This window comes from Neopsephotus bourkii, unplaced genomic scaffold (assembly GCF_033783945.1).
Source record: "Neopsephotus bourkii isolate Nb327-2 ecotype Australia unplaced genomic scaffold, CSIRO-AGI_Nbou_v1 NB_168, whole genome shotgun sequence".
In the NCBI taxonomy this organism is placed as follows: Eukaryota; Metazoa; Chordata; class Aves; order Psittaciformes; family Psittacidae; genus Neopsephotus; species Neopsephotus bourkii.
In genome coordinates, this window is record NW_026900684.1 from 8,875,749 (window position 1) to 9,164,106 (window position 288,358).

The 288,358-nt window shown below is 35.9% G+C and overlaps 1 protein-coding gene across 1 annotated transcript; it reads left to right on the plus strand.

Moving 5' to 3' along the window:
* The first annotated feature begins 48,821 nt into the window (after positions 1 to 48,821).
* On the plus strand, positions 48,822 to 166,073 carry GPM6A (glycoprotein M6A). Its single transcript, XM_061372407.1, has 7 exons — positions 48,822 to 49,397; positions 128,079 to 128,271; positions 142,106 to 142,262; positions 157,544 to 157,697; positions 159,596 to 159,672; positions 160,963 to 161,028; positions 164,727 to 166,073. Exons 1-7 carry the CDS (start codon positions 49,361 to 49,363, stop codon positions 164,877 to 164,879), a joined length of 837 nt encoding a protein of 278 aa, XP_061228391.1. The 5' UTR covers positions 48,822 to 49,360; the 3' UTR covers positions 164,880 to 166,073.
* Positions 166,074 to 288,358: the final 122,285 nt, after the last annotated feature.

Below are 288,358 nucleotides of genomic sequence, written 5' to 3' on the forward strand. Positions count from 1 at the left end.
CTCTTCCTTATATCTAATCTATGACATGAATAGTGCCTTACAACAATGACAACAAAGTATCATAGCCTGGAAAAAGGTAAATAGAAAAAGACTAAGATCAGTTTAAGACCACAGACAAAAATATTAGACTAATTTCTTTCACATAGATCTGTTTATGCCACTGCCAGTCAGCATGCACTGAAAGTTGCAAAATGCCAGTATGTGTTATGTATTTATTTCATAGAAACTGATCTGAAAATGAAGTGATTGGTGCAGTAGCTTTACCTTGAACATACTTAATTTATATGTGTTTCTATTATCAGTCATCATGCATATAGGATGATAATCCTGTGTAGGACCACTGGTTTTTAAATTGCCACCTATATAATATTACTATTCTTCTATTTAACAGTTTGTTCATAGAGCTGTTCTTAGGAAAACCAGAGCTATGGTAAGGGTGATGATGGCTGTTGTGGCCAGCTACTGGCTATGGGTATAGTAATGACTGATAGCAGGCACCACTGGTATCACACCAACTCACCCTGATTATTGCCAACAGGAATATTTATTTAGTCCTGGTGGGTGATTGTTTGCATATGAAGTAGTCCAGCAGTTCAGATGTTCAGGTGGGTAGATAGTGGCTCAACAAAGTTGAAGTAATAAATTCTTCATGTGAAAAAAGTGCATTTTCTGAGTTGTTCTTTTATAGTAATTGCCCAGTAATGTACTAAATAAATATTGGCACAGAGTGGAGTAAATTTTCCCTTTGTAAAGGCAGGTACAGTTGGTGAATCTGTAGTACAGCTAATATACCTAATGCTTTTCCATTTTACTTAAGTGCTGTCTTTGGGCCTCTGGTCACTGGCCTCCTAGACTTCTATGCCTGCTGGAAGAGTCTGGGGGAGAGAAATGCTACTTATGTTAGAGGAAGATTGAGTTAGATTCCATGTAAGCAAACTGGGACTGCTGGATGTGTATCCAGTGTTGCTGTAATCATGAGGGGGCTATTCCCCATCTTTACTGAAAGCTGGTGGTAATTGTGAGAGGTCTTCAGTGGCTGGAGAAAGGTAAGTAACATGCCCACTTTCAAGAGGGAAAAGAAAGATATTCAGGAAACTGTACAGAGGACAGTCTTGTGTCAGTTGCTGATAAGATTATGGAATAAATCTTCCTGGAAGTCACTGCCAGGCACAAGAAGGTAAATAAGTTGGTTGAGAACAGCCATGCCAGGCACAAGAAGGTAAATAAGTTGGTTGAGATCAGCCAGAGTGGCTTTACAAAGAACAAGTCATGTCTTCATGTCTGGCTAATCTGATTACATTCTGTAATGAGGCAGCTGGCTCTGTGGACAAGGGAGATCAGGTAAACAATGATATTTACCTTGACTCAAGTATTTTTATAAGATTCCTTACAGCAGTATAGACGGGTGACCACAAAGTGAGTGGTAAAGCAGCTGCGCTGAATGTCTCAAAGAGCAGAGGTGAACAGCTTGAAGCATTAGTTGCTGATTACAAGCAGTGCACTTTAGAGGATAATAATGGTGCAAATATTGATTAAATTTTTCATCATTGATCTGGATGATAGCATAAAAGGTGCCCTATGTTTGACTATGCCAATGAAGTGGGTGGGGAAGGGAGACAGTCTATATGCTGGGCTGTATGCTGGGGCTAGCATTCAAAGGGACTTCAGCTAGCTCTAGGAGTGTAACAAAATGTACCTGGTGAAACTTTGCAATAACCCTGCAGCTGGGCTTGAATAACCCCATGCAACAACATAAGCTGATGAGTGACTGACCACAGAACAGCTCTTCAGTAAAGGACCTGAGGGTGAATGAGTGATTAAATATGAGTCAGCACTGCGTGATGAAAGCCATCTGCATGCTTGGTGGCCACAGTACATGTAGTCAGCATAGCAAGGGAAGTGGTTCTTTCAGTTCATTCAGCACTTGAGTTTGCATCAAGTGAGTACTTCATGAAGAGATGTCCATCCTCCCCTCTTCCCTTCCTCCCCCAAAAGGAGATTGCTAAACTGCAATATGTTCAGCAGGAGACTATGAGAATGGAGCATAGTGGAGATCTTGCACTCTTGAAACAACAGAGTTCTTTTATAAAAGGATGAATATATGCAATTATTTAATACAAAATGGGTCATTAAAAATTGTGTGCTTTTAACATATAAGATTGTGTGGGCTGAGAAGTTCTGATGTGAAAACAAAATCTCATACCTTTGCTAGGAAGCTATTTGGAAAGAATACTGGTCTTTCCAAGCTACAAAGGTTAAGAAAAATGAAGTAATATCTACCCTTAGTATTCCAATTTGCATTATGAAAAAGATTAAAAATAAACAGATTAAAGGAGGTTTATGATTGGCTTATTCAGTATTCTCCTTTTACACTTATTCTAGTCTGCTTTGGTTTCCATAGCTACTAGTTTAATCATGATGCACAGAGCTATTTCTAATTACAGTATATGCCAGCATAAAATTAATTCTTTCAGTATCTTAAGTAACAAACAGCTTGCAGCTTGTTCTTTGGCATTTTATTACCACAAATCCTGAAGTAGCACATAAGCACATCATGATCTCTTCAATTAAAAAGAAAATGTCTTCAAATATATACCTGCTTAGATTCATGTCAAGGGAGGCACATTAAAAAAGGAATGTATTTTACCCAAGGTTGATGCATTAATTTCAAATTATATAGATTTGTAAATGGTCAGTAGCTATTATAGAAAAGGCTTATCATACTGAACATCCAATACAATCCAATTTTGTTCTCTAGTTTCTATCAGTGTGAAATCTCTGTTACATTTTTAAATTCTCCTTAGACAAATACGGGTTTTTTTCTTACAAAATAAAGGGAATGTTAAATATGTCTTTTGTCCTGAAGAATTTACCATATGCAAGACTCAGGTTTCCCAAATGAGTAGAGGTGAAGCAGGCACAGAGTTCAGTGAGGAGTTATTCAAGCACAGTGACTGCAGGACAGATGACAAATGAAAAGTGCTTTCCAGGAAGCAGTAAACATAAACAGTAGAGAATTCAGTTGATGATCAGTACTGTAAAAACCATGCCAAGACTTGATATTTGTTTTCAAAATGAAACAGACATTTGTCTTACTATTTTACCTTATTAGTGTACAATCATTTCTTATGTGAAATAATATTTATATTTTATTTGCTTATTCAACTGTCTTCTCCCTCCAAAGCTCTGGCTGCACTAAAAAATTGTCTTCCCAAATATATATAAGCAAAACCATTTTATGACTGTTGCTATACAGGTCATCCATTTATCAAACCTGGAATGAAGTGTGAAATACAGACTTCCTGTTTGCTATGTGGTGAATGTTCTAGCAGTTTACTGCTTTTTATATTGTTTCATTGGGTCACCTAAACAGGGAAGTAGTATGCATTAAGAAATATGGTGTATTCACAGAGGTAATTTAAATAATTCTAAACCTGAGATAATTATAATTCAAACAGGTGCACAGATGGCTTATTGAATAGACTTAATTGATGCACTTTCTTTACTCTTGCTTCTTCAGACTAATTTAGATCTTCTGAGGTTTTTCTCATTTAGTAGAATAGATCTATGTTAGGGATGAAATTCTGCTTATATAAAAACCTTGTATCAGTAGAACCTGTTTAAAACCTGAACAATTGCTACACAATGAATGCTTTTGATATTTATCTTCCCTTTGGTTTCAGTAACAGTCTTTTGTGAGCAAGGGGTGTGAACTGAGATTTGAATACCTTTGTAAATAAAATCTAGAATTTTAAAATGTTAAGAATGATGAACTGACTTTGCTTGATTTGGAGGTATTAACTATGTTTAATGAGTATGGAAAGTTTATAATCATGTTTCTCTTAAACAGTTTTTGGACCATGGAATAGATAGAAGAAAGAGTATGCCTCCCATTCGCTTCCATAAACATCCTTGTTGGATAGTGAACTCTGTCTCTTAAATAATGTATATTTTATGTTTACAGGTAAAAAAAAAACAAAACACCAAAAAAACTCACTAAAAACCAAGCACCCCCCCCCAACAGCATACCACAAAATCCAAAACAAATCCACAACAAAAAAAAAACCAAACCAAAACAAACACTGCCACTCCAAAAAAAACCCCAAACCCAACAACAAAATCCAAACAAGAACAACAACAACAACAAAAAAAATGCACCAAACCCCACAACTTTGCCAAAATTTATTAATTCAATAACTTCAGGACTAGTTTTCACATGTCCATCAAAAAATGCTATGTTCATTGTAATATAATTATTATTCTCTCATCTGTCACTTGGAAAATGATTTGCAGACTGGGATTTTTCACATTTTTTTTTTTATGTTAAATCTGTCTTGCTTCATCTTTAGCCTTCATCTCCAAACTTTCTAAGATGTCTTATGGGAAATCTGCCTGCCTGCGATGACTGGTCTACTAGACTTTAAATTTTTTTAACATTTTGACGTATATGTGGGTTGGTTTTGTTTTTTTTCAGAGACCTTAATTCTAGTCTTACATTACAACAAACTTTACATTAAACAAATTTTAAATTAAAAACATGAAACTATTTCACTCTCATCTGTAAAAGTTTCTCTAAGAAGGTGAAATATTAATGTGGTTTAAAACATAGTTTTGTAAGCATTGTGTAAAAAAAAATAATAAATTCTGTTTCACCAGTACTGTTAGAGCTGCTAATCTATATTGACCAGCAAAAAAAAAAAGTTAAAGGAAAACAAACAAACACCCTCATCCCCAACAAAAAAAAAAAAGTTTGCATAGTTTGACATAGAATACTTGTCCTGGGTTTAGCAGTAGCAGTAATTTTTCTCCCTCTTGGTAGCTGGTGCAGTGCTGTGTTTTGACTTTCGGCCTGGGAACAGAGCTGATAACAATGATGTTTTGGTTTGGCCAAGGAATTTGTGAGCCTCATGCTCTGCCAAGGAGGAGGGGAATGTGGGAGGAAGCAGAGACAGGACATCTGACCCAAACTGACCAAAGAGGTATTCCATACCACAGCATGTCATGCCCAGGATGTAACTGGGAGTTACCTGGAAGGACAGGGGGTTTGCTGGGTTCGACTTGTTTTTCGGCGGGTGGTATCGTATTCTTTTCCCGTGTTATATTCTCTTATCATTGTTGTCGGTGGTGGTAGTGGTGGTGATTTGTGTTGTACATTGATTGCTGGACTGTTTTTGTCTCAGCCCGTGGGAGTTGCATTCTTTCGATTCTCCTCCCCATCCCTCTGGGAGCGGGGAAAGGGGGAGCCCCTGGGGGGGGGGGGATGCGGGCCTCGACTGCTTCCAGCCCGGCACCACTCACTGGGAGTGAGTACACAAGCTGTCTGGCTGGGTTTAAACCACAACAATACTTGAGATGTTTCTTTTTATGTTCTTTCAGCTGTTGGGTGCTCCCATCATATTACTATGAAAAAGTGCTATTGTCATATATTTGATAAGCAATTGAAGTTGGCACATAGCACAGCACACTCAAACAAAATCCAATCTAAAAACTTCCACAATCCTTGGTATTCTGATATATTGCCATGAATACTGTTCAGTGTTCATCATTTGTTATTGGCAGGTGGAAGTGGTGTCTGTGCTGTGTTTTATAGTCAACTCAAAATTGCTCTCTCCTGATTCTTCAAGCCTAATGGGTATAGCATATAAGACTGCTTACATCCATTTGTTATAAATATGTTGATAATTTTTTATGTCACTGTCTAAATCATCTTGTAGCTCTCCCAGTATATTTGAATAACCAAATAATTGCTAGATACTTCTCTGGTGAACTGAGGAGGGAGAAAAAAATAGGAGAGATAAAAGCACAGGATCGTATGAGAATGTAGTTTGATTTTTCCTAATGTTTAGTGATAGAGGATGTGTGAATTGAGCCTACAAACCTAAAGAAGTTAATGTTAGCCATTTCAGGGTTAAAATAACATGACTTGTTTTAAAAGTAGCTGAATCCAATGAACCTTGCTAGATGAGAGCTGGCAACCTCTCCTTGTTTCTGGTCTGTAGCCAGATTACTTCCCAGTAGGAACACTCGTACACACACACACAGACACATATTACAGGCACAGCCAGCCTTTGCATGCACTTACATAAGCACACACAGTGCTCATAAACATGAACAACATGAACCAGACAAGCATACTGGCCAGTAGCTTGCTTACGTGTCAGCTCTCTTTTATTCCCCAACTCCTCTCCAGTTTGTTGACCTTGTTCCTTGTGGATCCCTCTTTTATGTCCACCCTGTTCTTACCAAAATGAACAACTTACATGTAATTGCTTCTACCCCATGGGTCCCAGTTGTACGTAGGAGCCACTGTCTTAACAAGAGTTTGCTTCCCAAAAGGTCCCCCATTGCCCTCCTTTAATTATCCATGAGGTTTAGCCATATCTGTCCTGACTCTTCCTCAACCAGCTATGAAATCCAGCCATTCCTCTTAGTGGAATTTGAAACTTTTGTCAGAATCTCACTGTTATTTAGTATATCCTGCATTTTGTGATATCTTGTTCAATAGTTGTGTTCATAAGCCCAATTCCAGAGCCTGGTCATCTGCCTTCATACCTTAACAACTCAAGCATAGAACAAACATTAAAACAAACATTAAAACAAACATCATCTGTTGTTGAAATACTGCAACATATTTTTCATAGCCAATTCAATATTGTTTCCTGTTTAGTGAGTGCAACTTCCAGGCTTTTTTTCTCCTGAAGCAGTAGGTTGGTTTGTCATGACTTTTAAAATTATTATTTTTTTTTGTTCATAATGTGCCAACACTTCTGTACACACGTGATAAATCCATATTCTTCAAAACGATTTTTAGGTTTATCTCTGCTATTTCTTTGCACGGGTGTTTTGTACATACAAAACCCCCTGCATGTACTAAGGAACAGGTATTTTAAAGCTGTGCTTGCATGAAGGGAGATTCTATTTACTAAAGCTATACTTAGGTGTCTGTGTGGTTGAGATTTGTAGGAAACTGTAGGTGCTGAGCAGGTAAGTATTATAATCTATCCTTTATGCAAACTGTTAAGACCACTTTTTAAAGAAAAAAATAAATGCTTCAGAAAAGGTATGCCTAGTGAATTGACATAAATGTTATAGCTTTGCTCCTCTCTGTCTCTGAAAACATTATTCTACTGGGGCAAAATAAGATCAGAAAATAGAATTAGTTTGTGACTTTCCTTCGTATGTGACCTGCCATTAAATTAGTATGACTTTCAAACTTTCAGATTAATTCTAAATTCTTTGAGTTTTAAAGTAGGCAACACTTCTTGCATTTCAAGTTACTCAAGAATGTTTACTAAAAACATATGCAAACTCCCATAAAGACGTCCTGACTATAGTTATCTGCAGTTCTCTTCTATAGGCCTTTTTGAGGCTTGTAGACATGTTTGTATTTCAGAAAAAGAGGTACCATACTGTTTATTACAACTCTGGTAATTTCTTTTGTCACACAATACCTGCTGTCTTACTTTCAGTGAAGCCAAAAGATCATTTTTAAAAATGATGAGGCTTTGCATGCATTATAAGGAGGTTTGTTTTTCTGCAGAATGTAGGCGACCTCAGTGTTCGCACATGCTAGGCTAGTTATATGCATAGAGATTTCAGTCACTGATGAAAATATATAGACAAAGATTTGATTTGAAAATACCCTTCATGCTACTTGTACAGCTGTTTTCAGATAGTTTCCATCTATGCTATGAGCTGTATTACAATGACACTTTCTCTGGTAAAATCACAGAATCATAGAATCATAGAATAGTTAGGGTTGGAAAGGACCTCAAGATCATCAAGTTCCAACCCCCCTGCCATGGGCAGGGACACCTCACACTAAACCATATCACCCAAGGCCTCGTCCAACCTGGCCTTGAACACTGCCAGGGATGAAGCATTCGCAACCTCCCTGGACAACCTATTCCAGTGCCTCACCACCCTAACAGGAAAGAATTTCCTCCTTATATCCAATCTAAACTTCCCCTGTTTAAGTTTTAACCCATTACCCCTTGTCCTACCACTACAGTCCCTAATGAAGAGTCCATCCCCAATATCCCTATATGACCCCTTCAGATACTGGAAGGCTGCTATGAGGTCTCCACGCAGCCTCCTCTTCTCCAGGCTGAGCAGCCCCAACTTTCTCAGCCAATCTTCATATAGGAGGTGCTCCAGTGCCCTGATCATCCTCATGGCCCTCCTCTGGACTTGTTCCAACAGTTCCCTGTCCTTTTTATGTTGAGGACACCAGAACTGCGCACAATACTCCAAGTGAGGTCTTACGAGAGCAGAGTAGTGGGGCAGGATCACCTCCTTTGACCTGCTGGTCACGCTTCTTTTGATGCAGCCCAGGGTACAGTTGGCTTTCTGGGCTGCAAGCGCACACTGCTGGCTCATGTTAATTTTCTCATCGACCAGCACACCCAAGTCCATATAGGCCATAGGGCCATATGGTTTATCTAAACTACCCAACTATTCATACTGTTTTGTCTAAAATGGTGTGTGTGTGGTGATACTGTTGCTAGTAGGAGGAAATAGGTATCTGCCTCAACAATGGAAACAAATTTTGGTAACAACAAGATCGTTCATAATATTTTAATTCATGTTGTATCAGAGCTTTAATATGAAACATTGTTTAAAAATCTTATTTCCTTCTAAAAGGCTTAAAAATATTCTGTGTGACTTATTTAGGATTTATGGTTTCATTCTCAAGGTAAACTACAGTATTCTGATTTTTGTAATATCCATTGTCTTTGAAATACAGCGTATACTTTATACCAAATAAATTGGTACTGTTTAAAAAGTATGACATGCAGATGCTTAGCATGATGCAAAGTGCATATTTTGACTGGATGAATGTTCTGATAGGCGATGATGCAGATATTTAGATTTCATAAATGGTTGTTTTCCAGAGTTATCGGTAATGGAACTGAAAAACAGTATTGATTTTTTTTTTTAATTTTTTTCAGGTTTTTTTTTTTTTTTTTTTTTTTTTTTGTCATGAGTAGTCCAGAAGATGTGGTTTGAGATGCAGTTATCAAAAGAGTAGTTCTAAGAGGAGTTTCATATATGTGGTAATAGCAATACCATTAAATTCAAAATGTTTGTAGGAGTAATCCACTCCTTTGGTTTAATAGTAGCTCTATACAGGCTAACCTTTAAAGAGGTTATGGGGAGGGACAAATAAAGAACAAAATGCTCACAGGTAGCATGTACTTTTTTTACAGCAGAAGGAAAAGATAAAGGCCAGCATTCCTAAGCAGGCTCCTGATGGAAGTAAACAGACTGTGTTAATGAACTTCTTTTGAAAACTCAATGTTGGGCTAGTGAGATGCTTTAGGTTGATCCACTAAGGTTATTTCAAGTGTTTGCGTTTTATTATGGTGGTGCAATTTTGAATAAACTTGTCTATTCATGTGTGAAAAGCTACTTTAAAGATTGAAAGAGCCTATCAAAAGTTAGGCTAGCTAGGAATATGCCTGATTTTCCATAAAACGTGCCCACTAACTCCTAGTGAATTCATATTGTGTCGTTGCCAGCATGTGTACCTCTATAGTACTTCAGGAGGTCCCTTAGGGTCTGTATAATGAGTTTGGTAGCAGTTGTGAAAGAATATTAAAACCTGTGAGGAAGAAAACTAATTGCTAGTTTTAGCTCTTAAATATTTGAAGTAGCAAAAAGAGATTGGCATTCAAAACAGTAATTTTACAATCCGTTGGATAGGTGTAGGAGAAAAAGAACAGAAAATAATTCTGAATTGACTTGGCAAGGAGAGCATGAGAGGGGATGATTGAGTACAGTGTGTCAAAATCATAGCTATTGAGTCAGTGATCTGCTTGGACAAAGTCAGAGGACAGAGGGACCCAAATTAGCTTTGAGCACTTGGTACATTTTTGAGTGTGGGTGGAGTGTTTTGTTATTTTCTTAACCCTGGAAGGAGTGAGTAACTTTCTGTCCAGAGAATGCTATAATTTGATGAGGATGTCTCATTAAAGCTGTATTTGAATCGCCTCAGGCAGAAAAAGCAAATGACTTTGCATCTTCCATTTCACAGGTGAGTGTTCTTGGATTGTAGTTTGGTGTAAAATATGTTTCCTTCTTCTCCATCTGGGTTTTACAATAGAATCATTATCTCCTAATTATTGAAAGAAAAGCAGTTAGCACTTACCCTGATTCTGACATCTACTTTACTGAAGGTATGCCAGGAAAGGGATGGATTTTTATGTATTTTGCTTTTCTTAGTCTTGTTGGTTATGTTTAAGCAACTTCCTGATTGGTGTGCAGGATATTTGTTATATCCTTTAAAATGTTTACCTTTGTTCCTGGAGTCCTGCCATAGAATTCTAACTTTCAGACTTGGGATTAGACACCTAAAAATTGAAATGAAAGGTAACTACTAGATACCCAAGTATGTTATTACATCTAATTCTTATCAAACTATTGGAAAGATCTGAAAACACATATGAAAATATAGCTACACACTGATTTCAAATCAACGAGGAGTCGTGGGAGTTACTTGTGTAAATAGAATTTTTTCTTATTCTAGTGCTGTTCTCTGGGAATCTATTCAAGTCTCAAAGGAAGAGCTATTTAATTAGAAGCCTTTGGTTGCAACTGCCAGTTAGCACTTGCACTTCCATGAATTAACTTACTAACTAGGCCAATTTTTATCTTTCCTTTCTCTTTTTTTCTAATTTTTTTTTAGCATTAAATTTTCCACCAGATCTATTTATATATTATGATGCTGAGTAAGCCTGAGAAAATCAATCCTCATCTATTACATCTATTAGTTCTAGATGTATGAGATGTATTTGATGCTCAAGCAATTGTTAGAACTTTCAATTGCTGTTGTATCCCTTGCTCAGACTGGTAAAAGTGGAACTTGCTTCTGAGTCATTTCTGCACAGAGCATACAGAGACTACCATGCTGAACACACAGCAGTCATGTGACTAAGAAGTCTGATATATGATTTATCTTGAATCATACCTTGTTTTTTTCAGGAACAAACAAGTTATATTTGGAGCAGCTAGAAGCATAGCAAACCTCACTGGCTTTCTAAGTATTTTTGAGACAGACATTGCAGTAAACTCTTCAGAAGAGCAGAGGAGTTTATCCCAACTTGTGCCAGGAGATTTAGACTATATTCCCAGTCCTATTTTCTTTCTTTTTACTTTATATGCAGGGATAACTTATCATTCTTGCTTGTTTTACACATGTATTGTTTGCTGGATGTGTCTGTGCTTTTGACTGTATAATCCAGATATCGCTTATGTATTAGGTAATCTGCAAGCCACAATACCACAAAATACTTACAGTCTTATGGTACAAAGCCTGTACTGAGATACAGAGGCAGACTTCCCTCCCCACACCCCTTCTCATTCCAACCTGTGGGAAAGAGCAGATCCTCATCACTGGCTTCATAGGCAAATTCTGGGGTGTTCCTTGGGTTAGCAGAGGTACTGTCTAGAGTGTCTAGGTCTGCCATGCTTTTGGAAGGGAGGTTAGATACTTTAAAAGGGGGGAATAATCTGTAGCTACTACCATATCACAGTTAAAAGGAAGTCATTAATAACAACCTTCAGGTGACTTTAAAAAAAAAATTATTTAAAGACAAATTTTTTAGAATTCTAAGAGATTCATTCTTTAAATAGGGATTTTTAAAAAATTAATATTCCTGTCACTAGAATTGTACTGTAAATAGAAAGTACTCATACTGTCAAGTGACAGTGAATGCAAGAGTTGCTTTTGGAATTGAATGGAGCTCTCCTGGTGTATTTTATGCTGTGAAATGTTTTGAAATGTTATGTACTTTTCCACACTATCTAAATGGAAATAAGAACATGTAAAAATATACAGCTTTAAGTAGTGTTTTTAGTTGCAAATTTTACTTTGTATGCCCCAGAGTGCAAATATGACTTTTTCTCCCTGGTGAAATTTTGCAATTGTTGAATTGGAATTGTATTTATAGTAGAAAATCTATTTCAGAAGCTACTTGCCTCAAAAGACTAAGCATGTTAATTTTAACTAGTCACAGTCGGCGAAGTGTATTCCAAAAGCAAAATAGAATTTTTTGTTTATTAATACCTTCCAAGCAAACTAGAATAATTTTTAGTACATCTATTTTGGAATTGCCACTACCATTGTATTCTGAATCCTAAGTAAGCCTACAAATAGATTTGATTTATGACCAATTCATCCACTATTTGAAAGTACTGGTATGTATTTATGCTATTTTATGGAAGGAAGATGAAATGGTTGTAGCATGCAGTGGTTCACACTGTGGTATCTGCATATATGTTCTAGCTTTATCTGTATTGAATCAAAAGATTAATAGATGTATTTGATTGCAAATATGCAACAGGTATTTCAAAAGCAAATAAGTAGCTGGACAAATTCTTTGGGGAAGGTAGGCTGACATGGATACTAACAATAACAAATGTTTATTCTTTGTCATTTGTGTGTGAACAGCAATATTGTTATATTTGGTATTTATATCTGACACGCACTAGGAAAACTATTTTGTTTAAATGTTAAATTTATTAAAGTATTTCTACTCCTGCATTGCCTACAGAGCTGTTAGCAGCAGAAGGCAACATATGCTGATATTTTTAATTCACTTTCCAATGGATATCTGAAAGAAAAAGTATTCCAGCGCGACTCATATCACAGATGCTGATGTGGTGACTCTAACATAAAACTGCTGTTAAAGTTTTACTGCTATAAAGTTCAACAAAAGCACGTTTCTTCATTCTCCCTCGAACAGCATATCACTTTCTTGGCAACAGCTGCATGTTGCAGTGCTTCTCTCAGCCATAGTTTTTCTTTTAAATGTTAAAAACTAGATATGCTGTTTCCATTTAAGTTGTTATTTCTTATATACCTAAATGAGAGCAGAATTATTTTGTCAGTTACCTGGACATACGGAATTTTCTGTGGCTTTCCTATTGAATAATAATACATGTTCTATATCTTTACAAAGCTGCAGTTTAAGTTTTGGTTATTTGTGTGTTCTGTTATTTTTGCCCTTGTTGGAGAACTTTTTTGGATTTAGCATCTATTTAAAAGTACAAATTAAGTGCTTATTTATTCATGCTAAGATATCTATGCTTTGAATTTTCACATGGTTGGCCTGAGAACTGGAAATCTTTGTCAAGAGTCCAATAGGACACATGATGCAAGTGTCAAATGCCTGGTTTTCACAATTTGATAAATGTACAGGCCCAAGAGATTGTTGTCAACAGATGCAGTTTTGAGGCAGTTCATTGTTCACTGTCATTACTGGCTGTACATGACAAGGACGGTTCAAAATAGGCATTTTTATTAAATCACTTAATTCCTGGTTGTGTGCTATACTCTCGTAACATCAGTAAAGTTGTAGCATATCCATCACATTACCCTTCTCATAAATCTGAAATTCAAATAGCTACCAGGAAAAGAGAGCAAAATTATATTCTACCTTAGTTATAGCCTACATATAAATATTGATTAAAAATCATAAGCAATGATCATCTCCAAACTGCTTCTGCTAAGAAAAGTTTCTTTTTAACATGGCAAGTGAACTTTTTGTCTTCATTTCTTGACTAGTATTCTAACATCTGTATCATTGGCCTGAAGGCCTTATCCTTTCCAGGAACAGTCTTCGGACTATATCTGCTTTATGTAGCTGGATTTGGATGAAACAGATGTTTAGTTGTAAAAGAGAATAAAAAAATGTATATAAATATTCTGAATGCTCTACTGCTTCTTGTCTTGTTTAACACTAAGTCATTTTGTGTCATCTTCTTCAACAAATCCTTGTTGAAGTTAAAAATGTTCTGTGGGTTGTAAAACTCTTAATTCCCCACCCATAATGGCCTGATTAAAGACTGAATAATCCTCGTGTGAGTTAGAACATTAACATAAAGTCCGCAGAGGCAGAAGGAAACCGCGAAAGCCTAAAAAAGAAAGATCAACAACTGATTAAACAACATGTTATTTTAATTCTGTCTTCTGTCAGTGAATGAGTTCAAATCAGCGGATTTGAAATAAAATCTCTGCTACACAGTCATGTAGCATTTGTCTGATGCAAACTGATATTCAGCATAGGGGTTTATCGTCACAGGAAGCTGTTTACTAATTTCGGTGACCCAGCTTTGTTGATCTTTAAGGGATAGAGTTCTTACTTCTAATGAGCTTGAAGATCTTTAGGCTTAATTGATTAGGTAGATTTTTAAAGTATTAATACATGAAATGCTTAGTTTGAAGTTATTTCTGCCTGTGGTTCAGGGTGATTTCCAGTATAACTGTGAAGGATGGAGAATTTACCAATCTGATAGTGTTTTCTTTTTCCACTTTTCCTCAGATTATCAGCTCCTGTTTTATTCCTTTTATTCCTGGGCATTCTAATCCACTTTTATTTTAAAATATTAATCTCATGGATTGTTTGCATGCTAGATTCAAAAGGTATATCAGTGGAAGATGACTGATCCCACTGCTGCACAGTATATAGTATAATAAAATGAAATGGTTGTCTTGTCTGACTTGCTCCAGGTCAATCATGACTAGCCCTACTGAAATCAATGAGATTACAGTAGTATAAAGTCAGTGCTGAACGTGTGCCAAAGTTCAACACAATTTAGAACTGAACATTAATGGTTTTATTTCTATGGCCAAGTATTTTATCTTTTACTGTCACCTGGAACACCACTGCAGACTCTGTAAAGCCCTTCATAGAAGCTCTGTGCCTGGCTAAATACTGACTAAATGATTTTGAGAAGTACATGGCAGAAGACCTTGTTCTTAACCCCTATCTCAGGGTCCTATAACCAAAGGTATAAATAACCCATGTTCTTTCTATCTGCCTGCTGGAATGTTTGCAGAAACAGACTTTCTCTTTCTTAACTAGCATAATTTCTTGTATGTAGTGGATAATGAAGACAAGGCTATTAAGTTCTATTTCAAATTATTGTTGATAATTAACAGTGTTTCAGATTTCTGTAATAGTGTGCATTTGATAAAATTTATCTTAAACAACACATAAGTGGTGGTGCTGCCTCAAAACATTTTCTTATTAGATACAAATATTTCCAAGATTAGAACTGTCATCTATTTGCTATGTTGCCAGCAAGATAGCGTAAAGTGACATAAAGTCACTAAAATGTTCTTGAGACTTGGTGAATATCATGTTTTAATACTTTATTTATTTTATTGGGATTCTAGAAGATACAAAGCAGAATTTACAGGGAGCTGTTTGACAACCTAGGTTGATAGATTAAATGCCAACCCAAGGCAGGCTTTCAAAGAGTTTCAAAGAATGAATCAAAGGATGTCTTTTGCACTTGCAAGACTGCTGTTTGAGTTTATAGCTCCATTGACCTAATGCTTCTCTAGAATATGAGTATCCTATTTAGCAGAGAAAAAGAGGTCACTTTCTCAGAGCCTGTGGCAGATTTCCCAGTTGCAAAATATTTATTCCATTTGAAGATCTGCTAGACACTCTGGAAAAGGTAGTTTGAAGATTTTGAATGTTAACAGAACTGATTCTTTCTTGGGGTTCAATTTTTAAAAATCTCTCAAGATATCTGTGATGCTTGGAAGAAGCTCTAAAAATCAACCCATCCTGACTCAATTTATGTATAATAGCTGGTATTGTGGGTTAGCATATGTACCTATTCTGAAAGGACTCCAGATTAACTCAAGAAACGTGGCAACTCCAGTCTCTTGTAAGCTCTAGGCTTCATGTGCATGCCATGAGTTTTCACTTCCATAAATACTTAGTTTCTTTTCATATCATGCCTAAATCCTCCCTAATACCATCATCCTGATGCTTTGAGGAAGTATAATGAAGGGAGACTAGGTTCTTCGGTTTGTTGAGAAAGTTATTCTTAAAGACAAGAATAATATTAAATTTCTGACTTCTCAAACATCACATTTTCCATCACTATGTTTTCATGGTGAAAATATCTTTCAGATGTTCCATGAAAAGGAAATGGTTCTAAGGACCTTGGGAAATGTAATCCAGTCTTTAATTTTTAATATTATAATCAAGTAGCTGCTGTTATTTCCAAACAAAATGGACGAGATAGGGTTTTAAATCACAAAGTTGCCTCTAGTGAGGCAGAGATGCTTGTGCATGTCAGTAAAGCTCCTGGGGTGATAGGAGAAGACAGGGACTGTAATTCCCCTGAATGAAAGGACAGGGGGATTTTCTGGCAATCCCTAAATGGAAGCTCCTGCCTAAAGATATGTTTAATTGCAAGGTATGCTTTGGATATGAGAATCCTTATATAACTCTTCAGGCATATCTGTATATTCCCAGAGTTGCTATAGGAACATAACTTTAGATAGAGTTAGGTAAAGAATAAACTCAGAACTCAATGTACAGTACTTTCTGATGAATGAGATGTCCTTTAATGCCTCACATCTTGCTGCCATCTGGACTATAGTTCATTATTATTCTACAATGGCATATAGGTTTCTTTTAAAATATACTTTTAATCATGCCTCAGCAATAAATGCATAGTATAATGAACTGTTTGAGTGCTGAAGGAAGTGCTGCTCTGCAGTGGAATGGGTCATTCACAATAAGTAGGAGACTTAGTAACGGATCTCTCAATATCCCATGTTAAAATTACGCCTGTATAAATCCCTAAACATACATGCAATTTGCATAAAACTTCAAATATCAATTCTGGGAATTGACTGTGCCTAATTCTGTTTTAAGCATAATAGTCTTTTTAATTTAGACTTCTGGTGGAAGATGGTTCTTGACTGCAGTGTGTTTTCACAAGTTAATAAACCTTTCCTTTGGTTGTATTGACTGAGTAATAAATGGCAGCACTGACTGTAGTTTCTGGTGTTCAAACAGAAGGGCTGATACTGAGAAATGCTGAACTACTTAGTCATAAAGAGGATGATCTGGGATGACATATTTAGATGTTTCAAACAGAGGAAAAAATAGACAAAATGGAAGTCTATATAGTGAAAGATGTGTGGTGAGGGCAATGATAGATTCAATGAAATGAGACTTTTACAGGCTTTAGAAAAGCATAGGGAAAACTTAGAAGTGAAATGCACAAAAAAATAATGTATTTTGTTGCAAAGCAGCATTCCCTAAATGATGCAGACTGCTACCAAAGCTTCATATTTGTTTTCTCTAAACATCATTTGCCCTATTCTCAGTCATAGATGTCCAGCTGTGACCTGAAACTCAGTAGCTTCAAGAGAAATTCTGTGCTCTCTGCTGTTGGATCCCCACTGCTTCACTACAGTGTCTCTCTCTCTTTTTCCTTTTTTTTATCAGAAGTAAACAATGTTATGTACCAGACCAACTGTAATCTGTCTTACCTTTTGAATGACATCTAGGCCTTTAAATTTTGAGCATGTGTATGTGTTGCAGACTCATTCTGCATAAAATCTCAGAAACTCATTCTTTCCTCTTTTTCTATACAACTCAATCTTCCAGTCTGGGTCTCATTATTTTGAGATATAATAGGGATATAAGACTTTAAAGGAAGTTTATTAAAACAATAGTTTCCCATATTATGATACTGTATGTTTATTTTAGCTTTATTTATTTGACTTTTAAATAAGTCGCATGTAGCATCAGATCTCAATGTAAGTAATGTCATGATAAAGTAGAACCAAGAAATTGAACTGAATTAGTTTTCATTAACTAGGAGCAACTATTTTTGATGTATGTGAGGGTGTATGTATTACAGACGTGACAGATGGGAAGAATCTTTTTTGCGTAAAACTATGGAAGTTCTGACTGAACAAAGTTTTAATGCTTAGTTTGTGTTCTTCATTTGCTGAGAGTATGGACCCATGTAGCCTCTCTGAAGATACTCCTGACTGCCAGCTTGTGTGAAAGGCTTTGGGTATAACAGGTAAAGAAACACATGAAAGTTGTTGTTGGGGATTTCTAGATATCTGGAGAGACTTTTCTGCTGGAAGGGAAGAAAGGAGAACAACTTCTCCTTTCCATAAGAAGGACGGCTTCTGGCACCCCAAAGTGCATGTTGCCTCTTTCTTGCAGACATGTTATATCTGGCAAGCATGACAACCCTACAGCATATTGCAAAAAATCTGTGGGAAGCTGGGAGTTTGGAGAAGAAAGGGCCAGATATAATAATACATGTAAAGCATCTCCACCCACCGTCTCTACCAGTAATAATAAATAAAAGATATTAAGATGCTGACGTACATTCTGGGAGTTGGACTGCTTGACTGGAACCAAGATCTCAGAACTAATGGCAAAGTGATTCTCAAATGTTATGGAGATGGTAAGAGACAATAAATACATCTTGATGAAATTTTACTTAAATAATGAGAGTATCCAGAGGATTGACTCGAGATTTACAGGGGAATTAGCTAGAACATTTGTAGGAAATTTGTTCTTCTGAACTTTCTGCTAAGCCACTGTCCATCATATTTGAAAAGTCATAGCAGTCAGATGAGGTTCCTGACGACTGGAAAAAGGGAAATATAACCCCATTTTCAAGAAGGAGAAAATGAATGACTCGGGGAATTACAGACCAGTCAGTCTCACCTCTGTGCCTGGCAAAATCTTGTAGCAGATTCTCCTGGAAGGCATGCTAAGGCATATGAAAAACAACAAGCTGCTTGGTGACAGCATGGCTTCACTAAGGGGAAATCCTGCCTGACTGATTTGGTGGCCTTCTACGATGGGGCTATGGAACTGATAGACAGGGGTAGAGCAGTTGGCATCATCTACCTGGACTTGTGCAAAGTGTTAGACACTGTCCCACACGACATCCTGGTCTCTAAACTGGAGAGACATCAATTTGCTAGGTGGACCACTCAGTGGATAAAGATCTGGCTGGATGGCCGCACACAAAGAGTTGTGATCAATGGCTCAATGTCCATCTGGAGACCAGTAACAAGTGGTGTCCCTCGGGGATCGGTGTGGGAACTGCTCTTGTTCAACAACTTTGTTGGTGACATGGACAGTGGGATTGAGTGCACCCTCAGCAAGTTTGCCGATGACACCAAGCTGTGTGGTTCAGTTGGGGTGCGAGTGCACACTGAAGCTGGCTCATGTTCATTTTCTCATCGACCAGCACCCCCAAGCCCTTCTCCACAGGGCTGCTCTGAATCTCTTGTCTGCCCAGCCTGTAGCTGTGCCTGGGATTGCTCCGACTCAGGTGTAGGACCTTGCACTTGTCATGGTTAAACTTCATGAGGTTGGCATCATCCCAGCTCACAAGTGTGTCAAGGTCCCTCTGGATGACATTCCTTCCCTCTAGCATATCAACCGAACCACACAGCTTGGTGTTATTGGCAAACTTGCTGAGGACGCACTCAATCCCACTGTCCATGTCAGCGACGAAGATGTTAAACAAGACTGGTCCCAACACTGATCCCTGAGGGACACCACTTGTAACTGGTCTCCAGATGGACATTGAGCCATTGACCACAACTCTTTGTGTGCAGCCATCCAGCCAGTTCTTTACCCACCGAGTGTTCTATCCATCAAATTGATGTCTCTCCAATTTAGAGACAAGGATGTTGTGTGGGACAGTGTCGAATGGTTTACACAAATCCAGGTAGATGACATCAACTGCTCTACCCCTGTCCATCAGTTCTGTAGCCCCATCATAGAAGGCTGGTGAGGCACTGGAATGGGTTGCCCAGGGAAGTTGTGAATGCTCCAGCCCTGGAGATGTTCAAGGTCAGATTGGACAGAGCCTGGGGTGACATGGTTTAGTGTGAGGTGTCCCTGCCCATGGCAGGGGGTTGGAACTAGATGATCTTAAGGTCCTTTCCGACCCTAACTGTTTTTTGATTCTATGATCCTATGAAGTGCAAAACTACGTATAGAAATAGCTTAGATTTGACTCTGACTACTAGAAAGGAGGACTTTCTTGAACTGAAAAATTGTGCAAGAGTTTAGATTGAAATGAACATAAGTCAAATTCATGATTCGTAAAAAAAAAAAAAAAAGAGGCATGAATGCATGTCAAAAAGTAGAGTTAAGCAAACTTGAGCTTATGGGGAGGCCAATTGCAAGAAAACAATAATGTGGAAGTTCTTGCTGATGTTAACGTAAATATTAACTGCAACTCCTGAAATGACAGGAAAATAATGATAGATCAGAAAGACTGTACAAGAAACCCCAAAAGATGTTGTGGAACAAAGGCAAAGAGTTTGAAGCTACAGGAAAAAACATGAAAAGGATAAGGCTGAAAAGGTCAAGGTACCAAATGAATTACAACTGAGAAACAAGAAAGGACTTTAAAAATATGTATAAAATAATCTTATAACAGCAAAAAAATATATCTGTCTAGCATGGAGAATGCATTTAAAGATTTTGCCTTCTCAAACAAGATAATTTCTTGGTTGCTTATTTTTAAAAAGCGACTGGCAAAAAGGTCTGGCGTAGGAAGCTTGAGATTGAAGACATTCAAGTCTGCAAGGCAATAGAATAATTACTGTGCAAGCAAATGCATTCTCCAAACAAATGGACAGTTTGAGAAGGATGGTTGAAGTCCACAAGAGGAAAAACACAGTATGCAATTTTAAAATGTCAGGTGTGCCAGTCTAATTCTTTCTGTGTGGAACAGACTTTTATTTTATTTGTCAGGCTGATTTGGCTATTGCACACAGAGGAAGCAGTGCACTGAAAATGGTTATTAACACTGTCTCATATTAGCAAAGTAGAGAGAGGAATTGAGGAAAGATTCATCAATCTGTAAGATCAGTGCACAAATATTCAATTATTCAAAATAGGTAGAATTAATATACAAAATCATCTGATAAATTGGAGAAGATACCCAAAATCAACATCTGAAATACAGGATCAATATGTATGAGGTTTTGCACTTGAGAGAGACATGCAAATAAGAATAGCAGAATAGATGAAGCTGTCACTGAAAAGACAAATCTAATACTGGGAGATATTGAAGAAAGCATCGCATAAAGATCCTGAATGTTCTTATTTCTCTTTAAAGTTCCAGATATTGTATTAGGTGGTATTTGTCAAGTTTTGGCCATTACTGTGATGGACTGATTTACACAAAATGGTGAGGCTTAAAAGGAAGGGGAAATTAATAATAAGAGGTTTGGATAGAAAGACTTGGAAAACACGTTCCTTCAGTGCTTTCAAAAGAGAGAAAAAGGAGAGTAATAGAGAAATAAAGCATATTTTATTAAGGCAATTATTGTAATAAGGTTTTCTCCAAATCACTTCCCTCTCACAATGTTATAAACATTAAGTCTCAGGAGGCAAGAACAATCTACAGGAGATGTCATGAATTATAGAATTAGAAAAACGTCTACGTGAAAGAGTCGTGTAAAGAGTCGAAGTAAAGTTGTATGTATTTTAGCTCAACTGTACTGCGATTTTTGCATCGAAAAGACTTGCTACATTTTTTGTTCAAATTTCTATAACAATCTATCCTCTGAAATTTTATCATTTAATGTGATTATTTAAAATACTGTTTCCATTATAAAATGGATTTAACTTAAAACTATATTTGTATATTGGCTGAAGAAGATCAGTGCAAAGTTAGGTGAAACCAGGTAGAAAAATTTGTGATTTCAGAATATAGGACAAGTATCTTGCACAGAAGTAAGAGAATCATATAGTTTGGATTGGAAGGGACCTTAAAGATCAGCTAGTTTCAACCCCCCTCATAGGTAGGGACACCTTCTACTAGACCAGTTGCTCAAAGCCCTGTCCAACCTGGCCTTGAACTTTTCCAGGGACGGGGCATTATATATATTCACTTCTCTAACTGAATTTGTCTGTTCTGCTTCAAGTATAATTGAGATTGACATAAGAATGTTTTCAGTGTGAAGAATTTTTCTTTTCAATAGACATAATGTTACATTAGGCTTCTAATAACAAAAGAAACTAGTGAAATATAGAAATTTATTCTACTTATTAATAGAATAGTATTTAATAATTTGACACCTATGTTATGATAAAAAAGTCCATACTTTTATTAATGATTGGAAAATTCAGACACTTTATGGTGGACAGAAAGGGTGCAACTTATGTTATTTGAAACTTTTGTATTCTATGGGAAGAAAACTTGAATAAGAAGTGCAACATCAACTGTAAGAATAGACAATTTTACTACCTACATTGTTTTAAATATGGTTTATTAGCAAAGAGGCAGATTAATTCTGCGTGGCAATGTCTATTCAAGAAAGTTTGAATATCTTATATTGATGGAGTACTCATAAGTTTTCAACTGGCCATCAGTTTCTTGTTTAAGAACTTATTTCACATCTTACCTATAATACTTGTTTAATACGATGTAGATGTGGTCCCATGATATTGGATATGAGATTGTGGCAGTACTGGATATTGTAATGGGAACCTGAATTTGTCTAAATATTCTTTTATTGTGGGTCTCTAGAGAAGAAAAAGTTTTGGGGGTTTGGGGGGGGGTTGATTTTGTTTGTTTGTTTGTTTGTTGTTTTTTGTGTGTTTGTTGTTGGTTGTTTTGTTTTGTTATTGGGGTTTTATTCTTTCTAACCCACAAAATCCAAGAGTTATAAGTCTAAACCTAGAATAATTACCTTCTTAAATATAGAAAACTCGAAGTTATTATGTCATGGAGAGCAGAAAGAAAAAAGGGGACTTATAAACATCTGCCCACCATGCCCTGGCATGTGGGGTCTTATTTCAGTGACTTTCTGACCTACAGGAAATTCTGTGGACTCCTTCCTGCTGTGTGGGGTGTTTTCTCTCTGTGACTTGGTTGTCTGCTTCACATGCTGCTCAGCAGTGATATTATCTTTGCTTAAACTGTCTCTTGAAGTTCATTGGTGTGACTCTTACTCCTTTGCCAGCTACCCCCTTCAAAGCATCCCTATCATGAGCATGTTCAGCTGCTCCCTGTGGAAAGAGAAGTCTTCCCCTGCCATCCATTCCCATTTTTTTTTCCAAGGGATGCTAACCTGAGCTAAATGGTCTAGTAAAGGCATATAACATAAATGAAGAACAAAACCAATAAACCCCTATGTCTCATATATGCACATGCTTTTAATTTCTTTTAAAAACCATTGTATGTATCATATCAGTAAACAGAATATCAGTCTTCTGCTCCAGTTCCTTAGGGACTTTGCTGTAGCATAGTAAAACAAGTAACATGAAGACACTTTTAGCTATAATGAAACTTAAATAATTTTCTAAAAATTTTACAAAGTAAACTGATCTCAAATTTAAATAATCTGGATCAATCAATATCGCAAATTGAAATAATCTACCTGCATCTGCTAGTATGCTAGTAAAAGCGTTAGATCAGACATATTTCCCCTTAGTATATTGAAGGGTAATATGAGTGGGGAATTTTTGTTTATAAAAGTTGTCTTTGATGAGTTTCCTTTCAAGACAGTTGTTCTTTTCTCATTTGCTTCTCTGATTATTTTTGTTACACTTTTCTTTGAGTTCCTCTTTTACAGAAGGGGGCATTACAGAAGAGGCTGAAGAGATTACGGAAGCAGAAGCTCTTTCAGGTGGATGTTTGATTTATGTTGCAGATTTTCTCACTCCTCCTGTTATTCACTTTCTCAGCTAGTCTGGGTTGTGCAGAAAGTGTTATTTTCTTTCCTAATGTCTTTTTATCACATACCTGCCAACTTAGTCTGCTGTTGATTCTGTCCACTTCAGCTAAAGAGGCAGTCAAAGCAGCTGTTACTTAGCTAAACTGTGGAATGAGGATTAGACCTTAATCCTTCCATGACAGTTGGGGCTAAAGCCAGTCCAGTCTTTCCATGAAAGAGATGAGATTTGCATTTTAAAGATTTAATGAAACCAAGAGTTTCAAATGTGCTCTGCACTTACCTGGCTAATATTTAACGCTTTCTTTTTTATTTTTGGTCCATCCCCCCACTGTCGTGTCTGTTCCCCTGTTGTCCCCATCCCCCCCACCCCCCCCCCTTGGATTTCATTACATTTTCTTTGTGTGTAAGTGCTGATGATAACTTTCTAGATACAGAGGGTGATTCCCAAAAGACAGCAAGAAGCCCTCTTTTGTGTTCCAGTGCTTTTACGTGGATCTTTTCTAAATCCAACTTCTGCAAATGTGAAATTCCCATGTATAGCTGATTTCTTTTGCTACATGTCCAGTTTGGGCAGAAGACTGGTGGCGGAGGACAATAGTGTCAGTCTGGATTGCCATAGGTAGGTACTGTAGCTGAAGAAAGCATGAGCTGCTGCTCCTTGGTAGATCTGTGCTGCTGAGAAGATAAGGTGCTGTGATAAACATCTAGGTATGTTCACCCAGCCATATTGCATAAGGCAAACTAAGTGATCTCTAAAGACCTGAGAATGGCTTCATTTTCATTGCAAGTTTAAATCTGGCAAGCTAAGAATATGTACCTACACTCTGACTTAAAACCTAGATATAACTTCTTGTAATGTCATAGAAGTTGAATCCAGAAAGCAACTGTTGTACAGCTGAAGAAATAAAATACCCTGTCTTTCTAATACTGTCCCTATCTGAAGTGATCTACTATACTTAATTTTTCAAGTGTCACTGGATATGTAATCTGGTTGCATTATATGTGGCTTAGTTCAACACAAACGCAAATAGAAAAAACACAGAAATCTTACACAAATATAATACCTTGTGTTATTACATGGAGCATCCTGAAATGCACTATAATCCACTTTCACAAAATTGATAGATACTAGCTGCATTATCAATATTTAAAGCTTGCCCTGTTCCATAAGATAGGATACTTTGCCAAAGATGAATGCATCTGATTAATTATTGCATGCCATTTTGGCTTGTACTTCTCTTTTTTACACTTTAGGTGACAGGTTGAATGAACATTAGTTGAATAACATTAGTTAGATGAATAACATCCGTCTAGTTATTAATAGACCTTGAAAATATTTCTGCCTTTTGGAACCATTCAGCTGTTTTCTGTGGCAGAGGATGTCTTAATGAAAATTAAAATCATAAAGGGTATGCTTCTGTTCTTATTCAGTTCCTTTAGTGCTTTCTGAAAGCTGTGTTTGTGGTTCCAAGGACTGCTTTACTGTTTGCTCTCAATTATATTACCGGACTTATTTATAAGTGATATATAAAAGAACTGACATTGGCTGTATGCGCACCTATCTGGAGGATATATATACATGAGTGTCTGTATCTGTATGATAAAGATATATATAAAACCAATTACATGCATTTGAATAAAATAATTAGTTTTTCAAGATTTTAAAATGTGCAATTTTGCTTGCTGCATCTCATCTTCACAATTCGCCTTCTGATTTTTCATTTATTACCTCCACTTCTCTTTTCCAGTTACTGTGTTCTATCTTATGGGTAATTACAGCAATACAATTAATTGGTTTGGGCCCTTGAGGTTGATGTCCTTGAAGTACTGATGTTTGTTGAAAATCTCAGTAAATAATATGAGTAAAGACATAGCTGTTATAGCTTTTCACTATTATCTTTATATCTGATAACATGGTAGATGCTAAGTTAGATTTTCTTTTGTATTTAGCAAAGTTAATAAGATCTCAGTACTATTGAATTGGGGGGTTTGTTAACTTCTGATCACTTTCAGGAGAAATCTAGAAACTGGAATGACTACCCAAGCTGGAGACCGAATACTTGAAGATGCATCAAGATGCATGTACAAACGGTGTATGAATCTTCATTAACGAAGACAGGCCTTCCTCACAGGAGAAGGAAAACTATCTTCAAACCCGGGCTGATGGAACTCGTCTGGCCTTGTATGATCTTCCATCAAAGAGAAGGACACTCTTCCAAAACCTATAACCTGAGGACTTTGCTGTCACCATCCTAGCTAACTAGGCTGTGTCAGTTAAACCCCAGGTTTAAAGGCTGGGGCCAGTTCTGTGCAAGCTGCGCTTCACCTAAAAAATCCACTGCGCAGGCTGGAAGGGCTTATTCTCACTTGTCTGTATGGACAAGCGAGGGTCGAAATGGTAGGTGACAAGGTGCATGGGAAGCTGCAAATCCAACCTTGCATGCGGGCGGACCAGTGCATGGGTTGCTCGAGTTCACTCAGGAGATGACAGTCCTGGTCGGACACTTACTGATTGCCTTAGCACCATTTTTTCGACCAGATTTGCGTATCTCACGTGCCCTTGGTCAGCATGCTTGTAGTAAGTTAAGTTAAAGCCCTTCCCAAATCTTCGCTTGCGAAGCCAAACCATCAATGTCATAATTCCAGGTAGCAGTTCAGTCTGACATCATAATTTAAGATCTCTATCCCGTGTAACTAATTGTCTTAAACATGTTAAAATCACTGAGTGTTGCAAAAATGAGTGTACTTTAAGATCCGGGGAGCTGCCATAATTTTGCCAGAAAAGTTTACCTGTTAACTTCTGAATTGGCAAATGACAGCTAGTAATGATGCTGTCTTAAAACATAGTAAGACTGTTACTATGAATTAAAGGCTTTTTCCTTCGTTTGGCTTCCAGAATGTTGAGATATAATAGATATACTTGAGACTGGAATGTGAGCTGATTGCTTTTCTCAGTACTGATAAAGAGGGATGGAAGTGGTTCCGGTAGATAGACACTTAAATTAAAGCATCTAACTTGGAGATTAACAGTAAAATGCTGTTTTCAGATATTCACCAAAAATAGTTTAAAACTGTCTAATAGGTGAATTAAAATAACAACATAAAACCAACTAATGTCACAAAACAGATGAAAATAAATCAGGTTTTCTGTGCCAACTAATATATACACATTCAGTGACACTTCACCTTCAAAGATAACACAATAGCCTGTGCTGTATTAGTAGGGGTAATTTCTTGAATAATAACTAAGTAAAGATGTGGCTACTTAGGGTTCAGATTGGTTATTAGAAGCATGACCATAATTTTTTGTTTTACAGCTTTCTTTGACTCTTGTAAAAGGTTGGTCGGTTGGTCGGTTGATTTGGGGTATTTTTGGTGGTGGGTTTTTTTTCGGTTGTTGTGTTTTAGTTGGTTTTTTTTTTTGTTTTGGTTTGGTTTTTATTCTTAAACTTACCAAAGGAATGAAGTGACAGAGGAATTAGCAAACTGCAAAAAGCTACAATTCACATTGCAGACATAATTTAGCTTCATTGGCTTATTGTCTCTTTAGGTCTGAATCTGCAGGATTCTATAGGGAGAATAAATCAGATATCCTCATTACAAGGGTGGTGTGGATTAATCTGCCTCCTATGCTGTGGTTTGCTGACATGTACCTTTAACATGAGGATTTATTTTTGGACTGAAGTTTGGTGTCACTGATTAAATCTCTAGATCTTGATTTGTTTGGCTCTTTGGGTTTTGTAATGTTGTAAATCAAGTCTTTTTTAAGGTTTAAGAAATGTGAAAACTTGTTGCTGAAGGAGAGGGTTCAGCACAGGAAGATACTTGTTGCATAGTGGTTGTGATTTTTAGGAGTGAAGTAGAAACCTAATCGTATACATTTTGAAGAAAATTCCTTTTTTTTCTTTTTTTTTCCAAACTTGTCTTATGGTACAGCTAACAGAAATTTTAGGGGTAGAACAGTGAAAGAAATGTCCAAATGCTTGTATCTTTGTAGATTTTTTGTAATAGCGCTAAGGGCTTGTGTTCATCACAGCATTAACACAAAAAAAGTTATAACTAGTACCTCTCCTTACTGCAGATGCAGTCCAACCATCTACATCACAGGTGTGTGATTTCTGATTCCAACTGAAATTTTTTGGCTGCGATTTGTTGTTGTAAATTATTGTCCATCAATGTAAACAATCCGTATTATGGACATTATCTCTTAGGAGAGGCAATAGAATGACAAAAATCTATTCACGTGACATGTAATTCTTGCCATAATTTATAATGAGAAAATTCATCAGATAATTCTATTTTGTATAGAGATTTAAGGAAACATGGATTGTGAGCCTGTAATTTCAGTGTTATTTTTACACTAGCTAATCTAGCTAGTCACCAAGTCACGAATGAGTGTAGCTGGAGGTGTAACAACTCCAATTAACACCACAGCAGGTGTTTAAGTCCAGATAATTTACTTCATGCTTACAGAAGGTGTGGAAGATGAGAAATGAGGATTTAGGCAGTAATTCTAAAGTGATTAGGTGCAGTAATTTATCTTAAAAACAGAGATGCAAATGACTGAGGTTTGGTCTTGCACCAAGTTTTGTGTTATAGTGCCAACATGTTTTGAAGTCTAAGAGCTCACTGAATAGTTAAGTATCACATTAAAATTATGAATATCAAACCTCTGCTCCTGATCCTCAGACATTTCTTCTAATCCTTCTGCCCTTATCCCTCTCTTGCACTGGAGCCCACACCCTCTCCCACTTAGTCTTTTAGTTTTAGAACTGTTTCAGGGGAAATGTAAATGGCTTGCTGTTTTGCTCCTTTTTGTGATAGTTGAAATAAAATTTTTTTGGGGCGTGGCCATTGTCTCTGATTTTCTCTTCACAGTGCATGGCACTACTGGTCTGTGTCGCTTCACTGAATTTCTACGCAGTACCACAGTATTACTAGAAAAACATGGTTCTCTTCTGCTTTCCATGCAATTAACATTCTTGGTTGAATAGAATTTTAACATTCATATATATACTTCTTCAGATGCTGTATAAAGACTTTCAGGAAAAAAGATCAAATAAATAGTATGGTATCTCTATCAATATTTATTATGGAAAGTTGTACATATGCTCAAGTACATATGTTACATATACTGAAAGTGGGATCATCAAGTTCTGCTAATTAGTAGGCAAGATGCTGCTCACATTACAGTTTCAATAAAATGAAAATTTTGAGTCTCCTCTTTTCACAGGTTCTGGCTTCACTTTTATTCCATGCATGATTAGCATTAAATTCTAATTCTTTTCATGTACAAACTGCCTAAATTAACTCCCTTATTTCCTGTGTCTTCTAAATTGTTAGCCTAATTACGAGCTCAGTTAGCAGAACACTTGCATATTAATCACAGGGCTTCTTAGCATGTTATTAAAATAACATGCTAATATATTAGGTTAAAATAACACTGTAACACTTAAAGAAATTAAACTTCCATAGTGTTTCTATTCATAATATCTTAATTTTCAGCAGATATCATCACCCATCATTTTTGCTGAGTTAAATATGTGGCTTCAGTGCTCAGTGATGGGAATTTTGTTTTCTTCATGTTACTATTTCAGTCTCTCTTCTTTGAGGCAGTGTCAGGTGAATAATATTGTCAGACTGCCTTCAGAAAGAAGTCTTTCTGTTATTCTGTGGTTTAGTATGTAATTTTGATTGTGGTAATATGAGATAGTGTGTATCTGCTTTTGAAATTTAATTCAACCCCCCCAGGTTTATAAGACCAATGATTTACAAAATTAATTTCTTTCAAAGACTGTGTTATTTAGTTAAGAGTTTGCTGTTACAGATAATACTGGAAGTATGTGATTTAAAAAAAAAAAAAAGGGATTAGCAAGAACATAATTTATTGCATTATTAATTCTGTCACAAAATCTTTCATGATTCTGTAAAAACTATGATTCACTTTCTCTTACTATGTCTATTCTGGCATAAAATACTTGCAAAGAAAAGAACTACTTAACTACTTTTCTTACACTCTCCTCCCTCTTCCTCTATTCTAATGTTCTTTTGTTTTCTAAATGTAACACTTTTACACCTTTATTCTAAAATTGAAAACTCTGAGGAATGAAAAGGAAGGTTCTAGGAGTCTTTAGCATTTGGAGTATTATTACCATTTTATTCAATTTTTTTAGCCATTCGTTGCAGCTAATAACTTTCTAAGACCAAAGTATCAAAGTGTCTATGAATGTAAATTTTCAAGTAACTCATAGCATCAGTGACAATGCTTGCAGAATTCTGAATATGTTTTTCCCAAATAGTTTAACAACTGATATACCAAGCACTATGAGGTTAATCTAGTCAATTTTGTAGGCTACATATGTTAAATTTCTGGTGAAATTTGTGTTAGATAGCTTGGTTAGTCTTTTTTTTTTTTCCCTTGAACAGAAATCCCAAAGTTTATTGTAACTGCTGAAGGCAAAATGTATATGTTTTTAGAAACACTTTTATAGATATTTTTCCAGTATTTTGTTCGAGATTTTAAGCTATGAAAATAATTCTTTTCAGAGAAAGAACTGAATATTTACCAGAATGATTAACATTTTCAGACTACAAAACAAATTTTCAATTTACTTAGCAATTCCTTGCAACACCATCTTAATACATCAGAAATAATGAATGTCTAATGCTCAACTGACCTTATTGATTTAAGGTCATCTCCTGCTTATAAGGAAGAGAGAAAAGGCAAAAACTTCATTGTTATTCTACAGCACATATGCTTTAATTATATGATATGAATGACAGAAACATCTCATTGAAGGAATCAAAGACTTTGTTTTATGACAAACCATTATGATAAAGAGATGTGTTATAAGAGCAAGGTGAACAAGGTTGTTGAAGACTCACTTTAAAGTGTGCAGATTCATTCTGATTTAAGGCACTAATTTTGCTCATAGGCAATCTTCTTTTCTTCACTTAATGCTGATTTGCAGCAGCAGTTTTGAGTCTGAACCTCTAACAGTTCTATAGCAATTCAGCCCATGAAACTCTTAAGTTATTTCTGATTTATACATAGATAGAAGAAGGACAGAGAAAGTCTTCTGCTTCTCTAACCACATTTCTAATACGTACATGAATGCACTTACCTGAATAGTTTTGTCTTTTTCAGTGCCATGTAATGAAAAACCTACATTCTAATTCGGTAAAATACTGTTAAATAGATTACAGCTGTATCATGTGGCTAGTCAGATTATCCATGCTTGATGGAACTCAGAACTAGGAAAATTGAAATCCTGCAAGATGGGGTTATTGCTGTCTCGTTATCGTCATATTACTTTAGAAGCAGCTACCAGTATTTAATTATGCTGAGTCCTGCTACTCAAGGAAATGATTTTTATTCTTTTCAGTCTTTGAATAGAAGAGTGTGTTCTCTACACTTGCTTTAAATCACTTCATCTCCATTAGAGAGAGTAAAAATTAGCAGAAGAAAAAATTGTCAGGAAACGTATATGGGAGCTGAGACAAACGTGTCATACAGAAGCTTTAGAGAATAAGTTGGCTGTCTTCAGGTTGTTGTTGGTAGTGGTGTTTTGTTGATTTTCCTTTGTCCTGTTTTGTTGTTTTCCTTGGCAGTTTGTCTCATATTAGTTACTGGAAAGCAAACACTGAGTGAGATACAGTTCAAGAATGTCTACTGTGTTGTGCATTAAGTAGCTAATTTTGAAGAAATTTTAATCTGATATCTGGTCTTCTCTGAGAGTTTTGGGGATGTTACCATGGCTAGGGAGATATCTAGACTAGGAATGCAAGCTATAAATTACATAGGTGAGTTGCATGAGATGGAGAGTCCTTCACATATATGGCTAAAAATCTGAAAACTGAAAATGTAAACCCTGTGGGGCTTTAAGGCATAAACTGTCCAGCCTCTGCAACACTGTTGTCCCTGAGCAATGTGTTTTGTCTTTTAATAGCTTTGTCTACAATACCAGGAGAGTGTTGACAAGAATAGTACTGTCCTTTGATACATTATTCTGCAAATCTTCAGCAGCTGTTGAAAAGAGACTGTATGGAAATTCAAAATCTGTCAAAAATATTCCTCAGATGTGAATTGTCCCTTTTCTGTTGATGTTTCTCTTGTTCCTCCAGAAGGGCCCCTTTTGTCACCAGTTTCATCAGCTGTAGTGAGGGTAGGGTCTTGAAATCTGTCTTGTTCTGAGACCCAAGAGAACACAATGTTTTTTCTATTCATTGTAAAGTCTCTGCGGCATCGTGTGAATGTTACTTAGATAAAAATTAGGTGTAAATTTCTATTTGAGGAATTAACCTTGAGATCTGACATGTATGCTAAACTGGGGAGGTGTATGGATAAATACAATTAATATCTATGCAATTTTACAACTTAAAAGACAGTGAAAAGAAAGATTTAGAAGCAGATAAACACGTCATTGATACTGTGGAAGTAAATTGGTGATTGTATCAAATACAGTTAAATTATATATCCAAGCCAATGAAACATCTGTAGAAAACAATTTTTCCACTTAGTGGAAGGTTGCATTCCTTTTCTTTGTGATCTGTATATTACAATGTCTCAACAACTTGAATTTATGCAGTAAAGTTAACATTCATAATTTCTTTAAGGTCATACACATAATAGAACTTCTAATTCTCTTAGGAGTGGCTTAAAAAAAACAACATACTTTGGGGACTTTTTAATTATTATTTTTTTTAAGCATATTTTCTTGGAGTACTATATGCCTGAATAAATAGTTGATTCATATGTAGTTTGGTTCAGGATGCTGGAATGAGCCCTGGTAATTCTGTCTTTCAGAGTTAGATAGCAGGTTATTCTGACTTTGAAGCAAGAGTTATGTGTCCATTATATGTAACACTGGTGAAGAATAGGATAGCTGTCAGTCCAGATTAAAATCTAGAGTTATTTCTACAGAACTCTTCACGTTAGTATGTGACCTCTGTCGACCTCTCTTTCTTATTTCTGCTTTATGTCAGAGGGAGGGAGTGAAAGGATGTTTATTAATTTCTCACAGCAATGCTCCCAAACACAGGTCTTCAGGGTCACATTTCTTTTTACAGTAACAGTAGTCAGAATTTCAGCTATTACCTTTCAGTGTATTTTCAAGCGGTTTTACAGTATTTAGTGACATTTTTCTCTTCATGGCAGAAGTATAATGGAAAATGTGACTATACTACTGTAAGATATTACTGAAATGAAATAGCAAGGCAATGGCAGGACTGTGGGAGATGGTCATACGCCCTCGCAGTCCTTTTTTCTCCTATTTGGTCGTCTAAAGTATTGATGGAGGCAAAACTTCCAGGTTTTTTGTTTTTTTCTTTTGTTTTTTTTTTTGCTATTCCCTTTAATGTCAGCTTCAAAGAAAATGTGTAATATTAAGCCATTAATAGTAGAATTGTCCCCAAATATGGTAAAGCATTATAATTTAAGAACTGAAATAATTCTTATACAGTGTGTTTGAAATCTTTTTTTTTCTTTTGGCACTTGCTAAGAAAACCAAACAGAAATATTTGTCTTGAAAATATTTATTCTACAGTTGTGTGGGGTTTTTTGTCCCATTTCCCCACTTATCCTTAAGCTGCCTCATTGCCTTCCCCACTTCTTGCGGGTGGATGTCCCAAGGCCTGCATTTGTCCCTGTTAGCAGCAGCAAGCACAAAGCAAATAGCACTTCCTCTGCAGCTCAGCCATACTCACAAATACAGTTCACAGATAGTAAGTGGTGAACAGATAAATGAAGTTGGTGCTATCCAATAGAATATTATTCGGAATGAAGAAGTGCTTAGAAACAGCAGAGCTCTGGATGTTGGTCATGCAGGGAGAGGCCTGCTTTGCTGGGTACCAGTGCTCAAGTTTGCCACTAAAATCATACTGCTGTGAACATTTCACAAAATACTACATTAGAAAAAGGCTTTTCAGAGTCACCAGATTATAGCTTGTTTTGACAATTGTTCAGTAAAGATAGCTGCGGGCGCTGTGCTAGTCAGTCAAGGAAATTGGGACCGTATTTTGGAGGAAAATATAGAAAGGGAAGCAGACATCAGTCTGTCCATACAAATGGGAAGAATAAAAAATAGCCTGAAGATACTCTCATAACTCACTCACACAAAAACTTTAAATAAGGGAGAATAAAGAAGGAGGTTTGTATTTTCTTTAGGCTTGGTTTTTAAATTGTCTGCATATTGGAAAAAATAAAACACGTATACATACAATAAAAGAATGTGGTAAAGTGTAGAATTAGTAAAATCACTGATTAAAAAAAAATCCAAATAGAACTCTGCAAAGTTTATCACAACATCAAAATAGTTATAAAAGCTTTTATCTATCTGTATGTTAAATTAGCTGTAGAAATAATTTTCATGCAGTAAATTCTAGCTGTTATGAGATGCCCAGCTTTTCTGGTTGATGATACAATTCTGGAGCAACCCTTCATCGAATTATAGAATCATAGAATAGTTTGAGTTGGAAGGGGCCAAAATCTTCTGCCATGGGCAGGGATGCCTTCCACTATACTCTTGGTTTCTCAAAGCCCCATCCAACCTGGCCTTGAGCACTTCCAGGGATGGGGCATTCACACCTCCTCTGGGCAACCTGTTCCAGTGCCTCACCAACCTCACAGTGAAGAATTTTCTCCTAGTATCTAATCTCCTCTCTTTCAGCTTAAAGCCATTCCTCCCTCTCCTGTCACTACATGACCTTGTAAAAAGTCCCTCTCCAGATTTCTTGCAGGCCCCCTTTAAATACTGGAAGACTGCTCTAAGGTCTCCCCTGAGCCTTTTCTTCTCCAGGCTGAACAATCTCAGGCATCTTCAGCCTGTCTTCATATCATGGTTTGTGCAGTCTCAGAAAGATGTGTACACTCAAAAGTTTGAAAATTTCACCAATGAATGGACATAATGTAGCAACTGCTAGTCATTGGAAGTTACACACCTAATTATTTCATTTAAATAAGGTTTGAATAACTCTCAACTCCTGTTTTTTTTTTTCTAGCTATGTCCCATCTCAGCATTTCTTGTTACTGCTGAAGTGGTTTCTGTGGTCCAGAGATGTAGTTCATGCCCTTGTCATACTCCAGATAAGTTTAAATATATGCCTTAATAGATGGTAATTCTTCTTCATTGTTATAGCTAACATGATCAATGAAATATATATATCATCATATATTGCAAGGATACAATTAATGATTTAGAAACATCTGCAGTTTTAAAGTGGATAGTTTCTAAGTTATGCATATATGTGTTGGTCAGTTTATTTCTATTTGTTTAATCACTGATGTTTGCCATAGTACTGAACATAGCAGAGGCACTATTGCTACTTTAAGAAGTTTGAAGTGTAAGTACAGTAAGACAGTGGAGGTAGGTAATCTAACTGCCGATGGTCACAGATGTTTCAGAATACAGCATTTTTAATCTAATAACGATATATTTTAAGAATGTAACAATTAAATGTTTTTTTTTCTGAAAGCTGTCATGTTTCAAGTAGTCGGTCACCTGTTCAAATGGAGGACAGTAACTCTGACCTAGACTAAATTGTTTTCCAAGTTTAGCAGCATACTTACTTTTTAAAACACCTGCACTTCATAAGTATATATCAGTATTTTAGAGTAGTTGAAGTAGTAAATTTTATTTTTGAAAATGGGACAAAATCAAAGAAAGGGGAAAAGATTTAAAGTGCTTGTACAGTGGAGATAGAAATTAGTTCCAGCAATACTAACTGATATGCTAGGAAATAGTAGGGCAAGAAATAAAAAAAGCTATGAAGTGAGATGAGACTTTTTTTGTGGGTGGCATTGATAAGATGAAAAGAGGTACTGACAACTGAATTTGAATTAGGTCCTGAAGTTGTGGTGCTAGCAAGATACAGCAGAAAGCTTGATACCAGCAAATGATGTTGTCCAGCTAATGAACCTGATATATAGCTGAAATTCTGGAATTTTGTTAGGCTGGAAGAAACTGGGTGGAATAGCAAGGTGGAAATAGCATTAGCAAGAAGGTGGGGTTTTTTTTGTGGATTTTTTTTGGGGGCAGGGGAGTGGGGGGTTGTTTGCTTTGTTTTTCAACAGTGTAAAGAACCACATTATGTGTTTCAATAACTAAAACTAAAATAGTATTTTTTTATTCGCAAGAGGGATCTCAATAAAAGATGGTTATAATGATATAAGAAGGCTAGGCTGGTATACTACACTTAAATGTGTACAACATTAGAGCTGCCGTGAAAATATAGTGGCTGCTTATGTATGATGAACAAAAAGAAGGGAATGCATATCTATAAATAAAAATGTAGAACAGTCTCTTAATAGCAAAAATGTATGATTTTTTTTTTTTTTTACATGAACTTCTTAAAACCACATAGAATGTGTGAGAATTTTCTAACATTTCTCTGGATTCATAAATACTCCATGGCTTATTTCTGAGAGATTAATGAGTTCAGTATTGCTCACAATAACTATATTTCTTTAAGTATGTGCAGTGAGGTTTTCTTGCTTACATATCAAAGAAAACCATTTGCCTTGTGTTCTCTTCTCAGTCTGTTTATGGGAAGACTCCGGAGAAAGAGCATTTTCTGTTTAAAAAACCCCACAATATTGTAAAAATGCAGTTACTGTCATCATCATAATGATCATGGCTTGACTTCACGAACAAAGATTTGGGAAGGGCTTTACCCATGCTTACTACAAGCGCACTGATGACTAAGAAGGCCAATGTGGAATAGGCAAATCCGGGTACAAAAAGCACAGCAGAGGGTCTCCTTGGGTGGAACAGGTAGGTCGCAATTCTTTCTGTGTTGTCTTTTCTCCTCGAGACTAGTTCTTCGTGAGCTCTCAAAGGAGTCAACGGCATTATGTATGGTGAGCCTCCAAGTCTCCCAATTGGAGGCCAAGGTGGACCACTGATGGTAGTCAATATGGCCAAGGCTAAGGTATTGTATCAGGGAGTCCTTATATCTCTTTGGGGCACCTCTCTTGCTGCTACCAGTGGCAAGTTCACCGTAAAACATGATCTTGGGGAGGCGGTGATCCTTCATCCTAGAGACGTGCCCTGCACAGCGCAGCTGCAATTACAGCAATATGGCCTTGATACTGCTGACCCCTGCCTGTTCAAGGACAGTGACATTAGATATATAGTCAGTCCAATGGATGTTTAGAATTGTACGGAGGCAGCTCTGATGAAAGCGTTCGAGGAGTCACAGGTGATGACGGTAGATGACCCATGATTCAGACCCATATAAGAGTAGACAATACAATGGCTCTGTAGACACTGATCTTTGTACTTTTCTTCAGGTGTTTATTGCACCAGACTCTTTTATGGAGTTTTCCGAAGGCTCTGTATGCCTTTGCTATTTTGTTGTCTATCTCTTTGTCGATCATGGCACCCGAGGAAGTGATGCTTTCCAGATAGCTAAACTGCTGAACTGTCTTAAGCTCTCACTCGCCAGTAGTAATGTGGGGATGGCGATAATCTTGTGGTGGGCAACAAGGGCAGCATCATCAGCAAAGAGCAGTTCATGGACAAGATGATGTAAGGTCTTAGTGTGGGCCTTCAGTCGCCTTAGATTGAATAGGCTACCATTGGTACAATATCGAATATAAATGCCGTCTTGTTCATCGAGGTCTGCTGTAGCCCTTTGGAGCATCATGCTGAAGAAAGACTGTGTATAAGGTTGGTGCGAGAACGCAACGTTGTTTCACACCATTGGTTATTGGGAAAGGCTCAGAGAGTGCATCACCATACCTGACTTGGCCTTGCTGATCCTCATGTAACAGAATAATCATTTTGAGGATCTTGGGGGGACAACCTAATCGTTCCAAGATCAGCCACAGGCCTTTTCTGCTCTCAGCGTCAAAAGCTTTGGTGAGGTCAGCGAAAGTTACATATGACCCCTTATTCTGTTCTCTATACTTTTCTTGCAGTTGTCTGAAAACAAATACCATGTCTGTGGTACTTCTATTAGCTCTGAAATCACACTGACTTTCAGGTAGAAGTTCTTCTGCGATAGCAGGTACGAGTCTGTTCAATAGTATTCTTGCAAGAATTTTACCAGCAATGGAGAGCAGAGTTATACCACAGTAGCTTGAGCAGTCTGACTTGACACCTTTTTTCCTGTACAGAGTGACGATGATTGCATCATGAAAGTCTGACGGTATTTTGTCTTGCTCCCAACAGCACACAACTAGCTCATGAAATTTACCATGAAGTGCTTGGCCTCTGTGCTTCCATATTTCAGGTGGGACTCCGTCAACCCCAGCTGCCTTGCCAGTTTTCACCTGCTGTATGGCCTTAAGAGTCTCTCCCATGGTAGGGGCTAAATCCAATTAGTTTTTCAGTGGATGTTGCAGAATGTGCTGGATTCCTTTGCCTTGGATTACACGATTTGCACTAAAGAGGGTTTGAAAATGTTCAGACCAATGATTCAGGATGGAGATTTTATCTGTCAGAAGTGTTTGGCCATCTGCACTAAGTAAGGGGCTTTGAACCGGAAATGTGGGTCCATACGCTGCCTTCAGAGCCTCATAGAATCCTCTGTGGTCACCCAAATCTGCACATAGTTGAGTCTTTTCTGTATGTTGAGCCACCACTTGTTCTGGAAGTCTCTAAGTTTCTGTTGGAGTTTGCTACATGCAAGACGAAAGGCTGCTTTTCTTACATGGCAGAGTGGCTGAGCGAGGCGTGCTTGATGAGCAGATCTCTTTTTTTGTCAGCAATTCCTGGACCTCCTGGTTGCTATCGTCAAACCAGTCTTTGTTTTTCTTTGAGGAGAACCCAATGGATTCTACGGAGGACTGCAGGATGCTATTTTTGATATGTTGCCAAAGCGCTTCAGGAGAAGAATCTATAAGTTGGTCTTGAAGCCTAGTTTGAAGGTTAGCCTGAAAGCTGTCCCTCACTGCAGCTATTTGGAGATTATTAACATTGAGCCTCCTCCTCGGAATGCCGTCCCTCTAGGTTTGGGCTTGAAGCGGAAATTAAGTTTGCAACTCACAAGGCGGTGGTCTGTTTGGCATTCTGCACTAGGCATCACTCCGGTCTGGCAGACATCACGAATATTTCTCTGGCGCACATATCAAAGAAAACCATTTGCCTTGTGTTCTCTTCTCAGTTTGTTTATGGGAAGACTCCGGAGAAAAAGCTTTTTCTGTTTAAAAAACCCCACAATATTGTAAAAATGCAGTTAGTGTACAGTTAGAGAAAAATGTTCTTCTGAATTATACTGGCCCTTAATGATATGTTTCTGTTGTCATGGAATTGAGGGGTTTTCTTTAAGTAGGTTTATTTGTTCTACTTTTGCCTTTTATAGTCCTCCCTTCGTAAGTTCAATTTTTTACTGTCAGTGTTATGCTTCATGAAAGAACAGCCATACTTCCTTTATCATCCTTTTATTTCTCTTTTATGTCCATTAGAATTTGATGGCTAAAAGGCTGAGGAAGGAACAAATATTGGCAGATATGAAGACAGCAGGCTCGTACTTCATATAGAAACTGTTGGCCTCAATCTGGCAGGAAAAGAAGAGGCATTGTTGTAAGGAAGAATGTATTAATAAAGTTAAAAATTACATTGGACCAAACATAGATATTGTTAGCACTTGCTTTTTCATACACAGGTAAACTTTGGTTTTCTAGGAATGATAAAGGGATGGGTGAGGGATGATAAAGGGTTGGGGTAAGTGATGCAGTACAGCCTTAGTGTATGGTTCTTTAAGGCACTATTTACATGCCTGTTGCTGGGAATGCATACTGTGGAAAGGTCTCATTTGTTGAATATTTTGCAACTGAATAGAATTGTATAGGAGTATGTGTGTCTGTTATATGAATGCATCTACATGTGTATATACACGCACACATATATACTTGCATAAAGCACACACACACACACACATATATATATGTACATGTGGAGTTAATTTCTAGAACTTTCTCCTAGGAGAGCGGAAGACCCAACCAGCAGCCTTTTGTTTTTTTTTTTTTACTCTACTGCTAATCTCCCTTTTTTGGCTTGTTTTTCCTTACTTATTACCTTCAGAGCTTTGATGAAATGGATGCGGTTGGAGAAGAGTCCAGTGGTAGCAAAAACATGGCTGGCATGTACGTAAAGAATCTACTGTAGCTGCTCCTTAACCAGGCCTTGAAGAAAAGACTCCGCAGTGGGACATCTGAACTCATTAGCAACCAGATGCTTACTGCCATTGCAAGGACATTGTTTGTTCCTTTTTTTTTTTTATTTGTTTTATTTACTATCTTCTTATATTCCATAAAGCTCAGCTGAATCTTCCGTAACATTCTGAGCTGACATGACAAGTCTCTGAAGCATGATGACCTCCTCAGTGTCCTGAATGTTTCTCTCATGCACTTTCTGATGGACTTAGATGCATAATTTTCATTGATGCTTCCATGAAGTTAAAGAGAAACCATAATGTGCTGCTTTTCTCATGAGAAAATCATTACTATAAATTGGACAGTCTCATAATCAATTGTATTCTTTCTTTTCAGATGTGTATATTAATATATTAATTTTACAGTTCTAAAAAGCAACAGTAAAAAAATCAGGACACTTTTCATGTCTGTGTTTTCTGAGTTGCTATTGAGAGTAAATAACACCTTCAGCTTTATGTAAATTCATTAGAATTTTTGCTATGGACTTAAAAAAAGTCTTATGTGTATCATTCATACAGTTATTTTTTCATTCATTTTATTTCACATGACTTTTGACTCCACAGTGTGGAAAGCCATATATTAGTAATTCCTTGATTATTATTCCTATGTCTTGTGATGTGCAAGAGTCTTAACTGCAAAGGCTATTCTGTGTCAAATAGTGTGTGAAGAAAGACAATGTCTAAATATAACTTGTAGGATAATGGAGAGAGAAGGGTATTGCAGATAGTCTATTGAGTATCTTGCTGACATGATGTTTCCTCCTGCAGCAGGTGGCTGAGCTGCGGGACGCTGTCAATAGGCTGAAAGATGTCAGGGAAACTGAGAGGAAGCAAGACTGCTTGCTCCAGGCCCAAACTGTGCAGGGGCCTCAAGCATCCACTGTAGCTCATGGAGGGAAGAAGGAGGCCGTTAACCCAGAGAGCTGGGAAACAGTAACAAAAGGAAAAAAAAAAAAAAAAAAAAAACAAAAGAAAAGCAAGGGGCTTCCTCCTAAATCTGTTGCCCCACCCAGAACCTCTTTGCTCTCTTGCAGGGGGCTAATGAGGAAATGCACTTTCATCATGAACAACTGGCTGATGCACTGCTAAAGAAGATCACTACTGGTGCTGCCAGGAAAAAGTGGCGGGTCATAGTAGTAGGGAACTCTGAAAGGCACAGAGTCACCCATCTGTAGACCTGACTCAGTCTCAAGGGAGATGTGTTCCTGCCAGGGGCATGGATCAGGGATGCTACAAAGAGGACGCCTGCTGTAGTAAGTCCCACTAACTATTACCACTTCTAATGATCCATGTGGGTGCTAGTGATATAGGTAGCAGTAGCCTGGAGAACGTAAAGAAGGCCTTCTATGATGGGGCTACAGAACTGATGGACAGCGGTAAAGCAGCTGATGTCATCTGCCTAGATTTGTGTAAAGCATTCAACACTGTCCCACACGACATTCTTGTCTCTAAATTGAAGAGACATCAATTTGATGAATGGACCACTTGGAGGATAAAGAACTGGCTGGATGGCCGCACACAAAGAGTTGTGGTCAATGGCTCAATGTCCGGCTTGAGACCAGTTACAAGTGGTGTCCCTCAGGGATCAGTGTTGGGACCGGTCTTGTTTAACATCTTCGTTGCTGACTTGGACAGTGGGATTGAGTACGCCCTCAGCAAGCTTGCCTATGACACCAAGCTGTGTGGTTCGGTTGATACGCTGGAGGGAAGGAATGCCATCCAAAGGGACTTTGACACACTTGTGAGGTGGGCTGATGCCAACCTCATGAAGTTTATCCATGCCAAGTGCAAAGTCCTACACCTGGGTTGGATCAATCCCAGGCACAGCTACAGGATGGGCAGAGAAGAGATTCAGAGCAGCCCTGTGGAGAAGGACTTGGGGGTGCTGGTCGATGAGAAAATGAACATGAGCCGGCTTCAGTGTGCGCTTGCAGCCCAGAAAGCCAACCATATCCTGGGCTGCATCAAAAGGAGCGTGACCAGCGGGTCGAAGGAGGTGATCCTGCCCCTTTATTCTGCTCTCCTGAGACCTCACCTGGAGTATTGTGTACAGTTCTGGTGTCCTCAACATAAAAAGGACATGGATCTGTTGGAACAAGCCAGAGGAGGGCCACGAGAATGATCAGGGGACTGAAGAACCTCCCATATGAAGATTGACTGAGAAAGTTGGGGCTGTTCAGCCTGGAGAAGAGGAGGCTGTGTGGAGACCTCATAGCAGCTTTCCAGTATCTGAAGGGGGCCTATAGGGATGCTGGGAATGATCTCTTCATTAGGGACTGTAGTGATAGGACAAGGGGTAATGGGTTAAAACTTAAACAGGGGAAGTTTAGATTGGATATAAGGAGGAAATTCTTTCCTGTTAGGGTAGTGAGGCGCTGGAATAGGTTGTCCAGGGAGGTTGCGAATGCTTCATCCCTGGCAGTGTTCAAGGCCAGGTTGGACGAGGCCTTGGGTAATATGTTTTAGTGTGAGGTGTCCCTGCCCGAGGCAGGGGGGTTGGAACTTGATGATCTTAAGGTACTTTTCAACCCTAACTATTCTATGATTCTATTATTCTGTGGTTTGTGTGCTGTGCATGTGCAGTAACTTGATTATTTCTTCTGTGTTGTGATTCATGTGGAGTAATTGTAGAACCTGAAGTGGAAAGCAGAAGAAATGGATGAGTTTATAGAGATTCCCTATCACTAAGTGTAAATCAAATCCTCCATCTGAATCTTGTAGGCCGAGTGTAGGTAACAAATATTGAGCCTTGAGATAAGATTTAAAGGATAATTGTGTGGTAATGCTTTCTTGAATTTTGTCACACTTGCACAAACTGATCTGTGATGGAAGTGAGAGAGTGTGAGTTCAGTTATAAAAATATGATGCTTTCTTTCCCTGTGAAGCAGTATCTTGTATGGGAAGCTACTGTTTCCCAATGGGAATAGTCAAAACTCTCTCTGTGATAAGGAGAAACAAGATATGACCGTAGTGGGAACCATGTGGATAAAAGGGTCATTCTTGTCTGTGCCTTTTTATATACCTCCTATACGGTTACATTTTTTTTCTGTTACTTTAACTGTTTGTTGTGCATGCGTTATATACTCTTCTTGTGTCTAGCTGCCTTCTTAGTTCCTAACAGGGAGCTAAATATAGTCCTCTTCAAGACAAAGGGTTAGACCAAGTATGGCCTTTCGAAATCATCAGATGGTGCTTTCAGAAATTTCTCAAACTCTGAACACAAGAGAGAGACTTTACAGAGACAAAGAGAAACTTGAATAGACTGACACCACTGCTGGAACAGAGGCATACAGGGAGATACGCATACTGGTGTTGCATGTGGGGCAAATAATGTCTTTAATAGCAGTATGTCAGCAACTTACTCCAAAAGACAATGGGGAAGGAAGAAAAAACAATGGTGTTATCTGTACCTAATTTTCACATATACTAGGCCTCTAAATTTTGAAGCTATTTGCATGAACACTGGTGTACAAAGACCACAGGAGTCAAGGGATTCTCATAGCACATTAAGATATGAAATCACTCAGCAAACATAATTACAGCTTTAATTAAGTGATTAAAAAAACAGAAGGGACTAATGTGGTCATCTAGTCCAAACTCTTGCCTGATATAGGAATTAATCAGAGAATTCCTATGACCTGATTAAAGCATAACTAAGAAAATATCAGATCATGATTTTGATTTGTGTGTGTGTGTTTTCAAGATCCAATCTTGAGCAACTTCTGTAGTGTTTTGAAAAAAAAAAAAAAAAAAAAAAAGAATATCTTTTGTTCCAAACTGGAATAGTTTCAAATTCCAACAATATTGAGTTGACTTGAACAACCTCTCAATTGGATCTCTTTTCTTCTAAGTACTTTGTGATGTAGCTGCTTCTTAACCTTTTTGTTAAATTTACCAGACTACTTTCTTTGAGTTTTTTAAATTGAAAGGATTTTTTCATAAGTGTCTTATGGTTTTTCATAACCATGTCTGATACCATGTCAAATAACCATGGCTATTTTTTTAAGTACCTCCAGTTTTCAGCTGCATCTTTGCATTGATGGCACCAGAAAATATATAGAATATTTCAGTATTAGTTATATCAGTAGGGAATCTTAGAATACAGTCACAGGTGTTTGAGGTTAGAGAAGAACCCTGGAGATAGTGTAGTCCAAGACCCCTGGTAAAAACAGAGTCAAGTAGAATTGTGTTTATGTGCTCCAAAAATTATTTAAGTTCTTCAGAATTTTAGAAGGAGAGTATTGGTAGTGTTAACTCTCTTAAATCTGGAAAATATAATTTATTTTCAAAAGTAAAACTTTACTGATAATAATCATGAAACACATCCAGTCAAACTGAAAGGTTTAACTTGCTGATAATCAAATATCTAGATAATAGTCTGGAAGAATACTGATATTGGTATTCTGTATCAGAGGTCCTATTAATCAAGTTTATGTTATTTTTCTCCTCTTGATTGATACAGCATATATTAAATACATATTTGAGTACTGGAGGAACAAATTCTTATTTCTTGTGTTTTAAGGCTGGATATATGCAGTGGTGAAAGATTTTCTCAGTGAAGAATTTTTTTCAACCAGATGAGAATTCTGCGAAGGGGTTAATTTCCTGAACATGATAATGATGTTAGTGGTTATTGTAAAATATAATGAAGCTGCCTGCAGAGGTTCCCTTCACAGTCTCCTGTTCAATAAAATCCCTGTTACTAGAAGTGTTAGATTATAGAAGGATGTAGAAAGGAATGAGAATAAATTAAGGTTGTTAAAGAAAGGATGTCTATCATACCTCTATCAAATATAACATCTGGACTTGAACACAAATAGGATTGTAATAACCTCTCAAACATCTATTTTAGTATTCTGTGTTTGTATAGAACTTTTTTTCTCAATGGTTTAGCAAACAGTGATTGATATTATTAGTAAGAATGCAATTATTTCTTTTAATTAGTAAGACTTCGGTCAGATGAAGGCCTGTTCTGAAATGTCTTCACATTCTATGATTATCCTGCTATTTCGTTGATAACTGCCTCTTTTAAACAGGTACTTTTTTCCTCTATATGAATGCAATTTCCTCAGAGAAATAACTGTGGGGAATTAGTAGAACTATACACGATCCCATCATTTGGATAAACAACCATAGTCTACCAGTGTTATATTTTACCTTTGGCTTCCTTCCTTCCTCTCTTAAGATTCCATTTCCCCATTAATTCTGATAATTTTTCAAGCCATTAAGCATTTCTCCTTTCCCTGGACACTTGTGTGAATGTCTGGCATGAGTTAAACTCTAGGATGGACCAAGTGCCCTTTGTTTATTTTGATAAATATTTTGTGAAGCTGTAAATAAGAAATACACATCTTAGAACAGGCCATTACACACATCTTGGAAGCCTTAAAGCTTCTCAATGCTTCCTTTCACCTTAGTCTGTTGGGATATTCTGAAGCTTAAATTTCTTTTGACATAATTTTATAGTTATACTTCTATTTTGAATATAAAAGATATTAATTATGGAGAGCTCTAAATATCAAATTTTATCATCTCATTTTATTTTTTTTTTGTGAGCCATTCTCAGATTTCCATAATCTGCTGCCTAATTTTTGTAAACTAATTGCTACCTGTACATCAATGTTACTGTTTTGATGAGTTTAGGAGTAAGCTTTTGAAGTGAATGTCCCAATTTTTCCCACCTGCTGCATTCTGGTTGTATCACAGAATATTCTCTAAAAATGTAAGTTATTTTTCATATAATGAATCCAGAACATACTTTCCAGGATTTCACTTTATGCTGCCCCGGCTGCTAAAGGACAGCCAGTCTGTGGGACCTGACTGCCATTAGTGTGAAAAGAACCCCCCTGAAACACAAAGAATGGGTATAGCTTCATTCCACAGATCTATCACAACTTGTTCATACAGTCCTAAGCAAATTGTTGCAACATAGCTGGGGTAGTTTGATCTGTCTCTTGATTTTTTTTGCTCTGTTAGAGAGGTAGTAGTTTTGGCAACATAAATAACATTGTAAACTGATAAACTGATTTGAAGAACATAAAAAACTGGGAGTAAAGTCAGGTGGCTTATGCTGTTCAAAGCTGCAAGTGCTCAACTGCATTTCATAATACCATAAGGGATACCAGGGGATCTGTTAATGTCATCAGCTTCCAGTTATTCTCTTGATTAACTGTTTAGTCTCATTATACAGTTGGATGTTCTGTCTTGCCTTGCCATTTGCAATTGGCATGGTTGTCCAATGAAGACTTCCACCAACTACCTCAGTTCACATTAGGAAGGAATTTTAGAGTTCTGTCTAAATGTAATAAAGTGTGTAGTTACTACTAGAATAGTTTCCTTCTGCGCAGAATTGTGCCGAGAAAAAGAAGATTAGCAGCTTGGGTAGTTTCTGGGTATGCTTTTAAAGTAGTTTGTATATCGCTGGTGGAAAACATGTTTCACAGGATGCTGGAGAAAAAAGCTTCTGTGGCTGCTGATTAGAAAATCACATAAAGTTTTCATTTTCTGGTTTACTTTGTTTTAACAGGTGCAGAGCTTTTTCTTTCTAATTTTTTTATTTTTTTTATTTTTAGGATTAACACCTATTCATAATTTTGTTTTGTAAGGTCCTGGGGACACTTTTTAAAGAAATATCTAGGAGGCAGTTTTCTGTTTTAACATTAATATCTTAATAAAATGCAGGCTCTCTCTCTTGCTCTCTCTCTCTCTCTCTCTCTCTCTCTCTCAAACTAATCAGGAGAGTCCTCTTAAGAAGGAGCTTTGACACTTATGTACTTTGGAGGAGTTGATGTTTAACAGGAGGAGCTATTAGTACCTTTATGGCAATAATATCCACACAGAAAAATGGATTATTGCAGGGAGTGGGGGGGAAGCTCAAAGCTGTTACTGTGGTTTCATCTTAACCTCTGACATATGAGTGTAAGCTTTTTAGGAAGTTAAAAACCCTATCATTAAAATTAAGGTTTGTGTGAACCTGATTTGAAAATGACCATAGTAGGGACTAGACCAAGCACTTACTTAGCCCAAGTTCTCATATGCTTGTGTCCAAAAGCAGACTGTCTAGGAAGTAGTATAAGAAAAAGATAAAACTTTTCCATAAAATAGTCTTCTACTCTCCAATGATTTGCAGCTCAGGGTCCAGAGGTGCATCTTCATATCCATCAATCTTTGTGATTCAGATTCTCCTTGCTCTTTTGGTTTTTTTCCCCTGTTCAAGACCCTGCTTAATTACAAGTTCCCTACTACGCAAGTTCTACAGTTTAACTAAATGTTGTGTACTATGCCTTGGTTTTCTTCTGATCCTACTTCCTTTGCAGTTCTCTCTCTTTATTAAGTTGTTTCTTATTTTATTATAAGGCACTCATGTTGTACAGTGCTTATTATATCCTATGCCAGTTATCCTTTTACAGCGATTCTTTTAAAATACTTTTTATATTAAAATGAAGCTTGTATGATTGTTTGAAGGAAAAAGGTCATTTGGTTTCATAAGCAATGTGCAGATTCCTCTGTTGTGAACATCAGTGTTAAAGAGGTAGCTTAATTATTTGGTATTATCAAGAAACAAAGCTTAGAAGTGATTGCCACCCTAAGTGAAATATTTGCCAGACACTTTTTAAAATATGAAGATATATTAACATATATGTAAGAAAATACTTTGAAAAGAAAATATATCAGGAGAGACACAGGAGATCTTCAAGTTTAGAGGAACTATACTATTTTTTTTTCCTTTTAAACCTAAATGAAAGAGTAATTCCTAGAAAGATGGAAGGTACTTAAATGCTGTGATGTTGCTGCACTCCCATTTGTAGTGGCAGTCACAATGTGTTGATTTTGAAATGATCAGTTGGATCCTGGCAGTGTTGAAGGCCAGATTGGACAGAGCCTTGGGTGACATGGTCTAGTGTGAGGTCTAGTGTGAGGTGTCCCTGCCCATGGTAGGGGGGTTGAAACTAGATGATCTTAAGGTCCTTTCCAGCCCTAACTATTCTATGATTCTATGATCTGAGAACTAAGACAACTAATCATTGTTCTTCAGTTAGAAAACAGAACCCTAGAAAGGTGAATTAAAAAGGAAAAAAGGAGAAGGAAATGCATAGGTTAGCAAAATAAATATGCATTCTGCTATTTAATTATATATACACAAAAATTTAAATTTATGTATAAAACATATATTCTCTTATGAACCACATTTGAATAGATTTATATAGAGGAAAAAAAAAAAAAACCCAAACAAACCAATAAGCAAAAAATCCCAATCAAGCAACCAAGAAAACTTTGTGTTTCTTTTGGGATGTTTTGTTTTTGTTTTTTTGGGGGATTTTTTTGAGACTTGGAAGATAACACTAAGTCAATCTATTTAGATAACATAAAGTAATGGATATTTATATGTAAATACGGATTTTCTACCTTAGTAGGTTTTCTGGGGAGTAAGTTTTAGTCAGTTTTTTCCCCAGAAGATGAGAAATAAAAACTGTAAAGAAAAATTGGACTTGTGTTCTAATTGCAGTCTTGGTGAAATAATGAAAGACTTGAAATGATGTTACATTACTCTGTAGACTTAGGTACAAAAATGCTAATTTATTGCTAGACTGCAGCGTCCAATTTGCATTCCAAATCAGACTGCAGAGCTCCCCAAATTAGTAGGTGCCCTCACAGTGTATTTAACCTATGCTTTTCCTGAGTAAATTCATAACAGTGTGTTTGTATGTGCTTCCTGACATACATACCCACATTGGGTGCTGCACCATTTTAGGAAGGTCCAGGGTTTTTGATAGTGATTTGAAGTATACAGCTAATTTTGGATATTAGCAATCAGGAAAAAAAATGATGCAAGGACTGTTTTAAATTGCTGAACTGCCCCTAAATTCCTGTTTACTGTGACACTGACAAATAATGTGTAGGGTGCATTTGATTTGCAGTGGTTAGTGGTATGCATTAAATTGTGCTTGTATGTGTGTATAAACACAGTTGCATACAAAATGGTAGTTATAAAGATGTTGGCTAGAACATTATAAGGTAATAGTGTATATTTGTTGTTAGTTCCAGATGATACAGATATATGAGATGGAGGGAAATGAAGAGTCATATTATTCTTAAATGTGCTGATACAGAAGGAGGAGCTGGGGGGGGGGGGGAGGTGTGGGTGGGTGGGAGAGAGAGAGAGAGTGAAGTAATACAGCATAAAGAACCCACAGGCATCTGGGCTTTCCCACTTCAGTGGCAAATAGGGGGAATTATGGGTTGGTGGTCTGCTTCCCGTTAGGAGGGCACCCCTCCATCTGTTTTCAGACCAGCCAGCTTCCAATTTAAAACACAGATTTCAATACAAACCTCAATTTCTTTTCTCCATTTTATATGCTAAGTGAGGCTTATGAATCGGTGTTACTGCCATAAGGGCTCAGACCAAATTTCCCCCCAAAATTCAGGGGCTGTTCATTTGAATACCTGCTTACAGTGGTACACAATGGGCAGCTTTGAGAAGAAAAATTGATAATCTTCACGGAAGAGTAATTTGAATGAAATTACACTTGACAGCCTGTCTCCAAGCAAACAAGGAGAGTGAGGGAGCCTTAGCTAAGCTCTGAGGACTTGACTAAGCCTCTGCTGTTGGAGCTTCCCAGGGAAAAAAAATCCACACTTTTTCCTACATCTGACTGAAGCTTTTGATTAATTCTCTGTAGCTGTTTCTAGTGAAGAAAGGTAGCCATGGAAGAGAATATGGAAGAGGGACAAACACAGAAAGGTATTGTGCTAAAATTGTTTTCTCTTTGTAAGGAGATTATTATTTTGCAGTTTCTTATTTGCTTTTGCAGCATGATGTAAGGTTTGTGAATATCTTTGTGGCAGATGGGGAAAGATTTTTTTATTATTTTTTCCCTTATTTTTATACCATTTAATTCATTTGCCTTCTGCAATAGGACTTAGCATTAATATGGTGATTGTTATGTGATATTTAGTATTAATCAAGCTAAAGAGTGAATTTTACATCTATGCTAATAATATTCACAGAATCGCAGAAAGCATTTAATGCAACCTGCTTCCCAGACCAGTCTTTGTTAACCTTCATTTATTTCATGTTTTCACGCTTGTCTAGCTGGGTCAAGGGAGAATAGTGTGAACTATGAGAGAGCTACTCACACAGTATTTGGACCCAGTTGCAGTTGATATCTAACAATGTAACCAGTATTTACACCTTGAATGAGAGTCCAGACTGAACAAAGACATGGGGTATATTTTGAATATATTTAGGCAGTACTGAAATTTCCTTCTGCCTTTTCTCCACTGCTGTTTTATGGTGTGTTGAAGCAGACTTGCTATAGTTCTAATATTTGCATGGTATATATTTGCATTTTTGCTGAAATCCATTTTGCACGTTGCAATTGAAATGCTCTAGACAGATGTAAGCAGCATGTTCAGAGCATTTCTGTTCCACTGTTTCTGGTTAAGTTGAAAATAGCTTAATGTTATTGGATGTGTTAACACTTAAAAGTGCAATTTAAAATTGTGCAGACTGTTTATTAATTTGTGAATCTCTGAGACATATAAAGGGTTTAGTCTTTTCACTTAAGCGTTATGCTATAGAAGTCACATTACAGTAATGAAAGGAAGCAAGGGTTTGGTTTTTTTTTTTATTTTAGTTTACTGCAATCACAAAAGGCAATCTTGGTGATTACTGGCTACATTAAATCATGTATACTTTTCATTTTTCCATTTATTTTTAATTCATTTCTATTTTTAAGGAGGATTTAGGAACTCACATTCATTTGATATAAAATTCCTGTAAAGGCATATTTTTCTGCACTGATGCCATATTCTGTTTTTCTGCTCCCTGATCAATCTGCTTTTTATATGTAAATGTCATACTTTCTCATTATAAGTGACCCATTTAGACAGAATGCAGCTTTGAATTGTTTATGGACTTGACTTGATATAGATGCACATTAGTCATAATAAGACTGAAGGAGGATATATGTGCCCCTTCTCTGTGTGGGGCATACTTATATTTAGAAATTAATAGATTAGTATCTGGTCGGTGATTTCAGCAGTTTCTCTGGTTGAATTTTATTACTTGCAAGTGGCAGAAATAAGGGAAAGTACAAGGCAGTTCAGTGGGGTTTTATTTTGGGTTTGTTTATTTCTGAAGGTAAAATCAATAATCTTGTATGGTTCAAATTATCTATTGTGCTTTACATTTATGAATTGAAGACATGCTTTTTGTTTTTAAAGTTTGAATGCATTTTTTTCCCCTCTTAAAGAGGGTGAATTGAATTGTTTAACCACTGAATCAAAATACTTTTATTGTTACTGAGTGGTACTGAAAATAAAGTGTGAAATTCAAAATCCTTAATATTTTTTATTAAAGAGAAAAAAGAAAAAAACAGAGAAAAATTAAATAGCTCTGTGTATTAAAAGAACATGTTGTTATTGATAAACTGTATCATCATTGTTCATATGATAAGCATCTGAATGACCAATAGCCTCTCAAAATGGTGTGATTGATAGTGTGATTACAACAGCTAACACTACTTATCCCCCACCTCCCATTTACAATGCCATGTGTTCAGCCTTTTTTCCCTTTAGGGGTACCCAGCTGTCATCACAGACAGACACAGGAGAATGTTAAGAGCTCACAAATTATGTATATTTTTCCTTATTGGTGTGGAAGGGGATGCTGCTTAGTTGCTATGACCATACCTGACAACTGGTGATGTCAACATATCATGTTCAGATTATGCCAACTTTTAAAATGCATTTAGAGTTTGAATAAAATTATTCCCAATCAAGGAAGAAAATTAAAAACTATTTTAATTTTGGGAGGTGCTTGAATGTAGCTTTTTGAATTATAGTGAAGTATAGAGATGATTATGAAATGGATTTCTTGAAGGTTTGCACTTTGAAAAATATTGACTGCTATTAGTATGACTTCATACTTAACGTTTTGTAGTTTCTGGGGATTTTTTGCTTTAATTTAGCATGATTATACATTTTGTGTTTACTTAATATCCATAGTATAGTTCCAGGTCATCTGGACTAGCTTTTCTAACTGTAGCGTCCAGGCAAGTTTAATTGTAATTCATATGTTCCAATTTTTGTCCTCCTGCCATCTTGAGTGGAACTGTTTCTTTCTCCTCTGCTTTCTACAAAATCAATGGGAGTATAAATTGTCACTGCTTATCAACTCCTATGCTCTTCACAGCAGATGCTTTGAACCTCCCACTGAACAGCATTACGTCTTCTTATCAGCCATGATGGAAGTGAATAGTTTCATGTTGATGCATTTCATAAGTACCATAAATATAGTTCTAATCAAAGGCTTACAGATTTGGAAATTCTGTTATTTTAGATAATTTTATGCAGTAAGGTACCGATAAATGCAGACATAATTCTTACCATAATGGCTCCAAATAACGATCTTTTTCCCCACACAATCTCTGTACGTTCTAGTGTTTAACACTTATGATTTGTTAATGGCTGTACCTTGGAAAATTGTCAGTAGGGAGATATATTTGTTTCCTGAAAATACTGACTTACTAGAAACTGTATAATTTGTCGTAATGATTAGGAAACAGGAATGGACATTCCACTCCCCTTCCCCTTTTCTTCCTATTGGTCTTGGAAATCATTGTTTCTTCTTAAGATCAGTATCCTTAATATGGTAAACTGAGATAATGCTGCTGTCCAGCAGTTTTCATATATAAAGCTGTAAAAAATTTAATCAAATATAAATTTATTCATTAATGTTCTGTTTTAAAGTATGAGAAGACTTGTTATCTTCCTTTTTTTTAATTTGATACCACATTACCTTCACTTGCAAGCTGGTAGAGGTTGGGGAGGAGGTTTCAAAGGTATTTGCTATATAGCTGACTGTGCTGCCCAAGAACTGAAAGTGTATAGAAACTCTGGCTGAAATTAAGTTATGTGTGAAAACTAGAGTATATTGTAATAAAGTAAAAAGTCATAACATCCTAGAAATATCAACCTGTTCACAATTTCCATAATACTGACATTATGTTACATGGCTAGAACTGTAACACACTAAGAGTTTTGATTGCAAATTTGCTGGCTGGAAAACCCAGGATAACTAAAGCTTGTAATTTGGCTGATGCCAACCTCATGAAGTTTAACCATGCCAAGTGCAAGGTCCTACACCTGGGTCGGAGCAATCCCAGACACAGCTACAGGCTGGGCAGAGAAGAGATTCAGAGCAGCCCTGCAGAGAAGGACTTGGGGGTGCTGGTCGATGAGAAAATTAACATGAGCCAGCAGTGTGCGCTTGCAGCCCAGAAAGCCAACCGTATCCTGGGCTGCATCAAAAGGAGCGTGACCAGCAGGTCGAAGGAGGTGATCCTGCCCCTCTACTCTGCTCTTGTGAGACCTCACTTGGAGTATTGTGTGCAGTTCTGGTGTCCTCAACATAAAAAGGACAGGGAACTGTTGGAGCAAGTCCAGAGGAGGGCCACGAGAATGATCAGGGGACTGGAGCACCTCCCATATGAAGATCGGCTGAGAAAGTTGGGGCTGTTCAGCCTGGAGAAGAGAAGGCTGCGTGGAGACCTCATAGCAGCCTTCCAGTATCTGAAGGGGGCATATAGGGATGCTGGGGATGGACTCTTCATTAGGGACTGTAGTGATAGGACAAGGGGTAATGGGTTAAAACTTAAACAGGGGAAGTTTAGATTGGATATAAGGAGGAAATTCTTTCCTGTTAGGGTGGTGAGGCACTGGAATAGGTTGTCCAGGGAAGTTGTGAATGCTTCATCCCTGGCAGTGTTCAAGGCTAGGTTGGATGAGGCCTTGGATGATATGGTTTAGAGCGAGGTGTCCCTGCCCGAGGCAGGGGTGTTGGAACTTGATGATCTTAAGGTCCTTTCCAACCCTAACTGTTCTATGATTCTATGATTTATTTGGTTTATTTTTCAAAAAGTTATCAGCTCCATTTAAAAGCAGAAGTTTCACTGATGTCTTTAGGGATGCATACTAATTTTTAAAACCTCATGTATAAATTTGCATGTGTCAGTGGTTGGTCTCAGCTGCTAGTATTTGAAAGACAATGACGTCAAACTGTTTGCTTTGCTATGTGGCGAAAGGTATCAGTGCAGTTCCTGCAGAACAGGTTGCAATGGTGTCCCCAACACCAGTCCTTCATTCCAACAGAAAACTTCTCAGAGGGCAGGCACTGTATTTTTTTGCATTGTGTGGGACTCGGCACAGTGGAGTTTGGGATTTTTCATTCTCACTACATACCTATTTCAGAAAAAAGAAGCATTCTGTAGCACATCAAGACATGCCATTTGCAGTAAATTGAAGATAAATGTGTGGGTTTATGGTTCATCCGTAACTTCATTTTGTGTTCTGAATTCCTTTATGAAATAAACTCACTGGAGTGGATGGAGCATCTGTGTTTGTGCACTAGTAAACATGAGGAAGATCTAAATTTTGCAATGCTCTCTTGGCTATAGTAAACCTAACAAAAAAAAGATAAGGTTCCACTGGTAGGATAGCAAAAAAGAAAAAAAAAATTGTGAAAAGAAATGTTTGACTCCTAGAAAATAAATGAGTGTGTATTTGATCTGCACTAATGAATTAAGTGTTTTTGTGGCCTATTATAAAAGCTTTTTTTGTTTGTTACACAGCATGCCAGCAAAGGAGAACTTTAAGCAGACTTTTAGAAGAAATTCAGGAGTCTAGGATGCTATCAGTAATATGTACACAGAGTCTCTGCTTGAATTGCTTCCTCTTGTGTCAGTGCTTTTTGGAAAATGGCAGACTCTGAATTAGTAGGGTACTATAGACTAGATGAAAGGTTAGATTTTTATTTTATATTAAGCTATAGGCCATCAGCCCGTAGTAAAAGCACTGCTGGCATCTTTTGCAAATTAGTCTTCTAAATCTTTTTATTTACCTCTAAGAGAGAACAATTGTCCAGTTTCATATTTAGTATCTTTAGAAAGTTGGTTAAAATAAAGAAGAACAAGTCTTAATATTTTGGACTTTCTTGGATGACTATACTTGTAAATAAAACCAAGAAGTTATTTTCTTCCTTAATGTAAATGCCATGCTAACTGTGAGCCATGCTTGTATCTTCAGTTAGACTTTTTTTTTTCACATTGTCAGTACTCTGCCTAATCTCATAAGACCCCTGAACTACAATCAGTTTGGTGAGTAATTTGGAAACAGTTTTTAAATTTAGCCTTCCAAGTAGGAAGTAGTAAACTTTTGCTGGCTAGTGTTCTTCATACAAAACCTGGATTTGCAACATTTGATTCTTAAAGAAAACATGGTGGTCAGAGGTCAATCTCTATTTGCTTCAGAAATGTATTTTCAATTCCACTTTTAGTTGCCAAGATTGGATTTCTTTGTTCAGATTGGATTTTTACAGGCTACTTCAGAGTAGGATGCTCTTAATATTCATTATGTTTAATGTTGCCTGTTCTTAAATGTGTGTGTCAGATAAAATCCTCACTTGACAACCAAAAAGTCACTATCAAAGTAAATAATTTGTCTTCTTGATCAATGTCAAATATGGAAGTAAATTTTAGCATCTGGCAAAATATATCACTATATTTCCTGTTTAATGCTCCTTAATAGTTAATCAATAAGGTTTATTAAAGAAAAATGTAATAACATTAAATCTAAAATTGAAGTTAATTGTTCTAATATTGTAAGAGATATTCTCCTTTATGTAGTAACCTTAGACTACCTTATTTAATATGTTTATATTGGGAGCAGTGAGTTCCAGAGCTGTAATTTGAACATACGTTATTATTCAATACATTAGGCTTTTAATCACAGATAATGATGTAAAAAATTCAGTCTTTCTTGCTTATTTAATCTTTAACATTAAAATGTCTCTGGGAAGAGTAGAGAACTTTGTGTTTCTTACAGGCTTAATATCATACTAGTCAGAGGCATGAAAATCCAGGATTAATAAGACCTAGTTATACTTTTAGATACATTCTCACAGGGTAAAAAGTATTACTGCTCCCCTATGGCAGATGGAATCCTCAGTTTAATGTGTAAGAATTTAAGTCTTCATGGTATTTTGACACTTGTTTGTCAGTTTCATAAATAAACTATTTTAGAAATAAGAAACTTACTAAATAAGAGATGTAAATGCTTAAAAAAGGGTTGAATATATTTTAAATGATTAATGTATACTAATTCTTGAAAAAATACTATATCAAACCAACAATATAAATTTATGAAAAGCTTTTGCTACAGTTTGTGAATCTAATGGCTCACTTTAGGGGGAAAAGGAGTATTTTGCAGATTCTAATTACTCTAAAAAAATAAGCATTTGGTAATGACAAAACAATATAGCAAAAAAAAATTTGGTTCAGCTTAGTGCTTAGGTTCCTTGTGGACAAAGATTAATAGATTGATTAATGTCTAAAAATATACTCATTTTATATTATGACTATGCATTCCTTTTAGATAAGCACCTTAAACAATTTTGTAAATGCAATTTTTAACCTGTTTGAATTGCTTACCATTGCACTAAAATTGAAGATGGAAGAACGAATGGAATACTGTTGTCTTTACATAACAACATTTGCTTTCTTGGAACAGTAGTTCTGAACTGGCAATTCTTCCTATATAAACAGATGAGAATATGTTTGGGTTTTTTCCTCCTAATAGTTCTATATGGAGAGTTAAGTAGAAAATAAGAAGAAAAAACTAAAACAAAACCACATTTTTGGGCTGTTCTGCTTCAGATTATAGATGCTGTGTATGGCTTTGTAAAACCATAAAGCACATAATCACCTGATGGCCATTGAAAATCAGAATGCAAAAAAAGCAAAGGTGTAATATTGCTCTTATATAAAATATTTTTTCAGTTAATATTCTACTGCCTAATCTCTTTGAGAATTTTCAGCCAACTCATGCAACTAAAATGCACAATTGCTGCAGATATCTTACCACATGATTGATTCCTGACACAGGCCAACATTGATGTGTTGTCACAAGTCTTTTGCTCGGGGGGGGAGAGGCTGGGAATTACAGAGTTTTCAGCTCCAGTATGGAAGGAATGTGAAATAAGTCTTGTCATTTTCTCAGCTGCAGAGAGATCAGACTGAGAGCATAAAAATTATGAGAGCCAAAGATAAATATGAAATAGGGATTAACCATCAGAACTGTGAATTTTTGTACACATATGCTCTAAGGCCTTGTGAAGCAAGGGCACTGACAAAAAATGGCTTAAGTATTCTGTTAGCTTGTCAATGCCAACTAGTTCTACAATACACTTGTATCAAGAAGGCTAAATCTTCTCTCTTCTCCCTCTTTCCCTACTATTTTTATCTCTGTCTTACTAGTCGTCACGTAGGACTTCAGTAGTCCTTGCAAAACTTATATTACAACCATCTGGAATAACATTGTTCCAAATAACAGTTGCTAAAATATCACCAACTACTACTGATTGTAAGAATTACTCTTCTCGTTACATTTATAATATCCCTGATAGTGGACACTTTGACAATTTCTGAATAATTATTTGGTTCACATATTGAAAGTTTTTTTTTCCCAAGTAATGACACCAATATAACTTTGTACAGCAAATAGATATCACAATAAGTTTAGTATTGATTTAAAATAAAAATCTATATTTTTAATGTGATGTGAGGAGGCAGTGGATTTGCTGCAGTTCTTGTATAAAACTAAATTTCATCAAAAGGTGAATTTGCTGCATATTTGACATATAAGCTTTGCAGGCAGGTGCTACTAAAAATAAAGTTCAAGAAAAATATAGTATTTGGAGTTCCAGTGAGCATTCCTTGCTTGTCAGTATCTTGCCATTTGTACCCCAAGTGTGTGTTTTATAAAACATAGCTCATTGTGACTTCTGTCCTGCTTTTCAGTTTTCTGTGGAAGCACTTTTTTTTGGCACCTGGAAGGCATGGAAATAAAATTCTGCAACATTTTTAAATTTCTTCTGCAATATAAAACGACAAGTGCTGCATATTTATTAATTAAGTCATAAATGATCACATTCTGCTTCTCAAACTGCAGTAGGATAGTTTCATATAGGTAAAAGTGGACATTAAGGAGGAATTTAAAGAGAGCTTTGAAGCATAGTGAAGTGCTTAAGCATGGATTGCTTCACATGAAGACAGTGAGGAAAAAAGTAGAGATGATTGTATTGACAGAGGTTGAAGAAAAGCAATATGATAAAAAAAAGAGAAAAGAACAAGAGCTATTATTTGAAATACATTTGGCAGTGTTCAGAAGTTTGAAATTGATATGGCAATAGAGGAAGACAATATTAGAGTCGAATGAATGAGAGGTACTAAAGTGTGGTCTTTCAGAGAAGGCCTATAGAGGGCCTTGATGAAAATTTTAGGGGTTTCTTGAAATATAAAATGTGTTTTAAGGTGGAATTTTTTAAAATTGCTTCCAAATCTTTATATTTTAGTCTTTCAAGAAAAAAAAAGACCCCCCCCCAAAAAAAAAAAAACACCCAACAAACAACAAAACCAAAAAGCCCTTATGGTATTGATATAATGATACAAATTTCAATAACTTTAAACTTAAAATAAAACCCAAGCAAAGCACATGTAATCTCAGCAGAATAGTACTGAATTGATATTTGGAGATTAATGTTAGTAAATAAACACTTGAACATCTTTACAGAAGGAGCATAAATTCAGGTTATTTTTTCAAAATAGTGAGCATGGAAGTTAAACATGTTTTCCCCCCCCCAGGTAAAACAGCAGCCACTCTATGTTCGTGGCTACTGTGGTACTATTGTAATATTAGTATGGGTATATTATAGGTGTGGGCAGTTTCTAACTATTTTGAAGTTATGCATAAATGCTAGAAAGAAGGAGAGCAAGTCTGATTTTATCTTAAAGTAATGAGAGACAGGAAAGATTCTCTTGGAAAAGTATATCCATGGAAAAGAGTTATCATGGCTGACCTGTTGGCCTAGTTTCTCTGGTGAAGGAAGCTGGTACTGCGTACCTTTGCTTAGCAAGGTGATGTAGCCAGTGTGGGAGGCTCCACAGTGTAGTGGCACCATCTACTATTGCTGAATCAGCTTAGCTTTCTTTATGTAAGTCAAAGCCTGCCACCCCCCTACTTCCCACCAAATCTTGTCTATTAAACTGTATGCAACAGTAAGCAGCTGGCATAATTTTGAATCAGTTTAAAAGCCTTCAGAAAACAACCATGGGAAAATCTTGGGGTGTCTCATTGCAGCTCTCAAGTGAGGACACATTCATCCATAGTAAGTGTTTAGGATTGTATATTTTTATATAGGAGTAGATCCTGAGCTTATGGTCTCATGGTTTTGGTCAGGGGTAGATGATGAAACCTATCCAAACCAGGTACTCATCTCTACACTTGGATAGAACAGAGGTCTGATACTTACCTCTTCAGAAGAAAGCCGAGGCATACATTTCATTGTGCTTTGCTTCCATCTTCCAAACTGTTTGTTCTTCATCTTTTACTCTCATATGACACATCTCACCCCAAACAACCCTCAACCTTTCAAAACTTGCTGCTCTGACAAAGTGCAAGTTACTAGTAGTAGTATCTTGAATACTTTGGGACTTACAAGTTAGAATCTGTATGCAGAAGTTGATGCTGTGCTAAGTTTTTCTAGTATGATGAGAAGTATCTGGACTGTGATGCACAAAATACTGTACAGGTGCCAGAAATGAACTCTCCAAGTCTGCACTAGAGGTGGAAGGCATGTCAGTTAGCACTGCTGCTGGCTCTTTTTTTCCTGTTGTATCAGTAAATAAATCCAGCATCTTAAGACTATTCTTTAACCTTTCACATTGATAAACAGTTGCAGTTTGAGTGGTTTTCTTTCTGATACGTTTTGAGGGGGAGAAAGAAAAGAAGTCCAGATTTTAGATATTATGGTGATTTATATAAAGCCCCAAAGAAACTTGCAGACAGTCTTTGTTGCTCTTATATTTTGGGGTTTACCTAGTCATGTTCTTGGTCTTTTAGGAAAAACAAAGGTGTACATTTTGACCCATAAGGCCAAAAAGGCTGGACTTGCTCCATGTCTCTCTTGTACTGGGGAGGCCAGAATGGACACAGCCCTTCAAATGAGGCCTCACTAGGGCTAAGTACAGAGGGAGCATTGCCTCCCTTGACTTGCTGGCAATGTTCTACCTAAAACAACCCAGGATACCATTTGACTTCTTGGCCAAAAGGGTACACTGTTAGTTCTTGGACAACTTTTATTGTTCACTAGGACCCCCAGGTCCTTCTCTGCAGAGCTACTTCCCAGAAGGTCAGTCCTTAGCCTGTGCTGGTGCCTGGGGGTTGTTCCTCTCCAGGTGTAGGACCCTACACTTGCCTGTGCTGAATTTCAAAATGTTCGTCTCTGTCCATCTCTCCAGCCTCTTGAGATCCTTCTTTCCAACTACGTTTTTCTGCATCATTTATTTACCATGCTCATGGCACAATTTGGAGACTGGATCTGGTCTCTGGGAAGCCTACATTTGATATACTCCCTTTTCAATGGAGAAGGAGGAACGTAACAACTGAGCAGAAGGTGCTGCTGCCACTTGAAGAAGACAAATGCTTCTGTGCCCTATCTGAGTACAATGTTAAACAGGTCAGGTAGCAGCATTAGAAGAAAGGAGATGTAGTAGCTGCTATTGGGTGCAGTGAGCCGAGATTCAACCTCTCTGGCTGTTGGATTAGTCCATTCTGAAAAATCCTAATTGAGCAGATGTGTGTGATGAGCCTTTTATTTTTACTGACAATAATAATGGTAAAACCAATAGCATTTTGAATTCTGCATATGGCACAAAAGAATTTATAAACTTTCAAAGGATATTGTTTTTCATAAAGGTTGCATATCAATACATGAACGTATGGGGGTTGTAGGTTGCTAAGTCATTGTAAATAGTAACTCAATATGCATAACTGAGTAAAAAAGTAAACATCTGAAATTGCTTTGAGAAAGGGACCATTGACTACTGGTCACTGTGTTGTTCATAAATGTATTCAATTATATTATTGAATGTTGTATTATTGACTTCTGAACTGAGTAACTTTAGCATAAAATGCTTCCCACTTAACATGGTTTGAGTTTGTTCATGACTTGTTGATAAGCCACTCCTATCTAGACGAGGAACTTACATTTGCAGCTGAAAGACACAAATACAGTGATTTACTTTCTCATGAGATAGTCTGTTAGCTGTATAAAATGCTTTTACTATTTCTTGTGATCCTTTAATTAGCAGTACAATTGTCTTCAGAGACTTTCTCAGCCTTCTAATTTCTTACTGAGAAGCTGACCCCTACTTCTGATCAGCATACACTTTTAACACTATAAATAAGCATAACCATGCTTTCCCCCTTGCCTTTCCTCTTAGTACTAGGTCGCAGTTCTTTATGTACATCCATAAATTCTCTTTGTGGTTCTTATGCTATTGAAAAGCATTTGATTGCCATGTTAGCTAACTAGATGGCTGAACAAGATCAAAAGTAAACAGTACCTTGTTTTCCAAGGTTTCATAATTGAGATCTACTTCTCTGAGCCATAAAACTTTTCTTCTGTTTAGTCTTAACTGTGTTAGCTACATAATACTTCCCTTTTGCTGGAAAATTCACAGTCCTAGTAAAGTATGGACCACTGTCATCCACACCAATGCTGTAGAAATGAGCAGGATTTGCTTGTAAATGCATAGATTTCCCTTGATTTTAGGGGAATGTAATGCCTCAAAACTGTACATGTAAGTAACTTCAGAATCTGGAAAATCAGTGACCAAGGCTCTCATCCTACAAAGACTTATAACATCTTTGATGTTATGCACTGTGAGCAGTCCCACTGGTTTTATACCAGGTATTCACATAAGAAAAAAGTAAGCACATGCACATTTTTTAAGATTAAGACCTAACAATGTCATAGAGTAATTTGGATGTAGCTGTCAGGTTTTGGCAGGAAATCTGTGAGGGGATATGACAATGCAATTCAATAGGAACTAAGAGGAGACTGGAAGGAAAGTTGAATGGAGGGGGGTTTTAATCAGCTATTTTGTTTGTTTGTTTTGGAGATTTTGTTGTTTGTTTTTTTTTCTTTTTTTGTTGGTTTTGTTTTGTTTTGATGGTATTACAGTATATTAATACACTTTCAGGTATCTTGTGGCTGTTAACAGGTTCCAAGAAAGTATTATTCTTTTCTAGGTGTTCTATTTTTTAAGGGTTTTTGTTTGTATTGTTCCTTTGAATTACTAGAATTTGGATTCACTGTTGGGCAGGTTATACTGGACCTTCTAGGGGTATTGAAATATTTTGCTAGTGTGTCTTTTTCATACGCTTTAGCCAAGCTGACCATCAAATTTGCTGTGCAGATGGAATTTCCCCCAAGACAGGCTACTAGTGACTTAGTTACCTTTTCTCTGCAACATGGTCATGGTCTGCTTTCTAAGACTCTCTGGGAGTTTGATTTTGTTAAATTTGTGATGCAAGTGCAAGGGCTAACAGTGGACTTATCCTTCTCCTTGTCCTTTTGTAATGAACTATATTTGAGACTTGGTCTTTTAATGCAAGTCTGAAGCAGTGTGTTAGTTGCCTGTGCTTTGTGGGATGGAGTGGAGTAGCTATTTGATAAATCTTCCTGAACTGGGGTTCTATTACAAGACTTTCTGTTATTACAAGGTTCTGGACTCTGACAGTATCTAGTGTGAACATAGAAAATGGGTGTTTCTTTCTGAGATTTTTGCCCTAGAAACTGCTCTGTTTAAAATCCTAAAGGGGAAAAAAGTTAGTGTTGTCAGCTATCTGTAGAGTTGGCAGCAGTATCTTCTAGTTTTATAATACCATTCTATCATACAGATAAAATTAATCAAAAAAGGTGGTTATCACTGTGATTGTCATGGGTTTACTAAGAAATGAATACTACAAAAACATCCAAAACATGTGGCACAAAGGCCATAAAATATAAAGTAAATTTATTTCAGCTGTTCAACAGCATATAGAGTCTACTATTTCCCAATTATGTCATCTTTCAAAATTATTCTAGATTTATGAACACTGTTCACTAGAGAAAACGCTGGAGTAATTATTACCTAGTGGTCAGTAGGTCTTTTACCTCAACTGTGTTTATGGTAATGGATCACACAAGGCTTTTTTTTTTTTTACCCCTCTCCATCTGGTACAGTCATTAAATATTTAAGAAACAAGGGAACCTGTTACAGGCATCTGGGGTCTTTTATTGGCTTTATGAATGTATTTCCACATGGGGGAATTTTAATGTTAATATTTTCTTCATTTTGATCTGTTACACATGTCCATACCATCTGTATTGTCTGTGCTTCCAACAGATACCCTCCATTATTACCTGTCTCATCCCCTTCTGGAAGATGAAAACATGGACTTTATTACAAATTTATTGACAGCATTAACTTCTAAAATCTAGTTCACGCTCCTCTGCCTTTCTTGAATGTCATTGGAATGTGCAGATTTCAAGACTTTAAAATGCCTGTAGCTAGGGTGGGTGTGTTTTGTGAATGTTATACACAACCAGAGCTGAGATACACTTTTGTTTGCTGATTGAACAGTACAGTTATGTCCATGCCAGAGGAATTACCTTCTAAAGAACAGTTATTCCTACTTGTCTGTCTTGATTTATTTCTCATATTGTTTTATTTTTATTATTATCTTTTAATGGAGACTCAAGTAGGTTTGATGCAGCTGCTGCAGTTGCTAAATCTTATGATAGCCTCTGGGATCTCACTTTTCTCCTTTGGTGGTTCATCCTCTCATAATTCCTGATCTTTTTTTGAGTGCATACAAGCTCTGCACCTCAGGCTGGAAACATGAACTGTTACTAGAAGTCTGAAAGTACCACTACTCAGGAGCTGCTGGTCTGTAATCATTCCTTTAACATCCTGACAAGTCAGTAGACTTCAATGTTGTTACAGAATGTGGTTATTTTATTTCTAAAGGAATGATTTTACTAGGATTTTCATAGTCCTTCAGGGACAATGAATTACACAATGGACCAGATGTAACAAGCAATATAAGAGTATCAGTCATTAAACTAAATTACTGCAGTCATACTTACTGTCCTTAATATGTAGTGTTTTTATTCCATAGCAACCTCAGTGTGATAAACTGTATAAATGAAAAGCTTCCCCACAGAAATGTGATTAGGAGTAATTTGACCAGCGTAGTACTGGGTAATAGCACTGCAGAATTTTTCCAGGTAGGCAGGAACATAAATTCTGTAAGAAATCAAGCTGCTAAGTACTAAAATATGGAATAATTGCATGAAATAAATGCAATGAAACAAATTTGCTCTTTGTGAGTGGGAACACATGGTAGAAACTTCCACAACAATTTGTTCACTATTGTCAGAATATGAAAAAACTTCCAATGTCTTTCCTTTTAATCATGTTATGAAAAAAGAGGGCAATTATTTGCATTTTCTTTATGCAATTGCTTTGACTGGTTTTATTCTTTGCCCATTATGACTCATTTTATGAAATTGTTTGTTTTTCCTTTGTTAAGAAGTATTAAGGAAACACTATCCTCTTTTCTAAGTGTCTTTATGGTTGGTGGGATAGAACAGGAGTTGCTCTGTCAGTGTCACAGTGTTTATTTTAATCTCTGAATTAATTTTTTGGTTGCTAGGCAATTCTGCTTCATAGTTTTAATGGAAATGACTCATTCATGCTGCTCTTATTGCAGAATATACAATCGTTTGCTTTAAAACTGAAACTAGGTTTCTCTATGACATAATGCTTGACAAATATTTATGTCGGTGTACAATTTTATGCCTATGGCTAAGAAAGTACCCATATTTTTCTTATTCAGTCCTATGTTTCTTGTACATTCCAACAAAGCTATTGTAAATCTGAGGTACTCAAGGTAGAATTGGGCTTTTATGTGTACGTAGGGGTTAAATATCTGCTCTAATGTCTGATGTTTTTTCTGATGTTTTAGAAATTTTTTAAAGGCAGCTTATCAAGCTGTTTATCAAATATGTATGGGGAGCTGTTATCAGTTAAGTCTTTACATCCTCAATGGCAATGTTGTAATAAGTGCTACATATCTCAGTTACGCAGTTTCCATCTGTATTCAGCAGGTCTTCCTAATTAGCAGTGCAGAGAATTTAAAAAATAAGTATGAATATTCAAAGTAGTAATAAACATAACTCTTAACGGTCTGTAGTTCTGGAGTGGTTTTTCATACTGGAAAAATATAACAACTTGGCACGGTTTCTTTGAATTTGAAAATATTATTTATTCTCTTTCTATTCTTATTTAAGGACAAAAATAAAAGAAAAAGAACTTTAAATGAAACGGCATCAGTTCCTCAGTGTCAGGGTGGTGCAGAGGCAAAGCCCTTGTTTATTTTGTTGCTCTCAGCTGTGCTTTCATTTCTTCTGAGCTATCAGCTACTGAAATAGTGCCTTTTGGCTCATTATTTCCTTTCCATTCTTGTATTTCCATATTGGTGAACTACACAGCTTGAAAATGAATGAAATCCACCCTGTTTCTCTGCAGAAGGAGAAAGCATCCTGTGGGCCAGAATACCAGTGACATACCCTAGTAGGCTCTCTGCTCCTGACATTGGTTCAAGGTTTATCAGCTCAGTTTTACCCCAGAGCATCATTCTGTGTGCTTAATTGCTCTTTATTTTCCTTCTCCCTCGTCTATAGTAAACTTCTCTTCCTGATGGGTCCACCTTTTTCATAGTTGGTGCACTGAGGACCACAGCAGATTTAGTTTATCTGAATAATTTGTTGCAATTAGAAAGCTAAATGATGAGTCTAATTTTGTCCAATTCAAAGACATAATATGTTATCAAGACAGAGAAGATTTGGAATGCTGTATATTTTAATGATTTTGGATTAAGTTTACAATCTTTGTACCATCTATTAATACAGCTAAGCTCTGGCAAAGTTTTCCAGTTGCTGTCTTACAACTTTAATTACAGCTGATGTTGGTGTTAGGTAAGCAACAATACTGTGATACTTCAGAGGTTTCTATTTAGATATGAGAGAAAACAAACTTCAAAAATCATACAATTATAGGGATTTTCAAGAAAATATAAAAAAGATATGGAAAAAAAAGAAGAAAAGTAAGCATTCGGCTGTATTCCTGAGAGAACAATGTGCTTTTATTTAGTTGTTTGTTATATATGAGGTAATAAGGTGGGTAGATAGCAAGAATATTTGCAACTGTAACTGTAATGTGTAATGAAAGTAAGCAGTTGGATCATTAGTGTCCAATATACACCTGGGAGACCTTCTCACTTCTTGTAAATGGGAGCTGGAATAAGCAGCCAAAATTCATGTAATTATATTCATTTTAGTGAGCTCTCCCAGCTCATCTTAGTCTGTTTTACCAGTTAAAGAAAGCAGTACAGTTTTTAGTTTGTAAAACTGGGTCATGAAACTCATGAAACAGAAGCATAAAAATGTTCATTTGAGTGAAGCAAACCTGTGGGAGATATGGAATAATTTTATTAATGAACATACACCATTCTCTGACTTCATGAGGCAGTCCACTTGCCTGGATAAACTGATGATTGTAAATGCAACTGCTTTACTGTAACAAATTTACCAAATATCAAGAATTGCCTTTCAACGAATAAAACCAACAAATCAAAGATCCCATCAAACACCTTCCCAAGTAGTTCCAGAAACGAGAATCTTCAGTAGGTACAAATGTTGGATCTTTGTCTAATATATGAATTTTGTGTAAGAGTACACAGATAAAAAAAGAAAATGTGTTATAGCAATAATTTACATCATGCTTGGTAATTCTAAAGAATGAAATTATTATGAAATAATGAAGGTATCAAAAGTTGTATTATTGGATTAAAAAGAAAGCTTTTCTTTTAAACAGTAATTTATAAGATACTGGCTTAAAAATAATGTTTTGTGAAAATTGTTTGGATATCATTTAAGATTCTGGACTGAGATACCAAAGATCTGAAATTGATTATCTGTATCCTTTACTCACTGTGTCTTTATTTCCCATCTGTGAAAAACCATACAGGACATGCATAAGCTTTCATGTCTTCCACCCATGTTTATTGCTTTAGTAAATTTCTAGTCTTTACATTTCTCCAGTGGAAATCTCATCATAATTGAGGCCTCTAGATACTAAAGAAAGAGGAAGTACGCAAGGGAATACTTACTGGTTTGGGAATAAGTGGATAAATAAAAAAATGAATTGCAGCCAATAAGTGGTTTTTGCTATTAAAGATGGAATACAAGGTGAAGTATCTTGTCTGTCCCATTTTAGTTTCTAACCAAATATTTTATTTAAATGAGCAAAACTAAAGGAGTTGCAATCATTATGCATATGGCATATGTGTTGTTAAAATGAAAAGTGACAGACCTTTGATTTTTAGCAGTGACATAATCTAAGGCGGAATGCTGTGATATACATATGGTGGATGTCTGTGCAGTATGCCAAAGGAAGGAACAGTTCAGAGAGTTGTTAAATTCAGCCCCTTCAAAAGAACTGGATTTCTTAGTAATAATAGAACTGTGACATGCAAAGTTCAGGACAGATATGATTCTACTAGGGATCACTTGTCTCTTTTTACTCATCTTACAGAAGTAATACATAACAGTGACAAATTGGCCTGCGTTTGCTTGCTTGTTTGTTTAAAAAAAAAAAAAAAAGGCATTTTCTTCAGATGATTGGACATTTTATTTTGGGAAGGTGACTGTAATGGAATGATGAAAAAATTTGTTCTGTCTTTGGTAGCAGAAAACATGGACGTTCTACTAACAGCACATGATGGAATGGAACCCAGATACAAAGAAAATTTAAAACTGAGGAATAGAATAAGGTTAGAAAACCTAACTCTTAATAGAAATATACTCATAATACTGTTTCTTAGATGCATCTGCCTTGCTTGAATACTTTTGGTGCACTGCCCACTCAAAAAGAGGCTCTCAGTGTCTCCCCCAGTGGTGCATGGGATGTGGTCACATCATGTCACACTGTACCCAGCCTCTACTCAGAACTGTAAGGACCACTGCAAACTAATTTGTCTTAGTGGAAAGAGTATACTGTGGTGAGTTCTGCACACACAGGTAGATTTATTTCCGCTACTTAAGCTATCTTGTTTGAATGTTGTTTATAGATCTTTCTTTCACACTCTTTACTAACAAGATGTATGCTTAGATTAATTGTTGAAATAGGCAGCCTTCTGAATACCCCTCATTTCGTTGCAAATTTGAAGTCCTCTAAAATAGCAGCTCCTGAAATGATGTGATAGGAACAAAATCTCAGTAGCTGAATTACAAAAGCAAATTTCTGGTCTTCATGAATTCAGTGAAAAAGTTTTTCTTCAAATCACATATATAATGTGTTCTATCAGTAGGATATGGGTTATGTGAAGGCTCAGACAGTGCTGGTGAGGCTTTCAGCATGCATATGCCCTATCCTCATATTCCTTTGCATGCTTCCAAATAACTTGAAATGCTGAGATGACTTTCAGGAATGACGTGTTATTCATCAACCAGTTATATTACATATGTTGCATTCAACATTCAAAAAGGAATATTTTACTGGTATTCGGGGGGACTTTTTTTCTTTATTGAGACTGTTTTCCTGTAAAACAAGTTTTAGCTCTGCAAAGTCAGCAATCTTTTAAAAAACTCTCAAAACAATACAATTTATGGCCATATATTTAACATCATAAGAAGATAGAGACAATGTAAAAAATTCTTTAAAGCAGCCAAAGGAGTTTTCATACCCACAGATTACAATGGCTTTTTAATGTCAGTATTCTGAAATGTTGTACAACTGAGTACTTGATTCTGCCAGGAATGGGGTGAGTGTGTGTGAAGGGTGTGGGAAAAGAAGTGAAATCATGTATTTGAAATTATTTCGACTTTTTCAAGCAAGTAGTTCTCAAAAGAAAGCTTTGAATTAATTTTGTACAAATTTGATACAAGCCTGGGGAATTGCATTTATTAATTTAAAAAATAAACTAATGAAAAGTTTATTCTTTTCAAAATTCTATCTGATCTCGTAACATTTTCTTGGGAAGGTTTGTCCTGGGTTTATTTATTTATTTTTTAATGCATAAGTGTAGTGCTTTCTTTATATTTTGACATGCATAGAAAACTGTTTGGCCATGATAGATATATTTCTGGAAGTGGCAGTGTATAATACACAGATTGGTTTAGTCATGAAGAATGCTTTTCTGAGTCTTGAGTAGAGGCAGGTGAAGTAGTAGTAAAAGGTACTTAGAAGATGAATGTAACGTGAGCTTGCACTCTTGGGGTACTGCATATGTCAGGTTGCACTAGCTGTGCAATAGCTATTGTACTTTCTGAATATAACTATTGTAATTGCCATGAAAGCAGTGTGTATACCATTTCACAGAACAGATTTCTACGTACTGTGGAAAAACTGAGTCCTATAAATGATGAAGAATAGAGCTTCAAGAAAATAATTTGAGGAAAAAATGCATTTTGTAGAATATCTGCCTTTGCTGTGGAGTAAGTATTCAGCTATAGCATCTCGGAGTCATGATATAAACCAGACCAATAAGGCTTCCTGTGCTAGCAGCATGGGTAGAGCACAGTTGTATGTTGGTATTCCTTGCCAAGTAAAATTAGGAGAGAAGAAAATGGAAAGTGATTGCAGCTTTCTCATGCTTCACTGTTCAGCAAAGCCAAGTAGATCTGGGGGTGAACTAGTCTGGAAGAAATAAATGATTACCATTATTCATTACCACTGGAGAACAAAAGAACAACAGAAGAGTGAAGAGGATTTTAATCATGAGGGAATTTAGAGCAGCTATGCAGTATAGAGGGTGGCTGCTGCCTGGAAATGTATATCAAGTCTGCTCACATTTTCAAAATTTCTGAGGACTGAGTAACAGGGATTAAATGAAAATATCAGTCTTAATGTCAGAAATGAATGAAACATTGAAAATGTGAAGTGGATGTATTCTATATCTTCAGGAACCAAAAAACAAGTGAAAGAATGGAAAAACCTTTAACACCACCTTGCTTTCTTCCCAGCCCCCCAATCCCTCCCCAAAAAAAAAACCCACCCCAACAATCAAAGACCCCAAACTATTCTAAGAGGTGTATGGGCCTGATTTTCCTGTTTTATGGTTCATAGCAATTAATGTAATCTTATAGGATTAATTATTTTGCCATAGCAGGCTTGTGACTCCACTGCAGCTGCTGCTTGCGTGAGAGCTGTCCTTTAGCTGTTCCTTTCACATGAATCCTATATTTTCTGGCTCCTAGAGCAGGTAATAACTGGGCTGCTCAGAATATGTAGTTGGAAGCTTTGTGTCTAGAGGTGATGTAAAATGCAGTGGGTTGGTAGAGGCAAAGTGTATAATGTTAGGTCATTATATCCGCTCAGTGAAGACCTGCATTTGCAGCAGCTGGATAGCGAGGTACGTCTGATGTGTCAGAGACTGTCAGGACTGTATGGATTTACATGGAGTGGGAGGGTGAATAGCTGTTGGAATTCCCAGTGGCTGGCAAATGAGGTAACTAGGTGGATTGGGAGGGTTTAGTGTAGAAAAGGAGTTGTTAAGACCGGATGGTCTCCATCTTAGCAGGGATGTGGTATGGTATCTACATGATACTTCTGCTATTTGCTATCAAAGCAAGAGGCTGAGAAAAGAAAAAAGAGAAGCACGTTTCAGCTAGAAGGTGTTTCTGTAACAGTCATGCTGAATCTGTGCAAAGCTGTTGGGGGTGGCCTTGGCACTGAGACTATAGCCAGAGTGGAAGCCTTGAGCACTTCAGCATTTCCCCCGGGCAACAACAGAAGAGAGACAGAAAATGCTGTGTCTGCTTCTAGGAGAAAAGTTCCCATGAACTCTTAGCCCTCTATCACTAGCTACCTGACAGTGCTGTGTAGGGTGGTTACATTAACTTTTTAAAAACATTGCCTTGCTTTGAGCAGTAACTTAAGTATAGTCCAGTGCTAAAGCTGTCCTTTGGTGATACTTGCCAAAAGCTGAGTGCAGCATGTGCAATCAATCATAAAATGTTCCTTTTTTTGCACTACAGTGAATTCTTTCATTTTTACTGCCCTCAGTCTTTGGCTTTGGGAAAGGCAGCACAGTGCTAGGAAGCATTTGTACTGTTGAAAGTATTTTGCCACTATTTCTCATGGAAATAACAGGCACTGGACTGGGATCTGCTGGGAGTTTTCCTGGAAACTAGGAAGAGAGTTCAGGCTTGTGTAGGGGAGGCAAGGGATACCTAACTGCCTAACAGTGAAAGCATACAGTAAAGGCTGATTTTTCCCTTTCAGATGTAGTTTGAGAAGTGGAGAGAAAGCTGAAGTAGTGCTTTTTTTCCCTTCTAAAGTGCTCCTGTGGACATAGATGATAAATTAGATTTGGAAAACTTCCATGGAGACAAAAATTATGAAATCATTATCTCCCGCTGATTTGTATTTAAGGATGTGTTGAAAATCATAGAATCACAGAAAGGTTTGGGCTGGAAGGGACCTTAAAGATCATCTAATTCTGGTCCCCCTCCCATGGGCAGAGACACCCTCCACTAGAACAGGTTGTTCAAGGCCCCATCCACCCTGGCAATGAACACTTCCAGGGACGGGTCATTCACATTTTCTCTAGGCAACCTGTTCCAATGTTTCACCATTCTTAGTAAAGAATTTCTTCCTAATGTCTAACCTAAATCTGCGCTGTTTCAGCTTAAAGCCATTTTCCCCCTTGTCCTGTCCTTGCATGCCCTTGTAAAAAGTCCCTCTCCTGCTTTCCTGTAGTCCCCGTTTAGGTACTGGAAGGTTGCATCTTGTAGTTACTGGCAGATACAAAGCAGATGATTCTGGGGAGGAAAAACTGGAAGCTTTTTGTGTCCTGCAGTCGAGGACAGCAGACAGAGCTGTGCAAATTCTTAGAGAATTGCCAAAAATTTGAAATTATGGTAAGGATTTGGTAAACCAGCAGATACTCCCTCTTCACCAGAGCACCATAGGCTTTGCACATGACACAGTGAGTACAGGAAAATTGTTCTGATATCCTGTTTTGCAGAGGTGCAGGAGAAGCTGTCCTGTGCTCCGGCATGGACTGAACCCCTGACAGCATTTGTTTCACAGACACAACAAATCTCTGCAGAATGTGTGTGTGTGTGTGTGTGTGTGTGTGTGTGTGTGTGTGTGTGTGCCACAGATTTGCTGGACCAAATCTGAGGGAATTTTGGGAAATGTTTCAAGTAACACATCTCTGACACTACACACATCTCGTTGCCATTTTCAAGTCCCTCCTGTGAAGCCTAAGACATCCTAACATGGTTCAAAGAAAAGCTTGCTAGGTTTCCCAATCCTGAAGGCAAATAAATATATCTTACTTTGACTTCACTCTTTGCAATAGTGGGAGATTTTTTGGCTGTAACTTTAAAGATTATAGCCTAGAGGGAAATCATGCATAGCCAATTTCATGCTTAATAATTGATTAAAAAAAAAACCAGAAAATAAACCCAGTGTTTTATGTTGGATAATATCGACATAATGACGGAAACCCCTACATCTGAAGGAAGTTGATTGTAAGGAAGAGGGGAAAAAAGTGGAAACAGCAAATTGGCACAGGTGTATAACTGTATTACTGGTGTTTAGTATTTGTGAAGAATAAGTGATTATGGCTTTGATAAAAAGTGTATTATGTGAAGTATTAATAATGTATATAGTTTTTTAATATTCTGATATTTTTAATGGCAAATATAAAGATGAATTTGCTGTGTGGGAAACACAGCAAGAGAATAAGTAAAGCTAATCCTCCTGGAAGATAGAAAGGAGAGCTCCTATGTTACTTCTGTGTGGCATAGTAGCACAGTGGCCTAGGGAGCACTTAAAAAATATGACAGATTTAGGATTTAATTTTTTGGGAAAAAAAAAAGCTAGAAGTGCCCATAGGAAGGACTGAGGGCTCATTAGCATGGATATAAAGAATGTGCATGGGAAAGGGCTGCATGTCATTCACCACCTCTGTAAGCTATCTGAACTATTAGACGATACTGCAGAGATATTATCTATAATCTAGAATTGACATTTTTACCACTTACTGATGCTGAATTTCCTACATTAATGTTGTCCTCTTTATGTTTGAGTGGTATCCATGATCTCAGGCAAGCATAAGGAACATTTTCATTTCCCCTCACACCACTTCCCATATTTAAAAAAAAAAAAAAAATTATGTTATATGTACACTATGGGTGTCTGCAGGCCATGTCAGGTTGGAAAACATCAGTTTCAAGCTGTGAAGTGATACCCACTCTTAGATGTTAATCAGAAAGGTATTTTTGATGGGGGTTAGGAAGTGGAGAAGCAGTCCCAGGATTTTCATAATATCAGCTAGCTGCAGTATGGATTCTTATAGCCCAGCAACTAATAAGCATATGGAAAATATTAGGAGTAAACAGATAAATAAACCGTCCATGGTTTAAAAAATAGCCTGTTCTACAGATACTGCAGAAGGCTGCATCTATTTTTTGCTCTCTGCATGGCTCCTCAGATAATGCCATTTGGTAACTGGTGACACATGCCTTTAAAAAAAATTGTTGACTTTCATTTAAAGTGACAGGGTAATATTGCTAAGAAACTACAGGATGTACATTAAATATATATTTTTGCATTTGGCAATATGCCATAATATATATTTAGTTCTCTTGATAGTTGCTACTCTCTTCCAGCAAATTATTTATATTGGAATAACCTATTTGCAGAGAATAGAAGGGGGAGAATCTTTTTGAGCATGGCTGTGATACTATGTGAAGTGGCAGAACAGCATGGGAAACCTGTAATTAACCTGCATATAGCTCATTTAAAAATACAAATCCATGATCTAACTATCTTTCAGAAATGACTATGGGGTTGTTTTTTTTTTTTATTATTGTTATTTTCTCCTATGGCATCCACATGTACAAATACATTTTAAATTACTTTTTTCATAGCTTGGAACATATTTAGGTTTTAATTCTGACCAGTTCTTGTCAAGGATGGAATATATGAAAGATATTTAATTTCCATTGCTCTTACGGCAGTATTGGCATAGGTTTGTGAACATAGTTAAAAAAACAAATACACAAATAATGAATGCAGATTATTATGGTAGAAACGTCTCCTTTAAAGCAACAAATACATTGGAGGATTAAAACATATCACAGCTAACTCTGTCTATGGTGTTCTGGCCTTTCAAACTGACTAAGATTTTGTTCCAGACATCTTTGTAGTTCAGTCTCTGGGATTTAATCTCTCTAATGTGTTATACTTGCTATTGTCCCAGTGAATTTGTTGACAGACAGTAATTGGGTCACTGCATTGAGATGCCCGATGTAAGCTCTGAGTTCTCTCTGCTCGTTGGCAAGGCAACCACAGTGGTCCAGGAAACACGCGCAGAGTAGGCTCTCGGCCTGCCTCTCAAAAGGTGTCACTGGAGGGCAGGGAAGAAAAACCTCTTGGATGCTGGAACCGGCAGCGAATTCTTCCAAATTTTTTTAATGTGTGCATTGTCTTTCCTTGGTGGGAACATGGGGATAGAAATTCAGACTTATGAATAAAATGAAGATGTGTGCAGAAAATGAACCTATAGATTATGGCTTTGTTCTTAAGTCTTTGGATATTATTTTAGTGTGCAGGGCTTGAATACATTATACATCAGTCTGATCTAGTTGTTCTAATGTATGACAGATGAAAGATAAATATTTCATAACTTCTTTAGATCTTGCTCTGTTTTTTCTTTCCCCCCAACTCCCTATAGAGAAGTATCTGATATAGATATATACAACACTGATGAAGTGCTGTATTCCATGAATCTACAAACGTAATTCCACACGTGCTGGAATTCTTATTATGGAGCTAGTTGACACTCTTCACTGACAGTTTTTTTGGTGGGGTTTTTTGGGGGGAGGGCATATTTGGGAGGGGCACAAAAAAGGAGATAAAATCCATAGAGACTCAGTTTCACTGTTCATTGTGTTTTCTTTTTTTGTTCTGTTTCCTTGGGCTGTTTGAAAGAAGCAGTTTGGAGATAGTTTTATCTAGAAGCATACCAATCTAAAAAGCCTTTACAAATTCTTCTGCTTTTTGTTCAGTCTGATCTAGATTGTGACAAATCACATGATGGCATAAGAAAATGCATACAAACTCTTGTGCAAGCACTGATTTTTTCATTTCCAGGGGTGTCATTCTCATAGACATTGTTTTCCATATATGATATCACCTCCTCATTGGCTTAAAAATATTTTCAAACCTAGAGTTTGTAAGTGATGAGAAAATAAGAAACTGAAAATAAATTAGTCTAATAGTTTATTTTTTTTCTCTGTGTGTGGATGAAGGTGTTAGCATAGGATACTATTCTGTACTAGAGTATGGTAATAGTAATTAGTGCAAGTAATAATATAACAGTAGCACTATTAGTAATATCACAGTAATAGGTAGTAGTTATAGTAGGATATAGTAACGTGAAAGTATGTTCTCAAGAAGGCATGATGTAGATGTGTCTCCTGTAAGTATTTTGAAAATTTTGCTTGCTTCAATATATGCAGATGTTATAATAGTATTTGAAAGTGAAGCAGAAGTGAATCATACAGCTGGGATTAAAGTCTCTTCTTCAGTGGCATATTCTTGATATTCTTACAGACAGCAGTTAAAACTCCAGTTAAGTAAAAACCAGCTTGATTTACAGTCCCCACAAAATGGATTCTACATGTCTGTATAATTAATAACAATTAAACTTAAAAGCAAGAGGAACTACGCGATTTTTTACTCAAGTGAAATAAACTTGGATTTTGTGCCTACACAAAAATTTCAAACAAGGAGAGAGAAAATCCGTTGTGTCTTATTGAAAAGGAATTCTGCTCTGTCCAATCAAGATATTTGAAAGTGTGGGGGAAAAAGTTATGTGAAATTAGTTGAAGGCTTCAGACATACAGTTGGTAAAATAGATTCCATTCTTTTAAAGTACAGAATTTTCATTATTGTCAGAATCTCTCGAAGCAATATTATTCTTATCTAAATAAGTAGAGATTTAAGGGAAATGCTGCGTACTGCAGATACTTATGGAGAGATAAGTTAGGAAACTTCATTTGCAAGTAAAGGAGATGGGAGTTAGCAGAGTTCTTAATGGTTGTTTTAGTATGTTTTTCAAATGGCCAGAATTTTCCAAACTTCCAAAAAGGTAAAATAAACTGCTAGCACTTTCTATTTACTTGCTTTAGTTCAATAGTTATTAGCATTTATATTGTTACTAGAAGTTAAATATTTTGGTTTAGACAGAAAAACCTGGAGTAGAAAGAACTGCCATTTTATCTTGATCTTTACCATAGGTTACTTTAAACTGGACACCCAACATTCAAAAGACATCCATGCATAGGGGAAACTTGAATTTGAACATCCACAAGTTCATAGTAAAATAATCCATTGGTAAAACCCTCTCTTTTTTTTGTAAAATAAAAGCACTCTACAGAGTTGAGGGTCATACTGTGTTCTGCAGCTGAAAAATGTATTCAGGTAGGAATTCCCACCATTATTTTCTCAAGGCAGCTGCCATGGAGCTGGTTACAGTAGCAGCAGCCAGCTCTGTTTTACCATCCATGCTAATCTACTGTAGGGCGCCAGATTTCCTTGCATCTTTCACATAGGTCTCAGTTATTAAAAAAATCAAACAAACTAGGAATGCCAGTATCTTAGTGTTGGACACCTGCACCTCATACAGCATGTAACTCTTGTCGCCTTCACAACTTCTATGCTTCCCATCCTCATCAGCTGATCAACAGCAATTGCTTCTGCTAAAGGATAAACTCACACTGGGTGGTAAACACTTCACACTTTGTTTTGGGCCTGCAGATGTTTCAAATGTAGCACAAAAATACAGTTGGAAATGGCTAGACATACTGCTGTTCAGTTTGACTTACATAGCCCTGTGATTCTAACTCTTTTGTCCTTGTGGCTAAGGGCTCAGTGCTCCTTTTATGGAAATTAATGATAAAACTTCACAGATTTCACTGCTGTATAGTCAGTTCTTAAATTTTCTGATTCTGAAGTGCTTTAAATTTCTTCAGGTCCAGGAATAAATACATCATATTTCATTGGAACATGTTAAAGGATGTGAGTGACAAAGCTATAGAAAAACCAGGAACAGTAAATAAAATCTTCTACAACTTCAGCCATTTGCAGGAGTGACTAGAGGCTGTGTTTAAGGAGTTTATTTTCAAGTGGATGCACAAGACAATGGAGGACATATGGCACAGTCTTAAATCTCTCAGCTTCCGTTGCTTTTATTTCCTGTTTGTAGCACTTTAATTTTCACTCTGTGATGCACATTTTCTAAAATGAACTTTTGATTGTCAGAAGAATTGGGAATTCAATTTTATTCAGCTACTTTTTTTCCTTTAGATAGTATATTTGGAGATAGCTAGTACCTGTAGAAAGCATATCTTAAATACTTACTGAATATCTGTTTTAACAGATGGACTGCAGTGAGCATACATGAACCTGGTGCCAACTCACAGTCAGCAAAGTGTGTCACAGCTAAGGATATCCTTAAGAGGTTAAAGAAAAATAACTTTCTCCAACATCAAAAATGCCAAGGTCACCAAAGCCAAATAAGCCTAAAAATCCCACCACTTTCATTTTTTACAAGTAATTAATTGCATAATGAAATAAAATTTTATAGGGTTGTGTTTTTTCCAGAAAGAGCAGAAATGTGTTTTCACACTGAAGTGAATTAAATATTTTACCAAAAAGTGAAGAAGACTGGTGCACCTTTTTCTTGGTCTGCTTGTCATGTTTTTGAATAGCCTACTAGATGTGAAAGGTAAACCAGAGATATTTAAAATACTGCAGAGATGTGGGGAAGATCTTTCTTTTGCCTGAGATGTGGCAAGGCTAGACTTCCTACAGAGTCTTTTCCAATTATGTTTCTTTGGTGGTTTTGAAAGTGCCAGATATAACTTCCGCTGCATTCTTGGGGAAATAGCGCATAGCCTAATATATTGAAGCATCACAGAGGCCATTTACATTTTTCTGTATTTTAAGATCTTGCAGAGTTAATGGAATGCCACTAAAGCATCTCTCTCCACATTTCTTATTTGCATAGTCAGGAGTGCTATTGTAATGCAACCCGTGGTTGTCTTTTATTTGAGTTTTGTTATGTGTACTGGGAAAGAATAAAAGCCGCAGCTGAAAAATATGAAGGGAATGGGAGGAAAAGCAGTTTTTCTTATTGTGATATCCTTCTGCAGTAGAAATGTTGGCACCTGACCATAATTTTGTTAGAGTTTGTTACATTTACTCTTTGTCAGCATGTATGGAACTTTAAATCACAGATATGTTAGCTGTGCATTTTGATGTTTCTGCCACAAGATAGTCAACAATCCCTCAGGGTTTTACATCAAGTGTTACATCATGAACTTCCAAAGAAGCTTATTTTAAAGCATATCTGTGTTTTAAAATAAAGAAAAGCTAGCTCTACTTCTTAGAAAAGCAAGTGTGGGAATAAAAGCTATGTAATACCAACAAGATCTAAAAGAATCTCATCATACTGTTTGGTTCTGTAGTTTTCTTCCTACCCTCCCCCAAAGATGTCTAGGTGCTTATCCCCACAGAGCAGCTTTGGGTCTAAACTGGTAGGAGGGGTTCCTGAAGTCCATGGGAGTAGTTCCATGTGGGCTGTGATGGGCTGTAGCACTGTATTTTCAGGTTACCAGCCTGAATCCCTTGCAGCTGTCCATATGAAAGGGGTGGAAGATTTATGACCCATCCAAAAGGGAATTAGAGGTTAGGTATGCACATTTTAATCTGATCCTCACAAACCTCGTAAGGTTATGCCTAATCCTGGTGGCTTCTAAAATGTGTACGTACCATAATATGTGAGTTATAGTAGAGGCATCCTGGAAGTGGAGCTGCCAATAACTGGCTTACTGACATTCACATCTTTGTGCAGTTCAAATACGTGCAGAGTGTTGCCTCGCCTGTGTTCACTTGCAGGTTTCATCTTGTCAAGTGTGATCTAAAAATACATCAGAGATGGAGAGTGCTAAGTTAATTGTTACAGAACATGCTTGGGATTGATTCCTTCCTCACGTTTCATGTGTCCCTGAGTATATTCTGACAACCAAGCTCGAGGTCAGGTTGAAATGGAGGTCATTCCCTCTCTGCTGCAACTGTTGGATTTTACTGAAAATATTTATGTATTCAGTAGAATATAGAGAGGAAGAAAGGGGAAAAAAACGGGAACAGTAAAGAGAGCATGATGACGAAGCCTAGTGTTTGCATGCATATTTTAAATAAGCCGTTACTAACTAAATTATTGAAATGAGAATTCAAAAGTTTACTTATTGTGCTCAGCTATCCCAATTTCATTTCTGACACATGTAGTTATTGTCCTTGTCCTGGGTAGGGAAACTATGCATCTTACAAAGCTGCAATACCAGTGTGATACCAAGGTTGTAGGAACAGCAACTAGTATGTATCAGAAGAAATGTGTCCTGATTATTGGCTGTTTTTGCAAATGGAATATAATAAATGCAAAGCCCTCTAAAATTACAGCTAATACTTTGATGCCCAGCTTCTGTGGTTGTTGGTCCTTTAAAATCTTCAGAGTGTTTTAATTTAGCCCACACACTTTTTTTTCAGTCTTTTCTATGCCATTATTATACATCGGACGTTGAATTCTGAATCTCAACGGGTATATTTTTCAGATATTGTTAAAGCACAGTTATTATTGTAAGTGAAATATGAAGATAAAGTACATAGCTGACACTTTCATATGCAAATATTAGGCAGTTTTAACGGTCATTACTGTCCTTTTCAGCCAATGCCAATATCATTTGCTGAATTCAGTGGAAATTCAGAACTCATGTAACTCTGTGAAAATAGTTTTAAATGCATCAGTAGTATGTAAAAAGAGTTTTTTCTGGTGTATCTTAAGGTGTATATGCAGTAATTGCATGATGTGGTTAATGACTCTTTGCTCTCTCATGATGGCTAGGGAAGCCTTCAGTGCTCTCAGTCAGTGAATGCAGTCATCTGAGACTCCTGCACATGGTTTTCTAGGCATCCCTTCTACTTGCACAGTTACATTCTGCCATAGTTTTAAATGTGAAAAATAAGGTAATCAGTCTAGGCAAGTAAGACTTGAAAAATCTCTCAGCCTTGTTTTTGTTTAGCAATTTGCATATACTGAGGAAGAATATATGTATCTGAGCCTTGAGGTGCTAGCAAGCTGTCTAACCAGACACAGAGCTGTATGTCAGACTGTAGCAGCCTTGGCTGTTCCACGCTATGGTGTGCATAGCTGGTCATCTGTTTCCTAAGACAGGTGGTAGTCCTCTGTGTAGCAGGAGTATCAAGCGTTATGATCACAGAAGAAGATGCATGTATGTCCTACAAATCAGTCAGAGGAAATAATCTGATGATGAAAGCAAAGAATGCACACATGCTGGATGTGAGGCAGAAGAGATTCATAGGTGCAAAATAGTGGGTATGAAAACACTAGTGTTACAGGTACCTAATACTTTCATAATTACCTTCTGTTTATACAGTGTCTTCCTCCTAGATATCTTCTAGGTAACAGAGTGTTGTGAAACATTAAGTGATGAGCCTATCAGCCTGCCCTGTTAATCACTATTAAACAGACATTCAATGTATGCATTCTATCATTAAGTATGTATTGCAGCTTCTGACTGGGAGACAGCCAGTCATTCATTCTATTGATCAAGTACTGGTGTTTTGTGGACATTGATCAATCTCATAATCAAATCTTTTATTTACGTGAATTGTGGTTTAGTATATATTTAGAAGTTTTTTAGAGTACACTGTAATGTACTTAACCCTTTCAAAATGCTTCATATTGAATTTGTAGGTATGTGGCTTTGCTCTTATTAAAAACTTCAGAAGTAACACAAAGCTGCTCAGTGCGTGCATGCTAAATTTGTTGATATTTGACATGCCTGGCATATTTATCTGTATCAACTTTTCAGGGCTTACTAGTAAAATGGAATATTTCTTACCTGAAAGTGGCTTCACACTATGAAGTTTTTGAAGGCATTCTGTATGTGCAAAGTACTTGTGATCTAATTATCTTAAATCCTGGCTATTTAATTTGAACTGTAAAGTTAAGTACTAGTCTGGTCTTCTCCTGCATTAGTATGTCAGATATTCTACCTGTATTAGCATATGGTAAAGCTACTATTTTGCATATATTTCAGCTTCATATGGGCAGCAGCTCATTCAAGAGAAAACCAATTTGCATTTATGGCTTCTTCTTTAAAAGCTACCTCCTCACATTCTCTTCATGTCAATAATCCTTGCTGTGATACTTCTGAGACCCAAAAGGATTACCTGTCTCTGCCAATACTACCATTTGGTGCTATATAAATCCAGTCTTGGCTATTTAAGTTTGTGTGCATAAAGTTTTACCATTTAACATTTCTGATCAGTAGGGAGCTACTTTTTAATATACAGTACTCACTGGCAGTTATCTGCTAGATTCAGCTTTTATTGAGTCTATGATTTTATAAATACTATGTTAACAAAGCACAGTTCTGTTCTGATGGGATGATGTGGCACTGGTAACTGAGTGACCAGAATAAAGGGTATGGTAAAGTCCCTCAACATTAATTATCAGTATGTGCAAAACATGGGTCTAAATATATCGTGAGGGGAGCAAAAGCCTACATGTAGCTTCCCAGATGAGAGCTGTGCATTTCAGCAACTAACTCAGCTGCCATACTAAGGCTTCAGATGTTAAATGATGTATATAGCTCTTATCTAAATAGGAAAACACCAAATTGCATCTGAATATCTGAATAGTAGTAGTAATCTTCTAGCAATATCTTATAGTAGTAATACTCTGATGTCCATTTTGCAGATTTTAGGGTGAAAAGCAACAGGAAGAATAGTTAGCTTATTCATCCTTCACCCTTGGAGGAGTCTCTGTCTATAGTATAATAGAGTGGATAATTTATTAAAGGACACGGATGTTTTTGTTTTTGTTTGTTGGTTGATTGGCAGGTTTTTTTGTTTGTGTTGTTTTGTTCTTTGGGGTTTTTCTGGAGGGGGGGAGGACTGTTTGATTTGTTAGTTGATTGTTTGTTTGTTTGTTATTGGTTTGTGTTTGTTTGTTTTTTAAAAGCCTATTCTCTTAATGTTACCAGCAACAGTATCTGAATAAGTTACACACAGACTAAATCAAATAATTGCATAAATATTTTGCACATCTGACTTTTTTTTGAACCAGTCCATATTTTAATTTTCTGAACTGTGCTGATTAGTTCAATCGTGCTATTTTCTGCCCCATCTGGATTCACCCCCTCTGTGTTCCTATCTGAGTCAGTTTGTGTACCAGGTGTCATGATAAATACCTAGTTTGTACGAATTGCATGAAAAAGGTGTGACATGATTTTATCACTTCTTTTCCATATTAACTTGCACAGTATGGTGTAGCGTGAATGCATCAAAATACACAAAGGATAGCTGGATTTATGGTTTTTGTTGCTTCAAGGTTAGGTTTGGTTTTTTTTTTTTTAATTTTTCAAGTAAATCTATTCAGTGTTTTATTGCAACTTAAGTGCCCTCTCTTAAATGAGAAACTATTTGGTTTTATGTCTTAGGAGCATGTAAGTTTTTCCTAAAATAAACAGGAATAGGTGATCTGGAATTTCACTGCCCGGTGAGGTACCAGGAGGCAACACATCTGTACCTCTTTCTGGATTCTTTTTAGGGAGTACAAATAGAAAAACTTGCTCATATTTTGTCCATCTTCAAAGAGGCCAGAGACAACCAGCTTCATGATATCAACAAGTCAAAATTTGTTTTGACTGAAAACTATTTCTTCTGTGTTTCTGCTTAACTGAATTTGAAATGAAATTTCTTCTGAATGATTAAATAATCTAGACACACAAATCTAAGCTATGTGTATCTAAGCATTCACGTACAAAGATAACAATGCACTGTGCTTCTCTGACTACTTCATATGGTCAACCCCAATTCATTACCATAAATGCAAATACCTTCGCAAATAAATCCAACTTTTGGAAATGCTTCAGATCCATCTGATAGTTATTAATGTGTACTTCGATTATGATTTATTTTTTAATTGACTCTAGTAAGTTTTAGTGTGTCTTTGTTCATGGTCTATATGTAGTTTTGGTTTGTTTGAGGATGGTTTTTTTTAGTATCCTTGTTTATTTATCTTTAAATTTTGAATGTGTTATGGTGTTGTCCATACTTAATTTTTCCTTTGGTAGATGTTTTCTACCCTGTGGTTATGGTGAAAAAACGCTGTTTAACTGATTTGCCATTTTTTTTTACATTTTGAAGTTTTCTTTTAAATTTATTTGAAGATTATTTTTGGAGTATTTTCTTTAGTTGTATCTTCCTCCTGCAAGTAATACTGGCCAGTGGATATAACTTCTAAAAAGCTTTCTAAGCTTTTAAAGCAACCAAGGTAAAATGTCTTTAAAAGTGTCAATCAAGAGTTCTTGGTAAACTGAGTTCCTGTGCACAGTGTTCCTATAATAGTTATTTTGACAATACTGTTGAGACTACATGACCTACATGTTCTCTGAGAAATGTTCACCTTTCCATTAAGATCTTACCTTATCAAACACTTGTAATTCTTTGTGTTTTTTTCTTTCCTTGTGACTTGGGTAACAATATGATTCAGTTTCACCTTGCCTACTTTATGGTTTCGTTACTGCTGCAGTTTCTTTTTTTTTTGGATGAATGTCTGTATCTGTTAGAAAACCAACACCTTCTAAGTTAAGAAAAAAAGAAAAAAGGCCGTTGCTAGATAATATGTCAGGAGCCCAAGGCTGTGAGAATTGCCTAATGAAGGCTGCATTTTCAACTCATGTGAAACAGTTTCTTTGTGAACTAAAATGTGTTCATTATTGAGAAAGGAACATTAGCACTTAGCAGATGAATAATATCTATGTAGTTTTATACCTTATTCTGAAGGTGTGGTTCAGACTAATTTTTTTTTTCTTCTGAGTAAAAGAACCTCCCTGTACTGGGAGGTTTCAACATTCTATATTGTAAACTGAAATTTTCAAAAAGCGCAGATGTCAATGTGAAATTCCAGTATAATCAGGAATAGAAGTACGAGTGCATGTCTGTGAGCCTTATTGCCCAATGCTTTCAGTGCAATTTCCAAAAAAATGTGAACCATCAAAAAAGTCTTTTCACTGAACCTCTGTTTAACATTTTCTCCAAAATAGTGAATTGTATGTGTACGTTATTACAAATCAATTTGATAATATTTAATTATGCAAGACAATATGTGGAAATATGTGGCTGTTTCAATCTAATGGATTCTGGGTAAGAGAATTTATTTCAGTTTCTCTTTTCATAATTTTAAAATAATCTATAATTGAGATACAATTCATATTTATAATAAAAATATGTAAAAAGACCAAACTGCATATCAACAAAATTTTATTACTAAATGATTTAATAAAAGGCTTTTGCCCTTTGAAAAATAATCTTTGCTTTTTTCCTTTAAGGAAATTATCTTGATTTCCTTTGAATCATTTTTAAAGTACATGATTATCACTCAAAAAAATAAATAGGGTATGCCTTACTATTCATGTATGTAAGAGAGTTAAGATTCAGGGAAAAAATGCCTATTCTATATTTACTAAAGTTGTCATATACCTAATTGTCAAATGATCTTGATCTTCATAGAATCATAGAATGGTTTGGGTTGGAAGGGACTTTAATGACCATCTACTTCCAACCCCCCCTGCCATGGGCAGGGACACCTTCCGCTAGACCAGGTTTCTCAAAACCCCATCCATCCTGGTCTTGAACCCTTCCAGGGATGGGGTATCCAGAAGTTCTCTGGCAACCTGTGCCAATACCTCACCACCCTCATAGTGAAGTTTTTCTTCCAAATAACTAATCTGAATCTACCTTTCTTTTTTTTGTTTAAAGCCTTTTATCCTTGTCTTATCCCTACATTCACATTTTATGATCTGTTATGTTCTCTTGTTGTTTTTTTTTTTTCTGATAATTCTTTTTCCTGATGTATCTCAACATAAAATTAATTTCTGAAAAAAATTGCTTACTCTGAATTGGGGAATTTTTCTAATAATAATTCCATTTATTATTGCAACAATAACATTTCTTTGTGATCTGTGAAAAATAATCTAAGACATCACCTAAAACTTGAATAATTAATTTTCAATTTGTACAGTAAGGAACCTCCCCCATGAGATTTCTTTCCTTACATTAACTTCACAGAAACTCAAGGGTATTTTTTGTGACAAGTACCCTTTATTAAATTTTCTGCTCTCTTCACATTTGTAGGAGATACAGTGTATGCATGAATCATGTCAGTTTACCAATAATTTCTATTATTTGTAATCTAAAAGTTCTGAATACATTCTTTTAGATGAATGATTGATTGTGAAAGCTGCTTTTGCTGCTCGTTTTCCATTCTGTAAAGCAGTAATATGCAAAGAAAACACTGAGGCTGTTTGCCTTAATTAGTTTCTGTATTTCTCTGGAAATTAGTTCATGGGACCTTGGTTGCTGTATGAGAACTCTCTAACTTTTGTATGGTTTGATTCTGTGTTGTGAGTGTAAGTCATCTTGCTAAGAAAGAATAGTATGGGATAAGCATCACTTAGCCGGAGGGAGGTGTCAGTGTTTAGTCTTTCTGAGGGGTATCAACCATTTCATCAAGGCCATTTTTATGGTGGGATTGGCCATTTGTATGGTGGGGTTTTCTTTGTTGAATGTTAACGCTTTTAGTGTCTCAAGCTACTTGCCAATCTTATGTGGGGCTCTGAAGAACAGGGAAAGACTTGATGACGGTACTGAAAGAGGTTATAGAACATAAGTTTTATAACCTCTAATAGTTCTTAGGTGGCCATATGGGGACTAATAATAATTCCTTGAGATCCACTGAGATCCCTATTTGTCATAGGGGTCCTATTTCTCCCCCATTCAGTAAGAGCATTCATTGGCTTCTGTTACTAATATTCTCTGGAAAAGACTTATGCACTATTCCACTGCATCCTGGTATAGAGGTTTGAACTAACAACTGAAGAGGGAACTTTAAGCGTATCATCATGAAGAAGTGGGACAACTGAATGAATCTGAAACCTTTTTTTCTCCCAGTGGGAGCTCTGTGTTCCTTTGCCATGGAAAAGTCCCACAGGAAATGACAAATTCATTTTCTTTCTGTAATTTTTTGCATATTTAGGATGCAGATCTGTAAATATTTTTAAAGCATTAAGATATCTAAATCAATAAATCTTTGAAGTGGAGCTTAAATAAACCTACTGCCACTGTTTAAACAGAATTAACTTTTGTCCTAGCTCATTATTTAGTTTTGTCTGGTTATTTTACTTTTTGTTTAGAATTGTACCCTCAGGCCGGAAATATCAATTGGATTGTTACGTATAATGCTAGCATGCTTAGCTTCAGGGTTGGTTCCCTCCCCCCAATAAAGCATGCTGTTGGAAGTGTATTTTTTAAAGAGAATTATATAAACAGCATTTAAAAAGGGCCACACTTTTTCCCCAATGGTGTATATCCTTGAGAGCATGTTTAATGCATCCCCTGAAGAACATGACAGTTCACTTTTAGGATTTCTTTCAGCTTTTGCACTGAAAAACAGGGGTTAGAAATTTTGATAAGTATCTTTATACAATAGATGCATATTCTTCTCAGCCTCATGACAGTTGGTGAATGTGCATTAAGAGATCATCTTCCTGTCCCCCACAGGAGATCACCTCCACACAACATATGCAGCCTTTATCTGCCAAAATTCAGAAGTCTTTTGAATCAAGCTTTTAAAAAAATTCTTCCATCTGGAGCTTTTAGTGTTTTCCAGACATTCCGTAAATTCTACTGAAAGAAATTTCAGAATGTTCCAGAAGCTATAGTTAAGCTTAAATATTTTCTAAAGGAAAGGTTCCTTTGAGTATTGTGAAATAAGCAGCACATCATTTTTATGATGTGTGTGTATTTTTGTGGTGTAACATATTTATATATATATATATATATATATATGCATGTGAAATGAATATATATTACTTTCCCCCTCCCCTGAGTCATAAAGAGGTCAGATTCAGGACTAGTGTCACAAAAGTGGTATATGCTCCCTGGGAAATTGTTTGTCATGCACATAATTCATTTTATAGTAATAGTGATCACAAGTTCGTAGTATTGGCAACTGTAAACTTTATGCTGATTTTAGACATGAGAACTTGAAAAACAGAAGCAAAGATGGACTGGCAAAAATGGAAATTTCAAACCCTTTATTCTTCTCACACTATTCTCTTTCGTTTATATACACAGGATCCAACTCCCTAGTTGCCTAGGCAGAGCAAAGAAGTGATATTATGAATACTAAACAGTCTCTTCAGTTCAGCTTTCTTGCTGGGAAAATTTTAACCTCTCTTTTTGCTAGCTCTACGAAAGCATGTTTTCACTTGTGGTGATCAGCACAATGAAAATGAGTATTGAACAACAGGGAAGGGGAAAGGCACAGTGAAACTGCTTTGGTTTACTAGACTTTATTTATTTTCAGTGCTAATAATTTGGAGAATGATAATTGTGGACTGTGATAATGGTCAACATTCACAGATCAGATGGGTGCAACTTGCTTTAATTGAAATTCTGAGGTAATTTTATCAGCTGACTTCATTTAGCAAAAAGCTCATTTTATAGACTACTTGTTTCCTAACAGGTTTTGACAATCTGATTTTATGAAATGGTTGTCTTGGTAACCCATTCACTTTGCTTATATCTATGAAAAAGCAGATGAGAAAACAGTAATCTGGCTAGAATTGTTTCTTTAATCTTCCACCATTACTTGTTTTCATTTTCATGTCAGATAACATACAAACTGGAACACAAAGTAATATAAATATGTAATATGTAACACTGAATAATGTTGTCTGTATAGCTCACAGGCAGATAGATGTACTATCCTCACTTAGTATATAATTCACAGGGTTTTAATTATAAGCTCTTCAAGGCAGTGACCTCATTTTCAAAGACATCTGTGGAGTGCCAAGCATAATAATGGTACTATCTGAATAATAACTCTGTAACTATGTAAACTCTGTAAAAATATCTTGTGAAACAATAGAAATCTAATTCCTTCTTTGCTTATATTTTTAAAAGTGTGTATATATAAGTTATACTTTCCTTTATTTGAATACTTTCTTAATGGTTATTTTTGTTAAAACATATTTATATTGAGTTATTCATTTATATCATGTTTTCAAGATATGCAGTATAATTGAGTATCTAGTATAACAGAGCATTTGTTTTTCCTAAGGTACAATACTTTGGGGGATTTAAATGCCACAGGAAAATTTGATTAAGATAAAACTGTAAATAACAGGAAGGTTATTATTGAAAATTATCAGAAACACCACCCTGTTATGAATTACTTAAAGTTGTATGAAATTAGGACATCTAATATCTGTGTTTGGAGCCTCACTGGATTTAACTTAGAAGCAATAGTTCTAATAGCATATAGCCACACAGGAATTTTAGAATCTGGAAAAACAAATTTTCAAGGCGTTGAGAAATGTAGTTAGGAAAGTGAAAAATGAGAAAGAAAATTATGCCAAAATGAAACACAGTCGAGCAGTCTTAAAAAGCACACTGGCTAAGGCATGACTGATCACATCTCTGAGTGAACAGAATGAAAGAAACAGGAAAAATGCATGTGCCTTCATGACACAGTTAAAGATGTAAGGCTGAGAAAAAAACGTATAACTCCCAAAAGAAAAGGGAAGCAACCAAGTAACAATGAAAATAACGTCAGCATTAGTTAAACTGCAAAGGAAAAAAAGAGTAATGAGAACACAAAAGGAAAATTTATTCATTTTAGTAAAAAGGTAAGGGGGCATATGAAACGCTTTTGGAAAAGTAGGAAAGAATAAAGAAAAAGTAGAACCAATATTAAGAAAGGTAAGAGGGTTTTCTTTTTCTTTTCTTTTTTTTTTTTTAAGAAATGCTGAATGCCAAATCCTAAGGTTTAAATATTTTTTTTCTAATTATTTCTTTCCCTTTTCTTTTCTCCACTAACTCCCACAGGGATGGTAGCTCATAAAAGTTTAAAAAAGGGAAAAAAAATGGTGTGTGTGTGTGTGTGTGTGGGCTTTATGGAAACAATGGGGTTTCATTTACCATAGTTTGTTTCCTGAGATGTTGTCTGGGCAAATGGCTCTAAAAGTTTATTGCCATGCATGTTTGGGATCAGCTTTTCATAACACTTATGTGAGGTACCTTACCTCAGCTTTAAATGGTAGGTTTATTTAGTTATTTATTTGTTTGTTTGTTTATTTATTTATTTTCCAAGAGTAGATGTGGGAAATTGTCATGATTTCTCTTTTGTTATGCTAATATTCACCTTTCCAGTTCCAAACCACTGGAAAGCACGAGAAACAGAAGAGAGGAAGGTGTTGCAGAAACAACTTGCAAAAAGTTTGCATGTTGTTCGTGGGTTCATAATTTTACATTATGCTTTCTCTTAAACTGAATACAGCATACAGGCTTTCTGAAGGCTGAGCATATGTTCTCTAAATTCCCTGCTGAATGATCTGTCATAGTCACCTTATGTGTCCAACTCACTGCGGTGATTCGTGGTATGGACCCCTTATTCTTCCACTACTAGCATTCTGTCTCTATGGCACTTGGACTGAATCACAGAATCACAGAATCCCAAGGGTTGGAAGGGACCTCAAAGGATCATCTAGTCCAACCCCCCTGCAAGAGCAGGGTAACCTAGAATACATCACACAGGAACTTGTCCAGGCGGGCCTTGAATATCTCCAACGTAGGAGACTCCACAACCCCCCTGGGCAACCTGTTCCAGTGCTTTGTCACTCTCACAGTAAAGAAGTTTTTCCTGATGTTCACACGGAGCCTCCTATGCTCCAGTTTACACCCATTGATCCTTGTCCTATCACTGGACATCACTCAAAAAAGCCTAGCTCCATCATCCTGCCACTCACCCTTTACATATTTGTAAACATTGATGAGGTCACCCCTCAGTCTCCTCTTCTCCAAGCTGAAGAGACCCAGCTCCCTCAGCCTCTCCTCATAAGGGAGGTGTTCCACTCCCTTAATCATCTTTGTGGTTCTGTGCTGGACTCTTTCAAGCAATTCCCTGTCCTTCTTGAACTGAGGGGCCCAGAACTGGACGCAATATTCCAGATGCGGCCTAACCAAGGCAGAATAGAGAGGGAGGAGAACCTCTCTTGACCTACTAACTACACCCTTTCTAATACACCCTAGGATGCCATTGCCCTTCTTGGCCACAAAGGCACATTATTGGCTCATGGCCATCTTCCTGCCCACCAGGACCCCCAGGTCCTTTTCCCCTTCACTACTTTCCAGCAGGTCAACCCCTAACCTGTACTGGTACTTGGATATCCCAACATTTTACTGAATGTCAAGGTATCTCAAACCTTACTCAAATCACTTCAGCTTCTCTTGACCCCTGCTTTCATCTGGCCTGTACTGTGCCAGGTGGAAGGCTGTGCCACTAGAGGATGTGCTGGTGATATTGTTAAGGTTTTCCAAGGACTTAAAAATTATAAATTTCTCCATGCTTTTGTTGTGAGGATTTCCTTGCTATTATCTCTACCCTGAAGTCATATTTAACTTGAACCAAACTAATGAATAATGCAAGCATAAGCATTTATTTATATTACTTAAATCAGTCAGTATGGTTCTAAATTATTATGAAATACTTAGAATTTTAACAAGAATGGCTCTTAGTATATTAATATAGCTGTAGTATGATAAGACTTTTCTGCTTCTTTCTTCATCTTACTGTTTCCTTTTCATGGTAGCAATCATCTCAGCATTTTTTTTCATGCCTTTTTATTTTGTATTTAGATTTTATTGTCAATCTGCTGTTTCAAGCCTTCTCAGGGATCTTGACTGATTTAATCTTTTTCCTGAAATTCCTTAGTTTCCTTCAGCAGGAGACAGTTGTCGTTTGGCATGACAACAGGTTTGAATGGCTTTCCCCAAGTTCTTTCTTTGGTGAAAACCACCCACCTTTAGTGAAAACCTTACTGCCAGTAGTATTGTCATAGTAGAAGATTTTCAAAGTCCCTCATACTTATTTTTCTGTGCTGTATACCCTCCCTGTTTTGGTATGTCCCCACAAAGCACCAGAAGTCTTTAGACTGCTATGGGCATGCAAGTCATATGTGAATGCTGTGCATAGCTGGCTGGCTGCCCAGTCATTGGTCTGTGGCCTTGCTGAATATGAGAAATTCCTGGTGCCTGGACATATGGCTGTACATTGCATTATGTGGTAGGTAAGATCTTGACTTTACACACAGATGGATAGTATTAACACATGCATTTTACATTTTAATATTAATAAAATAAAGATTTTTAAATGTGTAAATTAAAATAAAAGATGACATGCAGTGAGTTAAACATACTAAAGAAAGATTATTAGTACTTGCTAAGACATTGTTCTGACAGACTTTACACCACTGCCTCACACACACATTTTCTCTTTCCTTCCCTTAGCAGGCCAGATTTTCTAGTAGTACACAACAGCCTCATCCTTCTGGTTAACCAGCAATATATAACAGTTACTATATATACTATTATATATTATATATAATCTAATATGTAAATATATATTATTATATATTTTTCAATATATAATAATATACAATGCATATAATAAATTTATATATATTAATAATATAATGTAATGTATCAAGCTATAAATATGTATTTTAAATTATATATATGATCTAAAATAATACATACTATATAATACTAGATATTTATATAATATATATAAAACAAATATTTTTATATTTTTTATATTATATATAATTCTATATAATAGAATATATATAATATACAATAGCAATATATAATAGTTACAAAAACATTGTTTTTGTAAATTCCTCTCTGGTATGTCTTTTAGTTTCTGGAAGCATTTTTTGCATAGGTCTTTGGAAGCATGCACATCTGTAGGTAGTGCTACTCAGGTAAAAAATATAGTGATAACAATCATGTTGCTTCCACAAGGCTAACTATTGCCCCCCAGATATGTAAAGAAGTATTCATTTTGTTTGCATGATAGATTTCTAAGTGTGCTGATTAGAAGTGTCAGCAGAATAATTTGGGTAGTAGAACTGAAAATGTCACAAATACCTGCTGTTATTTTCTGGGTTGCTCACTAGTAAGAGATACTTGACCTAAAAAAGTTTTATAATTGATGCTCATCATTTTTGTTTGTTTTAGAGTATTAAAAGATATCTCAGGAAAGGGTCTTTACCTGACTTTCTTGTTTGCCTTGTAACTCTACAAGGATCATAAGATACTGTATGAGTATTTGTTCCTTTTTTCCATCTGTTGTTAATTCACTTGGCAGTTTACAGAAAACAATTTATCTCTGAGAGAGATCAGTCACTAAACGGGTGAGTCAAAGATACCTATATATTCCTAACACTCCACTAATGTTTTGTGTGTTACATACTGCAGGCCTTAAAGATGAGCTGAATTTCCACCAGATTCCAATGACTTCTCACGGAGTAACTTGATAGGAGCAAACCCAGGTCTAAGATAGCTATATATGGATGATGCAGGAATCCTTAGGTGGGTTTTGTCATGTGTACGCCTAATAGCTTAAAGTTCTGACATGCCGAAGTGCTACTTCAGACTACTAGCGGTTGCAGGTGGTCTTCTAGAAAAAAAAGTAAAATCTTGCAACTTACATTTATATAAGATTAATGTAAGGCAGAATGAATTTCCAGTTTATTTCAACCACATGATGCATCGTTGTTGACTCTGTTAATTACATGGCTGCCATCTTTCAAGAGCATGGAGTCAGAGCATAGTGTGATTTCTTCTGAATGCATTGACACTCTCCCTTGGCTGGCATACACTGCTGGCATGCAGGGAAGCCATCAGGAAAGCCTCAAGGAAAAAATAGTTGTCTTTCTGTGATATCTGTCCTTGAAAGTTCATGCTGAATTGGCTCTCTGCTAACTTGATTGAAGTTTCTCTCCAAAATAGGTCTCATTTTAATGGAATGGATACATTCTCCACCATGCAGATGCATCTGGGAAATCTATGCCACCAGCCTCACAAGGTTGACAATGACGAAGGGGTGCCCTGGATCCTTCCCAAAATGTTTGGGATGTCTGCCAGCAGATTTGTAGGCAGTCAGCTTACTCAGAATGAGATGGAAACCAAGTTCCAGCCCCAGGGGTGCACACAGAACAAAACTGGATTCTTGAAAAATTCTGCAAGATTTGATTTCCTATATCACCTTATTGATTAGAGAGCCTCAGTGTGAGTCCCAGAAATAAAACCTTTGCCTCTGAAAATTTGTCTCTGTTTTCTGAGGTGAATTCATTCCAAATGAGCAAAGGAACTAGTTTGTGTATTTTGGTAGAGGCTCACAGCATGGAAGAGTTTACTAAAATCTTTGGGGCTTGCGTATGCAGGCTAATCTAAGCAAATTTAATGTTGGCCCAGGATTTAAGGTCAGAGTTTATAAACTGGATATTTACTGAAACCCTGTGTGTGTTTAGATGATGTTCATAGTCTTTTGTAATCTTAAATGGGAAGTTTGCCCCATCTAAATCTAAATTTAAAAGATAATTCAGCTAATCTCTAAAAGCTATGAGAAAAATTCTTTCAATTACAGAGCAAGCATCACTCAAACTATATTAAAAACCTAGTATATCCTGGATTTCACAAATTGTGATATGTATTGAAAGTGAAGTCCTCTTTAAGGACTGAAATGAGATTCTTGTCTCTAAAAGTTTATATAGCATTATCCATGATGCAACTTCGGAACTTTATTTAAATCTTGCATCTTTGCTCTGTAAGTTCTGTATTTGAGCAATACCTATCTCTCTCTATGGTTTTGGATGTGATATTTGTTACATTTTTCAAGAAACAATTTAAAGGGTCAGTTATGCAAGCATCTACAGGTGGACAGAGATTATTTTGCACATGGGTCTGAGCAAAACCTATTGGTTTTGTCAGCCACCTATAATCTGTGGTCATAGCTCTGTATTAAATTTGCTACTGGTGACTGACCAGAATGAAAGTTGAAATGAGCAGACTGATATCTACCAGATCTCTTAGCTGGCTTTCATTTTTTTCCCCTGGCTTATCCATTAATAGTATTCCCCAAAGGAAATAGTATGAGTTTCTGTGTTACTTCTGCTTAGAGAATTTTTGAAGCACCTACAGGAATGCAGTAGCAAGAAAAATGGCCATCTGAGATGTAGGTGTTGCTGTCTGAAGATTTTGCAGAAGCCATTCAGGCAGAGATTTTTGAATGCCCACAATCAGCAGCTTTGGAAGTGATGACTATTGATTGTTGTAGCAGAAAGGGGACAGTCCTACCCTTCCAGTAGCCATAATCACTGGAAACAAAAACATCTTACTTAACCATGATCTCAGGAAGCCCATGCCAGTTCTTTCCAGAAGGCTCTTAATATATTCTGGCAATACATTGCAGATTGCTGTGCTCTTCTAAGCTCCTACAGCTGGGAAAATCTGAAAATCAGGAGCAGGAGGGCAGAGCAAGATTCATTGTACTTCAGCAGAACCCTAATGAGAATTTTCCCCAAAGTCCTGTTGTTGCTCTCTTGTTTCATGTTGAAATGTGTACATAAGAGGTAAAATTAGTAAGGAGAAATTTATTAGTGCACCATAGGACTAAAATACAGCTCAATATTTACTTCAGGAGAATTCTCTTGTTTTTAAGGCAGAAGAACCATGGGACTTTTTTTCAAGAAATTAAAAATTCTAGTTGTGTACATTTGTAATTCACATCAAAATATATGCTTTGTGTGGCTAAAATCACTTGCATTTTTAAAAATCACATTCATTTTACTTGAAAGAGATATACAGATACACTACTGATACGATAATTAGAATATATATGGTGCCTAATTTTTCAGCTGTTCCCGCAAGTGAGACACTGTAAACAACCTGTAGTTGACTTTAGACCAGGATTTGTTTAAGAAACAACCCTACTAGAACTTTTCCTTTATTTATTATCTCACACTTCACTCACATTGTCCCATTTGTGTCTCTCTCCTCTACTCAATATGCAGCAGTTCACAATTTCCCTGCACAGAGATTTCTGCTGGCCCAGGATGGTTGGGCAGAAAGTTGTACTAGTTCTTGTGCTGCTTGTACTTACCCATATTGGACATTGCTAGCTGAGGACCCTGGGTGACCTTAACATTTGTCTCCATCCAGTTGGCTGTTCCTCATCCAGGATCTTTTGTCCAGCCAAGATCTTCACCACCTTTTCTCCAGTCTCCCTTCTTTTTGTCCTTTTCCACAACCCCAAGGTCCCAGACTTCCTAATTTAAGCAGCCAGCATGCAGAATCATGGTGTGTGATCAGCATCCTAATTTGCAGTTCTGTTTTATGTCTCTAGAAATTGGAAGATTTGGGATGTGCCTTTTTAAAGCCAGCTGTTACAAAAATTTACAAGCAGATAGTATTTATTGCAGCTGGCAAACAGAAAACTCCTGCTTGATTGTTCAACAATTCAGTTACTGATATTCAACCTTGCTACACACATACACCCCATTATCTGCCATCTGTTAGTGTTCTCAGTTTAAGTTGTAAGGGTTTTCTTGCCTACCACATGTGCTGATACCTAAGATAATCTGCAGTTGTACTTCCTGCAGACTGACCCAGTCCTAAATGGTTTGCTGCAGCTCTGCCCTTCCGTAGAGCTGAATGGTGTGGGTAGGGTCAGTAGAGAGGAAAAGACTTCTTTAAGCTCCTTTGAGCTTTGCTCTAAAGGTGAAATGTGTTTTAAAAGCAGGTGATGATATCAGACTTTCAATAACTGCATGTGAAAATGAAGAAAATTTTTGGTCCTTGCTAGAGGACTGTGCAGAAATTAATTCCCATCAGCAATCTCATTGACAACATGTCATGTAAATTCTCTTATCTTGAGTCTCTGAAGAACTTCAGTGAAGAAATGTAAGCATTCACATGTTTGGCCTAGAAAGTACAACTAAGATAGCTCACAGTATTATAAAACTGTAATTTTCTTTTTTTCCTTCTTTCACCATGTTAAGCCATAGTTGATGAAGCAAGGAAACTTACATATTTTGTAAGCATAATCAAACCCAAGCCTCTTTTCTCCTGGTTTGTTTTAGATGTAAAAATATTCTTGTAAGTAAAATATTGGGATTTCTTTTTTCATATTATGTGAGAAATATTAAATAAAAAGCTGAGTTTATGTTAATGGTTTTTATTGACTTAGAGTAAGCAATCTTCATTTATTTCAGATGAAGTCTTTATATGGGTACAGACATCCTTTGTGACTTTTATAACTGCACATGCTTGTGTGTTTGACAATGAGCATTTATAATGTGCATTTATAGATGCTTTGGTGCATTACAAAGATAGCTTATGTCCAAAGAATTATACAGAAGAGCTCACTGACATCAAGTGTGTAAGACCTTTGCCAGTATTTTTGGCAGTCGGTATTTCATTAGGAATTTCCTGTTTATTCATAAGCAGATTTTGGCTGGGTTTTTTTGTTTGGATTTTTTTGGTTGGTTGGTTGTTTTTTTTTTTTAATTCTGTACTATCACACACTCCTGAATTATAAATTTCAAGAAGAGATACTCTTGCAGGAAGAGCTAGTACAAGTAGGTTGTGTTAAAGAGAAATAGTATTCTGGTCATATCCCCAGTAACAGCTGAAGTGAACCCAGGCAAACGATTTCAGGCACAAAGCTGTGCTAGTTGCAGGTTGTCTATGAATTTAGTCATTAAGAAATTGTACATAAAGGGTAGTAACTACTGCTTCTGAATTTTTATATATCGAGCAGTCAAGCATTGGAGGATGTATTTGAATAAATGAGCATCAAAAATGAATAAAAATTTATATATTTTAACAATGATCCAGAATTTGTCCAAACGTGTTAAGTTGGTGTTCACTGACTGAAAGACTGATGTCTAACTTGCACTGTTCTCTATCTTTATTAATATCAGTAAAAGAACTTAAATGTTTTTCAATTAAATTTCTTTCCATTTCATAAATCAATTACTATTTCAATATAGTACAGAAATATGTTTCTAATGTTTCTCTTAATGGTAGATATAAAAGGCATTCTATATTTTCAGTTTCCATCATAACTTGGTATTGCAAGGGTAGTTAAATGAATATGATTATAAGTAATTTCTATAAACATCATGACTGTTCATATCTATTTATGTGGTATAATAAACCATTACTAGGCAAATTCCTGAATCCAAAATAAACCCCAAAATAATCCCCAAGTTTACTCATGATAGTTTTTTTCTTTCTCAGTGCCACTGTTTGTGGTAGTCCCTGGTGAGCACAAATATTTACAAACTCTTTGGAAGGTTTGTTTTGGTGTGAGAGATTTTGCTTCATTTTCCTTTCCTACAGATTTCATTGCATGATATGCCACATGTCAGTAAGACATAAGCAGGCAACAAGCATATTCAGTAGACATTGTGTTGACAGTATAGAATCATAGAGTAGTTAGGGTTGGAAAGGACCTTAAGATCATCAAGTTCCAATCCCCCTGCCTCAGGCAGGGACACCTCATACTAAACCATGTCACCCAAGGCTCTGTAGAACCCGGCCTTGAACACTGCCAGGGATGGAGCATTCACAGCTTCCCTGGGCAACCTATTCCAGTGCCTCACCACCCTAACAGGAAAGAATTGCCTCCTTATACCCAATCTAAACTTCCCCTGTTTAAGTTTTAATTCATTACCCCTTGTCCTGTCACTAAAGTCCCTAATGAAGAGTCCATCCCCAGCATCCCTATATGCCCCCTTCAGATACTGGAAGGCTGCTATGAGGTCTCCACGCAGCCTTCTCTTCTCCAGGCTGACCAGCCCCAACTTTCTCAGCCGATCTTCATACGGGAGTTGCTCCAGTCCCCTGATCATTCTCGTGGCCCTCCTCTGGACTTGTTCCAACAGTTCCCTGTCCTTTTTATGTTGAGGACACCAGAACTGCACACAATACTCCAAGTGAGGTCTCACGAGAGCAGAGTGGAGGGGCAGGATCACCTTCGACCTGCTGGTCTTGCTTCTGTTGATCTGGACTTATTACCTGATATTCTCTGAAGCTTCATTAAAGCTCCATTTCCATTAAAAACATTTGTTGCTGAAGTGAAATGAAGCCAAATACATCTAGAATTGAAATAGCAAACTTTTCTGGTTTCACTGGACTCTGTTCTCTGTTTCTCAGTATTTAGAGAGAGCTTAATCCCATTGTTGCCCTGAAGTTTCTTTTCAAAATTTCTGAAAGAAAATGGCACTGAGTTATGCAATATGAGGTTCTTTCCCACAGCTACAATTTTCAGTTAAGGGAAAGAGCATTTCATCAGTCACCAGGCATTTTATAATATAAAAATATACATGTAAAATTGGCTGTTGTAATTCCAGTCTACATCATGTGAGTTTATGTAGATATGAATGGGGCAGTAAATGAAGGGGTTTGATGTTAACTGGTTGGCTTTTGGAGCAAAAGAAGTGTCTCAAAATCCTCAGGCTAAAATGTTCCAAAGTATTACTGTGTTTCTCCAGATGATGAAATACGCAGAGATTTTTTTCTGACTATTCAGGAGCTGTTAAGTTCCGCTGTGTATTTGCTATAAAGAAGGTAGTGTGGTTTATTATATTTTACAGAGTGAAGCCTGAAGTCTTCAGCCTCAGGAAATATACATACGCTAACTTTCTTCTAGCATGTATTCATCTTGTTAAAGAACTTTGTTTAATACCCCCATGTATAAATCAGCCTGTACAAATCCATACTGGTTACGTACTATCATGGTTTTGACAGAGTTCTAAACCTCATCAGTTCATTACTGAGTTGTGTTTATTACCAAGTTACAAAAATCCTGCCCATGTTTTTTCTTCCTCTTGAAGGACTGTGGTTTTTCCTCTTCTATTAAAACAATAGATGCTTAGGTTTTCTCCTCATTCAGCATTTTTCAACACTTTTTTGCATTTTTCTGCCAGCAGATTTCCCAGTAAAAGTGAGATTACAGCTGGAAAAGAATTCTCCTTTGTATTGAAGCCTTTTTCTAGGTTGCAGCTGTAGAGAGAGCTTAATAAAGAAGCTCTTCCATTGGACCATTTCCTTCGACTGTGCAACTGAAATTTTCTGCAACCTGTGGCCTGAAAAATTCCCCTGGAAATGATTATAGGTTCCAGATCTTGCCTTGCATTTAATGTGTATTTTTTGCAAACAAAATTATTGCTAAAGTTTCAGTTGGCACATCATGGGTCTTTCAGGAAACATTAGAGGCTTATAACACCTTTGATCTTCTCTATTAAAATATGCTTACCTTGGGACAATAAAGTCATGATTTTTTTTAAACTCTTTTTTCTTAATTAGATTTTTTACACCAGGTCTGTACACGTATTAGGCCATTGTGAGGACCTCTTTCAGTTGTGATGGCCAAGATATTGCTAAGATTTGGATATCAGAGTAAACTAAATTTACCAATAAGATCAGAAAACCATCTTGCTTTTATCTGTTACATCACCGAACGCAATAGATTAATACCGGTATTAATGACTACAGGAATTAGTGGCAGATCATTTGGAAGTGAAGATGGATGCTTTCTTGTCTCTTTCAGTTTATACTTCTAATCCTGTCTAATGGGGCAGCTGATTCAGAAAGAGAGCTTTGACACATCAAGAATCTGGTGCCAGGAAGTTGTTTATTTATGACACTTCAGCAATGGAAAACTCCAGAGCTTTCCACTTTTCAGTCCTTTTCAAAGGACTTTCAAGGCTTTCAGGTATTTGCACCATCCGTGTGGAGGAATATTTGATACCTCAAATAGCATTCTGTTGTAATTTTAAGGAAAATTTTGAGGAATAGATTTTTTCTGGTTTTGTTGCTTTTCTTTTTTTTCCTTGTTTTATTGCAGCAATGTCTTAAAAGTAAAGAATGACAGAAGAGCAATAATCTCTCAAGCATTATAATTCTTGCTTAACTGAGAAGAAATTTTATTCCTACAGAGCATTATTTAGCATTTTAATATCAGGGAAGGTGTATTGCTCTATTATTCTACAGCACAGCTATGTTACGTTCATGGTTATGTTCAACTGTGCTGCAGAATCAGTTACTTAACTGCTTTGTGTGTGTCTATAATTGTCCATCAAAATATAAAATCATAGAATCATAGAATAGTTAGGTTGGAAAGGACCTTAAGATCATCTAGTTCCAACCCCCCCCTGCCATGGGCAGGGACACCTCACACTAAACCATGTCACCCAAGGCTCTGTCCAGCCTGGCCTTGAACACCATCAGGGATGGAGCATTCACAACTTCCCTGTTGCAACCCATTCCAGTGCCTCACCTCCCTAACAGTAAAGAACATCTTCCTTATATCTAACCTAAATTTCTCCTGTTTAACTTTGAATCCATGATGAAATCATTAATATGATTTTTTTTTCCCTGAATTTCAAGGAATATGGTTTTGATTATATTAGTTACCCTGAACATTGTTTATTGTTGATTTGTAAGACCTTAGACACCCAATTTTTCATGCCAGTAACATCCTCAACAAGTGGATATAAAAATGCTGGTAACTGTAAATATTTACTTATTTACAGAAATGTTTTAGACCTAAAACCTTTAGTGACTCATTTACTCTTAGTAAATAGCTAGTGATGAAATTATGGTGTATGAAGTGGGAGAACAAACTGTATGTTATCTCCCTAGCTTTGCTTTTATCTTTCTGATGAGTTTTTCATGCTACAAAATCATTTCATATTTAAATTTATTGCTACATAGTATGTCGGGTATGTCTTAAATTTCATGCAACTTATGACATTATATCACTTCTGATTTTTTTCAGCAGTAAAGAGGTAGGACAGAGAACTTAACCAGGGTATTTTTCCAATTTTTCCTTTTCCTAGGAAAGTATTTTTCCTATTTAACAGGAAATGAGGAATTATAATAAGTATTCCTGGTTTATTTCCAGAAGCTTCTCCATCTTTGGAGACTTTTCTCTCTCTTCGTTTATTGTCTTGAATTGGAAATAACAAGAGGGGATATACCTTTGTTGGCTGTTAGATGTACTGAAAAGCTAATCTTAATCAATTATTTTTAAGGGAAGTATCAGAATATCCATTAGAAATTGGTTTCAAGGTCAACTTACCAGAAGGTTGATATAAGTGCATTGGGTATGACTGGTTTTTCTGTGATGGGAGGAAATGGCCTAGATGGTTCTTGAAGGCCTTTTCTTTCTCATATTACACCAGATGATAGAAATGAAAATCTCCACATCTCAAATATGCTATACTCAGTACAGGTGTTCCAGACAGCTCTGCTGTTCTCTTCTGGGTTAAAAAACAAGCAAAAGAATAAAGACAGAGAGGGGGGAAATTCAGTATCCATTATCTCTTCTATACTTGGTTCATGACATCTAGTAGAACATTGCAACTCAGTGTCATCAGTAAGTTAGTGCTGGAAATAACCCCTATGATGTGCTAGCTTGGTAGTTCACTGTGTTTCTTTTATTTGCATGAAAAAAAGGAAGAATTTACCACAAAGTCTGCTCTTCAGTTTGTGGAGTGCCAGAAGCCTCTTTGCTTTTATAGTTGCTATGTCTGGGAAAGCAAAAAAATAGACATCTACATCTGTGTAGCCATGTTATGACCAATAGAACTGGTTTGAGCAGTAGGATGTTAAAGTTTGATAAAATGTTACTGTAACTGAAATAGAAATCCATACAAGCTGAAATTTGAGCTAATTGCCTAGTTATAAACCCTGCAATGTCTTTAGGCCATTATCTATGAAATTCACATCTACCCTATTGACCTCTCATAGTTACTGAGAAATTTAGTGTTCTACTTTCTGTAGTGGAAGACGTGTAATTAATTGGCCAAAAGCAAATAGTACGTTAACAAGACTAGGGGAAGCCTTTACTTGAAAACAACGTACCCTCTGGCATTTCCTTCCCAAAGTTATCAAGAATATAATTAAATCTCTCTCAAGCCCTATGCTTTTATATAAGGGCACTATATATTTTGAAGTCAGAGCAGGATAGTCTGTAAAGCACCTCAGTTGTTTCCTAGAATTTTCTGCTTGGCTGGATTGTCAGTCCCACAGTCCCACTTTTAGCTTCACCTTAGGACTTGGACATTTGACATGCAAAAAAGCAAATAAAATAAGTCAGTCAATAAGGCAAACAAATCTTATGAAGAATAACAATTTTAGTAAATGTCATTATATTTAAGAGGACAAAAAAACCTCAGCAAACTAAAATTGTGGAGATAGTCTCTCATTCACATTCTTTTCTTACTAACTTGTACAGAACTTTGTGGTCTCTTAAAAATCTGCAATGATCTGACTTTGCAGTCATAGTTATGCAAACATAGTTATTTAGGTTTATTCAAGTCTTTGTGTGCTGACATTCAGATTAAACAAAAATGTTTAACTTCCTTTATATTACTTGTAGCTTACAGCTCCTAAAAAGGGTGAAATACAGCCATGTGAATGTATTTACAATGATTTTGTAATGATCTATGTGTGAGTTATATATGTGTCATAAGTAAATTACTCCAGAGGAAGTTGGAGTATTTTTAAATCATTTGGAGAATCGAAATGTAATTGTAGGTTACTACTTCTGAAGTTCATCTCTATTTTTTTCTGATACAGAGTTTCACTTTTTTTTTTAATCTCCTTCCTCTCTAGGATTTTTTGTCCTACTGGGTCAGATCATTAATTCCTTATTAAAGGGGGAACGCCAGGCTTGTGTAGGGACATAAATAAATGAGAGTATATGTGAGAATGAACAGTAAATTCTCGTAAGTTTTCTGGACATTTTTATTCAGTTTTCAAATCCTTGGTATTTATGGATCATCTAAAATTTGTGGAAGGGTAACACACATCAAAATGGGTATCATCACATTTCTGCTGTTGATTCTCACAATACTTTCTTGCCTAAAGAATGATTTTGGAATTTTTTGAGAATTTCACAGCTTAAAATATATGATTATCTAGTGATTTTTTCTGAATTAAGATTTTCAAAGCTTCTTTACAACTTATCTTATTAATTTCCAGTCCTGTGCTACTTAACATGTAGTAAATATATCAGAACAGACAAGGAAGCCTGTATACCTTATGGTCAGAACAAAAAAAATTAGTCAAAACTTCTCTGGGCACATATATGAATATTTTTAGCTTCACTACAAAATACAGGGATTTAAGGGGAGATTAAGGTACCAGATTATTGCCATCAAAATCAAATTGTTACAAGTATGTTGACCAATTTTTCCTCTGCAAGGGGAATAATGAACTGATGACTCAGTTATAACTGAATCATTATTCAATGAATCAATGAATGTGAGCTATTTCTAGCTGTTTAGAAGTAGTAGGAATGAAGGATCTCAAACCTTTTTCTTTGCAAAATTTTTTCAGATGTATGGTTTATGAATGTTGAGGTGTAGAGTGTGTCCTTACTTTGTCTGGATTCTGCTTGTTTCTTTGTCTTCTAATGCAATATTATTGACAGCAATTTTAACCTGTGCTTCACTAGGAGCAAATGCCTTGGCAAATGTCCATTGTTAACAGATTTTCTGGGTGACATGCATATTCTATATTGATCTTGCCAAAGCCTGGCATTTCAGATAGCTTCCTTTTCAAGAGCAGGTGTTCATTTATTCCACATCATTTTGCAACCTTGGCAGATGAGATAAAATTCAGAGCTAGTGAAAAAAAGAGCTTGTTGATCAAGCTCCATAGAAAATAAATTCTAAAGCTTGGAGCCTGAAGTAGAAAATCCAGAAAGAGGAAGAAGTGTGTGAAATTGCCATGTAGCTAGGTGGAAATAGGGAAGGATGGCGAATTATACCTGAACATATTATGTCACTAACTTGTCTGGATCCTGCACTTTTCTAAGGAATATGATAATACTTTGCCTACACAACTATTTATTTTCTAAGTAATTCATGTTCTGGTTGGATTTATCTGGACAGGAATCTTAAAACTATTGACAAATATCACTTTGCAACCATTCTTCCATCCTTAGGAATACTGAGGATTTATAGTTGCCAATTGATTACAATAGTTTTCTTATTTTTTTAAATAAATCTTATTGTGTCTCTACTTTGAATATCTTGACTTTATCAACATTGTTTTAATTACATGTAATGTAAACCATCAAAATTTGTTATTAGTGCAAAGCATAGCTTACATGCATGAGATCTGATAGCAAAACCCAGCTTGAGAACCTAATGTGTACAAAAGCCCCATGTCAAGAACAGAAAATGTTGTCAGCCTGTCATTTGAATGGATATTGTACACTTGGCGGAGGTAAACATTTGATGAATTTCACACTGTAGTAAGCTCTGCTTTCTATATACTTTTCCATCGTCACTGTTCCCTTGCTTTCGAAATAGTAGATGTATTTTATCTTTAAAGTATTCCTTCACATTTGCATAGCCCATCACAAATTAAACCAACTGCAGCAAATATTTTTTGTCTTATGCTTAATTTATCCTCTGGCCAGTGTAAATATTTAAAAACTGTTTATCAAGCTTATGTGACAAAAATAAACAATTGCAGATTATTAAGACTGCTGAGAGAGAAAATAAGCTTACTGTAAAAGCTAACGTGTACATGTATAACATAAAATTTAAACCATCTATGATCTACCTGCTCTGTGGACTGAAGACTCTCTACAATGATTCAGAATTTTCTTGTCACAATGACACAAGAGCTAACTAGATGTGGCCAGAGGACCTATTGTAAACTGTTAGTACTTTTAAAGACAAGAAGAACCAAGAAGTTAAAATATGACTGTAACTCCTGGAGAGATCTCTGATCTTGCTTCATGCATAAAAAAATCCTTAGGCATTCTCATCAATGTACACTGGAAATAATGTAGGCCCACAATCTTCAGGTGGATTATGGAGTTGGTGTTGCTATGTTGGGCAGAGAAGAGATTCAGAGCAGCCCTGCGGAGAAGGACTTGGGGGTGCTGGTCGATGAGAAAATGAACATGAGCCAGCAGTGTGCGCTTGCAGCCCAGAAAGCTAACTGTATCCTGGGCTGCATCAAAAGTAGTATGACCAGCAGGTAGAAGGAGGTAATCCTGCCCCTTTATTCTGCTCTCGTGAGACCTCACCTGGAGTATTGTGTACAGTTCTGGTGTCCTCAACATAAAAAGGACATGGATCTGTTGGAACAAGTCCAGAGGAGGGCCACGAGAATGATCAGGGGACTGGAGCAACTCCCGTATGAAGATCGGCTGAGGAAGTTGGGGCTGTTCAGCCCGGAGAAGAGGAGGCTGCGTGGAGACCTCATAGCAGCCTTCCAGTATCTGAAGGGAGCCTATAGGGATGCTGGGGAGGGACTCTTCATTAGGGACTGTAGTGACAGGACAAGGGGTAATGGGTTAAAACTTAAACAGGGGAAGTTTAGATTGGATATAAGGAGGAAATTCTTTCCTGTTAGGGTGGTGAGGCACTGGAATAGGTTGCCCAGGGAGGTTGTGAATGCTCCATCCCTGGCAGTGTTCAAGGCCAGGTTGGACGAGGCCTTGGGTGATATGGTTTAGAGCGCGGTGTCCCTGCCCATGGCAGGGGGGTTGGAGCTTGATGATGGTCCTTTCCAACCCTAACTATTCTATTATTCTATGATTCTATGATTCTATGATTCTATGTAATGAGACAACTGCTTTGCTGACCATACCTGAACTTGCTACAGTGTATACCTGTATGATTTAGGATTCCAGGAGTTACCTTGTTATAGTAAGGTAATAGTAATCTATGAACTTGAGCTGCAAATACTTCATTAGTCTTACTGTTTGGCACATGTTGAATAGTCACTTTTTTTAGAATATCTGAGCAAAAACCAGGCTTTCTACTCTCTGAGATTTGGGTCTCCAGAATTCTTTTTAGCCAAAGTAAAAGTCAGGTTCACAAAAGCATGAAAAATTAGTATAGTTTGTGAGAAGTAAACATGTATCTTCTGGAATAGATTTATATCTCTAATTTGAATGTAACCACACCACTTCTCTGCATTTCTGCCATATTTTTGAGTAGACATTCATTCATCTAGAAATGACAGAATAAAAATTTGTAAAGAAAATTTAATCAAAACAGATAAGTCCCTAAATATTTTTATTTCCATTGAACTTGCCTCTTTAGAATGATTTTTTTGAAGCAAAATATTACTGATCAGCCTAACGCTTACTGAAGAAAAAAAAAACCAATTATTTTTAGATTTTCAGCAATCCTGTCAGCTTCTCTTTAATGATTGAGGAAAAGAATGTGTAGTTATATTTGTCAGCATCACACTAACACTGACATGACAGTGCCATTCTGGACTCTTTTTTCTGCTTGAGCTGCAAGGCAGTAGAAAAAGATGCTAGGTTATTACATATTTTGGACTGACTTAATTTGCCTTATCATGCTGTATGTTAAAATGGCATAATTAAAAAAAAATTTCTAAAACACCTTTATATCACAATGTACAGGTGTGTGTAATGCCGGGAATGAAATATTATGGAAACAAAAAACATGTTAAGTACTCAAAATATGAAAATTATATTTTGAAATAAAAGAGGACTAAAGAGTCTCTATTGGATCGTTAACCCATCTGAATTTAGTTAGCGGCCTTGGCACAAAATTTTTTCAGGGAAGAATTTGGAATTATGTTCGAGATACTCTACCCAAGTTTTGTGCAATGCATATTAAAAGCATATGCGTTCCTTGGTATTGCAAATATCTTCTGAGTCTTCCTTTCCATGATTTTTCCTGTGTTTTGTTTTCTTGTTAAAATTTATTTTCATCCTCAGTCTAAAGAAAGATATACAACCTTATGAGGTCTTAAGCACAGAGTTTAATTAAACAGAAGTGGCCTAAGGAGTTTAACTTATATTGTCTTGGTTTTGTCCATTACACATCCCTCTCATGTAAGTGCGGTTTGTTTTCCCTGCATCCCTGGCTACCTCTTCCTTTCTTCACAGCCCTTTTACTTTCTTTCCATAGAACATTGTTTCCAGATATGCATAATCCATAGAAAACACTTGTGTATCTAGGGGTGATAACAAGGGATACTGGAGAAGCTGGACACTGCAAATTTAGTTATGAGGGATCTCAAGAGGAAAGCAGGGGATCTTGACTGAAAAGCATCTGGGATTAGGAGGAGGTAAAGAGAAGAGTATCTGACAGCCCTCTATGATCAAAGCGCACTATTACTATCTTTATCCTACCACAGATAGAAGCATTAACAAGTAATCCTGCTTTTGGTGATAATTTTTTCTTTTTTCATAGCATAAGTCACTAAAACATGTATCTGCATTTTAATAGTGAAAGTGATTGTGACCTATCTAGCTTGTGTTTCTCTTTTTTAGGATCTTTTTTAAGGTATTCTTACCTGCAAATGTGTTCCTACAGCTATATAAAGTACTAGAGTTTCACAGTAAGACTGAGTATTACTGGAGACAAAACCTGGTTAGATTACGAGTCTTCTTGAGACTATCCGTACTGTACATCTCTTTTTTAACCTAAGGTTGTCACACAAATACCTATGGCTAAAACAGAGCACAGTGAAAAACAAAAGTATAGATTTGGAAATGCAAACTGCAGAATAGAAATAGGTTCTAACATTTTAAATTATTTTGACAAGTGCTAAGTTCAAATTTTGTGGCCAGTGCTGCTGAAAGTTTGGTTTTCATATACTGAGACAACGACGTTGTGTGTCTTCATTTGCTAGAAGAATCTCTAAACTTTTTACATTCTACCCAAAAGTGGTCACAGCACATTAGCTTTTCTTAATTGCTTTGATTAATATTTGGAACCTCTTAAAAACAGAACTTATTTTGAAACATCATTTTAAATACCAATAATAATAATGGTTCTGCAATTTCATCACTGTTCTACTCCGAACTATGACTTAAGACAAGTTAGTTCTGTGCTTGTTCCATCTGGTGTCATTGTTTTACTGATCTACTTTTTATGTAACTTCTGAATTCGCATTTGGCTTGTCTTTGTAACATTAATGCACTGATGACTGCAGAAATAGTAGTCTTCTCATAAGGACCTGTGGTGTGTCGTTGATGACCTTTAAAATATGCAGTCTCTGATGGATAGTAGTCAGATGAAGATTTTCTTTACCTCTCACAAAACATACTTAGGTGTCTCCAGAGCAGAACCCAGAAATATTTATTAGCCTTTTTTTGTGTGTGTGATCAGGAGAATAAAATCTATGTATATATTTTTAATGAGGAACTATAATCCTCCTCATTTCCCAAAAAAATGTGAATAAATTTTTATTTCAGAAATAGTTAACTGGGATGTATTTAGTGTTTTTTGAGGCCCATCTGGCATTGGACATCAGTATAATGGCAATGAGAAGCCTTTCAGGCTGGGAGTCCATATGTGTGACAGCACACCTTGATGCTGTCATACACACATAAATATTGTACCAGACTCCAGGCTTACTCTGTTTACTCTGGCTGTTTACTCTGACAAAAACTGCATATATGAGCAGAATGTGAACAAATGTTTTGGTGATACTTAACTATCCTAACTTTAGGTGTGTGGGAGTGGGCATCATCTGGAAAATGAGCTGTATTCTTTTTTTAGAGTAATTTTCAAGCCCACTGGGCCAGCACAGTTCTTCAGAGGCCTGTTGGTAGGAGTCTGTGAAGCTGTAGTAAGGTTTAAAATAAAAAAGCCACCAAAACAACAAAAAAACCCACAAAACCCTTCCATCAGCAAAGCTTTAAATTGTTCCATGCTGAAATACCATCTGCTCTCCAAAAAAATGGATTTTTACTACAGTGCAGCACGTTTGGCTGAAGATGCACCCTGCTGCGTGTTTTGCAGTTTTCCTCTGTTGTACTTGCACTACCACATGAAATATTTTCTGAAGTCTCAACTTACGAGTGGATCTGAAAGGTATACTTGCTGTCTGAAGGTATGCCTAGATCTAGAAGGACCCCTAAGTTCCTTATTATCATCATCTAAAATATTATATTGACCTTTTCATCTCTTTTTAGTGATTTTCCTCAGAAGATGCTATTCAAGAAAACAGAAGAAAGTCTTTTAAGGTCATTCGGATGAGCTCATATAAATATTATTGTCATTTGTGCTTGTGAACATGAGCAGTTTTCTCTTTAGAGGGGGTATGATTGCAGATTCATTAGGATTTTTTTTTTTTTTGGCCTAGCTTACTAGAGCTTGGTGGCAAAATGTTTTTGTGTTTTCCTAAGCTGCAGAAAAGTTTCTTTGGTTTGAGGACCTGATGAAAATCATGCTGATTTGATCCTGTTTTGCTGTCCTTCTCTTGTCAGCATTTCAGGCATATGAAATTTAATTTTTTTTTTTGTGGATGTAAGCAGAGCAACCTCTGTTAAATTAGAACTAAATATTTAGAAAAAAAGTGGAAACCTTCTGTACTGTATCAGTTTCTGTACATTATTTTGGGTAATTTCTGGAAACTGGAACCTTTTTTCTTTGCTTATCTTTCAGAGAAGAACTGCTCTTTAATTCATTCTCACGAAGCTATACAATTATTCATATCATGCAAATTGCTTTTTACTACATACATGCCATTCTTCCAGGGCTCAGAATCCAAATATAGGCCAGGTTCCAAAAAATCCATTTGTGAGTCTACTGATTCTAATACTGAGCTTCTAGAAGCCACTTTGTATGACTGTAGGTAATGTTTGCTTTAGTTTATTCAGAAGGCCATTGGCTACTTTCCTTCAGTGTCTCGTTGGACTGCAGGAATGTAACTCTCTGATTTCTGGAACATGCTTGTTTCTCCTTTTGCACACATCATCCTTCTTCTGAATCTCTTTTTACAAACAATAATCAACCAAGTTATTTTTATATTCTGATTTTATATCTTTAAAGTGTTTATCAAGTTAGTCTACTACGTTGCAAGAGAAATATTTGTTGTCTCAAAAATAACTAGCAGATGATGCCTTAAGAAAAAAAAAGTAGTGTCCATTAGTGTTTCCTATACAGAAAAGCAAATAAGAATAATTCCTTCCTTTTCAATTTATTTTCTTAATATGTATTTTTGGTTACATAAATTTTTGGTGTATGATGTTGAAATAAGGATAAACAAAGGTACATGAGAATCTAAACTGTAAAAGACCATGAAAGAAATATTATGAAAGATTATAAAAGAAAGATGTTGCCTCTAGTTCTATGTGGTTTTGTGTGCTCAGTATGGGAGTTAGTCAGTAATGTCTGTTTGGAGTCTTTGGGTGTTATATTTAAGGTAATCTTGTAGCTTTGCTGATATGCTAAATATTTACCCCTTAATATACTCAATAAGTTCACAACTTATTGACACAGACCATGTGTGGCTGCAGCCAGACTGAGATTTCCCCACCATAAACTGGTAAGCTACTCTACTCATTTGTGTTCAGTGAGTTTTGTAAGCTGCACAAGGGAATCATTTATTGCAAACTGGTTCCCCCCTCTCCCCTCCCATCAATTCTTTTGATGAATTCTGCGAGACCAAGCAGATGAAACCCCTGGAGGCAGCTGAATTTTTGTTCCCTGTACTAGTGGCTGTAACCTACCCTGTTTACAATTAATCCATGATTGTAAAGCAACTGGAAAAAACCTTTCTGAGATTGCATGTAACATACTGATATGTTTCCAGAATTAAAATGGAATAGAATATCAGCTTCAATATTTTTATAAGAATGCACTGGAATGATTAACAGTGATCTGAGCATAATTTTGGAAATATCCCATGATATTTATCTACAGCATGTGGAAGTAGACTAAATTGTAGTCGTTACAATAACAGTTGTTACAATAGAGTGTTTTTCGTAGTGCTCCCTGACTATGTTTGCTGCAGCATACACAGCTCTGATATCTTCACACAGGGAGGAGATCAGTGGCTTTGGAAAGAACTTTCATGAATTCTTCTTCATCAGGCACTGTTAGATTTGGCTATGTGTAATTAATAAGACTAAAATCTTTGTAAACTATGGAAACAGCATTATAAATCCATACCAACACTGCTGCACTGTGACCAGCAAGGGATGTATAATCCAAATATTTTTAGCATAATGTTTTATACATCTGTTGTTTACAATTTACTCAATGTGTTACCAAACAGAGAAATTTGTAACTTCCATGATGGATAATATCCTGGAAATTCTCAAATCAACATCATTTAAAAAAATTAAATGGAAGACTTGTGTTCTGGGTTCTGTTACCTTCTATGACATCTGGTTGCAAAATGCCATAAAATGTGAATGCTTGCATTTTTTGTTACACATAGTTAATCAGTTAATCTTCAGCTTGTTGGTATTCTTTCAGTATTTTTGACATAAATCAAAATAGCTAGAATTCACTGAAAATTCAGTATTTTAGTCTATTTAATTTCAAATACACTGAGGATTTGGTCAGCAAAACAGCTGTCTTCCAAATCCTTGAGTACCTCCCTATATGATGTTTAGGATTCTCAGTTTCTTTTCTGTGTTGCACATTTAGAGAACAGGTAGTCCACATACTTGTCAAGTGAATCAAAATAAGCTTGTCTGGGATCCAGCTAATGCATGTAATTATAAATAAAAGGTTAGTACTCTTTGAGTATGTCCAGGAGGTAAAGTAGCAAGGGTATCTTAATCTTGATACTTTATTTAGAAGTTCTTAGAGAAAACAAGCAATAGATAATTACATGATGACCAGAGTATGTCCCTATCTTCTTTTCTCAGTGTCTTAATGTATAAGGAGCATAAGTTGGACACTGTATTCAACTCTTCTATCCTGAAAGAGCTGAAGTATTGAAATCTCAGTCTCATTTGTGAGTTGTTAATTCATAGAAATCACTTGGCTTTATCCAAAACTTCTATGTGTTTATTTTAATTTTGGTTTTATGTAAATCTCCTATAAGAACATTTTTTAAAGAAAAGTATTGGAATTCAGGCAACGTGCAAAATAAATAAATCTGTTGAAATTGTTTTCTTTCCAATAGGTTGTTTTTAATGAACACTTTCTGAAATGGTTGGGGCAGGTGGGGTGAAAGCATTGCTTAGAACACCTCCGAAGATAGTCATAATTCCTTCTTGCCAGACTTTGTAGCTCTGTGCAGTGCTTCCACTATCTCAAAATTAGTCTAGTGATAGTCAACATAAATGGCTTCTCTATCTGCAGTTCATACAGATGACATTAGGTCACAAGAGTGGCTGATTCTTCAGTTTTCAGAATTTTATCTATATTGCAATTGTGAGTATTCTGACCACAGCCTCTTATCACACTACAGCAGCTGTTGAGTGCAACACAGCTTTCTTCTCATATGTAAGTAAGAGAGGAGTTTCCCATGTAAATGTGGGTGATGGTGTGGGCTGGGAATAATGACATTGTAAAGGCATACGTGAAATCCTAGATGGAAAGACTCACCTTTGCATTCTCAAACTTAGATATAACTGCCATAGACATAAAAATTGATACAGTAGAAAAATAATTACAAAAAAACCTAACAAGAGTTTAACTTAAATTAATACATATAAACACTTATGAATAAGTACGGTACATTTACTTACAGATATCACAGTATCACAGTATGTTAGAGATTGGAAGGGACCTCAAAAGATCATCTAGTCCAATCCCCCTGCCGGAGCAGGAACACCTAGATAAGGTCACACAGAAACGTGTCCAGGTGGGTCTTGAATGTCTCCAGAGAAGGAGACTCCACAACCTCCCTGGGCAGCCTGTTCCAGTGTTCCGTCACCCTCACTGAGAAGAAGTTTCTTCTGAAGTTTAAATGGAACCTCTTGTGTTCCAGTTTGTACCCATTTCCCCTCGTCCTATCATTGTTTGCCACTGAGAAGAGCTTGGCTCCATCCTCGTGACACTCCCCCTTTATATATTTATATACACTAATAAGGTCACCCCTCAGTCTCCTCTTCTCCAAACTATAGAGACCCAGCTCCCTCAGTCTTTCCTCATAAGGGAGATGCTCCACTCCCTTAATCATCTTAGTTGCCCTGCGCTGGACTCTCTCCAGCAGGTCCCTGTCCTTCTTGAACTGAGGGGCCCAGAACTGGACACAATATTCCAGATGAGGTCTCACCAGGGCCGAGTAGAGGGGAAGGAGGACCTCTCTCGACCTACTAACCACCCCCCTTCTAATACAACCCAGGATGCCATTGGCCTTCTTGGCCACAAGGGCACAGTGTCGGCTCATGGTCACCCTGTCGTCCACCAGGACCCCCAGGTCCCTCTCCCCTACACTGCTCTCTAACAGGTCGTTCCCCAACTATACCTTTAATTTTTTTTTTTCTTCTTCTAATGTGTTTGTCTTTGTTTTGATATTTTGTCTCAAAACTTTCTGTTGACCTTTTCACTTTTGTATTTTTTTTATTTCCCAGACGTAAAAGATATCATTCTTAGCACAGTGGTACAATGAGGAGACTGTACAGGAGCTCAGTAAGACTTCCAGACTATGACCTTTTCTAAATATGAAAAGCTACCTTCTGCAGATAACTATGCTAACCTATTTAAATTAGTGCACAGACGCTGCAATAGATTAATTCTGACAGCTTCAAATTTAAAAAATATAGTATTTTGCAGCTGTTGTTACTTTAATTTTAGTACAAAAATATCACATTTTCATTTTCTTTAAAAATTTTTTTTTTTTAATACAGTTATACATAATGGTAACTGCTTTATCAAATAGGAATTATTGCTATTTAGTTCATGTTTACTATTTATCAACAACTAAAACATCAGTGTGTTGTCAGCATTATTCACAGACTAAAGGCTAAAAGCAGCACTGCAGTGGCTACTAGGAAGAAAATTAACTCTATCCCAGCTGAAACCAGAACCAGAGTTATAAACTGAGATTCTAAAATGAAAACAAATTTAACATTCACTAAGCAGCATTTGGCCATCGTCATCAAGGGACTTATAATAGCAATGTTAGGTAAAAATCATCTCTGTAAAAAAATAAATACAGCTGTTATTTAATGGTAATGACATAATGTATTCCTAAAGCAGCTGCTGTACGCTTTCTGTAGTGACCTTGCTTTAAATCACCAGTATGTTTGATAATATATTACAGTAGACGTTTTTATGCTTAAACCTTCTGAGAATTTGAGAAATCATCTGTGTCTCAAAGTCAGACTTCAACACTACCTGGAAATCTTCTTTGTTTAACCATAATAAAGTAACTACAAATATTTTAAATACAGGAAATCCAATAGAAGTTTTACGTATTAAAAATGAATTTTAAAGACTGTTATTACTGAAGAGGTCCTTATACTTTTGTGAAATTTTCTTTTGATTTGTTTCTATTGTATCTATGGGGTTTTTTTAAATATGATATATTGGCTTCTTGATATTTGGTTTGTTGCTTGATTTCTTTTTCTGGAATTGCTTCATTGGAATAATTTACAAGAAGGTGGATATTTCTGACTGTGAAATGTGAGATTAGAGAGCATCCTATCACAGTGTTGTAACTGTGGAGAACTAGAAAGCTCTCCTGCCATAGCAGAAGCACAACTCTCTCACAGTCTGTCTTCCTAAGGGAGTTGCTCCAGGCTTCTGATCATCTTTGTGGCCCTCCTCTTGACTCAGTCCAAGAGATCAATGTCCTCCATGTTTCATTCTGTGTCATTTGAAATCCATAAATTAATACTTTATTTCTTTCTAAAAAGCAATTCAGTTGTAAGTCACAGTCTTAAGTGTACTTTTAGGTAAGGGTTAGATTGTATGGGAAGTATATTGGCTTCTTGCAGCTTGGTCTCATAATAAATGACTAAAAAAAAAATCATTTGTAAGTTTCTGTCACTATTTGGATAAAAGTGTTAAATAGAAGCTTTACTTTTACTTTTCAGCATGTTTCCCACCTTTTATTGCCTTGGCTCTTTCAGAGATGTTTTCTTGCTTTTCCATGTGCCTGTTTTAAAATTAGTTCCCTAACCTTGGATTTCTAGGATTAAGAAAAGGATGTGATGCATATTAATCATGTTTCATGTTCTGTGTTCTTGAAGAACTCATTGCAATGTTATCTATTACCTTCCTATCCTTCAATTAATCTTAGCTAAGAAAACATGCTTTGCTTTTAGCTCAAAAAGTTCAAGAAAGCACGGAATTAGTAGAACATTCTAATTTTGTGCAGCCATCGCCCTTCCAAAATTATTTCTTTTTCTATTGAATAAAACGCCTACAAAAGGGAAGGGGGCAGAGTATCTAAATAGAAATATATTAAGATTTATTAGTGACTTTCAGCATTCTATCTAGACTGAGTTTTGACTAAACTATCAAATTTAATGGATATAATTATATCTAATTATCTTACAGATGAGCCTTTCTGAAACTAGACAGAAAAGAGTCTCATGGCAAAGAAGCAGTTGAATAAAAGTAATATGAAACATAACTTCAGAGTGCTCTTGAAATGGAATTTTCTTGTCTGCCTTTCATATATTAGTTGTGAGTGGTTTTTAGTAGTTTAATATACAAGAGTAAATGTTTTTTCTAGTTTATGTAGAGAGTGAAATTTAAATGCATGCTTAATGCAGATTGATCTTTCACTAGATTCTGTCTAGTTGAGAGCTATTTTCCTTGATGCAGTTATTCATTCCTTTACTTTAAAAATTGTCACTTCACTGAATACATGCTGATATTTCTGTTCCTGCTGGAGTCAGTAAGAAATGCTGTTTAACTCTAGTGGGAAATGGCTTAGGTTTTAAATACATGGTGTTTTTGAAGCCCATAGAAGTTGGCTACTGCAGATGTTTCAGTTCAAAACATAACTTAACTTGAGATCTTGGTAGAATGAAAGTCAGTGACTCAGTTCCAGTGAAAATTTTTCAGTATGACATCATTATTAGTTGTAGGCTTAACAGAGTATGTTAACCAAAGAGACTTAGCTTATGACCTGTATCTTTAAAGCTGTTATTAAAGAAAAAAAGTGAATGTGTAAATTTGCAGTGACTGAGTAAATGATACCTTTAAATTGTTTATTCTAAGTTAAGTAACAAACACTTAGTGTTAGTTTTATTTATGTCTACAAAACTGCTTATTGATAATTTCATTGGTTTGTGTTTTTAAATAGGATTAAGGGGTTAATTACTACATATAGGAGTCTAAACAGTGCATTTTAAAGAGTTATACATATCCACATAATGTGTTTTGAAAAATGTGCAAGAAGACATTAGTTAGTTTCATGGAACAGTCCTCCTCATAAGTAGTCAAATCATGACTGGTTTATTCAGATGATTCAGGAGGATGACATCTGCCCCATCATCATCTGTTGCTTTGCCTATTCTCTCTGAGGTGTTGAAGTGACAGTCATATGTCCAATGTTATCTAATGCTCCCATTAAAAGATGATGGTTTTATCTCCAGACAGAAATATTCATGATATTCAAAGCTTCAGACTGAAGCTTTCTATAATTGGTTTTGGAGGGTTTTCTTTTGCTTTAGTTGGAGTTATTCTGCCCGTTTGTGTAATAAATACGTACAACAACTTGTTTCATTGAGGAGTATTTCAGTGCCTTAGAGAGAATCGGTGGAGTTAGATGCCTAGAACAAGGATGGGGAGAAGACAGAGACAAAGCTGTGTTCCCACTGCTTATCCCCCAAAGAACATGAGCTTGATCTCTCCCAGCTTTGAAGTGAAAGAAGAGAATGAGCAAGATTACCTGCTTTGGTTGTTTCTCAGGAAAGCAGATGTTCAAAGGAGTAAGAGTGGCCAGGATGAAGAGAGCCTGAGGGTAAAGGGAGAAGATGAAGCTGAAGAAAGGATTTTGAGACAAAAGGATCAGAAGTCACATATGATACAGAGTAAAGAGCGAGGTCTATGTAATGCCAAGTAAAAGAAGGTTTTAATTGGTATGGTATCCAAGAGCCCAGGATATTTGAGTTCTAGAATTCCACTTCCACCAGCTAACAGCTGTACTACAACTTACACACCTTATCTGCTTCAGTAGTGGAAAGATTTGTAAATCAAAAGAGATCATTTAAGGCAGCTGAATATTTGTCATTTTATTCATATACTTCTTGCCTCTATATCCTGCACAGCTGCCAGAAAATTTCCTGATAACAAAGTATTCACAACTTGCCTCTAACTGTATGTTGTTATTTCCGACTGTTAAGCACACACAACTGGAAATTACCACAGTAAGTATTTTGAGTATATAAAGAGCTATATAAATGTAAGTATTCTGAGAAAGCATATTAATGTTGTTCTGAGTAACAAACTGAAGACACTTGCCAAATACCCTGCATGTTCCTCTGTTCCACCACCAAAAAAAAAAAAAAAAAAAGAGGATGATACCTTCTCTAAAATCAATTTTTGATTGATTTTATTATCAATCAAAATGTTTGGTAAACAATATAACATTTCTGGGTGTATAAAACAAAAAATACCTTTTAAACATGTAAAAGGATTGTAGAACATTGCAATTAAACAGGTGAGTACACAGAAAAATCATGGAGGAATGTCCTCTGAGGTTGTAAGGTTTGGATAATGCGCTATATAAAGAAACAAGATGTATCTTAAAGCCCAGTGTAACTCAGTCTACTTGTGAATGAGGAAAAATTACTGCTGAATTATGCTTCAATACATGCTTCGTAGTACTTTTCCATTTGGGAGAAATAGTTCAGTTCAAGTCTGAAGAGAAGGATTGAGTGATTGACACTATGAACTCTAGGTGAATGGGATGAAAAGAATACATATTTTATAGTTTTATGGCCCATGACATTGTAATTTGCTTTATAATGAAAGTACTAAATATTGCATAGAATTAGCGTTCTTATAAACTGTTATTCTTTCCAGCAGATCAGAAACATTATTATAAAAATCTATAATAGTTTCAATCATTATTGATATGGATTTAATAGTTCCATGCATTATTGATAAATATCACATTTTTATAACCTATTTATTAGCAATAATGATGAATTATTTTATGAACAAATCTTAGATACATGATACATAAAATGCATGCAATGGGCAAACCATTGACCAAATTCTTATATTTCTATCACATTTCTGTATCTAGTTTGTTTTGTTCCTGTCCCTTTAGTTTTAGTGATTTTGAAGCTGACAAACATTGTCTATGTTAAATCAGCCATCAGTTTTTTTTAAGATTACAAGATTGACTGTGTTATGCCTGACTGATTAGTATTTCAGGAACTGACTGCTCTGTGTCAGTAACTTTAATACTTATTAACTGCTAGATCAAGATTTGTCTCATCAAACAGCAATGAACCTAATGTACGGAAGAGTCTATAACAGCTAGTCAGAACACAGTTTTCTATACATTGTCATAATCATAGAAACATAGAACAGTTAGGGTTGGAAAAAACCTTAAGATCATCAAGTTCCAACACCCCTGCAATGGGCAGGGACACCTCGCTCTAAACGATATCATCCAAGGCCTCATCCAACCTGGCCTTGAACACTGCCAGGGATGGAGCATTCACAAGCTCCCTGAGCAACCTATTCCAGTGCCTCACCACCCTAACAGGAAAGAATTTCCTCCTTATATCCAATCTAAACTTCCCATGTTTAAGTTTTAACCCATTACCCCTTGTCCTATCACTACAGTCCCTAATGAAGAGTCCCTCCCCAGCATCCCTATAAGCCCCCTTCAGATACTGGAAGGCTGCTATAAGGTCTCCACGCAGCCTTCTCTTCTCCAGGCTGACCAGCCCCAACTTTCTCAGCCAATCTTCATACGGGAGGTGCTCCAGTCCCCTGATCATTCTCGTGGCCCTCCTGGACTTGTTCCAACAGTTCCCTGTCCTTTTTATGTTGAGGACACCAGAACTGCACACAATACTCCAAGTGAGGTCTTGTGAGAGCAGAATAAAGGGGCAGGATCACCTCCTTCGACCTGCTGGTCACGCTCCTTTTGATGCAGCCCGGGATACGGTTGGCTTTCTGGGCTGCAAGCGCACACTGCCAGCTCATATTCATTTTCTCATCGACCAGCACCCCCAAGTCCTTCTCTGCAGGGCTGCTCTGAATCTCTTCTCTGCCCAGCCTGTAGCAGTGCCTGGAATTGCTCCGACCCAGGTGTAGGACCTTGCACTTGTCATGGTTAAACTTCGTAAGGTTGGCATCAGCCCACCTCACAATCGTGTCAAGGTCCCTCTGGATGGCATTCCTTCCCTCCAGCGGATCAACTGAACCACACAGATTGGTGTCATCGGCAAACTTGCTGAGGGTGCACTCAATCCCACTGTCCATGTCGGCGACAAAGGTGTTGAAAAAGACCGGTCCCAACACCAATCCCTGAGGGACACCACGCGTTACTGGTCTCCAGCTGGACATTGAGCCATTGACCACAACTCTTTGTGTGTGGCCATCCAGCCAGTTCTTTATCCACTGAGTGGTCCATTCTTCAAGTTGATGTCTCTTCAATTTAGAGACAAGGATGTCGTGTGGGGCAGTGTGAACGCTTTACACACATCCAGGTAGATGACATCAACTGCTCTACCGCTGTCCATCAGTTCTGTAGCCCAATCATAAAAGGGCACCAAGTTGGTCAGGCAGAATTTGCCCTTAGTGAAGTCATGCTGGCTGTCACCAAGCACCTTGTTGATTTTCATGTGCCTTAGCATGCCTTCCAGGAGAATCTGCTCGAAGATTTTGCTAGGCACAGAGGTGAGACTGACTCGTCTGTAATTCTCCAGGTCATCCATTTTCCTCTTCTTTAAAATGGGGGTTATATTTCCCTTTTTCCAGTCATTGGGAACTTCACCTGACTGCCATGATTTTTCAAATATGATGGCCAGTGGCTTAGCAACTTCATTCGCCATCTCCTTCAGGACCCGCAGATGGATTTCATCAAGACCCATGGACTTGTGTACGTTCAGATTTTTAAGATGGTCTCAAACCAATTCCTCTCCTACAGTGGGCCCAAGGTCTTCATTCTCACAGTCCCTACGTCTGCCTTCCAAGGCTTGGGTGGTGCGGTCAGAGCCTTTGCTAGAGAAGACCGAGGCAAAGAAGTCATTCAGAACCTCAGCCTTCTCCAAATCCTGTGTAGCTAGTTCACCCGAGAGCTTCCTGAGGGGGGCTACGTTCTCCCAAATCTGTTTTTTATTTGCTATGTACCTGTAGAATCCCTTCCTGTTATCCTTAATATCTCTAGGCAAGTTTAGTTCTAACTTGGCCTTAGCTTTCCTAACCTGGTCCCTAGCTTCCCGGACAACATCCCTGTACTCTTCCCAGGCCGCCTGTCCTTGCTTCCACTTTCTATAAGACTCTTTTTTCATCTGAATTTTCCTCAGGAGCTCCTTATCCATCCAAGGAGGTCTCCTGCCCCTCCTGCTGCACTTCCTTCTAGTTGGGATGCAACACTCCTGAGCTTGTAGCAGGTGATCCTTGAAGACCAACCAAGAGTCTTGGGCCCCCCTGACCTCTAGGGCTATATCCCATGGAACCTTACTAAGCAGGTTCCTTAAGAGGCCACAATCTGCTCTTTTGAAGTCTAGGGCAGTGAGCTTGCTGCACACTCTTCTCGCTGTCCTGAGGTTCTCAAATTCGACCACCTCGTGGTTGCTGCATCCAAGGCTGCCCTGCAGTGCCACATTTCCAACGAGCCCTTCCCTGTTGGTGAGCACGAGGTCAAGCATGACACCTGTCCTTGTCGATTCCTCTATTACTTGCAGGAGGAAGTTGTCTTCCACACAATCGAGGAACCTCCTGGATTGCTTGTGCCGGGCGGTACCGTCATTCCAACAGATGTCAGGGTGGTTGAAGTCACCCATGAGAACAAGGACCTGTGAGCGTGAGGCTTTTCCTATCTGTCTATAGAGTGCTTCATCCGCAGATTCCTCTTGATCAGGCGGTCTATAACAGATCCCCACAGTAACGTCTCCCATCGCTGTTTTACCTTTAACCCTGACCCACAAGCTCTCTGTTAACTGCTCACCTGTCCCTAGGCAGAGTTCCATACTCCCCAGCTTATCCTTAACATAAAGGGCAACTCCCCCTCTGCACCTTCCAGGCCTGTCTTTTCTAAAGAGTCTGTAGCCTTCCATTCCAACACTCCAGTCATAGGAGCCATCCCAGCATGTTTCTGCAATGCTTATATCATACCCCCGTAGACATGCACACATCTGTAATTCCTCTTGTTTGTTACCCATGCTACAAGCATTTGTATAGAGGCCTCTGAGCCGAGCTCCAAATGAAACTGGCTCACTGGCTGGAGCAGCTGGAATATCTCTACATTGCTCCAAGCATTTATTATAGGTGCTGGCAACTGACTGGGTCATTTGTGTTCATATATCTTTCAAAGGTGTGACTGTATAAGTTTTTGCAAGTACATATGTAAAATATTTTAATTAATACTTTGTCTGGAAAAGTTGCAGTAGTTTACATTGCAAGCTTAATGGTACCTATAAAAAGAGAGACTCTTCTCAAATGTGTACAGATCCCCCTTCTAATGTTTTCATTTAATAATCCATCCATCTCGCTGGCAGCAAGACACAAATAAACAAAACCAGCATGGACATTTATAAATATGACTTATGTAAAGTTTTTTATACAGATGTGCAACAGTGTCATGTACTGCGTCTCAAATTTGGTAAGAAAGGTCTAAGCCATATTGTGTTAATTTTTATAATTGTTTCAGCCATCTACAGTCTGATCTTACTAGGTTTTCCATCTACTTCTAAAATACAACTGTCAGACTATGAGCAGGCCTCAGGAGCAACAGCAAGCATGGTGACTGTTAGAGACAAAAGGGCAAGAGGATGGAAAGTGTTTTATAACATGCTTGATAGACCTAGTAAAAAAAAATAATATATATATAATTAAAAAAGATATTGGCCGAAACCCATCCCTAAGCTACTAAGGCTTCCTCTCATTTTTATTAGTGAAAATTGAAAATTTTCATACATGCTTACCTAAGAAAATAATGAATTCAGGTATAAGGTGAGGCTGCACTATTAGGAAATAATTGTGGTGTGATGTCACGTATTTCTGGCTATCTGCCTCATATTCTGTATATTTTATTGAAGCTACAATTTTAATTCGATTTAAATTGATGAGACAAGCACATGCTCAATACCTTACTAAATGAAGACTTGTGTAGTAACTAAGCCAATTTCTTTGACAATCTGTGATATGTGCAGCCAAGAGTTTCTGCTTAAATTAGTTCTTAGAATTGCAATTGACAGGCCTGGGAAAGGTGACAGTGATACTTCAAAGGAAGCATCTAGCATGTATGATGATCATCTACCTGTCCATCAAGGAAGATGGAAAAAAAAATAAAATGATGAAAATTTCCTGTCTGATTGGCAAAGAGTATGAGACATTTTTCCTAAAATAAGGTAGGTTTGGTTAATTAAAGATATCTCTCCTGGCTTGTTCAGAGTTATGGAGTAGAAAGGAGATACAGAGTAACTATTTGGGATGTTGTGCAGCCTCTGCCAAAGCTTGGAGTGCATCTTCATTGCATGAAATTTAGACCTTTGATCATGATTTGTGGTGAGCCTTCACTGCCAAGCCACTGATTCTCTGCTGTCACAATAGCTTAGATCTGCATTCTGCCAAAAGGTATTATTCAGGTGGATTTCTTCAAGCTGCCCTTTTACTAGCAAGTCTCCTAATACTTTTGCACTTCTTTAGTGCAACAGTGGAAGTCAGTAAACTATTTGATCATTGATCCAGTATGACAGAATTTGAATTTTTGCACTCCCACAACTGAGTATTGCTGAAGTATGACAAATGAAAGACAGGAGGAAATTATTGTATGTGCTAATTAATTCAGATTTACATTTTTATATACACTCAACGCATATTTTTTTTTTATTTCATTCTGTACCATGCTGGATGTTATAATAGAAATGTTTGTACACACACATTTCTAGTATCTTTCCAGTATAGATAAATATGTGTATTTATCTATATCCAGCTGTGTTTCAGTTACCCAGGAATAAAAGCAGTAGGTAGCCTTTTTTTAATCCTCTAGATTTCAGTGCAGTTAAGAAGGATGGAATAAAACAGAAGCATGTTTGTTAACTGTGGGTTAAGTAAGTATATACTTGTGACTCCAAATCTAGCAGAAAGTGAGGACCTCCTCGCTTGCTGTTTAAGTTGCCATTCTGTGTCCTTTGATGATAATTAAAACCATGTTTATTAATTTTAGATGTATCTTTAAGCTTAGTTGAAAACTGAGTTTATTTAGTTATAAATAATATTATAAAGTTTTATAATAATAAATATATAAATAAATAGAATTACAAATTTTTTATATAACTTAGCTCAGATATAAAACATATCTTTAATTTAGCTTTGAAAAATTTGTTATACTAGGTGATGGTAACATAGAAAATGTAGATATCTCTGCCAGCTGAATTTGCTAAATAGTTTTTTTAATAGCTCAGTGTTACTCTGTTGCAGGTTTCTTGAAATCGTATTTCTTCTCATTAACTGACTAGCATATTTCATATTACTACCTCTGTGCACTAAACCTGTTAATTATTTGAAACATATTTAGGCATTTCATTTGACATTTAATTGCCTTGAATATAACCAAAGAAGTCTATTCAATGCATATGATGAAAATGTATATCTAAATTATATTTCTGATATAGAAAGTACCATGATGGATTATTAGTGAACCTGCTGAATTAAGTTTTATTTCTGTAAATGTAATCCTTTTAAACATTACAATTTGAACTGGAGTTTTAAGTGCTTAGTAAAAACCAGGGACAGTTCTGGATGAAATTATACTTAATTTTAAGCAGTGTACAAAACCCAAAAATTCCTTTGCCCTTGTTCAGGTTTAAATGTTATTGTTATCCATTAATCAGAAGAGGAGAGTATCAATATAAGAAAGAGGGAGGGATACTGTGTCATGTATTGTATTTGCAAAAGTGCCATATATTACAGCGCCATGTAATAGGTATACCTGTATTTTGAATTATAATTATCATGGAAAGAAAGAACTTTACAATTTATTTATGCAGTAAGAATAAATACGTATTTGTAAATTAATTTGGAAAGAGGTCTCCTAAGGGTCATAGTAGTTTTTCCATTCCAATTCATTGCATGATTTTCTATTTTAATGGATATTAGTGTTGTTTCAAGGAGGATTTGCTGACTTAAAAAAACATCCCACCTTGCATGAGACATTTGAATTCATATTTGACTACCCTAAGCTAAAACTTCACTTTCAAAGACTTATGTGGCAAGAGATGTAGATTCATTTTTTCTAAATGCACTGACCTGAAATGGATGGCGTGTTTTATTTTTCATTTATATGTCTTGATCTACACTGAGGAGAAAGTACTCACATGACTGTGGTGGTGCAATTTGTGTGCAGAATTAGCAAGCAAATCACAAGGACAATTTCTGCTTCTGCTCAAGGTATAAATCTTTTGGCTTCTTGATGCAGAGGAGAAATCACATAAAAATGTCAAGTTATGTTTGGCTGGTGCACTTGGAGATATATTAGGAATCTCACACCCAAATAGCAGCATGAACTAGGAGAGGTGTGTGCAGATAGCCTGTATAAGGAACACTTCATACGCCTTTCAAAGCAGAAAGTTCATATATCTATATCAAGACTATTTCTGATAAAAGCAGTAATAATTATACTAGAGGTGCAGAGGTATTTCTATGTCTACCAGATCTTTGCTGACTGAAAGTGAACGTGTAGTGCATCATTCATGTGCACTATTTAGATAATTGAATATAGGCAGTATTTTCAGTTATATTTTATCCATGTAAAAGAGCATTCCTTGTCTTGTCATCTTCTATGTATTTCATTATTATGTTTTCTCTGTGAAATGATTTATGATAAAATAGAAAATGATAACAGTAGAATTCTTCATGTTGAAAGCTACAAAAAAAGGATAATGGTTTGGATTACTTCCTATGGTGTATGCAAAAATACATCTTCCCAGCAGATCTAGATTTTTATCTAAGGGAAAATATTGGTAAACCTAAGCAAAATAAGAACAGTAAATGTTGAATTCTATTGCATATGGTTATTATGCAGGCTTATTGTGCAGAGTGAACTGTTTGAAAAGTAATGAAACCTGTATTTGCAGATGAAAACAAACATCAAAGGATCACGCAATCTTTTTTATCTTTCCTAGTAATTATTTCTGTGGCTGTGTATTTAACTGTCTTGTGAAGATGGTGTTCAGAGTTGTAAATGATTGCTTGTCTCTTACAGCTGTATACACAGATTGCACAGCTGAGTCAAATTCTGCACTGGTAGTTCAGTATCATTGTGCAAGTTAAAATCGAATTTCTATTGTTCTGTTATTACACAGCTATTTTCACATTATGAATAGCTGAAAGAAAAGAATTGGAGTAAAAGTTATGTGCACTGCATTATCTTCTGTGCTGTATGAATGATGTGTGTTACCAGTTTAAAATCTTAGCCCTAATTCACTGATTTTCTTTAGTTTTGAGTTGATTTGACAACACTGATAACTCTAGAGTTACTCATGAAGTAAGTAGTAAGAAAGGCAGTAAGCTTACGGAAAAGCTGAATAAATGAGCAAGACCTTCCTCAAGAATACCTGATTATTTGAAAATTTTGTGTGGTCGGAAGAACTTTTTTCAGTAATTTTTTGTACTAGTGAAAAAGTGTTCAACTGCTAAAACATACTACTATTGAAATTTTCCCTCAAAGCCTTATAAGCATGAATATTTTTATTGTGAAAGGGGAACAGAAGCACTTTTTCTTCACAAATTATAAATACGTTTCAGTTATTTTTCAAATTTGGAAATAACTGGGGGGAAAAGAGGGATTTTTTCCTGATGAAATGTTCCATTAGCTGCACCTCATTTTATCTGTTATCACTTTATTGTACTGTTTTTACTGTTACGCTGTTTTACTGTATTACGTTATTTCACTATAATAAAGCTAAAGTAATATTACTGACCCTGGATATTCATTTAGGTTGGTAATGTCTGAGTGCATGCTCATCTCTCATTGCAGAGGAGCTTCAGGGGGTAATGCACAGCCAGATGTTTCCAGATACCTATATTCAGACTATTATATACAGCAGTTGTATGTGAGTTTGACCTTAATGAAATTTATTCTAGTTCAGACTAGTAGCTATTTTTGTTCTTATGTTATTATTTCTTTAACTCTCTTCCACTTTGCCTGTCTCAGAAAGTGAAAAAGATATCTTTAGAAAAGTTTCTTTCACCTCCCTGCCCCAAACTATTGCAATATCAAGAAACACTCTCCATGTCTCCCTTTTAAATATTTAGGCCTACCTTATTTTTTTATCTTTGACTTTACAGGCCCTCATACATCAATCCTTTATCACTCTCCTGTCATCTCTTCCTCTATTTTTACTTTTCCATATAATGCTGACAGGTCAAGAGTGTTACTAGTTTCCTGAGGTTTTTTCTGCTGTTATGCTGTACTGAAAACTGGCAATGGGCATTTTGTGATGAACTCTGATATCACACAACTATGTATTTCCCTTCAGTCTTTGTTCAATGCATTATTTTCAATACATATTTCTAGGTTTTATGCCTTTAGACAGTGGATTATCCAGTGAAGGATCCTTTTGTAGTATTTGTGTAGGCTTTTAAACACTGAGGAATTAACTATAGTTATTGTTAACAAAAATCGTAGAAAACAGGCCTGAAGGAATTTTTAGGAAACTTCTTGTATTTACTTGCATGAAGTTACTCCAAAAGCATCTATTACAACCATGCAGGTGTGTGATGGCTGCTGTGGGTGGGTGATTTGTACAACTTGGTCCTTAGTAAGACTTTCAAAGCAATTTAAATACATGAATTAGTACATTTTGCATTTGGGTATTTTACAGCTGGCTGTGATACAGTGATTTGTCCTTAAGCAGAAGTAGTCTCACGATATATCCTTTTATATTTATACAGCTAGAACACATAGTTGGGAAATACCCCAGCTTTTGAAGTCTGTTTTCTTGTACATACTTAGTATATTCATTTCAATTTTTCTTACAGGAATTATCCAGCAATTTTAATAATGCCTTTTGTAGTACCTATATTTACAAATATCAATACAGGTTTCTTCATGTATATTTGAAAATTGCTTAAATTGCTCTCTCCAGGGAATCTTGTGTATGAGTAGCTGCTAAACATATACATATATATATATATGAGCTAGATTGTTATTTGTTCATTAAAAGCAGAAAATGAATGCCTGAACAGACAGAGGAAATTACTTCTTTGATTATCCAAGCTAGAGCAAATAAGAACTTATTACCTTAAAGGACAAAATATAAAATTAAATATAGAGGCTACATCTACTTTGAGAAAAGTATATACAATTTCTTTAAAGATATTGTGTTTTTATTGTGGTTTTTTATTATTATTATTTTTTGTTGTTGTTTTAGAGGTTTTATTTGGGTTTTTTGGGGGTTTTATTGGTTTGTTTGTTTTTTTTTTCCTTTTAATATATCTCTTGTATGCCTGTGATTTTGCACAGTGTAAAGTTTTTGGAGCACATTGAAATATAGTGACTCCCACCTGTTGAATGTTTCATAAGTAACTTTTAATTGGCTATTGTGCATATAAGCATTTCAAGTTTATGGGCCTCACCTTGATTTCTATCCCAAATCCTTTCTGGCATTAGCTGGTAATGCTCAGTCAAAAATAAAACTTTTGGCATGTAGATGTTTGCCTTCCCTCAGTCAGTGTTTCATGCCTTCCCTGTCCTTCCACAAGGCAGTAGGAAGGGATCTACAGGACACTAGAGTCCATATGGGAATGATGAGATTTGGAAGAGTCAGAGATGCTGCATTCATGAAACTACTCGACAAACTAGGCAAGGTAGTTTTTGAAAGTTGAGCACCCTTGCTAGGGAAAGGGTTTGCTGTGGTACAGGGCACTGTTTTAGACACTGATGGCTGGACAAAATGTTGGCCTTGTATAACACAGGAGCAATTGTCCTCACTTAAGAAACATTACACAGAGTAAAATATATTGAGACAAAATTCAACTTCTATAATTGTTTCTAATTCTGTATCTTTTAGTGGATATCTTCATTTATGCTGGTATTTGAGTGATGCACAAAGAAATGATGCTGTAGGCAGGAGCAATTTTGTCAGCACTGTATAGATGAGAAAAATGAATAAAGCTATGATGATGGAAGGAATTGAAGTGGATATACTCTTTTTGTGGTTTTCCTGTTGTTGAGGATTCTCCTCAGTAATCCAGTAGGTTAGCAACAGGAATTGTGAATATAGGTATAACCTAGGATTGACATTGTAACCGGCTCTGAATAAAACCAGGAAGCTGAATGAGGAATTAACTGCTTAAGGTTTCATGATAATCTGATGGCATGTCTACATTTAATAGGTCAAGTAGTAACTGATAAAACTCTGAAGTTGGATTAACCTGTGCTGTTTCACAGATTTTCTGACATTATGGGTTCTTATACTTCACCTCATCTCTCTTTAGCCTGAAGTCTTTAATTTTCAAAAGCATTTCTCTGGAGTAAAAGCCTTTCTGCTTTCTTCATACAATACAGTAACAGACAATTTTATTTTCTTGTAGGGTGCTTTGAGTGCTGCATCAAATGCCTGGGAGGTATTCCTTATGCATCTTTGATTGCTACTATCCTGCTGTATGCTGGAGTTGCACTGTTCTGTGGTTGTGGACATGAAGCACTTTCAGGAACTGTCAACATTCTGCAAACCTACTTTGAGATGACAAGAGCTGCAGGAGACGTTATTGATGTCTTTACCATGTAAGTTACTAGCTTCTTTTAATTACTTCTTTTTAAAACTGCTGCAGTTTTCCACAGGGGATATAAATTTGACTCAAGAAAATGCATTGCAGTGAAAATCAGAAAGAATGATTTGGATAAGCTCAGGTGTTGTATTTTTAACAGAGCTGGTATTTTTGCTATTTAAAAGAAATTTGCAACACTGTTCCCATAGCTATAATTTAATTTATTACTAAACATTACTTTGTATAATACTGATGAATCTGTTCCATTCATGCTTGATTTTATCCTTTTTATCCTGGATTATTCTTTGCTGAAAAGTGTAAAAAATTAAAACATCTACATAGATAAAGCAGGAGTCTGTAACAAGTAACAGATTAATTCCAGGAAAAAATACAATAAATGAGTTCTATTGCTTCTGATTTTCCTAGATTTCATCTGTTTTGAAGGTCTCATGTTTTGCTGCTCCTGAAACCTATTTGTTTTTTTGAGTATCTCCTTCCTTTTGGCAGATTAATTTCATTTAATAAAGTAATTTACTGTAATCTGAAATTAAATTATGTATTTGTTAATCTCTTAAATATTGTCTCTTTAAAACATGATCTTCTTAAATATTTGAAATCCAAATTCTTATTTGGCTGCTAATGGTTGTATCTAAAGCTGAATATTATCCCCAATTTCTTAAACCTTTTCTTTCATTAATATTTTTTTGAGAAGTGAGTTGATCATCCATCAAAACAATTACCTGTCATGTTGTATAGTTCCATGATAATGGCAGCTCAGTGCTTAGCAGTGGTCAAAAAACAAACCAAGTACCAGGAACAAATAGGAAAATCATAGAGAAACAGATAATATACTTATGACACTGTATAAATCCATCTTTCATCCATATCATTAATGCTGTGTACAACATTGGTGCCCCAAATAAACCAAAATAAAAGGATGATTAGAAGCTATGTAGTTAAAAATCAAATATAGTAGAACTGTTTAATGTAGAAAGAGGATGATTAAGAGATGTTGGGCTAGAGGTCTGTAAATGCACAACTTTATGAATAAGGTGTGCAAGGTTAGATTTTCTTTCTCTTCCAGTACAAGAAATTTGAGGTTTTGGAGGAAAATAGTAGTCATGAAGTTCAGAAGGTACAGGTGATGGTTCTTCAACTGTTGTGTTGCAGACCTGTAAAGGTATTTGCATACTATAGATGCTAAAATATTCTGGATAAAACCCCAGATAATCATAGAATCATAGAATAGTTAGGGTTGGAAAGGACCTTAAGATCATCAAGTTCCAACCCCTCTGCCATGGGCAGGGACACCGCGCTCTACACCATATCACCCAAGGCCTCGTCCAACCTGGCCTTGAACACTGCCAGGGATGGAGCATTCACAACCACCCTGGGCAACCCATTCCAGTGCCTCACCACCCTAACAGGAAAGAATTTCCTCCTTATATCCAATCTAAACTTCCCCTGTTTAAGTTTTAACCCATTACCCCTTGTCCTACCCCTACAGTCCCTAATGAAGAGTCCATCCCCAGCATCCCTATATACCCCCTTCAGATACTGGAAAGCTTCTATGAGGTTTCCACGCAGCCTTCTCTTTTCCAGGCTGAACAGTCACAACCTTCTCAGCCAATCTTCATACGTGATGGTTTCTAATGATATAAAGATTCACCCAGCTCAGGAACTTTCAAAGGCTATAGTAGCATTGGGTGTTACTCTTTCAATTTGCTTGATTTTACTTCTTTATTTTCATTGCTTGAGATAGGAAAATGGACAAGATATGCATTTGATCTGACTTGGTATCATGTTTTCATGATAGCTGGAGACTGAATCTTAAGTCTCAACTTGCGTAGAGCTATATTATCAACATACTTCTCAAAGCTTCTGTTGTGGTTTAAGCCCAGCTGGTAACATAGAACTATGCAGCCACTTGCTCGTTCATCTTTCTTTTTTCATCCCCCCCACTTCTGGAGGGATGGGAAGGAGAACTGGAAGAGTGTAACTAAAACAGGTTGAGATAAGAACAGTCCAGTAACTAAGGTATAATACAAAACTACTACTGCTACCACTAATAATGATAATAAGAGAAATAACAAGGGGACAGAATACAACCACTCACCGCCCACCGACCAATACCCAGCCTGACCTGAGCAGTGATCTAGCCCTTCTGGGTAACTGCCCCCAGTTTATATAGTGGGCATGACATTCTGTTGTATGGAATACCTCTTTGGCTAGTTTGGGTCAGGTGTCCTGTCTCTGCTTCCTACTGGCTTCCCCTCCTCCCTGGCAGAACATGAGACTGAAAAGTAGTTGATCGGAATAAGCATTACTTAGCAACACCTGAAAACATTGATGCTATCAGCACTCTTGTCAAGCTAAAGTCAAAAACACAGCACTGCACCAGCTACTAAGAAGGAGAAAAAAATGACTGCTACTGCTGAACCCAGGACAACTCCTGTGTGAAAGTTTAGCTGTATCGTCTGAGGAATCAGTAGAGCAGACAATGTACCAAGTAAGGATGTCACTGCCATGCTATATCCAGATTTCTTCTTAGGACTGAGGAATTTAGATGCTCTTGTATAATAATATATGGGGCAGACAGGAAGTATGTGACTTCTGAATTGCCTTTTTGGCTTGGCATTTGGAATAATGGGTCTGACTTGACTTGGTGGCTAAGGGTCATTGTTAACCTGAGCGAAAGATCCATCATTTTATTAGCTCTAACTTATTTTATTAGTCCCTGGGAAGCCATTAGTGCAGAACAGCCACAAATCGATGCTTTCTCTTCATAGCAAGTTTTCCAGTTTCCCTCTGTCAAATGCTTAAATGAAAATATCAATCTGGAGACATAGGTGAAATGCATATAAAATGGAGGGTGAAACTAAACGCTTCCAATTCATTGGAAATAATTAAGGAACTGTAAAAAACTGGGCTTTTTTGGTCTGTTTTTTTTTTTTTTTTTTTTTTTTTGGCATTTAATTGTTAAGCTTAACCAGTAGCTTTTTGACGCATTTGGGTTTTTTGATTACTTAGTTATACTAAACCCAGTTCTTTATTTGGCAGACCAAATAGAATAAAAATTGTAGTTTATTTAGTTGTGAAATATGTCTCTAAAGTTATGTCTTAAAGGAAAGAGGAGGAGGAAATATTTTCACTAGAAGGAGATAAGCCATTGCTTTTAACTGTTTAAACTGTAATTCTCAAGAACTTGCATAGTTAATTTTCTACCTGTTTAAGTATATATTACTCTGCTTTTAAAAATAATTTTGTAAGAGAAGAAGTACTTCATATTTTGTCACAACTAGTGATTAACAGTTAGTGGTACAGAAGCTTTGTGGTAATTATATTGCTTTGAAAGGTCAAAAAGGAGAAAGAAAAGTAAGGAGAAACAAACAGTGCAATACCTACTTAAACCTATACATATTGAAATGGAAATTGCTGTCATAAGCTGTTGTTTGGGATGTAGATTACTTCAGTATGTGTAGAGTAGTTATTTTAGTTCCTTGTGAATCAAAAAGATCCTAAGAAAATAAATTTGGTGGTATAAATTATTCTAAAAACTGCCTTTATGATATTTTAAATGTAAGAGGTAAAAGGCTTACGTTGCCTGCTTTGTCAGTTTAACAGCTCTGTAGACCACTGAAACGGAGTAATATGCTTAAGGAGGATGTGATATATAGTCATTCTTCTAATAACTTAATAAATTCTAGTGTATATCTGGAAAGTACTGGGTATAACTATATTCCCTTAATCATTGATTTTGACAAGATTCAGAAGTCAGCAGGAATAGATGCATGATTATCAAATGTGTATTTTACAATCTGGATTTTTATATTTTTCTGGTGTTTTGAACAAATTCCAGAAGATATCTTGTAAGAAATCAGCAGCACAAGGTGTGTTTGGTGTTATTTCCCAACAGCATCTTTTCACAGTTCTTTCTCTTTAGTATGCAAGGCCAGATAGTGCCATCTGTCACATGTTTGTGATATATAGGCCACGAAACAAGGGAATCACGCTCTTAGAAATCAAAATAAAGAAATCTTCCTGATAGAAACATTAACATCTTCCTACTACAGTCAGAGATAATTCAGGTTGTTGTAATTTGCTTCCCTTTAAAGGTGTGAAACCAAATAGTAAACTAAACGAAGTTACAATCTATAAACCTGTCGTTACTATCTTCTCTACTGGAAGTGCCACAGACACTAATGAAGGCATGCTCTTACATCTGAAAGTTTCTTTCCTTTCAAAATATGAAAGCCTCTGTTTCAGGTGCTGTTGTGTCCAAGTTTGATGATTGCTGGTAACCTTTCTGTCAGTGGATAGTCATTGTTTATGAAAAGGGTATTATTTGGTAATATACATATGTACGTGAAACTGTTTTCATTTGAAGGAAAACCAAAAGAGCATACATAGAAGCTTTTATATGCCCCCTCTTAGCTCTTGAAACCAGTGTTTTGAGAGGTAGATAGATAGACAGATGATATTCTGATCTTCTGCTGTTCTTTCATTCCGTTGGCTTTGCAATTATCACAAGTTAAATATTGGTACCACTGAAAATATTGTTATAAATATTATTATACTAATGTTAATGGAATACTGTGAAAGATACTACAATAAGACCTGTAATAAAGGCTAGCTGATATGAAGTATGATATTTATAATACATTTGCATTAGACCATGTGGTGGTTCTGGTTTAGTCATCTACTTAGTACACAATAGTATTAATCTGTTTTTCCCTATACATGTCACAGTATCACAGTAAGCTAGAGGTTGGATCGTTCTATTACAAAAGTTAGGTGCTCTGCACTTGAACATAAATTATGTTTTAAACACTACTTGTATTATGGGAAGGAAAACGTCTAAGGATCTGTATCAGGACAAGCAATTGCTGATTTACGCATGGCTGTATCATAGTATGTTTGGAAACAGCAACCACCCAACAGAGTCCCTGTAGATGACCTTACTGGTTCTGTAAGAGTATCCATCTGGGCACCAATTCAGTTATCTGAGCCTATGAAGAGGAAGAGACAGGAAAGAAGTCAATTATGTATAGGAGGGTTGCCAAACTAGTAGGATGACTGTACTGTTATTTATCTGAGATGCATATTGCTTTTTTTTTGAAGGTGTATGCTCCCTTTTGGTAAGGATTATTTTCAAATTTCTGAATATGTAATAGTATCCAAGCAGTTTTTTAAGCAGTAGCTTACTTTTCCTATATATAATAATATATAATGTAGGAAGTATGATCTGAAGTTTCGAGCTTCACATGTGTAAAATTATCATTAAAAGGTTCTTATAAAATTAGCTTTATATAAAAAATAATTATTTTAAAGGTATGCCTTCTTAGAAGTATGTTTGGTTTTAGATAATAGATTTCATTGTTCCATTAGGCCAATTCAATATCTCTAAGTTGTCTGAGAAAAGTTGCAAATATCAGCAAAGATTCTTTATTATAAAATATTTTGCAAATGCAATACTTGGAAACTATTCTTAAAATCCCTGAATATTACTATATTAATGCATGTGAAGTGTAGTTTCTTCTGTGACAGCAAATAATTTGTAATTAATCTAATTTCACTGAAGTATTGTAGAAATCCTACTTGATATGTAATACTGTGTGCCTACTGTATCTGCTGCACAGGTGGACAACAGTGAAAAATGGACAACAGTGGGCTGAGAATTGTGTTGCTCAAACCCTTTTTGAGAACTACACATAGTCTTCCTTTTTAGTATTTTGGAGATGTAATCTCTAAAGATGTGGTCCAGAGTTAAGTGGAGAAGTCATATGGCTACATACATGCTAGAAAAGTGTGTTAAAATGATAGAAACCACGGGTAGACCTAAATACTTGGTTCTAATAACTTGCTGTTTATACAGTATGTATTTCAGGGCCTTATTTTGGGCTCAGTCTTGCCTGATAAAATAGACTGCATATTCATGAGTGGCCTGAGTGCAGTAGGAGCACTCCTGAAGCATACTTACCATTTAGCTTTACATGGAAAGGAATCCATGTTGTGTCCTCAGAAAAACATGATGCAAACCATATTTCAATAAGCAGGGACAGCTGCAAGATTTGCTTAACCCCCTCCCGCATAGTATATTCTTGAGTCAAATGGCTAATGGTGATGCACCCATAATTTCTGCTGCTGTAAAGTTAGAGGTTTATTCACTGAGCTTAATGATAAAAAGACTTGTAACTTGACTAATGAGAGTTCCCACTAGTAGCACTCTGAGTTCTTGTACCTGGATTCTGATTATATGTAGAAGAATGAAGTTATCTCTTAAAGGAAGGCCTAACTTTGGCCCATATGTCTTGTCCATGTATAATAATTTGACAGGAACAACCAGAGAGTGTACAATATCATCAAAGGATGCATTTTTTATATTAAAAAAACACAGTTTATTTAAGGGGAACAGTTTCTAGTTCATGGAAATGGTTCAGTCACACACAAAAAGTATCAATGGACAAATACAGCATATTAAAGATTAGATGCAGAACATGTCATTTTACATCTGGCATCAATTGTTAGATGCATTAAATCTGGAAAAACATGCCAGTACCTGAGAATATGACCTTTTCAAGATGATACAGTGCTGAAATGTCACGTTTACTGCCTACTCAGGTGTAGTATGTAGCCTGGTGTTCTGTATTCTGTTAAAAGTAAAACCAGCAAGAAACTATGTAAGTAAAATTTAGGATGTGGGATGTACCTGCAAAAGTGTGATCCTAATTTTATGAAATGATTGAAGAAGGAAATTCATAGGAGAGCATTTCAATAACAGCAAAATAATATTACAAAAAGAAGTATTTGGCCTTCTTCCCTTCATCTGTGCAAATACAATCCACTACTTTTAGCCAAACAGCTGTATAATTTAATACTGTCTTAAGCATCTCTCTTTCTTGGTTGGCTGGAATTTTTGATTGGCTATAACCACTGTGTGCCTGTGACTCAAAGCATTTGCAATAGACCTTTCTCAGCAGGTGGTTCATCTTCATAGAAGATATCTTCTCTTTTGGATGCCTTCATTTGCTTTTAGTCTTTGTTTACTTTATAAACATGTAAAATAGCATAAATTCCTATGTAATATACATTTTGCTAAGTCTTGCTTCATGAGCCATGCAAAACTAAGATAACTGGCCTTTCCACAGGAGATCTGAAAATGGCAAAATTAAGTATTACCATCACAATCTGGAGTTTTAGTATAAAGTTGATAATCTGAAGCTATCAGTATGTACTGAGTATGACTCCAAGTTTACATTAGTAATAACAAAATACTCACGAAACTTCTGATATGCTTTTGCCACATCTTTTTACACAGTTGCCACAGGAAGTTGCCTGGGAATTGAGTACATATAATGTACAACATCATGTAATTCTTCCATAAATCTGCATATTACTGTGCACTAATTTCAATCTGTTTTGTCCTTCTTCGGGCAAAGAAGGCTCCAGATTTCCTCTGTAATTAGCATCTTGAAAAATGTTTCTAAGAAAGTAGTTTTGCTAGAGGTGAGCAGACAGAACAAACCTGTTCTGTATTTTAGAAATAACTTTGAGAAGAGCCTCATCCATATGTCATAGTCAGAATTTTGTGGTTTGGACTAAAATTTTTTCATGGTTATTTAAATTCTTAAACTGGATCCTTTCCTGTTCCAAGAAAGTAACAAGATTCTTTGGGCAAAAATGGGGTTTACACTGGTATTGCTCCTTTTCCTTTAGCTTGTTAATTCTTTACTGATTTTAGAGCTGCTCCACAGCATTTTAGCTCAACTGTCCCATTCCTAGGAAGGAAGCAACCATCAGACTTTTACAGAATGATGATTTAGGGTTGTATTTTGCTTGCTGTAGAAAGTTGTACACCACAAATCAATGTTAAAATGAATGATATTATATTCTGTTTAGAACAGAATAACTAAATCTGGCCCTTGCAGAATGTGAGTGTATTTTCCATATTATAGTATGATAATCTTTTATTTACATAATCCTAATCTGTCTTTAGTTTTGAATGAATTATACATACCATTACATACAAAATTTCTTTCAGAAATACAGAATCAGAAGTTTCTGTTTCCTTTTTATAATGTTTTATTCCTACTTTTAGGCCTTTGTTGCTCTTATGCTTTGTCTACTGTTAATTGTTTCTCCTGTTAGCATTTCCTGACAAACTTTAATTGAGCATTCTGTACTTCAGTTTTGTTTTTCTCTCCACCTGAAATTCAGAAGTTTAGACTCTGTATTAACTTAATCTCAGAATGCTTACATTTTGTTATTGGTTTCATTTCCCCTTTCTCCATAGTGAGGATATTTCAGTTTGTTTTACCTCCTTTATGTTGTTACCTAGAGTTTTTCTTTTTTTTATTTACTTTGCAAGTAGCAGGCAATTACTAATAAATCCTTCTTTCTCCTTGCTAGCTGCGTTTTTGCCTTCTAAGGTTTGACTTTGCTTGTCTCCTCCCTTTGCTAACAATTCCTCTATGCTTCATGGTACCAACTACCATCTTTGCTCAAGCTGTTTAAGTGGATGTGTCATGAACTTACACCAAGAAATTGTTCCTAGCTGATTTGTAGGAGACCTTAAACACTGTTGTTAAATACTTCCATGGGGCATGGGTTCTGCATATCCTAAACAAACCTTCTTATTTGCAAACGTCCCCTTATATCCTGTCTCTCTTCAAAAAACACATTTGCAGAACTGCTCCTACAAGGTTGAGATAGCCTGAGGGAGCAGGCTGCTATCTCAGCCTCTTAGCAGCCTCTCAGGATCAGTCCTTCAGGGGGCAAGAGGATCAGCATGAAGGCCAGCATTGCTGTTTTACAGAGTAATGGAGATTATTGTGCACTCTAGATATGAACATCAACTATTTAAAGAAATAAATAAAAAAAAAACAACCAAAAACCCCCCCAAACTGGAAAAACTGATCTACCTCAATGGTAGTAATTATGTGCATTTGTCATGTTTCTAAATTGTCTATGCCAGCTATAAAAAAAAGGCAATTCTTAATTAGGAATTGTACTATGATAATATAACAAAAGTTTTTTAGCACTTTGATAGCTTAAGTATTTTATTTTCCTTATTTTATGTGTGATTTTTTTGTTTGGGTTTTTTTTTTTTTTTTTTTTTTGCTTGAAAATATGTATAATTGCCTTAATCTTCTTGCATTCAGAGAGTGTAGGTACACTTACTGGCAATTATCTGCTATTCAGCACCTGTAGTTTCTGAATGTCCGTATGTATACTGGAGAAGACATAAATTCAGGAAAATAAATGTTCCATAGTAATAGCTATTACTCTGGCTAGGCCAAACAAAATCTCTGTAATATTAGGATTATATTACTTCTTCAGGCTGAAGTCTACACATACTCTAATTGTATAAAAAGGTTTTCTGGACAGCATGAGAATCACCTGTCACAAGACAAACTAATGGGGTGGGTTTTGCTGCTGTTAACTGCCAACAAAGGTCTGCAATGCATTCTTATGTTAACCAAATTAAAAATATCCCTAGCTAATATGTAGATTGCTCCAGAGAAATATCAAGTAGTTTTGATCAAAAAATGTGTCAGTGTATATTAGCTGAGTACCAGCCTTCAAACTTGAGGGTAGAAAGTGTACCATGATTAGATTGATTAGTGTAATGCTTCAAGTTTCTTACAGTTTGCATGTCCTTTTAGGACACAGTAGAATACAACGGGCCAATGGTAACAGTTCTTCTTGGCTTCTATGTTGGGGTAGTAGATCCATTTATTATGCTGGAACAGTAAAGATTTATTCCAGTGAAGTTATTTGTTCCACAAGACTAAAACATTATTACTTCTAGGTGCAGTTAACAGGAACTAATTATGAATATAGAAATAATTTCAAAACAGGCTGTAATAATTATTATCTCAGAGGATTGAAGGAGTCTCAATAACAGCAAAATAACTTAATTTCTTAAAACACATTTTTGACAAAAGCCTGCTACATATAGACCTGATCATTCCGCAATTAATCTTATTGCTTGCTGATTTATTTTACTTTCTAATCCTTGCATTTACCAAAGCACAGTGAAAATCATAGGACCATAGAACCATTGAATAGTTAGGGTTGGAAAGGACCTTAAGATCATCTAGTTCCACCCCCCTCACACTAAACCAAGACACCCAATAAAATACATGGTAGGAAGTCTGCAACATTGACTTGACTCACTGAGAATGTTTTTAGTCACCTCTAACTTGTCTCTGCTGGAATAGTCTACTCACTGCTCAACTATAACCTGTTCATTGAGATGCTAGCATTGACAGCTTCCATCAGTAACATGCCAGTAGAAGAAAGTGTTTTCTTTAGGGCTATTTTAATATTTGTCTTGTTGGATAGAATCCAGATTCTGATGAATGAATTAGGAAGTCTGCTTAATATGGAATAATTAAAGACGCAGCAGTAGAAAAAGAATAAAAATTGAAAGATCAGCTTGATTTAAGTCACAAATTGAAAACAACGATGTTTATTTTTCTAACATTTCTGAACACAGTGTGGTGAGAAAAAGTAAATCTGGAACCTGGGGAGCATCTACAAGATTAAGACAGTATGGAAATTATGTCTGAGATTATTCTGTAAAAAAAAATAATTACTAATTTCAAGATGTGGTTTTCACAATTAAATTAGGAATTAGATAATCATTCAGCTTATGCTATCCAGCAATTTAGGTTATGTGAAAATTGCATGATCAATGCAAATTTGTTGAGATTTTCACAATCTCCATTGATTGCCTTTTAATAGAAATGTTCCATGGCTTTAATTATATCATTGTATGTATCATATAATATGAATAGGAGTACTACATTTACTGAATAAGCATTCAAGATTTCTTTTTGTTCTTGTCATTTAGTGTAACTTTAATCTTCATCTACTAGATCTCTTTCCAATCCTGTCAAGAGTACAAAATTTATCTTTATAATTTCGTCTCTTTTTCCTTTGCTTCTTGCCCACCCTTTTCCTTCCATTCCAGCTACACATGTGTAAGCCTTGCTTGTCCTTTTTCTTTGTCCTTACCCATCTCATCCATTGGCTCATGTTCATCATCCCTTCTGTCTTTCCCTGCAGTCTCATGCTCTCATACACTGTCTGCAGCATTTGAGAATTTGCTGAGACACAGATGGCAATTAATTGCTCCGGGTTCATCCAGGAAGAATCAAACTTTCCAATTTACAAAACCTATATTTTATTATAATTTTATTGGAAAGTCAAAGTTTATGTGACATTTATTAGATGCTACAGAATAATTTTATACCACCACTATCTTCAAAACTATATACATATATAAAAAATATTACTATTGTAGTGTGTTCTCTTTAGCACACACTAAAAGTAGTTTTATTTCAATAAAATTCTATCTGACTTGTAAAGAGGCGGGTGAATGATTGTTTCGCAATTTTTATTTTTACTCTTCGCATTATACAATATCATTTCTCCTTGGAGTAAGTCTGACTATTTCATATCATGTAGTCTGATCAGCAAAGATTTTACCACTTTTCTCTGTGGAGTGTGTATGAGGAAGAAAATGATTTCTATATTTGATGAGTGTGTAGCTATATATATTTTTCCTTTTGAAAGGAAGGTTTAAGGAAAAGGCATGCCTTTGGTTACACATAAGGTGGAAGAAAAAGCAAGAGATCTTTCAGTACACTTTTTGGTACAAGCAGCTCAGTGGGAGGCTCAGGACAGATGGTTTAAAGGGCTGTTGCAAGGGCTGAAAATAGTCTCTGGATTTTCCCAAAGTCTTAATCTCTTTAGGGCAATGATAGCTTGTAATTTCTACAGCATTGAGCACACAGAGGTCTGTGAGGAGCTGCTGCTGGCAGAACCCCCACCCTTCAGCCACCGGTGGAGGTCACAGTTTTATAAAATGTATAATGTAGGAATTGGAAGAGATCTTATGGAATAGTCACAAAGTTGCTGCCTGCTTATTGTAAATTTATTTTCTTCAGTAAGTACAAGACAGGCTCAGACCACCATTTTCCTGTTAAAACAGCAGTACACTGGCTGAATTACTATAAAATTAGAGAAATAGGGTTTTAAAAATGTAATCAGCAGTCTTATGCATTAAAATAAATTTCATCTTTGCATCATCTAGTACTGCTGCAGTGTTAAATTTGCTTCAGCACTTTGAATATTCACGCATCTATTCTACACGGATACCAACTTACCCTCATTTTCACTTGAATATGAAATAAAAAGTGATGTAGAGAAAAGCTGAGAGGACTTTGTCAATGGAATGCTGTGAAAAAACATATCTTGTCTCATTCCCAGAACCCTTCAGTTACACCCTTATGAAAAAAAAAAAAAAATACAATAGGTGCCCAAAGCATTACTTTATAATAATTCTTCCACTCCCAATCAGGTCATAAGTTTGTGTTTTTAAGAGACTAATGAAAATTTAAGATACATTCAGTTAAGCTGTAGACACAGTCATAGATCTGAAATATCAGCTGTAAACTCTAGCCTGAAATGCTTGAAAATCATCCAAACTCAAAGATATTTTAATGGGGCTTTGGCCTTTGTTACTGGATTGTATATATAAAATGTATTGAGAGCTGCCTTTTGGATGGTGATGAAAAAGGTAATGCTAAATGAATATTATTGTTAGATATTTCTTTTCATAACAATTTTTTTTTAATAATATCCAGTTTGGGTAGTTGTTTGGTGCATGTCAAAATTCTTCTTGTAGATACTAATGGGTCTCTGGCTTATGCTTTTGTCCTACTTTGTTAGGAGCTGTTGCTATCTTGACCTGAGTAATGTGACTGGAACTTACTAACATCTTAAACCTGCAAATTATTTACCATTTTCTAAGGAGTTGCATGACTTGTGCAGTGTCGTATTAATAAACTTGAAGTTTACTGTGGCTAGTTTTTAAGGGAAATCCAAGACAGAAACATTGAAACCTGCTGACCCCAGGCAATGTTCACTAGGAATGTTTCTATGTTTAGACAAAACACTTAGAGCAGAGAGGTTCTTTCAAACATCTTTTCATAAAACCTGGTTATGAGATAACATCTGGGAGGCACACATTCCTTAAGCCACTATTAGGCTTCTAGACAGTGGACATAGCCCACACAGCCACACAGGACAGCCACATATCCCAGTTAATCTTCTATGTAGTAAGCTCAGCCTTGTAAGGCTGAGCATGTTACACTGTAAGTCATCCTTCTATTTCTTGAGCTTTGGGTCTGTGAAATGATGCTTTTGAAGCTCGATTATAAAATAATTCCACATGATCTGACCTTATGGCTTTTGGAATAACATGTTTCTGGTTTAAAGTTAGGGATATCTCTTGATGACTATTATCCTGCGTCAGACACTTTTTTTCATTGGAGTATAAGTGGAAAAACAATAATGAGAAGATTGGCGTCACAGCTTGATAACTACTTGTGTATGTAGAAAGGTTTATTGAAGTTTGTGACAAAATATCTTTTCCATAACAGGAAACGAGGTACTGGATGCAGTGCTGACTACAATGTGTTACTCAGGAGATGTATCAGATGCTTGTTTCCCTTTTTTTGTTCTTTGCAACTTTAGAGAGCAAATAAAATAAAAATTAACTGAATTTTAAATTATTCTGAAAAATTATGCTGTCTTACATACACAGATCCATTTTTACATATTATTAAATTAAATGGCCCATTGTTTCCTGTATCAATGCTGTTTTATTCCAAAGTTCACTCTTGTCCTCAGCTTCAGCTATCATTATAGCACATCGGCACTTCAGATGTCTCCAGCACAGAAACTTGGAGGCTTAGTTGGTCCTATTATCTCATCCTGAAATTTCAGTCATCTTTAAATATTTATGCAGCTAAGTAATTTTTGCCATTTCTATACAGGATTGACATCTTCAAGTATGTGATATATGGTGTAGCAGCTGCATTCTTTGTATACGGCATTTTGCTGATGGTGGAGGGATTCTTTACAACTGGTGCCATCAAGGATCTCTATGGGGATTTCAAAATCACCACTTGCGGCAGATGTGTCAGTGCCTGGGTAAGTGGCTATGAAACCTTTTGTACTTATGATAATTTCAGCATGTTTTGAGTGCCTTGTGATGTTTATTTTTTTGGTTGTTTATTTTTTAGTTTCTTTAATCTTTTCTTGTTTAGGAAAAAAAAATCATAGCAAAGGAGAATAGAGTGTTAGAAATGTTCTCTGTATTGGTTAGTCACTAAGTAGCTCTTGCTGCTTAGGAATAATTAATTCCACTAGTTGAATGTGAAGCCTTGTTCTCTTGGCAACATAAGCCATCCAGGACAGGACTAAAAGCATGTTACACCTTCAGGTCTACTAGCCAAGAAATATTTCTCTATATTTTCACTGTTTTTAAAGAAATCTTGCTTGTTCTGATTTGGGACAAGTTGAGACCTGTCATCAGGTTTTGTTTTGATTTTAAGTGGCAAACAGGCCGTTATTTGCTCCTGTTTTATTACTGGTTTGGAGAGACTGATCACTTATGACTCTTGAAAACCTAGATTCAAAAAATTCTGGTTTGTTTTGGGACTTTAGTGGAGGTTTGTCATACTGAAATTGCTGTTTGAACTAGGATTACTTTAAGATCTCTGTTCAATATCAGGTAACAAACCAACGTTGCTGGTATTTGACTCTTCGGCATCTAAGGTAAGAGGCCTGGACACTTGGTAACTGTTGGAGTTGGATAACTCTACAGACACCACCAGTGTCAATAAACCATATTTAAATAATATTTTCTGATGAAAAATACATGATTAAATATTGACAAGTATATCTGGGTGTTAAGGTACACTTTATGTTGTACTGTATTTACAACAACTGATATATAAAATAATAGCCAGAGGAGGGTTAGGGTTCAAATCTCAAAACTTATTAAATTGGAATACACACTAAGATCTAATATAGGCAATAGAGAACATCTTCCAGCCACATTAAAGGCTATCAAAATTATTATTTTGGACATCCTGACATTTTAAGTTAAGGTGAACACAGGTAACCTAGACATTGGAAATTGGAGAATAGGGCATGTATGCCATTCCTACATAGATGTACCATGCTCCACACTAAAGCTGCTATTTCATCTTTTCTTTTTTTTTTTTTTAATTTTTCACCTGCCCAATGTCATGGTATGATTTTAATGCCGAATAAGAATTGTTGTAAAACCTTTAAATAAATATACAAAGACTGGGACCATTTTAAATAAAGAGCAATCATTGCTTATACCAACACTGCTTTTATCTCCTGGAAAGAAGTCCCTAATTTATATTCAGTGAGAACCTACTAAGCTAGTTCAAATTCTGTGCAGAGTAGCAAATTTTTCAGAGCATTATTTTTTCTTCACAGCTCCCAAAATGCCTGTCCTCAGTATTGCAGCAGAGCAATGATGCTCTCGCAGGGTTTTTTTCCCTCACAGCATAAGCTGTAATTCTGTAGCGCATGTCTAGAAGAAATTAACGATTAAACATCTATTCTATAGCTAATATCACTGTTATTGTTAATGATTCATTAAATTGGTTCCTTCAGTGTTTTACTCGCCTCATCAGTAATTTGTAATGTTTTTGTTTTACTTTCAGAAACCTTGGGTTGATATATATTATGTAGCTAAGGCTAAAGCTGTATCCTATTTATGACTGCAATTAAAATAAGACATCAATTAGTTTGAGTTAAATACATTGTTGCTATTATTCATGCACTGGTTGGAGGCTCTTTCTTTTCCCTGGAAAAGAAAAAACATGAAATCTGCAGTTTGATTGCTTGTCTTACTCTGATGATGCTATCAGTAAGATTGCTATGCAAATGCCTGGAGCTATTTTAGGTTATTATTCTGGTTTTTGCTTCTGTGTTCTAGAGGTTAGGGAGTAAAACTATGTACAGCATTTTTGTCAATTAAAACTTGATACTGTTTTTGACTAGGTTTATTTTGATTATCTCGTATTTAAAATTCTAAAGGGGCAAATAACGTATTACGTTTTAAAAAACATTTGGAATTAGAAAGTATTTCAATCTGACAGTGATATGTTTGTAATTTATTCAGTTCCTTAAATCATGCAATGATATGAAGAAATAAGTTCTAAAAACAACAAAAAGATGACTGGAGATGTAAATCGAACCTAATCAGTACTCTTGTGTGTCAAGCCCAGACTAGTGTATTGCTATGCAAATTTGCTGTAATAAATTTTGTTATGTACAGTTGCCAAAATGAGCTAATATTATTGAAGAGGATTGGCAGATACTACATGTTGCAAGAAAGCTTCCTTGTATAAAATATTGAGATAGTAATTTTATAAATATAAAAATATAAATTGCCAAAGACCAAACAGTTTGTCAACACCCTAATGCTAACAGGAACGTGTGCACAGCATACTTGTTATTTTGAAGAATTAAAATGATAAAATGGCTCCACATCAAAACCACCTTTTTAAAAATCCAGTTATGACTATGATTCGATGATTTCCCATCAAATTTGTTGATGTATTTCTAAATAACAAATTAGCATTTTAAGGTCTGAAAATTATGTCCTTCTGCTTTACCATTGTTACCAATCACTTCTCATTAATATTTTACAATCTATTATGCAAAATATTAATGACCATGTTTCTCATGCCTGTGACCAAATCTACTAGGAAAAGTGGATGACAAAAATAAACAAATTCCAAGGAGGTAAAGCTTGTTTTAACTTTGTATGGAAAAGCTATATTTCTCACAGGAAATCTGAAAAGTAACATCCTTTTTCTTCTTTACCAAAATAGTTTTTGAAAAACAGACTTTTAAGAAAACTGAAAGCCAACATCTACAAAAATTTTCATGTGCCCTTTTTGACTGTCCTTCACTGTGAATAGCTCACTTTCAAGTTCTGCAAACAAAAGGATTTTTTTTTTTGCCTGAAATAATAGAAAAAGAAATAGCGCAATCTAACATTTCCAGGGATTATATAGTTGATTAATAAGAGTATTCAGAGTGTTATCATCCAAGTCATGCCAATGCTGCTGTGGGGTGTATCGTCTCAGATCTGAGAGAGGACCTGCGAATGTGACAGTGAAGAGCCTCATTGGCAGCGTTTTCAGAATTCATTTACTATGACAATTAAAATAAAAGTAGTGGAACAACGCCAGTCACATTTGAGAAGGGAAGGCTGTGGTTTAGTCTTAATGTTTCTATCTCTGAGCATTCTTTTAGAGAATTAAATAAACGGCTATATATAATTGTGCTGCAGCATGATTAGTGAAGAATGGGAGACGGGCCTGAAGCCAACTGTGTCACTGTATATTTGTGATTTAATACCCTTCCTATTTATATTAAGCTAGCGTGATCATGGAAAGCCTCATTTACACCTTATTTTAGAATGCCTGTGTACAGGGTCAATTAAAAAATGAAGAAAGCAACACAGATTAGGCTTTTTTCTTCATTCTATGCTAGGAAATGGGGAAGCAGATCTTTTTATCTGATCAGAAAACAGTGGATAAACTTTTCATCCTGGCAATTTTATTTCTATTTCTTTGCATCTCACCTTTTAAAAGAAACATGTTAAGGCTCTAGAGAAGGCTGTTTTATATTTGAAGTTGCACTGACTGATATATCTTCATTATATTTAGTATTTAGGAACATTTTATTTTAATGAGCGAAAAGGATTTTTCTGTCTTTGAAAATTATTTTGACTACCTCAATACTATAGACTATTTGACCTGTGTATACTATTTGACCCATGCTCCTTGAGTGCTTAAAATAAAACTTGAACTTTCCAAAATATTTCCAGAATTTATCTTGCAAGAAAAGTTATAGAAGCTTCACAAATGTTTTGAAAAAAACCTGTGCAAGTGATGTGAAATTGTCACTTCATCCTGCCCTTACCAGACCAGTTATTCTAGAGACAGTGAAACTGCATCATGTTGACATTTGATTCTCTTGAGTAACAGAAGGAGCAGAGTTCAATGCAGGCTCAGCTGTCTTTCCCACCCAGAACAGATGCATCAGTTCTGAATGCTAGAAATGAAGCTCTCATTTCTGAAAATCAGATACTGTATCTGCATATCCCGGTGTCAAAATGCTGAGCTGACAGACAGAGGCCTTCCTTCTGATTGAAAACTGCTTTATCTGAAGAATGCAGAATGCTTCATACCACTGCTTCTTCATTTATGAGAAGTACCTTCTCTCTGAGACATCAGATGTACTTATGAGTCAGAATCCTTTAATACAATCTGAAATATGGAAAGTCTAACAAAACTCTTGCCCCCATACATGGTAAGCAACAAATGCCATCAGTAGTTTCAGGCACTGATATGGGAAATGGGGAAGTTGAGTTTCGTATGGTGGTCTGACCTTTCATACTGCATAGTTAAAAACCAGAATTGTGAATTATAGCCACAACAACCTAGAAGCTAATGGAGAAGTTAGTTTCAGAGGGAATGTGCTGTGACACAGGTGTATCTCACCTAACTAGTAATGTTGCTAAGGTTGCCAAAAGAAGGGCCTACGCTCCCTCAGTAGTTAAAGGAGAGATAAGAGGGCTAGAGAGATTTCTCAGATAAGCTGAATTTTTCTAAGGCTGTCCTATTTTCTGCAAAAAATAACCCCCAAGTCTTTCAAGTCAGAACTTTTTTATTAAGCATTTCAGACAACTATCTAAATTTGGTAGGATGCTTGGCCCCTTTAACTGGAGTTTAGGTGAATGACATTTGCTATTTAAACACTGCTGGAGTTAGTAAATAAAATAAAACTTATTAACAACTTTATAGGTTTCTGAGATTCATCAGATCTCTGGATAATAGACCAGTGTTGGAATTTCTTTAGAGGGCTCGATTCCTTGTAATCTGTTCTTGCTCTTGAAGTAGGAAGGATAAGCCCCAGCAGTACTTCAGAACTCATCTGAGTGGTTAAAAGAATCTCATCTTTATGCCAACACTTCCAAATATGCTGTTAATATACATACAGTTTCTTAAAAATAAATAATAATGCAAGTTATTACTTTTTCTTAATTTCTCTACTTGTTATATATTAAGAAGTCTTCTGTGCTGAGCTCAGAGATTTATTTATATATATATATTTAGATGCTGACTGTATTCTCAGTCTCTCTTATTCCTGTAATCTGGCCAGGTTGCTTTGTTAGGTTATTTTTATTTTATACTGAGATTTTTCTCACTCAGGGATATCACACTTATGAAGTAACTCATCTAATTATTTCTGTTCTCACATAACTTACCATGTGTTTTATACACAGCCTTTTTGTTGACTACAGGGATCTTTGCTTCCATTAATAGAGTGTGCCAGACATTGTAATATGCCTTGCCAGTAGCTTCTCTTGGTCTGGCTGCCCACTGACAGAAATTTTGTTGTTGATGACAAACTGGACAAAACATTTTTTGCTTCAGATTGTGCTGCAAGTGTGTCTTTCACATAGAAGACATACTTTTTCTTTGCCATGTAAGCTCAGTCAATAGTTTCTTTAATTAAACAGAAAGTGCTGTCATACATTTCCAAGGTGTGCTCAACTGTGGGAGCTGTTGCGCTTTCCCCATTGGCTTTACCTTTCTGTTATGAACCATCATAAATTGTTCAAGATGATAGCTTTATTTCCCTTTGGTTTAGATACTCCTTCTCAGTTTTAACTGAAACACTTCAGCAGATGATCAGTTTTTCCTGAACTTTTTTCTACCCTGGCTGTCTCATTCTTTTTCGCTGCATCTAGATATCTTACTATTTTTGTAGTTATTCAAACTTGTGAATGTCAGCTCTGTTATCACGAATTTATGGTCAAAGGTGTGTCCCTTATACACTCCCAAATGGTTTCTAGCCTGCTCGTTTTTCAGTTCTCCCACTTAAAGATATTATCTCCAAAATCCACAGAAACCATATGCAGTTTTTTTTTCCTTCAGATCAACTGCATCTTCTTATTGATGTCTTATAAACTCATAGTAACCATTTTAAATGTTCTTTTTTTTGGTATTGATTGCCAAGGAAGAAGGAGGAGAACTTGCAGATTTATCCCTTCCTTGCTTGTATGCCTTTATTATGTATGATGATTAGCATTTGCATTACCTGGTTAGTCTTAGCAAACCAGAGTATTTTTATCAATATTTCTTTCAGCTGAAGAGCTTTAAGGTTTAGGGTCACATTTTCAGAATTCCCTACCTGATTAAAAGTCATGTTTTTAACTTTCATTTCTTGGCAAAGCAGCAAATGAGAAATTAAGGTCCGTATCCCCTGATTCTCTCAGAGGCATCTGAAGCCCCACTAAGAACTAATCAGGAAAGAATATATGTTCCTATTTTTGACAACCAAGCATTCACTTTCTGTCACGCATCTGTTTAGAAAAGTTGCAAGAGTTATTTTTATTTTCTAGTTTAAGCTTCACTGTCTTGTTCCCAAGTACAGACCATGCAAACTTCCTGAACAAAAACTGCAGTTTTGGCAGTGTGAAAAAGGTAAACAATCTGTATAGTGAGGTCTTTTCCCAGCTGGGTGTTATCTTATTCTGTGTAAAGAAACTTGGCATCACTGAAAACCATTACAGTATGTATCAGAAACTTATAAATAGGTTATCAGCAATTTGGAAGCAAAATACCTGGAAAATTTTCTACAAGCACCTGCCTGTATTGGTAGGGAGTGGGTCATGACGGAACGAATGGTTTTTCTTATTCGATGTCTTTGAATTGGTTATGTGGTATGAACACAGCCTGAAGAACCCATGAAGAAGCAGAATTTAATAAGATCCCTACTCCACTATTATTATTTTTTTAAGTAGTTTTAAAACCGTTTTATTTATCTGTAATTACATTTAAACACAAAAGCAATAGCTTTCCTGAGGAGGGCCCAAAGTGTTAGGAACACCACGAAAAATTAAAATAAGAGGAGGAGGAAAACTTTGAGAATGTGAAAATATAAGCATATGCATTTTGAGAAAAAGTAATCCCTATCTGGAAGATTGTAAAATTAAATAGGAAATTCAACAGCTGTTAAATAGCAGATAAGATCCAATTCTCTCTGCAGGACTTCAGAAGCCTGTTGGAATGAAAAAATTAGTATTTTGCCTGAAGGACATATAAAATAACTAATGCAAACGACTTTAAGGAGCACAATGCTACAAAACCATCAATATACTAAAGAAGATTCAGAAATAAAAAAAATCAATTAAAATTAGTAAAATTGTTTTATAAGGAATTACTGGAAAGACAAATCTCCAGGGAAAACCTAGTCTTGCATCGTAAAGATTTCTTCTTTATATGTTCTATTAGTGGATTTTTTTACAAAATAAGGTTTCAAAAAATTAATCAGTTTGTTAAAAAATCTTCTTTTTGTGTTACTGAGGCAGTTGTGGAAATCTCCTCCCCCATTGCTAATGGTAAATAAATTCAGAGTAAATCAGAAAGGAAACCAGCTTTATATAATCATCTTAATAGTTGCAAAGCGATAGACATCATGCAGAGAATATTTCAACCTTGAAATATACATTAAAAGGAAATGTTAGGGAAATGTGTGTGAAAATAAAAAGCAGAAATTAACAGGAAAAATTGCTTTTAATTTTGTCAAAATCAGGTTTTCATTCACAAAAAAAATAGCTGTAGAAGAAAAATGTTTAAAAAACCTTAAACAAAACACATCCATAAAATGGATGCTTAAAATCTGTCCCACTGTGAAAAGAAATTTGGACCAGCACTGACTTTTTTTTTTTTTTTTTTTTGTGTTGAAGCAGTTGACTTGGATGTAAGCCAAGAAGAATCAACCACATAACAGTAATAGCATAGCATGAAATGTATCCATGTTTCAACAAGACTCTTGGAGCTGTGCCTGGGAATATAACATGTCAGAGAGAGAGATAGAAGGAACATGTTTTGTACTGGCAATAATAAGTGTCCAACAAGTGATAGTGATGAGAATGATAATCTAGACCAAGCAGAAAAGATTTTGTGTGTATTTTCTGTGATTTATAGCACATTTAGTGGTAATATCAGAACATTAGTATCTGTATTCCAGCAGCATTATATGTAAAATGATACAAGCTGAAATACTTTTGCTTCATCTTTTACTTCTCTTGAGAAATGAAGTATGAATTTAGGAGATGCCAGCTAGTGCAGAAATGGGAATGTTAGAGGAGGCTGTTTGGTTATGAGATACTTAACAGTCCTTAAATATATTTAGATTTCATACTGTGTGTAAGAACAGGGTGAATGAATGCCAAGAGGTGTTGTCTAGCATGGCAAAAGATGATCAGTAACTTTTTAAGCATTGATATATCAGTAAGTTTAAAGACATCTGTATAATTTCTGAATAAAATCTGTATAAATTTATGTATAAAATCTGAATAAATTCTGATTTATTTAGATTTAACTAAATAAAAGCGGTATTGTTAGTTCTAGACAACCTGACATTCTTATTTAAGCAGCAGAGGCTGTTTTAGTTCTGGCAATTTTAAAGTCCTTTCCAAAGGAACTGATCAGGTTTTTCCCTTACACTCTCTCATATTTCCACATAGAGAACAATACATTTAAGATGCTGTTGTAAAAAACTTTGGGAAGAAGTTGAAGCATTTATGTAGAGATTCTTATTTAAAAGTGCAAAAATTAAAAAATTCTGTTTGAATGAATTCTGAACCTCCCAAAATTAAAAAGAGCTAAACACCTCTAGGGTAAAAATACGGATTGTCAACAAGAACAAAGCATATAATATTTACACTAATCTATGATAAAAGTCAAAAGAGGTATTGATTAGGGACAGTAGATGTAAGGTAGTAGGCAGAACCCTGCATTACAGAAAACTGAATGCAAGTAAACAACAAATCTGAGGTAGGAACACATGTAGTACTTCAAATTCTGACTTCTTATAAACTGCAGGAAGAGCCGTGCACTCTTATCAGTACAACTTAATCAAGATGAAGTTCAGCATTTGAGAAATTACTTGGCAACTCTAATAACTAGTTTAAAAAAAGAGTACGTAAATATATTTATGTAGATTGTGCACAGAGTAAGGAAACAGTAGTATTAACTCAGAGGAATTTCTCATAGGAAGAATGGACAAGACTGGGGCAAAATGCCTTCGAGCCAAAAATAATTTATGAATTTAAGGCTGGGCAAGGTGCTAAAGCTAAGTAAATTTTTATCAGTACTGAAATGAAATCTATAGATGAATGAAAATTAACATGATGTTAGAGAGATGGTAGTTCAGGAAGAAATAGAAGCATGAACAGGAACATCTTTTCAGGGTTGCCATCAAATAGCATATAGGGCCTTGTTCTGATGTGCAGTGGAGAAACTACACCAGAATCAGGACTACACAATGCACTGCAGAGGTCAGATGCCTCCCATTGTTCCAGTTAGAAACAGCCAGGGTCACCCTGGACTTATCTTCAGGTGATGTCCTGCACAGACAGGGTTTCGTACCGAAGCATAATAGGCTTTTGGCAGGATGGAGGTGCGTGATCTCTGCAGGTAGAGTTTTGATCTCTGGCAAAAGCTGTTAAAGAGAGCTTCCGAGGCTGTGAAGGCTTGGAAGGAACTTCTTAGAGCATCCAGCTGAAAGTACATGAAGTTTTGTGTGGGTGTCATAGGATAAAAAATTTAAATAGATATAGACACAGCAAGGTACTTGTGCAAAGCGTTCGACACTGCCCCGCATGACATCCTTTTCTCTAAATTGGAGAGACATCAATTGGCTAGGTGGACTACTCGGTGGATAAAGAACTGGCTGGATGGCTGCACACAGAGTTGTGGTCAATGGCTCAATGTCCAGCCAAAGACCAGTAACAAATGGTGTCCCTCAGGAATTGGTGTTGGGACCAGTCTTGCTCATCAGTCTTGCTGTCGATGACACCAAGCTGTGTGGTTCAGTTGATATGCTGGAGGGAAGTAGTGCCATCCAGAGGGACCTTGACATGCTTGTGAGGTGGGCTGATGCCAACCTTATGAAGTTTAACCATGCCAAGTGCAACGTCCTACACTTGGGTCAGAGCAATCCCAGGCACAGCTACAGGCTGGTCAGAGACGAGATTCAGAGCAGCCCTGTGGAGAAGGACTTGGAGGTGTTGGTCAACGAGAAAATGTACATGGGCCAGCTTCAGTGTGCATTCGCAGTTCAGAAAGCCAACCGTATCCTGGTCTGCATCAAAAGGAGTGTGACCAGCAGGTCGAAGGAGGTGATTATGCCCCTCTACTCTGCTCTCATGAGAGATCACTTGGAGTATTGTGTGCAGTTCTGGTGTCCTCAACATAAGAAGCACATGGAACTGTTGGAACAAGTCCAGAGGAGGGCCACGAGGATGATCAGGGGACTGGAGCACCTCCTGTATGAAGATAGGCTGAGAAAGTTGGGGCTGTTCAGCCTGCAGTAGAGAAGGCTGCGTGGAGACCTCATAGCAGCCTTCCAGTATCTGAAGGGAGGGCCTATAGGGATGCTGGGAATGGACTCTTCATTAGGGACTGTAGTGATAGGACAAGGGGTAACAAGTTAAAACTTAAACAGGGGGAGTTTAGATTGAATATAAGGAAGAAGTCCTTTACTGTTAGGGTGGTGAGGCACTGGAATGGGTTGCCCAGGGAGGCTGTGAATGCTCCATCCCTGGCAGTGTTCAAGGCCAGGCTGGACAGCCTTGAGCGATGTGTCCTTGCCCATGGCAAGGGGGGTGGAACTAGATGATCTTAAGGTCTTTTCCAACCCTTATCTATTCTATGATTCTAAGATGTGCATCTTACAGCTTTCCAGGTTGAAAGCTCATGTCAGAGAGTTCAGAAAAAGTATATGACTAAACTGAGAGGAAGTGAACATACAAGTGCTGAGCGTGTTAGAACAAAGACAAAATTACACAGCGACATGAGGTTTCTGGAGTTAAATTTTATTCAGGCACTTCTGAATTTGTTGCTATGTTGCTATGTTGTTTTTGTATTTTATTTTATTTTATAATAAGCAGCAGTGCTCTCATGCAATAAAGTGACTAGAGTTTACTTTGTTTCCATTTCAGTTCATCTCTCTGTAGTAACAGTACCTTTTAGATATGATGTCACAGTCTGTCCCTAGGGTCACTGAAGCAATCATCTAATATTTCTTCAGGTCTTAAAATATGTATAACAAACTAAAACAAGAACAGTATTTGAAATTCAGTGAATGTACTTTTCAAGGGACAAGCAGCCATACATTTTAAAAAGAAAGTGGTAGCTGATTTCATTAAAATAAATAAGATTTAGGTAATGTTTTCAGTGGAAACAGGGTTTCAACCAGCTATGACCACCAGGAAAGCTGTCGTGCTGTATACATACCATTTCAGACCATTCTCTGAAATTTCTACTTCCTGACATTGATTTGTGCAACAGATTTTATAAGAAAAAGGTCTTTCCAGAAGGGTTGATGATTTGCTGGCTTTGATAATCTGTGATTCAGGAAAGCCATTACTGCCAACAAAAATCTTATTAAATCCGACATGTGTGTTTTACCAGCCATGGTGTTTGGTATGAAATATTAACCTCTAAAAAGGTTAAAGAATTGTTTTGTTCAAATAATTATTTACTTTAACTTTTCTTTCCCAATGTGAACTGAGTATAGCTTAGTGAACTTTTATCTTCATGATTTGGTAGATGAATTTTACTATCATTTATAGTTTGTTTTGCGTTTATGTATTAGGCTTCTTATAGATCAGAGAAAGCAATTTTCACTACCAATGCAGTACATAACACACTAAAGAACCTCTGTGATACCTCTTTAAGATATTCTACAGCTATTTCATAAATCCTTGGCTTCTCACATATCAAGAATGCTACTTCAAAGGAGAAAGATCCCTTTGACTCTCAGGAGACTGAGTTCTGAATTTAATACCTAGAGTGAACAGGCTCCTGAAGAATTTTTTTAAAGTCTCAAGGGTGAAGAGGGAAGATTCTAATAGCAGAGAAAATTACCTAAAAAAACCCTCTAGTTTTTCACCTGCAGTTTAAGGAAAAAATAAAATTCACAATTTCATTCATTATAATAAAAATTACAAACTAGCACCTTCTATTTCTAGAAACTGCTATCTTCTTGTACAAGGTTAACCTTTTGCTTCTTACTGCCCCTGAAGCACAAAGTGTAGTATTACCCAGATCAAATTTTTGTGTTTTGCTTCACTGACATCAGTTATAGCAGCTTCCAAGGGTAACTCATAACTACCAAGTGATTTAATGCGAAATTTTACATTTTAGTTCTGCTCACATGAAACAGAAGAAATTTCTCTGATTTTTTTCCTCTGTTTGTTTTGGTGTTATGACATGAATTTGGGCATATTATTGGCCATTGGCTATTCAGTCAAAAGTGATTGAGAGAGGAAAAATGAAGTTCTTCTTTTTCTAAAATACGGTTTTTAGAATTAAATCGCATTTGATTCATTTTTCTAAGAAGACACTCAACTAAACAGGTTCATGTTTTTAAAAGAAAACCCCTTCCACAAACAAGAATGCAATTCTCTCTAAGGAAGCAGCTCATGTGACTCCCAGCAGCTATCATCTGACAGATTTCTCCTCCTCTTATTCTATGCCCAAGGCAGATTATTTTTAGGGGATAATAAGCTCTGTTTTTCCCCTCTTTGCTACACCAATGCTTTGTATTATCTCAGCACAGATATTTAATCAAGCTTCTTGAGCAAGCAAGACTACAAAGAATTTCATCCATACTGCATCTCAGAAAATAAAATGATATTAAGAGGGGATAGTAATGATCATAATAAGGCTGACATTTTTTATCCATTCTGTTATAATTACAGAGGAGGAAGATTTCTGAATCTGTGTAGAACTCAATCTTAAAAATGGTTACCACAGTTCAGTAATGTAACTAATATCAAATATTTAGTTGTCCATTAAATTATTATACATGTACTACTTTGAAAGATGTACTAGATTTATGAAATATTACGTAGTTCAGAAATTCTAGAAGGTTCAAAAATAAGGTCTCAGGCTTACCTAGTTTTACCAGACTCATAGAATAGAAGGCTGATTTTACTTTTAAATATTTCTAGAATATAGTAAACTGAGAATTTGAAGGCGATTCTGAGAAGAGAAAGCTTTCTTATGTCTCTCTCCCACTTTAGAAAAATTGAGTACAACTATTTAACTTGATAATAAATTAAGATCAGACATAACATTTAGTTAGGAATTCATAGACCTGAAGTGAATCTACATTTCTAAGTAATTTTACAAGTAATTATTTGTAAATGAGTGCCTGAGGTTGAACCAGGTGTTGTCTTATTAGCCTTACCACTGTAGTATAGAGAGAAAAAAATATGAGAAAAAAATAAAGGAGCAGTAATGAACAATAAATAAATACAGGTGTGTACAGAACACTATTTATTTGCATTGATGATTTTCTCTGCAATATTTAGAATAGTATTTCCATTATATAAAGCAACTGACAGGCAGAAAAGTCTTCTTTAACATTCAAGTAGTAGATTTATTATATACTTTTTTTAATAAACTTTGCTTTCACTTTATGAATTGATTTTCTAGTATGTATGGTTTTGGGAAAAGTTGGAAAGGAAGAACTCCATTATCTTCATGAACACATTTAAAAAATCTTTAAACTGCTTTGATATTAAAGTTAAGATGGTTCATTACTTACTAACTGGCAGGTAAAGCTAAAGTGTTGAGTCCTAAATAAAGGATAGAAACAAGATACCAAATACATGGAATAATTCTATTTGTCTTCTTTAAGATTCCTGCATACTTCTGCTAATTATTTTTAGTGCTGTAAATTCTCCAGCTTTTCAAACTACTGGCAAAAGACTCATCTATCTAGGGACAATCAGGAAAATTAATCTGAATTGAATTTTAAACTGGATTAATTAAATTACATTAGATCCCTATGTAAATGCAATTCCTTAGAATTTAAATGGCTTTTATTTAATAATCTTTGGAAGAGAGTTAAATTAAATGAAATTAAGGCCTCTTTAATATTGCTTGAGAATGTCCATCCCATAACTTCAAAGTAATAAAACTGCCATACCTAAAATTCAATCTGTTTGTTGTTTGGGATTGCTTTTCCTGATCCATGTCCACATGGACAAGCCACCCCTCTAACAGTTCTTACTACTATTTACACCCTTTTTGAGCCTGGCCTTGTTTGATTTCCACAGCTAAAACCTGTGTTTATATCAGGCTTTTGCCTTTATCACCTGATGTGAGAGAACTTACATTAAAAAAGAATTAGAAGATATGTTCTATTTTCCCCTTACGTAGCTGTTAATTTTCAATTTTAAGCAGATTATGGACCATCTTACTCAGCTTTCAGAAACAGCTCTTATTTCTTATTCTCAGAGTCAGTGTTTTTCTTTAGTAAGCAACTAAAGAAGTACTAGTGTGCTGAAAGTTTCTGATTCAGTAATGTGTTTATATTTGTCAGCATTTCTGAAGGCATCAAATCTTGGGACTGATTTACTTCCACATTTAATCATGTAGCATCTTCATATCTTTTCCACAGCATAAAATCAAAAGGTAATTGTTATTGATGAATGTGTCTACTAGTTGTCTCAGGTTAACAGCGAGTAGTAATGTAACATGCTTAGCTATGTACAGAAGCTGGGTGTATTAATGTGACTACTGGCCCTGAAGGGAAGTAGAGTTCAATGTCTCCTACAAGCAGATTGCTAGAATCTTTGCTAAAAAAAGAAAATGTGTAGCCTTTGGAGAACACATGTTGCAAATCACATAATTTAATACACTTCTTAACAGAAGTAATCACTCTAATTTGTTCTGAATGATGAATTCCCTTTATGTAGACCCCAAATATGTTTAAATATGGTAATAAAGTGACAAGTATGTTGTCTCACTGGTTCAATACAGAATGGATTTGCCAATGAGATTCTGACCTTGCCATGGATAATGTATTGGTTTTATTAAGACTCAGAGTTTAAAAGCAAAAGCAAGCAAAGCCTATGGTATTTCATTCTAATATTTTGCATCATGATTGACAGTGGAAAAAAAACAACCATGTGACCTCTTAACTATGGAGTGCTGGTGATGAGTGAGAGGGAGAGACAGGCTTCACAAAGCATGCAGCTGTCTGTACTTCAGATGTGGTGCTTTGCATCAATTGTAGGCCCAAGAGTGACAAGAATGCAGATAAGCTTGTACTTCTGAAAGCATAACTGCTGTTTCTTGGGAAACATCATGTTAGTGCTCCATAAGTCATTTTGACCAGATTGTTAATTGATCATCAGACCCAAACCATAATTTAAATAAGGGCAGATACAGACAAACACAGTCAGAAATGTATGTGTCACGTTTCTGTCCCCTTTTTTGCAATGGAGTATCAGTTACACTCTGACATACCGCTGATTTTGTTTTTTTCCTCTGTTTCTGCAGTTTATTATGCTGACATACATCTTTATGTTGGCCTGGCTTGGAGTTACAGCTTTTACATCTCTGCCTGTTTACATGTACTTCAATCTGTGGACCATTTGCCGAAATGCCACCATAGTGGATGGAGCTAATCTCTGCTTGGATCTTCGCCAGTATGGTATGTGAATGAACAGTACTAAATATAAACCAAGATTTCATGAAAGAAAACATCATATTGTATCTCAAATGAACTGTTTCAGTGTTTCTGTAACAATTGTTAATCATCTCTTTCTCTCCTTTTGCACACTAGTCAAGGCAGTATATTAAAAATGCACTGCATTTCTGGGCCTGACAAAATTTAATCAGCATTGTCGATCTTCCCAGAGTACTGAAAATTTGGCTTGGGGCTTCTGTTTAGTCTCTTCTTTTGAAATCGCTGGAACTTGTCTGAAATGCTTAATTAGTCATTTATCTGAAGAATGACTCTTTAATCTTGTGGTAGGACACTGATTTGCAGATGTGAATCCTAGGCTATCATTTCTATCTGCAGAGGTGAACTGGGACAGGACAAGATTGATTGCTTGCAAAAAATTTTGATGAGGCGTGATAATATAAACAGTAACACTCTAAGAGGCTGGTGAAGAAAGAGTAGGACTAAAGCCTGAACTGTGAAGGTTAAAATAAAGTTGGGATATGCACATACTTGTGTTCTGATGGGATGGTAAATCTGGACAGAAGGGGATTTGGAATTGTAAAAAGTCTGAGAATTCTTCTGTTGGTGGTGATATTTCGATGTAATATTTCACATTAGTGTTTTCACATGGGGAAAAAAAACCAACTTTTTAATGTATTGATTCCCCCCAGCTTGAGAAGTGAGTTGAGAAAGCAATTATCCATAAAGATCTCAAGAGTATTAATTCTTTCTATGACTTTTTATTTTGCTAATACTCATGGCTACTACTTTTTATCACTAATTCTTCTTAAAATGTGCATGTAACATTAACATACAAAATGCATATTCTGTGAACATACCTGGTTCCTGTAAATTCAGTGTAAAAAATGATTACTGATAGAAAGAACAGTACCATTTTTCATGATAACCAAGTTAATAACAGTTCTCTTCAAGCTAGTCTTTATCATCTAGACATTACCTAAAGGAAACTATGTATCAGATTCTAGTTATTTTTTGTTGATAGAGAAACTGTTATTGCAATAAAGTGTATGTTTGGGTAATGCTTTTTTATAACTAATTAATGAAGGTTTGTACCAGATCAACACGTTTGAAAACAATATGCAACACATTTCTTCACATGAGAATAGAGAATGTTTATGAACAACGTGATAAGTATATGTAGTAGTTGCAAATAAATTTCTGTTGTTTTGATTAGTGTGTTGATCAAAATCAGGGATGAAGATACCTTCAGAAACGGCTGAAAAATTATTACCTGCATGTTTGCTTTCACTAAATACATTCTGTGTTAGTTTTGTGATGGCTGAAATTAACTAGTATCGTAGATCACAGCATGGTTTGGGTTGGAAGAGACCTTAAAAATCATCTAGTTCCATCCTACCCTACCACGCGCAGGGACACCTTCTGCTAGACATTGTTGCCCAAGGCTCTGTTGAACCTGGCTTTGAACACTGCCAGGGATGAGGCAGCCACAGGTTTTCTGGGCAACGTTTCAGTGTCTCACCACCTTCACAGTAGCGAATTTCTTCCTTATATCTAATTTAAATCTCTTCTCTTCCAGTTTAAAATCATTCCCCCTTGTCCTGTCACTATATGCCCTTGTAAAAAGTCCCTCTCTAGATTTCTTGTAGGCCCCTTTAGGTATTGGAAGGCCTCACCTTCCAATATAAGGTCTCCCCTAAGTCTTATTTTCTCTGTGCTGAACAACCCCAACTCTCTCAGCATTTCTTAGTAGGGGCGGTTTTCCAGCCCCTCATCGTCAACAAACAACTAACTTTTGTTAAAGTTCTGCAAGGCAGTCAAGAATTTGTATTTCTTAGCTCATATGAAGTAAGCTTCTATATGATAAGAATATTAAATATTGTGAATATTTATTCTGCTCCCAGGTATTGTAACTATTGGAGAGGAAAAGAAGGTTTGCACTTCTTCAGAAAGTTTCATCAAGATGTGTGACTCTAATGAGGTGAATAATGTGATATTTTTGGCAAATCATAATATATGTTATAGTAGAAGATAACTGATGTGTGTTTTCCTGCTCTTAATGTTCTAATTCTAATAGCTATGGTGATGCAATAAAATCCCAGTGGAAAATACAGTCAGCAAGTACTTTCCCCAGTCTTTTACCACATATCAAATTTAGACAGTGCAATTTCTACAGCCTTTTGTTTTCTAAAATATGCTTGTATTTTTATGTCTTTTTTATGAATCCCATTGTCATGTATATTTTTTACTGAGATGTTTTTGAAAGCTAATGCATCTGCTGCACAATGAATTGGTCTATACAGTGAATCACTGTTTGAAGATCTTATGATTACTGTTGTGACAGGGAAGCAAAGATTTTAAATGGACTTGACCAAATCTTGCAGTGTGTTAGGATAATAACGCCTAGTACATTTTTCTTTGCAGTTTTTCCCTTAGGCAAAGGCCACCTATTTCAGTCTGTCTGAGGTTTCTGCGTTTTTAAATGATCAGGAATGAAGGACAAACAAAATTACATCTATTCACATCAAAAGAGAGGCTAAAATCTTGATCCCTCTGAAGTCAGAGAATACTTTTGATAAATGCTTCACTGGGTCTTACTGTGTTTGAATAAATCTTCTTAGAGTGAAGGTACACGATCTGCCTTTGTAGCAAAACCATCTAAGAAAATGCAACCCTTGCTGTGCAGTCAACACTCAGCGTGCTGGTAAACCAGATCACTGAAATTAAAACAAATGTAGTCCTTTTGTTTGGAGTGGGGAAAGAAAGGTAGTTAACTTGGATGGTTTAAGAAACCAGTTTTATATTATATGACTATGGTTAAACTTTATTGAGAAATTTGGAAGGGAAGTAAATCAGTATGTGAGGATGGAAAGCTACATCTAATGAAGGGAAACAGGGTTTCTTTAGGCTGTCTCTGCCACTATTGAAATCACCACAAACGTTTATAGACCTCGTAAGGTATTATTGTAACTGGGGGGGGGAATGCAGGACTGTTTATTTTTAAATAATGTTTGCTTAATATTTTATGATTTAAATATAATATTTTAAAATAGAATTATGCTTTATCCCTGCTATGAGTATTGGGACAAAACAAGTACAAGCACAATGTCATGTAGGGTTCTCAGTCTTTTGGAAAAAGTATCAGTAATCATTAGTTGGTAGAGGGGTGGCACAAGAAAGGTGATTATTTGCTCTACGTTATTCTTACTTTTTGTTCAGTTTCTGTTTAGTGTGCCACCATGAAAGTCACATTCTTTGTTCCCCTTTGCAGCTAAACATGACATTCCACTTGTTCATTGTGGCACTTGCTGGAGCTGGAGCAGCAGTCATTGCTATGGTAAGCTACCCAGCATTCTGTACTTCCTTCATCATCTGAATTGCTAATTCATTCTGGTTGTTACTTAGCATCAGTTATGCAATTTTCATACTATCACTCAATGCTGTTACTAAAGTATAAGTCTGTAATTCAGTACTCTCTCATCTCCATTTAAAATATGTTGGTGGATTCCTTTTAAAGTAGAACATTGTGATTGCTTTTTTTGAATAAAACCTCACCTTTAAGTACATGCTTGGAATTTTTACTGTTCACTTACTCTCTTCAGGCAAGTGTGTGAACTCTCATGTCTGTTTCATGACTGTAGTAATATACTTTTATGATTTATGACTTTCTGGGTATTCACAGGTTTGCCATGCTGCTATTTTAGGAGCAGACTGTTTTTGTCAGTTCTGTGTATATATGTGAGTGCATCAGCTGTTTTGGCAGGACAATTTTTTGCTTTTTTTTTTAAATAATGAAGATTATTTTGAATTTGATCCCATTTTGACAAAGGAAATGTTCCACTGAGAAGAGTGCATGAGATAGTGCATTGTTCTTTGGCTTTTGTGTGTTGTGTCTGCTTAAACATAACAATAATGTTAGAATGGGGATTCTGTTCCAGTGTAGGTTTGCATAATGCATGCTGAAATGAGAAATGAAAAATGGATGGTACTCAGTATTTACGCATTCCATAAGAAAAGTGTTAGTGATGTTTATTACTATTATAACTGGTAATTTTTAATTGAATCCTAAGGTCATAAATATTTCATTCTCCTTAGAACTGCATTTATAAAAAAGGACAGTCAGAGAATATTCAATTAACCTAGCATCCCTGTTGCATTAGTGATTTATTTCTTTTCTTCTGTGCCATTTTTTTGGTATTATGTGACATCCTGCCAAGAGGGCATCACTTAGCAGAGACAGCCAAACGGAAGAAATTTATTTTCAATGTAATTTTTGTTTCAAGACCACAAATAATGATAGTAGAATATAACTTATATTAATAATTTATTTGATTTTCCAAAATTAGATGTTTATGCTTCCAGTTGGAAAATGGTGACCAAATAACAATAATTATAATATATAGGTATATTAGTGTCAGGAAACTATATCCAAGAGACCATTAGTTCTCCAGTGCATTATTGTTTTAAAGTATATTCAGTAGTAGTTATCAAATGCTAATTTGTTCAGATAACAATTCTGCATTTCAAATAAGAGTTTTGAATAGGCATAGTCATTGAAAGATTTTTAGTGAAAAGAAGCACATCTTCAGTGGAAGCCAATTACATAGACACATTGAGCCACATAGCTTAAATACATACTATCAATGAGGTTTAAAAAAAACCCTTTATAGGTCACAGTACCATATCAAAGATGCCATAGATGTGTTACACCAGGCACTAATCCACTAGGAATTCACTTTGATGGCTCACACCTATTTTTGAAGGGTTACCCACACACAAGTATGCTTTTTATTGGATTCTGTGACTGCATAGAGGAAGCATGACAGCACTGACTGTTTCAACAGAAATGTAAATTAAGGATCTAAGTGCTAGTAATTTCTGGAGTGTACAAATGCACAGAAAAAAATAGCCAGGATTTTGAATCATAATTCATTAGGACTATGTATGATTCTAAACATTGCTATTCTTTCTCATGTCTGTATAGATAATAAACAAATACAGAAATTATTGTTGAAGTAAAATATATTTTACTGTTGTTGAAGTTGTGTCAGATAGAAACAGAAGACATGAAGTTGTTTAAATGTAAATTCTACCATCCCAAAGGGTTGATTCTAAAGCTAGCAAGCATTCTGCCTGTGATGTTTTCCTAAAACCACTACAGCAAAACTGAATTATGAAACAATTTCCCCTCTCAAAAGTTACCATGCGAGACGTGCTCTTAACTTCCACAGAGGTTTTGTCCTGCAAGATGGAGGTGCAATCAATTCTCCTGAAACAAGGGAATGTATAAGTGGTCTGGTCCCTGTCTTCCAGTATGATTGTGCTTTTCTGCAGGATATTAGATGCATATAAGGGAAAGAAAAAGTTATTTAGTCTTCTGCCCTCCTGATATAATGACATGTCCCAAAAGGAAAGGAAAGACAAAGTAAAACCCAAACTCTCCCTAGACTAGATGCAACTCTACAATTCTGAAAGGTTGAAGCATACTTTCACTGTATAAAGAAATATAAGCAGGAATGTGCTGTGATTTAACCCCAGCTGACAACCACCCTGGTAGGATGAGGAGAACTGGAAAAATTTCAAACAATGGGTTGAAATAAAACAGTTTTAACAGAGTAAAGTATACTACTACTGCTAATATTAATGAAAAAGGAGATAACAGAGAGATCTAAAACTAAAAAAAAAAAAAAAAGACAAAAACAAAGTGATGTACAGCACAATTCCTGACCAATGCTCAGCCTGTCCCGAGCAGCAATCAGACGCTTCTGGCTAGCTCCCACCACTTTGTATATTAAGCATGATGTTCTGTGATAGGGAATACCCCTGTGGCTAGTTTGGGTCAGGTGTCCTGGCTGTGCTTCCTCCAGGCTTCTTACGCACCTCCTCACTGGCAGAGCATGGGAGACTGAAAAGTCCTTGATCAGGGTAAGCACGACTTAGGAACTGAAACATCAATGTGTTACCAGCGCTATTCTCAGATGAAAGCCAAATCACAGCACTGCACCAGCTATTAGGAAGAGAATTAACTCTACCACAACCAAAACCAGGACAGAATGTTTCAATATGCAAAAACCATGTGCTGTCTTGTATATGTCTGTAATTAAAACATCCTAAGGCAGACTGTAGAAGCTGCCCTGCTTCAAATTGAATAAGACTTGAGGGAGCCCCACTGGCTTCAGGCTATTCAGGTCATGGAATTGTGAAATTCAATTAGACAGACAGTTAAAGATGGCCTCCTTGGTGTGACAATGTTATCTAGGAACTTTGTGTTAAACAAAAAAAAACAAAGGTGGTGGGACTATTAAACATACATGTCATTCTATAACGTGGATATTTATTTGAGATTATATAAACTAAAGTAGTTATTTCCAGGCAAGTCATCCTACCTATAGTGAGTGTGAACTCCAAGAGTTCCAGAAGTTTGGGTCTGTAAAATTTTAAGGAAGGGATAGGCAAAGAATGGGAGTTTAATGAAGGTAAGACTGTGGCCAATGTACCTTCAGAATAGTTTGTCTTTTTTTTTTTAGTAGAACTAAAATGCCAAGTGAAACTGCAGTACATTAAGTTTAAATTTGACTTTTACTGGGTTGTTATCATAACCTTTGTGAGGATAAGAAATGTGCCTATGTGGTCCCATTTTCATCATGTATTCTTCAGTTGAAAGGTTTTCTGGCACACGTGTTTTAAAAGGCCAGGAAGACATGAGTACACTGCTCAAAGGCTCCCCACTTCTAGGATTCTCACATCTACAATCTGTTCAAGTTTCAAATTATATTCTTTTGTTTGAAATCTGATTTTTCCATGAAGATGAGTGGGGTAGCTGAAGTAGTAGAGCAGTGATGCTTTGCTGGTTTTTCAGTTCAGATCAAGCTTGAACTTTGTGTCAAGCTGCTGTTCTACTTCTTGACTTAACCACGCTTAGCTCCCTTTGATAAAAGAGCTACCATCAATCTCTATCATATAGTTTTCAAGTCTGAAGTTGCTCTATTATGATTAGTTCTCTTGGTTCCTAACTTTCTGTGACTTCTCTTATAGGTTCATTATCTCATGGTCTTGTCTGCCAACTGGGCCTATGTGAAAGATGCTTGCAGAATGCAAAAATATGAGGATATTAAATCAAAGGAGGAACAAGAGCTTCATGATATTCATTCTACTCGCTCTAAAGAGCGGCTTAACGCTTACACATAAAAGAAATCTTGTCTTACTTTTTACCATGAGAATGCTTTGCTGTTTAACTAAAGGCCATCCAACCATTTTAAAAACAATTGAAAGTGCTTCTCACAAAAGATTGTTTGGGTGACTTACATATCACCCATGTACAATTCTTGGTTGTCTAGCACTTGGTTTCTTAATTAGTTCTTACTTTGTGTGATCATTCTCTACCACAAAGCTCCTAAATAGCCTTTCCTGAATTCTCTTAAGCTAATTAGTTCTGCTAGATCAAGGATATTAAACTATTGTCAAATGCAAATATGTGTTTGATTTTTTTAATCACTTTGTATGTGTTATGCATAACACCTTTTGCATTGTTTCTTATATGTTTTTGGAAAAAAAAAAAAAGGTAGCTTTTTATACTTTTTAGTTTTGAGTTCAGTAACTACTTTAACTACAGGTATACTTCAAAGGGACCATTGTACCTGATGTACAATACAGTAAGAAAACATTCTGATGACTTTCCTTTATATTTGGAAAACTTGCTAGATGGACCCTGATCCAGTTGAATGAAGGTCCTACTAACGTTTTAAACAATCAAGGGTGCAATTTCTAAATTTGTAGTGGGTAAAGAAAAAAGGAAAAAAAAAAGAGAAAAAAGTTTAAAAAAACTAAAAAAAGGAAAAAAGTGCTTCTTATCTTTGTTAACATTGTATTATTATTGATGTTTTTAAAGAATATTCTCTTGTTCCAAGTTCCATGGGTGATAATTCCTGTTTGTATTGTGAGCATGCAGACCGTGGTGCTAACAATGCATGGCCACTTGCCTTTTGAAGGAATTCAATACCACGGCTACCTGTTAAAGAGTTATGGTATATAACAATTGTTAATTTAGTGATATAGTTATCCATAGTTTTTTACAGAATGATCTCTCTTTAATTCAATGATGGTTATGCTAAATTGGAGCTGTTCATGTGATGATGTAAGAAATTACTGCTTAGCTACATTTATGAAAGTAATATATCAAACATACAGTGACAATAGGAGTCAGATGTCTTTTTACCTGCTTTCAATATTTAAATGGATTGCACCTGTCTGAACTGTAAAAGATATATTAAACAACACTTCCATAAATGTTATAGCTTGACTTCTAGCTTTCCTACACATATTGGTTTTCCTGTATTACGTTGCAGTAAGGTGAAAGACCACTAAAGATATTATTTGAAAGTATAGTAATATATTTGATCCTTTATTTTGATAGGAAATTGTTATCAGAAAGGTAAGTCATCTTAATTTGAAAGAATTACTTGTACCAAAAACAAAACAAAAAACCTTATGTAAGAAAAGTCAATATTATTGGACCAAATTTGCTGGGATTCTTTTCTTTTCTTTTCTTTTCTTTTCTTTTCTTTTCTTTTCTTTTCTTTTCTTTTCTTTTCTTTTCTTTTCTTTTCTTTTCTTTTCTTTTCTTTTCTTTTCTTTTCTTTTCTTTTCTTTTCTTTTTTTCTTTTCTTTTCTTTCTTTCTTTTCTTTTCTTTTCTTTTTTTTTTCTTTTCTTTTCTTTTTCTTTTCTTTTTTTTTCTTTTTTTCTTTTCCTTTCCTTTCCTTTCCTTTCCTTTCCTTTCCTTTCCTTTCCTTTCCTTTCCTTTCCTTTCCTTTCCTTTCCTTTCCTTTCCTTTCCTTTCCTTTCCTTTCCTTTCCTTTCCTTTCCTTTCCTTTCCTTTCCTTTCCTTTCCTTTCCTTTCCTTTCCTTTCCTTTCCTTTCCTTTCCTTTCCTTTCCCTCTTTTCTCTTTTCTCTTTTCCCTCTTTTCTCTTTTCCCTTTTTCTTTTTCTTTTTCTTTTTCTTTTTCTTTTTCTTTTTCTTTTTCTTTTTCTTTTTCTTTTTCTTTTTCTTTTTCTTTTTCTTTTTCTTTTTCTTTTTCTTTTTCTTTTTCTTTTTCTTTTCCCTTTTTCTTTTTCTTTTTCTTTTTCTTTTTCTTTTTCTTTTTCTTTTTCTTTTTCTTTTTCTTTTTCTTTTTGCCTATTTCTAATGCTACAAGAATGCTGTAAAGTGTCTTTTAAAGTGATGTAGCCTGACAAGACATTTTTGTCAGTGTTAAAAATCTTAGGTAGTTTTGTGCACTTATTGGACCATTGTGAATTCTCTCTCAGTGCAAGTGCATTTCTAATAAAACTTCTTGAGTAAAACTCTTCTTTGTACTATTACTAGTCATGCATCATCAGTAATTTTTAACAATTCTTGTAGTAAGTAGAGGGTGATACTATAGTTACTTGTGGCATGATAATGCATTAAGTAGTAGTATTAGTTGATTTGATTTTTTTTTTGCCTTTTTTTTTTTATTTGGGGCTTTGTTTGGGGTTTTATTTTTTTTTACAATTAGGCTGTCCTACAGGGTCAACAGTTTTCTGATAATGTGCAGTACCAGTATTACAGTTCTGCAAAAAGTATTAGGAACTTCTTTTTGGATTCTATATTGTAGTGTTTCAGTTTTGTGTCTTAAAACGTTTGTGCTGATTTTTAAAAATGTCTTTTAAACTCATGTAATGATGTTAATGCTTTTGGCTCTTCTCTGGTATTAGAGTTTGTATTTTCACAAAGAATGCTTTGTAGCAGGCATTACAATTAATCTGTTTTGTACATAAATGTGCCAACAGCTTGATGGTGGCGTTTTTGAAGTGTAGAACAAAGTGCTTGCAAAAATGTAATAAACACACTTGTGTACTTTGTGTACTTATTAATTGTTTGTGTCACATAGTTTTTCTTTGCCTATACTGGACAAATCATTATAATCTGAAATGGAAGAAGCTTGTTCCTTCTGTTGTCCTTGCTACTGGTAGACTGTTCTCAGTATTACGCATTTTTTGTACTACCTACTTTTAAATGTTCAAGAAGATAGTTCCTTTAGCAGGAATAATGAGAACAAAGAGTAAGATTTAAAAACAAATAGTTTGGAGATGTTATATTAGTTAGAGAATCTGTCCTTGTAAAATCTTTGACAAAAAAGTCTGATTGACATGTATAATTAAAAAAAAAATTTAGAATAATCCAAACTCTTTAGAGTGATATTCTTATCCCTTTTCATGACACAATTCTCCCTGGCCTGTACCTTTATGAGTCGAACATAGGTAAAAGCACAGTGTGCAGCCTTTCAACGGTTAGAAATTATGCTTCAATTTTGGGTAGTTTTTTCCACCGTATTACAGCTCCTGGTCATTGTTCATTTGCGGATTGCTTCAAATATGTCTCTTACTCAATATTTAGTGTCAGAAACAATATATCCTAATGTTCTATAATTTATATATATATAAATAATTTTGCTATATAGAAATAATTTTATATATAAAAATGTATATAGAGAGAAATAATTATATATGTAATATATCACAATTTTATACAAAATTTACTCTTCAGAATAAGAGAGAAAATAATGTTTAAGATCAGAATTTCATAGTTAAGAAAAAGCCAGGTAGCATGAGCCATACTTGTAATATTTTTAATATATCAGTCAAGAGAACAGCTGGGTGAACTCACATTACTGCAGTATCGTTTGGAACAGCTCAACAGAAGCTGGTCTGATATCCGTTTGAATGTTCTTAAGGAGACTGATATCTAGATGCTACAGTAGCTAATGCTTTAAAACCTTGATAACAGTATTACCTTACTTATGTGGATGAAAAGTAATCTGAAATTATAGCAGTACAAATTGACATGATATCACTAAGGAAAATTAATCAAAGCACAATTTCAGAATGTGTTTGTTTCTCAGTTAACTACCTGTTACACAGCTCTTTGTGTGCTCTTGATGAGAACACATGCCATAATGTCAGTTTGTCATCAGTAGCACAAGCCAAGGAAGCAGATGAGCTTCCCACAGCACATCAGTTGAAACCAATTCACTTCAGACTCTGTGCATATTTGTTTTATTCCATATTCTTTGTTGACAGCCTATACTAATTCTTCCTAAGGTATGTTTCATGGATTTTAATTTCTGCAGACTCTTCTGTGCCTAGTCTAAACTTGTGACTATCCTGCCTTCAGAAACAAGAAAACCAATTGCAGATGAATCACTGCAGTGCCTTTTTTTTTTGCTGCACAAATGGGAGCATGTAGTTAAATGAAAATTGGAGTTTAAGAAATTTCCAGCCTTACACCCTCAGTTTTGCATTTTCTTTACAGTTTACTGTGCCCTGTCAATGATACTAATAGCATGTTATGAAACATTTAAAAATTACTTGGGTTACAAATCCTTCCCCCCTGTTTTCCCCTACCCACATCTCCTCTTTTTTTCTTATTTTGCACAATGTTATTTTATCCCTCAGAGAGATTGTATTGGTGTTTCTATTGTCAGCACAACCACATAAACCATTCAATCAGTGTAATTTAGGCAACAGTGAAGTGCACTGCAGTTGTGGGGATGAGTGGCTACAAGCAGGGGTGAAGAGAGAGGAAAAGGAATTTTTAAGCCAGCCTCATTCCTGAGGCAAATGTATCATATAGTAGCGTATTGTGTTAAAATCAGGAGGCACTGAAATTATTTGCTAATTTTATATTTCTAAATGTTAATGATTTTTTCCCCACAGGAGCTAAAGTGAAGCAAGAGGATTTGTACTATAATTGGAAATATATTTACAAATTATATTTTAATAAAATACATGGTTATTAATCTTGACTTAGTGCATTTATTTAAATGGCAACATATATATGTTGGTCATAGATATTTGTTGAACACAACCATGACTGTAATTCACCTTCAGTTGGTATAGTAGATATTAGGACAGAACATTCCTGTACTGTACCACTTATAACAGTCAATGGCAAAAGTTTACAGAGTTTTTCTATTGTTAAGATCCAATGCATCTTTCAATTACTCAGTTCTGGGTTACCACTAGTATGAATACAACTGGTTTTCTGAAGAGCACAGCTCAATTCAGCTAAGCCATTAAAGACCAGACTATAATGCATTTCATCCCAGTAGGAAAAAGGTGGTGTTTATACAAGCTGTCTCTTAAAAAAACCCAACATTTTACTTCAATTGAGTTGCACAGAAACCCTGCAAATAGATACTGTTAGGCAGGAAAACAATTTATGTCTCCAGATGATATCGCATTTCAGCACTGCCTCCACTTTGGGTTGATATCAGTTGAAGAGAACAAGCTCAAAATATTTAATGTATTTAACAGCTCTTTCTGCCCCACATGATTTGTTCTGTCTTTTCTATGAGGAAGGAACTCCAGCAGTTTCTGAAGTTTGAGATTTTCAACTATAGTTTCTTGTTCCTTCAGGTATCTGTGGAGGATTATGAGACTTTAGAGGGTTACGTCTCTAGTACTTATTATCAGTGGTGGTGACAGGTGAGTGATTCTGCTGGTACATTGAGAGAGGTAGTTAGCAGTAGAGGTGTGGATTACCTGTGGCTCACAGAAATCTAAGCATCAGCCAGGAGGCTTGCAGATATTCTTCAGGAACACAGCTGTCCTGAGAAAATGGTTCTGCCCACTTTGCACAAGCTGTTACGGACCTTTTCCCTATGACAAGTGGAGTCTGGCCACATAAATATGAGCCCCAGAGATCATTTTAGTTGCTCTTTGAATTAGCATTGACAAACTTCCCATAGCTAAAAGGGATGATTTGGGGGCACTGTATCTTCTCTAGAAGTGGTGAGGTAATGTCAAACAGAAGCTCCTTTCAAAGCAGCTGCCACAGCTGTAGCAATAACACAGCAACAACTGACATTTTTCCACTAGATCCCAATCATACTAAATAAAAAAGATTTGAAGAAAATAACGAGGCTTGCATGAATAGTTGATGGTTCTGCACGTTGAGCTGCTCAAGCCAGAAATACTGCATAGGCTGGAAAAGTGAGAAGAGACAGGTTTTCCAGTTTCTAAATTGTTTTCTTCTCAGCTGTCCAGGAAAAATTATATTAAGGCATTAATAATTTCCATAGTTAATAGAGAATATTTTGCTTTCTGAGACAGTAAGTCCTGCACTTTTAAAAAGCAGTTTACTCACCTGTATTTCTTCTTGAGGATAAATATTAATTTAAGACTGAATCTCATCAGGAACAAATTTATCCTCCACAGGTTCAAATTCCAGTTAAAACATGCAAATAAATTCCTGGAATTTTATGATTCAGCCTGTTTAGTTTGCATGTACAATCACACTCTCACAAGTTCGGTCTTTTGGAATGATAAAATAAATCACATGGTTAGACACAGTGGCAAATGGTCATGCTCATCAGCTGGCTGTTCTGAGCTGATTAAGCAGACTGAAACCTTTCTCAAGAAGGCTGTGTTGAAACCCTCATATTGATGCCATTGTTTGAAACATGAAAACGTTAGGCAGGAATATTTCAGCAAGATATTTCATTCATGTCTGTGCTCTCCTTTCATTATTTGCTTTTCCTTGTGCCATGATTTTAAATGAAACTGAAGGAACATATATTTTGCTGCTGCTGAGAAGGGGAGATCTCACCAGTACACTGAGTGGTGTACCACATGGCTGGAAACCGGTGAGGACAGTGAAAAAAGACCCAGACAAGGAAAGGTAAGATTTTCTCTTCCTATCTCCAAACTAACAAGCCAGGCTCAGGACCTGCACTTCAATTAAAGAATTATACACAGGTATGCCTCATAGGACTCAGGGGCTCAAGGAATAGTGAGTTTCTGACAAAGTACAAGGGGCAAATACTGCCTGGAACATAGCGATTTTGGGCAGTCCAAAGCCATGTTTCTCCTTGAAGGAGCAGATGGGTGATGCAGAAGAAGATCACTGCTGCAAACACTATTCTGGCCCCACTGAAGCAAGACTGTATTTCACTAACAGAAGGGAACCAAGTTAGAATTTGAGGTTGAGGAGTGTAGAAGATCTGCTGTTTATATGTCTTGCTTAAAACCAAGTGATATGTGTTAGGATTTTTTGCAATGCTTGATTGCATTTTGCGTATCTTTTAAATACACACACACATACAATATATAGTCTGGTAAAACAGATTTTTATAAAATATACAGTTAATCAGTGCTCTGTTGTGTGAAATCATTCCAGACTTAGAAGAAGAGTCAGCTGAAATCCTACAGACTTTTATAATATTTTGATGTCCTGTGGGCCTGCTTTTTAAGAATCTAACGTTAAAAAAAAACAATTAATGGGTACGTGGATACATCAGCTATGCTTGAGAAGACGCAGCATAACTTTTATAAATGGAAGTCTATTAACAGACCTACTAGAGTGTTTTGAGGGTGTCAGCAGCTGTGTGGTTATCAGCAGTCTCTTCCATTTCCAGTCTATTTAAACATCCAAAAGGCTTTTGGCATATTTTCTTGTCATAGAATCATATAATCAGCTAGGTTGGAAAAGACCTTTAAAATAATCAAGTCCAACCATTACCCCAGGACTGCCAAAACCACCACTAAACCATGTCACTAAAGGCCTCATCTACAGGTTTTTGAGCACTTCCAGGGATGGTGATCCCACCACTTCCCTGGGCAGCCTGTTCCAATACCTGATTAACCTCTCAGTGAAGAAGATTTTCCTAATATCCAGTCTAAACCTCCCCCGGTGCAGCTTGAGGCTGTTACCTTTTGTCCTATCACTTGTTACATGGGAGAAGAGACCGACTCCCATCTCACTGCAACCTCCTTCCAGATAATTGTAAAGAGCTATAAGGTATCCCCTGGGGCTTCTCTTCTCCAGATTAAACAACCCCGGCTCTTTCAGCCACTCCTCATAAGATTTGTTCTCCATACCCTTCACCAGCTTTGCTGCCCTTTTCTGTACCCACTCTAGCACTTCAATGCCCTTCTTGTAGTGATGGGCCCATAACAGAATGTAATATTCAAGATGCAGCTGCACCAGTGCCCAGTACAGGGGGACAATTACTTCCCTGGTCTGCTGGGTATGCTGTTTCTGTTCCTTTCATGTTCAATGGCTGTCAATCAGCACCCCTACGTACCTTTCCACTAGACAACTTTCCAGCCACCCTGTAGCATTATGTGGGGTTGTTGAGGCCCAAATGCAGGACCCGTCTCTTTGTCTTAATGAACTTCATACCCTTGGCCACAGTCCATTGATCCAGCCATAGGCAAGTCCTTGTATAGGTAAATAATTGGTTAACAAAATAAATAAGACAGTTCTTACACTGGAGGAAGGTTGGTTTTGGTGTCTGGATTATACTCTAGCTAATTTTTTAGGATGGTCCTGACTGTACAGACACCTCCACCACTCTCAGGCAGAGTATCTGGTCATTTCAGTGTTTTACAGGGATGGTAATATTGGACTCCTCTGTATTTTGGGGCACACACCTCTCTTTTCCTTGTTTGAATGCAGCTTATCTTAGTCATTCTTGACCCAAGGGAAAACGTTTGTGTTGTAGGTGGTGACTATCAATGTTTTCTCACTGAAAGGGCTGCCACTTCTGTTGCCCCAATACTTCTTTTTAGTTACTCAGCATCCTCTATACTGAACACATGTATCCCCTTCACCTTAAAGGTTTGTGACAGTTGTATAGTCAGAGAATAGACCTCCACGCTACACTAGTATTAATGCCACCCTTAACGGAAAATAGGAAATTCAATTATTAGGGGAATTTTTCTTACAAGAAATGCCACTTATTTTACTTTACGATATTTATCAAATACTTGTCCAAATTATAAAATATTCTGTGAGAATCATAGCAGTTTTGACTTTTCTCCATGAGCCTATTCAGCTTGTTTTGATTTCTGCTTACTCTGGCCTCTGGACCTTCATGGTATTAGTTATTTTCACTTTAGATCTTGCAACCAGTCTGTCAGAAATGCTAAGCATAACAGTATTTAGGATTTCTCTCAGAATTTAACATGCTCAATTACATGCGATAACAGATTTCCCCCCCCCCCTTTCTTTCTTTAACAAGTCAAATGCTATTCTTTTCCTCCCTGAGGTCTCTGCAGTGTAACCTCAGGTGCTGTAACTTAATGGTTTCTTTCCCTGAACACTTTTCCTGGTAACCCCTTCACGAACACATAACTGCCCTGGGCAAACATTTGCTGTGCCCGGCTTCCACCTTCATCTCTGCAAGTCAGGTTTGCTCCAGCTTCACACAGCTGAGAATGGCATTGGCATTAATCTGACCTGACTGAGCAAATTCGAAGTTGTACCCAGTTAAGTCTCTGCCACAGTTATTCATAATGCTTCTCTTGGAATGTTCTCAGCCTGGTTATCCAAATTTGAGAAATAAATGCTAATGTGAGTACCCTGTGAAGACAATGAAGGTGTTAATTAAGGAGAAAAATCTGAGCTCCTTAAAGAAATTTCTAACATCTTTCAATATTTTTAGTGTAGAAATAAGAGAAAAGAATGGGAGAAACTTTATACATACAATATAATCTTACTGTAAATCCTGTGCAAATTTGTGTTACACAGTACTTTTCAACTGATAATCAAGATTTATTGTTGTTGCTCTTCAAAATCAAGCAAAATCATAATTATAGAAACAAAGAATATTTTCCTAAATCTGGGGAAGGGTGTTCATTTGGGGCAAAGCAGCTGATACTGAAAAATAAAACAAATCCACTAAATTCATGAAAAAAATTTGAAAGAGATATTGAACATGAGTTCATGCCATAAATTAGATGATATAATTAAGTGAATTATAAAAGGGTTAATTTCCTTTCCTAAGGAAAGGAGTTTATTAACAAAAAAAAAATAAGTAATCTCCTTATTTAAACCTCATGACAGGCTAACAGTATTCAGGAATGACATGCATTTTAATGTTTTGGTAATTTGTGTACAGTGTGATATTTTTGCACTTTGACAATACACAGATTCATATTCATTTGTATTTAATTTCATTAAGATATAATAGTGTTCCATGTGCACTGAAGGAGCTACCAAAATGTGAAGGTTGTCTCCTCACACCAAAGCTTTCTCTGTGTGCCATGGGGAGCAGTACAAGTTTGTTATCTGCAGTAATCTCTTTAACCAGATTAAATTCTTGAGAACAAAATACGATCCGTTCCAGATGAGTATAGAGGCCAGATTTGTGGAACAGGTATTTATGAATAGGCAGGCAGACATTTTGAGTAATGCATAATTTGCAGGTGTTTTAGGATCATAATCCTTCTAGTAATTCTATGGCTTTGTTTTCTCTTATCTGACTAAAAAAGTACAAACCAAAAACCAAACCAAAACCAAAATTATAGAGAGCTTTCTGAGAAAAAACAAACCTCTGCTTGATCCAGCTTTTTTTTTTTTTTGGCTACTGCTTGTGGGGTTTTTTTTCAATGGTACACAGGGACAACAAATACATAACCTGCTGTTACACTTCAATTTGATGAATGCTGCAGAGATTGTCCTTTTCTTCTCCATTATGAAGCATAGTTTATAACCAGCCAGTATAACAGAATATGTTGCCTTGAAAATCTCGTGTTAAAATTTTCACTTGCCTGCAGAGATGTACCCTTGTTTATATTTTGGCAGCTAGAGTCCTGACTTCATATACTTAAAGCTAATATAATTTAATTTCCTCTGTGCTTTAAGTAGCAAGGTCAATAACTTTCCATTTCTTTGATGGTGAAGTTTTTGGCAATATTAATTTTTTTAATTATTTTTATAATTTTTATATGTGAATTTTTGAAAACTCAATAATCTCAGCTAATTTTCTTTCTAGGAATTTGTTCAGACTGAGAAATGTCAGTAAATTAACTAAACGTACTCATCCATTCTTTTTAAAGCATTATAATTTTATAATTTTCAAAAGGTCTCTGAAGTTCAAAGCAAATCTTTCTTCTACCCAAGTGCTTTGGATCACACACACAAAAAAAGATGTAATCGAGTAAAAGTGATGTGGTGACACTGAAATTGTGTATTAGAGACATTTTTCTGTCCTGAATCACGTCAGCATTTGCTGCAAGATAGCCTGTGGAGTGCTGTGCTGGCTGAACTGTCTTTCTATGAAATTCAAGCAGTTTGTTTCTTGATGATCAGACCCATCAGACCTGTTTAATGTAAGTTAAACAGCTGTGAAAACCCTAACATCAGTAAAGCTATTATGGAATTTGTATTTTTTTTTTTTTTTCTGCCCATATAAGAGAGCTTAGTTTTACAACCATAGCAGTGCAAGACACTACTGTGGGTAAATGATGCATGTTGATCTTCATGATTATTCGTCATTACATTTAAATGACTTTTCATACAAAAAACAAAAACAAAGAACCCACAACACAAAAAGAGTATCCATGTAAGGTATTGTTTTGAGGTTTTTAATGACAGTAAGGAAAATGGTTGAAGGGGAAGACCGTGGTAAATCTCATACTGAAATTTGTACAATACCGACATCTGGTGGTAAAACTACTTAGAACAGAAAGATGTGGCTAATTGCGTAGTCCCTTTAAAAGATTATGATTTTAAATAGTCGTTTTCAGTAGATTATTCCAATCTGTTTCTTTTCTGATCTGGGTATTTAGAAATTATTCTGTAACATACAATAAAAAAAAATCTAAATGCTGTGGTTTTATACAAAACTATAGGCAGAGTCATCCCTTAAGTCTTCGTTGAATTTGGTAAATCATCAGCAAGCGAATAATTAAGGAATTTCAGTGGTGAACCTGACTTCTTGGCCTACCTTATTATTCTAAAAGGAATTTGCCTATTTATTTATTTATTTATTTATTTATTTATTTACTTATTATGCTTACTTACTTGTTTTCTTTGGTGGAAAAACAAAGCTGCTATCCTTTTAGAAGCACTTTATCACTTTCTAGAATAAACATACTTTTAATTAAAATAATGAGTGATAGTAACAGCAGCTTCCAGCTGTATCTAAACTTTATTTGGCATTGAAGAAACAATACAGTTCTAGAGTGATACGAAGAGGGCTGTGCTTGTTTCAAAAGCACAGCTAAAGGGATCATGAGGCAACCACAAGACAACTCAGCTTGGTAAGGATTGAAGTAAGTGGTGTTACCTCTGTAGACTCGGAAGTTGCGCAGTAAGCTGCCTTGATATCTAGCTAGCCAAGGAGCTGTTCAAAAACAAGCTGTGTCATCACTAGAGCCTAAAACATAAGGGGGGATAGACTGGATGACACTTACAGACATTTAAAATGCCTTAGGGCATCTCTCCTGGTCTTCAGCTACTACTCCAGAAAGGGTGTTGAAGATGACATATGTCACATCTGTTAGCCCTGTGAAGGGCATCAAAAACCCTTAAAACATGCACAATGACACTGAAGATATTAGAGTTAGGTGAGTGAGTCTTACATCTGTTGATCTCCAGTGTTTTGGCTGAGGTTTCTCAGCACAGGGAAGTCAGGAGAGCCAGCCCTGCTGCCATCTCTAGCTCAGCCTTCCAGTCTGGTTTCCTTGGTGAGAAGACAACACAGGCATATCCATCTGTGGCTTTTCTGTCTCTCAGAGGATCCCGTCTGGAGGAACAACTTGTACATCACACATGTAGCCCCGCTATTGATATAGCATTCCCTCTTATCAGATAATTAAAATATAGATCTGATTTAATAAGGAAAATAGGTACAATTATGTCTCAAGACAGATAAGAACCTTCACTCTTCATGTTCTGGTGCCTTCATAGAGCAGACTTACTTAGAGAATGAAATAGAAAATAATAACTATTTTAATGTTAAGAAAAATATTAATGCAGTAATAAAATTCAGCTTTTTTTTCTTCAAATGAGGGAATCTTATAAGAAATTAAGTCATTATCAAAACAAGGATTTAGCAAAACCCTTGGGGAAAAATAAAAGAGTTTAATGCCTCCCCAAACATGTAATTTTATTAGTTCTTCCTTAGCTCAGTTTAATAATAAACAGTCTCTTCCCAGGAAGAAATTTGCAGGCTAGTACAAAAATAGTCTTATAAATAAAACTGTGAAAATGTATCATGATATTTTCAAGTATGGCAAATATGCCCCTGCTACTGCTTAATTTTAAGCTTACTTGCATATAGGTCTTGTCTAAATGACGGAAGTTGCCATAAGTACAGGTTGGTTTCTTGTTTGAACCAATTGTTAAGCTGAATTGGAGACATTCCTTAGAAAACCTTGTTTTCTCTCCCCAAACTAAGAAACACAAAAACCCTACTTGTTGGAACCCTATGCATTCAGACTTCCCAGATATTCAAATTAATTTTATTTGAATTCAGTATGTTGTACTTTTGGCTTTACTGCAGTATTCTGTAGAAGTTTTCAGCTAAACCCTTGTTTCTCTATGAGTTTTACTGGAGCTGTTGTTTAAAAAAGCAGCATTCTTCACTTTAGTTGCTTGTTTGTTTGTTTAAGATTTGTTAAAAGATGTGTATTGCATATGATTTATCAACATTGTGAAAGAAATGTCAGTAACTGTTAGCACAAATATGATTTGGTCTATTGTACACGAGAAAGACATAAATTATCTCTTACCAGAGGTTCCTGACTGGTAATGAGAATGGCATTCTCTTACTGTAAAGTCTTGATTTGTTTAACATCAAAGAAAATGAAGAATCTGACATTTTAATAACTTCTATAATGATATTTTCCAGAAAGAGTTAATATGGTAATACAAACTCTTGCAGTACAAAATGTAAAGGTCTAACAGATTAATTATTTAATGCCATTACCGTATGAAAACATAGATAATGCAGCAAATTTATAGAGAATTACCTTTTTATAACAAGTACACTAATGTAAAATTTAATTTGAATATAAAATATTGATTTTCATTAAAGGATTAATTACTTGTTAACAAATATTTTTTCCAAAACCAATAAAGGACAACATTCTCTTAAAGATTATTAGGAAGAAGGAGCAATGTCTTCCTTAAAGACTATTCACGTTAAAATGATTATTTCGGGAATCATAGTGATTGTTACTGTTTAAGGATCGTATACATAACAGTAATTGTAAATAAAATCGAAAAATCATAAAGGTGTATTTATTAAAGCTTTTTTTAAATTCACACACAAAAAATACTCTCTAGAATATTAGTCATTTGGACCACTTCGGAATACAGTTTTATTTGAGAGAAGTGGCTTTAGTTATTTCACATCACAGTTTCCAAAATTATATAGTTATTATTTTCAATTTTTCAATAGTGATGATTGAAAACAAGGTGCAGTTCTCTTTTTTATCTATTAGCATGCTGAATGTATGACTTGACTGGTGTGTTCCTAAAAAAGATACGAGATCCTTCTCCTATCTATGTGGGGTCACAGATGAGTGTTGCCACTGAGTGAGACAACGGGGGGGAATTCAGCTCCACAATAAGATAACTAGAAGCATTCACATGCATGATGTATGTGTGTGATCTAGTCTAGTGTCTCAGATCCTCTTCCAGCACATGGAATCATGAAAGCAATTCAGACCAGCAAAAGATGACACCCAGGAACTTACCAGCAAACACTGCAAGCTCCGTTGGCTATGGATTCGATTGCCAGCCATGTTTACTGAGAAGCTGTATGCTATCCCACTTGACCTCCAGTTGCCGGTACAGACAGGCATAAGTCTGCTGTAGTTCTCATGTCAGATCCATTGAGACAAAAGCCATTTCCATGCACATATCACAGTTATGTTAGGGAAGTATCACCTCATAAGTCACCTCATCCAATCAGGTGGATGAGCTGAACCTAAGATCTAAACTGGTTATGATGAGATCTTACATATTTTGCTTACATACAAACACCTAAACTTGGGTGTTTAAGCATCCTGATAGTTCAGAAACTTCCAGAAGGAGTGTTATTTGGGAAATAAACATGTGACCAAAATGTACAGAGGTCCATGACTAACAAATGGGCTCAGTAAGTACTGTAGGGGTTTTTTGTGGTAAGCCCAATATAGACCAAGAAGCACAACCTTATGAACTCTATTTTAATTAGTATACAAATTAGTTTAATTAAAATACAAATTTAATCACCAAGAAGACTTGGGGTACAGGTCTCCTTTCTCGTTGCAGCTGGGGTTTCATATACAGTGAGACCCACCTCTGATATCTAAGATACAGCTCTACCACTGGATAATCCCTCACTGTATATCAGAAAGGTAATGTATCTGAAATGCCCAGAGCAGTTTTCTCTCTTGGAAGTCCTGTTTTGCCTCACTACAGCAGTTATGTCCAGATTATGTTTTTAAGGCTTCCAAATTAAGCTTAAGGACTAGAGCTAAACTAAAAGGTGTGGTATGAAATATACAGAACTCAAGATAAATGCCATCACAAACTTTTCAAGCATAGAACACAGGGAAGAGCAGTAAATGACAAAGAAACAAGGGCTACAAGTGAAAAGGAAATACAAAGAGCTGAAGCTTTGAACTCTATTACGGGAAAGAGGTTCTCAGGTGTGAGCATCTGAAACAGAGCAGGAGGACTGCAGTGTGAGACATGGGTCTCTACAGTTAAAGTGGAAAGAGTTTATAGAGAGAGGTAACCAGTGAATCTGGGTTGAGAAGGCATTCTTGCCAGATTCCTGAATCCTATATTTCCTTTCTGAAGTTACTGAGACATGGATTTCTTCACAAATCTTTTCTCCTCAAACTAATTCAAAACTGGCTTTACAGAAAGTCAGCCTCTAAGTCAAGAATGAGACACTAAAATAAGTGACTAGACAAATTCAGAGTCAGAATATTGTAGTCATATTTCTAGTTTAAGTGGAAATGCTGGTGGAATTTAAAAGCACATTAGCTGCCGAAGCCTGACTTCACTGTCATTCCCTCCTCCCAGCCCCTAAATGTGTGAAATATCTTCCTGTACTCCTCTCATCATTATTTCTGCAGCTTCTGCAGTTTGGAAAGAGTCCTGGAACTTGGCTTCTGGCACCAAATGCAGGCAAAGGGACTATCAGCCGTGGTTTTAAAATATGCTTGTCCGATCATTTTATTTGGTGCATTACATTTTCCACATATTAGTAGTTAAGCTTATGACAACACCACATAACAACATGTGTACACATTGCTACTGTTACATGCTTTGCTAATTTGTGCATGCCTATCTCGAAGCTGGAGTTGAGAGAGAAGAGCAAACTATTCCCATGAACTGGTGTGGACAATGACATTGTAATTGATAGAAAACTGGGCAAATGGGTATTGTTAGTAAGGTAAAAATTATGTGATAAGAAAAAGAAGAGACAAGAAAAAATGATGACAATGTAGCAGTAACTAAGGGCCTTCAGGGGATGGGAGTGAATCAGAATTGAGGCCATGTAGCAGGGAGCCCCAAGAGTGGAAACAGCATGGACAAGTCACACTGAGAACAAGGGCCAGGGTGGGAAACCCACTGTAGGGGGAGTCAATCCTCAGTCTGAGACTAGAGGGCAGATCTGAATGAGTGGAAAAGAACTGTAAAAATCCACACCCCAATAGTGGCCATAATAAATGTATAATAAATTATTAAAAAATGAATAGATGAATACATAGATGTAAACCTATTTAGAAGTATTTGGAGACCCAAATTTGGAGATTACTTTCTCTCTGGAAATTAGCCCAGAGAGAAAGTAGTCATGGACAATTTACAAACTCAGTGGGACCTTGAAATAATAACAGAAAGAACTGCCAGGAGACACTTATATTAAGTGCTTCTTGACAGTAAGACAACTGGGAACACCTGTAATAAGGTTGAAATACAAAGCGAAAAGAAAGATAAATCTTTGTAAGTCTGTGAGTCACTGCAGAATTATAGAAAGCAGCAAAAAGGTTTTAAACATCTGACAGGATTCCTCTGATGTGTTTTAGAAGAAGTTATGTAGAGTATTAAGAATTTATACAACATGTAATTACAAGACGTAAAACAAGCATTCCCAAAGGTAATACCTTTCCATAAAAATGTAAATGTAATTTGTACTGCTGTTTACCCTGTCTCCTCTAGTTTGCTTTACTCCACAACTTTGGAAATGGAAAATGTCTTACTGTATTGGGACCGAATCTTCACATTTTGAAAGCCTATCAATGTACCACTGAACACCACTAGCCTGTGTGATTAGGCTGGTGCCACTTGCTGGTAACTTTTATTTATTTATTTTTTAATTATGAAAATAGTAATAGTAATGAAAAAGACATAACAAAATAATTAACTATAGCACCCATATTTGGTTTTAGGTTCAGAAAGTGTTACATTTTTATATTTCTGGCAACTGCAATCATCCCATTTGTCCTTACCAGCCTTTCTGTTTTATACTTTTGGTTTGGAACTGTCTGCTGACTTACTTGTTTGGGGAGTGGTTTGATCAAAACAGAGCTGTTATCTGGCTCCTGATTGCTATATGCCCTGATGACTTGCACACAGCTTTTCATGTCAGCTAGTGTTATCTCTTAGTTTCCTTTTGTCTGTTGCATCTTCTTGTTTATAGTTGTCCAAATCTCAGGAATGCTTTTTTATCCTATGTTTATGTAGCAATAAGCAAAAAAATGTGCTGTTCTGAGGGTGCAATGGGATAGAAATTTTACATACTCATCAAATGTAAGTTATGAAAGATTGCCTAGTTTCTGGTTCATTCTGGTAAGGGTTTGTTCAGATTAGCTAGAGGATACAAAAATAGAGAGAGATGTGGTAGCTAGAAATTAGTGGTATTCAGAAATATTGCTGTTTCAGTGTGTGTAAATGTAGTAATTTAAATTTCAAAAATTTTCAAAGAAAGAGAAAACCCTAAAATATACAGAATTGTGCATTTTGCAAACATGTCCTGATGTATTTTTATTTTCTTGAGATTGAAATATTTTATTTGGTTCTTAAATTATTTTGCTTTTCCTCACACGAATGATAATTCAAGCCTTCACTATCTCCTTGCAGGACTGACATGGTGCAATGCAGATTTGGCTGTCAGAGCTGGTTGCCCTATAATGCAAATGTTCATCAGCTTGCAGAGATTAGGGAGCTCATCTGAGGAGTCTATGAAACCTCACATCACCTGTTCCGTAAAGCACTGCCCTAAGGAAACAGTTTATTGTCTTAGGATTTTTAACATTACTTTGAAATGAAACGGGTCAGGTGGCTTTGAGTTAGATAGAACTAAACCAACCCAACTATTTTATTTCAGTTTCAGCCAGCAACATCTTGTAACACTTTCCCAAATAACAGTTTTAATTGGAGGAAACTCATGAGAGGAGTCACTCCAGTAGAAAATAACTCTCACCTACCACATAATGCTTCCTACCCAGGTTTTTTCTGAAGGCTAAATCCACATATATCTCTTGCTGCCACCTACTGTTGTCACACAGCGTGGCTGGAAAAGTTACCCGCAGGGCTGTATTAGGTTTGTAATCTTGTACTTTCTAAACAGTCTTTAAACAAGAAGAAAGGATTCAGTTTTTAAGCAAGTACTGGAGATTTTGTTTGTGAGATTGAAAGAGGACGTCACACCATAACCTTCTTACTAATTTAAGAGTGACATAAAAATGAAAATTATATGTGAATTATATTGTCCTTTTACTTATGAAAAAGCTTGTATGGGAAAAAGAAAATTATGGGGTTAGATGTTGTGCTAGCATGTCAGCTGGAGTCCGTTTAGTTCTCTACTCTCCAGACACATATCTGCCACTCCCAAAATCTCTTGCTTACATACACACAAAAACATGTGCACAGCTGCTCTATTAAAGAAAATAGTGCAGCTCCCTAGCAGGATATCTAAAAGCTACAAATCTCTCACAAGGTGAATGAAAATTTAGTGAATGAAGAACAAAACCAAGAGGCTTCTGGCTAACTCTGTAAGACAGAGAAGAGTGCCAGCAACATTTGCCTGTCTGCCAAGAAACAATCACTCAAAGACTAGAATGTGGATCCCTCCAGATCACTGGTCCTTGTGGTTGTATTTGGTTTCAGAAAGTTCTCTCAGAGCTCCTTTCAGATTTTCTGCAGATGTAGGCAGATTTTATTCTGATTAAGGCAAAAGGTGAACGTAAGCACTGTGTAGCTGATTGTTCATTTTGCTTAATTGCTAATTCAGTATGTCAAATTGTATATTTTCAGACAATGCCAATGCCAATGCCACGGTACAGTTCTTGCTGTGTTGTGCACTAGGGATATTGGATGAGATTGTGCCAGGTTTGGCCTGTCACCTTACAATGTCCCTTACCAGTAATCCAGCAAGTTTTTTGCCATTATTTTTCCATGTTTGTATATAAAATTTATACACCCTTACACATTTTCCCGTGAAAAAACATTCTGATGGATTATAATATGTCCTTCATTTTATATGTGTCACCCTGAACTTTAACTAATTAAAGAAAATATCATTTATTTTATAGAGCTGTAAAGACACCTTATGCAGGCTGGAAGAGAGACACAGTCAGGAGATATGCAGTATGGATGTGGCCAGTATGTACTACTTAGGCTCAAGTCCAGCTATTGGTCCCTTGCCTTGTTCTTTGTGTTTATTTTTTTTACAAAATCTTCCTTTTGCAGGCATTTATTAGTACATATATTGGATTTGAAGCTAAACAAAAATTAGGAAAAAATCTTTAAAATGCAGCATTTTATTAGCTGAAAATTAATATGCAGTCCCCTTCTCTCATTCTGCTGCTGGTTGTTTCTCTTCTATTGCACATCAAGAAAGAAGTTTTGCCTGTGGAGTAAAGAAAGACACAAGAATTCAAGGAAAAAAAACCACAACTTTCTTCTGAACATACCAAACACAGGCAGAGTTGACTGAGTTTCTGCAGAACTGTGATACTGTTGTCATGCTACCTAGGAACAAACGCATTAATATGATATTAGAAGGAGCTTGTGCAAGGTCTTAGCTAAAACACTGCCTGTAGTTCAAATGACTTGACTCCAGAAAAAAATGCATGGAAATGTTTCAAAGATGACCAGGTAAATGAAAAGGACTGACATATTCAGCTAAGCAAAGCAAAGCTCAGGGGATATGGCTCTTCACTAAAACAGAAGACTTGTATGACAGTGAACATGAGAGAAGGAGTTATTCAATCAATTCACTAACTAACATATATTCAATAACATATAAGAATAAATACGTAAAAGTTAACTGTCTTATTTTTAAGCTGGAAATTTAAAAAATAGATTCCAGACCACTAATGTAAAGATTTTCTACATCAACTTTCTAATGGGAAATAGGCGGAAAAAATATCTTTTTAAACAGAACTTAACAGTCATTTTGAAATAATTCTATGGTGTTTTTTATAAGAGTAGAGAACCAAATGCAACTATCTCAATCAACAAATTTATTTTTGAACTAAGTAATAGTATATTCAGAAAATTTCCACAAGGTGGGGTTGAGTTGATGCTTCATATCACGAAGTTTGCTTTGTACAGGACTTAGTTTATCATTTGTACTCCTTTACAAAGTTTATGGAAGTGAAATTTCATCTTACAAGTCAGGGATTCAATTAAAATATTCATGAAAACGCAAGAGCTTTTCACAGAGTAATGTACAATACAATTTAGACTTGTTTTAATAACTTGAATAGTATAATCCTAGGGGTTATTAAACACTGGTCCTGAGAGAGTTCCATTCAATATTTTTCACTTTGTTTGATCTAAAATTGATCCTATGCTTCATTTGCCCAATGTTTTATTACCCTGGATTTGAACTGCAACATTTTAGTTTTATAACTATGAAAAAATTTGCTGGTTTATAAACATAACATTTCATCTTGTAACACTGAATCCAAATAAGAATGGTGGTTGCAGCATAACATAAGAGAAAAATAGATGCAAAAACATCTAATATATATAAATCAGATCAAAGGAATTTATGAACTAAGTGTAATAGAAATAAAAGGGTTTACATATTCATGGTATTAATGATTTTTTTTACAAGAATGTTTTGCTTAGTTTGGCTACTTCTCTTATTTCAGAAGAAACACAAGTTATTTCAGAGCTCACTTGCTTGTTTGAAAGAGATTTGAAAAGCTTTTGGTTATTAATGAGGAAATTAAACATTGACTTGATGAAGAGTTAAGGGAAACAGAAAACTCACGGTATTAGAACCAGACTGCTAATCAGCCATGTTGATTTAACCTTGTGTTGTGTTACACATCATATAGAAATGGAATAAATACTGCATGTAACAAATCAGGAAGAAGAGACACATGCTGCAATCAAATCAAGGAGCAAATATTTATGTGTTTTGCAAACTAACACACAATTTTCCACTTTAGATGAAATTTGCATGACAGGTTATATCAGGGTCCAATATTCTCTGAACAGATTTATTTAGATATTCCACATAGGAAAGGTTTAATGTTTTAATACCAAATTTACTTATTTGAAGATTTTTGGCTCTAGACACGTTTTTGATTCAGCAGCGTGGTACAGCATTGTATCAAAATCACAGAATAGGTACAATATAGGAATTGGAACATACAGTTGGATCACAATACTAATGTGATTCCCATTACTCCTGTCTACATGCTCATTGTCACAATGCTGGGCCTCCCCAGTTTCTGGGAGGTATATGTTAGTTGAAGCTTGCTCAAGTACTTGACCTTCTAAGGTAATTCTGTTGGTTGTTCAGATTTTATAGTCTGTGTTGGGCTGACCCATTGTATGCTTCCCCCTGGGGGTCTGGCTAGCGCAGGAAGACATTCACACCTCTTTTGGTGGGATCAGAGTGGTTTATAAACAAAACTCCACTTGACAGCAGAGTTACTGTCAACTATTTCGCAATAAGATAATTGAGTAGGTAGGAAGTATACCAACTGGCATGTGTGCCAGTAACCTATAAAATGACAATGAATTACAGCCACATGGTAGCTTGGATCTGAGCTGTGGATCCTAAATCAGTGACTTTTCATCTGTTTGTCTGGAATATATTAATTATGCATTATGTCTTTATCATGCCAATTTTATTCATTTTATTCTTTTATCTGGTTGCTAGGGATGCACTCAAGTTCCAGTCATAAGCAACACAGTATCATAGAATCATAGAATCAATTAAGTTGGAGAAAACCTTTAAGACCATCACGTCCAACCATTACCCTATAACATTTAATTGAGGCCATATAGATTTATGCATTACATTTGGTTTTATTTCTTTTCCCTCGTAACACTGCAAATGTCCACTGAATATTTTTCATTGGTTTCTAAGCCCATAAACATTATTCACAGTATTCTATTCTGAAGCTATAAATTGCGTGTTCAAGATTGAGTCTGTAACATGGCTCTAGCGGCTAGTATTCACATTCTTCAGGCCTATGTGTGAGGAATAGGAATGATTCCTGTCAGCAACTTAGGAGTCCTTGTTATCACTGTACTTTGGGTGGAATCTAAAATCATGTGTAGAATGTGTAAGAATGATCAGATTAAGATAGATTTTCCTGTCAATACAATGAAGAAAGAGAAGAAGGAACAAAGGAATAATCCTTCCTAATCAAATGCTTTGTTACTTTAAGGGATACTTTGTTTAACTACTTGAATGTCTCAAGGCTTTGCTAATTACAGGGGTACTTTGCTTAACTGCTTGAATGCCTTGAGGGGGTTAGGTAATCAAGAGTTACCTTCTGTTACAGGATGAAGTGAAACTTGTGTATTGAATAAGTAACTATATAAGAAATGCAATTTAGGGGGCTAAGGTGGTGGTTAAGCTTGTGACAGACATCCCCCATTAATGTATTGCCAAGGAATTCAATAACTTTTTAAGAAGTTTCTTCACCCCAGCAACAGGAGGAGAACAATGAAAAGGAACCACGTCGATATTCGGGTGAAGGAGATGACAGGATTGGTTGAAACCCAAGACCGAGGAGTATAAGAGACTGTACCCCAGAAATCTCAGTGTGCATCTTGGGTGGAGCTGAGACTCCCCGGCGCACCCAGCACTGCTTATTGCCTCTCGATATTAGTCAATTGTAATAAAAAATTAATTAAATCAGATCATGGCCAAGACGGAATTTTTTTAACATATGTATCACTGCTTTATCTTACATGATTGATTTTAGAAGAATTGCTCTTGATCTTCAGAATCATGGTCTATACTGGACAATTCTATTACTAAAAAAATATATTAGTATGGTTTCTGCAATTCTTACCCATGATGAAAATTCATTGTAAATTACAGAGTACTTTTATTATCAGTAAGGCGTAAATACATTAATTGATGCTATTTAATTCCATACATTACTTAATAACACTTTTATTAGATGTTAGCATTCCATTAACACTATTGGGTCATTAACTTTGTTACAACAGACAAGTGCAATTTTGTTGTAATCAGGAAAGTAACAAGGGGATGGTTTGTACACCACAGGATAATTTACAATAGCAATAAAGTCTAATGAATTCTATTATTCATTCTTTCCTTTTCAAGGCCGAGTATACATTATGATATCAAGCATCTGGGGTGTGAAGCAAATGGGAAAGGTTGCATTCTGTCCTAATATGGCACTTTCAGTAATCCTTGAGCGCATTTAAAGTTTGCACTCCAGGCATTAGAATGAAGGTATAGAAAATAAGCAGATTCATATGGATGATATAGAAGTGATTCTATGATGATGGTATTTTGAGTCTCAGAGGAAATCTGTTCTTCACTGTGCTTGTGAGTCAGCAAGATAAACCTCAACTAGAATTTTCTTTGACTAGTGATACAGCATAAGATCCAACTGCTGGTTTATTAGGTTTATATGAAGAAGAGTCCAAAAAAGAAATTCTGGATTTATCCAAGATGGGCAGACAGTTTTGTTTCCCTTCTGCGTGTATTGGCATTAAGCGTGGCACAGGTTCCCCTGTCACAGGAAGGGTTAGTGAGGATATGAAATTCCACTGCTTCCATCAGGTTCACACCCACTCGTGTCTTGTCCTTTTGGAACACTGTGTGCTGAGTAAGATTTTGGTAGAAGACAAGAGTGACACAAAGTGATGGGACCTGATTAGGACCTGCATTACAGTGAATAGATAAAGGATTGTTTTCCAATGACTTCTCAGTTTCAGGTTAGAGAGAGACTTTGAATTCTAGGATACAGGGAAGCCTCCTGTGTAGGATGCAATAATTCTGAAAATCTCATAGAAATTTGTATGTTTTGTAAAAAATCTCCTCAAAGGTTGGGAAAGAATCTGAGGTGGTCTAAAACTGTGGTCTGCTTGTAATCTTGATTTCATTTTTTTTTTATTTAACTAGAAGGAAACAAAAAAAAAAAAAAAAAACAAACCAAAAAGCCATTCACAACGGACAGAAGTCAGAAATGTCAGAAGTATAAGCTGTAGCTGCAAATAGCATCATGCTTACATCTACAGTGCTCATAATCTTGGCTATGCTCTTCACTAGATTCAACAGGAAGTGCAGGAAGAATGTGTCACATTGTAGAAAGCTGTATAAATGACCTGCTGGCTAGGATGATCCTATTCTCCTTTATTCCCTTCTCCCCTCTTTTATTTCTCTTCTCCCTTCTTCCTTTTTCTTTTTCTTTTCCCCTTCTTATACTTTTAAGCGTGGAAGTGAGCTTGAACCTTTCACTCACTCATTCATTAGTGAGGAAATGGTTGGATGAGCAAATGCAATTTATCTCAGGGTGTGTGTATATGCTGCTTAGTCCTCTTCTTTCACAGTAACAGTAAACTACTTCCATAGCTTTTCCTGCCACCTCACTCTTGTAATTCTTGACTTTCTTGCAGTGGGGCACCAAACAATGCCTTCATCTACATCTTCCTTCTAACTTTTTTCACTTCAGCAATATGGTATGCACTTGGTCTTATTCTGGAATCCTGAGGATAAATGTAAAAATGCATTTTTTGACCAGACCTGATGAGTAGTTTGGATGAGAAAGCCAAGAGCTTCGCGTCAGTTGATTGACGTTGGCTGCCAGTCAGCTGATAATGACAGTCGGGCAAACCAAAACAACATATGCACAATTACTGTCCAACAAGACCTCCCTACGCTTGTGCCTGTTCAAGTGTAAGGCTCGCTGCACGCAGGTGGTTTGAGATCCCTGCATAAGGCTGTTCTGCAGAAGGTGTCCTTTTTCTGCCTAATCAGACAATTCCAAGTGAATTTCTTTTTGTCTGTCAGTGCATATTGAATCAGTGTCCTTAGGGAGCCAAGGTGCAACACTTACATTTTTTGAATGTTAAGGTGCCTAAGGCAACTGGATTTGTACCTTTGCCAGGAGAGTGGCACCTTCTGGAGCATTGCCTTAGTGAAGATTGCCAGCAGATGTCTAAAACATCTCCAAATGTAAAGTTAGATAAATTTATTTTCTACCTGCATGCTGGTTTGGATGCCAGTTCAAGTAAATGAACACATGACACTGTAGTTGTAGCTTGATTAAAAACACATATGATTTTCCATTTATTAACTTGTAAGCTACCAAATTTTAGCAGAGATAAAGTAAATTAAGAAATTTAAGTTAACTTCAAGGGCAGGGAATTTTTTTTTTTACTCTGAGGAAACACTGTTAAACACCGGAACAAATTGCCCAGAGGTGTAGAATCTTCATCCCTGGAGATATTCTGATCAACTTGTTTCAGTTTGGCCTTCTTTGAGCAGCAGCTTGGACTAGAAGACCTCCAGAGGTTCTTTCCAACACATTTAATTCCGTTTCTATGATTTTCTGCTATTTGCTAGCATTGTTGCATATGCTACTGATCAGCTCAATTAAGCAGCTAATAGAAATGAGATTATTCATAACAAATACAGGCAGTTCTTTTCTTGCCAAAGGTTTTCAAGGCTGTACTTCACACTTTAAAACATACCACTAGGCAGTGTAATACTGTTGGCAGTAGCAAGTAACTCTTAACATTGGCAATTGCCAGCACATCAACTTCACATGAGCAGCAGCTGAAAACCTGCAACTTTCCTACCAAGAATGACATTCAATTCCATGTTAGAGCTAGAATTTCACAAAGGGGGGGGGGGGGGGGGATGGGACAGGGGGGATGGGACGGGGGAGGAAGCTTAGTTATTGAGAGTTCACCATTCTTGCTACTCATTCCCACTCATTTGTATGTAACAGCTATACTGGGCCACTTTCACGGGCAATCATGGAAGAAATTCTCAACATGTCTTCACTTTTTTCTGTTTACTGCTGTACTGCAGCCTTTCAGCCTCCTTTTGCCAAAACCTTTTTTCTGCCTCAGAGTTCACCTCATGCTACTGTTGATTCTTGATACAACTGGTGATCATATCTTCAGTCTGATGCTGACTTCTTCTTCAGTGAGAGTTTTCAACCATCAGTAAATCTGAGCTCACCAGTTCATCTCCATCCTGCCAGCTCCTCCTCTGAAACTCCCATTGTACTGCTGGAAGGGGTATAATGCTGTTTCCTACCCATCAGCCAACTGACAACTCTCCCTGTGTTCCCCCTGAGCCAAAATTCTGTGTTTTACATAACTCATGTTTCAGCCAAGACTTTGTATAATGCTATCTATATTCAGTGAAGAGCATTAATAAGCATTTCGTGAGGTTTAGCACATGCAATATTCAGGAAAATCAAGCATAGCTACACAAATTTTAGATTTAGTAAAGGATGGGCACTGCTCTTGTCTTCAATAAATTCCCTCCAGAACATACATTTCAAGCGTATATATGGAAATATATACATATATGTGCATTGAAATCAAATAACAGATGGAGTTATGCTGCTGACAACTCCACAGTGAGCCATGGAGAAAATTATCTTATTATTTTTATGAAGGCACATAGCTCCGCAAAATATGAAATTAAAAAGCTGGTGTTCTACCCAAAAGCAGAGAATTGCCTTGCAAATATGTAAATATCTGTCTAAGACCTGAGGAATTGTTAAAATTAACATTTGCGATGGATCCTCAATTTTTATCAAGCGTTTTCAGTTCAGAAGCTATGAACTAGCAAAGGAGAGGAGGAGACATGGGAAATATCTAAGTTAAAAAAACCCAAAATTGAAATTAAGAAGCAACTGAAGAAACAGAGTCAAAAGTGTGTAAGAAGTCGGAGCTACAGCTTTTATAGACAGATAATGAAACAGTCATAGTAACGTTAGTATTTGCTCTATAGCTCTAGATATACATACATATTTTAAGAAGTTTATTGTAATTTATATTTGCCGAAAGGGAAGTGAATGAGAATGGATACTTGATCAAACTATTTCAGGACTGGTGGAAAACAAAAAACACAAATAGCTAACGAACCTAACAACCATTGATCCTAAACATCAGCAAGAACAAGAACTTTCTGAAGATTGCACAGAAGCGTTTGTTTTGGACCCAACTTTGTAAATCACTCTCTTTAGTTTAACTTCCATATTCTCAATGTTGCAGATTTAAACTCATCTATCAGCTTTTGAAAACTTGAAGTCTTTGAGCTGTCACTTAGCGTAGTGTAGCCACTTCCACAGAAGAGGACCTATATGTATAGTTGTTTAATCTCCAGCTGACTGAAAAACTGAGCCACTGGAATGATTGTTCATGAGTTAGAAAGACCAGACACCACTGCCACAGGCGGCTGTCTTATACAGACTCTTCACCAAGGTTAAGTTTTCTGTTCATGCAAGAAAGATTTCTAGGAAAGTCACTAGAAATTTTCATCATGTTAACCACTGAAAGATTGGCCCAGAATAGCCACAAGATGTCATTGTGGGCCTGCTAAGATAACCAGTTAGGTTTGTAAAAATATAAAAAAATAATATAAATTAGAAACCAGAAGTGATTTTCTATTTTACATTTTAATCTACAATAAAAATACAAAGAACTATTTTATATATTTGGAAAAAATATTTGCAATATTTTTCATAGTTTTTATTTATTCACTTCGGACTACAAAAAAATTAAACACATGAGTTCTTTATATCAGCCCTTCAACACTGCCAGCATTTGAGAAAGTGTTCACTGTTGAGGTAACAACTGTTTTAGATGATATGAAACATATGCTTATGGGAGTTAAAAAACAACAAAAAATAAACAACTGGAAAGGCTAGGAATGCTTAGGCTTTTTTAAACATTTTTTTATGCAGTCTTGAATTTTAATTATTCCTTCTGGAAGGGTTCCCACATAATGAAAATTAAAATTTGTTTTATATTGTACACAGTTCTTGAAAGCAGAGATTTATATTCCTCATGAGTTCTTTATGAATATGAAGATGTAATAAAGACAAAATTTTATGACTGGTGTGTGATTTTCTCCCAAAATATGAACTTTAAGAAATATAATAACAATTACTTTTAACAGAATAAGATAAAATTTTCAGACCTGATGTTTTAGCTGAGCTCCTACAATCAATTTAATTATGAGCTAAAAGGTCTGAAGGGAAACTTGGACTCTTTCATGGATATTGAATAAGTAATAATATAATGTAGGTGTTACCATATTTAAATTTAACATTTCAATATCACGCCAATTAGAAAATTTTCAGGAACCCCAAACAGTGATTGAGAGTGTGAGTTATGTAGGGATTCAGGGTTTCACACTAAATGATGAACCACTGAAACACATATAAAATATCAATGACAAAGTCTGGCTTAATCCTGCACCTTGCAGAGAGTGAGGGACCCAATCCCATGACTCGGGGAAGTACCTTCACTCTTCTGAACCTCACAGCTGTTAGTGTGGGTTAGCATTCTCCAAGGTATTCTAATGAAGTTCACCATTGAGAAATACAATGTAATTAATGATGGAGGGGGAAAAAAAAAGAAAATAAAACAGAAAAACAGCTAACCCAAAGCATCTTAAAGGGTCTATATTTACTGCATTTATTTAGAAAAGGAACCCTAACAACACATTGACCTATCTGTGCTCACACTATCTGTGCTCGAACTGCAAAACTGAGATGCATAGGGGAACAGAAAATAAATTATTTGGAGAATTCTGCTCTTCTAAGAATTTTGATTCTATGAAAAATTATGATATTTCGGAGTTTACTACTGAAAGATGAAAACTACATCCTTTCCTATTAATAAATGAATGCAATGTAAGGTTCCCTTTTTGTTCTGATATCACAGATATTTCTGATCTAATTAGTGTACATGACCAGGATAAATTTGATGTTTATTCTAAGTTATCCCATGTTCCATTAACTAATGACCTGGGCTTCCATTACAGCTTAAAGATATTTGCAGTAACTGAATGATCCTTAGTTTCTGTAATCTGACTGCCAGTACAATTACCAAAAAATTCAATGAGGACCCTTGTTTTTAAATGTAAGCCCTTTTTCCTGATTAAATAATTACACATTTGTTCAGCACCTCTTAGACATTTTATGAACTTCAAACAGAATTATTTTGGCTATGTGACCACAATTATTTAGGAGTGTGAACAGCAGGTCGAAGGAGGTGATCCTGCCCCTTTATTCTGCTCTCGTTAGACCTCACTTGGGGTATTGTGTACAGTTCTGCTGTCCTCAACATAAAAAGGACATGGATCTGTTGGAACAAGTCCAGAGGAGGGCCACGAGTATGATCAGGGGACTGGAGCACCTCCCATATGAAGATTGGCTGAGAAAGTTGGGGCTGTTCAGCCTGGAGAAGAGGAGGCTGCGTGGAGACCTCATAGCAGCCTTCCAGTATCTGAGGGGGGCATATAGGGATGCTGGGGATGGACTCTTCATTAGGGACTGTAGTGATAAGACAAGGGGTAATGGGTTAAAACTTAAACAGGGGAAGTTTATATTGGATATAAGGAGGAAATTCTTTCCTGTTAGGGTGTTGAGGAACAGGAATAGGTTGTCCAGTGAGGTTGTGAATGCTCCATCCCTGGCAGTGTTCAAGGCCAGGTTGGACGAGGCCTTGGGTGATATGGTTTAGAGTGAGGTGTCCCTGCCCATGGCAGGGGGGTTGGAACTTGATGATCTTCAGGTCCTTTCCAACCCTAACTATTCTATGATTCTATGTGAAAAATATTATTGTGAAAGGAAAAACACAATTTTGTTTGTTACTTGTAATAACACAATTCCCTTGGCACTGATAGGATTAAGATATGGCTATTGTTGTTCGTTCCTGAATATAGAAATGCTATCCACAGAGCAACAAATGGTTTTAGCATTATAATAAGGAATACCTCTGCTTTTAATATAAGGAGTTGTTTCATGCTCTGTGGACAAATATTTTGCAAAAGCTAATGATTCTCAGATATCATAGATATCACTTTTCTTGTTTAATATATAGTAATCTGGTGATAGGACAAAATAAAATAAATTACAATGTATGTGGCTCGAAGCCATAGCCATAGGGAGCTTAATATTTGCAGTTAGAATGCAACACACATATAAATTTTTATGGTGATGTGTGGAACAGAAAGTACTCATACATATTTTTATTAAATGTTACTAGACATCTTTTAGACTTTAGAGGAAAAAATTATTCTTACTCTCTCTATCCGTCTATTTTGTTTCTATGTTTATGTCTAAATTTATCAATAGAAAGTTTGCACTTCAGTGGGAGCACAGCTGGTGACTTACAGCCAAATCCTTGTGGAGTTTGGGCTAGAGGATAAAGATTTGTAAACCTATGCAGGTTCAGAATGTAAGAAAAGAATAAGGAAGTCATAAGCAGAAAGTAGTGATTTTATGTAAAACCTCTTTAGTAAAAGTATCTGAGAAAACTGTAGGGGGAGGAATGCTCAAATAACAGCCTCAAAGAATTTATTGCTGTGGTATGAACTCCTGTTGCTCAGGTGATGAGACACAGGATGGTGACAGGCACATCGATGTTGTGCCAGATGAGATGTTAAAAGCAGTGTTGAGAGAACTGTTATGATGACAGACGGTCTCAGCTTAATTCTCTCCAATAGGAAAACGTGTAGTGAATGAAAAAGGCAGATAGTGTCTTTGAAAGGGCAACAAAGCTGGTGAAGGGTCTGGAGAACAAGTCTTATGAGGAACAGCTAATGGAACACGGGTTGTTTAGTCTGGAGAAAAGAAGGCTCCTGGGGGACCTTATTGCTCTCTACAACTACTTGAAAGAAGATTGTAATAAGGTGGGGGTTGGTATCTTCTCCAAAGTAACAAGAGATAGGACAAGAGGAGGTGGCCTCAAGCTGCACCAGAGGAGTTTTAGACTGAATATTAGGAAAAATTTCTTCACTGAGTGGATGATTCAATATTGGAACAGGTCACCCAGGGAAGTGGTGGGATCACCATCCTTGGAAGTGTTCAAAAACCATGTAGATGAGGCCCTCACTGACATGGTTTAGTGGTGGTCTTGGTAGTCCTGGGGTAATGATTAGACTTGATGCTCTTAAAGGTCTTTTCTGACCTAGCTGATTCTATGATTCTATGTTTCTATTAACAATGTTTCTATGTGAAGACAAAATGTATAAAGCTAGTGATTAGTCAGTAATAATTGCTATGAAGGAAGTGGGAAAGTGAACTACCAGAAAAAGGCTTTCTGAGACCCTGAACCACTGGTAAGGTAAGGAAAGCAAGCAGTAAAGATGGCTTTTTTTCTGCTTGATGAGCTGATGCCAAGTGAAAATCCGTGCATCAGGTAACATGAAGACCAATACTGGAAGAAAGAGAACAAATTTCTGTGGGAAAAATATGTCGAGTGATTATGACTGGTCATCCATCACATAGGGATAGGAATATAAATTGTTCATGAGGTTTGCTAATGACCTTCTGCTACCAAAATGAGAATATTCTTTTGACTACTGAAGAAGGTAAGATTTGGTGGACGATGCAACAAATCACATTTTGGGTTACTCCCATTGCGGGAAAGATGAGTTTTTCACTAAGGTGCCTGGATTATGGTAGACATTAGCTGAGCAAGGTTTTCATGAAATAATAAATAAAAATAAGGAAAGAGAACCTAGAGGGTAGAAGAACATTAGCCTAACATGACAGGATGGAGCTGATGATAATATAAACAACACTCAGTTCAATTGTTGACTAACATTCTGATGGAAGTGAGATGCTTTCTGTTCCCTGATGGGGATTTCCATGATGTACACTTCCATCCACTGCCTGGATCACTCATCCTCCTTATATTCCCTGTTGCAGAGCTGGAGATTTGGAAGCTCTGCTCTGAGTTCTAGCTCCTTAACAGTCTGTTAAGAATATGTAAGAAACTAGGAGCCCAGGAATACTGAAGCCCAATTTTATTTGAAAACTTCAAATGAAGCTCAGTTTTATAAAACTGAATTCCTGATTCTTAGAAAATTTCCAAATTCTTTTCTGCTACATGTTTCTCTCCACCCTTTCCCATCAAGTCTGTGCAAAATGGAAATTCTCATATTCTGTCAGCTCCAATCACAGATTCCTGCTAAAGCAAGGAAGACCGGTTTTGATACATTATGCTGCAGTAGATTAAAAAAAAAAAAACAATTTAAATCTATATCCCTGAATTGTTCATAGAATTAGAGGGAATTATTTAAAATATTGTTTCAGTTTCCCCTCTCTCTGATTTGATTTGACATAAAAACATGTATAGGGCAGGAAGTATAATGTGACCTATATGTTGAATCAATGCATTATGGTTTGTCACTAAACATTGCTTTGTCATGGGTATTGCTGACACCTAAATTATAATGTTTTGGTTTACCCTGTCATTAGTTAATGAGTATTACTTTTATCTAAAACTAATGCAATTAATTTCAACTCAAATTTGAAAACTAATAACTTTATTTGGAATGCATATCACTAACAATATAGTTCTATGCATATGCATTATATATCCTAACAGTGAAATAAATGTCAGTATTTTAACATGTATGGCACTGTTCTCCATTCTGCCTCCACTGTCTTCAGCTAGGGGTACAGAGATGAATGAAGACCCTAGGTTTTTCTCTGTATGATTTAATAAAAACAAAATTCAGTCAGGCAAAGTTTAAATTATTTAAAAATATGCAAGCAATGGCAGGTCTTCCATGTGGAGAGTTATTTCCAAAGGAAACCCCACTGCCTACAAATGAAAACTTGTCACTGTTCTTTGTACTTTCCATCAAAGTCACAACATCCTCCCGAAAACTCTCTTCTGAAAGAACATCAGGGGTAGTCTCCTTATGTGATTCATTGTGTAAACTTAATCTGTACTATTCATATAATATTCATATATTTATGTAAAGAGCAGGGACACCCTGTGTTAAATCCCTCTATATGGAGTAGAAAAATCATATTTATAACACCTGTGGAAAAGATGGACATGGAGTGAATAATACAGAATTTAAGAATTTCTCTCTAACTGATCAGTTGCAGTAGCAAAAACAAATAGTAATAACAAAAAATACTGTATTTATTATTTGGGATTTGCTTAGCATTGAAAAAGGTGTAAATGACTTACACAAGGTCTGTTTCTACAATCAAGTATCAAGGCAATGATTTCAGTTTTCCTTGATTCCATGGTAGAATTTTAGTTTCCTACTTTTCATTTAGTGAAAAGTCTGGAGTGAGCAGCATGGTGGAACAAGGGAGAAATTACTGGAATATAGAAGAAAGGAAGGGCAATCAATTATATAAGGAAAGAGACTTTTTTGTTGGAAATAGAGTGGTTAAGGTTAAATAATTGCCTGTGGAAGTGTTCACCCTCACTCTCTAACCCATTCTAGAAACACTTAAAGCTAATTTTCACCATTCCAGTGCTTTGCTCTTGACTACACTGTGTTGCTCAGTTAGATAAGCTAGCGTTACTAATAGAAATATTATGCTAATACATAGTGACATTCAGTATACATGACTGTCTGTATATTTAATGTGAAAATTTATCTTATGCAAAATATGAATGCTAATCATTTGTCTCAGTTCAAGACCTTGCCTTCCAGTTCTATACTCAAAGCTGTAGATAATCCTCCATCTCTCCAAAGAAAATATAGGTAAAAAGAAGGTCTTATATTCTGGTTTTACATCCTCATACTAGTTAGAATCTGAATTATTTAAATTTTAAAAGTTCAAATCCAAGCAGTAAGCAATGCAAATAGAGCTAAAAATAATAATAAATAGTGTTCAAAGAAGGGATATTGTGAAAATCTGTCTCGTAACTTAAGCAAAAACTAGTTCTGATGAAGAGGAACTTTCTCATTTGGGACATCTATGGTAGCATACTTCGTTTCAAAAGTGGAAGGAAGGATACACAGTACTCTAGCAGCAGTTACTGTAGCAAAGATACAGTCATTTGAAAGGCGGAAAAGGTACATATCAGCAGATACTCGGCTGAAACAAAATGAGTTCCTTCCTAATTAATTTGTAAAGATCTACACTTAGAAAGACCTGAACTGAGAATTGTCAGAAAATACACAGTGACAATAAATGTGAGAGAAGAACCAAAGAATAAAATCAGAAGCTGAGCTAATATTAGGTGACGACATGAGGTAAAAATTAACAATTGAAAAAAACCCTTATGATTTTTTATAAATTGTTTTTATAGTCTCTGGATTTTCCAAGTTTGATGGGGATTTTACGAGTGTTTGAGTATGTATGTATCAGATGACAGCTCTTGTGTGCTTATCTATGTACTAACCAGAAATGACATGCAAAAGCATGGGTGGAGGGAGAAACACAGAAAATAGAAGCAGCTCATGGAAGGTCAATGGCTGAGTCATGAACAGGGCTGAAGGTTCATGCCTCTGTGCAGTGGCCTTTCTGCTGAACTACGGTCTGCCTTGTCTTACATTACATTGCTTAGAAGGAATATGTAAAGGACAGAGAGAAAAAACAGAAGACCCAATAAAAGTAGTTGAATTGTTTTCTTAGTTAACTGCCCACACCATGATCAAAACAGCTTGCCAAATGGACAACATCTGATAGGTATGAAACAAGGACTGATTTTTTTTTTCCCCAATAAAGTATCATTTATCTGGTGGCAGGAAACTGCTAAGGAAGCACGCAGTAATAGCCTTAATGAGTACAAAAAGTTACTATGTATACGTAAACCAGATTCCTGGTAAAAAGTAATTCTAGGAGGCAAGCAAGGGTGAGCATCAATAAGATATTCTATTTAGACTTCCACTCCGTATGGATGTATACACTAGCCAAGATAAAAAAAAGAGGAAAATATTACAAAGAGAGCTACAAGCATATGACAAATAAAAGTGAGGGTATTTTGTTCAGCACTAACAAAGTAAGAATACATATTTCCTTCAGCATTACAATATCTGAAGTAACCAGAGATATTGCATTATACATGGAGATTAGACCAAAGCTAAATTCAGCAGAAATAGAGAAAAACACCATAGAATTTTAAGTAGTTCTGTGATACTGGGTACTGCAGCCTGTGTGGCTCCTGTGAACAGTTGCTCTCCCTAATGAATATACAGACTGTGATTTCTTTCAAGGGAATAATAGGCTATCTAATGAAAACTTTGAAAAGGATTACAATTTACCTGTCTGAAGTGAACCAAAAAGAAAAAAAAAAATCTAGATACCTTATTATCAAACAAAATAGTATCAACCCTACAAAAATAAAAAGCAGCTGTCCTGGGTTCAGCAGTAGCAGTCATTTTTCTCTTTCTTGGTAGCTGATGCAGTGCTGTGTTTTGACTTTAGGGCTGGGAACAGAGCTGATAAAAATGATGTTTTGGTTTGGCCAAGGACTTTGTGAGCCTCATGCTCTGCCAGGGAGGAAGGGAAGCCGGGAGGAAGCAGAGACAGGACACCTGACCCAAACTGACCAAAGAGGTATTCCATACCACAGCACGTCATGCCCAGGAGGTAACTGGGAGAGTTACCTGGAAGGGCTAGGGGACTGCAGGGTTGGAGGAGGTATCGGTCAGTGCTTGGTCGTGCTGGGGGTGGAGTTATCGGTCACCTGGTGATGAGATGTTGTATTCTCTTCCCTTGTTATTTCCTTTATCGTTACTATTATTGGTAGTAGCAGTAGTGATTTGTGTTATACTTTAGTTACTAAGCTGTTCTTATCTCAACCTGTGGGAGTTGCATTCTTTCTGATTCTTCTCTCTGTCCTTCCAGGAGTAGGGGGAGGGCAAGAAGGGGGGGAGTGGGTGAACAAGCTGTCTGGCTGAGGTTAAACCACGACAGCAGCTTATTTGTTCTCTTACTTATTCCAGCTATTCTATCACTTCTTTTTTGTTTGAATACTCTACATGAAAAACATGAGATTTCCCATGTTAAAAAAAAAAAAGTTGCACCTCTCTAGAACAATGTATATTTTTCTATCTATATTGCAGTAAAAAGATGAATGACAATGTCATAATATGCCACTGAAAGATAATTTCAACATTGCACTCACCAGCAATGCAAGGGCACAAGATATTTACTTTATGCTTTTTGTTGTTGTTGTTGTTTTGTCTTTTTTTCTTTATTAACTTTCAGATATAGGGAGACTTTTCTTGAGTGTATCTATTGTTCCACATTACATTTGACACTTGTAATTTTGTCTGGAATGCATAGATTGCATGTGTTCCTAGCAAAAAAACAATGTGTCAGGAAAGTAAAATGAAGAAGAATCAACATGTCTGTTGAGTTTAATGTGAAGACTTTCATTCATCCATAAAGAGCTAAAGGCTCTTCAGTGTCTTTATTGCATATGTGTGTCATAGAGCAGCAGAGAAGGGAATGCAATCTGTAATATCAGTCATTGTGTAAAGATTCCTGAAAAGTTTAGCATAATTGCTGAATGATCTAGAAGGCTGGAAGATAATCTGCTTGTATGAGGTAGGCACAAATACTGACTATGAGTTAATTAGCATAATGGGTTGTCATGTACTTTAATATAAATATTAGGACTAGTTTTGGTTTTGTAACTAACACAATAAGAAGCAAGCATGCAGCGCCTTAAATGACATCAAAAGTCTACAGCAAATAAAAGTTAGAACTGTTAAATGCTCAAAAGCCATACGTTATGTCCTCTTTTTATTGTTCTAAGTGCACTGCATTGCAGTAAAATATTTGAATGAAGAGACAGGAAAAAAAACATCCAGACTATTTCATCTAGAAGGAATTTCTCAACTTCATAGGGCTCAAAGGTAAACACTGCTTGGTAGCCCAGTCTCTACATTCCATCTCTGCATATTTTAAAAAATTTTCTTTGTACTGCAATTGATTTGGAGATATTTGGTGATTGCTTGGTTTGTTGAGGCATGGAATGTTCTGCCTGCAATAATGACTTTGCTAAAGTGCCAAGGAAGGAGTCCAGTTCTTACACAACTTCAACCATTTTTGTTAACTCTATAGTAAATTAATTTGTGGGGTTATGATAGACATTGTTGAAGAACCTTGGGTACAGGAAGCTGCTAAGTTTCTTACCTTACGAGGAAGCATTTCCTGGATCATCATTTTTACATGAAATTTAGTTAAACTAGCTGTGAAAAATCAACCCTACCTTCCTTCTTTAACTGCATTTACTTAAGCATTGGAAAATAATAGTAAATGGTCAGAAGCCATTTTCAAAAAAATCACTAAAAAAAAATTCACTATATTTAATGCAATACAGCCATTCAAATCAAGACTATAAAAGCATTATCTGCATAGGGTTAACAGAAGAATACAGAGTTACTGTAATTGATTGTAAGAAAGATTCTGTGGCAATGACATTAAAGGACTGTTGCAACAATTGTCTATGGTCTTCAGTAATAGCTTCAGGCAGAATCAGATTTTTCAGTTGTAGAGCAGTTCAAATAAATTGTTGATTTTTTTATTTTTTTAATTTTTTTTTTAACTTTGAAAATGACCCTTTTGCACTTTATTAAAAAAGTAGCTGTTCTATGACCAATTTTCTTCAGGTAATATATGCAGTACATTTCCCTACTCTGTGGGTAGCACAAAGTATTCAGAATATAGAAAATGGTGATCAAAGGAAAAGTAGGATTTAGGAATTATAATTGCTTGTCTTCAGCTCTACATACATTTCTAGGCTGGGGACAAATGTGGTTTCTACAGAGTAAGAGGTAGAAGACACACGGAAATGAAGCACTCAAGTATCAGTTCCTGTATATGCTGGAAATTATTCAGGTTGCTGCATAACCATACAGGGTAAATGACTTTCAAAAAAGGATAGCTGAAGTCAGTTTAACGACTTTTATCAAGACAAGGTAAATGCAGTACTCTTCAGTAGGAGCTCTTCAGGAGTTATCATTTAGAAAATGCTAAAATAATAAGTTGGTATTTATATATTCATGCAGATAATATAGAGATATACAGAGATATAGAGATATATCAATATAGAGATATACTTTTTACATGTATGTATATATGGGAAAAGAGGATTAAATTGAAATGTACTTTTTCTGTATTTAATAAAAATAAAAAAAAAGAGATAGGAAATTTCAGCTAGCAATGGGAAACATATATATTCTCTATAGCTGAATAACCTATTTGTTACTTAGAATTCTGGGAGTACTGAGAGAATTGGGTTTGTTCAGCGTGGAGAACAGAAGGCTCAGAGAAGACTTTTTAACAGCCTTCCAGTACCTAAAGGGAGCCTACAAGAAATCTGGAGAGGGACTTTTTACAGGGGCATGTAGTGACAGGACAAGGGGAAATGGCTTTAAATTAGAAGAGATTTAGATTAGACATTAGGAAGAAATTCTTCACTATGTGGGTGATGAGACACTGGAACAGGTCGCGCAGAGAAGTTGTGAATGCTTCATCCCTGGAAGGGTTCAAGGCCAAGTCAGATGCGACTTTGAGTAACCTGATCTAGTGGAAAGTGTCCCTGCCCATGACGGGGGTTGGAACTCGTTGACCTTTAAGGCTCCTTTCAACGCAAATCATTCTGTGATTCTATTCCATAAAAATAAGTTTTGCTCTATGAGCAGTTCAAATGAAAAGGAGTATGCTGAGGCCAAATCACACTACTATATAATATGCTGGCCTTATATATTTTCTCCTTGAATAACAAAATTTATTAAACATGCTTTCCACAAATAACATTTAAACCACAGTTCCTCAAAGTATGTTGTGAACTACTGTGCTTCATTAAAAGCTAAATGGTTGTCTGGTAAGTGATCAAGTATCAAGAGAAGACATGAGAAAATTTCATCAGCAGCTTAGAGTTAGTATTGGGTAATTGATCATATGTACTAGTGTAAATTTTTAGATTAGGTGACTATAATATATTTTAATAAATTCTGTATAACTTAATTATCATAAATTAAAGATATTGTGGGTACATGAGTGGTTTAGATGGACCGTATATGAAATGACATACATATATACATTTATATACATGCATGTCATTGCACATGGGCATGCATTTTATACGTATGCATATACATGCACTACAATTAACTAAGTTTTTGCTTTCAACAGCATAAGGAGAAGCAGCACAATATAACTATCAGGAAAAGTTTTACAACCTATGAGATTTTTGTTCTTAAAAGTCTTGTTTTCTGAGAATCGCAAATGGTCACTAAATTAATACATTTAAAATCCTTATGTTACGTTATGCTAATTCTAAAGATTTATTTAGTTAAAAACCATAATTAAATGTCATATATTGCAATTCTAAAATCAACTGATAATATAAATAGCTGAAGTCTATGATCTTACTTCTTTTTCCTTGATCTTATGGGATACTGGACAGTAGATTATTCCCCTGATTAAAGCTATGCAATTAGAATGATTTAGAAAAATGTAGTTGATAAAGAGTTGCCAGTTTTTGCCAGATATATGTATTAATATTTGCTCTCAACTTGTACTTTTAAATTTGATTTCATATGTTTTCTTAAAAGACAGGCTATTGTAGAAACATCAAAATTGTTCAGTGCCATGGTAACATGCTTTTATGCAGGGATACTTTTAACAGTCCTGATGTTACACTCTTCTCTCTATCTGTTAATTACTGCACATAATGTTTTTCATGTAACTATAGCTCAGTCATCTCTGAAACGGGTATGTGAGCTGATCACCTCAGAGGTGCAGTTTCAAGTTGAATTACTGAATATGGCAATGCAGTATGTAACACAGGCCGACAACTATGAATTTACTGTTATATTCACTGTCAAGCCATGCTAAACAAAAGGGTAGGAAAGGTGTTTTGAAAGTGCTCAGTTGTCCCCAAGAGTGGTTGGCTTCCCACAAGTGCTCAGTCTTTATCTCAATAGCTAATGAAAGGAATGGTAGAGTTCATGAACTCCAAATGAGTTCCCTCTAAAATCAGAGTAGTATAACCACCAGTGTTATCAGTACTGTAGTCAGACAACTTGGTGCTTGCCAGACTCAGGCAGTAATTGCATCTTATAAAGCATAATCACAGTGCTAGTTCATAGCAAAGACTTGACAAGTTTTATGGCCTTCAAAGTTATATCTCCAAAAGGCTTCCTTTGATAAGGAGTTAAAAGTGTGTGCCCCTAACAAGACACTAGCGCAAAACCATGTCCCATAGCAATATAAAACTTTCATGTTTTCTCTCTCAGCTTTTAAATAGGGATCAAAAATAATGATATAGTAAGTTACATTTGTATTGGTCTGAATATTTCCTCATAGGATGTGTAGGCTGTTATGCAATTATTTTGGTCTGAATATCATGTGTGGGAATATTACTGCTGGGACTTACTGCAAAGCAGCCTGTTTATAACTGTTGAATCATTTTATATAGTCAGTGATAATAAACTGTAACTGATAGAAACCAATTATAAACTTAGCTAAATATATTATTTTACCAGACACAAATACATATAAATGATTATGTGTTTATAAAGAAAGTTAATGAAAACCCATTATAATAAACCTCATATCTTTAATGCTTTCTACCTTTTCTAGCAGTATAAACACTTTCCCAGAGTTTTTTTTCAGACTGTTTAAATTTGAAGTCCTTTATAATGTTATTTTATCTAGCACTAAAGAATAAGTTGCACTGTGAAGTAGGTTCCACAATATGCTTCTTTGTGTCTAAAGCAATTTTTTTTAATACTTACTTCTTTCAGGTTCCATATATTCTTATGAACTCAAAGACAATATATTACCAGCAAACATACATTACATAAATTTGTATATGATAATGAATGCATTTTGCCTACTTTCTAAACCAGTCAAAATAGTAAACTCAAAATTTGCAGTGGATGATGTGAAATTATTGCTATCTTGAAGTAATATTTTACATTTATAACAATGTATGATGTTTCTTGTCTTAAAACTACTGCAGGTTTTTCCTAGCTTTGTGTGTCCTTTCCATGACTTGTTAATTAATGCACAATAAGAAATCTGAAAATACGTAGCAGTTTAAGCCCGGTCTTGAATACAGGAGGGCTTCCTCTGTTAATTTTATTCAGCTAACGGAGCAGAGACAGACTGAGTATTAAGTTTCCTTGCCTATGGGACACATTTTGCTCTCTGTAAAATGTGGCTATTGTATGGCTATTCTTTGTGCTCCCTTTTTCATTTACTTTTCCAGATTATGTGTGCTGCACCTGACTTAACCAGGCTTCATTTTGTCATAGGTATCTATGTGCTACAGCAATAAGAAATGTAAACAACCTAAACTAAGAAAAGACTATATTTGCTTATTTCAGGAAAATTACATCATACTATTTAAAAGTTAATTATGGAGATGATGCTCAAATCTTTGCTGCAAATAGTAAAAAATAAGTCAGTTACACGACCAGTAAACATAGCCAAAGAATTTGCTATTATGATAATACCCGACTTAACATGAAATAGTTTTTCTTCTAAACACTAGCCCCAAAACTGTGCCCACATGTTGAGTAGGAGTATTTGCAAATTTGAGTTGAAATTGTTGAAATTTTTAGGTAACCTTTCCCTCCTTTTCTGCTCTAAAGCAACAATTTTATTGAAATAGTATTCCATTTACATACTTACAAAATGCAAGATATTAGTTTTCCATGATACATTCTTTTTAATAGGAAGAAACCTCTATTTAATATAAAGACACTTTAAAAAATCAGAAAGGAAATGAAACATTGGTTTGGAGGAGAGACAACCACTTTCAAACCAAATTGGTCTGGGTTGTTGGCTTTTTTTTTTGTTTTTTTAGGTTGGTTTTTTTTTCTGAGAAGCTCATAGAAGCAATTCTCTTAATTTTGAGTCAATTTTCTACTTGATCAGTGATATGAACAGTCAGCTTTTTTGCATAGCACCCTTCTATGCCAGGTGTCAATTTGCCAGGATGATGCCAATGCTGTTTAAACAAATCTGGTTTTGTTTCATTGCCAGCAGCTGAGCCAGTGAGTTGTAATGATGGGAACTGGAAAATGCATCAGAGTGGCTGAACAGGGACTTAACTAAATACATAAAGTTGCCATATTTACATCATGAGTTTTTAATATGCAGCATTTCAGAGAAAAATCTGTTATTCTGTGACTCATGAATACAAATGTATAACCAGTTTAACTGTGGCCAGCAAGGAACTGTTTTTCCCTGTATAACAAATGATAAGAAGTGTGAATACATAATTAAAGCAGCTTAGAGTACTGTGATTTTCTAGAAAAGCAGCCACACTGGTATACCTGCCAGTGGCAAACCCTTTTTATCTCATTTAATAAGCTTTTAGTTGCTGGATCAGGCCCAGTCTTACAAAACATTGGACTTTGGCAGGCATGTTTCTTAGTCATAAAATAAAGACAAACTCTGGGACCTCCCTATCACTTGCAGTTTGCTAACTAGATGGTGAAGCAACCAACAGATGTGATCCACACTGGTAGCAAAGCATTTTGTTTGCTTAATCAGGGCAATTAAAATTCCATCAAGTTATATACAAAACTACAGCAGTAATTTAGAAAAACATAAGCATGAGAGCAATTCCTCTAGACAATTTGATGGTGGGAATAGGTAAGCATCATACTGTCTAAGATGTCTTCCTTTTCAAGCTTCATATTTGGTATTACAATCAGCTACAGCCAGGTGGCAAATATTTGCTTCTGGCAGTTCTTGTTTGGGTTAAATGACTTCATAACTGACAACATCGAATTGAAAACAGCTTGGGATTCCCCAACACACTCTTAAGCACTTTAACTTATATTGTGAAAGTCTATAATACTCTGCTGTCTGAAATACAGGGCAACTGTAAAGCAAGTCAAGAAAGATTAACAAGTGGCTTAGAGATTGCTGCAGAGAAGAGTTGTCTCAGAAGTTCATATCTCAGAAGGTGAGCAGAACAATCCTCCTGATGGATGGATTTCACTTGAGTACCCAGGAGAACCTTCCAGCCTTCAAGCTGGCATGAATAAGAGATAAGAGAGATACTTCTGCAACCCACCCTTTTAACATGAGCGATAGAGTACCCTTTCCATCTTGTTATGTGTTACACACAGCCTTCTTAAAGAAGTGTGTGTTAGTAGATGAATTTTCTTGTTGTTTGTATGAAAATAGGTTTATGCCTTTGATTATTCTCTTGTCTGTTTTAACTCCATTTAACACTACAGGCTTGGGGGAGAGTGGCTGCTTGGTGAAAAAGGATCTGGGAGTGTTGGTCAACAGCCAGACGAATATCAGCCAGCAGTGTACCCAGGTGGCCAAGAATGCCAACAGCATCCTGGCTTGCATCAGAAATAGTGTAGCCAGAAGGACTAGATCATCCCCCTGTACTTGACACTGGTGAGGTCACACCTCAAATGCTGTGTTCAATTCTGGGCCCCTGTCATGATTTAACCCCAGCCAGTAACTCAGAAAAAACACATAACCATTGCCCCCCCGCCCCCCCCTTCCTTCCCCTGCTCCCGGAGGGATGGGGAAGAAAATCAAAAGAATGTAACTCCCACGGGTTGAGATAAGAACAGTCCAGTAACTAAGGTACAACACAAACCACTGCTGCTACCACCAATAATAATAATGATAAGGGGAATAACAAGGCAAGAGAATACAACTGCTCAGCACCCACTGACCAATACCCAGCTAGACCCAAGCAGTGATCTTGCCCGAGTAACTGCCCCCAGTTTACATCCCAGGCATGACGTGCTGTGGTATGGAATACCTCTTTGGCTAGTTTGGGTCAGGTGTCCTGTCTCTGCTTCCTCCTGGCTTCCCCTCTGCCCTGCAGAGCATGAGACTCAGAAAGTCCTTGGTCAGAGTAAACATTACTGAGCAACAACTGAAAACATCGGTGTTATCAGTGTTGTTCCCAGGCTGAAAGTCAAAAACACAGCACTGCACCAACTACTAAGAAGGAGAAAAAATTGCTGCTGCTGAACCCAGGACAGCCCCTCACTGCAGGAAAGATACTGAGGTGGTGGAGCAGGTCCAGAAAAGGGCAATGAAGCTGGTGAGGTGTCTTGAGAACAAGTCTGATAAGAAGTGGCTGAAGAACTTGGGTCTTGTAGTCAGGAGTAAAAGAAGCAGAGGGGAGACTGTTGGTCTCTGCAACTACCAGAATGGAAGTTGTAGCGAGGTGGATCTTCATCTCATCTCCAAAGTAACAAGTAATAGGACAAGAGGTAACGGCCCCAAATTGTGCTAAGCAAGAAGCTTCCCAGGGAAGTGGTGGTGTCATTATCCCTAGAGGTATTTAAAAGATGTGTAGATATGATGCTTAGGGGTGTGGTTTAGTGGTGGACTCAGCAGTGCCAGGTTAATGGTCAGACTTGATGATCTTACAGGTCTTTGTCAATCTAAATGATTCTATAATTCTTCTCTTGTAACATGCCTTAAAATATGGGATCAAACCTTCGTACTCAGCATACAATTGCACCATGGATTTGTTCTCTGTTTCTTTTGCTACGATTCCTAAGTTTTTCTTTTTTTTTCTTGCTATTTCAAGGCTGAAGTGAAACAAACTTTTGTGTTTCTACTTCTAATATAAAAAGATGTCAAATTACAATCCATTTGATTTTTGACTGCAATGCCCACACTAGAATTGATTAGAGGCACTATATTCTCAAGTTATATAACGAATTGACTACTGTAGTATTTTACCTTATACTACAGTAAATTAGTTCTGGATCATGTGGGAATATTTTATTTTTGGAATGACAGTGCTTTGATATCTCTCTTTTATTAAATTGTCTGCTAATGTTGCTGCTGACATTGCTACTTTTTGCAAGTAATATAAATAATAGTAATAAACTGTCTGTTAGTTGTATTATTCATGTTATTTATAAAATCCAAATAACATTGGAGCTTCTTCAGTGGATGCTCATAGACCAGAAAGTGTGCCATTTTGGTATACAGAGAATGTTGCATGAACATTTTGTTCATACAAGAAGAAACTATTATGTCACATTATTTTTTCCCATCAGATTTGCTGCTGTTGCAGAATACAAATAGTTTGGACTACTGCACTTATTAACAAGCCAAGATTTAGAATGCAATATATAGTGATTTTGTGGAGTTTATTGCTACAGATTTGTGAGGGAAATACTGTGACTTTTTTTAGCAACTATCAAATACTGTGAAGACTTCTAGGATTTGGACTTATTACTAAAAACATATAGTGACATGGGTAATTGTGACACCATTCTGCATCACAAAATCTTCAGTTGAGAATTGAAGCCATAATACTGGGCTGAGTCAGATACTACTAAACACAAGATAACAAATTAGGTTAATAAAAATCTATGGTATGCCAGCAAAATTAAATCCATAGTATTGCTGTATTTGTTTCCTCATGACTAATAGTATTCATGCAGCACTCATGCAGTATATTTGCCCAGCTTTGGATTTCAAATGGCTTTCTCCTTTAGTCACAAATACAGCTGAAGTCACTGTTTGTCTCAGAACAGCATAAAGTATAGCTTTATAAGCTTTATAAAGTATTAGCTTTATAAGAGCTTGGGACTGGTGTATCCTCCCAGAAAGTTGTAGATATGTTAAATGATCAAATTTAATTTAATATTTCCTGTTAAAAATCTAAACAAGATCATGCTTTTCTGTCAGTGTCTCACAGTTGTGTAAGTATCTTTTCTTTTTTTTTTCCTCTCTTCTTTTCACTATCAGTGGTGTTTGTGCCTTCTTTCCCAGAATCCAGTCAGGACACAGCGCATTTCTACATCAGTACTGATGAGTGTGATGCTTAATTTCACAACACATGAAAGTCAAAGCAAACAGAATTATTTCTCTAAGTTATAATTACACAACTATAGTCCCAAAATAGATGACGGCTTATCACACTCTCTCAAGTTTTTTTTTCTGAGGCAGGTTAGCTATGAGAAGTACTAAGGCTGCTTTCTTATGTAGAGCTCTATCTATACTCCTTGGTATTAAGACACTCTATTGATAAACAAGATGATAGCTTATATTCCCTGGTGTTCTTTAAGTGTACATTACTTAGAGCTCCTGGCAACAAAAAGTGCTTAAAAACAGGTAAGTACTGTCCTCCTGTATCAAAACGTTCTTTTTTTTTTTTTTCCTTTAACCCAGGAGACCAATATCCAGCATGTTCACTGCATTATCCAGCCTCCTCCATCAGCTTCTGCAATTGCAAAAAGAATGACCTCTACCAGGTCATTCAGTTTCACATTTAGCCGTGGATTTAAGGAGAGCTAGAGCACTCAAGGTCTCAACCAGCACTCTATCTGGGTAAACCAGAGTACTTTCTCCAAAGGGAGACATCAGTATTTTATCTTTTTTTCTTTCTCTTTGAAAACATAAAATCAATCCCCTTTCTAAGCAGTATTTCTGTCTTTTTTTTTTATAGATTCACTTTTACTACTAAAGAACAATGTATTTTTATACATCTAGGCAGCTTTGAAAAAGGAAATGATAAACTGTCTTTTTCTCAGAATAGATATATCCTATCATGCTTTTTTTTTTTTTTTTTTTAACAGAGATAGAAGTCTATATTTTTAGATCAGGTAAAATTCATGTCTGCTTGAAATGCTGTTATTGACACGTGCAAGGATGCTTTGATATCAAGAGCACCCTTCCAAACAAGCTGACTGGTAGATGTGGTTGTTTGAAGAAACATGAAATTTACAGGGAGATTTCTTGGAATCTCTCCTAAATAGGTTAGTATCTTTAATTTCACAATAAAAATATATTTGGCAACAAGCAGTATTTGTTCCTTGTTCCGACTCCTTTTGTAAGTGTGCTCTTGAGTTGCAGTGACCAAATCTATTTCACTGGACATCCCTGCCTCCACACTTGCCCAAAAACATGAAGATGAAAAGCAAACCCTTTTCTCTACTTACAGTTACATCAGTTCCCCAGCCTGGTTCCTAATGCAGTCAGGCGAACCTTTGCTCTAACATGAGTCAGAACAGCAGTTTGTGGGGGGAGGCTGAGCCAGATAGAAGGATATGGTTTCCTCATCTTCCTTATTCCCACATTATTTGTTATTTAGTCCATGGACATCTTAATGCTTGACTATTTTAAGACTGATTTACACCAGCAGGGAGCATGCATCTGTTTTATTTTTCTTACCCCACATATTTGTTTACTTGTACAATTATTTTTTTTCTGGTAATGCATTTTCTTACAGGTAACTTTTCATCAGTTTGTACTTGTTTTTTTCACATAGAGCCAATAGAAATGGCATTAGCATAAATGGATTTATTTGCTTCCTCTCAATGAAAGTGATGCACTTGTTTACTTTATCTTGATGATCAAAGATCATAACCTAGACAAAGATGATCTTAAAACAGCAGGTGCATGTTTTGTTTCGTTATTCTTGACTCTTTCGCAAGCATTAAAAATCATTCTCCAAGTAATTTCAGAATAAAAAATAATATTTTTTTCCAAAATAATACAGCTATTCTCAGTGTGTGAGCTAGTTCCAATAAACAAAACCACAAATATTTTCATGCTGGAGCAAATTAATGATCACTATAGTTTGTTAACCTGTTTAAATTATAGGTGTGCAACCAAATCCTTAAATGGCCATTTCTGAAATGTTCTTTGCAAATTCTGATAGAAAATTGCCTAGGAGCATATCTCTGTTGCTTTGCTTAATATTACTCTACATCTTATCCTCTTCATTTTATTTTGATACTACTAAGCACTTCATTTTGGTGTCATCTGCTCACAATTAATTCCTCAAGACAGTGCTACTTTCCAAATACAAGAATTATGTGTCACTCAGATGTGCTTGCATCTGCTGTATTCCGAAGGCCCTAAAGCATCCCAGACAGGTCAAATATTGGTATTTAATTAACTTCTAAGCCTTAATATGTTATCAGCCATCAGACAGTCCAAGTCTGACAATCCCTACATTTTTTTTGCCAAGTAATTTGGATTGTATTAGTTCATGGAATGCAGTTTCATATATTAGAATAATTAACTGTTCTGTAATTCAAGGTACTGCCAGGTTTATGTTTTGAAATCGAGCTTGGTAGGTTTGCAGGAGGGATATCGTACCCTGTACCATTAAGTGAAAGCCATTTGCTCCTGCTGAAGGTATGCTAGGTTTCAGTTGTTTAGTTTTGAAACTGTTTGCTTTTTTCAAGGAATATGAGTTCTTATAACAGCGTGCTTTGCCACTTCTACATTGCTGAAAAGCAATAAAGACTTCTGCTTGTTTGAGGAAATCACACTAATATGACACAAGTACTTTTTTTTGGTATTAATATTAGTAAATGGGCATAGCCTTGGAAACACCAAGGAGAGATTCCTCAGAGCCCAATACTGCAACTCCTGTTGCTAGGAAACCGTTTTTATTTGTTTTCTTTTAAAACAACTAAATCATTTTCTGCCTGGCTTCAAAGGCAGCTAGGAGGATGGGAGCAGAAGGAAATGCATTTTAAAAGTCTCGCATTTTTTTTCCTCTTGTTTCCAATACAAGAAGGGCAACAAGTCAGTGCAATGTGATGGGATTTGGATGAATCATGGAATAATAGAATAGTTAGGGTTGGAAAGGATCTTAAGATCATCTAGCTCCAACCCCCCTGTGCCCTGGGTTCAGCAGTAGCAGTCATGTTTCTCCTTCTTGGTAGCTGGTGCAGTGCTGTGTTTTTGACTTTCAGCCTGGGAACAGTGCTGATAACACCGATGTTTTTAGTTGCTGCTCAGTAATGTTTACTCTAACCAAGGACTTTCTGAGTCTCATGTTCTGCCAGGGCAGAGGGGAAGCCAGGAGGAAGCAGTGACAGGACACCTGACCCAAACTAGCCAAAGAGGTATTCCAAACCACAGCACGTAATGCCCAGGAAGTAAACTGGGGGCAGTTACCCGGAAGGGCAAGATCACTGCTTGGGTTGGGCTGGGTGTCAGTTGGTGAGCGGTTGTATTCTCTTCCCTTGTTATTTCCTTTATCATTACTATTATTGGTGGTAGCAGTAGTGGTTTGTGTTATACCTTAGTTACTGGACTGTTCTTATCTCAACCCATGGGAGTTACATTATTTCGATACTCCTTCCCATCCCTACTGGAGAGGGGGGTGGAAGAGGGAGGGGGCTTGGAAGTGACCAAGCAGCTGCGTGGTTTTGGGTTGACAGCTGGGCTTAAACAACGACACCCTCCCATGGGCAGGGACACCTCACACTAAACCGTATCACCCAAGGCTCTGTCCACCCTGGCCTTGAGCACCGCCAGGGATGGAGCATTCACAGCTTCCCTGTGCAACCCATTCCAGTGCCTCACCACCCTTACAGTAAAGAACTTCTTCCTTATATCCAATCTGAACTTCCCCTGTTTATGTTTGAACCCATTGCCCCTTGTCCTGTCACTACAGTCCCTAATGAAGAGTCCTTCCCCAGCATCCTTACAGGCCCCCTTCAGATACTGGAAGGCTGCTATGAGATCTCCACGCAGCCTTCTCTTCTCCAGGCTGAGCAGCCCCAACTGTCTCAACCTATCTTCATATGGGAGGTGCTCCAGTCCCCTGATCATCCTCGTGGCCTTCCTCTGGACTTGTTCCAACAGTTCCATGTCCTTTTTATGTTGAGGATGCCAGAACTGAACACTGTGGGGAATGAAGGTGATAAGATTTGCATAAAAAAGAGTTTGGGAATGAGCTCTGAGGCCTTGGTGCTTGACAAGCTCTGGGTCAATGAGTTGGAAAGTTGAAGGACAGGAAAGGTAAACAAGCAAGCCTTGGGAGGATGGGCTAGGATGTAGTCGTGAGAATCTTAGTTGGAGGCCAGAGGATGTGGGGCTTGTGAGAGGGTCTGCAACATTGTTATTGGACTGTTTACCTGGAGAGTTTCACAGTGGCCAGATTGAATGTTGTATGTATGTGCAGGCTGGGAAAGTACGGAATAAAGGGATAAAAAAAGATTTGGTTGTAATAAATGAGGATTTGAGTCTCTTCATCAGCTTGAGTCCATGTCATGAAATGCCACAGCACACAATACTCCAAGTGAGGTCTCACAAGAGCAGAGTAGAGGGGCAGGTCACCTCCTTTGACCTGCTGGTCATGCTCCTTTTGATGCAGCCCAGGATACGGTTGGCTTTCTGGGCTGTGAGTACACACTGAAGCCAGCTCATGTTCAGTTTCTCATTGATCAACACCCCCAAGTCCTTCTCCACAGGGCTGCTCTGAATCTCTTCTCTGCCCAACCTGTACCTGTGCCTGGAATTGCTCTGACCCAGGTGTAGGACCTTGCACTTGACATGTATGAATAAATGATCTAAAAGCAATAGGGTCTGTGTTGTGTGAAGTGGGGGTGGGCATTTGGGCGAGTATACAGCAAAGCCATAGTACCCCCTGACTCCCATGGGACTTCCTCTCGCAGCTCCTCTTGCATTATCTACCTGCTGCCTGCTCCTTTCCCTTAGGTACCCCATGGTACTATTTCTGGAGACTCCTTTTCATTTGTGTTTTGGGGCTCTCTGGATATTTCTTGTCTGTTTCAGCTTGCTCCATTTCCTCAGGCCAGGTTCCTTGGGAGAGGACAGGCAGGCAGCAGCCATGGTAGCTGTGAGCCCTCAGAGCAATAGGGAGGGAAGGAGACAGAAAGGGCAGAACCACTGTGGCCAGTCACTTACTCCCTTATTCATCTGCCTTTTCCCCAGTGAGTTTCCAAGCGCTTCTTCATGTCAAGAGTTTCCTTGTCCTGCTTCTAGCTTTCTTCTCTCCTCCATTTCCCACCCTGTCTTACCATACCCAATGTCTCTCCTGGTGTGCTCTGTCCAGAGCTGTACCTTGATTCACAGGTAGTGAAGGGGGTTCTCTGGGTTGGATGGGGAGCATCTGAACTGGGGAAAAAAAAAATGAGTATTGGGTATGACTCCAACAGCTGCCCTTGTCCAAGAAGCGGAAACACCAGTATGAGCCTGAAAGGGAAGTTTGTTGCCCCTGTGCAACAGTTTTTCACAAAGAAATGGCTGTTCTCCATGTTCTCCCATGGCAGGAACCAGTGGGCTTTTGATGGATTTTGAAGCTTTGTGTAAGCAGAAGCTTTTGACATTCTTTCTCCCGCCCACCCTGAAAAGGGACTCTTTCATGCAATGTTTAGGGTTTTGGGGAGGGTTGAATTTTAAATTATGAGGAACTGTCTTCTTGGGTTCTGAAGTGCTTAACAATCTGTGTGCATTTTTATGCATAGGAATAAATAAAGTGGGGTATCTCTTTGTTCAAAGATCTGAAGAATGTGAAAAATTGAATGTTTATTGGTGGATGCATTGAGCAATTGAGCAACTGAACTGCTATTGCTTATTGATAAGATGCCAATGTAGCTCCAAAAAGTAAGGGAGAGGAAGGAGGGAGAACCCATTAGGAAAACCAACAAACATTTAAGATAAAGTCTAAGCAGACTAACCTTCATTTCCCTCAAAACCTTCTACCAAATGGTAAATCCTATAGCTGAAATCAGAAAATATGGCAATATATTGTTTATGTGGCTGTGATTAATATTTTATGTATTTGTTTTATGACATTGAAGAAGTCAATCCTAACATCTGTAACCTAATGTCTCTGTCCCAACCTTCTGGCAAAATAAAATTCCTATAATGTAAATCATGGGAATCTCTAGGAGAAAGATGGGATCTGGAAAGAAAATATAAGACATGAGTGGAGACGAACTTTGTTAAGAAGGAGTGATAAAAACAAAACTGTGTTTACATGGTATGTTTGCAAATAGACTTGCCAATATTCCGCATAATTAAGGTAGGTACATTTTTAACTCCACTGTTTCGTGAATACTTCCAGAAAATGAGCTCTTCCCCACAAATTCTTATTCTGCTACTTCTATTTGTCTTCTTACATCTGTCATCTCACTTCTCTGTTACTTGGCATTGGGTGTCCAGCTTCATTTTTCTCTCAGATAAGCAAAAATTTTCAAAAGAATAGACTAAAAGCTAAAGGATTTAAAGATCTGTTTTCTGTATAAACAATCCCTAGATCTATAAATTATCAACTTAATTGTATTCTGTCATGTAACCAGGACTTCTACTTTTCTGTTTTCCATTTCCCTGAAGGATTAAAAACAGCAACACAACTGCTTATCATGGCAGTATGGAGTCTTTTAAAACAAACAGCCTTCCTGAGTACATATACAGTGATGGTGGTGGCAGCTTTAGATTCCACAATGTCAAGGGATGCATTATGGTGAAGCTTTTCAAACTAATTGGGTCAATCTAGAGGCAGCAGGAGAATATGGATTCTGGCTTCACGTACGTTGATGTGTTTAAAATTTCACCGAGTCTGATACAAAATGACAGTAACTACAGAAATGGGCCCCAAATAAGCTTCAGAAAAGCTTAATAGTGTTCCTATATTCTCAGGTGCATTAGCTATTAAAAATGTTTCAGTTTGTCAGCAGAATGTCTTCCACGCAGCATATTATTTATAATAGAACTGGTAATAGTCTATTTTATGTTTTACCTATTTCAGAGAAACTTCTTAGTGATTGAAGGAGTTACCTTTGCTTATTTCCCATGAATCAGAGAACAAATGGTCTGTGATTTGTTTATTCTATAAAATCAATCCAGTATGAAAAGCTTTTACCTTGGGATGTGTTTAAATGTTCTGAAGATGCCATGTGTCTCACAAACTAAGCAGAACTGGTGAAAATATTTTCTTGAAAATTTCTTCCTAGAGGAAAAGGATCTTCATCAGCCACAAATTAGTCTGTGAATCAGAGTCAAGTACCAACTTTGGACAAAGACTCCCAAAACTGAAATAAAATGAATGAAAACATGCTGGTAGTTTATAAATAAATCTTTTGATATTTTTTCTTTTTTTGAAATAACTTGCCTGTTAATATTATTTTTGTTACTTTATAGGATAAAAATTCAATGGATATATTATCTGAAACCCAGAAAATTTTGAATTTCTGAGAATTGCTGTTGAAACTTTAAAAGAATTCTGAGTTTTCTAGTTGCTGCAGTACAGTCATCCTCTTAGACTTTTCCTACTGATTTCTTCTGTTTTTCTTTCTTTTAATTCTTCCCAATAATTTTAATTTTGACATGAAATCAACTTCCACTTTCTGTTCCAACCCAAATCTGTCAAATTCTGTAGACACCACCCCACAGACCTCTATTTTCCTTTCCTGTTGGTAGTTGAAAAGTAGAGCTACAACTTTACACTTTGGAATAGATTGTCTATTTAGAGCAATTCTTATCAAATTTTTGAGGCAAAAATGGAAGAAGAAATCTAGAATTCAGTTATAAACACAAATTATGTAAAATAAATATGAAATAAAACTATCAACAGTATAGGGGACAGTTCTGTTGGAAAAATCTACTGATTCTGCACTTTGCCAGTAGAATTGAAAGTGGCACTGTGAATTAGAACTTCTGAAACAGTGATTAAATCAATTTGTTTCAGAGTTCACCAGATGCTAATTGAAACTGCTACTGATGTAAAAGGAAGTAAATGAAACTTTAATATTATTTCATTACTTATTCATTTATTGTCTTCCCAGACTCTGGTGTTTTTAAAATATTTAGATTGGTGCCCCAATACCTGCTAGATTTCTATAATGCATGCTATAAATATGTATTTCTATATTTATGTTATTACATTTCTATAAAATATGATAGCCAAGTTGTTTAAAATGAACACCAGAAAATGAGAAAATCACACAGGTTATTTGATATAGAATCATGTTGCCCAAGGCTCTGTCCAACCTGGCCTTGAGCACTGCCAGAGATGGAGCATTTACCACTTCTTTGGGCAACCTGTTCCATTGCCTTACCACCTTCATGGTAAAGAGCTTCTTTCTATCATACCATATGATAGTTATGAAAATTAATAAAAATATCCCTATGATATCTTTAATCTCCTAAGGGGTTGGAAGAACTGCAACAGAAGTCAACCACAACACCCACAACTTCTTTCCATTTGAAAATGTCTCTTAATGATTCCATTAGAGTGATAATTTTACCTCAGGAATTGAAGAACTTTTTTGTTTCATTCACAATCTGCATATACACCTTTATTAAAAACCATTTTAGGCATTTTTATTCTATGACTGAATATTTTATTAACTAATGCTGAATTTTAAAATACTAATTGCAACTGAGAAGTTGTAAATTATATCCACATCTGTCTTTACCCTTGAAAGCATACATTTTTAAAGTGCTTTAAGGTTGCTGAGTCCAGTCATGCAAAGCTCTGCAACCACAAAGTTAGTCACTTTGCATGTTAGCAGTGACTGCTGTTCTTTGAAAATAATTCATAACTTTTGTAGCTGAAAATTTGGCTTTTATTACATAAACACATTTAAAAACAAAACACTTGTTGGGAGGAATGTGAAAGAGGTAGTTCAGCAGAAAACAGAATTTTAACTGCAGAAAAAATACACTAGAACTGAGCTGCAGGAAAACATGAGAAAGATAGACATTAACAGGGAAAAGTAGGCTTTGAAATTCATAACTTTCTTTTCATTCCAAAATTGGTCTTTTTTTATATGTAAAGTAAATTTTTCTGCTTCAGGAAAATTCTGTGATATGAGAGGACCCTTCACTGGTACAAAATCAGTATAGTAACCTCCTTGCCTGCTTTCAGTTATGCTATAGAGAACAGACATTTATTAAAAGCATCTAGTTTTTAAGCATTCATCAAAGCATGTTTGTAAGGAGAAGTGATATCTCAACAGATCTGGGGAAGGGGTATATAATCTGAGAATTTTCTGAAAACTGAGGGGTTTTAACTTCTACTTCACTGTCTGAGATGCATTGCCTATACTTATGAATACTGCATCTGTTTTATCTCCCAACCTCAACAATAATGTTAGCAGTATATAAGACTGTCTTCAGAACATAGAATTTCCGGGAAATGAAGCTGGTTTTGTCACTGAAATGACAATAAGCATTCTAGTGCTTCAAATGTTGCACAGAACATTTTGACTTTTATATGTTTGAGGTCAAATGAAATTGTCATGAAATAAAATCTTCACTTGGGAGAAAGGAAGATTAGTTTGGCCCCAGTGTCTCATCTTTGAAAATATTTTCAGTTCTTCCTAATACTTCACCCCCACACTATAACAGAAGTGTTCTGTCTGCTTCCAAAACCATTCACCCTTCAGATGCTTGTGCCAGGGAGATGATGCCTACACCATCCTGCTCTGTCTTTTTTTCTGTCCCTCTCCCATTTTGGAGCATATTCATGTATCTTCCATCTAATCTGTAGGAGAGAATATAATCTCATTTGATATATTTCCCTGTAATCATTTCCAGTGTTTATGAATCTCAGTATTTCCAGACTGATATTCAAATTGAAAATTCAGTTTAGGGACTGATTATCTGCCAGATGATATGTGAAGTTTAAAGAGTCCTCTTCCCCTCTTAATATAATATTCCTTTCCAGTGTCAAAGGAAAATGCATTTTCTGATCATTACTTCATCAGTGAATTCTATCTGCTGGTTGGCATAGCACTCCTAAGAAAACTAAAGGTATGTGTTTACAAATAAGTTACTTAGGAACAGTATTTGAACTGATTGCTTTTATTATTTTGTTCATGAAAAAGACAGCTGATAAAAACCTGAAGATTTCCCCAGTGTTCATGGAGACGTGGATAATTTCTAGCACATATAGACCAGTCATGCATAAAGACCAGTGGTTAATTCAATTTGGAAAGTTTTAGCAATGATACTAACACTATACTGCAGCATGAGCCTAACTAATTAATAACAGCTTAAGTTCACAGCAGTACAGAAATCTGGTATAAAATTATGGAAAGACTTAAGAGAGTAAGATTTAAAAAAAAAAATGCAAAGAAACAAGTAGTAAATGTTTGAGTTGGGAGGTAGAAGTGTGAAGGGAAATTTAGCTTTTGAACAACTAGACTATATAAATATGCATAAACACACACTTGTTTCTGCATTAATTATCAGGTACCTGTGTGTGTGCAAGCAGTTTTCAAACTCTGAATGTCACAAGAAGAAGAAAAAAACTCGTTTCTTTGCAATTGTATCCAAAATGATTCAGAAAACTGCTTTAAAAGGAAAAAAAAATAAATTGTCTTTTGCCTGGAGACCAAGTAGTGAGAGAGAACAGGATATCTCTCAAGTTGCTTCCTAATGCTCCTCCGGGGGAAAAAAACAAAAACAAAAACAAAAAAGATGCCTATAGACTGAATAATAACAAGATTGTGGGTTTTTTTTTTTTTTCAGGGAACAAAAAAATATACTGACCTCTTATCAGAATACTTCAGCAGCTTTACTTAATGTTGAGCTGCCAAGTATCATCTCCAAGGTCTAACATCAAGCTCTGTAGTTAGGCAGTGATGAAAAATTTGTTCAATAAACGTATTCCCCCTTCACCATCTGAAAGTTGTCTGAAATACAATAACCTTAAATTTATTCATTAACAAAAATTCACTGATTTCTCCAGAAAATAATTCTTACACTGCAGATCAATTATGTAAACTTATTAGGATTACAATTTGCAAGCCTCAGTTCACTGGTTAATTAAGCAAGTCTCTTGATGTTTCTGTTCTTGTCTAAAATAGGAATATGTACAGAGAGGGTCAAACTCTACACCTTCTGTGCCTGGTTGTTGTAAGAGAGTAAATTTAGACCTTCCAAAACTTTTGCTAAATTTCTAGAACCAGGTTTTCAAAACTCTAACACTGCCATTTTTAGATCAAGAGAAATGCTCCTAAAGATCGTGCCTTCATAGCCTATTTTGTCTCTTTCATTTATCTTAGAGTAATGGGAGAGAGAAAGAAGCTGAAAGAGACCTGATTTACTTTTTCCCCATAAGAAGCTAATGCTGATGCCAATGACCTACCTCTTAACCCTCATTCTTGTGCCATTATTAGGTGTGACTATTCTTAGAATATTTCTGTGAGGATTCTCACTTGTGCTTAAGTGTGGCAGTTATTCATGTTTAGTGTGTCTCCCTTGGAAGTTACCATGATACTGGAGAAAATGGTAAAGCATACTGTTAGCAATAACTCACTTTCTTTTTTTGACTATGCAGGTGGTGATATGGGCAAATCAACAAGTTTGTTTTCTTAAATTTCATGAATAATGACCTTTCTTTTTAGCTAATTTAATTAATAATTTTCATTTTCTCTTTCACCTATACTTATGCAATTAATATTTCTCTTGTGAATAATGTAACTCTGTATAAATACTACCTTTTAAAATAAAATTGCTTTCTTTCTCTTTTTTATTTATCCTGTTTTCCTCCTGCTCTTTGCAGTAAAATGAGAAGTAGACAGGTGCTTATTAATGCAAAATTAGTCTCTGGTGTAGAGAAGATTTCACAGAATATTTGGTTGTTGAGCTATTGATATTCATGACGGTCAAGGACTTCACAGAACGTTGCTTTTTAACGATCTTGTAGAATTTTGACAGAAAGCAAAAAAAAAAAAAAAGCTGTATCTCTCTAAAACTACAATGTGTTGATTTATACACCGATAAAACTATGTATAGCATATAGGTAAATATACTGTTTCACTAACAAGCACCAATAAACTGACATTTTTTCATAACATAGATAAGGTAAACAAACTGTCAAGGTGATTAATGTTATTGTAGCTAATACAAATTATCACGGGGCTGAGGCAAGCTCAGTGAAAACAGTGTAAATTACATTTGTTGTCTTTGACTTTTATCTAAACATCCCATTGCATTCATCTTCCTTAAGATCTCTATGCACCTACTTAAAATTTCAGCTGCATTTGTATCAGCTCCCTATTACAGTAATGGCAATGAGGCTGAATATATCTTGCAAATTTTTTATGTGGGGAAAAACCAGTTAAAAAACACAAATTGTTTGCCTTGGGTATATGCTAAGAGCAAATTCTCAAAAGATTTTTAAAAGTTTTTTTGGAGGTCACCATTTAAATTGTAAACCTTTAGAACCCATAGCTCATGTGCAATTCCAGGTTCCAAATCACCCAAGAGTGGAAAGAGTCACATGTCACTAGGCTAATCGGAGGCTTTAAATAATGATTGTTACTTGTAGCCAAAGTATTTTAAGTAAGAATATTTTAGTCAGGTTTATGCTTAGACACAATATGAGTAATTTAATTTTAATAAAGTAGATTATTATTTTTAGAGTTAAGGTGTTTATTAATTGGTAGTAATTCAACTTCCTTTTAATGGACCATGTGTACTTTTTGTTACTAATTTTCTGATGGGTATGGAATAAGCTCTGCTTTCAGCCCTGCAGTATTTTGCAAATGTCAATTTTTGTAACATAGTCTGATTCTGTATATTTTACTCAGAAGGTACTTTAATATTAGTAAATTTGTAGATAAATGATATGTCCCATAAGTGATCCCATCATTAGTAAATTCCTGAAGCCTCTTTCATGCCAAGCTGTCATACAGGCTCTGCAGAGCAAGAAACCATGAGAACCTTCCCACTGAAGATGATAAGTCAGAGTGGATTCCAGTTGGTTTTGGAAGAAATTATATCAGTGTTAGTTTTCACTTTAGCAGGACAAATTTTTTTTTGAGAGAAACATTCTCTTGTAAAGAAAGTGAGCTTGTTTAATAGCAGTGCTAATTTATTTGCATACCTTCTGGTCACTGCTATTCTTAATCAAACATTTTTATTGCCCACAAAACACCTGCAGAACTGTTTAGGAACTTCTGAAGAGACAGGGGTTTTAAGGGACACTCATTTTGTAGATCTGGGTACCATATTTCTCAGCCCTGAATCACAAAACTATGAGCTGAAGAGAGCTGAAGGAAGAAAGGATGCCCATATAAATCTCATATTCAGTGGTTATTGCACCAGATTGCAAAGTTTCTGGTTTGTTTCTTTATTTTGTCTGAGGATTATTTAAATGCAGGTTGCTCAAGCTGTTGTGCTGTCTTGTTGGATTTATGGAGGTTTAAGTCTGTCATTGTTGCTGAACATATTTTCCTTCATGTAACAAAACAAAGACAAATCCTCGTCATCCTAGAGAATCATAGAATGGTTAGGGTTGGAAAGGACCTGAAGATCACCTAGTTTCAGCTTCCCGTTCCTTCCATGCCTCACCCTAGACCACGTCGCCCAAGGCTCTGTCCAACCTGGCCTTTTCTCTCATCAAACGAAATCTGTTTTAAACTTGTTGCTCTTGAACTTGCAGCTCTGAGTGTTGCAATGTCTGGACGAACAAGCTGGCACAGCACCTATATGGTTGCACTAATGTAATATTAATGCCCAGAAGCGAGATTAACTAGCCTAACTGAAATACTGTGTAATTGCTACAACACGACTGATAATTAGTCTATGGGGAGTCTCTTTCTAAAATGCTTTCTGCTTATGAAATAAGAACTAGCTTGGGTATAATTGCAAGGCATTGTTTTATTCCCTGAAATATAACCTGAGCTTTGATCTTAAAAAAAATGAGGAAAGGGAAAAATTATTAAGCAGCAAGAGTTGAACAACTCCTATTTTGTATGGAATCCAAGTACATAATAGAAAAACATTTTAATGAAAAATTGGTATGCTTTTTAATCTTAGAATAATTGCACAGTTATGAATTCAATCTTTATTATAACATTGTGTATTTATTACTATTTTACTCCTTTTTGAAAGGTGTTGCTTTCTTTCAAGTCTAAAGGACGTAATCCGCTAGAGTATCTATTTTACCAACTATGGAATTTGAGGACTACTATGAGTCTTTGTGTTTGACAAGGTAGCTTTAAGTACTCTGCTGTGACTGTTGTAGTCACTGTTTCAATTGTCAAGTATCATGTAGTAAGGAAGACTTTGACTAAACAATTTCTCATTTTTAACTAAAATAGTTTCTGTTAGCTTAATGTGTCAAAAGCTTTATTTCATAGTTCTAATGTCTAACTAACTTAAATTTGACAAATAAAATCTCAATTTACTGGTTTAAATTTCAGTGTCTAACTTCTCATACATTTCTCATATTTTACACATCTTTATTTTCATGTATGTAGCACAGATTTTCCCACTTACCATTTTGTCAGCCTTGCTCCTCAGACTGGCGTGCTTGATAGAGATTTAGGTCTTCAGCAAAACATAAAATATTCTGGTTAAATAAAGTATTTAGAACACTGTAGTAAGTGTAATAAAAAATAACATGCAATTATGAGTCCCCATCCGTTTTACTTTGGAATCAGTGGTGTATTTTTTTTGGGTTTTGTTTTTTGGTTTTTTTTCTTGAATAAGCTAATACATCAATTTCTGACTGAATGCATGTAAACTATTTGTTCAGAGTCCAGGCCCCATGGTCATGTCTCATTACATCTACTTCACTTTTGGATAAAAATGAGTTTTATCCCTTGGATAGTGCAGTAATCTGATAATATAGTGCATAGCTGAATTGACCTTTAAATAGTTCCAAAGGGTTATGGGTATGCCTGTAGCTTAAGGATATTTTGAAAATTTTACAGGAGAAGGTAGAGAAGAAAGATTCTAATTCATCAGTTGGACAACTTATTACTTTGATGCTAGGTTTGGTTCATAAAACAATCATTTACCCTGACATGCGAGTAAAAAAAATGAGCTTATCAGGAGCTTAGAGACCTATTGTTTCTACTTCATGTAATGTCAGTAGTAGCTCATTTTTTTTTCTTTTTAATACAGGAAATGCCTTTTTTCGCAAGGTCAAATTATGTCATTCTAATTTACTTCTAATATTTCTTTTCCCTTCTTCCTTCAAATAATTTTTTAAGAAAACAATGTTTTTGTTTGTTTGTTTGTTTGTTTTTTCTGTTTCTACTAGAAGCTTGGCTGAGGTAATATTGAGACAGATTTTTTATTATTATTTTCTATATAAATTACAAATGGGTGTAGAAGGCTTTGAATCACAGAATCACAGAATACCAAGGGTTGGAAAGGACCTCAGAAGATCATCTGGTCCAACCCCCCTGCAAGAGCAGGGTAACCTAGAGTACATTGAACAGTAATAAACCAAAGTTTGGAAACTATAAAGTGAGACAAGAAACTATTAGCTTGAGAAACTATGCAAATGGGGCTACATAATACCAGTGTGAAAATTACCAGGATTTGAAAATTAATAAAACACAGAAATGGGTTTTCAAACAAAAAGCTGATATCGTCAGTAGCTTTGAAGGCAACAGTACTAATATCTGGCTTGGATACAATATATTATAAAAGACCTACTCTAAATGTTCAAAGTTGACCTGTCTGAGCCTGGCTTTTGCTATTCATCATACACTTCAACCTTTGAGAGTCACATTGTGTGAACAAGGATACAAGAGGAAACTGTAAAATCTGCTCTGTGGCCTGAGGACATGACATCCAGGAAAAAGATCCATGAGAATTGTGGAAGCAGGGACATAGTGTGGAAGATTAGAGGAGGAGGAAATTTTCATTTCATATTTCTGATTGCCATGGATTTTTGGGCCTCGTGATGTGGGTCTTCAATACCTGAACTCTTATTTCTGTTTCTCTCTTCTTGCTTAGCTCCCAGGGGTGCTTATACCTGTTTGCCTGATTTCTCTATAATGTGCAAAAGTGTAAGGGAGAGTAGGCAGGGCTAATACTAATACATGGACGCAAGCAATGCATTTATTTAAAAGAAAGCCATGCATTTCATTTTTCTTTCACACAGTGTACAAGTGAGCAAATTCAGATTAAATTGCCTGTTTACATGGCTTTTGTAGATCAGTTGTGTGATCATTGTTACAAATTTGAAAACTTTTATAGATTTATGTACATGTTGACCAGGGAGCCCTTGGATCCCTTCTAAGTTAAGTGTTACTTCTAATAAGATTTAATTTTTTAATGAATAATGAGTCTGGAGGCTGCAGGAAGAAAACAAATTTTCCAGAATAATAAAGCAGTTCTGTTACAGATGTTTTCTGGGGGAAGGTGGTGTGAGAGGGGATTGTGTGGGATGCATCTGTCAGGAAGAACAGATTTCCACTGAGAGCAAGATCACCTTAACAGTAAAACAATGGGTTTGTGGAGAGAGAATGATGAGTTTAATACCGTATCTATTAATTTAAAATTTATAATTTATACAATCTAAATTAGTATCTCCCTGTGAATCAGCCTACACTGTCTATATATGCTTTTAAAATGTAGGAGGGTTTTTGTTGTTTGTTTTTTTTAAATTTAAAGTCTAACTGAATTCATGAAATATATAGCAATGAGGCAAAATAATTTCTTTTGATTGCAACATTAACTTTGTGTAAAATTACATTATTTAAACAAAAGAAAGTCAAATATCAATGATACCTATGGGGACTGCACTGAGAATTTTTTGTTATTTATGTAGGCATTATAGGGCTATTTCTTCTTGGGTATACACACATTGCAGAGTATCTGTGGGCACATGTCCTAGCTCGCAGTTTTTGTATTCTCATGCTGTTCCACTGATTCCAGTTTCTCCCTGTCTTCCTCCTTATTCTCCCTTCCATTCCCCACCATATGATGGAAAAGGCCTGATTTTCACCATCACCTATGTATTCAGGAAAATGAAGCAGAGCTGGATCTAAGGGTTAACATTCTTCCCCATCAGTCTCTCAGGTGCTGCCTATATTAACCAGAATACTTACCTGTAAATCAAGTACTTGTCCACATAGACTCAGCACTTCTAAATGCCTTTACAGAGCAGTTCTGTAGCTTATTTGAATTATTTAAAATGTTGAAGACACGTCAAAAAAAGTAATTGTACTTTATTATTGATCATAAATGGGATGCTTTTCAAAGCAACGTATGATTAGGAACAGAATCCAGGAGAGGGGGCATGTCATCTTTCAGTGACAATGAGCTGAGAGAAAGGAAAACAGCTGCACAAGGCATTTGAATTTGTCTGCTAGATCTGTTTATCATTGAAAGGGTAACACAGGTTCTGATTCTGGCAGTGTAGGCAGTCTAGACTTTTATTAAGTGATTGTACAATCTAGAGCTCCTGTTACAGGATGAAAAAAGTATGTAATGGAGGACTGGTCCTCTGCATGCCCTGGCATTTCTGAAGATGTTGATGCTTGCTTTGGAGGTATTTTAGTATTGTCTTTTATTATGCTGGTCGTGGATGCATGTTGGTGGAGGGAGTCAGCTCCAGGCAGGAGTCAAAGGCTTTTAAACACTCAGATGGATTTAAGGTTCTCTTTTGACAAGTTTGTCTTCCTGGAGCATATCCAGGAAGCCTCTAAATGTTCTCTATGATTGAAAGAAGTACAGTAGACAAACACTGTCTTAGATACCTGTGCAGGTCTTACAGTAATTTATAGGCAGTAGTTTTTCTATGCTTTGTGAGTAGCACAGCACTTGTGAATGAGAAATTTTGCCTTCTGTAATATCATAATAGCTGAATTAACATTCCTCATTAGTTTCCCAAGTGCTGACTGTATGGCTCTGTTTATTTAATATCCTGGTTAATTACAATAGTGTTAAGATGTTAAGCTACCAGAAAAATTGGAAAAAAGCCCCCACCAAAACCTATGGATTGAATGAATATTTAAAGCCCTTGGGGTAAGTACATTTTTCTGCAGTTAGAGAAGTAAGCTTTATATAGTCCTCTTCAACAGGGACTGTAGCAATAGGACAAGGAGGAATAGGTTTAAACAGGGGAAGTTCAGGTTGTATATAAGGAAGAAATTTTTTAGTGTTAGGGTGGTGAGGCACTAGAATAGGCTGTCCAAAGAAGTGGTAAATGCTCCATCCCAGGAAGTGTTCAAGGTCAGGTAGAACAGAGCCATGGGCAACATGGTCTAGTGTGAGGCATCCATGCCCATGGCAGGGGGGTTGGAACTAGATGATCTTAAGGTCCTTTCCAGCCCTAGCAATTCTATGATTCTATGACTTGATGGCATTTACTTCCTTAAAGCAAAATTCTACTATTCAATATTTAAGACTGTTGAAAATTTAGCTTAAGGACTGGAAGCACATCCAGAGGTTTGAAGTGGTGTAAGTAACAAAGGACTCAACCTGTTGTAAGTGAATGAGCTTTGCATCGTGTTACCAATAAGTTTAAGCAAGCTGGGTTTTTTGTTTGTTTTCTTTTTTTTTTATTATTTTCCAGTGGATTTCACTGTTTATGATGGGAAATTCTGTGCAAATCAGGTTAAAAAAAAGGTAAGTATTTCTGTGTCATCTGCAGATCCCTGTGCATGACGCTGCAGAACTCTGCTACTCTAACTGCACTGGCAGGACCCCTTTGTGAAGTCACTGTACTTGCTGAAGGAATTTTTTCTACTTCCATAACATTTTATCTCTTAAATTGCATAAAATAAGTAAGTAAAAAACAATTCTATTCACAGGATTTGTAAAAACCACATCACTGCCGATTGTTGCACTGATGAAAGCCTGTGCTGTTACCCCTGTGAGCAGAGTTTTGTAGAGTAGACTAATGGTTTTGTTCAATCAAGAACATACTTTGTTTTTGCTTGTAAATAGATGTGTTGAAACAAAACTGACTTCTTTTATATTCTCTTTTATTATGGTTTAAAGGCGGGATACTAGCTATTTTTTCTATATTGTTTTGTTCTAGAAAGAAATTTCCTGAATTTAGAACACAGAACTGCACTAGGGTGATGAAATATTAAGAGAAGTTTTGTTTAGTAGGAAGAAAAAAGTGGTGTAAATAATCTCAAAGAGAGAGATTTAAGAAACCCAAAAGCCTGAGGCAGTGCCTTAAGCTAAATGTCTCTGTGGGGCAGAAACAAATGAAGTCTACTGATACTTTGCTGAAAGCTGTCATTTCTCTACCTCCATGAGATCCTTGATGTTCTTTAAAAAAGTTTTATAGTTATTAAATGCAATTAAGGATGCATTCAAGTTCCCTGTCATCCAAAGGATACAGTTAATGATCATAAATTTCTATTTTGAACTGTCTCCAGTACAGCAGCTCTTGAAAACAACACTTGCAGAATAGTGTGTAAAACCGAATAAAATAATCCAGTCTTCAATAGGGACATTATACATTGAAAATGCAAACCAAGAAAGGCTCATACATGAGAAACACAAATTTTCTGAGTTTTATGTGCATTTTGATGCACATCTCTTTATTACAAGTAACGTGTCCTCTTACTTCATACTGTATACAAGCACAGTGGTTCATTTCCAAAATTGACTCATTCTTCTTTGATGGGTATTAAATTTGATGCACACATCTATATTTAGATGAAGCTGCGAAAAACATCCCTTTTCCTCTGAATGTAAAAGACCATATATTTTCTAAAAATAAGTGCAAAACAGCGTTACTCACAAAGGACTCACAATGCAAACAATGTATAATTGTCATATAGCCTAGAGGAATTTTTATCTACTGTACCAAACTGTGCAGTCCATATTTGCAGCATGTATTCAGGCTTCCAGTTTAAGCTCTTCAACAGCTTAAACTCTGTTTTCATCTGTGTTGTTCAGTATAGGATCTACCTAATAAGGAAGTTTGGTGACTTTGACCATCATCAGAGTGTGAGGGTACTTATCTGTTTTTTTCTGTACTCTACCCAGGTATTCTTTAGTGCAAAACACACCGAACAAGCGTATACCTTGGTTCAGAATTTAGGAGTCATTCTTCTCAAGACAATCCTATTTTCTCTGATGCCTAAAAAATTTTAGTCTTTGTAGATTTTTCTATTCATATGAACAAGTACTTTTTATTAGAATATTAGTTCAGCTTCATCAGAGGATCTGGCAACTAGCACTGTCAAGAATGTGAAGTTAGGGGTAACTGTTGTGATAGAAAGTAGAAAAGAGAGGTTTAACTTGCTTGGGCTGGAAGGATATAGAAATTAAGACTAGAACTTCCTGTTGCAGCACCCTAACCAGCTGAATACTCTAGCTGTACAAGAATTTCATTTTCTGTTTCTAAGTATACAAATAGTTAAAATATATTTTTATATGCTCCCTAACTGTACTTGGGAATAGGAGTCTATATTCATCTCTACCTTACATGCCTGAAATCTAACTAACCTTAGTATAAAAGAATTCAAGAATATTTCTTAAGATGTTGAACTTCTGTCCAGAAAACAGGAGGTGTCCAGAATTATAAGTGTCATCTATTAATATCACTCTAGAAGAGACAAACCTACATCTGCCAGGGCTAAAAGAAGTTATATTTGGGGATTAACATCTGACTTTTAATATGATGTGACAGTTTAATCCAACTCTAGATTTTCTGTGCTTCTAAAACATCTGGTAGCAGACACAGATGGGCACAAGGTTAAAGATATATTATGCTGAATTTCTGACTTGACCTTTATTTTCTGTGCTCTTGATGTGACCTGATATTAATGTTTGGGCTTGGGATTTAAAAGGGTGTGAATGTCTTTGCATTGAATATCTGTCATAAATTCTAAAGTAACTATATGTTGGTAAACATTGTAGAAAGAGATTTATATCTCTAGATATTTTCAAGTGCCCCTGATCACTTACAACTGCATAAAGTGACCTACAGTGTTTCATTTCATACACAGCTTCTTTGCTTGCAAGTGCATGTGTAAGGCATAAGCGGTGGGTCTGCATGTCTGAAGTAGTGAACTGCAGCAATCTTCAACTTCCATTTAAGGGTGAGAAGTGGGGAAGGAATAAGGGCTTCCACCTCACACAGCCTTCCATTCAACAGGAGCAGAATTGAGAGATATTACTAACCGGCATATGTGTATGCATGTGTGTATATGTGTGTTTTCTGAAATTCTTCTTTTTCATAGAGAAACAGATAAAAACATAGAAAGAAACACACAGACCCCCCCCCCCCCGAATAAGAAAAAACCCAATCCATTCTGCTTTTTACCTAGTTATATAATTAATTCTAAAATATAAGCAGCAGCATTGTATGCAGATGAAACACATTCTGGAGAAGCACAATCGCATACCTTGTTCTGTAGAAGTGAGCTTTAGAATGAAGCTTTAAAGTGCAAAGGGACTAAAATTTCAGAATATTTTTATGTGACTATGAATTTGTTATGACAATCTTGAAAAAAATCCTTTGTGTTCCTCTTTACAGTTGCCTAGATGTTACAGAGCTCAGTTCCATTACAAATTAATTATGATCATGTGACTCAAATTTTGTGCACCATGTTAAGATGAGCACCAGTCAGAAAGAAGAAACATGTAGATGTTTGATGAGATACTCAAGGCAATATCAAGATACGTTCACTGAGAACTTGTCAGAAAAAAAGTTAATGGAAATAAAATGTGTAACAATGCTACACTACACTACATAACGCAGAATCACAGAATCCCAAGGGTTGGAAGGGACCTCAGAAGATCATCTAGTCCAACCCCCCTGCAAGAGCAGGGTAACCTAGAGTACATCACACAGGAACTTGTCCAGGCAGTATCTCCAACGTAGGAGACTCCACAACCCCCCTGGGCAACCTGTTCCAGTGCTCTGTCACTCTCACAGTAAAGAAGTTTCTCCTGGTGTTCACATGGAACCTCCTATGCTCCAATTTACACCTGTTGCCCCTTGTCGTATCACTGGGCATCACTGAAAAAAAACTAGCTCCATATAGTTCTTGATGTGCTACATAAAATATTTAAGTTTCAAGAGAGCCTCATTTATCCTGGACATCCTCCTCAGACATGTAATAAAATTTGAAATTACTTTGGACAGATATTATCTTTTTGGAAACTTGAAATGTATACTTGCATACTGATTTTTCTTAGGTTCCTATACACCATTTTTCTTCATGGTTTGTGATTTATTTCTTTAGCTGTACAGCTTTTGGACTGGAGCTGGCTTGTATCTGCCTGATGTGGGCTATTGCAGTTTAAATATAGCTAAAACTTGGATTTTAATATAAAATTTAGTTTACGAGAAGGATATTGTTTTGTCTTAACTTCTTTCTTTTTACCCTTTTTATACAAATATTTTGGAAGAACAAACATAGTGTCATCATATAGAAAATGCATATAAATTTGGTAATGGTTTTCAGGAATTGTCTTAATTATCCTCAACAACCATACTGCTTGTGTGACAGTGTTCTGGCTGCAGAAAAATGCCAGCTGAAATTGAAATGATATTGTCTGGAAACATTCAATTAACTCACCTTCAAAGTCTCTGGTATGGTACAATACATAGACTATTAAGCCCAAAACCTTATCAGCTGGTGGTATTACCATATATATTTTCCCTGCTGTTTGACATTATATTCATTAAAAATTAACGTTAGCTAATTTTTTCATGTTTGTCAAAAGGACCAACACTGATTAAGCATTCATTAAACATTCACAACACCACTGAATATCCAGAATGAATTCTCATCATTCTTATTTCTGAAATGCAGAATAGTCATGTCTTTTATTGTGGTATCAGTCTATCTAAGTATTGCTCTGATTCACTGGACTATTTTAAAAGCCTACATGTTATGAAAAATGGACAGTGTTGAAAAAAAACTGTTTGCATGGGCATCTAAAAAACTCTCCCAAAACTTGAAAAAGAATCAAAAATCCTTCAGAACCTGGGTAGCCTGTGTGTTTTAATGAGCTGTAATAGAGCATTAGGGGTTGCATTGCAGAGGAATCTCAGTTCTTAACCAGTATTTTTCTTTGCCTATGTTGCCACTAATCACTTGCATCTTTTTGGCTATTCCATATTTATTAAGAGAATGACAGAAAAAGTGAGTTATCACTAGCATGTGTGGTAGCAAGCAAGCTGCCTGCAATTTGGAAAATGTGACTGTACTGCTCACAGTGGAAATCCTGAATTTCAGCAGCTGCTTATACTACCCCCGACACAGTTCTTGACAATGGGGAGCTGAGTAATACACATTGTGAAGAAAATTGCTCTGTTCTACCACTTTACTTTTACAACTTCATTTGTTAACTTTGACTTTGCATTTGAGGTCCAACAGGGCGTGGGAACGAGTATTGCATTTTATGGTTGTCAGAAGCACAAAAACCTGAAAGTTCCATTAAAGGTTCTAGACTGTAAATCTTTCAGCTGAGTCAGCATTAACTCCAAGTGGAATTAGATCACCAAAACAAGTCTTTCATACTCTCTCACACAGAATGTGGAAGTGCTGTCCTTAACTAAACAGACTATAGAAATGCTCTGTGGTTGAGGCATCACGTATTCACGCTTCCTAAAACATTCTGCTATCCTTGAGGACAGGGGTAGCTTATTTCCATGAGGGCTTTAATCTGTGTTAGCAACTAATGTGACTAAAACCCATCCAATTTGCTGATTCTGTTTCACAATAAACCATAGTCAGAAGGAAGGTTTTAAATAAAAATGTTATGATAATATAATACATAAAGAGCCTCCTAGAACCTAATTTTTGTAAATTAGTTTCTGTCTGAACAGAGCTCAGGGAGAGGAGCACAAGTCAGCTGAGATGTTAAGTCAGTTGTGAAATTGTTCCTGTGCTGACAATTTGGATGGAATATATAGTACTGCCTGATGCAAACAGATAACTGTAAAATTGAGAATCCTCTGCTTCTGCTTTTGACTACATGGTGGCTAAGGACAGTGGACAAAGATAAGACCAAGATCACATTAATATTTACATTCAAAATAAGGAGTCCAATTTCAAAAGTGGAATGGGGAATAAAAGATAGAAAACAAGGGTCTCAGTTTAAGGATTCTCAGAAAACACAGAGAAACACAGGAAAGAAAACACAGACAGAGGGGAATAACCTGTTAGAGGAGGAAAAAGAAAGAAAAACCCAAACCAAAACCCATCTCTCTCCCATACAATTCTTATATAATTTACTTGTTATGAAAATTGTTCAGGTGTAATCTCTGTTACTGTAATAAATATCAATATAGAAAAATTCTGGTTAACAGGATATTAACGTATTGCCAATCTCATATGCATGTGTCTTGTTACACCAAATACCATGAAAAATTTGCTCATTAATTTCCCTGTTCCATTGGCAAAGTGTTTACCAGTGGTGAGCAAAGCTCTCCAAGGACTGTCTTCAAATGAGTAATTTGGCTTCATAGTGTATTATGTAGCATTAGTGAATTAGCAGAAAATTAATTTTAATCTAGATCAGATATGAAGTTCTGTATTTGATCATGACTGTAAGTAATGAGTACTAGGATTATATCCAAGAACTGAAAAAGAATTATGGAACAGCCATGGTTGAATATTCTGAATGCTCTGGCAGGGAAGGACCAAGAATGGGAGTGGTGTAACTCACTGGTTTTTGGGGTTTTGTTTTTTTGTTGAGTTTGTGTGTATGTGTGTGTGATTGTTTTGAGGTAAAATGTACATAAGCAACCTTAAATCTAAAATTGTAGTTTCTTCTGCATAGAGTATAGCAGTAGTTGCATAGAACGTGTAAAAGTTTTAGTTTGCTTATGAATTAATTTAAATAAACCCCCTAAACTAATCTAATCAGAAACTTTCATTAGATTATTGAACCTCTTGCCTACTGAGCCACTTGATATTTTAGCACTCAGCCTTTTGATTTACAGTTTTGGAAAGTTTTGTCTTTCTCAGGGCTTTCTGTTGTTGTTGTTGCAGTAAATGGAATTTTGAAAGAGTCTGCTAAAATCTTTGATCTTTGCTGCCTGTTTCTCTTAAGCTTTCATTTATATTCATCATTATTTACAGTAATTTACAAATAAAATGGTAACTCTAGGCTAAGTTAATCTTCAGTTTGGAGAGCAAGATGTTGTGAAGGACCATGTCAAAGGCCTTACAGAAGTACAGACAGATGGCATCTGTAGCTGTTTTATAAAATAAAAGTAAGTGAAATAATGAATGGAATAAGAGGCAGTGGGATGGAATAAAAGTCAGTGCAATGCATGTAGTTATTTTCTTTTGAAACTTCCTTTTGGATTCTCTTCTACTTCTTTGTATCCTCCTCCTTGGCACTCCAGATACACAGTAAGCTGTAGCAGGTGGAGAAAGCAATTCAGTAGGTTTCCCATGCCAAAAAAAAAAGCTGGATTCTTGTGGGCAGCAAAAAGGAGAATAAAGTGGTATGAGGTTCTTTCTTCAGGCAGAAATGTGTATGCAAACATTGGAAGGCAAACGAAATGCTCTCATCCAGGGGATTTACAAGATACTTAATGCAAAGCACTCTGAAGAGACTTAATTTTTAAAGGTGAGGGATTAATGATATTGTCTGGAAACATGAAATTTTCCTGTAAAACTTTTTGATCACTCTTTATCTATTGCCTTTCAAAGGAGCTCAGTCACAGGTTTTGATCTTAGAAAATATTTTGTCATGGCTAAGCGTTAGGTTTCTTTTATTTTGGTTTTCAAATATCTTTGTTAGTATTTCTTAAGAAGTGATAAAACTTTATTCTTGAAGACCTATATCTGATTGTTTTATTAAAATAAACCTAAAAGATCACTTAATAATTAATACTTTTTACTAGGGCAAAATGCTCTATACTACGGAGGCAGTGTCCAAAATCTGAGGTATAAATTAGACATGAATATCAACAGTGAGGGAGATTAGTCACTGGAGAAATAACAAAAGGAAATGAAGATTTTTCCCTTTTTTTTGTTAACAAGTGTAGATGACTCTCTGATTCTTTAAAGATGCATTTCAGCCAAACAAGAGTTATTTGGATCAATAATGAGATAACTGGTGGAAAGTTGGTACCCTGAGTCATACCAAAAGCGAGGCTAGACTGAATACTTCTATCAGTGCTATGAATAATGTATGTAAGTATGAGGAAGTTTTTGGTTATGGCTTGCATACATTTCCCCTTTCATAATCATCTTTCATTGTGCTACAGCAGAACTACTTTTGTTATATTAAGAAGTATTTCTCTTACTCTAAGAAATACTAGAACTTATCTTTACTTTTCAGTCAGAATTATTTTTCATTGGAAAAATACTGTTTCAATATATGGGGACATTTTCAAGTTAAAAAAAAAATTCAAAATCTTCCTTAAGTAAAGACTTGGCATTTAAATACTTTTAATGAAATAAATGTGATTAAATTTTATTGGTTTTTTTTAATGTTGAAAAAATAAATTCTATTCTTATTTTACATAATGCTCAGTTCTTAATGCTGCTTGTTATCATAACTGCTGCATTCTTGGAATGTACAGGTTTGTTATAATTAAATAAATATCAATATTGCAATTTGATCATATCTTGCAGTGAAACTCTAACTCCCTAGACTAAGAGAATATTTAGAACTGTAACATTCATTTCCTAAGGGACTCTTTCTATCCATCAGACCCCCCAAAAATCCACTTGAAAATACAAACTGAGCTGGTAGATTCTGGACATTTACATTCTGTGAGACATTTTGGAATGTTATATTTTTTCTGACCCCTTTCACAGGGAATTAGAGATATCTGAGTGTTCCCTCTGCTTAAGATGTGATTTTTTAGGATTTTCAACTCTCTCTCCTGAAAAAAGAATTTAAGGCTCTTAGTTCATAGCGCGAATAATTATTTAGTTTATACAGGCCAGAAGAGATCCATCTAAGTCTGAGAGAATAAAAATTTTCATTTTTCTTGCTGCAGAGATGAAGACCAAGCCCTGACTGGAGGCTGGACTTCCAGGACTGCCTGACAATCTGTATATAGGCTTCATTTTGAAGGATAAGTAGGAGAACTGTAATTAGTCCATCAGGTACACTGACTGTAAGCAAAAGAGTAGCTAAATGAAAATTCACCAAAAGTAATATTTGTGAAAACCAGTCAGTATTTGTGTGTTTTCCCATATATCTGTATTTAATCAGAAAATTCTGACCTCCTAATGCTTTCAGATATGTATTCAGAATCTTATATGGGTGACTCATGTTCTATGTCATTGTTTTAACTCAGCCAGTAACTCAGCACCATGTAGCCTCTCGCTCACCCCACCCTTCCTCACTCCGGGCATGATGGAAAGGAGAATCAAAGGAAAGAAAACCTGTGGGTTGAGATAAGAACAGCTTAACGACTGAAGTACAATATACTACTACTAATAATAATAATAATGAAAAGGGAATTAACAAGGGGAGAGAATATAAAACTGAAAGGGAAAGGGAAACAAAAAAACCACAAATGATGGACAAAAAAACTGCTCACCACCTGCTGACTGATAACCAGCCCACCTCTTACTATTCTTGTTAAGCTATTTTCAACATTTGAAATAGAGCAGGATATGTTTAAGAGCATATGTAAGAGTAGGTACACACACATGATCACAAATACATAAATGCAAGTATATAAACATATATATGTACGCATTTACAAATATATGGAAGATGCTGGAGTGTAAATTTAAGTTACACATAGTGACAGGTTCACAGGTTTGAGCTGAATTTTATGTCTATAAAGACTTTAAGCCAGTGAATGTACTTAAGACATATATATATTTTGCATATATAGGATAATACCTTGTTTCTAGCATATAGGCTGAGATAAATTCATACAGGGGAAAAAGTTAATTTCTGAGCCATCAGATGGGATTTTGATATTGCACTATTTTTACAACCTCATTCTTGCTCAGAATGTGAGGTTTTTTCTGTTTTGTTTTTTTTTGTTGTTTTTTTTAATAAAAGGATATGGAAACAAATAAAAGATAAAAGTTGATACAAGGTGAATAAGTCTTTCAGGGTAGAGAATTAAATTGTCAGAGGAAGTATAGTACTCAAATCCAGAGAAGACATGCAATTCCAGTGATGTGGGTACAAATCAAATATAGCTTCTTATGTAATTACATTAACATTTGCTAACAGTGTGTAAAATGGTGGCATAAGAATAAATTACTTCATATCTCTTGTGATATAAAATCTAAACAGTTGTCTTCATGATTGTGTGTTATGGTTTGAAAGAATGAGATTATAGTAACTGTAAATGTTACATATTTTCCATTATTTTTATAGACAAAAGACCTACTTACAGGTCAGAATCAAGAATGATATTCTTGAGTTTTCACGGAATATTAAATTGGTTCTGCTCTTTTTCTCACACAGATAACACAATAATTTAATAACAGATGTATGTTACCTACTTCTCTTGTTAAAAGAAATCACTCACATATGGGCCTGGTCTGGTTGAGTTAGAGAATGCGAATAAAGGAAATAAATAGCTCTTTGCCCTCCACGAAGAGAATATGCAACTAACATTTTTTTGCAGGTAAATGGAAGACATCTCCAAAATTGCACAGGAATTTTACACTGAGAAGGGTAAAATCATTCATTTCAATGATTGACAGAAATACATGTTTGAAAGTCAAACAATTTCTCAATTTTATTATCTGCCATATGAAGATTAGAAATTGAAATTGTTAGTTGACTTAGATGTGTTACTGTAGTACAGCATTTTTAGCTGAATCCCTCAGAATTACCAGTTTTCAACAAGTATAAGTCAATTGCTTTCAAATGGTCATGTTAGAAATTGCTATCTGATACAGGGGCTGCTCCAGAATGAATGCAGATATGAATCTTACATACTAAAAACATTATTAAAAAAATACATTTAAGAGCATTCATTATGCGGGGGGATTTTCTTCCATTTTTTTAACCACTGTATCAGAAATTATTTTCTGACAGAGAAAGCTTTTTTTTAATATTGATTTATTCCCTGTGTCATTGCCCTTTTTTTTTTGAGAAGCACATTACAAAGTATTAACACTGATTGGTCACACATATTCTTTCAGAAGCCAGGTGATTCTGAATAAAGATAGCTTTCTGAATATATGTTATGAATTTTAGTTTTATATAAATTATTAGAGTTCAGAAATGTAATTGATTGGAATGATTAGACCCATGAAAGTACTTTTAAACTTTATTTAAGCTACATGACAACAAAATATTTCCCACTTTTGTCTATGCCACTCCCTTGTGGTCATTAGTCTTGATTCAAGCTTTCTAGAAGCACAAGCTTTAGGTCCACTGTTACCACTGCTCTTGCAATTGGAAAAGCCAGTGAACTTCTCAGAGGTGCAAAATAAATAATAAATAAATAAATAATACACAGTACATGCTTCCCTTAGAAGCAGAGTTAGTCTGTGTCTGTGTTATAAAGGACCTTAGGCAGTGTGTGAGCTAGCACTCACTGCTAGCAATGTGTGAACTAGAATTCACTGCTAGCAGCTCCTAATATAGCTGAAAAATAAAAACAAAATAATACAGGGTAGCTCTGCTCTTCCATTTGTCTCTAGCAGTTCTTCAAACGTTCAGTGTTTATCATCACTGAATGTCTTTTGTATAAATTGTTTAGGTTTCTTCCTTCTGATTGAAACATTTTTCCTCTACTTTCTTATATATACTATTTGTCATACATTATTTTCACTCTTCCTACTCCTAGGAATAAAGAATAATATTTCTGTGATAAGAAAGGGAAAGGAGTTTCACTGAATCCATTTTACAGCAATCTCTTAATTACAAACGTGAGGCATTCAGACCCAGAGCAGCTGTAATCTACCTAATTTAGATTAACTAACAAAACAAAATTCTGTTACTGACTGATGCCTGGGGGAACTCCTTGCACAGATATGAGCGATCTGTACTTTTGAAATTCTTGCTGCAATTCCTTCCTACATAAGTAAAATAAAAATTATATTCTACTTTCCTAGACATAGTGATCATAGTTCTGATTGCCACATTTTCGTACACATAAGCGACTGTGTATCAATTTTAAAGGTAATTTCTTTGTGTGACCAAACATATGTTGTAGCATCTGCAGATTAAGCTATGATATAAGCAACTTACAAGTGACAACTTTCACACCTGTTCTAAAATGTTATTTTCTCCAGTATGCTAAGGACATTTTACTGCCAGCCTGTTCCACTTAGTACCATGTTTTACTGTGTGTTCTTTTTTAGACAAATATTGGTAGGTAGAGTTTACTTTTGGTGTCTTCTCTGGAAATATTTATACTAAATGCAAGGTACTGTGAAGCTGTAACAACAGGTAATATAAAGCTCATGGGAATGGAAAATCACGATACATCTATTTAATATTTTTGCAAAGCATATTACTTTTTTATTTTCAGTTGCAATCTTACTGGGATGAAAACTTTTTATACATTATATAACACAATCTTTAATAATAAATTTAAATACTAAAAATGTAGAGGGAATTGGATATAGGCAACAGAGATGTAGAGCTATTTCTCTTCTGACATGAGTTGTCAGGAGAAGGCAGAAGAAAGTACTTCAGCACATAGTTTGTGTGTTTATTCAGTAGTTCTATGCTGGAACTTTAATTAAATAGGAAAAAGCTTTAATTTTTAGCAGGTATTATTATCAATGTAATAGTGGAAAACAATATACACTATATTATACAGAAAGAAACTACTGGTAATGGAATTGAATTAAACTCCTGGTAATGTGAACACTGAGTGGATTGCTTAAAATCTATAAAGATTCTGAATTTACGTTTAAATAAATAAAATCATCCAAACTTAAAATATCATACAGCTTTTGAAATCTATATGGTAGAGATAGAGAGGTAGAGTTTTGTTGTTTTGATTTTTTTTTTTGGTTGGGTTTTTTTTTCGAAAAATGCTTTTTTAATAAAAAAAATTTCAGTACCTTTCTATTTTTTTTAATTCTATACTAGATAACATTTTATTAGAAATTAATTTCCTCCCACTACAAAAGCATTCTTGGTTACAAGAAAATAGGAAGATAATAATACAGTTGTGAGGTTTCTTTTTCTATCTGTAATACTGTGTGCCTCCTAATTCTATTATTTCCTCCATTGCCCCCTACACTTTTTGATACCATGGGGTCTTTGCTGTCTCTTAAACTTCTGTTTATTGAAATAAAGCTCTTCCTTTATGATGTTTTTGTAAGGGTTATAAAGAATCATGCACCTTGAGGTCCTGGTCGTAATACTGTCAGCCACTTTTTTAGAGTTTTGGATTAGGTTCATAGTGAGCAAAATAAATGAAAATAGAGTTTTTTGTAACACTTATTTACTGCAGCTTTATCCATTACAAAGCTTTTCGATTTGTTTGGAACACGTGATCTAACATAAAATATACTTGTTATCTTCTGGATCCTTTATTTTGGTTAATCTTATATTCTACAGGTAAGGTTAAACAAACCTGGAGCACTTACTGTTCGTAATCGCTCTTGCATAAATTTTTGGTTGGAAAGATATTTATGAGATTTTTAAAAACTTTTTTATGGGATTAGGTTTAACAGTATTATATCAGGAGATAACATGTGTTGATTTCTTAAAGAAGGAAAGGAGGTTAAAAAATATGTTCTTCCAGGATGTGGACCCTCCATGAAGTCAAGTTCACAAACAAAGTAAGTTCTAAATGACAGATATGCCAAATTTGAGGTCAGATACTCACACTGATAAATTTAACTGTTAGCTCTTCACTTTGCCTGCAGCTTATATATATGAAATTTTTTTCAGCCTTCCAATTTATCTTTTTTACTAGAAAAAAATACTGAATATTTTTTTAGTTTCTCTGTTCATTGTCAAAAAATGGATTTTCCCTGGTTTACTAATTTTGCTTATGCCATGCTGGCAGACTGACCTTAACTCATGATGCTTTGGAGTTTTCTAAGTCATGTTAAGTCACTTGTGGGGGGACACAATAATGTGGCAGTATTTTATTTTTCTGAAAAAGTAATTTTCAATAACAACCACTAACAATAAAAGGGAATAAAATAAAATATCTATGAGAGTAATTGTTTATGTCTTTAATCAAAGAGAATGAAAATATTTCTATTACATACTGGGTTTTTAAAGTGGGTTATCATCTATAAAAAGGAGTAAGCTCTAACAAAAAAAATAATCTGTTTACAGCATAACATGCTTCTAACATTTTCTGAAGATGTGTTGTTTTAAATCTTTACAGCTTCACTATTCCTCAATTAATACATTGTAAAATCTTGTGCCAGGAAAGAGAATATGATTAGGATGTTTGATATCTCTGGGTTTTGCAGTAAGATTATGAAAGTGTTACATTTTAGGTATAGCAGTTAGCTGCTACTGACATATGCAGCTTCCTGGCTCTTCACCAGAGGAAAATCGTTTCTAGTTGAAATGATCAACTGTACTGAATCTAATGTACCTTGAGAGTTAGTTATGAAAGCCAGTGATTTAAAGGCCATTCAGCTGTAAGCTAAATGTTTCTACAGTGGAATGATAGAAACATTGATACAGAAATCACTGAGAAGGAGCAGAGGAAATATGTGCATACAGAGAAAAATTTTAAAACCTGCTGGTCATCCTTTTTTTTTCTCCTGATGTTCAGCTGATGTGCATTTGTTTTGAGCTCAACGATCATGCTTAAGGACATACAAGCATGTTCTGTACTTAAACTAGAAGATGTTCTGAAGAACTTGTCAAGGTTATATGATTAAAAATATTATTTATTTCTGTTTAGGTAGAAGAGGGGAAAAATAAGGACATGCATCTCTAAGGAGAGAAGAATACGCCTTCTGGATAGCAATAATCAGTTGGCCAATCTGTATTTTTCAAGGGACTCAGTTTTGCATGTAATCTACTATCTTTCTTCTTATTCATTTTTAATGTGATCAAGAATGAAGAGCATCCTAAGGTTGCCACCTCTATAATTCCAAATAAAATAAAACTGGGATAAAACAGTTTGGATTTTTGATTGAGGGTTTTTTGTTTGTTCATTCGTTTGTTTTTTTTCTTTTTCTTTTTACCAGAACAACATGTTAAAAAGGTGTATCTTTTCTTTGGAACTCTACTTACCCAGTTTCACTAACATGACCCTTTGAATTAAAATTGTTGCTTAGAGATGCTTGATGGTAATTCAGTATATTTTGACATTCTTGGACATTAAAGATTTGTATTTTTAGCATAAAATTCCACTTCACCTAATTAGAATGCTCTTCGTTATGATTAATTAATTGTGATTTCTTCCTGCAAATCTACTGCAGCCTGACTAGGCTGAAAGAGTAACTGACATTTAAAAGTAGTTATATTTGCTTTGTTTCAGTTTTGTTACAAAAGATAATGGTGCTTATATTTCTTTTGTGTGCATCAGTCTCGGAATGCTCAATAATTCCTTAGCTCTGATGAATATAGAGATCTTATTTATTGTTTCAGTGCCATCTTTTCCTGTATCCTCTTTCTCTGTTTTAAAGGATTAAGGACAAATAAAGAAGTAATTAAACCACTATGGTCTTGTTTGTGTGTTCATATTGATCACCAACATTATTTTCTTAGCTTTGCTATATGAGACATATCTTTTTTTGCATTATCTTTTAATTTAACATCATGTCTTGATAAGAAGATCTGATTTAACTGAACAAGAAATATTACCATTAAGATTTAAGCATTGTTCACCTCATCATGCATGCTGTGATGTATAGCACAAGTCGTAATGGCATATCGAAATGAGTCTCACAAGGGTAGGAAGGCAGGATTGCCATGAGAAAATGTTAGATGTCTAAGCTAAATGCTAAATCAAGATCTTTGTGAATAGGGAAATTTCCCACCAAAATTGTCTTTTCTTTTGTAAATATGGCTAAACTGGCAGAACGTGGAATGAATTCTGACCACATCTGATTGTGTGTTGGGATGGGATCTGTACTGCAGCTATTGTGTCCTGGTGTAAATAGCTGCACGAATAGAGAGCAGTGGGATAGTGGTGTGCTTCAGTAAATTCCTCAGTCTGTTTATCTGGGAACAAGAACAGAAGGTTGCACACTTTTCTGAATTTAGGAAGAAGTAGAGTGCTTGTCCTAACAAAATAAAAGGATAACTTCTAAAGGATGCCTTGAAGAGCAGTATATCCTTTCCGTGGTCATCCCAAAGCAGTCAAATGTATTCATACTCATAAATGGGAGCATATAGGTGTGACTAAGTGCCTCAGAGTGGCACTGGATGAGTATAAATAGCTTAAATATGTGTGGCATGAACATTATGTTTTGCAGCGATTCAAGACATTTTTTATTTTACAGTACAGTATCTAATACCAACATAGCGCTCTATTTCTGTTTATTGAGCCTGTTCCAGTGTGAAAATTGCTCCTAACTGGGGCAAAACAAAATTTAATATACGAAGGAAAAGAAAGCTAGATATTATTGTTGCAAGAAAGCAAAAAATATCATATCTAATCTTCATTATATCTGTTTAAAGGATTAGATAACATAATAACATCTATGCTAGAGTGAGCAAAACCTACAGGTGAAACAATAAGTTAATTCTAAAAGTCTAACATTACATTTATCTTTCTATCATTTTAGTATCTCTATAGGTGAAGTCAACATAAAGTAATATATCTCATCAAATGGAGCAATTTAATCATTAAAAGAAAATGAAATCATATTGTTAGTATTTAAAAAAGCTAGCACTCTTTTTTTTAAACCCCCCCCCCCCCCAAGCACTTGATTTATAATAATTTGCCTGGAAGTGGTTTTTGCTGAATGCTCTAGCTAATATTATCACACTGGATTCACAGATGGAGACATTTATTTTGGAGTATAAGACAATCAAGCATGGTGTCCTGCAGACCTCTGTGCTGAGGGATGAAAACAAAAACCTTTGAAGCTTATTTTGAAAAGCCTTCTTGTGGAAGGACTCTGTAGCCTCAGGGACCCATAAACTATCATTTGGACCTAAAAAGATTTGAGGAAGATTTGGGGAAGCTTTAGGGGATTGATAGGAGAAAACACTACAGGGAGGCAACCTTAATCTCTAGCAATAAAGTTAATGGGTAGAAATCAGCAAGGATTTTTATATTAGGTAAAAGACCTGGAGGAGTGGGGCAACTTAAGGCCTTCTAGGTACAGTCTGGGGAGAAAATCCCAGTGCATGGGTGGAATCAGCCAGGTAAATCCATTTGTTCTGGGAGATATGGGCATAGTGAGTGGACTGGATTTTTGTGGTTACTCAGCAAGAAAAAAGGAACAGATTTCATCTAATATGCCTCTGGTTGTAGAGCTGTACAAAGATTTTCTTAACTTTAGAATGATTTATTTTCAAGAAAGCCAGAAAAATTCCCTATACAATTTATGAAATATTTATAGTCTTTATCCAAAAGGTGCAGTGTGAACACACTTAAAAATTGCTGATTTTTTTGACTGATGCATTCCTATTCATATCACTAAGTATTCCTGCTGTACAAATTGCAGCTAACTACTCTGGAACAGTTTTTATTTAGTGAGTTAACCATGTGCTTAATGTACTGAATGTTAAATCAAAAGTGTTATTCTTCAGGCCCATGAGTACCTAAGCATACGTGCACTGTATATTTCTCTTAATATAAATACATAAAAATAATGAAGGCCAATAGGACAACACTTTCTGCTGAAGACTTTTTTACTTAAAAAAAATAAATCAGTTTCTTTTTCCTTTAATCAAAGGGTGAAAATGTTCCAAGATCATGTGATACAGTTACATTTTGAAATTAAAGAGAAACTCGATGTTTGCATATTCACTGGAGTTTTAAATGTGGGAAAGATTACAGGAACACCTGTGAGCTAGAATTATGTGCATGTCTTTTAGTATTTCAGAAGTAGTTTGAAGAAATACATGGACTCTCATCTTCAAATAATAGATTTATTTTACTTGTTGCTTACTTTCTGCTTTTGTTACAAACTAGTTCAGAAATAAATATATTCTATTTTTCTTGAAGAAAATACTGCTAAAGTGATTTTGTTTTGAACCTAGGCTGTTAGTATTCATTGCAAAATTTTCCATTGCTAAGCATACAGATTATCAGCAAACAGGTAGCCTGGAGATCTTTTAAAATATTATTTACATATTCTGAAATACAACTGATTGTAATTCTTTCTTGGGAATTTTCAAGGGACTGGATTCTCCTAAGTGGATTTGTGGCAAAGGGTCTCCTTCTCTGTCAGCAGATTTCTCCATCTGAACAGCTGCACCATTTGTTAGATCTCAGTTTAAACTGTTAGTGTTGCAGCAACCTTGCAAAAGTGCTGCCAAACCAATTTATGAGTAAATCTCTAGAACACAAATGAATGACTAAATACGTAAAATACTAATCAAGACAAAAATTAGTGTAGCATTTTCCTAGAGGGAAGTAAACGTTTGAAGTGCAATGCATTTATTCTGCTACGGTTCTTTGAATGAACAAGCATTAATCACCTGCTTCTTTCAGAAACAAAGATCCTTTTAATAGGATATCATACTTTGACTCTTCTCCTGTGGTTTCTCTGTAATGCTTAGGAAATTAACTCTATCACTTTACAGAGCAGTGTTTTGCATTTCAAAGGTTCATTCACTGTATTTGTTTTATTGTATCGCTTAATAAATAGGAATCGACATGTTTATTGTAAACTAAACCCAGTAATTACTTCAACATTTAGAAAGTAGATGTAATTTCTTTTAATGACAGATATTTTTAAAAAGTTTATTTTCCTTTCTTTGACTATTATGATCTTAGCAATGAATGTTAACATTTTCAGTGTGGTAAATACTGAACTAAATAATTAGCACACGTGATGGGCAAATTATTAAAGTGGAATGAAAAGAAAAACCCTGATTTGTGCAGGAGGGAAGGGTAACTTTTTTCCCTTACACCCTATTGAATGACTTTATATTTCACTGACAAGGGTTTTAATTTATTCTACAAGTCAAGCATCTGAAGTCAAGCCTTGTAACTAAATAGAGGCTATCAGAAATAACCTCATTATTAAGCAGAATTCATATTTCCTTCCAGCTTTCTATATCTTGATGCAAAATTTCATTTAACTACAAAACCTATAGTGTTTATTGATATGATATTTAATAGGTGGTCTTTAGGTTTAAATTGTCCCAAACGTTTTTTTGAAAGTGCTGTCTTAAATTACCTCTGTTATTAAGGACAGGAAAATACAATCAGAAGTGTTATGTTTTCTTTTTCCTTGGCACAATTCAAAACAATAGATAACGTTATGTAAGACACAAAAGAGACTTTTATAGGGGAAAAAAAGTACATTCTTCCAAACAAATCATAGTGGGCACTTTAGGCAAACTTTACGAGTGAGTAGAATAAATATGGTACTACATGATACATATTTTATAAGACCACAGGCCTTACATTTTTTTTTTCATAAATTTTTAAACGTGCAATTTTCCACTCCAATAATTCAAAATGAAATATGTTTTTCCTTTAGAGAAAATCAGTTAAAGCACTGAAAAGCATTGCATAAAAAAAAAGGAACTTTGTTTAAGACAAAGAAAATATATTTTTTTAATGAAAAGTCATTTTACATCATTTTGTTAATTGCTTGAAGTAGAAAAGTGAATAAGCAATTTTGGAGTGCAAATTCTCCTGGGTTGGTTAGAGCTTCTTGTAAATTACAGTGATGCTTTAGAAAATGCTTCCCATTGGTTACAGAACATATTTAAGCAGGAGTCCCAAAATTACTGTTGTAGGTAAAACAGAGAACATCAAGGCTTTCACTGATCATAACAGAATTCCACTTTTCAGTGAAAAGCAGGCTGAACTGGTTGGCTGGTGTCCTCCAATAATGTGAAAGATTTTTATTTATTTATTACTTTCAGAACTCCTTCAGGAAACTGTGATGGGACTATGTATGAAAAAGTGCATTCTATTTGTTCAGGATAAATTCTATGCTAACTTAGGAAGAAGATGACTAATGGCAATCATTTATTAATGTAAGAACTTTTTATAATAAATCTATACCTGATGTCATAGAGATATTATATTTCAGATTGATTATGGTGATAAAAATCTCATGATCCTATTGCCTATGAAATGACAAATGAAGAGTAAGCTCCTGTTGAACTTTTACATGAAGAATGTTAAACCCCTACAGTGAAGAATATTTTTCAAAGTTTTTGTTCCTAGTAGAAGGAACAAAGCTAATCATTTGTCTTCTCTGGCAGGACAAATCTTATAGGTGCTGGCAACTACAGCGTGTCCTGTGTGAAACAAAATTACAAATGTTATTACTGGGTTTAAAGCATATGGCAAAAAAGAACTGTGATCTTACGTTTGAAGAAAACTGTGATGAATATTTTTTTTATATATACATAGATAATTCATTCCAGGGAGAATAAAAGGATCTTGGCAGGACAATGAGTCTTAAAACATCTTGTAGGATGGTGGCTTACAAACTCAGTCACTTGAAGATGTCTGTGATGTTTTCACAGGGATGTATGTATCAGAATCTTAATAGGTTGTGGACTCCTCCGAGGTCTAATATGATATTGTAGACTGCACCCAGTCATGAAACCTGATCTTTTCAGACATGCTCTACATAACATTATGGGTCCCACATCAAATCTCATTTCTACAATGTGGTTACAATAAGAAAACCTTGGAAACTATGTTTGAACACAAGTAATAAAGTATAAAAATAATTTACGATGTTGCTGCGATAGAAAGGAACTCTGTGCAGAGGGTTAGCTATGAAAATTCGTCTGTAGTAGATTAATATGGTAATACATGACCTGGTACAGTGCTGAATGCACAGTAGATTGTTGATAGAGTGTTGTTTGCATATATTTAAAAAAGAAACGTTAATATAAAAATATGAGTTTATAATAGAATAAAAACACTAGTAGAATAGAAAAAATAGTCAAGAGAAAATAAAGCTACTTTCAAGATAATAAGCATACTTGATCTGTAATTTTTTCTTTATTGTTTGTTGTCATATTAACTTCTGTCAGTGTTCAGGAGTTCTTGCTATTGGCTGGAGCCTTTTATGCCTAACGGCATGGAAACAAAGCTTCAGGGAGTTTGCAATCTTAAGTATTTGTTAAGTGGTGATATGTGAAAATCAGGTACTCTAGAGGACATGGGAGCAGCCAGTGTTGGTTAGTTATGTAGGTAATTGTGTCAGTACAATGCACACTAAACATGTTGAGTTTCTGTAGGTGTACAAACCTGTGTTTAAGTAGAATTAAAGGGAGAACAATTGGTTAGTTGCAGCAGTAAGAAATAAAGCACAGAAGTGTTTATTAGAAAATTTAGAAACCTAAGAGAATTTAGGTTCAAGGGACTGTTACGGAGTCCTCTAGTCCAGCTCTCTGCTCAAAGTCAATTGGTAACAGATAGGTTGTACAATTAAGGAAATTATGAAATAATTTTGGTACTGAATTAAAAGATGTCAGTTGTGCTTACAAAAGATCCTGAAGGCTCTGTGTCTTCAGGCTGAAGATACATTATTTAAATCTAGTGTAAAAAAAAATATGCAAGTTGATGAACAACTCAAGGAATATGTACTGAGCCAATCCAGGTTTGGAGTTTGAGCCTCTTTCCTATTTCTTGCCTTGCTTTCCTGTCCTTCCTAGTGCTGCCCATTTTACTACCTCTTCCTTTTTCTTTTGTCCACCTCACATTAGCAGCATGCAAAAGCAGTTGTTTTGTTTAATTTCCTTTTTATTAATCATCTTAATTCCTCAGTTTCGTATTTCTTGATAGAGTTATGAGATGTTAGGTGTCTTAGAGGCTTTTAAGAGACAGAGCTATAAGAATTAGAAATATGCCCTAGGAAGTCCTTCTTTTTCACTTCTGCCTCTGAAGAAACAAATCTGTCAATTTTAGTATTTGTTGCTTCTCACTGACAACTTTCAAACTAGGACCTGGAAAAAAAACGTAATGAGGTAATTTTTGTTTACTCATCTGTCAGCTTAGACCATCCAGTTTTACTTTACAAGAAAAAATGAGAATTTTCTAACAGGAGATTTAAATCTTGACAGTTTATTCTGATCTACTTGCATTCATAGTGTGCAATGGAATATTCTGATATCCATAATTAAAATTTTTATGCATAAATTAAAAAAAAACCCAAAACACAAAAAAATCCCAAAACAAACAGTTCTGTGCTGAACACCCATTTCCTTTACATCCTTCTTTAGGAATAAATATACTGCTCCATGCTGCTATAAAACTTGCTAGAAAATCTTAAATTTGCCTTTGGTCTTAATCTACAAGCAGTGAACATAGTGCATATGTGTAAAGGTTTTAAAGCAGGCTCTTAAATCAGATTTTAACTCAGGCACAAAATTGAAAATCTGTTGCACTACATAGCAACTGATTGTAAGGCATTTGGGGAACTTTCAACCCTTGGCTGACTTTTTGGTACTTCAGAAAGTACTAAAGCATTTTAGTCTTATTTTAGCCAATAATATATGATTCACAATATCGACAAAAATATAAATTTTTTAGTAAAAAGATACTATTTTTAGATGAGCCTAGAATGAATTTGTGATAATAAAAGGAGTTGAAAGAGTATGTTACAACATGTCAGCTGAAAATACATATTTTCTTGAAAATATTATCAGCTTCGTTGTGCCAGTAGATAACATCTGGTAACTGTTGTGCCTTTGAAAACACAAACAGAAATTATTTAGTGAACTGCCTATGAAAGCAGCAAAACACCATTCACAGTGTTTGAACTTTTATCCATAGCGACAAGTTGCATCAGATATGGATGGATTTTTTACGACCCTCAGTGTGATGAAAGGGAAAGTATTTGAGGAAGGATTTATAAGCTTGGGAATTTGCTAAATTGAGATATGGAGTAATTGTTTCTAACTTTCAATAAACATTTTTTTTGTTTGTTTGCTGTTTTGTTTGTTTACTTAAACAAACAGATGTAATCATATCTTTTTTTAAATTTATTTCATAATGTTTTTATTTTATTGGGGTTGTATTACTATAATTATTTTATTATGTTCAAAAATATAACTACTGATAAGCAGATGCAATGAATTGTCACTTTTGGACTGTGATTCTGTTTGTACAGCTCATAGAAACACAAATATAAAAGGAAAGAATGCATTATAATTCATGTATCTTACTGAAAAGTGCCAATAGTTATACATTTTCCACTGATGAAGTATAAGTTCTACAGTTTAAAATTGTGAGTAACTAACACAACAGAAATTATGACAATTTAATTTCGGAAAACATCAATGGTCAATTTATGGGATAAAAATTCTGATCACAAACACTTCTTGTGTATAAGGTCTTATATGGGAGTTATTTAGATCTGCTCCAGTGCCTTCTTGCTTGAAAACTCAGCACTAAATGAATGAATGGTAGAGGCTGACTAATGATGAGTAATTGTTAGGATATACTGTAACTTTTTTGTTATTTGTGCTAAAAGAATAACCAATATCATTAAGCTTAGAAGATCTCCCTGAAACTGTGAGTTTTCTCTACATTTCAAAAAGTCCAAGCAGAAAAGCAACACAGAAGGATGTCATCAGAATCTGCTGGATTCCATTCAAATAGTTTACTTGGAAGCCACTCAATCACAGCAAAGCCCAAATAAGCCAGACAAAATCTGTGCACATGTTTTGGAAAAATGCCTTTATTTCAGTTTTCAGTCAGGAATTACTTACTATAGATAGACCCTCAAGTCTAACACATGGATCCGTCTGTAAAATAGACCATAAAGCAGGAAAAAAATAATGTGCTTCCTCAGAGGACAAGAAGATGAAAATTGAATTTCTGAGGGTTTTTTTAATATTGTCTTCAATTAAGTTATATGAATATAAATTCATGGCTCTGACATTAATACTTTTGAAATTAGAAAGTAGATAGACCTATGAATTTAAAAGACTAGATAAACTAGTCATGAGATTGAGAAAATTGATGCCCAGAATGATAGTTTGTCGATATAATGTTGGGATGGGTTTCATGTAGCTGAAAAGACAGACATAAAAAGCAAACTGAAATATAGTGCAAGAAAAAAGAGAAGAGCTTGAAAGGCAAGTGTAAGATGTTGCTAGTTTTCTTACTCTTGATACTGTGCAATGAATTCTATTATATTTGTTGCTACAAAGTGAAATGAAGGCTGATGCATTTGCCCACTCTCATTGTATTTCTATATTAGGACAGCAGATTCACGCTTTGAATGCAGTCTCATTCTATTAACTGTGTGTATATCTCAACAGTATCTGACCTAACAGGAAATTCACTTTAGCACCCTCTCAACATCTCCAAAGGCATCTTGTTTACAATGATTGTTCAGTAATATTTCCTTGAAAAGTGTGCTTAGCTGGAGCAAATAATATTTGTGTCTGGTTAGAATCTCTTGAGTGAATTTTCACACAGTGTGACTGCTATGAAGGTGCTCGTAAAAACCATGAAACCCATCTCATGCAGTCTGTTGCCTGACATGTTTTTTTTTCTTATCTCTAAATAGGCTGCATTGCATACAGACACTTTGATTTATGTTATCTGATGACATACATTTCCTTGCTTCCAGTCTTAGACTTTTAAATGAACCTTAGCATCAGATGCATCTTTTAGCAAGCAGGAAAAATGATTCCTTTTTGACACTTGAAACTCCATTCTCCTATCTTCAGTACAGACTTCAAACAGTATTCTCATCTTAAGTAACTTTGGTTATTATTATTGGAAACACAGAGGGCTTACCTGAAATATTACACTATATATATGGTGTAATATATGTACACACTGTGTTTTGTGGGTTTGATTACATATACCAGGATGATTTTCTGGTAAAATTAAGCAAACCCGAAGAGATAAGAATTTAATTGCAAACATATATATATATATATATATACAAACTATATATATACACACATATAAAATATTGCTCCTCTTTGCAAATCAGTAGCATGGAATTAACATGCAGATTTTCCATCTAGTCAGAGAACCATTACGTGTTTATTAAATTACTGAGTTTAATATCTATAGTCAATGATGTCTCTAAAGCAGTATTGCTTTTCAGTAAACGTTTCCCATCATATGCAATGAAAGCGACTGTTTCATAGTTACTTTGAAGCAGAGGGAATTATATCTAGCAATGGAAATGCTCACATCTGGATATTAAAAATACAAGTGCTCTTTTTGTTGTGCAAGTACCAATGACAGCTCTCCTTTCTGATCTTATATTTTGCAATAATACCACATTCCTATGAACTGTCTGTATTGTTTTGAGACTGCTAAACATACAAATAACTAGAACTATTTTCTTTAAATTATGCTTTGGATTTCTCTTTATCGTTTTCCTATGAATAATTAAATCCTTAACTGGTAAAATTAAACAGTTGCCTATGATTTATTATGTTTTCTCTAATACATGAGGATTTATAACTTTGTCATGTAGAAATCCAGCAAGTGTGCCATCTGCATCCTAAGAGGCAGCAGTCTTGCTCAAGGAGCAGATAAAAAAGGGAATGAAAGTGGGATTTTATTGAGGATCTAGGGTCAAACACTTGGCATTACTAATTGATGAGGGTCTTCACACAGTAGTGTCTTACTTAGGTGCCACAATTTAACAGTGGCACTTACTAAAAAGTCTTGTGAGATGTTATGCTGTTCCACTAAGATGCCTTTTTTACTCTTTTTCATGAATCTGTATAACATTTGCTGTGCTGCCTGCATCTACGCATGGAGTGCTTTTCAAATGCCTCTCTTAAATCTGAAAAGAAACTCGGTCCATCTGTGAAAAACTTCTCATATTACCCTGGAGGGAATCTCTCACACAGCATAATTCTCTCTTCTGTTGATCTATCTCGTGGTATTATGAGTATACTGCATAGGAGCATTTTGTCTCACTTATTGCAGTTTTATAGAATGAAGTCTAAGAAACTGAATGTGTTAAGAAATACATGTTAAGAAATACATGTGTTAAGAAAAAGCTGGTAAGTCTTTTCTATGTGTCTATGTCTCCATAACCTCGCTGAAGATTGCATATCGCAATTAGATCTTTACAGAAACATCTCTTGAAATCTTTTGAGTTTGAAATTACATTGTTAATCTCCAGATTTAAAACCAAAACAAACCCTCCTAATGAAAAGGTAGCTGCTCTGGTGTACTTATTTCAGCAGGGGTAGAGATAGTTTTCTTCATAATAGCCAGTATGGTGCTATGTTTTGGATTTGTGACCAAAATAGTGTTGATGGCACATCAATGTTTTAGCTATTGCTGAGCAATGCTTAACACTGCTCGGGGGTAGGCTGAGTGAGTAAGCTGGGGGATGCTCAAGTGGGAGGGGACACAGCTGAGACAGCTGACTCCAAGTGACGAAAGGGATATCCCACACCATAGGACACTGTGCTCAGCAATAAAATCTGTGGAGAATGAGTTCAGTGTTATGGCATCTGTCTACCCAAGTATCAGTTACGTGTAACAGTCCCCTGCTTTCCTGCAGATAGCTAAACATCTGCCTGCCGGTGGGAAGTAGTGACTGAGTTTCTGTTTTCCTTTGATTGTGTGCAGTTTTTGCTTTACCTCTAAAGTTATCTTTATCTTGCCTCATGATTTTTTCACACTTTCATCCCTTCAATTCTCTCCTCATCCCACAGAGGGGAGTGAGCAAGCAGCTGTGTGGGGTTTGGCTAGTGGGGTTAAATCATAACATCCAGGTTGCACTCTTTCAACAACTACCTTTGACTGGCTCTGGGATTTGTCATAACTCTCCTCCAGTAGATTCAAATTGCTAATACAACATAAGGCTGCCATCCTTGTTCTACTCCACCACTCTTGTTTGTTTGCAAACTAAGAAAACTAACATAATATCATAATATTATCATAAATTTATTTATTACAAAAAATGAATGATATAAATTTTCTTCTTGCAGGTGCAGTATCTGAGTGCAAAACAGCTGATTGATTGTGGTCGCACTCAGCAATCTGAGTGCAACCTGAATGGAAATAAAACTGAATGGACAAAGAAATTCAAATAATGGTGTTAATAGTAGCCGCTTTAGAATTAGCATACTTTAATTTCCTTGGGTTGGCTATAACTTTCAACCCCTGAGGCTGATTGTCCATAAAACCGTTTACTATGAAATGCAGATGAAAGCAAAGCCATGTTTTTTTTTTAAGTGGAATCTGTTAGAGAGTCGTAAATATTTATTGTAGGACCACCCAAATTAAAGGCAACTCTACATTTGAGCTGACTACTTCAGGGAAAATGCTGTCATAAAATAAATTAGCTCCTTGGTTTTTCACTTTGTTTTATTATTTTCTCAGTCACTCTCTCCAAACGTGCATGCAAGGGCTGTGAAAATAACTGACTGGAAAGGATATTAATCAGAAACAAAATGGAAATGAAAGTAAAAATATATTGCTATTTACTAATTATCAGCATTTAAAAAAATGTGAGGCTTCCTTATTTGAGAATGAGAATTGACTTTCTGATATAAATCTAGGTTAAGTTACCACAGTGTTGCAGCTGGCAGCCCAAAGTCTCTGTCAACAAGAAATGTAGCCAGTTTTTCCTTCATCTTGGATTACTTTGTCTGCTTAGAGTCACTCAAGTGGTGTCTTCTTGGTTTATTTTCCTGAAGTGTTTCAAAGTCCTTCTAAAGGTCAAATCTAACTTTCAGCAATAAGAACATGCAAAAACAATGCCTAGTCTATAAATAAGTTTAAAATAGGATATCAACTAAATCTTAGCTGACATAGGCGTATGTCTACTGCATTTTCTCTGGTGTCCACAAGTTAATTGTTAAAGTTTTATAAGCTCATTCATTTACTTACACAGCAGTACATCTTGTTGCTGTGTTTGCCAGAAAACAAAGTGAAACTTCTGTGCATAAAGAATCTTGTGGACTGATAACATTTCTTCTCACTATACTGAAATACGTACAGGCCTTAAGTCCTAGTGAGGAGGCTAGAACTGCTTCCTTGTCCAAGTCCCTGAGTTTAAAATCAAAGCAAAAACACAATGTGTTCTGGTTCTTTTCTTTTGTTAAAAAATTTGGGCTAAACCATCTCAGAAGGAGCTGTCGTATCTCCCTTAACTGTAGCCATTAGTTACATCTAGAGGACGAGAATCTTTACACTGTGTTCAGATGTGCATTGGCAAAACTCCCAGTGGTTCCTCTTTATGCTGGAACAGGAATGTTTATACAACTATATTAAACAGAAATCTTACTCAAAAATACATTCTGCAGTACAGTGATTCTGTCAGAGAATAGCATGTTATAACAAACAAAATAATTCACTGGCTGCGATCTCTGTTTCTAGGGTTTCCAGTTTAATACTTACTAGCCTTGTTAAAGCTCAGAAGCAAAGGCAATGAGAAATAAGGGTTCACAAAATGCAAATTTAGTCTATACTCCTCATATATACATATTTTCAATTTCTCTCACACTATATTTAATATTTCTCTAAATTGTTGATTTGGGGTTTTTTTATACACAGTATTGTCCTTCCACTGCTCTCCCAAATCCTCAGATTAATGGCTTTGGGCTGGCAGTGGGCAAAGGTGTAGCAAGTCAGCAGCATCTCTCTTTGCCAGAAGTATGATGTTGATGGGTTTTTTCATCCACATGTGAGAACTTGGTAGTGTTTCTACACATTGCTAATACACATTACACCTTACTCTTTCTTCCTTGGTTCAAACCTACGTGGTGCATCAACGTTTGCTGTCTATGGTATGTGTTACATACTGTTCTTTGCTCTCTTTGTTAACCCCAGCATTGTTTTATTCATCTCCCAGAGCTGCATTTCTTTGATCACCAGTAGCTGACAGCTGGTGACTAGCATTGGTGAGTTTAGAGTCAGAGGCAGTTCATTCTACTCACAATAACTAATTGCTATTATCAGCCATCTCCTTCAAACCCCATGCACACTTCTATGGAGTCAGTAGTGTTAACAGTCCTCAATAACAAAATTTGTAATAAAGTGGAAAAACGTCTTTCACATCAGAAAGTGACACCACTTATTACTTGAATTTTGACCTTAGTGGAAATTTGATTGAAATGTTGTGGATATCTCAGTGATGACTTCATTTGTGTTGCTGTCTTCCTTTCTTTAAACATGCTGTATTTATTAAACCAAGGTCTTATTTAAACTTGCAAATACAAAGGTAAACTTTTTATTTCTGTAGCTACACTGCACTATCCTTCATTTTCCTCTGTACTGTTTGAATATCTGATGTGATATTTTTTTGTGCTTAGCAATGTTATGTTCTTACCTTTCTTTTTAGTTGTGCAAATTACCTATTTTTACAGTTGCAGTAAACACTGAAAATGACAAGTGAATAAATAATATACTTTTTTTTCTAGTTCTAACAGCTATAAAGGCTAGAAGTCCTTTGCGACTTATGGTGTTGAGTTACTTTCTTGCTTTGGACTGTGTCTTATATGTTCTAAACAAATAGGGAATTTGAGACTTAAACAAAACTGCCTGGTTTAGATAAGCAAGCAAGAAAACCCTCCTACAGCAAGGACCCTTTTAGTCCCATGTGATTCCTTTTCAGGGTCAGTGAAGTTTTTTTGGAATCTGAAAAGGGGAAATCTTATTAGATGAGAGAGCCAAGTGAGCACTGACCTCAAAGAGGATGAGGTGCAGAGTGCAGTGCAGTTGGTTCAACAAAGGTAACGTAAATAAAGTACAGCCACTGAGGTAGACTAAGTCATATGGAAAGCTAATATATAATTCAGCACATAAAATTATGCCATAGAATCAACATTTTGAAAACACTTAAAATACAAAGGATCATGAACTTCTAAATAGGCCCGTGGACATTTCAACTTATCGTTATCTTTATTAAATAAATAATGTACATAATAAAAACAATAGCAAGCAATATATCTTCTTATGCATTTAGAAGGCTCAGAGTAAGATGTAACTTTATCTAGTGGTAAAGGTATGAGTCAGGCACTCATCAGAAACTGTTTAGGGTTTCTTTTAGCTTCTGTTCTTTTGTGCATAGTAACCAAATGAGATCTGTCTTTGTTCATCTGTCTTTAATTTCTCTAAAGCATCGTGTCTCATAAAGCATACTGTTAAAATTCTACTCTGAAAAATACTGATATGTTTAAGTGAAAGTCACAAAAGCTTTAGCTATAGCAATCATTCTGGTTTGGGATGTTTTGACTGTTATATTTGATGTTTAGTATAACCTTTGGACTCATTTGGCTTTTTTACCCTTTTATATTTTTTTTACATAATTTAAATTTAAATCACAGAATACCCATACCAAGCAACATTTTAAAGATTCAAAGGGCTCTGCCTTTATGCTTCCTGCCATGGAATCCAGTTGATAAAATAGCTTTTGTATCAAGTTATGGATTTTTTTTTGTTTTTATGCTCATTGCTTGTTTCAAAGAGACAAATTAATCACTTAGCATAACTATAAACAGAAGCAATAATGTGTATGTAGCTAGCATTTTTTAATCTCTGTTCAGTTCCTCAAACCTTATTATTTCTCTTTAGTAACCTAGATCACATTTGTTTTCCCTTAACTACTTCATAACCTGTTTCTCTTATTTGCCTGCTGAGAACTTCCTTTTTTCTTTTTTCTTTTTTCTTTTTTTTTTTTAATGAAGTGGCATTTTTTTTCTAACTTTCTATATAGGAGAAATTTTTTTCTCATTTTATCTATTTGCTCTTCTTGCTGAAAAAGCAGGGCTGTTTTCTCTTGTTGTATCAGAATTAAACTGGACTTCTCTCACTTTCCGCCATTTCTCATGACAAATTTGAATTTAATTCCACAGACTTTCTGGCAATATTGGCATAATATTTGCAAACTTTGTGTAACATTTTACAGAGTTGTAGGCAGTGTATTGCAGGAGAAGAAAGTATTTTAGGTAAATGAAACCATTCTCTTGAAGAATCAATATGGTTCTCTGAGAGAGCTTGCAAACCTCCCTCGCCTCCCAGCAACAACATAGGCTATTTTCACTTCATCTATGCCAAAATCATCATTTGTATAATTTCCATTTTATATATATATATATATATGTATGTGTATATAATGGAAATTGTACACAGAGGAATTTTCTGTGAATAACATTTTCTCCTCTGGGTCTCAGACACTGTGCCACCTTTTGTTTATATAGCAGCAACTAATCTGCAGTGAAAGGGTTGTAAAGATGTAGAGAATAAGTGGGGGAATAAGTTGCATGGGAACTGGTTGCCTGGGAATAGAGAAGACAGTTACTAATGTGAAATTGTAAGGCAAATCTTACTTTTATATTTAATGCCTTACAAATTATGAAAAAAATAATATGTTTAAACTGCTTATATTACATTTGCATCCATCTACTGTTTATAGGTAGCAAATAATTGTTTTATGTGTGGGAAGTTACATGTTTTCCATCTTTCTTCTAAGTCAGAAATATTACAGGGAACACAAAACAGAGAATCTCTCATGTCTTCCTGTTTGCATCCAAATGCAGAAACAAACCAATGAGAAAATTTTGCTGAAGCAGTAGATTTTAAACCAGAGTACGTGCACCATTTTTTGTGGTATATGGAAGTGTTAATTTGAGAAGACATTGGGGCTAAACATTGGTTAATGTATTTTAATTTGTGGGTAAAAGTGCATGAAACTTTACAGCTTTAAAGGCTTACTAAAAATATTAAATGTATGATGCAGAATCAGATTCTTTTGGGCTGCTTTCCCATTCTGAAAAGTTTCAGAGCCAGGAGATTCTGCTCTGTATAAAGGAAATCTAAACTGATGCTAGAAGGTGGAGAAGCAAACCAGGAGATTGCTGCTACTTGAGGTATGGGGCTGCTTCTGTGCATCTAAACCAGTCTGTGTGGCTGAGTTTTCTCTCTCTTATGGTTGTGTTCACACAGATCAGCTAAACAAGCTTTACTGAAAGGAAGTTCAGATACTGAGCGAAGGGTCATATGGGGATATTTGACTTTTGCTCTATTCAGGTGGCTCAGATAGCTTTACAATGTAGGTCCACATTACACTGATCCTTTAGAGGAACAGCATTTTAATTTCATGTCAGAATTAGAGTCTAGGGAAAGGATTTTTATTTTCCATTCATCCTGAAACATTAAATGACTATTTTTAGACTGCTGCTCTATTAAACCTATATTACTATGGAAGCACATAAACTTGCAACTGTTCCCTCCAGAGATCAGCCTTGATGTATGATCATTTATATTTAACATTGCAAGGAGGTGCTTTTCAACTTGTCTCATCATTTGATTATTCAAATTTGCATTATTTTTGAGATATTGTTGGGAATATTGATAATTATGTTAGGGAAAAATATGTGGGGACTTAAAAAAAAGGCAATTGCAAACTTCTCATATATATACAAATTATTTTCTAAGAGAAATTTAATGCTAGAAAGACATGCTGGTGTCTGTCACTGTCTGAATAAGTTTATGTTTCTTTAGCATGTTATTTTAACGCCAGTTATTGCACTGATTTTGAATGTGGAAGATAATAGAATTGTATCTCTATCTCCATATTGGACTGTAATTTTGGAGAGTAAAAAATAGAAAAGGGGAGAAGAGGGGTCTTAACAGTGAAGAACAATCAAGATTTATTATTCTCTAACCAACATCTATTTACAAAAAGTTCTTTCTACCAAGCTGAATAAAAATGTTTTCTATCCTAGAAACTAGAGAAGAAAAGAAGCCCTGACATGTGATGGGTCTGAGCAGGGGTCACCTGGAATAGACACAGCCCCATCACCTGACCTGCTGCTCAAGCTATGTAGCTTCTAAATAAGAAAATTATATTAGGAGGAAACAGCCTATGAAGAATGGTAAGCTCCTGGAAGAGAAATAACACACAAGAGAATAGCAGAAGCATACGTTATTGTAGCCACTAAATTCCTCTGGCCTAAGTAAAAAACGTACGTCAATAGTGGGTGACATTACTAACGCAGAGGTGCTGGATCCACATCTGGACAAGTTAGTCCCTATACCTAGATAGTGTGCTGATGAAGTCAACCAAAATACTTCAGTTTACTGAAACCATCAGAAATTCATAAACAAACTGAATGAAACTGGCAGACTCCAATGCAATACACAGTCATGTGTTTCATTAAGGAGTTTTTATTAGGAGAGAAACTGTGACTTAGATGGGAAGAGTGCATGCAATGATTAAAACAGAACTGTTTTGGAGGGATTTTATATAGTAACTTGTGCACTACTTGACATTTAATACCCCTGCAGTCTAAAGGTAACACAAAACATAGGTATAGATAATTTATACACTTTTCTTGGAAGAAGCATCATTCCATTAAGTTGTGTAGAGAAGAGTAAGGGAAAGATGTCCTGTTTCATTAGGCTGTAAAATGGATTGCTGGGAGATTCTTTGCTCGGAATAGGGAACTCCCATCTTCGTACCTTTGTAGGAGCAATACTGTTGGTTTTTGCATAATTTTGAAAATACAAGGTCCTTAGAAAGAAGGATCATTTTAAGGAAACCTTGCAACACATGGAACTAAAACATGAATTTCAGAAAGTTTACTTTGTATGAATATAGTGATTTTTCTTAACGTTTAAAAAAAAACATTAAATATTTGAAGATGGTTGTAGGGAGTGGATTTTGGTTTTGTTTTGGAACATATTACAAATATTTGAATGTGTTTTTTGTTTTTCAACAGAACTGAAAATCAAGGTCTTAATGGGCTTGATAGTGATTAAGAAACTGAAGCTTAAGGACACTTTACATTTAATCCAATGTTTTAATTCTGTAGCAATCACTTAGGCACCATTAAATGCTTACAATTTAAATATTTTTCCACACTGCTACAAACTGAAAAGGAGACCAGATATTACCAAATGTGTATCTATCTGCTTTTGTTGTTTTGTGCTATATGTCTGTAAGATGTGAAACTTTTTCTTCTCTTGATGGAGCCTTACAAAGTTTTTTCCTAATCTTAAATGAAGAAGGCTGGATATTGCACAGAGGTTGATGATGTCTTTTCCAGGTCAGTATGTGAATTATAGTGCACTTCCAGCTCAACTGTCATGAAAATGATTTTCTCTTTTAAACACTTCATTTTTCTTAAAACGTCATTCAAATTACCTTGACATTTGCTGCATTTTAATATAGGGTTCATGACTGAAGACTATAGTTAACTGACTAAGGAGTTATTAAGATATGTGATGGTTGGCTTTTACGTCTTCCTCGGGAGCCAAGTACAAACACACCTTTCTTTATTTAGAATTTGTATACAGTATTTCAATTCTAACACCTGTAGCTGGAACTGCTTCACTATTCCAATTCTGAATATCCTTTCACCATGGCATACTAGCTGAGCTAGGATGTGCTGCTGGTTAGAGGAAGACATAGGCACAGACACATTCACACCCCTGACTGAATAGGAGTCATCTGAAAAGAGATTTCTAGGAAGTAATGAGCTGAATGAATCAAAGTAATGCGCTGTGAATCCATCTCACCTGTTGTCAAGGTGAGGTAAGGTTAAAAAGTAACTTGATAGGGTGGCTGCTGTGGCCTTTTTATTATTGTTTTGAACAGATTTAATATTTTCTTTAAAGCTATTTTGAAGGTCGTTAACTATTTCCTAAAACAGACTTCATGAACAAAATGATATGGGTATAGAATGAGGCAATGAGGACCAAAAAAGGCTGGAGGAGAAAGAAGGTCTGTAATAGATAAAGAATAATGATGGAATGTTGTGTGGGAGAGCCACCTCAGGTCAGGAAAACTGGAGGCGTTTCTGGAGAGTGAGGGGAAAGATAGGGAGATGCATAAAATTAGGTCTGAGCAGGAGCATCCAGAGCATCCAGAAAAGTTTAAACATTGATTATCAAGCTGAATTGTCTTTATTAAATGATACACAGTGGAAGACTTTAGCCTGTGGCTTTGTAATACTAATTCCATATACTCTGAATTTTCACAGAGAATCACACTGACCCTGGAACTGCTGAGAGAGGCAGTGAATGTGTAGCATGAAACAGCAATAAGTCAAAATGTAGTCAAGGCTCAGCCATTCATGATTCAAGAGGAAATTTAGAAGTCAGCTCACAAAACATTATCAAACTAAAGGAAGTCTGTATCCAGTCCAGAACAGGATGCCTCTGGGTTTGCCTAGTCATAACAACAGAGTTTTTGCTTCCCTTATAAACTCTACCATACCAATGGCTTTGCTGATCTTCATTTGAGGTGACAAGCATCAGTGTTACTTCAGGTCACTGTAGTTCAGATTTTGTGGATCTTTGAAAACCTAAGTCTCAACTCAGGCAACAATGTTTGACGTATGTTCATCCCTAATGAAATCAAAACTGAGTTGACCTGATATGGACTGACTCTGAATCACAGACATAAATGTTTGGAGCAAGACATAATTATTGTCAAAAAATGGATATAAAATCTCACTTATAATCCTATTTGTATACATTTTTATAGAGCTGAAACTTAATGAGAAGGCAAATATATTGATGTGGACTCTGTGGAATGTGAACAGTGGTTGTTCTCTTATTACATAGATGATAGCTCCTGAAACCAGCATTTCACAACTTGTTTAAATTACTCTGAGGTTTTCAAAGACACAGGATAACTGTTGGCAGCAATTCCAAAGGAACTGTTTATGTACATTAACAAATATCTCACCAATTTTAAAAGTGAGACTGTCATTAAACTGGCAAAATACTGATGTCTTCATTCACCAACAACTTCTTTAAACATCTAATTCTCAAGTACAAACAGTAAAAGTAAGAAGGGAAGTCTAATTTGTAACATGCAAGATGAGAGCAAATCCATGATTCCTGAATGAAAGAAAAAAGCCTTTTACTTGTCAGATACTTAAAAATAAATTAAAAAAAGAATAGTTTTGTACATTCGTACATAGTTTTTTACATTGTGTTGGTGTTGGATTTGCTGTCTTTTTACACAGATAGATCAATAAAATTGATATATACAAAACTATATAGGAAATTCAATTATAATAAACAGTGATCTCTTAAAGACATGGTGAAATCATCCCCAATATAATATTCTATCTTTTAAAAACAGGAAAATTTCAGTATAAAAATTTTAGAAGTGAAATTATTCTTAATCATGTTGTGCAAATAAAATTGTCTCATTTTCTTTCTCACAAAGTGGTACCACTGAAAAATCAGACTAATTTACTCAGGTACCAAATCTAAACAAAGATAAGTGAAGAAGTTTAGATAACCAGCTCCATAGGTACTGACTTTTGTTTTGAATATTAACAGATTTAGAGAGATAGAAGTTTTGTCATATAAGGTGGGTTTATATAGATGCAAGTTCTGCATTGATCTCCTTCAAAATGCAGATGAATTCATAGTGTTTGTAGTAACTGTACGCTGAGCTTGCAAGTGCGAATACAATGAGGGTTTGCTAAGCCAGACAATTTACTGTGTTTCTATAAATAAGTTGGTAGGAAAATTACCTTCACAACTATTATATTTGTCCAGCTTTCAATTTGTTAATACTTTCAAGTGGCTGTTGTTTTGAATTCTTTACAAAGTTTACTTGGATAGCTTCCTTCTCACCCTTTCCTTGTGTGTGTTGTTTAACTTCACATCTTTGGAGACTGTAGATTATTGGAGACCTTGTTACTCTATGTACTTTTTTCTGGCCTGCACACATGGGTGCTTCATTAGAACCCTGACCTCTGGCAAGGTTGAGCTGACGTAGGCCTTCATTGCAGTGGCTCTCTGTAATATTCATAACAAAGTGCAAAGAAAGCATGTGCATTTCTCTATCACATGAATAGTTTTTTTACAGACCAGGTAGTAGAATATGTATCATGATGGGGAAATTATAGCTGGATCTTTGCTGCTCTGTAGAGAGAGGGGTGCACAAATAAAACTTGAAAAAGAAAGGTGATTCACAGGAGATAGTTTCAGGAACATCTAAGCCCTTAGAAGCCCTGCTTAAGCTAGATGAAGGAGGAGAAACCTTTCCCAAAGAGACATATAGAGAAATAGCTGGCTGTTCTAGGGATGTAACTGTCAACTTAACTGAATAGCATACTTGACTGTGTGGCTTTATACTTTGGGGTTTTTAACCTCTAGCCTGCTTAATGCTTATGCAAAGAGAGATGATGTGAAATTTGAATCATCATCTACGCAGAGCTGACCGAATTATTTTTCATTGATTTATGTTTGGGGTAGTGTTTGATTTCCTAAAGTCATCTCATTGGAGGGTGGTAGACTAGATTATGTCCGTATGTCTCTTTGAGACTCAACTATACTGCAGTAGAGAAATATTTATGTTTGCCATATTATATTTCCTCCTGAATAATCCATTTATTTACTTTGTTCTTCATGTTCATAAAAAACTTGTTCAGGAATAAGGAAATGTGATATGACTGTGTCCTTAATGCTTTTTAAGGGTACTGGTAACTGGAAAAAAATGGATTCTAACAGTTTCACAATACCAAAAATAGCTTCTGTTTCAAAATTCAAATGATGTTAAAAAAAATTACTTTCCATTCAGAAGAATATTTCATTGTTTCATATATTCACTATTTCTGACAAAAGTAAAGACAATGCAAACCATTAAATAGTTTAAGTACAAGTATTTATTTTATCATTCAACATGAAAGGCTTTTTGTGATTCAGGTTTGTCACACAGAAGTCAGAGCTTAATTTAAAAAAAAAATCAGATAAAATTGGAACAATTTCTAAGGGTTTGTTTCTCTCTGGTGAAAGGGATCGGGATCCTGTACTGAAGCATATGGTAGTTAAAACAGTCTTGAAAGAACTGTAGATTGTCTGGGTTTTTGCTTGGGAAGTTTTGTTTGTTTATCCTTGGGTAAAGAACAATTATATTAATACAATTAAAAAAATTCTCTGTTATGAATGGTGTAGAGCATCGAAGCATGCTAGCTTTCCAGAGAGCAGCCTAAGGAGTAGTGCAGGTTTTCACTGGTTTTGTAAATGTGGCCAACTGTGTGAAAACTCTGTTGATCCTCTTTGTAATAGTTTTCCATTATACTGCCCTGTTTCAAGTATAATCTGCCCTAAATAGATTATATTTGGCTTTTAAATATTTTAAAAGATACCCTAGCTGCAGGCAGAACTACTTTTGCAGTTGAAGTGGATACTAGTGTAGAAGTTAAAAGACAGGATACAAAGACTTCAGATTTTGAATTGATGTGTCAATCCACTTTACATATATATACTGTACAGATGTTTGGTTTCCAGAGTACTATTTCCACTTTCTTTTGCCAATCAGTGCTCTGATGGAGAAAATCAGCTGCTCTCTGTTTCACAAGTGAGTCATTTATTTGTTTCTCAAAGATACTATTTGCAGCTTTTGGCTCCCAAAATGAGTCACTTCTGTTTTTCCAAGTCTTAGTTTTCAACTTTCAGTTCATTCAACAAAATGCTTTACTGTATTTCAAAAGACTGCTAAACAAAGCTCATACTTTCTTAAAATACTGCATTACTCCTGGCATCACTGTATATTAAAAATTTTGTGTTATCAGATGTATTGAGAGGAATTTTTTCAGCTAACTATTTGCAATGAGTAACTCCAGTAAAGAAAATCTTTATAAAAAAAGGAAGAGGCATTGTTTTAGTAAGGACTGTTGAATGGTGCCTTTGAGTTTTAAAATCAAACCACTGTAAAGTATTCTAGTGTGTAATGCTTCTATAGATAAATTTGTTACTTGCTGAAGATGTTAATTTCTCAGAGATCAAAGTACGTGTTCTGAATTGCAACCAGTTCTCTTTCAGGCTTTATAAACACCCAGAATTAACCACATAATCTCTTGCAGCAAGCACTCTCACATTTTAAATATATAGATGAAGAAGAATGCATTTTATTAGTCCTTTAAATCTGAAACATGGTCAACTAGTGTTTACTTTAGCTTCAGTATTAAAAAGAGTAAGTAGTTTTGCCTTAAAGGCAGACAGAAAAGATAAAAACTCTACCTGAAATTAATGAATAATTGCAGCCTATATTCATTTATTTCTGGTGACAGTACTATAAAAGATTTTAAAACTCAAAATGCCAAGGAAATGCAACAGAATAAAAATTGCTGATTTTCAAAACAATTATTTTATCACAGAATAATTACATTTTGGTGGCATGAAAGTGTCACAGTACTCTGTATTTCTAGTGTAACATAACGTCTGCCTCTGTGGGTTGCAGAGAAAATCTTCTAACCTGATGTTTCAGGTGTACAAAGCTAATACACCGTAAGTCTGAGAAGGGTAGATCAGGTAGATATCATCAGAGGTAGTATAGAAATAGTAGGCTTTTAGACAGAAGCTCTATAATATGCAATAGGTTGTAGAAATTGAGTTGTCTTCTATATAGTAAATGTACCCCACAGAGCAATTTTCTCAATTCCTGAAACTATTGCTAAAAACTGCATAAAACCATGCTACTCCACACCCCTGTTTGTTTCAGATTACCTCTAATTCTTTAGTTGCTATTCCAAAGCAAGTGCTATTGAGAGGTATTACTAGATAGGAAAAATGGCAAACATGGCCTTAATACCAGATCTACAGAGCATAACAGACTCATAATTGCTTTCTCTTTGTTTTCAGTCCCAGCTCTAAAAACAAATACAGCCTGGACCAAATAATCTTACTTTCTTTTTAAGTCTTCCCACCTCTTAACTGCCCTGGTGACAGTCTTGCTACCTGTTTAGAATGAAAATTTAACTGATGACCAGTCATTGCAATGCATTTGTGGATTTAGTGCGTTCAATACCCATTGCATTAATAACACCTAAGTTATTTGAAAATGAATGCTGGTGATCTATTAGACAAGCTTTCTTTAACATAATAGTATTGATGCCATGCTGATAGCTTAATGTTAATCCGTTACCACTAAAAAATGTAAAACATTATTAAAGAGTCTGTTTGCCTTAGCACTAAAGAGCTTGCTTCATCTTCAGGATACCTTAAAAATTCTGGGTGTGGGTTGTTTTTTTGGTTTTGTAATTTTTGGTTTTTATGGTAGTCAACAACTCCAGCCCATAAAGACTGTAATGTGCATAATTAATAGTAGTTGCTAAAAAGTATAAAAAGTAAACTGATTTAGAAATCTCATTTACTGACATTCTGACAGAGTGCTAAGGGTGTCATCTACTTCACTACTTACTTATGTTAATTTTATCTCTAAATAATCTTGATGTTTATAGTACAGGTAAGCTCCGTAGTGATGAAAGAAACACAAAAAGACAAGTCCTTCCCAGACATCTAAGATATATGCCTTTCCTGAGTAACTTCAGCTGGAATCTGAAAGACGTTTTCTTGGCAGTACATATAATATCTTTATAGTCCTTTAAAATGAAGTGCTGGGAATGACAAAATGTGCATTTAAAGAAATAAAATGAATAGATAATTTATTTGTAGTTTCCTAATTTACTTTTAAAAGATTTTTCTTTTATTTTTATAAGTTTATTAAAAAAACCTTACTGAATTATATTAAGCAATATCTGAATGCTATGCAGTTAAGACTTTAAAACGTCAGGCAATCAAGATATTTTTCAAGAAATTAGCTAAATTTTTCTTTTTATTGTTTTAGCTGGGGTTATAGCACACTAAAAATATTTTTTTATAGAATGATTAAATACCATGGGTTGTATCTAAGCAACAGCTATAATGAGACATGTTCAGATATCCACTGCATCAAAAGTTAGTTTTAATTTTATGATATAACAAAACTAAAATAGGAATTACTATATTAGGTAGCTTCTGATACAACTGATAAGATTATGTTTTTAATAAGCTGAACTCATTTCCATCTCACCAAATTTTCAGCAATGGAAAGGTCAAACAAAATAGGGTATTGTGCATAAATGCACAAGTATTTCTTCCTACAGGACTATCTGGTCTCTGCTCCAAGATGAGTAGGGCAACCTTTTTGTTAGTGCCACTGCATGTTTAGTTCATGCAGCCACTCACACTGTGCTGCATGGGGAAAAAAAAATCCATCTTATTCTGTTTTGATTAATAGGGAAGTCTGAATGCATTGAATTTAGAATTTTGTAACTCTACACTTCACCTAGAAGTTTTATGAATATGAATTAAATTTAGTGTGGCTCTGTTTAATTTTTAAATCCATTTTGAGCTTCTGACAGTTAAAGGAAAATTAAGTTTTCCTTTGGTGTTTGCTACAGACTTTAAGCATCTAGAAAGCAACTAATAAATTCTCATCCTCATAATAAGATCAGCTAATTTACTCATTCTGCTTACAATATGAGGAACTGGTTTATATTTTCAATTCTATTCTATAATATCAATTCCATTTCAGAGTTTTCTGCAGTTGCAACTTTAATCAGCCTTTACTTTAAAAGCTATTAGTCACATGAGCAAAGAGATAACTTTGTTATTTTCCTTTAAACTGTTCAAGATTCATAGAAGTTTCCACTAAAACAAGAACAGAAGAAATGATTGCCACTTACATAGACATCTTAGTTTCAAAAAGAAAATGTTTAGATCAGTATATATGTTGCAAGTTCTCCAAGGCAATATACATATCTAATGACTTGGATAAAGCTGAGTAATTTAGCCTATGATGTGGTATATCAGAGCATTTTATGAATCTTTGGAAATGGAGGAAAAGACATATCTTTTAAGAGGAGAGAAAGAAGTACTAGAGGAATGTGCCTGTGCAAAAGCAGAATGACATCAAAAGAGCACGTAAAGATAACAGCTTTTTCTTCACATTCTTACAACCTTTGTTGCTGAGTTGTGACATGAAAGAGCCTGAGGAAAATAAAGAAAAAGTTATATTCAAAGTTATTTCAGACCTTATTCTCTTTTTATTTCTTCTGCTTCCAACCCCTGCTTCGTTTTTCTCTCTCTCTTCCCCACCAGCTTCAAGCTGATTTAAAATTTGAGCTGGAATTCATAACTAGTATTTAAAGTTAAGAACTCAGACAAAATGCATTCTGTAAAACTGTACAGACTAATGGCCATTATAATACATTTTGTTTTGAGAATTACTAGTTATTCAGTTTAACAGCTTTAGAATGGAGCATTGGTCAACCATCAATGGCATAAAATATTACAAAAAAAATAAAATGCTGGATTCTGCAGCTAGGATGGAGTAACTCCTAGTTACTAGTATGAACTGGGAGAGGAGTGGCTGGAGAGCAGCCCTGCAGAAAGGGATCTGGGGATGCTGGTTGACAACAGGCTCAATGTGAGTCAGCAGTGTACCCTGGCAGCCCAGAGGGCAAATCACATCCTGGGATGAATCAAACACAGTTTAACCAGCCTGTCAAAAGAGGTGATTATCCTGATGTATTCAGCATTGGTGCGGCCTCACCCCGTGTGCATTTCTGGCCGCCACTATTCAAGAATTAAAAGTACCCAGAGGTTGGCAGCAAAGTTGGTGAAAGGGCTGTGAGGAACAGCTGAGGACTCTGGATTTGTCTAGTTTGGAGAAGAAGAGGGTGAGAGGCAACTTAATTGCCCTCTACAGCTTTCTGAGAAGGCAAAGTGCAAAGGGAGATGTTGATTTCCATGGGATCCAGTGATAAGACACAGAAATGGTTCAAAACTGTGCCAGCTGAGGTTTACACTGGATATTAGGAAGTATTTCTGTACTGAGAGGGGGGTCAAACATTCAAACAGGCTTCCCAGAGAGATGATCAAGGCCCCAAGCGTGTCAATGTTTAAGAGGAATGTAGGCAATACTGTTTAACAACATGCTTTAACTTCTGTTAAGCCCTGAAATGGTCAGGCAGCTGGATTAGATGATAGTTATAGGTCCCTTCTAACTGAAGTATTCTATTCTATCCTATTTTCTAATTGCACTTTTGAAAAGATGCATCCTAATCAATGACAATAGTAAAGGAAGGGGTAGATTTTAGGCTGTGAACTCACAAACTTGTCTTCCAAAACATTTGAGTGATGGAAGACAAAATGATTATAAAAGATGTAAGATATAGGAAATCAAATGTGTCTGCATAAAAAAATCAACATAAATAACTCCAATGTAAAAATAAAACTTGGAATTTTGTCGGTTTGCATTGTTTGTTTTTTTGTCTTTTTTATTTTTTTTTAATTCAAATATCCTATCGCTGTAATTTACAGCTGTGAAATGTTATCTGGAATGAAAGTATCTTGCATTTCATCTCATATGACCTTCACAGTTCAGTCTGTGGCAGTTCTTTTGACATCAATGACTTTTGTCTGTCAGATATTCCATGGTAGATAACCTTACAAAAGCTCATTCATTCAAAAGTTATATTGATAACCTCTCTTCTACAAGTTACAGAGAGCATGCCTAGTAGAGCAAAGCTCGATATTTATCTATAGCTGGTCTTTAGGTTACAGGTGATACAATTTTCTGAATTTAATGCTTGCAAATGTCACATCAAAGCAGCTTTTTCATTCACTGGCTTGCTAGTTTCCTCCCATCTCAGTTGCTTGGAATCTCTAAGCTTTGTTGGGACAAAATAGATGTTAACTCATTTCTTTCTAGGATCTTGCATAGGAACTAGGTCACATTATCCCTTCTGTTCTCATGCATTTGGCTTCCACAAACATGGGGTGTTAAACTAATTTCTCTCCTAAATCACTGAATCAAAAAAGTTTTATGTTAAATTACACTGTCACAAAATCTAGATGACTCAGATTAAAACTTTAATTTCTGGGATGTACAAGTGGGTTTATATAATAATAATAATAATATCAGCATCTATTAGTAATAACAATAACAATGAATAATAATAGCAACAACAGAACGGGAAGGGAGAATGGAAAGTTCCTCAGCTGTGAAGCAGAGTGATGTCTCCATACACCATTTGTAACAGATTTGAGAACAAAATTTTACCTTTTCTTTTTAAGCACATTCAGTGAAAGGTTTTTTACATATTTAATTTTCTTTATTGATAGATTATTTTTTTTTCAGTTTATAAAACTGTTTTTCATTTTAGCTCAGAATTAAGCCAATTACATATTCCCATTTTCCCCAGGAGGGAATATCCAAGTCTTTCAATGTACCATATTTTCCAGATGTCTTTGATCCCACCTAGGTCTTCTTTGGATTTCCCCCAGGTTTTCAAGATTGTTTTAGGATCATAGTGCTAGCAATAGTTGCATTTCTGGACCAGCTGCCACTTAACAAATGCCGAGCAGGCTGGCAGTTCTGTGGATATTCTTATTAACCAATTACTTGTTAGTTCATTCAGTTTTCTACAGGCAATCTTGCTGGGATGTGGTAGTAGTTTTAATCTCAGTTTTGTTTCCCCATCCTATGCTTCTGTATTCTAACCAAACTACTTTCTATCAGAGAATTTTTTTATTTTTATTTCTTTTACTTCCTCAATTTAGTCTCTTTTTTCTTTTGAGTTTCACTTTTGGCTTGGCAGAGGGGCAGGGAAGTTACTGCTAATATGAAAAAATAAATCAAAATTTTAATTTTAATCTACTCTTCAAAGCATTGATACCTCTTCTCCTTCTATGAGTAATTTCTTCCCAGCTTCCCCTCAGTCTGGATATTTAGGTAGGTAAAATTTATAAGTGTTTTTCTCACTTCCTAAAATTGGGGAAATTTAGTAACCCTCAAAACTTTAAAAAATAATTGCTAGAGAGGTAGAAGTACTTCAAGCTACTTTCTTCTGCTCTCTACTGTGAATTTTATTAAACTTGCTTCCGCTTATCCCTTACATTCTTTCCTTTGTTATATTCCTAAAGTCTTTTGATTTTGTCTTGCTTTATAAATGCAATAACCTCTTTGAAGGAAGGCCTAAATGCAAAATTAATGATGTAATTATTTTTTTCTATTTCATTCATGAATTTCATTTTAGATTAGCAAAGATCAATTCAACTACATTTTATAAGCACATATAAAAAATACTATGATCATTTGATCTAGCAAGAAGCAATGATTTGCAAAATCGTTCCCAATAATGACTGTCTCCTTTTTTTTCCTATCTGTCTTTTTTCTGTCTTCAAATAGCTTCCAGACAGCTTGTCAAAATAAGGTATAAGCGAAAATTTAAATTCTTTTATAAACCAAAGGAACACATACAATACAAACCCAGAATCTTTTATCTAAAATTGGAACTTTTTCTTATCTCTCAGCTTTACACATCAACCTAAAGGGTTTCAGATATTCTCTCTCTATATTCAGTTTCATAACACTGATGTCTTTGTCTGGGTAATGATAACACAAATGCATCTGCCTTTAACTTTGCAATGGGAAAAATGATAAGGTTCAGATAACTTGTTATTTGGAATTCCCTCTCTTTTGCATTGATCAGTTGAAGGAAATGGACAGCTCTCCACCATACAGCAGAAGAACTAAGAGAATAAATATTATGTTCAAAAATTCTACTGGATAGATATTATCTTTTTTTATTTGTTATTTTTCCTGGGCTTAGCAAGCTTGCTGACAGCTCAAATAAGTTATTTGATTAGTCCCAAATATTTCAGAATAACGTTACTGCTCTTCTCACTTCTTCATTCATTTTTTTTGTTTATTTTATTGTGTTTTCTTGTTATGACTTTAACAGACTCTAATTCTATATGTGAAATAATTTGATTTTTTTTACCCACAGAAAGAATACATAAGCAGTTTATGAAGACTGGTACAAGTACAAAACATTTAGGAAAATATACTTTTCTTTACAAATACAGGAGTTGCACTTTCTATGAAACATTCTTGTTAAAAAAAGGAACACTACTCTATTTCAGATCACTGTTAGAATGACTATAATTTCAGGTGAGATATAAGTGATCTTGACTTCACAAGCAAGGCAACCTTTTAGCCGGAGTATCCTGGATGCGAGAGCTACAGTCATATGCAACAAGTTAAAATGAGGTTACATGCACTGGTACAGATTTCATGCTTTTCTTTTTGTCAGGCACTTTGGATTAGAACCCTACAGGGACTCTGGGGACACAAGCCAAGGACTGCCAAATTTAACTCCAGAAGGCACGACTCTCAGGTAAAACCAACTCTGAGTGAAAACCCTCTTTTTTTTTTAGAATCATAGAATAGTTAGGGTTGGAAAGGACCTTAAGATCATCAAGTTCCAATCCCCCTGCCATGGGCAGGGACACCTCGCTCTAAACCATGTCACCAAGGCTCTGTCCAACATGGCCTTGAACACAACTTGGAGCATTCACAGCTTCCCTGTGCAACCCATTCCAGTGCCTCACCACCCTTACAGTAAAGAACTTCTTCCTTATATCCAATCTGAACTTCCCCTGTTTATGTTTGAACCCATTGCCCCTTGTCCTGTCACTACAGTCCCTAATGAAGAGCTCATCCCCAGCATCCTTATAATCCCCCTTCAGATAGTGGAAGGCTGCTATGGGGTCTCCATGCAGCCTTCTCTTCTCCAGCCTGAACAGCCCAAACTTTCTCAGCCTATATTCATATGGGAAGTGCTCCAATCCCCTGATCATGCTCATGGTGCTCCTCTGGACTTGTTTCAACAGTTCCATGTCCTTTTTATGTTGAGGACACCAGAACTGCACACAATGCTCCAGGTGAGGTCTCACGAGAGCAGAGTAGAGGGGCAGGATCACCTCCTTCGACCTGCTGGTCACATTCCTTTGGATGCAGCCCAGGATACGGTTGGCTTTCTGGGCTGCAAGCAGACACTGCAGCCGGCTCATGTTCATTTTCTCATCGACTAGCCTTCCCACCGACAAGTCCTTCTCTGCAGGGCTGCTCTGAATCTCTTCTCTGCCCAGCCTGTAGCTGTGCCTGGGATTGCTCCAACCCAGGTGTAGGACCTTGCACTTGGCATGGTTAAACTTCATGAGGTGGGCATCAGCCCACTTCACAAGCATGTCAAAGTTCCTCTGGATGGCATTCCTTCCCTCCAGCGTCTCAACCGAACCACAGAGCTTGGTGTCATCGGCAAACTTGCTGAGGGCACACTCAATCCCACTGTCCATGTCAGCGACGAAGATGTTAAACAAGACCGGTCCCAACACTGATCCCTGAGGGACACCACTCATTACTGGTCTCCAGCTGGACATTGAGCCACTGACCACAACTCTTTGTGTGTGGCCATCCAGCTAGTTCTTTATCCACCTAGCGGTCCATTCATCAAATTGATGTCTCTCCAATTTAGAGACAAGAATGTCGTGTGGGACAGTGTCAAGCGCTTTACACAAATCCAGGTAGATTGAAGAAGAAATTGAGACCTATACTGTGAATTGTTACTGTGTAGACTGTGGTAAATTGGATGACAAGAAAATCTATAGGTATTATTGTTGACATGAAGAATAAACCAGAGGAGATATTGTGATTTCTGAACCAAAAGAGACTAAAGATAGAAAGAAAGAAAAAAAAAAAAAAAAACAAACCCTGTTCATACACAAAATCTGAGTGACCTTATTAGCAAATGTGTAGGTTGAAAGAACTAATTCTCATGATCTGTGAATAAGTTACTGAATTTCAGAATTTTCTGGGTATAAAAGGTATGCCAAAAACACTGATTTGAAACTCAACAAAGTAGAGATGAACCACAAGGAACATGAAGCAAAGCTATTCAAAGAAATAATTTCTGAGACAGCAGTAATTTTATCCAGCATTAAATTGCCTTTTGAATGTTGCTTTGTGTGAAACATTGTTGCATTGTGTGATACATTTTAGAATCACATAAATATCTACCCACCTGCAACAGCCTGCCAAATTGTAGCAGCATTGTTTAACATCAAGAAAAAAACAACGTAGAAACGTACCCCCTGCATAAAGAGCAAAATATTCTGCAGAGCTAGAACTGCTGCTGGGGCAAATCTCACGCTGATCTTGATGAGATAACAGCACTCCTCTGTAGTGTTACTTCAGCATAGAGTATTTGGAAATAAACAAATTTTATATGAATATATCATCCACTGTGAGACATGAAAAAGAACTCTTTAATAAACAGAGAATTGTTTGAGGTTTAGGCTATAAATACTTCATAAAACTGTAGAATCCCTGCAAAGTTCCAATCTTCCAATCTTTTTTAGCCATAGTTTTATCTAATCAGGTTGGTCTCTTAGGCCGACAGTTTGACTTGATGATTTTAAGGGTCTTTTAAGATTAAATGTTTCTATGACGCTATGATAATTTGGACAATGCCATAATGAGTAACTTAACAGCAGCATAAAATAACTTCACTCTTAGGACAGTCATAATGAAGCTATTACAAAAAAATCTATTTGTTTGAAAGCATTGTGTAGCAGCATCAGTTTCCAAGCTCAAAGCCAGTCAGCTTACACTGTTCCAATGATGCCATGAGTTTTCTTCCTTTTCTATATAAAAGCCTTTCAGAGAAAGTGACCTCATTTGCATTTTCTAATTGACTTATTCTTAAAGTCCCCAGAGCACTGAAGAAAATAAGTTTCAACAATGTACACAGTAAACTGCATTAAAGAGAACATATTTGAGCAAATCAAACATTTTTATGCATAGTAAAATAAAAGCTGCTTTTCTAAAGTGCTCTTGAAGGTAAAATATTAGAAGTTAAAAGAACGCAGTCATGTTTATGTAATATCTGTAAGAAAGGAAGGCAAAGGTTTTCCTACAAAAAATAATGCCATCAAACAAAGTCTGAATCATTTCTTTTCCCCTCTTATGGAGAGTACCCAATGTATAGTTCGAAAAGCTTTTTAGAATCAACATCAAAATGCCAGGTAGTCAGAACAGAGAAACACTAGGGTCTTGTGAGATTAAAATCAAGTAAAATTCACAACTGCATTATCAGGATGATAATGTATCCCTTTTGCTAAGACAAATTACACCTTCATTTGATTTTGTATATTTTAAGAACTGCTCCATCTCTAGCTCCACGAGCTCACCAGCCTTTGCAGATTACTGTTATTAAATAAGATTCCATCATTCATAATAGTATTTGTATGTTGCAATAGTACCTAAAGCATTAAAATGTTTTCTAGTCCAGGAAAAAGACGCGTTTCTTGTTTGGAAAGCTTATTCAATAACAAACAGGCAGAAAAGCGTGAGAGAAGCAGGGCAGGACAAAAGAGCAAGAGCAAGAAATGTGGTGATAATTGCTCCCACAGACCCTTAAAAGGGTTTGTCATACAGGATTCTATCTGGAAAGAAAAAAGGAAAAAAAAAAACAAACAGCTTTTTTTTTTTTTTTTTGTCTCTCCCTGCCTCCCCCACCCCGTCTCCACCCAATTTAGCTGGGGTGACTGACATTGGAAAGTACTAAAGAATCATTGCTGACAAGAACTATATTGTTGTGGATGATGTGCATTTTCAAGATTATTGCTTCAATAAAAATGGGCATCTCATGTTTTGTGAAGAAGAAATTATGTCAGTTATGCATATTGTGATAAAGGGCTGAATGTATTGTCATGATATTTGATGTGTGAAGAAACCCAGGAAAGCACTTGTGGATCATTTTGATGGCTGATAAATATTTATAAGGCAAGAGCTGAACAATAAGTTGCATTTTATTTCCCTTTCTTTCCTATTATGACACAGAAAAGATTCGATACATACTGCATGCTGCTTATTAAGGTAAGTATGCAAAAGCTGTGATAAGGTGATTCAGTTAATTGGTAGACACTGACTTACATCCTAGTAGCTGTTACAGAGGAGAATAAACTAGTTTGTTTCTGTTAGAATGAGCTGTCACATCAGTTCTCTCTACTGTCTTATCAACAAGGAAAAGCTGTAAAATTCTCTGGTTTTCAAGGTGAAGTTTGTCTTCCAACACCCCAAAAGGGGAAATTTGATTCAGCAAAATTAAAATAGTTGGTAATCTGATTGTAATTTTACTTGGTAATATGATTATATTTTTTTCCAAGGGGTTGAAATTCATTTTATGAAAACTTAAGTTTCAATCTTCATTTCTGCACATGGATTTTTTTGGAAATGCATGTTTTTTAAATGTTACCTACAGTAATTCTTCCATTTCTTGGCAATAAAGGCAGTCATGAATAAATCCCAACAGACTGAACAGCTATAAATATATATATTTAGATACTGAATTTTTCCTTAGAGTAACTTTTTTTGTAATCTTTAAATTTATGCTTCTGTTATGTTTGGTGGGGTTTTTTTCCCCCTCTGTGTAGGAAGAAAACCAAATAGAGCAGAAAGGCCTTTAAGAAAGCCATTATAGAATAACTTGTAGCCCAAAGTCTTTGAGTGAGAAGCAGAAAAAACAGATTCGCAAGCCTATTTTCCTGGTTTGAAACAAGACATTTTGTCTTTGCTTTCCTGTGTTTCTCCATTGCACACAAGTTTCTTTGCACAAAATAATTAACAAGTTGTTGATCAAAACCAAACTAAATCCAAAACTGGAGCATGAAACTTAACTTGAGATATCTGGCCCCTGAAAAATACCAGTTTATTTTCTCCTGATGAAGTTTTCAGTTTAAAATGGATACGTTAAACTTCATTAAACTTAATTTTTAAAGTAGATTCAAAATAGTTGCAAATCTCATACTATGATTCTTCTTGTCTAGCACTGTTGGATCAGTGCATACAATTGCTCTCTTAGTTGCTGAAGTGATTGAAGGCATATAGTTACACAGTAAAACCAACCACAGTACAAATAAGTCCAGCTCAAGAACTATGGTTACTTAGTTTGTTATGAGTACATCTAAATATTGATCTGATAAGAAATATGTAGATAAATTTTTGTTTGTTTGGTTTGGGGTTTTTTTCAATATCTTTCTTGTTGGTTTGGGGTTTTGGGGGGTTTTATTTTTATTTTTTATTGGGGGGGTTGCACTTTTGTTAGGTTTTTCTATTCAGTTTAAGTCACCTGTGAATATAATTCCTTGGTATTTGTGTATAATAATTTTTTTTTTTTTTTAAATTGGTGTTGCAACTATAATTTGCATAATAATGTTTGCTTGGGAGTATATACCAGATAAGATTTTTTCTATAGAGAAACCATGAGGAAAAGTGCAAGAAACCTCATTTGTGTACCTATCACTTGTAGACCTCTCCATGAGTGCTGTATTGAACAACAAACATATTTCTGGCTAAATAGAAATGCAAGCTTTTACTACAATTCTTAGCAGACTACTTCAAGCCTAAAGGGTGTCAGTGCATGTATTTAGCCAACTGCAAAATTATTTTGATATAAAAATATAGGGTGTTTTAAATGAAATATTTGAAAACCATGCTCCCTTTTAAATTTTACATAGTGATCAGATAGTCACTATGAAATCAGAGATTCCCTTATTTTTTTATTCTAGGCCTTAGTTAGGATCTGCCAATTTGCAAAGCTATCTTGTGTAACTATGTGTTCACAGCAAGCATCTATACTTATATATACATGGAGGCCAGAAAAAAATACTTCTTAACCTAAAAGGTGGGAAATAAAGGTACTAGAATAGAAAGAATATTCAGACATTTTCATTGTTGAATCTAATTTAGTGTTGCATTATTGTATCATTTTATAACCTCACAAGTGCATGTCATGTTTCAGCATGGGGAAGGAAAATAATCGCATTGTAATGGGGCTTTACAGGGGAACCATGACTGAACAGCAGAAGGCTGCTCCTGATGCTTGTGTATTCTGCAGCAGGACAGATCAGGCTTTATATGTAAATTAGAGTATTGATAGAGTAACTGTTCTTCAATCTTCTGCAAAATAGCGGTGAATGAACTCAAATGATTGAGAGCTGGTGCTAGGAGGTCTTTGTGTTGCCCTTTTTGAAAGATGTGTGTGCATGAAGGGCAAAATAATCAAGATAGACACAAACTGTAGCTGTACAATAAGACTGGAGAAGGAAGGAATTTATGCTCGTCTTTGGAAAAACACATGTAAACCAAGTCTCCCTAGAGAGCAGTACCATTTTATATTAGAAGCTGGCAGGGAATGAGATAGTGTGAGTAGCATAACACATAGCATGTTGTGTTCCCACACACACACACCCTGCACTGAAAAGGAAAGAAAGGAAAAGAAGAACGAACTCCACTATTTGGCTGCAGCCAGAACCTGTCAGAGGAAAAATCAAAGCCTGGTTAATCTACCCAAAGGAAACAAAGTATTTTATTTCTCCACTTGGGATTCATAACTTAGAACTCTTATTATAAACGTAAGAACTTGTTGAAAAGGAAAGCAGGAGAAATTTGATGAAATAAAAAACATAAGAAACATGAAACTAAGTGCTGCCCAGATGTTAATGCTGTTAATTCTGAAAGTTTGTCATTGGGCTTTTGGGTTTGATGTTGTGTTTTTTTAACATTCTAGACAATGCTAGGTGGGAAAATATTAACAAAATATTTTTTAAGCAAATGGTAGGCCTTGCTTCACTAAATTGACCTTCTATTGGATGAATTTGAAAGATGGGCTTTAAAAAATATTGTCTTTTAGAAAACAATTTAATACTAAGTTTTCCCCTCTCTTCCACCTACTTCCTCCTCAACATTGCCTCATTCAGTTCAAAATACCTTTACATCAGAAAATTCAAACTTATATGTGAATTAATCCATGGGGTTTGTACATTATTTCTTTAAAGATATGATCTAAATGACAGAGAAGACTGCTTAAAAATTAAGATTTTGTAATTAAGGCAGCATAATTTATGTTTCTTTAGAGAAAAGGACCCTGCCCATGTTTGTGACTCAGTTTAAAAAGGAGTCTTAGGTGGTCACTTAAACAAGAATTTCAGGTCAGTACTTTTGTGCCAGGCACAGATAATGCAACCAGGCAAACAGAAAATATGATCCCAGGGGCCTGATGTGCAAAACTGAAGAGTACTTAGAGATAAACTTTAGTTAAATGTACTCTGACCATGTATCTGTGAGTTTAACCCTGATGAATTATTCTTAATGTATTTATCTCAAGCTATGCATCTGCTGAAATATGCCTTAATCATTGCAATTTAAGATATACTTGAGGGTCTCCCTGGCAATTATTTTTAGTTCTTAATTTATATTTTAATACTTTTTCATTTATCACTTGGTGGCAGAGCACCTTTGCCTGAAGAATGAAAAACCTTAGCAATCAAAAAGCAGTTCTTTCATTGGTTTAGTTTATATTCATATATGCATATACAATTTTAAGTGCATATAATGGAATTTGTATATTTACACTCTATAAGCCACCTATTAGTTGCTCTTGAAAGCATACTGAATTATACAGAAACTTAAAAGATCCGAAAGTCAATTGCTGTTGTATTAATATACAAGTTTCCAAGAGCACGCCTAGTGCAGGAAGAAGAGAAATGCCAAAAAGAAAAAAGCCTAGGCCACTTATCTCTAGAGAACAGATTATGCTAAGACACTGTTTTCCTATATGAAAGTGCTTCTCCAAGGGGAAAGAAAATGAATGCTTGCAAGAACGCATGGGGTGACACACAGAAAGAAAATAAATAGGACACATGGGATCTTCTCAGACTTTCTTGCTTGTGTTCCAAGGAAAATAAACATTGCAGTTATTTAGTTTTAAGGTAAGTAAATTCTCTTTCTTAAAGTATTTTTAAATCTTTTTTTTTTTTTTTTTGTTTTACTAGCTCAGAAAGGGAAGCACTAGAGAGAGCAATGACAACTTGCTAAAGTTGAACTGAAGAAGGCAAGAGAGCACTAATTGTTAGAGTGAAGGTAAGAGAAAAATAGACCAGAAGTCTAAATGTAGACCAGAAGTCTAAATGTAATCCTAGGAATGACAATTCAAAAGAAATTATGCAGCAAAGAGAAATTTGAAATAAGGCAGTTTTACACTCAGATTTATAAAGATTAAATCTCAGACGCCAGCAGGATTCAATAGACAATAGCTCAGATTCCCAAGGACTACAGTTCAAGCAAAGATTTGGATTTTTCAATTGAAATTCTAGAAATCTGGAGGGCCCAAAATGGAGAGTAGGATGATCTTAAGAGGAAAAGATGAAACCATACTGAACCAATGGGGGAGGAAATATCAACTATAGTAGGGAGGTGGAAAGAAAATATAATGAGACAAGTAAATAGCCTTCAAGACTAACGTGGCAGCTCTTCAAAAAAAGACTAATTTAAGTTTTTTCATTTATAGTTCTTGTTGCTTTTTTCTTATGGAAATCTTCCTAGATTACTATTATTATTTTTTTGCCAGAAGGTTATAATCAAGGACAGAATAAACATATGGTAGATAACACAAGCAGTCAAATTAAAGACTGTCAAATTTAAATATAACTTCGCACAGCATTAATTCTCAGAATAAAACATCTGTAATATACTGAGCTAAATTATGAATATTCAATTCCATCTTGCTTTAGCTTTCTTAATAGTACCAATACTTGCTATGCCATATGCAAATATTATTAGAATAAGATTGCATTAATGTACATGAGCTGTCTTTATTTGATGGATTGTAAATACTTTCTATAGCTTATAAGTGAGAATACATAGGTCAAATTCTGTTTCAGTTATTCAAGTCCATTTTACATTGGTTGGACTTGCATGAGTTTCAAGGTGTGACACAGAATATACCCTGTCATGATACACACAGGAATCACTTTGTTCACAGATGAAGTGCAACCATCCTTGGAGTGAACATCTGCTGTTTTTAATAGCATACTGCAGCATTACATAAGGTAGGAATTAAACAGCATAGTATTGAATGACCAAGGTGTTTCCACTACACAAAATTTATCCATCACATGATGCTTCTCCCAATTTAATGCCTTCTTGATAACTAGTTGGCATCAACTGTAGTTGCTAAAACACTACATTTTCCCCGTTTTAAGTAGGGCTAAAGTATTGTACACCCACTCAGAGACTGCATTTTATGTAATCTGTGTGACTTGAATTTCAGAATTTTCAAAATCACATTTCTGGAGGGGATAAAAACTATCTGTAAATAATGTTCCAGGAAAAAATAGCAAATAAGCAAAAAGCAGTTTTGTGGGGAAAAAAAAAAAGTTCCCTATGTGCAATTATCTCATATTTTAAAAGATGAGGTGTGATTTACCATTCAGTTAGACTCCAAAATAAGGAAAGACACAAACATAAAAAATTTACAAATATTTAAGAAACAGCATTGGTTTGTGTTTACTTGCCCGTTGGTGTTACAGATTCTGAAAATAATGCAGAGGCTGCCACAGTCTATACTTATCTCCATGCCAGCCTCCTTCACAAGGTAATTTCTTCAGACAGTGAAATCCTCTCAGCATTGGTGGGCAAGCTTTGTGGTGGCTGTGATTAATACAAAAGGAAGAATGTCATTATCTTTTCTGTGTTCACAGTTGAAAAGCCTGTAATACAATTAATAACCTCACACATAGCACACACAGCTGCTGCATTTTCTCACATCCAGAATCACATTTTGTTATTACTTTACCTGTTCCTGTGTGGCTGCCTTGCTCCATTCTTAGACTCAACATTAAATTTGAAGCAAATTATGTTGACTTGTTTTTAAAAACTGGCACAAATTTAGTTTCTCCACAGCTTAAAATTCTGACTGGACTTCTATGATTTTCAGCTGTTTAACCAATCTCAACTATGTAGAAAAAGACTTGATTATGGACCTTAAGTGAAACATATAGGTGTTCCACAATCTTCTATATAAATGGTGTAATATTGACTATAAGATTTTTTTTTAATATTTAGTATCTAATGAAAGTAAAGCTACAACAAGATAGTTGATTTCCAGGGGGAATAGCACAACTTCACAGCAAGTACTTAGCACCAGGTTAGGGTTTTTTGTTTGGATTTGTGGTTTGTTTTTTTTTTAGTAAGGAAAGGTTTCAAATACAGTACTGAAGAATACTGGCAAAAAAAAAAAAATCTCAGAAAAAAAAAGGATTAAAATGTGACACCAACATTCATCACAAAATGATGTGTGAAAAGTGAACAAAGTGATGCCTGTATTTACAGAGGGGCCCCCGCAGGAAGAACTCTGCTGTAACACTTTTGGGCCTGCTCCAGCAGCTTGTTCAGTATTTTTCTCTTGATAGATTTCTAGATATGGTTCCAAGCCTTGTGCAGATGCTTACAGATGTCTTGCTACAGCTTCTAAAAGTTGAGCACCTGAGAATTTGGATACTGGTTAAGCATCAAATTTGAATATGTTGTAGGAGTCAGAGATCCTGAACAGCTCTGCACACAGAGAACCTGCAAGTAGTGTGTGTTATTTGCAAGAATGTATGGCACATGTGAGTCAGATGATCCCATTACCAGCTGTATAGAAACAAGCTTTAAAAAAGTTGAGGTTTACAAAGCTTCAAATTCTTTAAGGCTTATTTCTTATTCTTAAAGCCACCAGAAATGAATGTACCACTGCTTCCTGGGAAGCTTGTGTGTTTGTGTGTCTCTTCAGGGGGTCAGTGTGCCTGTAAGTACAAAAAGAATATTCCAGCATCCTCTGACATGGGTGAATATTGACTTTTTGCTTGAAAAACAAATAGTGACCAAACAATATAACCCAAACCAAGATCAAAAAAGTGGCTCCAAAGCATATACGAGTTAACCAAAAGAACTGAATATGGCAGTTCTTGACATCAAGTTATGTTTTGAGTTCTAAAAAAGTTGAACAAATCCTTGATCCTAGAACATGTAAGCGTCCAAGTGTGGAAATTTCAGTTCTCCCTGGTAGAGTTTTCTTTGCCAAAAGTGCAATCAGCGCTATCCTTCAGATACTCAAGAAGGGTGAGCAGCAAGGAAATAGCTGGAAATGCAGCACAGTTGGTCCAGCATGATGATGCGTTCAGGATCGGTACAGACTGCACAGGGAACAAGTCAACACAAACCTTACCTTACAGATAGGTGTTTATCCACCTACCTGGTTACATGATCATATTTCTGTTAGCTACTATCATTCTTAAGAGAAGGAACATGCATCAGAGACCTGTCAAAAAGTTAACAAAAGGGAATATACAGAGTGTACAAAGTAAGGTATTACCTATGACACAGTATCCAGGCTGAGATTAGGAGTCTGATGCAGTATTCTTTTCCACTCTAGACTGATGAATTTCTTTCTTTCTGGGTAAGCCCAAAAGAGCTGAACACAGGCAAAATGGAAATATTTTCCTTTAATTAAAGGATGAATTTTCTTGGGAAAAGGTATCTGATTCCAAACAACTTTTTATGCTAGATGCTTTAGCACATACACAGTACATTTAGGAAATACTGGAGTTGTTTAAACTACTTCTTAACATCTGAGCAAACATAGCATGTCTTATGGGAAACAAAAAGAGTACTAAATTATGGATGAATATTTTCATTCTAATGAAAACATTTTCAGCTGTGGGTAGAAACAGCACTAATAGTAAACAGCAAAAGTAATAAACCAGTAGAAATTACCTGAAGGTTGTTAAAAACACACAGAACATAGTGTGATTGCAGTTGTCATCATTGTAACTGTACACCTACTAACAGTCCAGAAAAGCATAGAGATGCTGCTTTGGGGAAAAACAAACAGCACTACTAACCTTATCTTTAACAGATCAGTCTAAAAAAGTAATTTGAGAGTGACAATAATGAGAGATAACCAAAGGGCAGAGGATGCAAACTGAGGAAGATACAATGCCCCCTCCTTCCTCTAGGCTCTGAGGTATTGCACAACAGCAGTAATAATTAAATTGCACACAGACACTCATAAGGAGAGGACTGTCAAGTGTTCTCACAACAGTAGAGTCAAAATTAAAACCCTGTTTCTTTTCTGTTATCGGCATGAATGAAGACTAAGCATCTGTACACTCAAATTCAGAAAGCAACTTTCAGCTTGAGGGTTATAAACCATGCTGAGAGAGCCCCTTTCTGGCTTAAAACCCTTAGCCACTACTAACAAGGATTGTGACTGACAGTCTGGTCCTTGTCAGCTCTCTTCTCCTTGCCCATTATCTCTCCCCAGATCATGCACTCTGAATAATTACTTTGTTCCTTATTAATCTGTTCATTATCAGCATTCAGGAGCTCTGGAAAACAAATTGCTTCTCTCTGAATAAACTCTGAAATAAAGGTCATTATGCTTGACCCTTTTTTAAGTTGCTGGCAGAGGAATGGGTGTTTGTGTGGATTTTTTTAGTTATTTGGGTATTAAAATAACATTTTACCCACTTCCCCAAATTTGCTTGTGTTTCAAAAAAAGAACCAAATAAAACCACCAAAAAGGTATTTTTACCCAAAGGTAAAAGATACAAAGCACAAAAACACCCTAAGACACAAAAAAATAACTTGTTTTTTAACCTGCTTCCCTCATGACCAGCTGTGCCTTAGAAAACTCCATTTCTCCTTATTTCCAGTAATTGCCTGAGAACATCAGAATCCTGTGGTATGTATAAAGGTCTTTAACAGCCACTAGCCCATCCGTTTCTCCTGCATCTATGTGATAGAAATTACAAGAATCCCAAAATAACCTTTATCTTCTCGGGGCTAAAACTGCTGTCACAAAAGTTTCACATCTTAGAAGCATTTATGTGCATAATTTTAACATTTCTTTGTTTCATGGCTCTGATGTAGGAATAGAGAAGCACAAATTTATTGTACCAAAAGAAACAACACCAAGATCCTGCTGTAGTATCCCATTACTTGGCAAAGCAGTGGAGGCCTATTGCCCATCTAATTTGCTACTAAAGAGAAAGTGAGACAAAACACTCAATGGAGTAATGTTCTGCAGGGCCAGGGGGTGTAGCACAACCCCCTCATGGAAGTTTTGAAATACTTAACAGTGAATGATAAACATGAAAAATCTGTATTTCTAAAAGAGAATGTGGTACTTGATACCCCAACATTGCAACATTGTGAGGTTCATATTGTGTGTTAACAAAAATGTAAGGTTTTTTTTTTTAACTGTACAGTGGACTATCTTTTCATTTGGTTTGGCTTTTGTCACTGTAGTAATTGCCTTACACTGTCCTAAATAAGGATCTTGGATTAGACTGTGCATCTTTTTGGGCAGAGGTTCGCCATCTCTCCTCCTCCTTGCAATAGTGCTGTCCCTCCTTTCCCCTCAGACCTATTCCAGTTCTCTCCTAAATAATTTAGTTTCTATTCTGTGCCTGTCAAAGGCATCCCAACTTCATACATCACAGCTGTAGTGGTCTCAGCCTCCATAGGATCAATAACTTATTACATCACCTGTTTTCCAGCAGCTGCCCTCCATATATAAACCATCCAGTCATTTTAGTGTGAAAACTTTGCTTCTCTCAGCTCTTGGTAGCTGTTTCCTCTGCTTACGGCTGACCTAAGATGCACAGTTCTTAACATGCCCTGTCTTTCACAGCTGAGCTTCTCTTTCTTTCAGCATCTCTTCTCCTTTCCAAGGAATAAAGAGGGACTTTTGCCATTTATTGGTAGAGGATTTCCAGGTGGTCAGCCCCCCAGCCAGACCAACAGCCTTATGTCTATGGACGCATGGGTTTTCCGTTTTTAACTGCCACCTGCACATAGCTATCTCAGTACTTTGTGTCTGGGATTCACCATGAATGGCCACAGATCCATACCCAGTGCTCAGCTCTGCCTGAGGTCAGTATCAGGTACCTGAGGGAGGTAGGAGAGGAAGAAAAGCTTGTGTGCTATGGTTTCTGCCATAGTTTTTTCAGAAAACTGCCGTTTGTCAAAATCCTGATTTTATTTCTTTTAGTTTGGTTAATTACCTGGTAACCTAGGGATCTCTGTGGAATCCTGTGATATCTGGCAATTATAATGGAATATCAATGTCAGGAAATAATTTACTCAGTTACCACTAAGCACAGCAGGTCGTGCTTTTTTCTTCACTCTCTCAGTTGTGAACACAGCCCATTTGCGAGTTACCTGAGGCTACAGCTGCCACATTTTGTCTTTGCTGATATGTTCAATAGCTTGCGATGTACTGTGCTAAACAGATAAAATGCTTTGAAGCAAATAGTTTTGAAAAAAAAAATCCAACCACAAAAGAGCACAACACAGTTATATAACTGAGGGGGTGGGGAACTAAACTAAAATAAAAAACTAAATTTAAAAATCCCGATAAAGTAGAGATCGTTTAGACCAGACACTTCCATACAAAACTATTAACATAGTGAAAATGTCTCAAACATCACGTAATAAAGAAATAAGGGTAAAGAGGTACATATACTAATTAAAAGTTCAGTGACACTGACTTCAAAATTTTAAGAAGTATGAGCCCAAGACCAGCTGAGAAAAGATCTACTTAATCTTTCAGAAAAATATGAAAAGTAGAGATTATTGGAAAAGATCCAAATTTCATAAATCTCACCAATTGGATTTTTCCTTTATGCCTGCAATACCTATGTTGTGGTAGATTAAACTTTTTACTAAAACAGTCACATTGTATTGCATACATCTCAGCTTTAGGGCTTAAGAATGTTCCCACAGTATTCATTTTCATTCTGCCTATATTAATGGTTTGCTTCACTGGAAAACAAAGC

Coding starts and splice junctions, on each gene's coding strand:
- GPM6A (XM_061372407.1), top strand. CDS start 49,361: ATGGAAGAGAATATGGAAGAGGGACAAACACAGAAAG. Junction 49,398..128,078: donor AGAGGGACAAACACAGAAAG/GTATTGTGCTAA, acceptor ATTTTCTTGTAG/GGTGCTTTGAGTGCTGCATC. Junction 142,263..157,543: donor GCAGATGTGTCAGTGCCTGG/GTAAGTGGCTAT, acceptor CTGTTTCTGCAG/TTTATTATGCTGACATACAT.